The sequence below is a fragment of the Drosophila obscura genome, unplaced genomic scaffold (assembly GCF_018151105.1).
Source record: "Drosophila obscura isolate BZ-5 IFL unplaced genomic scaffold, ASM1815110v1 contig_73, whole genome shotgun sequence".
NCBI classification, from domain to species: domain Eukaryota; kingdom Metazoa; phylum Arthropoda; class Insecta; order Diptera; family Drosophilidae; genus Drosophila; species Drosophila obscura.
This window is the reverse complement of record NW_024542865.1, coordinates 4,628,873-4,878,362: the sequence shown is the minus strand read 5'-3', so window position 1 is coordinate 4,878,362 and position 249,490 is coordinate 4,628,873. Positions and strand designations below refer to the sequence as shown.

General features: G+C 43.6%; 6 protein-coding genes and 1 long non-coding RNA gene across 15 annotated transcripts; 3 read left to right on the top strand and 4 right to left on the bottom strand.

The window, feature by feature from the left end:
* The first annotated feature begins 12,589 nt into the window (after positions 1-12,589).
* Positions 12,590-132,846, top strand: LOC111065308. Of its 2 annotated transcripts, XM_041595565.1 has the most exons (10): positions 12,590-13,000; positions 36,567-37,656; positions 37,723-37,905; positions 37,953-38,121; positions 38,180-38,659; positions 122,930-124,041; positions 124,124-124,408; positions 126,578-127,433; positions 127,510-128,153; positions 128,736-132,846. In XM_041595565.1, exons 2-10 carry the CDS (start codon positions 36,604-36,606, stop codon positions 131,133-131,135), a joined length of 7,182 nt encoding a protein of 2,393 aa, XP_041451499.1. In that variant the 5' UTR covers positions 12,590-13,000; positions 36,567-36,603; the 3' UTR covers positions 131,136-132,846. The 2 variants fall into 2 exon arrangements, with proteins under 2 accessions (XP_041451499.1, XP_041451498.1); XM_041595564.1 differs by lacking the exons at positions 12,590-13,000; positions 36,567-37,656; positions 37,723-37,905; positions 37,953-38,121; positions 38,180-38,659 and adding an exon at positions 39,839-40,168.
* Positions 124,475-125,660, bottom strand: LOC111065310. The gene has a single exon (XM_022353418.2). The coding sequence runs from the start codon at positions 125,534-125,536 to the stop codon at positions 124,694-124,696; it is 843 nt and encodes a 280-aa protein (XP_022209110.2). The 5' UTR covers positions 125,537-125,660; the 3' UTR covers positions 124,475-124,693.
* Positions 132,847-134,606: 1,760 nt separating the features above from the next.
* On the bottom strand, positions 134,607-138,094 carry LOC111065311. Of its 2 annotated transcripts, none has more exons than XM_022353419.2 (4): positions 137,988-138,094; positions 135,595-135,774; positions 135,322-135,510; positions 134,607-135,246 (listed from the first exon to the last, which is right to left on the bottom strand). In XM_022353419.2, exons 2-4 carry the CDS (start codon positions 135,709-135,711, stop codon positions 135,067-135,069), a joined length of 486 nt encoding a protein of 161 aa, XP_022209111.1. In that variant the 5' UTR covers positions 135,712-135,774; positions 137,988-138,094; the 3' UTR covers positions 134,607-135,066. The 2 variants fall into 2 exon arrangements, with proteins under 2 accessions (XP_022209111.1, XP_022209112.1); XM_022353420.2 differs by having other exon boundaries at positions 137,982-138,083.
* A 1,955-nt stretch (positions 138,095-140,049) lies between these two features.
* On the bottom strand, positions 140,050-142,701 carry LOC111065309 (hsc70-interacting protein 1-like). The gene is made up of 3 exons (XM_022353417.2): positions 142,436-142,701; positions 142,180-142,334; positions 140,050-142,027 (listed from the first exon to the last, which is right to left on the bottom strand). The coding sequence occupies exons 1-3, from the start codon at positions 142,612-142,614 to the stop codon at positions 141,084-141,086; spliced, it is 1,278 nt and encodes a 425-aa protein (XP_022209109.1). The 5' UTR covers positions 142,615-142,701; the 3' UTR covers positions 140,050-141,083.
* Positions 142,702-150,282: 7,581 nt separating this feature from the next.
* On the bottom strand, positions 150,283-248,320 carry LOC111065441 (neurogenic protein mastermind). 5 transcript variants are annotated; one of them, XM_022353626.2, is made up of 9 exons: positions 248,114-248,320; positions 246,598-246,902; positions 153,501-155,567; positions 152,650-153,399; positions 152,391-152,569; positions 151,302-151,494; positions 151,016-151,221; positions 150,734-150,953; positions 150,283-150,651 (listed from the first exon to the last, which is right to left on the bottom strand). In XM_022353626.2, exons 2-9 carry the CDS (start codon positions 246,667-246,669, stop codon positions 150,391-150,393), a joined length of 3,948 nt encoding a protein of 1,315 aa, XP_022209318.2. In that variant the 5' UTR covers positions 246,670-246,902; positions 248,114-248,320; the 3' UTR covers positions 150,283-150,390. The 5 variants fall into 5 exon arrangements, with proteins under 5 accessions (XP_022209318.2, XP_041451363.1, XP_022209319.2 ...); XM_041595429.1 differs by lacking the exons at positions 246,598-246,902; positions 248,114-248,320 and adding exons at positions 241,209-241,899; positions 242,839-243,504; XM_022353627.2 differs by lacking the exons at positions 246,598-246,902; positions 248,114-248,320 and adding an exon at positions 217,495-218,225.
* Positions 181,817-182,696, top strand: LOC111065442 (UMP-CMP kinase-like). The gene has a single exon (XM_041595430.1). The coding sequence runs from the start codon at positions 181,943-181,945 to the stop codon at positions 182,573-182,575; it is 633 nt and encodes a 210-aa protein (XP_041451364.1). The 5' UTR covers positions 181,817-181,942; the 3' UTR covers positions 182,576-182,696.
* Positions 226,660-227,295, top strand: LOC111065443. Of its 3 annotated transcripts, XR_005968305.1 has the most exons (4): positions 226,660-226,967; positions 227,020-227,079; positions 227,144-227,153; positions 227,213-227,295. It is a non-coding gene; the product is annotated as an uncharacterized LOC111065443 (long non-coding RNA). The 3 variants fall into 3 exon arrangements; XR_002607002.2 differs by having other exon boundaries at positions 227,033-227,079; positions 227,144-227,236; XR_002607001.2 differs by having other exon boundaries at positions 226,661-226,967; positions 227,144-227,236.
* Positions 248,321-249,490: the final 1,170 nt, after the last annotated feature.

Genomic DNA, 249,490 nt, shown 5'->3' with positions numbered 1-249,490 from the left:
AAAAAAAAAAAAATAAAAAAAAACTTCCATGGGCCGAAGCAAAACAAGAACAACAGCAGGCAGCAAAATGGCGGCAAGCAAATGAGCAGCAGCCAGCAGCAACAGCAGCAAAAAGTAGGCGTACTGGGTGGGCGAACGGTGGGCGTGGCCTGACAGGCAGCTTAATTAAGATTGCAAGGATAATGTAGAAATTAAGACACAAAATACCACAAGAAGAATGAGCAAAGTTTTTAAGTCGCGTAAACTTTTCCGTGCCAGACTTTCCATCATGCCCACACTGCGACAGCGTCCTGTCCCAGCCCCTTGAGGACGTGACTGTGGGACTTGTAAGTAATTTTTTTTCCAGGATTTTTCCGTGTAACTTCGATTAGGAAATGCCAGCAGCAGCTGCAGCCGCAGACCACAAAACATTCGATGAATTTATTGAATTAAATCTTTCAAGCGCAATGAGCACAAGTATTTTTGTACCCCGAAAGAGAGATGCCAGGACCTACATATTCCATTTCCCCTTTGTTGCACAGATGACAGAGTGGCAAGTGCTCTGCTTCCGGTGGGGCACTTTGATTGCATTCGACGCCCACACACCCGAAGTAAACGCCGTTCTGCACTTCCTCCTACACAGTAAAACATTGTCGTTTTGGCTCTGGCCCGCACTGAAAGTTGAGTCCTGCAACATAAACATAAACTAAATGCAATGCCAAAAACAAGAAAGGAAGACCAGCGATTCCGGTATACCGGAACCTTTGATACCCTTGTTCCAGAGCCATTGTTCCGGGTGGGTTAGAAAAATATACAGCCAAACAAACTGAATATGTAATGCCAATAGCTATGGCAGATCAGGAAAAACACAACCCTTTATTAGGACGCTAAAAAGCTTTCCTTCTATCCTCTGTATACTCGCACATAATTCTGATCCAATTCCTGATATGTATGTATATCCTCTCGCTGTGGTAGGGTATAAAAAACAAAAGTCAAGAGTCCACTCGAGTGTCCAACTGTTTGCTCTGTCCCTTTCCTGCCTGCACTCTCTCTCTGTCTCTCTGTCACTGTGCCTGGATCCCTGGCAGTGTTTGTGTGTGTGTGCGTGTCTGTGCTTGTTGATGCGTGTGCATGTGATCTGTTTGCTGCGATTAGAAAATGATTTACACCTCTGGCAGAAGCGTCCAGCCAGGGAAGGAGTAGGAGAGACAGAGAGAGAGTGAGAGAGAAGAGTAGGGGAATGGAATGGAAGGCCTGGGCGATGACTTGGCACTGGACTTGGTGAGGACTGGTACCCGGTCTGGACAGCACTAGAAGAAGATGCCACAGCTAACAGCTACAGCTGCAGTGTGCACAGAGGAGCCGAACGGCCACTGCATTCTCGTTCTATGCAATTACACATTTTATTATTATTAACGTTAATGTCGCCCCTGGGATGATGGCACTAACGCCTGCTCCCGGCTCCACATAAAAGGCGCTTATTAATAAGAAATTGCAATAAACTACAAGACAGCCCACCGCAAACTCCTCTACCTTCTCCTCTCTCACAGCACAAACACACACACACACACACACACAAACACTTCTCTCCTATTGTGGTCATGCATAGCATATTCTACTTGTGCAAGGTATGCTCACCCTATGCAGCCTCTCTCTCTCTCTCTAGTACTTGCATTAATAAGTGAGATGACCTCACCTTGTTAGCAGTGAGTACCCTGGCACAGGCACGCTGGCGCTTAGGCAACGACAGCTGGTGGAGAGAGAACGCCACACCACGGCCACAGAGAGAAGCAGCAGAAACAGCTGGCAGAAGAAAGTCACCCGCTGCTACTGCTGCTGCTGCTGTTGCTGTTCTTCTTCCCCTTCCACCACTTAAGGCGCTGCTGCACCTTCTCCTTGCTGGATTAAAAGTAAATCAAGCTGCCGACGTCGACGCTCCACATATTTTATTAAGCTGGAAACCAGTAAAAAAGTAGGAAGGAAGCTCGCTGCCAGCTGCAGCCCGCTCGCTCTCACACACCATCGCACAGAAAGAGAGTAGAGTGCAGGCTCATGAGAGTGCACTCTCTCAGGCACTTTACATTCGCTCGCTCGCTGCACAGTGGGTAGAACTAAAACAAAACTTGATCTCCGACTATGCAAATTCAATTTATTTCACCAAAATCGGTTGCAACAAATAACGGATTAGTACGGAAGGGAATTCATCAAAAAAGGTACGAAAGCGAAGAGTATTTTTGCGAGTGGGAAGTATATGTATTTTTTTGAGTGCTTTCTTCCTTGTCCCTCATATGACAAAAACTCAATTGATGTTGCAATTCATTTAATTTATTTTTCCAATATGCATTTGCACCAAGAATAAATCATAAACGAAGGGGGTGCACATGATGCCACTTGCATTTAACAACAATCAATTGTTGTGACAGATTGCATATTTCACCCACTGTGCCACTGGCCGCCCTGCCTGTGCTGGGGTTGCAGTTGGTTGTTGTAACGTAATGTTGGCACATCTCTGCTCCGCTCTGCCGCTGCCGCTGCCTCTGCTCTGGTCCGGTCCCATGCTAGAACCTTCACGCGCAAAAATGCTAAAAGTCCAGTGACGCATTCAATGCGAAACGGGCAAATGGGCGCCAGGAATTATGTTTAAAGTAAAGGGGCCTAGCCAAATGGATTTGTATTACGAATGCCGCCGATTCGCACCTGTTTCTCCATCACTCTCACATAATGTGTGTGCCTAATGCCGTTTAACTTTAACGTTTTGTTGCTGCGTATACGTAATATGCCGAAACTCTCTCTCTCTCGCTCTCAACCGCTCTGCTGATGTTTGCTGAAGAGCGTAGAACGCGCGCGTCGCTAGCTGGTCTGGTAGGACTGACGTACTGCCTGCTGCTGCTGCTGCATGATGTCCTCCTCCTGTAAGCGTTGTTCATGTTGTTTGTTTGTTTGTTCGCTCGTTCGTTTGTTTGTCAGACTCAGACTCAGTCTCAGCTTGCTGCTTGTTCTTGTTCCTTCTGCACTCTATTCGCACACACATACACAAGCGCACTGGCAGGCACTGAGAGAAAAAAGCGTTCTTATATTTAAAGCAGATGAAATTTTCGAGAAATCAGAAATAAAAATGAATCCTGTTTGAGAATTTGTACTGAAATCAGAAATTTCTATAGCATTGCTTTAAGTTGATATAATCTTTATATTTCCTATAAACATTTCATTCAGCTTTACGATCAGATCCTATAATAGACAAGAGGTTCTGTCGTATATATAAGATAAGGAAAGATATACAACTTTGGCAGTATTCGATCGGATTTTGACTTGTAGTTTCATTTTGCTTGTAATTCTCGCAGCTTATATGAACATACATATATTTCTCGCAGTGTACGCATGAGCCGCAGTTGCATGCAGCCGCAGTTGGTGCTGGTTCTGGTGCTGCTGCCTGGCATCGCTGGATGGATTCGCCACTGCCAGTTGAATTTGTGTGCTGGTCGCGTGAGGACGCATCGTATCTTGCCCGCCGCACCGAAACGGAGTTGTGTTTCTTGTCCCACGTTCGTTTAGTTTCGTTTCGGTTTCGCTCGCGATTCGCGTTTTCGATTTCGGCTTGCGCGCTCGCTCTGTTGGAGGAGCTTTCAGAGCCAGGCTTAGAGCCAAACCAAAACCCGAGCCCGAACCGGCGCTGTGGCTTCGTGGCGGCCGATCTTCGGGGCGACAAAACAAACTAAAAAATAACTAAAGAGTGAACGTTCTTACCAGTTCTGCAACAACAACAACAAGAACAACAACAACAACAACTGCAGCAGCAGCAGCCAACAGCAACAACAAAAAGTGAAATATTACATTTTAATTTTGTGCCTACCACCCAACCACCTCCCACCCAGCCCTTGAGAGCAAATGCATTTTCAGTTTCTCTCTCTCTCCAAATCCGAATACGAATCCCCGCTTCCATATCTGTGTCCGCGTGTGTTTGTGTGTGTGCGGTTCTTTTTTTTTTTCCTGATTTTTGTTTTAGTGCCAAAACTAGTTTCGAGTTAATTGAATATTTTTTTGTTCGTATTTTTTTTTCGTATTTTCGGTCCATTCCTGCACGCTGCAGCGAGAGAGTGAAAGAGAGAGAGAGACGCCACGCAGAGGCAGTGGCAAGAGCCCAGACCAGAAGCTAATTTGCACAAAATGCTGTTTGATCGTCGGAACGTCGGAACGTGTCCGGCCCAGAGAGCGCAGTTGCAGCCGAGAGTGACTTAATGTAAGTGCACTACCAACTTTCCTGGCTGTCAAGGGGGGCTAAATTTCTGCTGGGTTGGGCGGAGGGGGGCTGTGTGAGCATCCACAGGACGTGCGGTCACGTGGCAGCTGGCACGCCGCGCGCGTTGCAATGCAATTCCTAAAAATTAGGGCATGTCACCGCAGACTAACAAAACCGAAAGCCAACAAAAAAATGTAAAAAAATCACCAAAAACCACCGAAAAACCAACAAGAAATCCCCTTAAAAAAAAACACAAAAACAAAAAAATTGTCCAACTAAAGTTTTGGGCTTTTGGGGGGAGTACAAACCCTGTGGCGGGGGTGTGACAAACAGAATAAAACGAAAGAGATTCTATTTATAGAAATATGATTCCTGAAAAGTATTTCCCGGAGACCATAAAAGCGCGAAAATGCAGAGCTTCGATCAACCAATGAATGTTTGATGAATGATGGATTCATCATTGATTGATTCGAATTATTACACTCGAAATTGCACTAGCAATTCTCTCTTTCTCTCTATAAATGTGACTTTATTCTTGAAGCGCAACTTTTAACCCCATAACTCTTTCGTTTTGTTTGTTTTATGGCATGCCTCCTCTCTTTTTGCCTGTTCGCTCCCTTCGAGTGTTGTCATAGAATAATAACTGTCAGAATAGTGAATACTCGTTGCCCGCTGGCACTTCTGTATTTGTGTGTTTCCAGGCAGCAGCTTGTCCTCCGACCATACAAATAGCTAAGGAATCCTACAGTATATATGTATGTATTTATATATATATATGTATATACAGTATATTAACAACAATAACTTGACTCTGAGCGAGCGCGCGGTGGCGCCACTCTTTTGTCTGTGTTGGCTTGCAATTGGCCCAATGTACGTGGCGCGTCCTCTGCCTGTCAGCGGTGTGGTGTGGTGTGTCCTTTTGTCTAAGCCCCCTGGCCATTAGGGCCATCCAGAGTCCAATGTGTCTGTCACAATATAGCATGGATCCCTTCTAATTAAGATGAAGCAATTTCTGCACTGTACACTGTACAGTACTCTCCAGCGAAGAAAGAAAAGAAAACACACAATGCACAGACGGTGCGGCAACGTTGGAAACGTTGGGGCGTTGTCCGTTCAGCAGAGAGCACTGCGAGGGCATTCTTGTGGGGACTAGAGCAATCTGAAGTGTCTTGTCGATCGAGAAGTGCTCTCTATCGATATCTAACGCCAGTGTCTGGGAAGAGAAATATTCGCTTAAAGAGGCAAATAGAGTAAATATCTCTAATCGGATCGTCCAAAAGCTACATATTGTGGAAAACTTTATACTGAGACCCTGCCCATCTCCTCTCGCTAACATTTATTCTCGCTACTATCTCTTCTCGCTTGCAACACACTCGCTGAATCAGGTTAGAAGTGAGAGAGAGAGAGCTCTTTCTTTCAGTCTTGCAACCTACGGAAAAGATAAGCCTTTCACCATATTGCAGCATCAAACTTGCATTCATGAGACTCATTATTTCTAAGGGACCTTGATGGCAAATGTAGACTTGATTCTATATATTGTACATCTTTCTTTGCAAAGAAAGAAATCCATAGTGGCAAAGTAGGCTTTGCTTCTCTTAGTCAACCAACAAATGAGAGCCACTCGTCGTCAGGAGAAAAGTTTCCACTTTCTGAGTTGGTGCAGTGCAGTAGTCCTGAAATCCTGAAGCAGGTCAACACGCACTTAACCTTTCAATTAGCAAACGAGCCTCAAGACTTTTAATTAGTTGAGGTTGGGGTTGGGACTGGAGGTTTTTTTTTTTTTTGCCACAGAGCCCTGGAGGCAACCAAACAAGAGTGGCAGCCTCTGATTGCCCCACAAAGCGATCGATCATCAAAGGACACAGCCGCCGATGCTGAAGCTGAAGCCAAAGACGACGCCCGCTGCCACGCACAAAAACAACAGCCCAGCCACACAAAAAAAAAAGAGTCCAGTCCAGAGTTACAGAGCGAATCGGGGCTACAAAAACAACAACAAAAAAAGGCGGCTAAAATCCAAATGCTAAACCGTCGAAATGTTTTGGCAGCCTGCAGTGGCACTAAAGGGGTAGCCGGAGGAGGAGGCGGCGGCGGCACAGAAGGCGGCGACACACACTGGAGTTTGTTAGTGGCCGCCAACGCCGTCAAAGTCAACGTCAATGTCGTCCATTGTCGTCTCCTGTAATCAAGCGGCATGTGGCATATGGAAAAGGCGAAGGAGGAATGGCTGCCACAGGGGGGTTAGGTAAGGGAAGCAGCAAGTTAAGAGGACTCAACAGCAGCTGGGTTAAAAAACAAACAAAAAAATTGGTGGGCTTAAATCGGCCCGAATCTTCAAGTACTCTGCATTTACTTATTTTTTCTGGGTGGAATATCCGCCAAAAATATTCATGAGCTACAGTTTTGTGAGAAATTTACTAACCAATGTTCTCGCTTGTAACGCTTTTCGCTGTTATATATTCTGGGTATCTACTCGTCTCGTTATCATCGCTTCTCGCTATCAGCTCACACACACTGCTGCCCCCAAGGCTTTGGCTCTATGGTTCCCAAAAAGATCTTAAAAGTTGGAATTCCTTTCGTTAGAGTATGAAAAGGCTTGGCACTTGGTTTCTGTTTTTCTGGATCTTCTGGCCCTTGGTGTCAGTTCTTGTTACCAACAACAACAAAATGCAAGAAGATTACCCCCAAAAAAAAACCGACAAGAAACACCAAAAAAAAAAAAAAAAAAAAACTGGAGTTTGATTTCACTTATTAACCAAAGTAATTCCCGTATATAAACGAAAGGTGCAGAAGGATGATGGGGCCGTTGGCCAAGTGCTACTGGCCAACAAAAGCGGACCATTTTGCAGTGCAGTGCCAGTGCCAGTGCCTTTTTATTTTGGCCACAAGTTCTAGTTAGTACGAGGCGTGGAGCGAGTTCATAGAGCCAAAAAACCGGTCTTGGAAAGTCGTCTAAATGTTTCTCTCTCTTGGCTGTTCAACCTTTTTATCCCAGTCGCAGTCCACGTCGCAGTCCCAGTCCAAGTCCCCATCCAAGTCCGAGTCCAAGACGGAGTCAATGTCGATGCTGAAGTCTCCCCAAAGTGTCTGTCTGTCTGTCTGTGTATCTTCTTCTAGCTTGTATCCGTGTGTTCATCTATGTGTGTGTGTGTGTGTGTGTGTGTGGTATTCATTCCCAGTGGAATGTGTTAAAGTGTCTAAAGCTGTTTGGCCTCCTCCCTTTCCACCAACAAGATTCGAGAGCCCCAGCTCCAGCTTCAGCCTTCTGCTGGTGCTGGTACTGCTGCTGCTGTCCTGCTGCCCACCAAATCACCAAATAGAAAATGCTGAAGCAGAAGATGCTGTAAGATGAACGCATAAATGGGCACATAATTCGACTTAGGGATACCCTCTACTCTATAAAGATTTATTGATGAACAAACCCATAAAAGAATGCACTCAAAATAAGCAGAAAATAATCATCGATAGGAAAAGTAAATCTCTAAATATTGCTGCTATAAATAGCTGAGTGAAAAGTTCTAGAAGAGTGTAATCATCAATGAAATATTCACAAATAAGCCATCAAATAAAAGGTTGTGTGAACAGAGGCTTTTAGAGCTGATGACGAGTAGAGCTTACATCGAGTAGAGCTGCTAGCGAGTAGACGCTGCTACCAGGTAGTGATGATTGTAACAGCTGATATTTCTTGCTACCAAATTGATTTCCAAATGAGATAAGTCTCCGAAATATTAACCATCATACGGACAAGAAATACTCTTCGAAATCCCTAAAATACAGGGTATCAATACGAGAGAGGAACGCACCATCATTGCGGCAACAAGAAGAACCACAATTTAGAAGACACCACCCACATCCCCAATGTATCTCCATGTATAACCACCGCCCCACCATTCATATCCGCTGCCATATGCACCCTCTCCCCCCCTCCCCCTCGAATTCTTTCTCCTCTCACTGTTTACCATTGATCTATCGTATATAGTATCGTATCGTTTGATAGTTACGATACTTTTGGTCTTTGATTTGTGTGAATCTTCCTGTCAGCCCGTCCTCATGCAACCTCTCTCTCTCTCTGCCAGCTAATTGCCTGAGCATGAAGTCGCTTCAGCTTCATGCCCCCAAAACGAAAATTAATTTTCCCAACTAAAAAAAAAAATAAAAAAAAACCAACGAGTTATATGGGAAAGCAAAATTTGACTAAATTGAGTTTGAAGCTGCTTCCTGGCAGCTCTTTGGCAATGGCAATGGCAACGGCCCTTTAGCTCCACCCCCCTTTGAGCCAACCCATGCACAATCCCGTCGTCCGGCGTTTGGTCTTTGGGCTTGTTTGATGATGACATAGTATTTGCCCAAGTTAATGGGAAAATGAGAAATGAGTTAGCCCCAACGTTGCATACAGTGCATAACGAAAGTATAAGAACAGATCTAACACAGAGTGTTAACTCGTTAATTATCTGTGGAAATGCAGCAACGGATTTGCTTTCATTCGAATGAATACCAAAAGGAAAAGCCTAACCTGTCTACTGTCTACGCGGTACTCATATTAATTGCCATCTCTTCTCGCTAAAAGCTCCACTCGCTACAAACTGCTCTCGCTAAGCTCAAATAGTTTTACAAGAAATGCCTATGCCATTAGCTAAACTCTCTTGCAGCTATGGGCACGCACTGTATGGTAGTATAACCCTTTCCTTAGCCTCATCCTCTTCATCCTTCTTGGCCCATGGACGTCGTCATCGTCGTCGTTGTCGTTGTCGCTGTTGGCAAATCGCCTCCTCGTCCGCTGGTCTCCCCCTTGTAAATGAACGTGTTCTAATGGAGTTTTTAAATAAGTAATCATTTGTTGTTGTTTCTGGCTGCTTGTGGCAGTGGCAGGAGTTTCATCAGCGGCCTGGGCCCCGCTCAAAGGCAAAAGGCAATCGCTTAACGGCGAATCGGCTGGCCCACGGCTGTCCCCCTCCTAGAAAGTCAAAACAAACAGCGACTCAAGCGACCCCTGAAACTGTCTCTCAATAGCCAAAGAATGCCACAAGTTTCGCGGAATAATAATTGAGAGGCAAAGTAGGAGCAGCCCCATCTATAACTACATAAATCGGCTATGAAACGGGTATACGGATACCCACTAAATGTTATTATATTCAGCTTATTTGTTGCCTTCTTCTGTGGGATCTGCAGTATTTGATGCCTGCATATATGTAATCCCCATTGATAGACTCAGCGTTTGCAGGGTATTCTATTTTATGCCCAAAATAAAGCTGACCACCCTGAACCGAACCGGACCATAATTGATTGTTAACTATCGTATCGTGTGTGCGGCCAAAAAAAAAAGAAATAAAAAAGAAAAAAAAGGAATCGTTACGCCCGGCAAATGAAGGTGTTTCCCCTCGCACAATTATGGTGTTCAGAAAGTGTTGCATGCGGCGAGCGGCGGCTGCAACGGGGGCAGGGTAGATGGGGGAGCGGCGGAGTCAGCGGAATAAAGGCCATAAGTAAACCAATTAGTCGCCTTGCAATTGTAAGCCATGTCTGTCGCCGTCGCCGTCGCTGTCGCTGTACCTCCTCCACCACCGCCACCAACGCTGCAGTGCAACTGTCGCCATTGCTGTCATTGCCAGTCCAACTCTAACCCCAAAACCTGAGCCTCAGCTCCCCAGTGCCTGCAGCCTGCCCCTTGCCCCTGCCACTGGCACAACTCTAGCTGGCTGACTGGCTGGCTGGCTGGCTGCAACTTCGAACTTGCAACAAGCGAATGCGAGACTGTGCGGCTTTTGTATTTTGTAGTGTTATAAGCGCATTTGACTTTTTGCACAACGGAAAGTTCCCGGAGACTTTTTGTGGGGCGGGGGGGTGTATGGATGGACACTGCAACACGACTTGGCAAATGCTCTACATTGGCAAAGAGCAGAGCCTGCAGAGGGTATCTTTAGTGCTAAACGGCGAAAGTAATGCCCGAAATTTCCGACTTGCATATTTTTAGTTTGAATTTTATTTAATGTAGAGTGCCACGATAAACCTACGCTCCCCTTCTCTTTCTTTAGTTTCTTTTTGTTTCGTTTTTTTTTTTTGCTAAAAGTTTTTCCATTGGGAAATGCATCTGACAGGGTATCCCCCAATGGTGTTCCAGTACTCCATTGAGGCTGTGTCTTTCGATTCTTTTCGTTGCTCGAATTGCCTATTGCCCTGCCAAGCCCCCCACTGCCACCGCTGGAGCCAACATTCGAAATTCCCGCTCAATGAAGCGCCTGCAACGCGCCTCTAAGTAATGGCAATCCGCTTTGGCTTTCAATTTGCTCTACCTACCTACCTCCCTATCTCCCTCCCTCCCACTTCGAAAGCTCTCTCTCTCTCTCTCTCACTCTGTAGCGCTCTCTCTCTGTATCCCCATGTAGTAGCTGGGCTCTCCCTTCCTTTACCCCCCTTATTTTGCATATCTTGTACACATGCCCTTTGGCTTTTTTCATACCAAAAGCCCCAGATAAAGCAAGCAGAACGTGGGGAGGAAGGGGGCACAAGACGAAGAGGAAGGGTCTGGCGCAAGGGGCAGGGGAAATGGAAGAACTAGCAAGGAAACACAGCAACAAAAGACTCTGTAAACGCTACTAATGTTGCACTGTCGGCGCGGAGTGTGGCACGGCCAGAGAAGAGTGCTGCAGCGGCAGGAAGAGCCGTACATATTATTGCATTTTGTAAGCTAAGTGATTTCAACATCGTTATTTTCTGCCGCTTTTTATTCCATCTTACGGCTAAGCTTCTCTTACTCTGCCTGCTGGCCGTTCCATTATATTCCGTTCCACCCACACCCACACCCACTCGTAATTATCTCCGTTCGCATAAAACTCTTGACTCTCTTTCACTCTGTATGAATGCAATAATCGAATCGTTGATTGAAAGGGTGTATGGTAGCATCACGGGGGAAAAAAAACCAACCGAGGGGCATTGCCGCATGACGCGCACCTCACGTGCAACCAGAATGGGCAGCGTATAGTAGGTAATATTACATCCTCCGAGTCCCATGTGATGCCGTTGGTTTCCTATTTGTGCAAATCTTCAAAAATATTTAAAGTTAAAAAGGGGAAAAAGCTGCCTCAGTTTGTCTCCTTGAACTATTAATGCTAGAGTCAACCGATTTTGAGTGCATAATTATATATTGATTGCTAAATTTTGTTTATAATGTCACATAAATAATAAAAAAAAATTGAGAGCAGAGAGAATATCCCTTGGTCTATGGAAAGTAAGGACAGAGCACAGAGCTCCTTCTTCTGCTTTCTAGCTTGAAAAATATGAGAGAGTATAAGAGAGAGAGAGAGAGGGAGAGAGAGCACAGATGAAGAGCCAGCAGAAATTACAATGTTGATAAAAGTTAAATGGGAAATGGCAGTGCAAAGGCAGGGTGGTGGGGGGGTAGGGGTTAGATGTCCATGGCTCTTAAGTGGCCTTTAAGTGTTTCGCGGTGCGCTCCTCCTCCACTCCCTTCGCTACTATCTGCCCCATCTCGCCCATTCGCAGACTCCACAAATCAATTGGCATGCTCCATGCGCTCTGCTTTGGTCGAAGCTTTGAATACCCTCCAAATATTGCTAGAAAAACGAACTCAATATTTACATTAATTTCGATTTTCCTTATTTTCTTTACAGCTTAAGAAACAAACAACAACAAATATGTAGGTGAAAAATAGTTTAAAATTTGCAATAAAAAAAAACCAACAAAAAGTGTACAAGCCGATGCTGTTAATACCCTTGCAGATGGATATAGAAACAATTTTATATTGCATGATAGTTTTCCGATTTTTAATTCTTTTTATTTCATATAAAAACATTTATTTAGAGTTACCAGAGTTGATGGAAATCCCCATTTTCTTTCTGCGTTATTTTATTAATGATTCGAAAATTTGGGATACATTTGCCTAGCCTAAAAGCTAAAATAATAATTCAAATATTTTATTATAAATCAATACCTTTTTTTTGTCGTTTTAATCCCAAGCCATTATTCTGTTCAAAATTAAATCCTCAATAAATCAGCCATTTTAATGGCACTTTATTAGCACTTTTGCGTTTGGCTAAAATGAATCGATATATAATATATGTATTTCCAGCATGATTCAACATGTTTGATCCTTAAGTTCCCCACGCCAAACTCAGTGCAGTTCTCTGATAGAAATAGTCAAAGCCTCATGACTTTACATGTTTATATTGGGACTGAAAGATCAGTAATAAAAAAAATGTTGTTTATTTATGGGGCTGTTAAATCTAAAATCGTAATACCATCTGCAAGGGTAATAATAAGTATATCCTATACATGTGCTATTTAATTTGATGATACTGATTTGAAACTAAGAAATAAAAATATAAATTAAAACCAGAAGCAAAACAAAAATCTGTGCAACAAAAAAGTGAAAGAAATCGAGTGAGATTAAAGAAGACTGAGACTCCCACTGGACATTGAATGCAACAACAACAATAACAACAGTAGCAGCAAACAAGCAAAGAGAGAGACAGAGAGAGAGAGATAATTACCCTGGTATCCCCAGGTAATACACCCGAGAGCACTTCCAAAATTCGGAATACGGAGAAGGATTAGGAGCCATGGTCGTCGCTTAATTACGCAATTAAATTATATATATTTTGTGCCATTGACATTGCCATTGACATTGCCGTTGGACGTGGCATGGATCTGGAGCCAAAGCTGAACGAGTTGAACGAACCCTGTGCCACCCGTCCAGCTGTGTGCTAGGAGGAATCAAACGCAAAACTCCGTCTCCCAATCCCAACGGGAGACAAAATTCATTAATTTCTGGTAAGTACTCGTATTTATGTTGCTTATGGAGGGGGCCAGGCCCCTCTGTCCTTTTATGTGCCATTTTTGTGTACAGTGCAGCCTCACGAGGTGGGCACACATATTAACGTTTAAACTTTAAAATCAAGGGTTTTTACTGCTTGCTAATGATGTGGCCATTGGGAGAGTACACCTAAGCTGCATATACTCGTATTCTTATTGACATCATCGTATAATTAAATTTAATTAAATTAATCCAACAGCAGGAGGCTGTTGGAAAGAGGAAGGGGAAGCGCAAGTTCCTTGGTATATAAAATATTTAAGATCGTAATGGCATGAGTGTTCAGATGAAAGTTCGAAGTAGATACAGTCACACTGCTATCATTTATGGGTCTTATACGAGCAGTACCAAAAATGTATTAAATGAAACACTAGATGATAGATCCAAACAATAATTTTTGATTCTGGAATCATTGTGATGCCATTAACCTTTGAATGTTCTCAGTATGGCACTTTCATGCCATTCCAGATGCGAGTATTCCCCTGTGGCTGCTTGCCACAGGTCGTGGCTAGGCCATGGAAATTCCATTCTTTTCGTTATTCCCTCCTGTGCCACACAGAAAAACACAGTTCAATAAATACGATCAAAAGGGGAGCCTTTGGCGTAGATGTAGGCCACTTTGTGGGCCTCTTTGAGTTAATCGCAAAAGGGTTCCGTTTTCCGAGTTTCCCCAAGTTTTCCGAGTTGACATTCAACGTGTAGTAGGGGGAATTTGGATGCACTGAGGCTGCAAATATTTTCCCTCTGCGTTTTTTTTTTGTACGCAACTTTTGCCTGCAACAAAAGTCGTTTGTTGCACTTCTTTTGCGGCGCCCCCACTGCCACCACTGTGGCATATTGGTCATAAAAGTTTCATTGACTTTTGCACTAGAGTTGACTTCAATGGGGCTTTTTATTGCGGCAGCACTAGCTCTTGGCCATGGCCTAAGAGGGGACATGGACCCACGTCTCAACCGGGGGTTCTCTGGTTCTCCCCTCCTTTAAGCCACAGCCATGGAATAATTATCAATTTGTACTATTTAAATGGTTTGTCTTCTGGTTTTTTATGCGCCTGTTCTACTGTTCTTCTGGCCATAAAATCAATGCCAAGAGACAACATTGTGGAGGCACTCTAACGAGGCTCCCTACCCCACAAACACTTGCCACCAGCACTGCCTCCTAATCCTTCAGAGAGAGCAAAAAAGGCACAAAATTAATCAACAATTTCCGCCATAAAAAATGCGCGACAAATTAACAAGGGATTGGGAATTGGAGAAGCCAAGAGGAGTGGCAGTAGGAGGAGTTGCAAGTCGTATCTCATTTCCACTTCATCAGCATTAAATGAGAAACAAGTGCAGACCCTACAGATACAGATACATATGATGCAGATGCAGATACTGATTCCCACCATAGGGATACCCTCGAAGCAGTTAGAGAGCGAGGGAAATTATACGCCTCTTCGCTTATATAGTTACTGCCAGATAATTTTATATTTCTTTTTTATTATCCTCTAATTTATCCGATCGTTACGGTTGCTCAGTATTTTTTTGTGGATTGAAGAATATAAATTTACTAAAATATTTTGGAAATATTAGCCATAGTTCTAAGATATAGCAAATGTGTTTTAAAATAAAATAAAGTAAACTTTTTACCAAGAAAAAGAAAATATTTTCTGATATAAGAAAAATGACGATTGATGGGTATCAAAAGTGCCAACATCTATGTCGTTTTATTTTGTTGTTTTCCGGCAACGGAGTTGAAGAATTAAATGAGAATTAAGATGAGGATTGCAATGGATATAGCGGCATTGAGGGATTGTCAGTGTTTTGTTTAATGAAATTATCAGCAATATATAACGAATGGAGTCGCACATCAAGTGCGGCAATGCATGGGGCAAGTGAGAGGAGAGAGTGTGAAGAGTGCCGAGTGTGGAGAGCGGCCTCGTCATTGTAATGACTTCATTTCAAATGCAAAACGCTGATGAGAATCTAAATGCCAATGATAATGGCTGATGCAGTCCGTTGACAGACCAAAGAGTCTCTCTCTCTGTCTGTGTGTGTGTGTTAATTAAAAGCAATTTGCCACATGCAACAGAATGATGCAAGTGCAACAGTAGCAGGCAGACAGAGAAGCGGTTTTGGTGGCAGGCTGCAGGATGTATCGCATTTTGCGACTTAGATATTAATGGCTGCAAAGATGAGTGAGAACATTGGTGTCCTAGAGTCTCCCAGAGAATCCTTGAGAATAAGCAAAGAAATCTAAGAAACTTTCATGAGAAGAAGGTCTCGCATGAGGTATAAATATAAATATTATTATATATATATATATAGAAATTTGTAGGAATTATATTTAATCTAAATAATCTAATCTAAATAAATATATTCATTGAAAAAATGAAATATATTTAAATAAATTATTTTTATATTATTGTTACCAAATGCTATAAATATTATTTTATTTTTATTATTTTTTATTTGATTTTTAAGGTTTTTTTTCTCTGGGTGGTAATGTCTGTACATTTATGATCTCCATTATGTTTCACAATTTTGAATACAGTTACATATGTTTGTACGTATGTATGTACATATGTTACTCCACCCAAACAAGATCTGGGAATGTGATTAATATTTCTTTTTTAAATGCATTTCAATTATACTCTTCATTGTAGATCATTTTTGCAAAGTTTTGTTTTTTTTTTTGGTGCGTTTGCTTTGTGTGTTTCTGCAATCTTTTTTACATTAAGTTTCCTTCCTGTTGGCTTGGTTCCTTCCCCGGTACATTAAATATTCTATAAATTAATTTAAAGCTGAGGTGAAAGATTCTCCCAAGGGAAAAATTAAATCGTATGGTTCCCATAGGTTTCCTTTTATCGTATGTGCATATATCCCCCCTACACCCCCTGCACACACCCACAGACACACACACACGGCCAAGAAAATAATCCCCCGAGAGAACAGAACAGAAGAGAAGAGAACACAGAACGCATCCTAACGGACGCGAAATTAAACTTTATAATGATGTCAACGTGGAGGTACAGTCCTACGGTGCAACAGTTTTGCCAAGTCCGGGAGGTACTTGTAAATTTCAATTGGACCACTCCCCAAAATATCAATCAGGGAGGTAGGTGCGATTTCGATTTGTGGGCAAAAAGGCTCTAATGCCCCGTCGGAAAATAAAGCAGCAGAGTTGCCTCATCAGAGCCCGTTACGGGCACACGAGGCACACGAAACGGAATCATGAATTTCTAATTGAAACCGAATGCCACAAAAAAAAAAAAACAACAACAACAAATAAAAAAAAAGGATCCATAAAACGAAACGCAACGAAAAATGCGAAATGCCAATGGCAATGGGCTTGAGGATGCATGCCCCCAGGATTGGTGGGGGGGAAGGTGCGGCGGTGGCGGTATAGCTGCAGGAATGCGTGCAACGGGCGCAACGAATGACATTTTGTGGCAAGAAGACAAGAAGCAGGGGAAACGGTAAGCGGGAAAAAGGGTAAGGTAAGGGCTGCAGCAGAAGCAGAAACAGCCAACAACGAAAACGAGACGTCACTTCAGCACACGGGCCACATCCCAGACACGGACGCCGACGCGGACATGGACACGGCCACGGACAGGAGACAGGGACAGGTATAGAGGAAACAGACAGCAACAGACAGACTGAGGCAGAGGCAAAGGCACAGAGAGAGAAGGAGATGGCAATGGCAATGGCAATGGCAACGGCAACGCTCGCCTGGCACTTGACGTATGCCAAAAGCATTTAAGCTCCGCTCCACGCATGCGCAGCGCTTCGAAGGCATTTTTTATCCGTTCGTTTCTCATTTCTTTGTTGTTGTTGTTGTTATTGTTGCTGTAGCTGCATCTTCGTCTTTTGCCTTGAGAGTATTTTGAAAAAGTACCGTTTAGGCTTAAGCCTCGTTCTCGTTCCCGTTCTCGTTTCCCGATGATTTCACGATACCCTTTACTGTAGGGAAAGTATTTTTGAATCTCCTCTAAGCTTGCACGCACATGAGACGAGGAGGAGGAGGAGGCTTACTGGAGCGCGCTGCTCACAGTCTCGTTCTGTGTATGAGTTTCGAGAGAGCGCTCTCTCCATCTCTCTTCTTGGAGGTTCGTTCGCTTGGTGCGCTCCGTCATTAGCTTCTTTCGATGTGGTAGGGCATTCGTTACTTCGTCGTGTTCTCCTGTAAGTTGTTTCTTCTTTTTGTTGTTGTTGTTTCTCTTATATTTCTCTTCGATTTCGCTGCTTCTTTTTTCATCGCTTCTTCTTGGTTCTTTTTTGTTGTGGTTGCTCGGCTGTGGGCTACCAACCGTTTTATTTATGCGCATTTTATACGCAGCATTTTGTGCGAATGAAGTGATGAGGGGTGGTGGGGCGGGTGGGACCAGGGACAAGGATGAGGGTTTTGAAAAGAAGTCTTCTGCTGCTGCTGTTTGGGCCTCTGCTGTAAATGGCAGTGAAATTTGGCCCACGTACCCCGTACTGGTACTGATAGTCATTCGAACCTTTTTTCATACACTGAAAATAATTAACAAGAAACAAGCTTAAATATTTGGAGCAGGGAGAGGCGCGACACCACGTACACTTTTTTAAGGGGCATACAAAAAAGGGAAATTTATTGTTAGCTTATTTTTGTGGAATAATTTTACAAATCCTTCCAAATTAAATCGAAATGTTAGAGACCAAAGAGGCTGAAAAGAGCTATTTAATGAAAGAAAAAGATATATATATAAATATGTACATGTTGAATGATTATAGAATTATAATATGATGCCAATAAAATAGTCCTACAGGCAATCAATAGCCTAGTAAACCGAGGAACAACAGCAGCATCGGTTCAGAAAAGTCTTTTCCCTATAATTCGTGTACCAAATTCTTCCATTTCCAAATTATACATATATAAAATATTCCCAATCCTCTTGTGCATAGTGAAATGCAGTTGACTTTTTTCGCTCAGTGCATACATCTGATGCTTTACCGTATTGGACACTCGTACCACTTGGACTGACTTGGATGGCTGGACTGTTGTCTAAGCCAAGTCTGCATTTGATCTTGTGAACTCCTCTGTCTGTCATTCACAGTGTTTTATTGTTGCCAATACATGAGCGGAGCAAAGAGAGGGAGAGAAAGAGAAAGAGAGATGTCCCGGGCATAGGCCTAGCATTGTCATGCTGCATTATCATCATGCAGCAGCAGCAGCAGCAGCAGCATCATGAGCAGGAGCAGGAGCAGCCTCCGCTCCTCGGCTCAGCTTGAATGACTGGCCAAAGTGAGCGACAGAATGACAGACCGACTGGAGAGACTGGGTTAGCGACTCGACTTTTCTGCTTGCCTTAGACTCAGACCCGGAACCAGAATCAGAACCAGAGACAGAGACAGAGGTTTATCCTTCGAGACTCGTACGCAGATTTATCCCCCCCCAGCAGCAGCAGCACAGCACACCAGACAATCAGCATTCAGAATGATTGCCGGTATGTGTTTGATTAACCTCCGCAATGGAATCGACGCTAGTCTCATACTCATACTCAATCTCATTCTTTTTTCTGCACTGCCCTTCCCTGCTCTTGCTGGTTTACTGGAAATCAAAGGCTGTACTCATACGTATGATCGATCGTCATTCATGCTTTGATATGTCGAATTCTATCTATAAATTTTATCTTGGAACATTTTTTAATTCCAATAAAATGTGAATTAAATTATCGAGTAGCACGTAATAAGTACCGAGTAGCAGGAAACGATTAGCCAGTAGCTAGTAAAGAAAAGTGCGTAGCGAGTAGCAAGTAACTAGTAGCGAGTAGGAAGTAACTTATAGCGAGAAAACTCTAATTAAGCCTTCCAGCTGTGCTTCTCCATTGAACATTTGACATTTATTAGTAAGGTATCTAAGGGTCGAGACACCTACTGCCACATTCTTTTGCTATTTTTGATTTTATTTTGTTTTTTGCTAAGAGAGAGGGAGAGAGAGAGAGGCAGAGAGGCAGAGAGAGCTTGCTTGAAATTCGCGTCTCCTTGGGCACACACGTTCCATTTCGTCTCCGGACAACTGACATCTGGCATACGCGATATGCCATGTGAATGGTTGGTTGGCTCCCGCATCCACCATAGTAAATGTGTGTAAATACATATGTAAATATGTATGTATATGTACGTACTCGTACAGACGGGCTCCACAATTTTTGGATGGACCGACTGACTGACTGTCGTGTGTCGTCCAGTGCTGTCATATCCTGTGTACTGTGTCCAGTGTCCTGTGTCCTAGCCGGTACAGTTCTTTCCCCACTGTTGGCTTGTTTGCGGCTGCTATTTGTCTGACTTCCATTTTGCAAACATTTTAATTTTAATGAATTTATATAATCGCTTTCGTTTTGTTTTGTTTGTCTGTTCTCCTTTCATTTGTTTGATTTTTCTTTTATTGTTGCATTTGTTTACTGTACCTACTATTTGCCAGCCAACCAGCCAGCCAGCCAGCCTGCCTCCTTACCCTGCCCTGCCCTGCCCTTTCCACTGTTTCTGTTTCACTGTCCACTCATCAGCGTGTTTGTCAACACTTTTCATACACTCTGGCAATTTGGTTTGTTGACTCTTTCCCTGTGGGTGGGGAGTCGCTCGCTCGGATGCTGCCCCTGCCCATGCCCCCAGGCGGAATGACTGCAGAACAACTGCTCCAAAACTATCAGCATTTGTTCATTGTTTGGGGCTGTGGAGAAAGCAACTAAAACAATTACTCAAACAAAAAATAGTAAAACATTTTTGGGCCTTAAAAAAATAGGCGATGCGAAATCAATGAAAATAGTGGGCTGCACTCGTACTCGTACAGGCATGGATTATTTTACAGACGATTGTGCTCTTGAGTGGAGAAATAAGTGAACTATGAACCCATGTACCATGGGCAGAGAGAGCGAGAGAGAAGCAGAAAAAGAGTGAAGCCAGTCAGGAAAACTTCGCTTACTGCTAAGCTACACTGTAAGAGAGAGAGAGGGAGAGAAATTCGACAATGACATCAATGAGGAGCAGCAGCAGCAGACAGGCAAGCCGTGGGACGGACAGTAACAAGCTCGAAATGGCTTTTGGGCGATCTATTCTGGGACCCAAAAAATAATTGTGTACTATTGAAATGTATTTCCATTCCCACAACACACAGAAATTACAGGATATGCCTAGTGTTTATTGTTCTCTCTCTACTTAAATATTATTTTCGCACTACAACGAAACAAAAAAAAGAGGAAACAACCAGCTCCCGGCGGCACAGCACTGGCTTTCCTGCTGACAGACAAGTGGAGTGGTGTGGCGTGGCGTGGCGTGAAGTGTGGAACGTCCATGAAACTTTTGGTTGCGTTGGGAATCTGCCAGCCAAAGATACAAAGCTGCTGTGAGTGCGGCTGCCTGGCCTGGATTCTCCGCTTTACGTGTTTTCTTGGTTTTTGCCATCTTTTTGCCAAATTTGATTTAAATTTTCCCCCACTGCTAGGGCGGCGCGGGGGGCATGCAACGCACTACATATTGTATGTACATATGTAAATAATTGTATTAATTATGGCTCAAGCAAAAAAGAAAAAAACAACTAACCGCACAAACAAAAATGAGGAGGTGATGACCAGAGGTAGAGGAAGTCAGCAGGTGCCTGGCGCTTTGGGTGTACTTCCCCCTGCCCTCCCCCATGTTAACCGCAAATTGAAATGAATTTTGCGGTTGTTTGCAGACAGCACAAAAAATAAACAACACCAACGGACGGAAGAACGGATGGACGGGACGGGAGCTCTGCGCAAACAATGCTCTCTGTGGGGCTCCCAAGGAGGCTTATAAATCAATTAATTATGCACAATTAAACAAATACCAAAATGCCAAATGGAAACCACAAAAACAAGGCTAGGAATCGGGCAGCATTCAAACGATTATTGCGAATATGTGAAAAAGTTCTGCCAAAGCCAGGCCAGCACTCACAAAGTCCGCGCCCTGGGCCTGGGCCCAGCCTCAGAATCAATCGGAAAAGTTATATCCGACTACTACATATACATATATAGGAGAGTGCACTCGCTGTATATATGTATTTGTATTTACATATTTGCTGTGCATTACAACTCCTCTGCCGCTGTCTAGACGATGTCGATCGAGTGCACAAAAAACTAAAAGTTGTGGCCAAAAGTTTTTACTTTAGTGGGATGAGTGCCACTCGTGTAGATCACGCTTGGGCTTGGTCTGGGGCTGGGGCTGGGGCTGAGGCTAAGAGTCGACCCAATTATCAGGTGGAGTCAGGTGAAAGATACTCCCAATTCAAATTAATATATATGTACTTATAAGGCCAGCAAAACTTGCCCGAAATTGTACAAAAAAAAGCGCAGCAAAACATGGAGTAAGAGCCTCTGCAGATCCTCCTTCAAGTACTCTTCCATTTGAAAATGATTTTCCGTTCTGAGGATCATTCCCTGTACTTCCATCATTTAACGTAGCCTCCTCTCTGGGGTGGGGTGAGGGGCGCAGTCGTGTGGCAGGTAACACAATTCAGTGATCAGCGATTAAATTTACTGTGAATTCATTTATAGATGTGTCTGCGTCTGCTGCACCATCATGCAGATGCAGATGAACCACGCCCCAGCACACTGCCTCACTGCAGACTGCACCCTGCAACAAAATGCTTACAAAATGTATCCCAGCCGGTAACGGATCCTCCACTCCACTCGAGTCCACTCCAGTTGCTTCACTTTGCGGAGAGCCAGAGATCGGTCGCTGTTGGGTGGTCGTAAATTATTATGATTATTGGCAAAGGAGTTAATGTGCAAGAACAGCCAGCAACACAGCAACTGAGCAACACAGCAACCCAGCAATGAAATGGGCATTGAATTGGATGGATGGTTGGTTGGTTGGTTGGTTGGTTGGACTGGGGAACAGGAGCAGGAGCAAGAGCAGGAGCAAGAGCAGGAGCAGGCCAATCGGCAACTTGTTAGTCAACTGTGTAGACGGAGGGGCATTGGGGAGGGTGGTCATGTGTCTGTATCTGTATCTATGTCTCTGTCTCTGTCTCTGTCTCTGTGTCTGTCTGTCTGTGTGTGTGTATATCCGTAAATAATGCCACAAAACGTGCAGCACGATCATGAACTGGCGAGGCAACTGCAACCGCAATGTTAGTATGGTAGGATGAGAATGAGAATGAGGATGAGGATGTGCCATGGGGAACTCTCGTTGGCAATTCGCGTAAAATTATAAATGAGTCTTGGGGTAGGCGTTGCCGATATCGGGAATGAAGCAGCAGCCGCAGCAGGCAGGCTGGCAGGCTGGCAGGCAGGCAGGCAGGCGTTGGAGGCATTCATTAGATGACTGCAAACCCGCAACGAGAAGCAGGCGCAAAAGATCTCCAAAGGAAGGGAATGAGGCATGCGGCATGCAGCATGTGGCAGTTAGTGCGAAGGAGTTACTGCTGCTGGCTGGCTGGCTGCTGGCTGGCTGCGGTGCGGTGCGGTGCGGCAGGAATGGCCAAATATTAATTCGTGACGCGAAAACGTTCTTTAATATTTTCTTGTTCTCTCTCGCCTTTTGGTCAGATTTGAATTGTGCCGCCACCGCCGCCTCTTCACTTCATTAGCGCCCCTGTGCCCCGAGTGCCTCCCCCCAACAGAATAAAAGACACACAAAAAAAAGAGAAGAGAAACATTTTTAACACCTCAACATGGTGGAGGGACGTGATGGGGCTATTGGATTACACCAAGCAACAACAACAGCAAAAGACACAAGCAACAAGACGGAAACCGACGGCGAAACAGGAGAAGTGCTGCAACTGCGGCGAAACGAAGCAGCGAATACCCTGGAAACGGTTGAGGGAAACTTAATTTCATGCCTAAGAGAATATTTGGGATTTATGCCAGCAAATGGTGCCGAAGCGAGGCCAAAAAACCGAGGGGCACTGCCGCATGACAAACGACTTAACGATGTGAATGCCTGGGCAGACTTACAACCGCTTTATTCCGTTGACATAAATAAATAAATACATTTATCAAGTGCAAGTTCAGGCACAGAAACCTTTGAAGCAAAAAAATCAACGCGCGTCATGCAGCAGCACACCTCGGTTTGGCTGTGCTTTTGCAGCGAATACGCTCCAAACCGAAAGGGGTATGGAGAGAAACGGGATGCGGATTCGTTCGGTTCACTGATAATGATCATCAATGCCATATTTAACGCCATTTAGGCAACAGGATGGGGGATGCCACATCGAGGAGGAGCAACGCAGTGGAGTGAGCAGGGGGAGGGGAGGGGGGGGGGGCCTGGTGTAGCTTGGGGCACGCTGGCAGCTGTTGGCTGTTGAACAATGAAATGTAATGGCAATACGTGCATTTATTTATAACGGTGTAATGGACCAGAGACGACAGACATGGAGTGGAGAGGAGAGAGAAGGGGTGTGTAGAGCAGACGAAGAGATCTTGCCCCAGAGAGACAGAGAGAGAGAGGGAGAGAGTGGGGCAGGAGAGGTTCTTTTTTTTTTGGGTGGAAAGTTCGAAGCGTGAAGCGATCGAAACAAAATCTCTCAAGAAAGACACTGCCCCCACCTCCACCTCCACCACCTCCACTCTCTCTCTCTCTCTCCCTCTCCGACTCTCTCTCTCTCTCTTGTTAGCGTTTGTGGGCGTCTCAGCCAGCTCTCCCACTCCCACACTTTTCTAGTTCTGTCTCTTTCGCGCTCTCTCTGAGGAACTCCTCTTCTTTTTTTTTGCGCGCGAAATTTATATCGTACTAAACGGCGGAGAAAAGCAAAAGAGGAAACGTGATGAACGCATTTTGTGTGGTGGGGAAACACAGCCACAGAGCCGCAGAGCCACAGAGCCGCAGAGCCATGGTTGCTCTCTAGCGCTTGCTGCATGCCCCAGCCCCCTGCTCAGCAGAGCGGAGACTGAGAGAGAGGAAATACTTTATGGGCATTGATAATTTGAGCCATAATGTGCAACGAAATTGACTCGCTTTAGTGCCGGCTAATTTATGTATGCCACAGGCGGAGTGCACTCACAACAGACAACACACCAAGAGGCACCAAGAGGCACTGAGAGGCACCAAGAGACACTGAGAGGCACCCAGTAGTATTTGTTGCAAAATACAATAAAGGATTTTACATACATATATTTTGTGTGTAAATTGTACTGTGGGAAAATATTAATATTGCAACGGAGGAGTGGCAAATGCGATTTTGTATGGGATCAATGGGTTGCAGTGGCAGCAACTAACTTGTATTTTTGGTCGAAAAATGCATTCATTTTCCTGCCATTCTTTTGCACTATTTATGGGGCTTTTTTCCAAAAGGATCTCCACTGCCTAAGGATGCTTCTCAGAGCTGGACTTTGCTTCTTTTTCTTTCCCTTTGAAGGAGATAAGAGAAGGTCCACTATACCTGATGCTGCTTAAGTCTCTCCAAATCTATGGAGCACAAGGAGAATCAGGCATAGGGATAGCAGGGATAACAGAAATAATTTTTCTTGCATCTTTCTGGGATGTTTTGTGGATCGTTCCTTCTTCTATGCTGCTTTATCTTTTTTCTATAGCTCTCAACGAACGATCTGCTGCTAGACAGGCTTCGCCTGAGTTTCTGCAAAATTCCCGCAAAGAATTTCCAGCGGACTTGTGTGTGTCGTCCCCGTAGCTTACTTAACCAAAATGACAGCTGCGATATGATGGAAATATGCTATTTTCTTAGCTTCAGCTGCTACTAAGAACGAAATCCCAGGAGATGGATGTCTGATGCCTGATGGGCGAGCGGATCTGAGGATGCTGTGCCTCATTTTGTCATATGCCAAACAATTTGCCATTGTCATGCCAGCCGCGTCTAACGCGGCGTATGCGCAATTACTTTAATTTACCCGCCGCCTTAAACATTTTTAATGAACGTCTTCTTGGCCACCGAGGAGGGGCAGAGCAGTGGGAGAGCCAGTCACAGGAGAGAGAGAGAGAGAGAGAGAGATTGGGTGGCGTGGCGTGGCATGGCTTGGCTGCCAAAGTGGAGCAGCAGTAGCAGGCTGTGGCACATTAATTGTTAATGCCACAGCGATGACTTCAACATCAGCTATGGCTATGGCTACGACTTGAGCTTGCAACTGCAACTGCAACTGCATCTAACGGCAGCCACCGCACTGCACACTGCACACTGCACAAATGGATGCAAACGATGACGCGGCGCGAATTGAATGATGCCTGCCCCAATGCTGTGCAGGCAATTGTCGAGTCATTGCCCCATCTGTGGCTATGGGATGCCACTCCATGCAGTTGAAGGATGAGAGTGCCAGGAGTGCCAGGAGTGCGCGAGGCAGCAGCAAAAGCATTAGCTTCAAATCACAAAATGATTATGAAAATGGCTGCAATTTCATTTATGTATGCCCCTCAATGTTGCATCATTTATCATCATTCTGCTGAAAATACAAAAACATTTTTCGGCGCTTTTTAGCCTTAAAAGCAGAGGCAATCAATTGGGCTTCAGAACATCAACTAGATGATTGTTAAAGAGTTTCCCAGCTGAATGAATGCATGAACTATGAATGAATGAACTGAAAAGCCATTTAAACCATTTTTTATAGATTCAAATGCGAGTGGACTGCCCTTTGAGCAGATAAATATGCTGTATTTTAATTGTTGTAGAAGCTGAAACATTTAGTTTACATAATTCAAAGAACTCTGCATATGAAGCGTGTGTGAACGTTCCTGCAAAATTAATGAGTGATTTATGTAGAATTTGCACGCGAATAAATTTTAAAATTTTGTATTCAATGCTCTCTTGTTCGTTAGGACTCAAGCAAGTGATACAAATAATATTGTCAGACTGTTTAGATTACTGGCCCTGGATCAGATACTTCAGGACATTCAACGACAGTTACTTGTGTTTTTTTCCAGTGAAGTTTTACTTGGGAGAATATCCTCCACAGAACTCGAGAAAGAAGTTTTCTTGTTGTTTAAAAAAAATTATAATAAAAATTAGAAAATGTTCCAAAATTACATAGTGGGGAACACAGAACCCCAAAAGGAGGGCTGAAGGGCAAACAACAAGCAAAAATAATCAGTTTAGAATTTTTTTTTTTTTGCAGAATAATTAGTTTGTTATTTTTCTAGTTGCAAAATTTTTTTTTAATTCTACATAAATCATAAGCTCGAAAATGTATATACTGACTGAGTATAAAAGTAGAGTCGCGTCCCCAGAAGCGACTCACACGTTTCTTCTCGTTTTAAAGTATTTTTGTGGCGATATTTTTGAATGAAGTAAGAATTAATTTATTAAGTAAATAAATTATGAACTGAATTTCCAACTAAACCAAAAAAAGCCATTTAAATAGCACAAAATAGGAATATTATTTATTAAGATCGAAATTCGAAAAAATGTCAACCATTGGCGGTTGAAAATAACTTTCTCCATGGAAAAACTGAAAATATTTACGTTTATTTTTTTTTAAATTTATTATTTATAGATTTATTAAACAGATATCGCAGCTATAGAAAGAAAGTTCTAGAAAGAAAGGTTCCCCAAGCCGCCCGAACTGCTTTTCCCCACTCAAGTCACAAGGCTCGCCCTGTTGGAATCTCTTGTGATGTTTTGCTGCTTTTGCCATAAACACTTCATCGACACTTTGCCCAGTGTCCGTCCACAGGGCCAGTTATCAACCCACAGCCACCTCGAAGCAACTCCCGCCCCCCAACCCCGAGCCCGAGCCCAAGCCCAAGCCCAAGCCCAGTTACATCCACGCGTCCGCTCGTCCACATCCCAGTGTGTGCGATACATCAAACATGAGCTGCAAACAGAGCTTATTGTTGCTGTTGGCCATTCCCCATTCCTCTATGGTGGCGAGGAGGCATCAGTTTCAACTCCTGCCTGTCTGCCCGCCTGCCTGCCTGCCTGCTTGCTACACTTTCCTTTCAGGCCAAGAGTTGCGGAAGCGTACATTTAATTGACTTGGCGTGTTAAGCGTTGCATACCAGCACATAACAGCATTCAACCGACAAACAACTTGTGGGACGTGCAGCAGAGAGGACACTCCGACTCCCAGCTACCGACTACCGACTCCCGACTCCCGACGACGACGACGACGACACACTTTGGCCACTTAGTGAGGGATTCCGGTGCCTCGGCTCCACAGACTGCAGTTTGGCATTCGAACAATGCCAAGTAGCTACAAAAGTTTATTGAGCGCATCTGATTGAGGCGCATCATCATCGTCATCATCCTCATTCTCATCATCAGCTTCAGTTGCAGCTTTTGCTTCAGCCTCATCATCCAACGAGTGCTGAGGCTGGGGCTGGGGCTGGGCTGGGCTGGGGTGGAGCTTAGCTATGCGTGGCATGGCATGGGGAATGGTCTTTGCCTCTGCCACAGCATCCTCTCACTGCCCATTAGCGCTGTCACTTTTGCCTCTGGACACGCATATCATTTGCAAAAACAAAAACAAAAACCCATAGCCCCAAACCACAAGCCACAAACAGTGGGGAAACCACAATGAAAGCAGGCAGTCATAAGCCGATTATCATCAAGCCGCGGACGGGTGAACCATGGGACAGGAGGACAGGAGGACAGCAGGACATTCGAGGTCAGGCACAGTTGGAGCCTAAGCGGCGGTTTCAGTTTCGGTTGCATTTCACCAAGAAATTTACGCGCTGTAAACTTAAGCGACAAAATCAATTAGCGGACAATGTACGCCTCCTGCTCCCTCCTTCTCCCTGCTGCTCCTGCTCTCTGCTGCTCCCTTCTGCAATTCTGTTGATCATTTGGGAAACCAAATGGGCACAGTGAATGGCTGTGGGTTGCTGGCTGCGTATTTCTTTATTTATTCAGCTACTTTTAGTCGAAAAGATGCTGTAAAATAAATGAAGATCGCTTCTAGAATAAATAAATGCCGCCCCTTTAAATTCCGAGAGGGAGAAAGTAAAGTAAAATGCTGTCAAGCTGCCCAGTTACTCGCCAGCCACAGCCACAGCCACAGCTACTGTGGTAGCTGCCACCTTTCGTGGCAGAGATCGATCGCGTGTGATCTCTGTGGCATCGCTTTGGCAAGGTGTCCTCCTGTCCGCTGTCCGTTGTCCGCTGTCCGTTGTCCGTTGTCCGCTGTCGGTGCTGGCAATCTAACCTTTTCTGTTGCCTTGTTGTCTGCTGTCTGTGTCTAGCACTCTTACAAGCCTCAATTAGCAGGCAGCGTGGATCAGAGGGGGGCTGGGTGCGGAGCTTCAGCTAACCTTGGGATTTCGTGTGTGATCCGAGATGGGAAATCAGCTGCAAGCAGACAGCAAGTGAGGGAGGAAGCTTGATCTCTGACTTTAACAGCAGCTGCCCTTTCCTCCAACTCCAACTCCACCGCCCCCAAGTAATCTCCGTTGGCATATCAATTGGTGGTTCGAGGTGTCAAGTGTCTCAGGTGGGAGGGGGTGGGGGGGCCGTGGCTTCTCCCCCATAGAAAAGTGCGTGATGTGTCCGTGTCCGTGTGACGTTTGTTAATTAAATTTTAACGCAACGCACTTTTGGGTTGATTCAACCCTGGAACCACGCACCCCCCCTCCCCACCACTAGCAGCCCCCATGCGACAATCCGCCAAACAGTCATTGACTTTTGTCAACGCGGAACCCCCACCTTACCCCACCCTTCAGGGCAGGGCGTGTGAGCTTTGTCAGCGCCACTAAGTTTTGGAGTGTTACCCAGCAGCGCGGGAGCCGGGAGCCTGGAGCCTGGAGATGTGTAGCCTGGCGATGGAGTCGCCACTTGGCATCAAAGTATCTCTCTGCCAGAGAGGGGGAGAGCGAGTCGCGACCTGCCCCGGGCACAGGCCAGAGAAGGATTCGCGCCAAACCCCAAACCCAAACCAAAAACCCAAAGCCGTACCCAAATTCCTCTCTCCATGCCGTTTGTAGTTCGTTCTGGGGTTCTGCCTGCTGGGTGGCTTGGGTGGCTTGGGTGGCTGTTGCATTTTGTGTGAAGAAATGAAAACTTCGATGCTTAAAGGTTTAACGAACTCTCTCTCTCCCCCTCTCGCTCTCACACTCGGACGGGAATATCTCCCCTGTCAGTCAAGCTGCTAGCCAGCATCCAGGACCCCGGGATATGAGGACCACAAACGTCAACGTTTCTCTCTCTCTCCCTCTCTCTCTGTTGCTGTTGTTTTGCCTTTGACGTTTGCTGCATGAAACAAAAAAAAAAAAAAAAAAAAAAAAAACCCCAACAAAAAGAATCTGTTGGTGGGGGGACGCTGGGAGCTGGGAGCTTACTGCCACACGCGCGCGTTGCAAGTGTAATTTTTACTTTCACCCTAGCCTTCTCCTACGCTCGCTGGGATTTGGGTTTGGGATCTCTCCCATGTGAGCCACCGCCCACCGCCCACGCCCACGCCACTTGTAGCCATGACGATGACGATGATGATGACATTCATTCATGCCCAAGAGCTACTCTTAATGGAACACACAAACAGGGAAGGAGGCGCTGCCAGATACTCCTTACTGCGAGGGAAAGGATTACACCAGAGAGAGAGAGAGAGAGAGAGAGAGACAGGGAGAGAGAGGGAAAGATGAGTGGATGAGTGCTTGGCGCTTTGGAGAATCAATCTTTCATTTCATTTCTTTTGGCTCTAATACGGAATAAAAAAAACCCTAATGAATTTCATTTGCGCATTGACCAGTGGGCTGGATGCAACTGGAGCAACTGGAACTGCATTCCCGCTTGCCGCAATGTGGCCAAGGGCCAGTGACCTTGTGACTCACCCACCACCACCAGCAGCAGCACACACACACACCCTATGCATTGGGGGGGGGGTGTGGGGCGTAGAGAGGCTTAAGAAATTATGCACAAAGTAAAAGGCGCTTGAGTGCACAAAATAAAGAAGATGGAGACGAGAGACGAGAGACGAACCCAGGATGTAGGAAGGAATAAGCAAAAAGGTGACCCATGCCCAATGCTAGATGCATGTGGCATGTGGCATTGTTCTGTGCTGAGTGGAGACAAAACAATGCAACTGGAATGCTGCCTACTGATCCCTCCTGGGTGCACCAACCAACCCATCCAACCCATCCAACCCAACCCATCCATCCATCCATCCATGTAATTATGTGGAGCATGTGTCCCCTGGATGTAGTTTGCTTTTCACAACAAATTATGGGGGAGCAGCACGGATCCAGCAGCATCTTGAAGTCGTCCTGCTCCTGTGATTCTCTTGGGGTGACTTTGAATTTATATATATATATATTTTTTTATTTTTTTTTTTTTGCATAATTTACTTTCAAGTGTAAATACATTCGAGAGTTGGAGAAAACATGAGCAATAGACAGAGAGCGAGATTGAGAGAGATCTTTGACCCTCAGTCAGCCAGCCTGCAACTACAACCCCAGCAGATCCTTCAGACACTTGAGAGGCTCATTAAATGGAAGTTTTTCGGCTGCAACTTCAGCAAAGAGCGTACGTGTGGGGTTTTTAATTACTAATTGGTTTTTGGTGTTTGAGGTTTGCACTAAAATTCTCATCACAATCAGACAGCAGAGCCGGGGCAAACAGTTTTCGGGCTGGGCTACTCTTGGACTCTCAATGGCTCATATTCACCAGCACCAAGAAGTGGCTCTCATCGTCTCACTCCTAAGCACGAAGGAATGCAGCAATAGAATAGGCAAACGGAAGGAATAACGGACAGCTAAATAGTGCAGACAAAAGGCACAGACAGCCCGCAGTAAACGGCTCACACACTGCGAACAATCCATTAACTTTTTACTTGTAAATCGGAAAAACATTTTCTTATTTCATTAGACTTGGATGGCCAGGAATCCTATCAAATGGCCCGATACTCGTTGCTCTTGGCTCAGGCCAAGTCGGGAGATCCATGCAGCCCACAAAACCCAGCCCCAAGCCCCAATGATTTCCCAATTAAATAAAACACATTGTTGTCAGATAAACGAAAACATAAAAACATGTAAAACTATTTATTGGGATCCACCAGTCACCAGTCACTCGTCACTCGTCTCTGCGCAAACTCTCTCTCGCTCTCCATGTCTAGAACGGATTGCGTGTGGCACTGTTGATAACGCTGAAGTGTTCTATATCATCGCTATCGTCGCTGTCGCTGTCGCTGCTATTGTCATCCAGGCTAAAGCACAAACGGGCACGATATTCCTGCTCGTTGTCCTCCTGCGCCTCGAATGAAACGTAGTGATGCCGCTTGGGTCCATTCTGGCCATCGCCACGGCGGAACAGCTTGAGCAGGCTGCCAATAGTCAGCCGAAAAAGTCGAATGAAATGCTTAGCGCGCACAGGCATCTTTGATCCTGGGCTAAATGGGCAGGCAGTGGACTTAATACACCCACAAAAGGGAGGCGGGACCCACACTCACCTTCGTCTTAACCAACGCTTTGGGTTATGGGGGGACTTCCGTTTTTTTTTTTTAGTTTTGCTTCAAAATAAATACAAGTCAACGCTGGAGAATCGAACGCCAAAGACAAAGCCAACTCTGTGTGGAAGGATAAGTGGAAAGTGATTAGAAAAGTGAAAGCGTAGCGACACTTAAGCATGCAGCCAGAAACGGAACGAGCCCCCGCCCCATGTTCAGAGCTCACAACGTCCATGGACCTGGATGTCCCACAATCCAGAGACGAGGCCTAAAAGAAGCCGCTTGTAGCTGTTGGGGGGAAAGGCAGGAAAAGTGGCAAAAGAAAAACCAGCAATGCACATGCAGCACATCCAATGAAGCTTATCACGAGAGAGAAAGAGATAGAGGTCAGGGGACAGGGAGCAGGCAGCGGGCAGCAGGCAGCAGGGAGAGGCAGCCTGGCATGGATGCGAGATAGCGCACATCATGGTTTCACCTTTATCCCAACATTCCCAGCCCCCACCCACCGCAGTACTTCCTGCACTGCGGGCAAATTCTCATTTAAGGATGAAAAGATGCAACTTAGCAGGGGGTGGGGTGGGGTTGGGGTGGCAAACTAGCTGGCATCTGCCCCACCACACGCTTCAGTGGTGTGCTGCATTTTGGTGCTGCTTCCTTTCACTTTGGCATGTCCGCTTTTACTGGCACTTGTTGACAATGCAAAGGAGCGAGGAGCGAGGAGCAGGGACAGGACACGGACACGGCCAAGTCAATGCACCCAACCGAACAATCAACGAAAGCGAGTGACAACAAGGGAACAAGCTGAAGCAGTACCAAAACCAGTAGCACAAACAGAGCGAAATCAGCATCAGCAAGGGGCAAACGATACTGCCGCCCTGCTGAAGGGGGTTGCTGCTGCCTCTCTGTGGGCAGCAGGAGAAGGGAGATGCTGGGACACTGTTCCTTAATTGGTCAACCCTCTCAGCAGAACTCTGGGGAAGTTAGCCCCCGGAGGATCTCCACTGAAGGAAACTACGAAAAAAAAAACTTAAAAAAAAAACAAAACACTAAAAAAAAAAAAAACTTAAAAAAAAAAAATTCGGCAAGAATTTCGATTACTTGGTAAACTTCAAGGAAATACTGAGAAGGCATCTTCCAGCGAAACTCCCCAGGAGTAGACCCTGAAGAATCTCTAAATGTGGCATGGGGAAATGGGGAAATGGGCAAGCAGCAGCTGCAGCAGCCAACAAACGGAAAGAGGCGAATACAATATTCGAGATATGTTTTCTAATTACTTGTTCGCACTCGTGCATCATTCGATGGATGGATGGAACTGGCAGAGTGGGGGGGGGGACTGCGATCTCCGACTGGAAATGGAGTCGGACAGGCATCGGGCATCGGGGATGTCTCTGGAGTCTCGGAGGCTGAGTGAATTGGCGACACATAAATTGTAAATATGATAGAAGAACATGCAACACTTTGTGTGCTGCCTGCCTGCCTGCCTGCCAGCCTGCCTGGGGTTGCTACTGCTACTCCACGCCCCAGCATTTCAGCATATAATTATCGCAATGCGTTTCTGTTGTTGCTGCAGCTTCTGTTGCACACGCGCCATGCAGCCATGCAGCCACGCAGCCACTCGACACTCGAGGCTGGCATTGGAGCATGGGGCATGGAACATGGAGTGTGGCGAGTAGGAACGGCCTTCCTTCTGTTTACCCCATTAAAGTTCTTTTGCAGCTGCACAATTTTTTTTGCTGCAGTCGCTGCTTGTCCTGCTCTCTGTGTGCGGTGCCGTGCGTGTGTCTCTAATTAAGTGCCCCCATCGGGGTCACCACAGCAGCCACCAGCAGCAGCAGCACAACCGCCGCCACCCAATCAATCAGCGAAAGTCACTTGAGAGAGAGAGAGAGAGAGCGGGAAAACCACAGAGAGAAGACGAGCAGAAGAATGAAGAAACTTGAGAGTGAGAAAAAAGGAAGCAAAGAAAGACTTCCGCCATGCATCCAGCATCAGGGAAGGGTGAGGAGTGGAAGCGAAGGATGCTTGATGGATTTTCCACTCTTGCCACACATGCCTCACGCTCAACCATGTGGCAACTTCACTTCACTTTCCTTTCAGCATGCAGCATGGAAAATGTGCCCCCGGGGCTTGGCAGGGAAAATTATGAAAAAACAGAGACACAAACAATCGGGCTACAAATACCACAAACAAACGAACAAAACTCGACTTGACGGATGCCCTTTTAAAAATATGCAGAGCAGCAAATGAAAGTCTGACTGGAAAAGTAATTAAAAGTAAGCCAAGATAATTTACATTAATTGCAACCCCTAAGATACTTCTAGATAGAGTTCTAGAATAAAAGATCTCAGCATTTCAGCACAAAGATGTGCCACAATTTGTTGCCACAACTGGCAACAGTTGAACACTAGCGTTTGATGGAGTATTTCTTAGTACTTACCTGTAATATTATATTTGATTTTATTTGATTTGATTTACTTACTTGAAATATAACGAAATTCTATGGAGTGAAAATGCCTTGTGACATTTTTCTCTCTTTTTCGGAATTTATCAAGCGTTTTTCTTTCTTACTGCGCGTCATGCGGCAGCGCCCATCGGTTGGTATTTGCTACTCTCTTGGATTCAATGCACATCGAAGGGGGGTGGTAGGCAGACCTGTAACACAAACGGACATACCCTTTGCGCTCCACGTGCGCTGATGGGTGGATCTTAAAATTGTGACACAGGCAGGCAAACTAACTAACTAAAGGGGAAAGAAGGCTCACGCACATAGCGAGTATTCCACGTACGAGTATGCGTACCACTCGTATGGGGTCTATGGGATGGCATAGGGCAACAGAACATAAAGTTTACCCTGGCAACGCGACGGGGAGGGGGGCAGCTCAAGAGGGTCCCAATCCCAGTCCCAGTCCCAGTCCCTACGCTCGCTCACGGGGAGCCCAGGGTGAGCCTTGCCCTAAGAGTCCTGTGCCGTACCCTTGCTGCCTGCCCTGCTGTACCCTCGCCCTTCCCGCTGGTCGATGCACTGCTCCACCCTCGCACCCCCTGCCCCCTGGTTCATGCACTGCTTTAGCCTTGCTCCCTGCTCCTTTTTTGCTGCTCTTCCCCTTGCTGTATCTCTGGCCGTTGACAATGCCACATGCGTTAGGGGTTTTTTGATGTTTTCCACAGTAGTCCCACAGTACCCAAACCCTAATCTATCCCGCCTGCAGATTCAAGTGCACACGCGGAGAGCTTTAAAAATTCCAGAAGCAAAAAGAAGCTCACAGAGAGAGAGCCAGAGAGCTCAATTCAATTTGTTGAGTAGCTAAATTTAGACGCTAATTTGGGGACCTGCTGTGTGCCGAACGTGATCGTTCGTGTCCAGTTGCCCAGTTCTCAGCCTGCATCTCGGGTTACAGCGAGAGAGAGACAGAACGAACCTCTACTCAAATTACAAATTGAATTTTTCATGTCTGTCTTTCGGCTGCTTGCTGCTGCTGCTGCTGCTGCTGAAAGGATCCCTGGGATCCCTTTGGTAGCGAGCCATAACTTCGATGGCATTATCCATCGTCCAACTTTATTATATTCTCTTGCCTCTCTCCCTCTCTCACTGTCCTTTATCTGAATAATAATCTTGCCAAGCCACTGACATAATCATCTGTGTGTCCAGTGGCTCTGGCCAGCCATCGTTGCGGCTTAGACGGCAGTAAAATAGCTGAAATTATGTTGAGAGGAGCCCAACACATTCCTGGCGGAATGTTCGCGTTAAATAAGCGACCGAATGTGATCAGATCATTGCCCGCTGGCTGCTCAGAGAGTGAGTGCCGTGCAGTGCGGGATAATCCCAAAAATTACAAAATCACAAAAAATATAAGATATATATATATATAGTGCAACATGTGTGCCGCTACACCCAATGTTTCGATGCATTATTATTATTATTTAATATTTATTAACACATAAATATGCCTTGCTATATATCTGAATGATTCAAGCGATAAATCCGCTTCAAGTTCATCATTGTGGGCTGTACATATGTACACGCGTGCTATGTACATGCACATACGAGTCAGAGTACATAAATAACTACAAATGACATTTGTCTATTGCTTCCAGGGTGCAGGGTGCAGGGCGCTCTCCTGCCGCCTCTCTCTGGTCAGCTCTACTGTCTGCATATCTTTGGATCGGGCACCTGGCTGGCATTTCTTAGTTCTGCTTTATTTTTCAATTAAATTAATGCTCAGTTAAACCTTTGCAAGAGGTGCACAAAAAACAAGCAAACAAACAAACAAACAAGAGGAAAAAGAGAAACCCTTTGGCCATGGCAGACTCAAAGTCAGGAAAGGAGTCTGCGGAGTCAGAGTCCAGGAACTTTGTTGAATTAGCGGCAATTAATCACAGCGACATGTGTGGATTGTGTGTGTGTGTGGCATGCTGAAAGCCGTAGCACTGAATGAGGCATTTACTTGCATTTACTTGCCGCATTCGAGCGTGCCGCCAAGCGGTCAAAGTTCCGGGAAGGTAAACCCAACCTCACCCTCAACCTCCCATCCATCCAACGACTGGCTGGCTGGCTGGCTGGCTGTGGCAGCTGCTCCTATTTGTATTTATTTTTTAATGGCAGCTACAACTACTCCATGAAGTCAAAGAGTTGACATTGCTGCAGGTGTACGACTATGTCTATTAAAATTCCTTGATTCCTGCCCCCGATAGGAGTCGTGGAATCCTAGCTACTGACACTCACTTTTGCTCATCTGTGGTGGAGAAAGGGATTCAACAAGGGGAACAGCCAAGTGCACTGCTCCAAGAGATGCCACATATGTCAGCACAACGGGCTATCGATTATATTCAGCATTTATTTGTGAATATTATTTAAGCTTTAATTAACTTTAAGTACAAATAAAATGCGGGAGAGACTTTTGGCACCGAATATTGTTTGTGGCTTGGAGATGCGATTTTTGCCCTTCTTTTTTTCTTTTCGTTAGACGAAAGTTACGTTAGGCTCTTATATTATTATATCTTATATTATATTATATTATATTATATTATATTATATTATATTATATTATATTATATTATATTATATTATATTATATTATATTATATTATATTATATTATATTATATTATATTATATTATATTATATTATATTATATTATATTATATTATATTATATTATATTATATTATATTATATTATATTATACTATATAATTTTTTTTTAATGGGTGAAAATAATTTTGGTTTTTGTTTTGTTTGCAGATCGGAGCAGTGCGAGGAGTAGCATCAACCATGTGCCATGGAGAGCCTGGGCCTGGGAAGCAGACGCAACAACAGCGGCAACTCCAGCGCGGGTCCGACGACTGCCAGCCCTGTGAATGCCACCAGCAGTGGTGCGGGAGCAGTGGGAGTGGGAGTGGGAGCAGGAGTGGCAGTGGGCGTGGGAGTGGTTGTGGGTGGAGGACACAGCCATCACCTGGGCAAGGTGCTGGTCCACTCGAAGATGAAGCATCAGCATCCCGCCAATCAGAACTACTACACGCAGCAGCAGACGCAACTGCAGCGACTCAAGCAGCAGCAGAAGCTCCAGCAGCAACAGCAACAGCAGCAGCAGCAGCTGGAGGGGATTCACGGGGTGGTGGGTGTGGCTAAGCACTGCCTGCAGTTTCCGCCGCCTCCAGACTACCCGCCGCCTGCAGCAGCAGCAGCAGCAGCCGCCGCAGCAGCCTCCTCAGCGGCAACTGGCGGAGGAGCAGCGTCGCTGCTGCTGGAGAGGAATGGGGGCAGAAGACAGCTGCTGCCCCGTTATCCGGACCCCGATCCGGATGCCATTGAGATCTGCAATGAACAGGAGACCTCACCGCACCACCTCAAACAGCTGGCGGCACGCCAGAGCAAGACACTCGGCAGGATTCACAGCCACCAGCACCACCAGCAGCAGCAACAGCAGCAACAGCAGCAGCAGCATCCACTGCAGCACCATGTCCATCATGACTACTCGTACGCCTACTACGAGCCGGGAGCCGCCATGCGCCACTCGAATGTGCCCCGGCCGGAGGGAGCGGCAGCCAGCAAGGGCAGCGCCGCCTCAGGATCTGCTGCAGCGGCCGGAACATCCACCACATCCTCCTGCTCCTCGTCATCGTCCTCCGGTGAGCCACCGCCACCCAACTCCATACGCGCCCTGCTGTCCAAGGGCAAGAAGAACAAACAGCTCGTCTCGCCGGCCACCCTGCAGTCCTACCAGACGCGCTACCACAAGCTGGCCACCGCCTCCCGGCTGGGCCTGGGCCTGGGCCAGAGCGAGAACTTCTACGAGGAGATCAATGCGGCCGCCCTGCAGTCCTCCTCGGCAATCATCTCCAAACCATTATGCGCCTCCGCCACCCACCAGCAGCAGCAGCAGCAGCAGCATCAGCAGCAGCAGCTGAGGAGCACTGTGGGCTCCCATTCGGCGGGTTCGCTCAATCAGACGCTGGTCGAGGAGGAGCAGCGTCGCGTGCAGAGTCGCCACCACAAGATCCTGGGCGAACTGAATCTGAGCGTGGAGGCCATGCTGATGCCGGAGAGTCCGCCCAAGGTGTTGCAGCAGCCCGGCGGCGCTTGCCCCGACGGCAACAGCAACAGCAACAGCAATACCCCCAAGAGGGCGGCACTGCCTCGGCCACGCCCCCCAAGCCCACTGTCTGCGTGACGGCGGCCAGCGGACAGCCGTCAATGATGACGGCGCGACTCACCTCCACATCGGCGGACAACATCTGTGATAGCAGCGAGACTGGCAGCGGCGGCGTGGAGCAGCTGCTGCTGGCCACGCTCAAGACGGGTCCAGCGGCAACGGCGGCGGGAGGCACCGGCACGGGCATTGGGCAACGCCTGCGACCTGGACAGTGGCTTCAGTGGCAGCAGCGGCGCCAGTTATATCGGCAGTCTGCGCCTCACCAAAACGCAGCACATCAAGTGCGCCCGCCAGACGCCCACAGCCTCCGCCACAATGTCCACGATGGCCACACAAAGCTGTCGATCCTTTCAGCGGGCGGCCACCGTTTACGATGAGGCGGGCATGGGCATGGGCATGGGCGGGGGCAGCGGCAGCGGCAGCACCTTCCTTACGCGCGCCTCCTGCGGCCGTCGGATACTCAGCTGCGCCCGCATCAGAGCTGCCGAGGATCCGGGACCGAATCATCATCTAAATCATCTCAATCTGAATCATCGAACGGGCGTACAGCTGATGACGCCAGCGACGACGACGACGGCGACGGAGTCGAAGGCGCGCAGCTTCTGGAACCGCAAGGGCTGGCGCAAGCTGCCCGGCTTCTCCACGTCCACGTCGAGCATCAATGATGCGGGTCTGCAAGGTGAGTGGATAAGAAATTTCAAGAAATTTGTCGACTTCGGTTAGGATTAAACGCCCTCTACAGGTGAGTGCCAACTGGCGCCATCTGTGGCTAGGCAACAGTGGCGCACATTACTTCTGCTGCTCGCCTACAGAAGGCGCTGCTGCAGCGCCATCTGCTGTTTTTTTTGGGGTAAACTAATGACATTTTGTGGCGTGTTCTCTGCGGCAGCTGGCGCCACTGCTTGATCGCACAGCTATGTTCAGGCGTTGGCCAACAGATGACGCCAGCTGCTTGAGGAGGGTGACAAACATTACGGTCCCCGGTCCCATCTTATCGCAAGCTGCTTGCCTGGCCCCCCGCCCGGACGGATCCGATCCCCGCTGTCGTGGCAGCAGTTCGTTCTTTTATTTTTATCAGCAGCTCACTCGCATGCACAACGAGGCAGGCAGACAGGCAGACAGGCAGAGAGGCAACCAACCCAACGATCCATGATTTTTGTGTGGCACATGCTCCGGTGGCTGTGCTGTGCTGTGCTGTGTGGCTTTTGCTTTTGCTTTGCTTTTGCCCAGTGCTTGGACGAACCCTCGCGTTTTCGTCGGTCTGCTCGGTTGTATTTCGCGCGCTGCTCGCGCGGACTCACTGGCTGACTGGCTCTGGTCTCTGGTCTCTGACTCGAGCTCTGGGGGCTCCATTCAAATTCACATTCACGCTCGGCATTCGTTGTGGATGTGGTTTTCAGTAGAATCGATCTTGTCGGGCATGCCGCATGCTACAATTTTTTGGCTCGTCGTTCCAAAAACCAAAAAAACAACAAATAAAAAACACAAAAAAACATAAACTTTATTTTCTATAACAATTTTGTTTGGTGCTTTTGTGCAAGTGCAAAGTGGGGTGAAAAAATATTAATTAATTTGTTAAATCACCTGCGTCTGTATCTTTTATATCTGTGTGTGTGTGTGTGTGTGTGTGTTTGTGTGTGTAACTCCACCAAAAAACCCCTCTGGAAATAAATTTAAAAAAAAATAATTAAACACACAGAGAAATTGTGATTGTGATTGTGGATGTGGATTGCCAGCTTCCAGCTTTGAGGGAGGCGTTGACACTTGATTTGGCCTGCTGCTGGCACTCGCACACTCATACTCATACTCATACTCGCTATTGATTTATAAATAATGCCCGCCCGATTGTTGAGTTAATCAGCGAACCGATTTGTTGTTTTTTTTTTGTAAATTCCATCCAAATTATTAATGTGCGTCTTTGCGTCGTCGTGGGGCTATAATTAGCTGGTGAGACGAGCGGGTAAAAGTGATGCACGGCAATCGACCTCCCCGCCCGATGATCCATGACTAGAAAGACTAGAAGCGAGCGACACACAGAGAGACAGACAGAGAGAGAGAATGGCATTTCAATTGATTAAATCCGCCCTGGATCAGCAGCAGCAGCAGCAACATCAACATCAATCGCTGAGGCGCCACAGCAATCTGGGTCTGCCACATCAGCATGCAACAGGAGTTGTCCTTCTAAAATGTGGGTAAAAACAAATACTACAATTTCTAGTTTTACTTAATAACGAACTGAGGTATTACAATGCGCTGGACCAGCTGTTGACCAGATGATTCATTCCATATAACCATACAGCACCCCATACCCCATACCCCACCCCCATACCTATACCCCTGCCAGTTGCCACAGTTTTAGTGTCTTGCCAAATGCTGCTTAAGCTATTTTTGTGCGTAATTTGCTATTGGATTGGAGTGACTCACTAGCAGTATGATTTGTAGTTGTTCTTGACGGGCATCGAGACGATTTTCAATCTATTTATATATATTATTTTGTTATAGATTAAATCTGTAGAATATGTAGAAAAAGGGCAAAGTTGATACAAAAATAAATACAAAACAAAATACAGGAAATAAGCGAATAGTACGGCATAACCGACTTGGGCGAATAAATTAGGTGATCTATGGAACACTTTAGGCATTAGCTATGCAGCTCCCATGGTGCTACAGGGGGGAGTAGATACATACATATGTAGCGAGATGGTTTATGGTTTAAACTTTAAAGTACTTGCGTGGGTAAATGCCAAAGGAAGCAGCAGAACGAAAGCTAACTTTAATTGCAAACCAAAGAGTTCTTAAATTAATAATAAATGCCAGCAGAAAATAACTTATTAATTTATATTATTATTAAAATTAAATTGAATGCTTAAAATTAAAAAAAAAAATATTATCACAATTAATTAAATGGCAGGGCACCAGTGTAGAGGCCTGCGGCTTGCAGTTTATGCATAAAGAAAAACTACCTAGAAAAATTTAGTGCCATATTTACAGCAAAAAGAAAACATAAGCAACAATTGTTGCACTTGCAACTAAATTAAAGGCAACACACAGCCCACAGCACGAGTTCAAGAGCAAGACATCATCACAGAGCAGCAGCAACAGCCATCTGACATTGGTTCAAGCGGAGATCCTATGGATACTATGGAAACATTTTAGTAGCAGCGTTGGGTTGGGTCAATGCCCAGTGACACGCACATTGTGCATCTGTATGTCTCCATATAGAATGCGAATATATATACATTTATGTAGATACTTACCTCCACTCCACATTTCTCGATCATCGACAGAGACACAGGGAAAGAGAGCAGCGACAGAGGACAGGGGACAGAGTGCAACAGACTAACTTGAAATAAATTCGAAATAAATGCGTGTACTTAAAGCTGTCAAAGCTCTTTATTGTTGTTCATCTAGTACGTACCCCTCCCTGCCTTTCCTCTCTCTCTCTCTCTCTCTCCCCCTCTCGCTATCCTTCTCCCTTTACTCTGCCTTGTTTTCGCTGTACAAAAATTAATCATCAGCAGGAGGGGGCTGGTGGGTTTGCAATTAAAAACAGTACTTCAAAGTATTTATACAGATGCCTGGAGAGCACAGCCAAAAAATTAAAAAACCAAAAACAAAACACAACAACAATGCTGTAGTCGGCTAACAGATACCCTAGAGACAGGCGTGATATGTTGGCTTTTTTTCAATATCATTTTTATATTTATTTTCATGCCATTTGCTTTAAAATTTATTCCATTATTATAATTCTAATTTTTATTCGAATTATTATTGCGATCTCCAACAAATGTCTGCCAATATGCCCCCACCACACACCCACACTTCTGTTCTGCACACGTTTACAGGGTAAACAAATAAAGGAAAATAAATTTTAAATAGTTCTTGGGCCTCGCTCTCATTTCGTTTTATTTTCCATTTTTCTCTCCTTTTCTTCTCCTCAAATTAGTTCCTAGAATCCCATTCAATTATTCATCATAAAAATGCGAAAAAAAAAAAAAAGAAAAAACTAAAAGAGCATGAAATAGGGGAAGAGAGAAAGAGTAAGAGAATTATTATTGCACTTTTGTTGTGTCGAGTATTTTCCAGCTTTTGTCGCAATTGCTGTTGACTTTTGCTGCCTGCCTGCCTGCCTGCCTGTTGCCTGTTGCTGCTGTGGTCCATCATTGATGATTGTTGGGTGTCCGTTGTCGGCTGTCAGCCTGTTGTATCCATTGGTGTATCTTCAAATATGTGTCTGGTGGCATTGTGGCATTAGCAGCGCGTGTCTGAGTGCCGCTTTAACTAAGCACTCGTTAATCAATGTCGCCACAGAGTCCCATGCTCAGTGCCACCCCCCAGCTCTCAGTGCCATTGCCAGTCCCCCTCCCCACAATCATCATTCCAGCACCACTGGCAATTAACTCTCTCAATGCTCACGCTACTCTCTTTGTTTACTCCTTCATCACCATCATCATCATCAGATGATGATACTCTGCGTACTGTGTTTATTTTCTGTTAAATATAGTTTACCCATACGAGTGGTTATTGTGGGGCGATACATCGTTGGATTTCGCTTTATTTTAAATATTTATATTTTTCCAATTTTTCCAATTTGTATTGCATTCTACTTCGCTTACATTTAATGGCAATCTTTTAGCTATTGATTATTGTCAGAGATATTTTGCATAATTAATCGATTGGATATCATCGTTTGACACGTGCCCCTCAGCCTCTGGCTGCTCTAATGCTCTGGCAATCTAAGAACAAATATTTAGACAAATATTATGCTTGGCTGCACTGAAGAATCATTAACAAATGTTCGCCATAATCCAAGCAATATTTAAGCAATAATTAAACAGCTTGCGCGTGGGTTGAACGTATTATTTGATGTGTAAACAGTTTACTTAGTATTTTAGACCACAATAGCACTCGATATATACTGTATATATGTGTGGGAAATTATCTAAAAAATCTTTGTAATAACGAAGAAACATTTCAGGAAGTAATTATAGGCAATAGATAATATGGAAGGAAAACAAACCCTTTTGCTGCTACACACTGTACTGGCTGGCTCTTAGCCAGGCATAAGATGAGCAGCCAGCCACATCACAAATTTTGAGCCAGTTTGTTGTTGTCCTCCCACTGTCACTTTGCCGCCGTCTCTGACTCCGTTTACCATCTCCATTGCCGGCAGCAGCAGCTCCCCCCTACATTCCTGCATTACAGGCCAACTCTTTTGGCCAGAGACAGAGACGTAGCGGGAGCTGAGAGTTTGTCATGTACGACACGAAATTCGTGTAGCCTTTGGTGGATTGGGGTTTTGTTGTTGTTGTTGTTGTTGTTGTTGTTATCCCCCCACTGCTTAGTGAAAGTGTTTAGACTTTGCCTGCATCCAAAGACAAGCAGCCGAAAAAAAAACCCAAAACAAAACCCAAAGCCCAAATGCAAAAACAAATGTGCTCATTATTTAATTTTTGAAAAACAGTATTTACTTGGCACACTTTTTGCTCAGCGGCGGCAGCAGCAGCATCGAACACACCTCGGGATGGGATCGAATGGGATGGATGGGGATGAGGCATGGGAGTTGCAGGGTGTACGGTGTACAGTGTACACCACAGCGTATGCGCAACATTAATTAAAATTCAAACCAACAAAAAAAAAGAGAAGGAACAGCAACAGCAGCAGCGATGTGTTTTTTTTTTCTGTTGTTGTTGTCTGTGGCATTTGTTGGCCAAAAATTTGCATAATAACAAACCACAACAGCAGCAGCAGCAGCAGCCAACAAACAATGTAACAGCCGACAATCGTCGATCTGAAACTTATCTGAAATTATAACAAACAGCCAGCCAAAACAATGCTCATACGTACTGTTGCACTTACGGCAACAACACACACACACACACACACAAAAAGTGCCCGAAAAAGTGCCATCGGTTAATTTCCATTGAGATATGGAAACACTCTCCGTCTGATTAGGTTTCAACGGGTTCACCGATACTCTTTGTTCGGGGTTTGCCCATGGAAATATAATTCACAAAATACACACGCAATAATATTAAAGCAAAGAAAAATCTACATTTGTGACGCATGTTTTTGGATGGTCTGAAAAGGAAAAGAGACTCTTGCTGGGGGGGGGGGGGGGGGGGGGAGGGGAAAAAAAAAAAAAAAAAAAAAAAAAAAAAAAAAAAAAAAAAAAAAAAAATATATATGAGGTAAAAAAAAAAAAAAAAAATTTTTTTTTAAAAAAAAATAAAGTTTTAAAATAATTTTTTTTCCCCACCCAAAAAAAAAAGTGAGGGGGGGTATTAAATTTTGGGGAAAAGGGATGTGTGTAACGCAGAGAAGGAAACGTTCCGAAGTCAATCACTGCTAAAGTGGCTGCTCAGGCGCAGACGAGTATAATTATGTATAACACAAAATATAAACATAAAATCATAAACAAAACCTTATATTTAGGTATCATTAAAAAAATCTAGTATTATTTTCTTAATATTAAATTCTGGCATTAAATTACTTTCGTTTTAAGTTAATTTCCCTCGAATAATAGCAATATTATTTTATTTCAATTTCAATTATGTGTGTAGCTTTTTTTGGGAATACACATTAAATATCTATCGTTATATCGTTAAGGATACACCCTTTTGAGATGACTTTGATCTACGTAAAGTTTCGTGGAAAACTTAAGGGTAGCAGCTGCCTTGATGTGGGGTTTACCTTGCGCCAACTTTGAGCCCTCGCTGTGCACGCGTTCTGCTCTTGAAATTGAACTTAAAATTGAATGATTCTTTGAAAAACATAACCAGTTATGGCCAGTCGTATTATCCACTCGTCAACACAAGAGATGAATGTGGCCAAAATAAACACCAGTCGTACTTATTGTAACAAAAGCTTGCTTAATTGCCCCACGCGAATCCGCCAATCCGCGAATATTTCTTTGAGTGCAGAGCACTCTCAGGCTCGTGTTCAGTTTTTGTGGGTGCGTTCTGCATGGAAAAGTTTTACGAATCTGTGCGGTTTGTGTGTGCTTCGAGCTCGTTCTGAATTCTGAAAATTCTCAAAAAGTGCGAGAGCACACACGGGGAGTTAAGTAATCTCCCACTTAACTGATGAGTGGGGCAGCCGGGACAAACTTTCAGTTTTTGTGCATAATGAGATGCGGCCTAATTAAAATTAATCCCTTCTATTGCATGTGGATTTGTTTCTACCTGACATATATATATATATTCCCAGTATTTATTTTCCCATTTCAACATCCATTTCTATATTCCCATTTTCCCTTTCAGATTTTCGCACATTTTATCGTTTCAAACGAAAGTGTTTTCATTTCTTAGGAAAAACATTTGCAACTGCAACTTAATTTTCCTATCGAAATACCTAATCGAATAGTTAACAGTTCATTGATTCTGCTGCACTTCAATTATAACTGATATTTATCAGCGTTTTATCTGAATGATTGAACAATCTGTGTGCTCATATCAAATTAACAAATGGAAATGGGTTTTATTTACAGCAAGTGTTGCGTCCATCAAATTGTAAGGAAAACTCGTACTCGTACTCGTTCTCGTATCCATTGCCTTTTCCATTGAATTTTGTTCAATTTATCTGACCTGCAATTATTTTCCAATAGCTTTCCCCTTCCTTCTCATCCTTCTCATCGATTTAAATTTCGAATTGTTTGCTATCGTAGAATTATTTCCCATTCGCCCCACCACACCCCGACAAACACACAATTTTTCATGCGAAAAGTTTTCCCTACAATGAATATTTTATTGTGTCCTGTAAATACGAGAGTATTCTCCGTTGGTTTGCCCCCTTACCACTGCCATTTCCATTGAACTACAATTATTTTCACTATCAATTTGCATACGAAAAGTGTTTGCTTTTATTGCGAGTGCGAGATTCTTGTTCGCTGTCTTTCAGTCCATAAATTTTGCCAAATGAAATGTCGTTGAAAGGAAAGTGGAACCGTGTTGCCTCGTTGCCCGTTTGCCCGTTTCCCGTGCCCGTTGCAGCTCATTTGCTTGGATTCTGCTTCTGTTTCTGTATATCCATTTTGTAGGCCATGGCCAAGATGATTAATGGCCCAAAAATATACAGAAAAAAAGAATATATATGTAAATATGGCTGCGTGTTCTTTCTTCCTCTCGTTCTCTCTCTCTCTCTTAACTTGGCTTAGTTCGATTCGAGGCGGCACACGCGGCGGCCAATTATCGCTGTCAATGCCAATTGAAAGCCATAAATTTGTGAGCCTCCTTTAAGAGCGAAGGCCGCAGCGCCTGCGCGCCACAGACTCCTTTGAGATCTACATTTTGCCAATTGGTTTTCGGTGTTGACACCATTAGGCCGCAACCATTGGGGCTCACCTCACTCACGTTGCATGGATGGCCGCGTTGCATGGGTTGCTCGTACTCGTACTGGTACAGTGAATTCACCCTAAGAGCGGCACTGATTGAATTTCAATATTTGCCATTTGAATGATCGATTAATCTTATGCAATTTATCGACTAATTATCGAATTATTAAATATGTACTATTATTATTGACCAAACGCTTAATACAATATTTATTTAATATCGATTAATTATCGATATATTATCGATTTATTATCAATATATTATCGACTTATTATCGATTACTTTTCTATGTTTGATAAATTCATTATCTTTTAATAACAGATTAAAAGCCAATTTATTACCGATTAATATACGATATTTTATTTATTAATTATCGATTGTTTACTGCAGTTTATATCTTATTTATTTAGTTGGTTTAGTTTGAAAGAGTACGAGTATAAAAGAATGGGAAACTAGTAGTGATAGACTTCTGTAGGTACTGTGAAAAGGAGCAGAAAACATCTGAGCTTCTGAGCCTATTCCAGGGTCGAGGATTTGGGGAATGAGAACAACCAAAGCTCTCAACTATATTAATACCCCAAAAGAAACAGGAAGCTGCAACATAATGCTTCTGTTTGCAGTTCAATTAAGTTTTTAATGCACACTTCACAATAATAATATGAGCATTACAATCGATAGTTGTATTCGCAGCATCCCATTTGGCAGCAGCATATTTCAAGGCTCTTTATGCACTGTTCACTGTGGCTCCAGTAGCCCTGAAGCGGGCTAGCTGCTCTCCCAACATCTCTGCTATATCTTCTATATCCCAGGAGCAATGTAGCTGGGGGTAGCGCGACAATTCCTTTCTTTACGTTTTTCGGTTTCGTGTGTATCTTTTTTTTTTTTTTTGTGCTGAAGCCAATTAAAGTCACCACCAAAATAGTTGGCCAATTGTTGCACACACACACACACACACACATCACCCCCTGCTTAACCCCTCATCGGACTATTGCTCCACTTTACGTGATGCAAAATACGAGAGTGAGAGAGAGAGAGAGAGAGAGAGAGATGTCTTCCCGCTGGTCTGTCGTTTGCCTTTTGTCGGTTTTGTTGCAACAGCATTGCATGCCACTGATCAGTCGCCTGAGATTGTGTGTTCTGTCACCTACTCCCCCTACTGCTGCTGCAACTGGCTCCCTTTTTTTTTTTGGCTGCCCCGCTTCAGTTGGCTGTGCGCCAGTCAGGTTAGCCGCATTGCGCATACGCACCGTTGACCCAGCCGCATTACTTTCGCCGCACAGAACCAAAAATTTGTGTGTGATTTGATTTAGAAGCGGCGCACAGTAATCTGGGGCAAACAAGTACAAGTGTACTTGTAGCCGAATGCATGCCCCCCCCCCCGTCTGCCACTGCCACTGCCAGTTGCCACTGCTGCCCCGCTGCCCCGCTGCCACCGCTGCCACCGCTGTCGCTTAATTAAGTTTTTATGTTCGACTGTCAGCAACTGGATTGACTTGAAATCGCAACAAAAATAATGGCAAAAAGAGCGTATCAGTGTATCGCTCTAACCAAAAAGCGTATGGCAAGCATTTTGTGGCACAAAACGTTTTTGGCACGCATTGCTGCATGGCTGAATTGCTGCTGCGGCGATGACAGTGGGCTGCTGCTGATGCCGTTGGCCCGTTGGTCAACAACATGATTTATGTGGCCAAGCGTTGAGCCTGGGCGTGGCCTAGAGCTGTGAGCCGGAAGCAGACCGTGTTGGACAGACGAACGAGGCGCGGATGATAGACATGCTCCAGACAACATCTCAGAGCCACAAGCGACGACAAACAGAAACAGAAAAACCGCAGAAGCAGCAGAAGCAGCGACAGCGACAGGCTGAAAACCACACAACCAAAAGATGATCGTTTCCTGCTTAGAAGTGCTCTTCAGAACTCCACGAGGCTTGCATGATCTGCTTAGGTTGCTTACTTTGTTGCAGCGAAACGAAATGCTCTGTTCCTTCAAACAAGTCCCAGAGCCAACACAGAAAGGTTCAGTGTGCCCCCCACCCCATTCGTTCTCTTAAGCGGATCTAAATATCGAATCGAAGGAGAGTTTCCTTCCATGCACCCATTGAGGGGAGCAAAGGATGCTGCGGTAGAATATTCGAAGAAAATTCTAGCACTAAATCGGCCATCAAATTAGTGAGGTTTCAGTCAAACAATTAACGAAAATAAACAATTAACACACACGAAAATGAACCAGTATTTAAGCATATTTTCAGAACATAAATTCACTTTTAAATACACTACAAATTGGTACCCAAAGTTAATGCTGAATGTTGTTCATTCATTTTCCTTTCCATGGCTCTGTTTTCTTTGCAAAAATTAACACATCTACATGGGATCATTTGTAATCTCTCCCCTCATTCAGAGAGCAAAAGAGAACTGAGCATCATAAAGGGAAGCCCAAAGATCATATCATATCATATCATTGTGCCATGTCGAATGATCGCGCGTCGCAGTTCTTTTGTTGTTGAGTTAATCAATGAATCTAAACCTTTCGCTGATGCACAGCGACAGGGGATGATGGCAAAAAAAAGAGTATGAAAACACAGCAAAAACAAAGAGCAAACGAAAGAAGCGTAGAAATGGTACAGGAAGAACAAACAAAACAAAAAATATATGCATAAAATATGCTTTTGAATTTATGGAATATTTTTTTTATTATTTTGAACAGTCCCCTCAAAGTCCCTGAGAACTGAGACAGAAATTGGAATTAGCACAGCAATTAAAACCAAAATTAGTTCAGGCTTATGCTTATGCCCATATTCACATTCAAGGCAGACTTATGTACACACAGAATGCGGGCTCTTCTGTTGGCATATGCCCATGAAAATATATAATATAAAGTCAGCTTCAAAACAACCAACAACAACCAACTTTAAGAAGAGGATTTGAGGATTATTTCTAATATCAAAGCTCAAATTGGAATTCCCTCTTAATCGGTGACCCCCCCCCCACCACACCCACTCCTCATTCAATTGAGACCACAAATTCAATCCAATTTATTTGCGTTCCAATTCGAATTTTACGCTTAATTGATTGGATTCAATTGATTGAATATTAAGTCCGCTATAAAGCAGAATCCTGTGCATAGTTCTCCCATATATACATATGTATATATAGTTCTCCTATAGGTATATAAAACATAACTAGAACCACTGATTGAGCTGCTCTAGCATTGATTGCAGTGGCTGGGTGTCTGGTTACACTCTAACCGGATGGCAGCCTGCCCACAAAAAACAGCCCCCAAAAAAATAGATATAATAAAATGTAATCAAATGAGAAAACAAAAAAAAAAAAAACATCTACATTGTGTGTGTGTGTGTGTGTGTGTGTGTGTCAGGTACTCGTATTGCATAATTGATTGCGGGATTGCCAGATTGTTGTGCGGGGGAAACAAGAATGGAATGTCCATGTAATTGCATGCCAGGTGTCATAAAGCTCTTTGCAATTTGCGTCTTGTTTTTCTCTCTTTTTTTTTTGTTGCTAAAGCCAGCGCGAAATCCAATTTTTTGTACGTTGTATTTTGTGGCAAGTTGCACTTTCGGTTTCGGGTTTAAATTGTTGTTGTTGTTTCTCTTGGCGGTGGGTGCCCACGCACTCTTCCGCCCGCATTCTCAGACGACGCGACGGCGACAAAAAACGACACAGGCAATGGGCAACGGGCAACGCGGTGCGGTGCGGTGCGGTGCGGTGCCACTTTGTTGCTTATTTAACACAGTCTAGTGGTTCAGTTGGTCAGTTCTGGTGGCAGGCAAATTCACTTTTAATGAGAAGCCGAAAAGCGTAGCCACCACCAGCCACCATTTCGAGGCTGCTGCTGGACTGCTGCTGCTGGACTGCTGCTGCTGCTGCTGCTAGGTGCAACTCCACTCCTGCTTTTGTTGCTTTTCGTTGTCATTAAACATAAATTTCCATGAATTAACAACTGTAGCAGCAACAGCAGCAACAGCAGCAGCAACAGCCAACAGCATAAAATGCAACAACAAGAGGAGCAGTCAGCCAGCCAGCCACAGGAGCAGCAGCCATTGGTACGGATTGCAGTACCTACCGCAGTTGCTGCCACCTCCACAGTTCGTGGCAGCGTTGCCTTTAATACTGCCACACACATATACATACATACCCTCTGGAGCAGCAGGGGCATGACCATTTCTTCACGCAATGAAAGAGTTAAATTTCCTTGAATTTGTATTCCCTTTCTTTAGCGATTTACAAAAATTATTGCAGGGTATTTAATGCGTCGACTAACCTAAGTCTTGACCTACAGCTAAACGTTTTTTTTTTCGATTGATTTCTGCACTGCAAAAGGAAGCAGCAAAAACCCCAACCACAAAAGAAAAGAGCTGAAATCAAATAACGAACGAATTTAAATTGTACAAAAAATGAACTGCAAAATTTACGCTTACGCGAAACGTTTCAGCAAGCAAATAATATTACGTATATTTGGATGAAACTACAACTTGTGTATGCTTTATTACAACAGAACAGAACAGCAGCTAACTGGCGCATAAAAGGTAGCAATTTAAGGCTCCAAGCTCTACAAATTGCCAGAAATTTGTGTGCCAAAAAATATCAAGTTTTATTATTATTATTTTGCTGTTGTTGTTGCGATCCTTGAGTTCTTTGCAACGCTGTCAAATGGCGAATATTTTAGGGAAAATAAACGTCCAAGTACGTGCCTGACATTTCATTTGGTGGTCCCCGCAGAAGAAAGCAAATCTACAAAGTACTTTTACTTCTTTGCGCTTAAAACAAGTGCAACCCGAGGCACATATTTGCCTTTTGATGTGTTTATGTGTAGAATTTTTTTAATTAGTTTCCAAACAAATCGATCGATGGAACGGCTGACTGACAGATGGATGCCACAGCGGCTGTTGCTGCTGCTGTTCACTTTTGCCTAAACGAATTCTGAGCAAAAACCCTTCGATATCCAATAAATCGCAGCGATTTATTCCTTTGTTCTCAATGTCTGAAACGAGTCGTAACCAAGGCTCCAGTTCGGCAGTTAGGCAGTTCCATTCACAGTCACATAACCGCCACTCAGGAGAGGCACTGGCTCTGGGCTGGCTTGGCTCTGGGCTGGCTGGGCTCTGGGCTGGCTTGGCTCTGGCTTGGCTCTGGGCTTCCTTCTTGCGATTTTGCACATTTTATTATTGTTCTCTTGTTTTTTTTTTTTTTGTTGTTTTATTATGAGATTGAAACGCGTCAAAAGCACGCCTGTAACACGATCTTTTTTTAGAGAAGTGAATGCCTGGGCCTGGAGAGGCGGTGAGGCGGGTGGAGCGACGCGTCTCGAGCACTCGAAAACAATCTCCTCGCAGCTCTTGGGGGTTGTGTGTCATTCAGTAAGGGTTTCTGTGTGTTTTGCTGTTCGTGTAAGCTCCTCCTACCCTGCCGAAACATTCGAAGCAGCAGCTGCTTGGCGGCCTGCTTATGTCGTCTAGAAGTCTGGCATTCTGGCATGTCTCTCGTTTCTCGTCTGTCGACAGTCGTTTGGTGAGTGATTACGACACGTCGTGAGGGCAGTATCTATTTCTGTTCAATATACTTCGAGTTGTGTTACGTTGAAGGAACTTTTGAATGGTGCAACCAATAGCAGGATCAATAAGCAACTGGAAACAAAAGAATAATTTTTAGATTTAAAATTAAAAATAAAAATTCATCAAGTGAATGCCCAAAATCTGTAAACTGCCTCTAAAATACATCAGCTATTAATTATGTTAATTAATATCAATCAAGCTTGAATATTGCCTGCATGATGCCTGCGAATTGGAGATTGGAGCTTGGTGCATGAGTCCTGCGGCAGTTGTGCCCTAGAATTTGTGTTTTCTCTTACTTAGACCCCCTGGCTGTCCCCTCAGACAGTAGTCAGCGCCAGAATATTGATTGCAAAGCAAGGATTGAGCGCTCGATCCATCAATGGAGACACATCCTGTAGCCACTTCAACGCCCTTTTTCAAAGATTGCCAGGCTTTATTTTAGACATTCGAAATATTCCATCCACTGGGAATCTCCAGAGCTCTGCTCCCCACATTAAACTTCTCTGAAGTGCACAAAAATTGATTGCACTTAGCCATGGCTTACTGTACTTAATGACTGCCATTTTTAATGCTTCAAAATCGTTGGATTTTTGGTGCTTTGTTTTTCTGTGTGCTGATTTTTGGTGCCATGTCAAGTGTCCGAAAAATTTCAACAACATTTGTGGCATACGAAATTTGCGGCATGCATCAGAGAGGAGACAAGTGACACAGACCGCCGCCGCACCGGCCGACAAAAACAAGGCAAATTAATTTTGGAAACGGCTCTTAAAGCCCGAAAGTGTGCAATCTGCAGCTTGCAGTTTGCATGCCAGGGCTTAAGACCCACAAAGCCGCTCTCGAACTCTCCAACTGCCCACGAGAATATTCACTTTTAAGTGGCATGCAGAGCCCGCATGAAAGGCAAAATCAGTTTGCATGAAATGCGATTTGCATTTTCCAGCCAAAAATACTCAACCCAAAGGTAGGGCAGAACAGGGCACGACAGGGCAGGGCAGGGCAAACGGGGGCACACACAGGTGGGAGAAGCTGAGTTGAGGATTTTGTCCTGAAGAATGGATTATTGTTTCGATTGTTCTGAAGTTCACCGCCGCCGCCTGCTGATGCCAGAAATAGAACGTAATTAACAGCAGGAAAATTTCACTTTTGAGCTTCCATACAAAATGCTCATCGAATTTCCCACAAAACCCCGCACCTCCCCAAAAAAGCTGCTCAAAGTGCAGGCAACACATGAGAATGATATATGTACGTATTGGTGTATATGCTCCTTATGTACATGCATTGTATTGTATTGTGTGTGTTTGTGAGTGTGAGTTTGTCGAAAAGGTTTGCATGGAACGCCACATTAAACTTGAGAGCGTTCAAATTCAGGAGAAAATTCCACACGACAGTTTGGGGGATGCTCTAGGCAAAAGTACATATGTAGGAAAACTAAACTGTACTTTGAATGTTGTAAATTGGTATTGGTATAATAAAATAGGAGACAAAGCCAGCTGGGTACAGTCGCATGCTGCAGATGGCAGCATGTAGCTGCGGAAAGCGAACAAACTGAAACTGATAGCAATCCAAAAATATTATTAATTTTCCTTTGTTGCCCGTTAAAAAATTTTATATTATTATATTATTTTCGGGCTAATTTTATATTTGGTATATTTTTAATTTAATTTTTTTTTAAAATTTTTAATTTTTCTTTTTTGCCCGTAAATAACTTTATATTTTGTATATTTTTAATTTAATTAATTAATTTTTAATATAATTTTAATTTTCTTTTTTGTTCTAAAATAAAATTTTTTTTGTATATTTTGAATTTAATTAATTAATATTTAATTTAATTTAAATTTTTAATTTTCTTTTTGTCCGGTAAATAACTTTATATTTTGTATATTTTTAATTCCTATTGCAACAAAAAAAAATCTTGTATGCTCAACAACCAATTTCTTCCCTGCCAAAGATCTTATTTTACTCTCAAAGTTCATAGGTGCCCGGCTTAAGATCTTTCTGCTCGAATTCTACCAATAATCTTGTATTAGCTGCGACGCAGAATCCAGCATGCAACGCTTTCCAGGTGTCCCAGCTGTCAGGACAAAGACAGTGCGACTCTTAACAGCCAGCAGAGGGTATGGAAATACGTATTACATTTACGCTGCTTGCATAGAGAGTGCACGAGCATAGTCCGGGCATCCCTACCTACCCTACCCACCCCACCCCTAGTGCCCCAACCCCTATTGGCTGTAGCTCTAGCTGGCTTGGTGCTGCTCTGAGTGGCAGCACTCGTTGAAAATCGCTTGAAAATAATTGAGAGCACGCGCACTGGATTACACGAAAATTATTTTATTGCCGAACTACCAAAAACACACACAGGGCGGGGGGAGGCATCGTAGAGCGAGAGAGAGAGAGAGAGAGAGAGAGAGGGAAGGGAATGGTTTATACACATAAGTCAAAAGGGTAAATCGGTAAGGTAACTGCATGAGTGCCATATGGGCAGAGAGCGAAGAGATCTTGGGCTCAAAAATGGCTCAATGGACTGGAAGTTCCAGGGAAGATACATAAATTCGATACGATACGATACAGACACCCCCCAAAAAGCGATTGATAAATATTGATATCACTACTGTAAACAACGAAAATACCCGCCATGGGGTCATAAATAATAATTCACTTAACGATCCACGAGATCTGTGTGCAATCTGTGTGAGTTTTATTTCAGGGGATGGGGCAGCAGCACTTTTGGGTAGAAGATTGAAATTTATGGACTACAGGGGGTTGATCCTAATGCAGTGAGGAGGGGAAAGGGGACTCCTGATAGAGTTTGGGATTAAAATGGCAATGAAAATGATCCACCAAACGGAGCAGCGCCTTGCCTTGCCTTGAGCAAATGATTCTCAAGAGTATTTAAAGCTTTAGTTTTTGCCACAACAAAAAAGACTTTTCCTGAGACACCACCCCGCCTCTGCCACATGTCGAAGCACTCAGAGAGCGCGAGGCTGCAACTCAAGTTTCAAGCGTTTTCCTGCTTAACGATTTTCAATCGAACGAATGAAATTAATTGTCTCCTTTTACGCTGGCTGACTGACTGGCTGACTGGCTGGCTAGCTGTCGGTGCCACTTGAATGGATGGCACCGCGCCGCGCCCTACCCTTACCTCACCTCACCTCACCTCAATGTGTGGCATCCACACCACACCACACACGACGGTGATTTTGGTGCCTGCCCCTTTCGTTCACGGGTGGTCCCTCCAGAAAGGTGTTAGGCACGGGCAGCCCCAACCCTACACTATTGTACCGCCCGCACCCAACACTTCACCGGCGGAGGAGTGTAACCTTAAACGTGGCAACAAACTTAACCTTGCGCCAGGCAGCCAGGCAGAGACCCAAAAAGCCAAACAGCAATGTCACTGCCTGCAAGTGAAAATAGTAACATCGAGAAACAGATTTTCAGAATTGCAACAGCAGCTGCCACCGCCCTACTTTGGATTTAAGCAAATCCAAGCCCTGCCCTGCCCTGCCCTGCCCTGCACGCTAATTGTCAGCAATTTAGACCCAGAGAGTACGATTATTAGAGTAGATATATATATATATATATATCGAGTGTGCATGGCATATGACAGCTGGTGGCACGGCAAAAGCCGCAGAGTAAACACAGGAATGGATGCAATGGGATGGGATGGGATGGACTCTCCCTTAAATCAATTCTATTCTCACATTTGGCTTGGTTGGAGAGAGGGACACTTTTTGGCTACGATACGAGATGAATATGATTAGCAGACACACAGCGCTTGAGCAGTTGTGTTAGCTGATATAATCCCAATTGGAGGGCATTATCTAGCCATCGAACCATAAAAGAAAATATTCCAAAAGAAATAAAACCAGCTAGAGGACAGACAAAGAATTCAATTAATGTTTTACATCTTTAGTTCTGAGAGGGATAAGAATGAGAATTTGTTGAAATAGATTTTGATTGGGACTGGCTTAGTGTGAAAGTGCTTAGAGGGCGGCAAAAGTTGGCCAAAGAGTTGGAAATTCTTGGAGTAAAATTCTGAATTTATGCCAGCAGTTCGATTCCACGCGTCATGCGGCAGCACACCTCGTAGGCCTTATCTGGCATTCATTTATTTGAGATACTCATTGCATAGTCCATGCATGTATATTGCTGTTTGCTGTTGATTTTGTTTCTAATTCTGGCAGTAAAATTCCAACCGATAGCACACACATGCAAACTTTTCGCACACACTGTAGCCCGTAGCCTGTAGATCAACTGCAACCGATCAATGGATGTGTTAGGGTACGGGCACTGTCCGTTGACCGTCAGGATCAATTAGTTAACATGAACAATTTCACGCCTCGTTTGCTGGCAGACTAAAGGGAAGCACAGAGCAGGCAAGGCAAAGAAGATAAATAAAACAGGCAGCAAAGAAGAGAGAAAAGAGTGCAAGTTGGAAAGATGCAAAGATAACAGAATTGAGGGAGTGGGGCATAGACAGAGCATAAAAGTTGGTCAATGGTTTCAGCCGTGGATCGCTCGTTGCGTGTCCGAAAGACATTTTGGTGGCAACCTTAATTATTTTATGGATTCTCCCCGCACTCCCACTCATCTGATCTATTTTCTCTCTCTCTCTCCCATATATTGAGATCCACTTGAATTAATATTTGTTGTGAGAGCAAACCATTTGCAGCTTGTTAGAGTATATATACATATGTATTATTTTTTTGCTTTTGCTTATAGCTATATTCCAAAAGATCTTTCCAGATTTAAGGAATTTAGAAAATTTTTAAACAAAAATTTTTTATTTATTTTTATTTTTTTTTTTTGTATCTGTCTTACGCTTGCTATTTCTCTCTCTCTCTCCCTGGATAATGGATAAATGTATATAAAATTTTGTGCATTTTCTGTTTTTGGTTTTTCCGCGACCTTCTCTTTGCCTCTGCACCCCCTCGCAGCCACAGTCACCGCCACAGCCACCCCTTTTGTTGTTGTTGCCTTTGGCATAGAAAATGTTTTGCCAATTTACCGATTTGAATGTCCGATACACTCGACGACTCGACGGACATGAACGATGCATAGTCATAATTTCGTTTTGCCTTTTTTTTTTTCTTCGTTTTTTTTTTGTTTTGTTTCTGTGGCTGCCCCAAAAGTGAGATTTATCTAAATTTTCGATACAACCTCCTGCTGCCTCCTCCTCCTCCTCTCTGCGGCCCCGCCCCCTTGTTAGCACCCCAGGGCACACACAAAGGCAAAAAAAAAAAAAAAAAACCAAAGCAAAAGTTGATAAGTTGTCGTCGTCGCTTGTTGCTGTTGTTGCTTAGCTTGTTGATAGGTAATTTACATAATTACCTCAAGGCGTGTCGACCAACAATTGTATGTGGCACCTAACTAGCCCCCAGTCCCCAGTCCAGATGCTGGGGCATGCAACAGCCTGCCAGAAGTCAGGGAATATCATCCAGACCACAAAGCCTCAACTCAACGACGGATGATAAGCCGCCAGAGAGAGAGCGAGAGCCAACCTGCTGCTGCTGCTGCTGCTGCAGTGACACCAAACAAACAACGCAACAAAACGACAAAAATTACACAGATTCTGTGCGTCAGGGAATCGACTAGCCGATGCCCCTTAGGAATTGCGAAGTTCGAGGGTGGACAAAGGATTGGCATAAGAAATAAGCAAGTCCAAAGGCTCGCCCTCCCTCTCTCTCTCTCTCCCCAGTGTGGCTGAGCGTTGAGCGAAAAGTGTTGCCAAAGGGGCAAATGAAGGTATGAAAGTAGAGCCCTGATTCTTGACTAAAACTTAGACCACAATATGCACATGGAAATCCGGAAATACAGCAGCAAAAGCGTAGAAATTCCGCTTAAATAAAGCTTAGAGACTCTGAATGGGGGTATGCCCTGAGAACTTTATTGGTTGCTCCCCCGTAGCCCTGTTTTAGCAGACATAAACTGTGCCATACCGTATACCTACATATATGCCCGAGGTGGCGCACACACTCCAAAGGGGGCATACAATTGGTAATCAAGGCATAACTATGCGGAACTGAACAGGCTCGTCGCCACAAAAGGGTGCAGCAGCAGGGACAGGGGCAGAGGCAGGGCCAGTGCATAAGATGGGGCCTGTCAGGGGGCACAATGAACTTTTCTGAAGAAGCAAACGAAAGAAGAAAATAAGAAGAAATCTGGTCTGCGGGTCGGTCACTGCCAGTGCCAGTGCCAGTGCCAGTGCCAAGTGCCACTGCAACAAATGCCAAATGCAGGCGTCCCAGTCGCAGTTGTAGTTGCAGTTGCAAATGCAGTTGCAGTTGCAGTTTCATGTGGATAGAGCATTCGTACTCGAGTGCACGAGCACTCATTCCATTTATATATAGCAGAGATACTCTGAGTATATCCATGAAATCCAAAGAGTTTGTGAGTAGAATACAAATGAGATCGAGAGGCTGCTATTGCCTGCTGCTGTTGCTTGTTGTGTCGCTTATTTTCTTTGCCGTATGTAATTATAACGAGTATTTTTATCCTGGATATGCTGTTAATCCCTGCGCCCAGCAACTGTCAACACATTACAGCTGCCCCTCCTCCCCATTTGTGCCCCTGTGGAATGTGCTGCAACACAACTGAAATATTTTTGATTTGCTTAAAGAAGAATATGGCAAGCAAATACATACATATATGAGGGGACCAAGCAAAGGCGCTATTGAGTGGAGGAGTATCTGTCGGTGCTTGTTTGATTTTTGGTTCTTTCTAGGCGCATGGACCAACTATAAATACTCGTATGTGAATTACAACGAATTCTATTTTCGGTATCGACGGCGCCCACTGGTGTCCATTTTTGAGCACTCGTATTTGCATTGTTCTGGTAGTACTCGTATTTATTGTTGGGTTCCAATAAGACGCAGCCTTCATGGCACGTCATTTGGTTTGATTTTGTGGAGCAGCCGTAACCGGAACGTGTCCTTGCAACGTGTGGGTAGTTCATATCCCTGGCTGGCTGCCTGTTGTTGTTGTTGTTGTAGTTGACTCATTGCGTAAAGGAGCAATTTGTGTTTGCTTATTCTACTATGCTTATTATGCCACAAGGCTTTGCCTTTGCCTCCCACATTTGGACTCCCACTGGGGGGAGCGTGCTTTAAATGAAACACGAGATTTTAATTGAATGCAGATTCGACAGTGGCTATTTTCGGTTTCATTTTGGCTCAAACTTCACATCGCTGGGAAGCTCTATTACTTTTAGTTTCCATATATGCAGAACATTGAGTATATTCAGTATATTTTTGGTATATTTAGTATATTTCCTTTTGCAGGTCATCGGTTGGGGTTTGCAAACGAGTGCGCAGGGGGCTTGCAGTATATTTAGTATATTTGGTATATATCGTGTATTTAGTATATTAAGTATTTTCAGTATATTTAGTATAAGTATTTCGAATAATTAATATATTCAGTACATTTAAAATATTCGAAATATTAAGTATATTCAGTATATTTAGTATATTCAGTATATAAAGTATATTCAGTATATTTAGTATATTCATTAAGTATTTTTAGTATTTTTTAATATATTCCCTAGAGATATTCGCTATACCTCCGTGCCAGGAAAAACTCCTCCTCCTCCTCCTCCTCCTGACATTCCTCCTGGGTGGATTCGTCTTCTTCTAGGGTATTTGTAGCCTCGTGTCTGTTCCCATTCTGTTTCCAGGAAGAAAAGGATAATTGGATGGCTTGAATGTGTGCGTGTGGGCGTGGCCTGCTGCTGCTTAAGCTGTTTGCCTGCGTGTGGCTTTGCTTTGAAGCAGCAAATGATGGGAGGGGCTGGGCAGCCATGGGGGCAGCAGCAGTACCCGAAGCAACTTGAGAGACTTGGCGAGTGATTTGCTTGTGCTTTTCTGCTGGTGGGTATTGTCGTTTGCACAAGGCGCACGTGAACGATGCCCATTTGGCTGTCTTTGCCGTTCGTCTCCGTCTCCGTCCAGACTTTGCCGCAGCCACGTGCCACAAACAATCGAATGGAAAATTTGCATCGTATCCTAACCCCTCCCCATCCCAACAAATCATTTTCCTAGCTGCCACGCTGCCACGGCTTAAGGCCGTTTGACATTCAAATGGTCAGGCCTCAACAGGTTGTCCACAAGAAAGAGAGACAGCAGCGTCTCGGCAGTGGATTGCGTGGCAAGGACTTTGCAAATCGCTTGGATTGGCCATGACAGGCAAATGGCAAAACTTTCCTTTGTCATAAATATAAATAAACGCAGCACGAAGAACGAAGACAGAGGGCAACCAGGCAGAAGGCAGAAGGCATAGAGGAAGCAGCGACCAATATCGAAACAGGATAGGCTTCCCAGTCTCATTTTTAGCTGTGGCTATTCTAAAGACTTTCGAGTGATTGTACAACTGTTTCCTATGTGCCATTAGGTATTTATTTTAGCGGCTTTCGCTTATATATTGTAATATAAATTAAAATACTGTGAGCCCATTTTTATACCCTTCTGTTGGCTCTATTGCTTTCAGTACCAGTCATCCAATTCGATTTGCATTGCCCCCCACTAATTCTATTTCCTATACCTACAACTTCTATGGGGTATTCAGCACCCCCAATCCCCATGCCGCATTCGTTTTGTGTGCCTCAATTCATGTATTGAGGTAACCACTTCGTATATCATTTAACAGATTGCAACATATATATATTTTTTTTTTTATTTGAGCGGCAAGCAGACGGCATCCATGCCCCACACATGCCCCACAGCATCTGTAACCTGCGTTTCCATTCCCGGATTCTTCCCGCTGGAGCACAATCGATGATTTCGCAATCGATTTTAATGGGTTTTTTCGGGCTGGCTTCGTTTGATATTTATCAGATGCTGCCTCCACCCCATTCTACCCTTCCCATTCCCATTTCCCTGATATATTTTTGGTATTGCATTGTCTGGGGGCAGATGCAGCGCTGTGACCCATATCCCCCCATACAGAAATTAGTTCACAGTGCACACCTTACGATTGGGGGATTTTAGGATTTGTGCGGGAATGGGTAATGGACAGACACATTTGATGGCATTACATAATCCAGAGAGTGCATCGAACCAGAAGCAATTAAAAGTCGATACTTTTTTTTTTCGTATTTAATTTGAATTTTTTTTGTGTGTTTTCTGTTATCTTAATGAGCAAAGCTACTTAGGTCTTAATGTGGAAAATATTTGGGTTACCTCCCCCTCTCCTGTTGGGCAGCAGCCACCAACCTCCTACTCCTACTCCACCTCCACCTCCAGGGTCTCCTACTCCTGCGCTGGCCTAGTACTTGATGCTCATTGTCTGGGCCATTGTCTGGGGCATTGGGGTTCTTTCGCTTGTGCATCTTAAGTGGCCTATTAGAATATGAATGCCCTTAACACAGCCAAGCGAGTGAGTGGAGTGGAGTGGAGTGGAGGATGATGGCAGTCCAAGTCCAGGTCCAGGTCCCCCCTCCAACTCCATCTCCTTCCATCCATCCCTATTCATTGTGCTCATTATTATGTATTATGTATTATGATTATGTATGGATTTCATTTGTTGTCATTGTCGTTGGGTTCTCTGGCTCTGGTTCTTCTTTGGGTCTGGGTCTGGGTCGGGGTTCTCTACTCGCTCTCGATCGTACTGCTCTCGTGGAAAAAAGGTGTGAAAAAGAGAGTCGTGTTGAGGACAATGCCAGCAAAATGGGCAATCTGAGAGGGAGCAGGAGGAGACGTTGCAGGAGGCGACGGCTGTGGCAGAGTCGCTAATGAAGGTACTGTGCAGTGGCCTGTGGCCTGTGTCCATGAAGAATTAACACCTACAGGAAAATGTTGGAAAACCCCAAACAGAGGGAGAGAGAAAGAGCAGAAGCGAAAGATATATTTTTGTATCAACTGAAGAAGAATCAAAGATATTTTCCAACTCATTTTAAAACCTATTCAAAGTATAGGCAATGGCTTGGCACAGAGTTAATGCCCAACAGTCGATCATAATCACTTAGTTCTGTTACTTATGCGATGCATCAACGATTTGTTCCCTTCGCTGAACTAACATTAAAGTTTTCTTTTATTAATGATAATTAAAAGGAATTAAAAATGCTGACGACGCGGCGGCGGCGCCAGTTAGCGCTTTGCGATTGTCTATGGATCGATCTTAATTGAATTAGATGGCGGATCCATATCCAATGGAATTCGAATTGCATTTTCCTCACGCTCAGTGGCCTGCCTCTGTTGCTGCTGGGTTCTGCTTTGCAGGCAAGTGTTGGGCAAACAAACAAAAATGGTGCAGCGATGCCTGCCCCAGCACGAAGCAAAACACACACAAAAATTTTCATTAAGAAAAATGAAACAAAACAAAAAAAAAACTGCATTTCGATTTCAAGAACTTATGAATGGATACGCAGTACGCATTCCATTCCATTCCGTTCCATTCCATTCTGTTCCCCCTGCTGGCATACCGTGCAGTGCAATGCGAACTCATCTTTGGTCGAGTGGTTGGTGGCTGGGAATGGGACTGGGGAACGGGGATGGGGATGGGCGAGGTTTTTCCTTCTTCGATGCACATTCGAGTACTATAATTGCATTCAATTTCCTGTTGCCATCATCATCAGATATCTGTATACACTCGATCGATAGACGATGGATGTATATCTGTATGTCTGTATGTACAGTGCGTTCTAAGGCTCTAAGTTGCAGCATTGATGGTGGAGTAGGAAAGATTTGAAAGATCTTTAATCGACTGTAACTGAATTTATTCTAAAACTAACGCCAGTTATCGGCTGCTCGATTAGCTTCGATGAGGCAGGTTAATCGATAACTTGCACTATCGATAGCTGCAGCAATTCTTTGCCAAATTTGACTGATGTTAACCGACTAATAATTTCCAAATCGTTTTAGTTCGATGTTAATTAGTTCTGATAAATTTCGATAATCAATTGTCTACCTAAAGACATTTGAAGCAATAATAATATTTAGATTCCATAAATAATCGATTGCTAATTTGAATAATTGATCACTTTCGATAATCAATTGCCTACAGCCGTTAGAAAAGTCCCAACAATCTGATTCGATAAATAATCGATTTTAAAGTGCAAATAACCGATAAATTTCTATGACAGCTGCCTTCCTTTGCCTAAAATCATTGGAAATCAAACTGGAAATTTAATGTTTACCAATCGTAAAAATTATAACATTCTTTAGAGTTAAGCCTCCAATCGTTCGATTTGTAGGAAGTTTTAATCGCTCAATGAACATCGCTTACATTTTGACACACCCGAAACGCACTGTACAGAGTATGCACAGTAAATTTCATTGATCAAATTCGACTGTTGGCCAAGGTCTGCGCTCGGGTCTCAAAATGAAACCCATGATGCACCATTATCGAAGATTAACGAAGATTTTCACTTTCCGTCACGACTTGGAAAGCTTCTACCAATCAAATCGATTGCATACCGACCCATCGTTCCCTACATACATATTTATAACACTTTCATTGGCGACCAACTCCCCCTTCCAACGCCTGAACCATTTATTGGATTGTAAAAACAGAAATGATACGAAAACTATTTCTTGGAAAAACTCCGTTAAAAATGCATAAAACCAAATCAATTCTACCCACCAACATAAACATTCTCGAACCGAATTTTTGAATACCACAAGTAATAGTAATAACAATGGTAATAATAAGGCCCAGACCAGATATGGGGGAAAATGAAAAGAGATCCCCAACTCCATTCAGCCATAGAAATTCCCCCGAAAAGAACGGGAATGGGTTTTTTTTTGTTGTTGTTGTTTGGGGTGGGTTATAAAGAGATAGAGGGAAGAGTCTTAAGAACGTTTGGGCCACGCTGCCTCTCGCTTGCTGTGTGTGGCGTCGTGAAGTGGAGCTTAAGTGGTGACCCCGACGACTTCATTATGCAAATGCTCAGATCCCAATGCGGCAGGCAGCACTTCAATCATTCGAACCAAAGTGGTGGCTATAATTATGACAAGGCGCCTCCTCCCGTTTTATTTTCAGCCCAAGAAAAAATATATAGAGAGAAAGAGGGAAAATCATTTATCGCTTGACCGCGTTAATAATGAGCAGGGTACAGCCGGACTAGCCGACTGCCGACTCGATCATTTCCATCACAGTTTTCATGGGTTTTTAATTAGCGTTCGATTCGAAATGTAAGGTGACATCTGCCCAACCAAACTGCATCGCACTGCACCGCACCGCACTGCCTTTGCCAGCATTCGTTTTGCTTCGTCTTCTATCTGAAAATCATTTAAAGTTTTATGCTAGAAGCATTTTTTATGGCCCCACTTGATGGCTGCGCTGAAAGGGAGAGAAATTTATTTGGATCGTAATCGGAGCGCCCGCATAAACCTTTGACCATAGCCTTGGACACCGCGCTGGGTTCCAGGGCTCAGGGCTCAAAACTGTCTGGTGTGTCTTATGTCTTGTGTCTGGAAAGGACAGATAGTGTATGTGTGTGTGTGTGTGTGGCAACACATCCTGGACTCGGATCTCATACCCTTTGTCATGTTTTATGTATGTACACAAAAGAGTGGACCCCGTGGACCCCGGGGGCCAGAGTGGATCCAAAGAAGAACATTTCTGGGCGTGAGTTTTCGTGAGTCTTTGGCTGCACCGAAGAAGAAACATTAATGCATATTTATGGCACAAGACTGCGACTGTGCAGACCACACTGAAATGGGTTGACAAGTGGGCTGATTCTTGGTGTCTTCTTCTTCTGTTTTTCTGTTTTTTGGGGGGCCCATTTGATGGCCAATTGACAGCTGATGTGGTGCGGATCATTAATCACAGCCGAAAGGAATCTTCTGCTTTGATGTTTTCTTTTTTTTTTTTGTTTTTTTTTTGGGCAAAGATCGAAAGTAATTTATGAGAAATGGCAGACCGAACAACCGAACCACAAAAAAGGGGTCAGCCATTTATGAAGTCTAAAGTCTGAGTCAAATTTTGATACTTCAACAAGCTCTCATAAATATTTCTCTATTTATTTCTTTGTTTATTTAATCTATAAACTAATTCAAGCCCACGATGTCACTTGATTCGATCTACAATCTCGACAGGTGGCCACAACAATATGCCTCGGCTATGGGGTCACGCCATGTGTCGTTGTCCTCAAATTGCATTAGTTTTAGTGTGTGTTTCATATGCAATACATACATACATGTATTTCCTGTCAATGCCAAGCTCCCTGGGTATATTGCATATCGATTAATCATCGACATGTAGAGTTGTGTGAGATCAACACCTCTTTACCACCAGAAGTAATAAAGAAAAGTCATTTGTTGCCTCAAATATTAATTATTTCTGTGATATTTACCATTTCTAAACAAATCGATTATTAATCGATATACCAAATAGAGAAAGCTAAAGCTTATATTCATCTTCCAGTTGTACATTTAAGTAGATACAACAGGTATCCCCACAGTCCCAAGGCGTACACCCTGCAATATAAATAGCACTCCTGTCGATTGTTTTGATTTTCTGTTTTGCTGTTTACCCCTCGGACGTTTATATCGTTGCCCAGCGATATGAATCGAATCGGAATGGAACCAATTGACAGCCAGAGCTCAAAAGTGTCAGCAGAAACACACACACAAACACAACGGCCATTGGAGGACCCCACAACGCGCCTTGCCCCCACTGCCTCACTCTGTGTCCCTAGGCAGTGGTTATCCTTGTGGATGGTGGTAAGATTATGACGCATTTCGAGTGTTATCCAGTGGGTTTTCAGCGTTCTGTCATTCCGATTGTTGTCATTGTTTTGTTTTTGCTTTTGGTTTTGCTTTTGATTTATTATCGCTTGCGGTTTTTCCCGGAAAAGGGTTTTAGGGGTAGCTGTCGTTAGGGGTTTCGAGGGCTAACGATGGGGGTTGTCCTACCCTACCACCAAGACTTATTTTTCACTCATTTTCACACGCTTTCTGTTCTGTTCTGTTCGGTTCTGTTCTGTTCTTCCCCTGCTCAATGAAGAAAATGACTTGTTAATTTTCTAATTACGAAATCATTTTCGTTACGAGAGCCGCCGCCTGTGTCCTACCTGCGTCATAGTACCACCTCTTGGGCCTATACCACACGCTGTAGCCCCCCCCCCCTACTCTCGTTCCCTTGGTGTTTCCTTCCTTCATTTTTTTTGGGTTTTTTTGCGGCGCTGCTTTTGAAGCGCTCTGCCAGGGAGAGGCACAGGGCCAGGAGAAACCTGTTTGATTTGTCTTAATTTCTTCCACCAGCCGAAAATTTTCATTATTGCGCCTGTGGCGCTGTCTGCATGTGTGCGTGTGAGTGGGTACATGTGTGTGTGTGCGAGTACACCAGGAGAACAAAACAAAACAAAAATTTAAATTAATAATCTACATAATACACATGGGATTTTGATTCGCTTCAAATTCTGTTACAAATTTCTTTAGGAACTCTCCATCCTTTAATGTGCTCTTTTCTCTCAGTGTATCCTGTATGGGCGTGTGGTTGGGGGTCCCGCTATCAGCGCCAGTTCATCAGCATGTGAGCCGAGAGCCTGTCTATGCCTCCTTTTCTCTCTCTTGCTCTCACTCTTCCTTTTCATCTGCTGCCTGTTGCCCTCTAAAAAAAAAAGAGCAAATGGGGGGTATATGGGCATTGGCATTCAATTCAAACAGGTGTTTTGCCATTCTCCCCATCTCAATGACTTCTATGGGCACGGGCTCTACGGGCTCTTGGAATGGATTCTGTAAGCATTTTGTTGCTTATGTTATTTGAGATATGTAAATGTGTATGTGTAAATGTATAGTATAAATATATCTATTATTAAACACATGTTTAGTTTTTTTTTGCTACTATCAAGAGTGTCACGTTACCAATGTTATATGATCTACATATGTTTTTAACATTCTTTGTGCTCTAATTTAGATTCGTTTTTTTTTTATTTTTAGTTTAGTTTTCATTAAAGGGTATAACTTCAGTCGAGAAACTTTCCCTTTTTGTTTTCAATTTGTTTTATGTTGTGCGTAAGGTACAATGGGATGAAAACATAGAGATGGATGTTTTTTTACCTGTTCCCATGATGTTCTTTGTGGCTTTGTTTTTGTTTTTTTCCTTTTCGTTTTTGTTTTGTTTTTATCGTAATCATTTGTGAACTGAAGCTGTCTCTGTCCCTGTTCTTTGGCTTGGCTCGCTGCGTATGTCCGATGCGTATCTCAAAGGCAGGCAAACACACACACACACATAGCCTGATGCCTGCATGAATGATTTCTACTGCTTGGCAGTTTGAAGTACTGCCTGCTTCTACCCCTCCTCCACTACTACTGCTGTCTGTTGGTAATCATAATTATCTTTAATTTTAAGCAAGCAGTAACAAAAAAGTAGAAGAAAATGCTGCACCAACAGCAGCAGCATGTCTGTCTCACTCTCTTTGCATCTCTGCTGCTGCTATTGCTCTGCTTCTGCTCTGCTTCTGTCAGTGTCACTCTCGTTTCAACAGGTGAGTCTCTCTCCCCTCGCAGCAGCAGAAGTAGCAACAACAGCAGGAACTGAACTTCTTGCTAAATACATATTTATCTGGTGATATGGGGCCTGGCCCACAGTCTTTGGCACAATGCAGGTGCATTCATGGTGGCATCCTCCTCCCTGCAACCCACCCTACAACTCTAATCAGGTGTTATCACTGGGCAAACTTTCGCCCTAGAAAGAGACAGAGCTCTGACCGGCTTTTGATAGGCGCTCAGAAACTGCAGCAGCAGCAGCATACCGGCAGCACACCGGCAGCGCACCGGCAGCGCACCAGTACCACCGGCAAATTGTTTGGCAAACATGCGCAGAAGAGCACCAGGCGGCGGCATAGCATAAGAAAGAAGGGGGCGAACCATAATGCTGCTGCCAGCTTCTGTTTTCGTGGGAGCATATTGCCGCGGCACTGGCCACCCACCACACACACATTTAACGACACGACTGTACGTGTACGCAACTGTTGCTGCTTTTGCACTTTGCACTTGATTTCGTCTGCCTCTGTCGACGCCTCTTTGCACTGCGCCTGCGTAGGCAATGCTGCAATTGAAAATAAGCAGTGGAAGAGCGAGCGAGAGAGAGAGAGAGAGAGAGGCAATAGCCAGCAAGGGGAGGGGGGATCGAGACCCAGGCAGAGGCACAAAAACCAATTCAAGTGCAACGTCAGAAACAAGAGAGCGGGGGAGTAACAGAAGAAGCAGAAAACCGAAGAGGAACAAGGAGAAGAAGCGAAGGCAGAAGCAGAAGCAGAAGCAGCAGCAACAGTACAACAAAACAACAGATGCAGTAATTTCCGGTGCCGCTGCCGCTGCCGCCTGCCTATTGTTCTCAATCAGCTAACGCCATCTCCCTATAACGATCCCTCCTTACTTACCCATCCCTTCTCTCACTCTATCTCTCTTTTACTCACTCACTCACTCTCTCTCTCTCTCCCCCTGTTGTGTATTTGCGCAGACGCGACCGTTGCAATGCTTCTGCTGCTGCTCCGATATGCGGGTGCGTCATCCTGCAAATAGTGCAATGGGCGGAATGAGTGAGAGGGGAGAGTGGTAGAGCAGTGGGGAGGATGGACAGTGCATCATACAAGAGTGCAACCAGATAATAAAATTGACGCATCTTCTTCGAGAATATCCCCCTCTCCTTTAACCGATTTTTCATTCATAAATTGCGGTACGGTACTCTTCTCTGCTTCTGCGGCGGCTACAGTGGAGCAAAACATGGAAATAAATATATTTTTGCCGACAGATGCATATTAATAACACAAGTAAATAGCACATTCGTCTTCATATTTGTATGTATGATACATGAGAACATATGGTTCATTGTACATTGATGGCGTTCACTGTAAAGAGAGAGAGAGAGCTCTCTCTCTCCCATTTGAGTGTGTTTGAAAAGCGCAAGGCATGTAAGGAGAACAAGGTGAGGTGATCTTAATAAAATTGCATGTTGGTGGTCATTTTACTTGGTGGTCCATACCTCTTTGTACATTCCTCTCAGATGCTTTCTAGCAACATTTTAACGCAAAATTTCACTCAAACCGGTTACACGCAACATGACTACGAACGACCAGCAACACACTTTGCAACATCACTCACTCTCCTCACGCAAAAATGAGCCTCTCGCTCATGAAAATGCAATCACACTCAAGATCCACTCATAAACAGCCGAGTGATTTCGTCATGAATGAATGAAAACCTCCTCGCTCATACTTGTTTCGCGAAAATGAGTAAGCCTTCCAGTATGTTAAGCAGTGCGGTGGATTTTCCATTGCTTGCGTTGTATTTTGCTGGCCGTTTTACGTGTGGTCCACACCTTCTATGTACATTGCCTGCAACATGTTTTGCAGCCACATGTGGCCGAGCAACATTTGAAGGCGGGCGCATTTGAATGAACCGCCCCCGAACATGAATGAAATCTTGGCCGCGGAAAAGGAAACAACTGGTGTCGGATTTTTTCGTAAATCAAAAAAAGTTCGTTCGCTGATATATCCCATCGAAATATCCATATTGATAACTATTTTTTAAAAAATAAATAAATTTATTTCGAATTTCGTCGTTTGCCGTTGATCCAAGCAGTGGAAGGCGTTAATTATTTTTTTTTACCGTTTGGCATTTGCCGTTCGTTTTGTGCTCCAAATGCAACCCGAAACAGAGAGATAACTGCCAATTTGTGAATAATTGTTGCACTGTTTTTTGTTTTGCGAACTGCAGCAGCAGACAGTGTTGCCGCGTGTGCTATATATTTGCCAAGAAGTTTTGCCGCTTGTCCCTCACAATCCAGGCCGGGCGGCAGACGCAACAAGTGCCACACATAAAACAGAAAACAAACCGAATACCGAACATCAACATTTCGGAATTCTGAGACGTGCGTGTCCAAACCAACAAGTGTCCAAAACTCGAGAGTTTTGTGTTTTTTTTTTTTTTGGGAAAAACGTGCCCACCCCAGAGAACCTTTTCTCGAAATAAACGTTTTTTGCATCTTAGATCTAAAGTGCAGCATAAAGCAGAAGCAAAAGCAGAAGCAACAGCTGTCATAGCAAAAAAGAAAAACGAATGAAAGAAGGAAAGAGCAAAACAAAAGTGCAGTGACTCCAAAACCACAAAACGATCAACAGAAACAGAAACGAGAAACGAAAGAATAAGAAGAACATTGTGAATGTGTGTTTATGTGTGTGTGTTTAGTGGAGAATAGAAAACTGCAGCAAAAGAACGACAAGAACAACTGAAAGAACAAACCAAGCAACCCATCCAACCAATCCATCGGTAAACGAGGAAAGAGAACAAAAAGAAGGTAAACGATTACAAAGAGAATTGCGCATGCTGCATTCGATGCAGCGGTGGTTTAAGTCTGTATAACACTTCCCCCCCCCCACCCTCCCCCTCCCCCCAATAGGACAAAACCAAACACTTAAGTTTGTTTGTTGGTTGGTACTGCTTTTCTGCTGCTTGTCTTTTTGTTAGGGCCCAATCTGTATGACACTCAAGATAGGACCAAAGTTGGGAAGTATTTCGGATATGAGATGGAGAAGGGAGAAAGTTATACATTGAACAAACAGTTTCAAAATATTCTAATGCTTTTCAGATTAATCCCTATTAATCCTCACAGTTGGAGCCCACAGTTCACAGTTGAATATCAAAAACTGCTTGATAACTGAACGGAATCACTGTATGTACTTTTATATCATTTAAAATACACACTCGACACCTGAACAAAATACTGATTTCATGGCAAAAAGTGTTGTTGTTAAATGATTGTGAAACATTTTTTTTTTGTGTGATATTTTTTTTTTTAATATGTGTGCTTAGGATATGACTTGAAAATTTGGGAGCATTGACTCCCAAAAAACCAAACAATACAACTGCTTTATAAATGTATACTCTCTATGCGTCTAAGGTACCCTCTCTATAGATATGGGAAATCGCAGTATCATAACTCCGCCGCTCTTATTGAAATTTTTACACGGCCACATCTACATATTCGTAGCTGAAACAATCATATGTTTTGATTATTAAATTATTCTTAATCGTAATCATTAACGAAATCGGCAAAAAAAAAAAAGATTTTATTTTCGAAATTCAATTGTATTAAGCAGCATGTGAGTGTTATTATGAATCATATGGGTGTTAATCATGAATCATATGAGTGTAATTCATGCCTCAAATCTGATGCTAGTCTCATACATACATCTTCATGGATACAATATACCACATACCGTATGTTGGGGCGGGGTGCTGCCACACAGGCTTCAGTTTTATTACGAGTGTCATACAGGCTTCAAATCCAATTTGTGAGTGTCATACAGTCTTAGAATTGTATCCTAACTGTCATACAGGCTTAGAATATGTTTTAAGTATCATACGGTCTTTGGGAGAGAGTGCGAGAGAGGGGCAATTAGAGATCGAACTCTGACTAATGTGTGTGTGTGTGTGTGTGCGTTTGTCAGTCAGCTTAGTGCTGGTGTGCGTGAGCAATTAATGTCTGTCTCTTCTTCTGCTTTTTTTTTATCGTATTGATAATTGCTCCTCTGCTCCTGATCTCTTCTTCTGTTAATTTATGAGCCATTTCAAGAGAGGGTTGGGCGGAATTGCTTCCTGCTGCTGGTGGCTCTTAAAACTGCCTCCTCCCTTCACCCGACCGATCCCTTGGCTGGCCACCACCGCCCGCAGCAATGCATATTTATTGTTGTAATTTTTCCTGTGCTCTACCACTCCCCCTCCTCCATCCTCTTTAAAACCCCAAAAACGCCAAAAAAGAAAAAAAAAAAACATTTAAGAATTCAACACGCGCATTTACATTTTTGGTTTTTTTTTTGTTCTCTCGATTCCTGGAACTATTCTCAAAGAAAGAAGAGAGACCGAAGCAGAACGGAAAAAAAGCAGTAATTGTATGAAAGGAGAGGAAGAGGAGTGTGTGGAGAGGAGAGAAGGTAAAGAGAAGCGATAAAGAAATCAACCTCTTTGTGTCTGTGTGTGTGTGTGTGTTTGTGTGTGTGTGGGGCCACATATCAAACTGCAATTGCCCTCCACTGTAATCCCCTCAGTACTCCCCGACCCAGCCCCCTGACCCCAAACCATCTGACAAAGGGCAAACCGAAACATGGCCGTAGGTAAAAGATCCAAAACCAAAAAAAAAAAAAAATATGCAAAAAAAAAAAGAGTACAAATTTGGTCGAAAAACCCCCGCTTCAACCGCACACACACAGCCACAGAGCGTATCAAGTGCACTCTCTTCGTGCCGTGCCGCCTTCAATTTCTGTCCTCCGGCAAATTGATCCGCGCGCACTCTCTTCCGCCATCCCACTGCCCCCCACCAGCCACCGACAATGCTCTCTTGCTCTTTGCTCTCTTTGTATTGCAATTTGATTCGCGCGCCCGCTCGTTTTTGAAGGTTGAGGTTGGAGTTGAAGTTGGGCTTGCGGCTGGGATTTTGGGGTTGTGGTTGGAGCCCCCACCCCCCCGCTACCACTCATGATCAATCGATCTATGTTTGATGCTCGTTCCCCTCTCTCTCTTTGAGCTTTAATGAAATTAAATGCAGGAAATGTGCAGGTAAACGAATCCCCCCCCCCATCATTCCTCTTGACGGTTTGCCTGGGTACCGTACCTATGTATCTGCCCTTACTCCCGCCCGCACACAGCAGGGGCTGGGCTGCCTGACGTTTCCGTGGAATCTGCTCAATATGTCGCACATCCATCGGCCACACATGTTTGGCATTTGTTGAGTTCGAAGAGAAATGCATAAACAGGAAGAGAGAACACACAAACACGCACTGCACACAGCACACAGCAGACAGCAGACAGCACACAGCAGACTGCACTCCTTTTGTCTCTATGCGAACGAGTGAAAGAGAAGACACAAGGCACGGGACACGGGACACGGAACACGGGACACACACACACACACACGTTTGACAGGCGCTTGACATCAAATTGAGTTATTTCCAAAAACCAAAGAAAAAAGGGCAAAAATGGGAAGCAGTTGAAAAAGAACACAAAACACAAAACACACAACACAAAAACATAAATAGAAAACCTAAACAAAATAAAGCAGTGCACCGTAGTAGGTAGTGGGAGAAAGTTGCGTCAGAAGTTAAAAGAAGATTTAAAATCAATCGATCTGATCCTCCCTCTCAGAGAAAGTGAAACAAACAAACCCCCCGATACCCCCGCACAGTGGGCCACACACAAACACACACACATGCTGTCCACTTTTATGGCCCACTGTACGCTGTGGAAAAGCAAAGGAAAATGAAACTAAAGCAAACGCAGAAAGATAAAGATGAATGATTATTTCTTTCTTGTGTGTGTTTTAATGATTTTAACTAAGAAAAACAAAAATTAGAAAAAACGAAAGTTGATTTTTGCTTGCAAAGTCCAAGGGTATCCTACACATTGCAGGGCGGTTTGTTGGGATAATGCAGCAAATGCATATGTAGAATGGGCATATCAGGAACCAAAAGGGGTACCTACAAAATACTTTGCTTTCAATTTAAAGGCAGAACAGATCAAAAAATCTTAAAAATTCGAAGCACAATGGGAATTTTTTTTAAAGATTTTCATATTTTGGATAATACCAACTGTTTTTTTGTAGATGTTAAGTAGAAAGTATTTTTGGCTTATATTAAAATTAGAAACTTTTAAGTGAAACATAAAGTATCTATTGTAAATGAGATTTGTACTCGATGTTGCCAACCGAAACTTAAAAAATCGTTTTAACAAATATATCCACTCGTATAGCAAAAAAAAAAAAAGTATATAGATTGCGTCGGCTTTTTGTTTTGTTTTTGTTTTGAAATTGAAGCGCAACAAATGAAATTGAAACGCATGTCGGTCTGGCTGTGGGCTCTGTGCTCTGCCCTGCCCCGTCCCATGCCATTACGTCCCCACCCACCCATCTTCGATCCCTTTCGATGCCACTCTGTGCCCCTGCTCCCCTGTTGCCACCGCGAGATGCAGTTAACATTGATTAATTCGTTTTTTTGTTGTTGTTGTTGTTGTTGTTGTTTCGTTCACGCTGTCGTCGTCGCTGTTGTCTGTCTTTTCATTGCCTTTTCCTGTTGTTTGCATCTATTTTCTCGGTTGCTGCTGTTGTTGTTATTGGTTGTTGGTTGTTTCGCTTTTTGACAATTTTCAATTTTCCCTCGCATTTCTCGAAAATCATGTGTGGCAACATGTGTGCGGCTTTGTGCTCCCCTTTCGGGCAGCACGGCACGCCCACCATCCATATGGCCAGTGCATTTCTTTTCTCTGCTTCGCTGTATTTTCTTTTGTATTTTTGTTGTTGTTGTTGTTTGTTGCGTTTCCCTCCCTGCCACTCTTTTAAACCGATTTTTAGGTTTCGATTTCATTTGCGTGTAGAAATGCATTAACAAAAGACACACACAACAAATTGGAGTTGTCGCTGGTTCTTGCTTTTGTTGTTTCTTTGAGAAAATTATCTTCAAAGTTAATTTCAGTGCCCCAAAGATAGATAGAGAGAGAGTGATAGAGTGAGAGAAGAAAACGTAATTGGAAGATCTTCTAATGTATGGTATGGAATTTTCCGAAAGTTTTGTTCATCTTCAATGGCATTTTGCGTTTGGCTTTCTGTAAAATTACATACGAGATTCAATTTATATGGTAGATGCCGTGATATGCCAGGTGTTCAAACAGCCCAAAACAACCAACAGGTGTACTTGGACTTGCTGCTGTTCTGTTCTGTTCTTTAGCCGATTTACGGCACAGTTTCATTTCGTAGAACAAATTCAACACATTCACGGATCATTGCACATTTACGTCTGACTGACAATTGTCAGAATTATTTGAAACTAAAGCTTGTCAGTGCAGCTGCTTAATACTAGTTTATCTTAGCTTATTCTGTTCATTAAATTAGTTAGTTAATTAAAATATTTAATGATTAAAATTGAAAGCAGTTTTTAGCTTAAATTTCAAATACTTTTACTTGTACTTTTCCACAAGGTCCAACTTTTCAAAATTGTTTTTGTGGAACTCGAAACAGCGGAACAGCGTCGAAATAATTCCAATACTAGCGTTCTGGGGCTGTTGCTCTCTTTTCTTTTTTTTTTTGTAATTACTTTTGTCGTTAATCTCTCAATCATTCCGTTAATTGGCAGATAATCAAATGCTCTGAACAACGATGAATCAGGTTCATTCCACTCCACGCCATGCCATTCCCCTGCCCCATTTCCACTACATTCCGCAGTCCCGGCGAATGTAGAGAACTTTGAACGCCCGCCTTGAATGCCACTTGAACTACTGCACTTTTGTTGGGGCAGTCGCGCGTGCCAGATAAGCCTACGAAAAGCGTGTCACGGAAAAGCGGGAAAAGCGCTCTCTCCCTCTCTCGCTCTCTCTCTCTCTCTCTCTGTCTGTCTCTATGCTGCTCGCCGCATTAATCGCTTGCGTGCAAAGGGCACAAAGTTCTTTTCAAGTCCCAGGGATTATATTCCGAAGCTGACAGAGATAAAAGTTTTTCCGGTGGGGCAAAGGATTTGCAAAAGGAAAGAGGAAAAAATATTTTTTAAAGTGTGAAAACAGTGTGTGGGACAAGCCGATTAGAGGGAAACTTTGTTCCTTCCCCTCATATTCATTTTCCCATTTCCATTTGGCTTGTAATAATAATTATCTAAATGGATTGATTCGTGAAAGATTATTGCGATGAAGCTGAAATAAAACTATCAAATGCTTGCACCTGAGAAAATTTCCTTTGCCTTCGCTTTACACCGTGCAAAGAAGTTGCCATAAGCGAATAGAAACTCGAAATTGAACTTGTGATTCAGTCCAAAAATGAACTAGTTCGTGGTCACTCTCTGGTCACTCAGCTATCCTATCCCTTGGTAAAGGTCAACAACTGTACTGAAACTATAAATGCAACGTGCCACCACCCACTCTGCCACCACTGCCTGCTACAAATGTGTTCTCTCCCTCACCCTCTCCCCGTCGTGTGTGTATATGTGTTAAGTGTTTTGATGAGCGTGTAATGGGCTCATGCTGCTGTCACATTTAATTGATGGGAAATGCTACTCCCTATTCCTATTCCTATCCCTATCCCTATCATATGCTCTCCCTTCCTCTCCCTTGCCTGTGTGTGTGTGTGTGGCACGACCCTTGAATGCGAATACGAATGCGGGTGTTGCAGCAGCAGCAGCAGCAGCAGGAGAAAGTCACAGAGGGGGCGGTAGAGGGAGGGTCCCTTCACACACAATTTTATTCTCACAACTAATTTAGTTTTATTTGATTTTACTGTTTACTGTCTCTACCACTTTAGCACCCCTCCCCACTCTCTACGCGTATCCAGTCATTCAGAAGGGTATTATTATTCTGATGAAGGGTTTCGGCTTTAGCGAAAAATTAATTCTGACATCAGAGTATCCATCCGTGGATTTTTATTCCAATTTTGATCGTTTGGCACTTTGGTTGATTCTCTTTGATACTTAGATCTACATGGAATCTTATTTATACTTCTGTCTATATATCTATGCATCTCTCTATCTCTATCTATCTTTATACATATTTATTTACATTTATTTGTACCTCCAACCAGCTTTGGCCTAGCTTGGGTCTCGTTTACTTTGTTTTTTGGGTTCTCTTTTGCAGCATTCACTTGTGCGTCTCGAGTCCGAGCAGCAATGCGTCGCATCTACTTTAGCTATCTGTATATTTCGTATCTCGTATATTTCTGCAAAAGGGTACTCCGAAATTCGTTTAATTTTCTTCTTTCTATAATTTGGCTTTTGTTTTTTCCTCCCCCACACAACACACACACACACACACCCACACACACTCGCAAAAGAAGCCACCATCGACCACTTGTGGTTCATTAAACTAGCAATTTATCCATGTGCTGAGGATGTGTTTAAGTTAATGTTATATTTGACCAGAAGTTAAACTTCCATGCGGGTCATAAATATATATCGAAATATCATAAATGCATGGGACTTGAAACGGAACAAACAATTGTGTTCGGTGTTAAAACCGCAACAGTGTTGTGTAATTGCTAGTCAATTATTTTACTGTTATGGCTGTTTAAATGCTTTTAACCCGCGCTGGCACCGAGTGTCCGTCCCGCCGCCGTTCCCATAGAATTAAATATTGTTTCGTTGCCCATCCGATAAACGTTCGATATTCGCTTTAATCAAAATCAAATTAAATAAAAGAAAAGAAAACAAAAACGTTCTCATGCCTTCTCCTCAAAAGAAAACTTGAATTTAATGTCATTTGGCCGATAAATCTTTTAGCTCAGATCGGACAAAAATTGGCCAACAAATTGTAATTTACGATGGAAGATGCTGCTGCCTCTGCCTGCCTGCCACACACAAAAGATGATGATGATGATGATGACGATGATGGGAGGGGGTGATAGAGAGCTGTGGAAGCTCCTCAATTCCCACGTTCAATTGTTCCACACAGTAGTGGCAGTGTGGCAAGGGCAAGGGTCAGGACTGTGTGGTGTGTGTGTGTGTGTGTTGTGTTTCCTCCATTAGAATGTGTGTTGGGTCTGTGCCTCTCTGGTGGCGCCGCTGCTGCTGCTGTTTGAAAGCCTGTTGAGTCGAGTCCAGGGCCCTAAATCGTAAATCAACATCACACCACAACCATCCATGGGTGTAGCATGGCAGTAGAAGTGGGTGGGGGGAGGGGTTTCCAATCCCACAATGGGGAAGTGACAATGTCTGTCTCTGTCGCTCTCCCACTCCCCATGCCACACACCCACAACACTCCACAGAGAGAATGTCAATCCCCCTGAGAACAATAATTGTGAAAATATTGTTTTCGTTTGTGTGTCGAAAATCTGTGGGAACTTCGAAAAGCACAAAAACTCAACAGATTTTTAATTATATTAATTGATTATTATCGACAATTTATCGATAAATATCTAAAGCATTCATCATTCTGTACGATAACTCGATAAACGATAACTCGATTACTTTAAAAAATCTTCTAAATGGAATAATTAATACGATTCCCTCTCAATAGATACTTTGATAGATATATCGCTCGATAAATGATACTTTGGCTAACAGATATTATCGATAATTTCGAAAATCCAGTGCTGTACCTGTAACCAAAAGAACAGACCAACCAGAACGACAAACCGCTGACCTTTGTGTAGGGATCATCCTCATGGGTCAGCCTCCCACATAAATTTCCATTATGTCAGCGAAGAGAGAGAGAGAGACAAGGAGAACTGGGTCGACGGCAGAGGCCCGTATTCCAATTCCTATTCCCATGACAGGGTGGTGGAGGCGGAGGAGTAGGACTGGTAGTGCCCCAAGAGTTGGTTGAACTCTTGACCAGCTGTTGCCGCCGCTCAAATGTAATTCACTTAATTTTGTACCCCACTCTCGCACTCGCACTCGCACTTCACCTTCCTGCTACTGCTGCTGCTACTGCTGCTGGAGCTGAAATTTTTGCATGTTTCGCACATAAAAAATATAAAGAAAATAATAAAAATAATAAAAAGTAAAGAGTAGGGGTCTGGTCTGGTCTGGTCTGGCCTGGTCTGTTGGCAGCTTCCAAGTTGCGCCGCCACTTTGTTTATAAATTGTTTGGCACTATTTTGTTTTTTTATTGCCGCCACAAACACACACAAAACAGTACGTAAATCTTCTTAGTGCTGCTCGTAACCGTCGTACCCTCTCCTCTGTTGGCGGAATGTGTGTTTTTGGCCAGAGCTTAGAGCCCCCTCAGATTCAGATATAGATTCAGCTTCAGGCTCAAGAGACGCTGGGCTCCATCAACCATCAACCAGCGCTCCATCGCTCCATCTCTAACTCCATCTCTCCTACACTCGGTTTGCATTTTGAAAAGATTTGTATCTCAGATTTTATGACAGTTTCTCGCTCGCTCTCTCGCTCGCTACGTGATTTTGCATGCTGTCTGTGGGGAGACACACGCGGGAATGAGGGAACGAGGGGCAACAGGGTAACCCACCAACTGGGCAAACACGTACGTAGTACGTACGACAAATTTTCAGTTCTGTATGATGTGCATACCCTGCACGAATGGGGGGTATATAAGGTTGGGCTGCAATAAGAGCTCACTTCGCAGAACTACAAATGTGTGTTGAGGAAAGTGTGCTCAGAGTTGATTTATTTCTATCGAATATCTAACGATCTATAACATAGATCGATAACATTGTTTGAAGAACATTTTTCAATGAAAATACGAGTATAAAATATTTTCCACTAGTTATTTCTATCGATTTTACATCATTTGGTATCGATAGCAATCGATAATAATTTCTATGTCATTTCCGCACAGAAATATCATTACTGAGTATCCGCTTAGTCGAATGATATCTCCCATATCTCCTTGTTCTTATGTTTGTTGATTTTTGCTTTTGCTTTTTTGCGTTTTTATTCGGCTAAAAGTCAGTTGGTCGATGGGTTAATGGTGAACTGGACCCAACAATAAAACCAAAAAAAAAAAAAAAAAACAAAACCATCAGTCAACAAGGAAACGGCGTTAAGTGCACTCTACATATGAGTGCGAGTACGAGTGCGAGTACAGTCCCAGACATACAATAAATTTCGAAATTCGTTGACACTTTGGCTCTCTGACTTCTCCCTGCTCCCTTCCTGATTGAAAGTCTCGTTTTTCATTTCATTTGCCATTTCATTTGATATTTTTTTTATTTTGTTTGGGGGGAGGCCTGTGAACTTTTTGCCTCATCAATCATGGGACTCGGTTAGCCCCCAGTCGAAGGCGCAGCCGCAAAGGCCAAAAATGTTTGACGGAATGTTGGACAAATTTGTGTGTGACGATCAGTTTTTTTGATGCAAGCAGAAGGAGACATTTCCCAGAGATTGCCCGAGAGAGGGTCGAGGAAATGTTAGCAGCCATCGATCGACTATTTTTGTGTACGATTCGAGCTGTGTAACTGGCAAAATATGACAAACAACTTGCGATAAAATTCAACCTAAAACACACCCATTGGAAGCCAACAAATTGTATGAAAATATATGTGAATATATGTCGATTCTTTGATCTAGAAGGGTTTTTTAATTTGCTCTTTAATGAACATACAATTTATCCTCCCAATGCTCCCCAATAATTCCCTTATCAAAGTGTCAGCTAATGAAGCAATCGATCCCCCGCTTCAATGTCTCTTTCTTTTAGTTCTTTTCTCTATTTCTCTGTCTCACATTTTCCACGAATTTTTCGCAATTGAATTTTAGTTGCAATCAAACAATTTTTACTCGTAGTTCGAATCCGAAAATATAATTTTGATTTGTGGCATTCAATTTGGGTCAGGGGTAATCGATGCTGAATCCAAAATTTATTTGAATGGTTTTGGTACTGGTATTTGGTGTGAAATTTGAAATTTGAAATGTGAAATGTGCTGTGATGAATGCATCTCCACTTGTGCCTCCTACTGCTCCTCCAGCTACAGCTACAGCTACAGCTTGAGCGCTTCATCATCATCATTATTGTGGGGCATGGGGCATGGGGCATGTTTCCCATGTAACCAATTAGTTGGGGCCAGTGTTGCGGCCCCCTGTGTGCCCCCACAATGTGTGTGTGTGTGCCGACAAAGAGAGCTTGCTACTGCCAAGAACTACTACCGTTAGGTGTGGGGGGCACCAACTCCCACCCTGCCATCCTCCCTGCTGTTTCTGCAGTTCGTTCTATTCGATTTGAGGTCTGTTCTGGTAACCTGTTACCTCTCCCCCCCCCCACTCGCTTCTCCCTCAATGTATGTTGCGGTGGCGTTGGCAATGGGGGAAGACATTAATTACACTCCCGGCCCAATGCTAATGATGGCCGATTCTGATGAGGCATATATAGTGGGCTAATAGGTTGGCTTGCTTACACCTCCTCTTACACCCCACCAGTCACACAGTGCCACATCCCACTCTGTTTTGCCTCCTCTCTCTCTCTCTCTCTCTGATTCTTGGAAATATATATGTCAAAGCGGGAATGCGATTGCAGAGACCTCAGGGGGGACCCCTCTGGGCGCTCGTTCTGGTGTTGGAGGTGAGCCCTGCTGTTTGTGTGGCAACGAAATTGTGTGGAATTCTCGTGTCAATTCGAGCTGAAATTATGGCCCAGCATCGAACAGGACAGCAGCAGCAGCAGCAAAATTCCTTGTATATTGCTGTTCCCTCTCTCTCTCTCTCTCTCTCTCTCTGTTTGTGCGGTTTACTTGGAATTTTCATTACGCTTTCCAGGAGACCAAAACAGGCCAATAAGCGTGTGTTTCCTGGAGCGGCAGACCAAAAGGCCAATAAGTGTGCCCCTGTTTCCTGGATCTCGTTGCACGCGCTGCAATCTATTGCGTGTTACATTTTCATTGCTGCTCGAGGCAGAGGCAGCAAGGTATAATCGTGCTTTATACGGTAAGCTGTGTGTGCTTAAGCGAAGAACCTGTAAAAGTGTCCAAAGATTTTGCACTTTGCACTTGCAACTGTGCCCCAAAATGGTGTTTATCCACAAATCTGTTCCTGATCAAAGAAGATATGCAAAAAGTGCACTTTAAGTTGAGTTATTAATTAATTTAAAATGCTTCACAGCACACCTTCCCATATATCTTTTCTTTCAAGGTCTCTTATGTTTTTTCCATATCTCTTGGATGCCCCATTTGTGTATAGATTTCACGATTCCTCTTTCCTATCAGTGTCTGCCTCTTGGTGCCTTCCCTTCGATGCTCCATGTTCCACGTTCCCTTCATTAATCGTCTCCTTTGGCTTCTGCTGCTGTCTGCGTCTTTATCGTCTTCTCGATTGTACATTTGAGACAGAGACTAACTAAGGGATTTCCTCTTAATTGGCTGCCAAATGAGTTGGACAGCAATCGACTCAATTGACACGCCTCCCCACCCACGCCCATCGATGCCCACATTCATGGCTCCATTTCCGTTTTCCCACTTTTGTTGTTGTTTCCACTCTTTCCGCTTTTCTTCTTCTAATTTGTCTCTAGTTCAAGTTCAACCCAAACGAAAAAAAAAAGGGGGAAAACTTGTGGGAGTGACTCGACAATGGGATACCTAAATGAGGGGAGAAAGAGGGAGGAGAGAGGAATTAAGGGAGGCAGAGAATACAACCCATAATTTTATTGGTATATTTTTGGATAATTGAAATATTTTTAGCAGTCCATTCCCTTGTCTCCCTTTGCTTATGGGAAATTGTGAACAGCGAATCCAGAACAGAGCAATGTGCCGCAGTGCCCAGTTCTCTATTCCACAATTAATGGGTATTGAAATGTGTGTGTGTGTGTGTCGGTGTTTTTTGTAAATCAATTTTTTGGATACGTTGTTTATGCCTCCAGTGGGCAGGGAGCGAGGGGCGTGTTGAGGCCCGTGTCACTTCGGTGCGATTTCCGAAACAAACTTTTCAATCAATATTTAATACGAAATCTCTTTATTGATTTATACGATTTTTCGTTTGTGTGTTTGGGCAATGGATGGATGGACGGATGGATGGATGGATGGATGGCCTTGTCCCGGGGTTTTTCGTCTATCATTTGGTATTCTTTTATATCGTTTCGTCTTCTACTGTAAATGCCCTTGAACTTTATTTGTTGCTTGATTTCTTGTTGATTGAAACGAATTCAATTGAATGGAAACGAATGGAATGAAATGGAATGGAATTGCACTACTGGATTTATTTTGGAGATTTATTTGCGGCTGACCTTTGGGCACCCAAAGCCAAAGCCACCCCACCCCAGGCCACGCCACGCCCTCCTCATTATCATTGTGTTTTATGCATATGTTTATCTCCCTATTCTACCTCCACTTCCTCCATCGTTTACATAAATTTTTGGTTTATTAGAGGGGAAAAATCAATTTTCTCACTAATTGAATATTTTTTACATATATTTTTGTTTGAGGCGTTGTTCAAAAGATTTGCATAAAAATGTACGTTAAACATACAACGAAATTTGCCTAATGCGACCTCTTCTCAAAAACTTGGGATGATACCTAAGCAAACATAACCTTCAAAGTAAACGGTAACCTTAAAGTTTAGCACCTTTAACCCCCACCTATAATGACCCAGCCGACCCATGGGGGCCCTCTCGAGAATTGTTTGCTTAGGAAGATTTTTGTTAGAAGATTAACAAAGCAAATCAAAATGGAAATGGAAATGGAAATGCGGAAATGTCTCCTCCCAGGCGCAACAAAATTTACAACAAGTTCAAATAGATAGATAAATGAGGAATAGCGGAAAATACGATAAGCGATAGGAACAGAGGGGGAACAGAGGCCATAAAGATATGTGGAAATAGAACGAAATACTCGTGTGTACATACTATAAAATATATATCCTATAACATGTAGCCTGTACCTGTACCGATGTTAGATTTATTCGTTGGGGTAGAACTATATTTAGCCCTTTGCCCCATAAGCTTATCCCATGAAAAATCCCTTGCAAGGCAGTAACCAAACGATGAAGCGATGAACCGATGGGTGCTGCCGCATGACGCACAAGGAAAATTGAGTCTCTCTTGAGACTCTTTCTCTATGGAATGAAAGAACTACTGCTAAGTACTAAGTGCCTATCATTGCATAAAGCAAAGAGCAAAGAGCAAAGAGGAGAAGGAGGAGCAGTAGGAGTAGAAGTTGTGGGACTCCACAACAGTACAATAAAACCCAAAACCCAAAACACAAAATGAAAGAGCGCAAACACAGCACACAAAACGGGAACAGATAGGCCCCCGCTTGCTGTGCTGCTTGCTGCCTAATATCATTTATCATGCTAATGCCGGGAAATCGGAACGAGAGAGCTGTACGTGTGTGTGTGTGTGTGTGTGTGTGTGGAAAAGTGGAACGAGCTTTGACACGCATCAACAGAGCAATAACAAACAATGGGTTGGAGTGAATATTTAGTAATGCGAATATGCGATGAATGGATGGGATGGGAGGGTATCCACAGGAAAAGGCTGCCCCCCCGCTACAGCAGGCAGAACAAGAACAAAACCTGTCAAATGCTTGGCGATTTTCAGATATTTAATCTAAATTTATAGTAGTATTGACAATGTTCTTTGCACTCAACTATGCGACAAGTCAGAGGGCGCTGGTGGAAATACTAGATGCGGATGAATGAATGGATGGATACCCATCCCAGCCCTAGCACACCCTTTTTTGTTAGCTCGTTTCTAATTGGAACAAACTTTAGCAGAACGAACCATGCAAAACGCAAGAGAGAGAGAGAGAGAGAGATTTTGCAGTAGAAAAGTCAACAAAAGGCAGTGCACCCCCTCCCCACTTTGATGCTCTTCTGTAATGGTTTTGTAATGATGCGTGATAAGAGCCAATGCACTTATCATATACACACACACACACACACACACACACACACACACACACACACACACTCACACGGTTCATTATCAATGTCACACAAGCGACAACATCAACAAGAGGCATGTGGCATGTGGCAATAGAGGACAAAGTGTTATCCTCTAACCGACACCACGCCACCCGCCCCACCGCCTGTGCTCATTAGCCATCATTTCTCTGCGTTTCGATTGAGTTACCACTGATTGGCAATTGGCAGCAGGCACAACTGTACCTGTGCCACACATTTTCTGCCCGCATTGGTTGGCATGGGCTGTGCACAACTGTACCTGCACCACCGACCGACAACTGTTGATACGGCCATTGTGTGCAGCAACAGATGCTCTGACGAATGGAGGCAGCATGCTGCGCGATTGGGGGGTAGTATTCGCCACAATAGTTGTTTGTTTACTGTGAACTAGAAGCCGCCATCCTTTAGACCAAAGAATGAATGGAAAATTATCAGTTTGAATACGAGACAGCGACCAAAAAGGATGTCAATGGTAGAGATTTGAAAACATGTATACACTCTGGCACTCTAGCACTCTGGCACTCTAGCACTCTGGCACTCTGGCACTCGATTGATAGTTTGTGCCTCCAGTGGACTCTGTTCATTTGACATTAATTGCTGGCATCTCGCAGTTTAATTGACAATTGCATTTGCTGATAGATTTTCGCGGCACCCTCCCGCACGCGTGATGCCCCCCCTATGCATAATGCCGACAGTCATTCTGTTTGTCATTGATCCAGAGTCGGCAGTCCATTCTGTTTGAGATTCAGAGCAGTCGATCAGTGCAGTGGCGCAGCGGCTCAGGCATTCCGATTTGTCATTCAGTTCGGGTTTTATTTAAAGCGACATTGAGTCTACATATCATCGCGTCATAAATTCTAGAAAAATACCGGCAAAGTACTAAAAATACCGAAACAAAACTAGATAAAATAATAATAAAACTAAAAACTAAAATAAAATATTAGCTGAATAGTAGTATAAAAATAAAATTAAAGCAAAAAAAAATATTGCAGAATCAGCGGAAATACCGAAAATACCGAAAGGTATAATAAAAATACTAGAAAAACTAGAACAAGCCGAGACACATTCTAGAATAAAACTAGACTAAAACTAAAATAACAATATTTCCAAAAAAAATACTAGCTGAACGCTGCAAACAATCATAGAGCTATACCAGGATAATCCTTTAAAAATTCGATTATCATACACCAAAATATGATAGTATGATGCGTATGATATGTATGACATTATATCATCTACGTACGTGCATCAAGCATCAAAGTCAAGTCTGCCGCTTCATCATTCTGCTGCGGGAGGGAGTCGTCAGGGCTACTTGAGTCAGTCAGTCAGTCAGTCAATCATTTTTACAGATGTTTCGCTCTCATTAATTGGCCTCTCAACATTGCCTCTTTGTGCTTGGCCTCCGCCTCCGCCACTGCTTTTGTTTTCTGCTGCCACTTGGGTGGCATCAGTTTTTATATACGCGTTTTTATACACAGAAAAACAAAAGCGTGCAAATTGTTAAATGCAAAACGCCGGACAATTAAGTGATTTCTGTTGTTGCTGGTTGCTGTTTTTCTTTTCACTTGACAACCGACCGGACCGCTAAGAAGGCCTGAGAGTATCGCCTGCTGCTGCTGCTGCTGACTCTCGCATTGCGTCGCAAAATATATTCGTAATCGCCGGCTTGCAGCTGTCGTCGAGAGATCCCAGTATCAAAAGCCATGCAGCTGGAACGCAGTTTTCCTTTTGCATCTGACAAAAGCCTCGATCCATGCCTGCTGCACTGCTGCTGCAGCAAGCAGCCTTTGATATGAAACACAAGCAACGGAACGTCAACAGCAGCAGTTGCTACAGCAACACAGCAAAAAGAAAAAGCAACACGGCAGCCGGCAACCGGCAACTTGGAAAAGTGGAAAAAGAGGGCAATGAAATTGCCAAGAATTAATTAACAAATTGATAAGTTATTCACTTTACTTCAGTTGAGTTCACTTCACAGTTAGCCGACATCTCTGATTACCCCACAGAGAAAATACACAGAAAGAGAGATAGTGAGAGAGGAGAGAACTCTGGTTGGAGGGGGGGCATTCATTTGCACGCGCCCTAAGATGGCAGCACTAATGATTGCGGGTGCCACAAAAGAGTGTCGGGGTCTAGGTCTTGGTGTACCAGGGAGTGACGTGGCGGGGCGGTGCGGGGCGGGGGTGCACTTGTTATCAGGAAAGTCAGCTCGAGAGCTCAACGCTCATTAAATTTCCAACAAGGAAATTGCCCAAGAATTGGCTTTAAACGTTGATCTTTCGTCTGTTTGAATGATGGATGGATAGGGCAGGGCGTTGGATGATACGACCCAAAGAATTGTCAATTGGCTGGCAATTGGAACGAACGGAATGAAATGGTTTCGATTGGTTCAATCGATTAGTTCCAATTCCCCTTCCGTTCCCCTTGAATTAAATTTCCCTTTTAGCTGCTGTGCCGTTGTAAAGACTTGACTTTTCTTTTGATTCCTTGGGGCATCTTCTACTTCTACTTTTACCACAAGATTTGTTGCTCTTTCTTCAGAGTTTATTTATTTTTGTTTATTTTTTTTTTGTTCGTTACCAAAACTGGTTCCTATGGATGCCATTTACGTTGCATCATCTCCATTGGGTAGATGATGACGAATTCTATTCACGTATTCTTTACATCCATTTTCTCTCTCTTCTCTCTCTCTCTCTCTCTCTCTCTGCGCCACTCCATTCCCCCCACACTGCTTTTTTCCCATCGTGTTGGTGTTGGGGACACAACCTTCTGTTTGTATTATGATTATTTTTATTATGCGCGCATTGTCAGCGTCAAAACTCTTTGGATTTTGCCTGTTTTGCTGTTTGCTGTTTGCCGTTTGCCATTTGACTGTCGTCGAGTATGGGACGAATATTATTCCTTTCCTTCCTTGGCGCTTGGCTTTGCTTCAGCTTCTGCCTTCTTACTTGTTCCTTCTGCTCCTGGGATTGTCATCAACATCCATCCGCTTGGGGGAACTTTGGTTGCCGATGAGTAGCTGACACATGGCTGATGGAAATTGTTGGCACAACATTTTTTTTGTTTTTTTTTCATTCCTTCATATCCATCCTGCCAGCCTGCCAGCCTGTCCTCCTCTTGTTTGCTCCTGCTGCTGTTCCCTTCTGCCGAAGTTGGTCCGCATTCCATGTGCCGTCTGAAAGCGAAAGAAAATCTTTGCTCTCCTCAAGTTCAGCCGCCAGTCCATCAAAGTGGGCGAGAACTTGACAACTATTTTTACATGTCTCTACGTCACATAAACTAAAATCGAAACCGCAAAGAGCAGCAGACTGATGAAGGGAATATGGCCGGGGCAAGCGGTGCAGATGGGCGATGTGTATGTGGGGGAGTGGGGGGCAATTTTCCGAGTCTTGGTTACAGTGTGTAGCAAAAGTATTAGGCAAGAGCAAAAACTCAAATAATGCCACTAAAATGGGAAGTTTGATAATGAGATATGGCAAGTCGGGAATTGTATATTCTTGCTGTAAGTTCTATAATTTCAATCTCCAACATCTGCGTAACTTATCGATGATCGATTATAGATTTATTTTCGATCTTCGACTATAATAATCGATTTCTTTTTATTATCTTTTCTAAATTTTCTTTGTAATAATTTATACATTTTTCTGTTACAATTTGTACTAAAAATTCGATTGAAAATAATGGGATTTAATCAATTAATTGCCATGTCGAAATTCATTCAGTACTGCGCTCTCAGCATACCATTTTCACGCATACTCATCAATCGAACAGTATCGATCGTATATTACCCAACTATCCATCGATTCAGCTCACATTAAATTTGTAAATATACATATCCACCCATCATAAGCAAACACACAAACATAGGGAACCTGTGATGTAAGATCATCCCTCCGCATGAATGTGTGACTGCGATTCTGAAACGCACTGTTTTTTATTAGTAGTACTCCGCCTCCTCCTTGTGCCTCCACCGCCCTTGCCTATTTGTTTATTGATTTGTAATTTAGTCTGTCTGCCCTGGTCTGGCCTGGCCCGGACTGGCCTGGCCTGGCCTTAACCAATTTAACCAATTTCCCCTCCTGTTTCCCGCATTTCCTATTTGCCCGTTGTGCCGTTTCACCGTTTCCACAGTTAAACATTTCCCATTTCCCCATTTGCATTTCTATTTTTACTTTTATTTGCCCTTTTCACTTTCATTTGGGTCTAAGTTATTAACTTTGGTTCCACCTAAGTTTCCTTACGTCTCTGTCTGTGCGTCACCCCACCCCACCCCACCACCCACCCCCCACCGCGTCCCCACTGTCATTTTGTGTCTTTCGCCCTGTGTCTCTCTAGTTTGCTGAGCTTTTCACTTTTCTTTTCTTTTCTCTGCGCCTATCTCCTCCAAGCTGCTACGCCACGCCCACACGCAACTTGTTGCGCTTTTACTTTTTTCTTTTTCTTGGACTGTTATTTATTTTGGTGTGTTTCTCGTCGTATTCCGATTTTTATTGTTTTTGCTAATTTCTATCTTCTCTTTATTCCATTTCAGGTGAGTAATCCATCCATCCATCCATCCAGTGTCCAGTGTAAGCAGTGTATGCAGTGTTCAGCATACCATTCCTTTGCCCCAATAATCTTAATCTTTCGATCTCGGGTTCTCGGGTAAGTGTTCGGGCTAACGGTTATGCTAAGAACGAAAAGAGGCAGAGGTACCAGTGTCCGAAGGAGAGGAGAGATGGCAATGCAGATGGAGTTGGAGATTTCCCCCATTAATCTTCAAAAGTGTTCCTCCTGTGACGGCGGCTCTTCGCGGTGTGTGAGTCACACGATGAGGTAGAACAGACCTCTACCTCTCCTCAGTCATTCTCTGTTTTCGTCTTTGCCTAACTGCAGTCTGCAGTCCCGTCCCGTCCCGTCCCCGCCAAGTCCCTCTTCTGCGCAATACGATAAGTGCGAATATACACAAAGATGACTCACATCCATACACGAAAGATTTGCTGGGTTTCTTCCGTCTTTTTGTTTTTGTTCTTTCCTTTTATTCTGATGCCCTTAGAAGAGAAGAGGCTTTTGGATGTTGATCAGATGGAAACAGCTTAACTTTGATCATAAAATTACTTTAAAAAAAATAAAAATAAAATAGATTTATCGATAATGAATTCGAAGTAGCAATAATCTTTACCAATCGAAACATATCGATAATATATCGATTTTATTTAAAAAGAATTTTGAGTGGATGGAAACAACATGATTCCCTACCATTTTTTTGCCTATTAATAAAATATAACTATCGAAAATCAATCGATAAAAGACTATCAGATATCGATCTACAAATCATCTTTGTGAAAATGAATTTCATTAATAAATACTGTATCTATTGAAACTAATCGATAATTTATCGATTACATATATTCCGTTCTTAAAGAGTATTAAGCATTCGTTTGGAACCATCGATGCCTGATGGCCTTTATTTCTTGGTATTTTTGCTTTTTTTTGCTGTTTCTGTTTCTGCTGCTTTTGGCCATTTATTGCCGCCAGGGGCCAGAAAAGAACTTGGCAAATACCAAAACAACAAATGTATATCTCTTTCTCTCGGCTGACTCATCCCACGGACTAGAGATGTGCAACAGAAGCAGCAGCAGCAGCATCGTCAGAAAGGGGGACAACCTGCAGGCTGCCTGCATGACGTCAGCCCCAGAGATGAGTCTGACTGAGGGGACCTCTGACCTGTGCATCTTTCCCCCTTTGCATAGTTTTTAATTTTAAAAAATTGTTTTATATTTTTTATGTTTGATTTTGGTGACCCCACCCTCTCTCTCTCTCCTCTGTCTCTGTCTTTCGAATATAAGTTCACAAATTGCCTTTCACTTTTATCATTTCATTTCATTTTAGTTTTGCATTTGACTTACAATGGATTCGATTCCATTCAATGGTCAGCTGCTGCCGCTGCTCCTGAACCCCGAACTCCGTTCCTACGTTATTGTGCAATCTCTGTGCGGGGGGCTAGAAGTTCAATCAACTTTGACCCTCAACTAAGCCAAAAAACAAAAAAAGAAAAAGAAATCCACAAAATACCACCATTAAGACAACACTTGGGCCGAAGGTCGTACTCGTACTACCTCTCTCTCTCTCTCAGTCTCTCTCTCTCAGTCTCTCTCTCTCAGTCTCAGTGTCGTCATCGGGCATCGACCATTTGGCAATCGTCAATCGATCTTATCAATAGACGAATGGTTCGATGCCCCACAATCGAAGAAGAGCCGAGGAGCCCCCCCACACACGAAACGTGTTCATAATTTGTCAAATAAACGCAGCGGACATGACAAGAGCCAACTGCCACAGTGGAACGTGGAGAAAAGAAACCTCTAGAGAATGTCGCCTTGAAGAAATGAAGAAAGGAAACCGTCCGAAAATACACATTTCGCCTTGACAAAATGCTGAAAGATGAGAGCTCTCCCCCATGTATTCTCTGGGCTCCTCAATAGTTGTCACATTGATACGACGAGTGCCAAAAAACTATCAAATATCCAATATAATTATTGGAATTTTTTTGTATATAATTTTCGCACCACTGTGCCAAATGGATGCCAACAAAAATTTCATTTTGCCCGTCAGCTGTCGCCGGTTTCTTGAACTCTCGCGCGTCGAATGTCGCCTCGCCTGTTCTCTGCCCGTCAAAACTTAATTGGGCATTCAGCGGCTTCCCACGCCACAGGGCCGCAGGCCACAGCATCCACTCGGAAGAAAAATCACCCAACAAACACCACCCACTGAGACGCCGCCGCATCCTATCATCTCCAATCTCTGCACACCTTTGTGTTCGGTTCTCTCCATCTCGCTTTCTGTAAATGAAAATTTAATATCATTTAATGCAAACAAAAATAAGAAAAATACCTTTAAATACCCCCACAGATTTATGCTCCTTTTTTTTTGGGTGTGTTGCCTTGAACCTTTAAAAAAAAAAAAACCCCAAAAAAAAAAACAAGACAGTTGGCAGTTTGTTGCTCTTTCTCTGTCTAGCTAGATAGCTATCTCTTTTCTTGCTGCTTCGTCTACGACCGATTCCCGGAAGTCCAAATGTTCTTTCCTCGTCTCATCTGCCTGCCTCTCATTTTTCGTTGGCTTTTTCATAGCTTTTTAAATGGTGCAAAATTGTGATGATTATCCATTATGTGTATTGTTTATATATTGTACACAATATTCCCCCCCATATACCCATATACCCATACTCATTCTCATATGCCATATGTGCTATTGTTTCTTCTTGCTCGTGATTGTATATTTATTGTTTATTTCGTATCATTTTCGGGGATTTGTTTGCGTGGCGCTGCTGTTTGCGATTTGTGTCTGCTGCAATCGACAAGTGACTTTAATTGGCTTGAACTTGCCCCCCAAAGAGGTGCCCCACCCCCACACACACGTGGGCTGGCTGGACAGTGTGGTACACAGCTGTAAGCACAGGCAAAAACCAACAAAAAAAATACCTGTCGATAAATGGAATTACATGCAATAAGCATCTATCGATATTTCGGTTAAATTTTTCACTTAAATAGAGTTTGATTTGAACAGTTTCTCAAGTTGCCTTTAGAAAGTAAAGGAATGTTCATTTAATATTCATTCATTGTCCATTTGATATTCAATCGGTTCGGACCGCCTCAAACTAAACGATGTATCGATAATTAAGTTCTTTCGATATCTTTCGATCAGTCCAAATCGCAAGGCAGCTTGCCTTACATCTACTGGTACGCACTGTACCGTATGCATGCATTATAAATTCTCTCGTAATATTTTTACTGCCGCATGTACGTGCGTTGTGTGTGGGGCAAAGTGTTTTTATAACGATTGCTTGGGCTCTTGACTAAATTGTTGCCCATACGAAAAACTCAAGAATTATATACATTTTCATCTATGATTTCTTCCACCATCTACAGAGATGTGTATCTTTTATATCTGCACATCTGTGTATCTCCGTATCTGTGTATCTGTATCTGAATCGCTTCTATATATGGACAAGCGCTCCAGCTGTATGTTAATTTGCTTCACTTTTCTGACTGCGGCTCTGACTCTGCCCCTGCCCCTGCCACTGCCCCTGCCGCTTACTCTGTCTTTGTTTTTGTCGCATTTGCCATTTCATAAAATTTCATAAATTATTGCACAATTAACCTTGAACGTTGAGCAGAACAGAGCAGAGCAGAGAAGAGAAGAGCAATACATACGTGTATTTGTATCTGTATCTACATATGTTTCCCTTTTTAAGTTCTTGCTGGGTGACCATATACATACATACATATGTATGTATGTACCTCGAAGCGATCTTTGTGGTCTGTGGTCTGTGGGGATCTTCTGTGTGAACTTTGCGTTGGCCTGCGGCTAGCTCTCGCTTGGTTCCTCGCTTGATTCCTCGCCCCCAGACAGAGCACACACATCGGTCGGAAGATAACCCATTTGACACTCAACTTTATGACAGTTTTGCGACTCATTTAAAGTGTATTAAGTTCTTGCCTTCGCCTTCGTCTTCGCCTTCCTTCTCTTTCGTTCGTTCGTTCGTTCATTTTGGTTTTTTTGCTCATTTTCTCATTATTATTATTATTATTATTTTTGTTTTGCTCTTGGTAATGCAGGAGGAGGCTGTTGGTCAGGGACTAATGTCGCGTCGCTATTTCTCAGCATCGTCTGACAAAGTGCTTTGGCTAATGTAAAGATCCATGATCCATGCGAGCTCGAAGGTCTCTTGGACTTCAGAAGGAAGTACTCCCCAAAAAATCGCCACAGACACAGAATAGAACAAAAAAAAATAAATAGAAATATATATACAGGCATAGAAGTGTGTGTACCCTTTGTTTTTGTTTCGTTTTCGTATGGGTTTTATTTCCGTGTGGAGATGTGCGATGGTGTCTATAGGCAGGGCGTACGAAACTTGAAACAGTACTCGATATTTTCTTATCAGCATCGAAAGAATATATGTACGTATTTAACACATTAAATGTGTTTATTTGTGTTCACTTTTAACGTGTCTCTCACTCTCTCACTCATTCGCTCTCTTTTCCTCATTCGTTGCGAATTTCACAGGAAAATATTCTGACTTTGATTATTTTGAATGCTCTTCTGAAAATCTCATTAAATAATAATTAAATAATTGTTTTAATTTATGTTTGTATTATTTATAATTTCACAACTTTCGAATCTGGTTGCCGTGACGGCATCCAGAAGGCTGCTGCCCATTCAAATGTGGCAGCAATTAGGTGGCGTGAAAGGAAACCCAGATGGGGGCATCTACGCTGTAGCAAAGCAGCACAGTGAAGCGCAGTTTGCCGAAGATATATTTGAACTTGTGCACAACAGAAGCGAGTCTAGAAAATTCACAACAATTTTGTTGACTCTGAGAATTCCACGTGAAATGTTGCCCAAAAAGGAACAAAAATATATGTTTGAGATGCTGCTCTTATTGCAAATATTACTATCTGTGGTTGCTTAGTTCCTTTGCTGATCTACAAGTCCATTGACGAACAGTCGTAACCTTCGATTTTCCAAGTGGCGAATGTTTATGTGTATGTGTGCGTAGAGTCGCACATTCTGAATGGAACTTACTACTCAGAGGAGTAGTAAAATGCTGTGCTTTGAGTCTTCACTGGACAGAGAGCCTGGAAGCATTCTCAGCATCCTTTGGCGTTGCCAACTTTTCGGATTTCTGTACGGCTTGAAGTTGGTTGCGTTTGCGCCTAAACTGTTTTTTTCTTTGTATGTAAAATTTGTGCTCTGTTTTTGTTGGCCCTTTCTTTTTGTGTGTGCGCGCTCTCGCTCCGGTTAGATAATTCAACTATATTTATGGGCAAGATCTTAATTAGATCTACTAACAAATCACCAACGCTAACGCTGCTACGCAACTGGGAAACTTTTGCCTTTCTTTTCTTTTTACCCAACTCTGGACTCGGATGATTGATCGACTTTCTGAATGAAGCGCAACATTTCAAAAGATCTCTGCTAATTAGTGTCTGCCACTGACACAGCCACACAGCCACAGCCACACAGTGGCAGAAAGATACATAGATAGAGAGTGGAGTTTGCACAGTTAACAACAGGAAGAAAAATGTTGAGGCAGGCAGAGCGATGCCCCAGGGTTCCATTAGATATCCCCCCCCCAAATAATTCTCAAAGTTCTGCTCTCGACATTTTCCATTTGGTAGTATTCGCTCCCTTGCTGGCGAGGCTTATGGGGTTCTGGGGTTTTCGTGTAATTGAGAATTTTGTTGCCCCGAAGCGCGGAAAAATCTGCATATAATTGGTCACGAAGGGCAAAGGTGCAGAGAGGAAGAGAGAGGGAGAGAGTGGAGAGTAGGGGTCAAATGGTGGACACGCTTGGTTAGTGTTTGCAGTTCGCGAACATCCTTTGAAGCGGAATTCCGTTTCGCTGACGATTGTTACGGCAGCAACAACCTTCACCCACACACCATGCCACACGCCACACACCACACAGCCTTTGCAACAATCGACCGATTGTCGACTCCCTTGCCCCCAAAATGATTGACTGCTGCTGCTGCTGCTGCTGCTGCTGCACCCATACAGATTTGCCCTCAAAAAGTACGGAATGTGGAATAAATTGCACTGGGAAAACACTGAATGAAAACCCAAACAATTGAAGACCCAACCCCCGAAACGAAAAATTGGAACAAAAATTTGATTTGCAATCAACGAACCCACAAGATCTCCAAAACTCAATGGGGAGTCCACACCACTCCACTCCACTCCAATCGAATCCATTCCAGCCACTCCATGAGGCGCCACACACACACACACACAGGTGCAAAAAAAAAAACTGTGACAATGGCTTGGAGTTTGGCTTCGCTTTTGGGTTTCTGTTTCGGTTTCGGTTTCGGTTTCAATTTCAACTTCTGCTTGAGGCTGCTTCTTTGACTTGAACTTGAATGGATTTTATTGGGAGAGTGCGCGCGCGGCTCGGTTGTGTCAATTATTGGACCTACTAGTGCGAGTACGAGTAAACAAACATCACGAAGGGGGGGTGGGGAAGGGGGAGCAACATCATCGCCAAAGTTTGTTTCGGTTTGAACCCCCCAACTGCGTGCCTGAGCCGCTGAGCCGCTGAGCCGAAGGGCAAACTTGCTATAAAAGTCACGTCCTTGACTCAAATATACAATATTCGCGCGGGGCTCTCTCAAGCGACAAAGACATACATACAACATACAACAACAAACAACAAACAATCAAATTAACATTTACAAAAAAAAAAAAACCAAAACCCAAACAATTGTAGAGGCAACAACTTTAGGCAAATGGTTTAAAATTGCTCCAAAAGATGGGCAGCTGTTGCGTAAAGCATTCTGTTAATTTTGATGTATTATTCAAGGAACATTCTTTGGTTTTTACAGCCTTAATGGCTGCACTAAAAATCAATGTCTTGGGCATCTTTCAGTTTAAAGAAATAAAAAAATAAATAAATAAATAATATAAATAATAATAATAAATAAATAAAATAAATAAATAGATGATATAAATAATATAAATAGATTATATAAATAATATAAATATATATATATAAATAAATAATAAATAAAATAAATAATAAATAAATAGATGAAAAATAACCTCCATATATGTATCTCTCTTATTTTAAGCCCATTCCCATACACTTTGTATCAAGAAGTTGCCACAAAAAGGCACAAATATTTGTTGTAGTGAAAGAATATCAAAAAGAAAACAAAGTTGGTGGGACAGCAGATGCTGTTGGGAGTGATTCAAGTTATCAATCGTTCTCTAAGCCGCCTCTCCTCTTTCGCTGCTTATTTATCTCTCCTCCGATCTTCTGAGATCTTCGTTTCATCATCGGTTTTTGGGCACTCATTTTTGTATTTGTGCTGTTCCTTGTTTTTGTTTTCTGCATTATTTCCATTCTTTTTGCATTCTCACACTTTCGTTTCTTTCGTTTCTTTCGTTCGCTTGACCGTTACTTTGCCCTGTGACTCATTTGATTGACGAAATCAGCGCGGGATCCCACCGATCCGACCCCGCTCCGATCTCGACCCAGCAAAACGGTTCATAAATTCTATAGAATTCAGTTGTTGAGTTGAGTTCTGTCGAACCGCCACCACCACCAACACCACCCCTGCTCTGTTGTGTGTGTGTGTGTGAGTGTTTTCCCCCCCTTTTTTGTTGTGTGTTTTGTTTTGCTTTCGCAGAATTTAGTTTTTATTTATTTATTTTGCTGATTCTGATATAATTGAAGACGCGAAAAAAAAAGGGCATGTGAGGGAGGACGGACCCCTGGGTCACAGAGTCACAGCCATTGACCCGCGCTCGGCGGCAAAAAGGGGCTGCCAACTGCTCTTTAAATGACAAAAGGAGCTGCCAACTTGTGTCATCGAAACTAGCGATCATTGCCACTGCGCGTACAGGGTGGGAATTGATCATTCAATCAACTCTGGAGCCTTGTGATTGATTGAAGGGAAGGCAACAACTGACAAGTGCTGCATACCCTTTCATCTCACACTCACACCCACACTTTTGTGTGTTATCCTTTCTTATCCTTTGGATTGAGCTGATGATGGATTTGAGAGTGATTGACAAACTCTGTGTCTGTGGGGGGAGGGGGAAGAGCTGAGCTGCCAGTCTGCGCTGCTCTGCTCTGCTCTGCTGTGCTCTCCTCTTCTTTGGCTAATCAAATTGCTTGTGACGCAATCACGCATCCCCCAGGCTCCACTCCACACCCGCAGTCACTCCCCCTCTTCATTCTGCTGTGCCCCACAAAGTCCCTACCAAGCACACTCTGGAGCGGGAGCTGGCCGCGAGTATAACATCAACTAAATTAATGTAAATTGAATGACACGCAACGGGGCCCGCAAAGCACTCTACACAGAGGGAGGGAGATGGGGGGTAGAGAGTGAGAGTGTGTCCTCCTCCTTCTCTTTTCTACTCTTCCGTTCATCCTGTCTTCGGGCTCATCCTGTCGAGGGAAATTCCATAAGGAACGGTGGAAACGCTCTGGGGAAAAGAGCAAGAAAGAGAGAGGGAAGCGGAAAAGGGAAGAGTGTGAGAGTGGCGAGAGTGGCGAGAGTTGAGGCGGCAGGTAAAGCAAATTCAATTTATTTTGTTGCCTGCCCACCCCCACTCCCAACCCATTCGACCAGCCCCGCACTCGCACTCGCACACACAGATCATCCATCTCACTTGCCCGCTTAGGCTTAGGCTTAGGCTTAGGCTTAGGCTTAGGATTCGGCTACGGTCTCGGCTTCGATGCTTTGTTCTCTTCATCTTCTACTCCTACTTCTGCTTCTGCTTCTCTCTCTCTCTCTCTGCCGCTCTGCTTCCACCATCAACGGAACCGACTGACGACTTCCTGCCTGAGTACCGCTGTCTCCCACTCCTCTTCCGCCATCACACTCTGTCGCTCTCTTTATTCTGTGCCGAGTGCCGTGCCCGCAAGATGCATTTCGATAGGGTGGCAGCAGCACTTGATCGATTCCGATAATAAATATCGATACATAGCGGCAAGAGTCCATTCACTTATGGTCACTTTTGCACAGCGGCGAATCAACAAGTGGAACAGCGGGGCAGCGGGGCAGCGGCGCAGAGAGAACTCTCACGAGTGAAGAAGGCATTCCCAGAAATGCTGCCCTCACCTTTTTCCCTTGCCCGTGGACACGTGCGTGCGGCCTCTGCCTGGCTCCCCTCTCTCCACCACCACCCTTCGCTCGCTGCCATCTGCCATGCCCCATACCCATCCATCGTGTTCTGACTTTGAATATGCTAATGAGCGTTTAATTTGCTGTCGCTGTCGCCGTCGCTGCTAGCATCGGACTTTGTCTGTCGCGGCGGCTGTCTGTCGTCAGTCGTCTGTGTGAAATAAACCGTAAACGCTTAAAATTCACTTTCAACTTTGGGGCTTCCTCCGCTGCTGCTGCTCCTCTGCTGCTGCTCCTCGGCTGCTGCTGCTGCTGCTGCGGCGACCTTTAGTAGCTACTAAATTAGAATTCTATTTGAATATTGTCTTTGGCATCGTTAAGTCTGTTGCTGGCACGCCCCTGCGGCATTGGCATGGGAATCGTTGTGCAATTGTAATAAATGCTCGCGAACTGCTTCCAGCTGTATCTGGGAGGCAGCCACAGCGACAGCAGCCTCTAAACAGATTCAAAAGTATACACAAAAAATAATGGGATAACTTTTACTTTGGGCAATCCATGTGCCATTGAGGGGCTTCTTGAGATACATTTCTGCCTTAAATATGGAAACAATTAGATGTGGGAATTATATTTGAACCATCTTTAGTCATCAGATACGATTATAATCATAGAAAGGAGCGCAAAGCTTGGTTCTATTCGAGCATAGAAATCAAGAAAGATATCGATATTGGGGCTGATATTTTCCAGTGCCATTTACAAGGCATTTCCTGAACCGAACCGAACCGAACTGAACTGAACGCTTTTTCCAAACAATTAAGCGACGATCAACGATCAATCAATATCCAATATTGAGCTCAATTGCAAAAGTCGGGAACAAGTATCTACTATGTATGTATATGTATGTATATGTTGCTCATTGAATGTCAAGTTTACAGTCATTTTACTGGTATGTTTCGCAATTAATTTTGTCGTATCTGTGTGGATCTGTGGACCTGTGTATTTCTCTCAATGTCAGTGTCGGGGGCGTCATCTGCGACGTTCTTGAGACGCTTGGACTCCCTCTCACAGCCGTGGGAGTCGCTCACAAATAAATAAAATGTTTAATATATTCATTACAATTATTGTTTTCTTTTTCCTTGTTTGTTCGCTTTTTAATGAATCGAATGGAGTGGAGTGGAGCGAAGTGGAGTGAAGTGGAGTTGTAAAAAATGTTGTCCGAAAACGAAACTAAGGTCCAATACGAAATGCAATTTGTCAACGCGCTCAAAAGTCATTAATTTTTATTGGCTGGTTAGTGATTCGGGTTATGGGTTATTTATAGCCAAAAGTTAACCTTATGTTCAATGGGTCCATGCGTGTACAGTGCGTGTCATAGCGGGGGGAAATTTTGGACGTAACACTCGCAGAAAAAAAACCAGAGTATAACTACATTTTGACATTGATACAAAAATAATTAATTTAAATACATATATTTCATATTTAAATTAAATATTTTTCCATTTAAATTTAATATTATTTATTTAATTATTTAATTTTTATTTATTAATAATTTACTATTTATTTATAATTTAATATTATTTATTATATATTTATTTTAAAGTCAATTCTATTCAATTAAACTATTTGCTATTATCTATATAATGTCCGAATATTAAATTGAGATATGTTTGGGTTTCTTTCAATGCCATTTATGCCCCTTTTTTTTCTCTGCATGAAATTTGTTGTTGGTTGCGAAACGCACTGTATATGCAAAGTAGCCACCGAAAATTGTTTAAACCATCTGGACATATGACATATGTTTCGAGACTTGCAACAACGCCAGACCATCCACATCCACAACTTTGCCATTCATTCATTCATTCGTTCATTCAATTTGCATGTCGCCCACGTCTCTGAGGGCCGCCTGGGCCTGAGAGTAGACGAAAAGCGTAAGATATTTCAGCTTTAAGCGCCTTGGGCAACAACTCCAACTCCGACTCCGACTCCGATGACGACTGCAAATTAATCTTATTAACTAAAAGAAAAGAAAGAAAAAAAAAAAACCAAAAGCGAACAAAAGAAGAAAAATTTCGCTTTCATTTTATTTGATTTTTTGGGGTTTCGTTTCATCTCTTTATTGATTTCAATGCATCCCATCCCATCCCATCCATCCATCCATCCATCTGTGGGCGGCGCTCGAAAAGGTGTGGGCTGGTGGTGTGGCAGGTTGTCTGCCTGCCTTGTCTGTCCTTCGGGGCGAAGGATAATCGAGTGTTTAACCTTGCGACTTGATCTTCGAATGTGCGCTGTAAAACTAATTCTCTCTCTCTCTTTTTTTGTCGTTCACAGGTGAGTCCAATCGTGTCGAGTCGAGACAGCCCGACAGCAGAACTGCTGCTTTGAGGATCTTCGCGCAGATCTTCCTTCGTTGATGAAGAGGAGGTCGAAGTTTTCAAATGTCAAGATGGATGTCATTTTTGAGTGTGGCAAGTGTAGAATACGTAGAACCAACTGTCTGTCCGTCCAACTTTTATGGGGCTAACTGCAAGTGCTTATAATCCTAGAGATATCTTTTGTTTGTCCACATATTTGAGTGATATTTAGTTGGGCCTTAGCCGAAGCTACGATTTATTATACACACTGAACAATGAACACTCAAAACATGAAACCATTACAAAGGACACTTGCCGACACACGAAATAGCTGTAAGAATATTTTTACTTCTCTCTATCTAGCAATAATCCCATTTACCTGTTCCGTTCTCATGTGTTCCTCCCAACCATTGATGCATCTGTTTCTATCTCAGGTGTTTCTTTTGGTTGATCTACTTATGCATGTCCCTCTCTTTGCTCTTTCGGTGTCTCTCAATATTTGAGGGGCCCCGATTGTTCGTGGATCACCACCCCCCCCCCGCCTAAGCAAACGTGGCCACAGTTGGCGCCACACGCAGCCAGCCACAATGCTAATCCAATGGATTGGATTGTTGTTGGGGCAAACACACACACACACACGAGGGTTATCTTAATTAAGCCAAACTGCAACGTGTGTCAACAAGTCTCTCCGTCTGTCTAGCTGTCTGTCTGGCTCTACCCTCTTGTCACTTGTTGCAACCAAGCCCCAAAATGATATGTGCCACAGCACGCACCTGCCCCATGCCCATCCATGCCATCCATGCGCTCTTAGCCAGCTCTCAACGTACATACATCGTACTCAGCGTACTCAGCGTACCCATATGTACGTTCCTCTTGCCATTAGGCCACGTTTCGTTTGTCGTTTGGCACGTTTAAATGTTTGCGCATTTGAAAACTGATATTTCCCCCCTCCGCGACCGCTGACAAAAAAAGAGAACCTGAAGCCCATAGCATAGCCAGCCCCAGCCCCAGGTCTCGGTCTCTCGGTCTCTGCTGACTGCTGGGCGTTCGTTGCCATGACAGACATTCCCTGCGCGCTCTGTGACACACATTAAAGACCTTCTTCTTCTTCTTCTTCTTGTGCAGAACCCCAAACCCCTGTGTGTCTCCCTCCCTCCTCTCACTCTCTGCTTTTTACACACATTTGCATGTGGAGTGCGGTGGGGTGGGGTGTGGTGGGGGGCACGGCAGTTCATGTATAGGTTTTTAGTTAACTATAACCCAAAGTCGTGTGTGTTTCTCTGTCTGTCTGTCTGTCCGTCTGAGTAGCTGGTTTGGGGGATGGGGTTCGGTTCGGTTCTGTTTGGGGTTGGGTTCAGTTTGGCTTTGGCTTTGGCTTTCGAAAAAGAATGAAACACACCCAAAACAAAACACAACAAACAAAAACAAAAACGTAGAGAGGGGCAAAAAAAGAACGCTTGTTTTTCCTTTACAACATTGAGACAACATTGTCATGGTCTATTTGGCTTTTGGGTTCTTTTTTTTTTTTTTACTTTGGTTCTCGTTTTTGTTGGAAATTCTCCTAAAAATGAGCTTGAAATTGAGAGGAATTTGTACACGGTTGGATATATATGTACATATGTATGCGAGATATCCTTGGTATATCCTCCTTATGAGCAGCACTTTCCCCACTCATTTGCATTGGCATTCATCTCATTGGATCTGTGACGGAAGCGTAAGGTGCCCATATGCCAGTGCCATTCCCATTTTTCCAAATTACGCGACAATGCTACCATTATGTTCCATTTCCATTCATGTCAATCGGATCTCTGGCGACCATCTCCTTCTTTTTTTTGCTAATATTTTCACATTACGAGAAACTATTTCCTACGCCATTCACATTCATTTCAGTGGAACCATGGCTAAAGCTCTCTTGTCCCATATTCCTATATTACTGCATAGCATTACCTGTTCCATTGCCATTAATTTCAGTGGCTCCCCATCCCATTCGAATGTTTCATGAATACTTAAAGAGAGTGTCGGAGGGGGAGAGGGAGAGAGGGGAGAGAACATTTTCCACGAATAACAAATTTTTCGGTGGGTGCGTTTGGCGCAATGTTTTAATTGCTGCTTGTCCCCTCGTGCGAGTCAGTCGCCAGTCACGAGTGGACTGTGGCATGGAGCATAAGGCATAAGGCATGGCGTGGGGGAGGAACCGGGAAATTCAATTACGAGCCACGCCTGACACAAGCGGAGAGAACACAACACACAGCACCAAGAGAGGAGAACCTACCAAAAGAACCTTGTCTGATTACACGACAGTTGTGGACGCCTGACGGGCAAGATCCAATTTCCTAGCTAAATTTACCTTTTTTTTCTGCTCCTGCTCCTGCTCCTCCTGGCAGAGAGTTAACCCCACCTAAGCTTAAGGGATTCCCTTTTTTTTTTTTTGGCTGTAATAATTTCCTCTTACTTACTTTTTTTTGGGTGTTTTGTTCAGGTTTTCCCTAGGGAAGTGATGCGGCGGCAACCCGCGGTGCGAGGCAAGGGAGAATAACATTTTCTAAAATTACAAACAGTCTCCCCCGCCCCCATACTCTCCCTGTTATTTTTCTTTGTGGGTATACAATTTCTATATTAGGCATAATTTGAAATTATTTTACATTTTACAGGCTGCAGGAGCAGCGACGGCGGCAGCGGCGGCAGACCATCTATCTTTTCATCTGTTTGGCCTCTCTTCTGTGGCCCCATCCTCTCAACTGGCTGTGTGTGTGTGTGTCTTGGAAGTCTCTGGCTCTGTCTCTGTTTCAGTCTCTCCCAAGTGGAAATTAGTTTGAGTTAAATCGCTGAGAAATTGACTTATAATGAGACTAATTAGCCCAAAGGGTTTCGCCACTCCAATGGGCGTTGGGTTTACAGGAGGGTCAGTGGAGGGCGGGGTATATGGGAATGAGATTTGGAATGATTGTGGAATCGTTTTTGTTGGGTATTGAAATGGACTTAAAGCAGCGACCACGCCAACAAAAAAAAACAAAGCCTGTGCAGCGAAACTCTCGAAACGAACAGCAATAAACAGTGCGTCATGCACATGGCATGTGTGTTGTTTTGTTTAATATTGGAGGTCCTGAATTTTAGTTCTTTGAGCTGTCCATTACATGTACAAGGGTTGGATCCCCTTTAATTCCTGTCCCCTGACAAAAATGTTCCCCAAATTGCTTTCTTTGAGCGTCTTTATTTTCTAACTCTTCTTCAAGCATCCCGTACTTTGATATCTCTTTAAATTTGGATGTGTTTTGTTTTTAGAATTACTCGTACAATAGAAATCAAATATTCCACTCGCTGAGACTGACACATAACATGTCCAAAATCTCTCTCACACTCTCTGAATCGGAAACTAAATCTGTTACCGATTCATTCGACCTCAGGCTGTCGTGTCTCTGTGTTTGTTGTGTCAGTCGACTGTCAAACGACTGGTTACCGGGTGGGTGTGGGGCTTTCACTCTCTCTCTCTCTCCTTCTGTCTCTGTGTCAATCCAGTTGCTGGTCCTGATCCTGGTTCTGTTTCTGTTTCTGGGTTTCTGGGTACCGGTGTCAATCCCAGTCGCTGCGTTGCGTTGCGTTGCGCTGTCCCTCTCGCCTCTGATGCCAAACTCAAACTCAAATATTAATAACATTTACATGGCTAAGCAGACTGGGACACGACCCCTGTGGCTGTGGCTGTGGCTGTGGCTGCTGGGCCCTGCTCTGCTCTGCTTTTGACACTGACTGACATTGACTATCACAGGTCCCTGCCCCCAGGCTAAATGTCCCGGCACAAGATAAAGGCTGTGGCCATGGCCATGGCCATGCCTGTGACTGAGGGCTCTAATCTAATTAGTTTTCTTTTTGTGATATTTTTAGACGGACCATCCTCTTAAAGTAGATGAAGAAGACACTCAACAGACTCTGTTTTAGTTTTGTTTTGTGTGTGTTTGTTTTGTCGATTTTAGCCGACAGATTGGAAGCCAGGAACATGGCTTTAACCTCTGGAAATATACGTCCGCTTTAATGCTTGTATTTGATGTTAATTTATGTGCCACAGCACACCCCCCATGGGCAAAGATAAGTAGCTGCATATTTAGGCCATGAAATTGACATGATTACAACTTGTTGAAGCTTTTTGGTCGTAGCACCACACCCCATTCGAACGGAGCAACCAGCAACCCAGCAACCCAGCACCCCTCCTACGCGCTTCTGCTCTCTGTCGCTGTCGCTGTCTCTGGTTAATTATGTCATGATCTTTTTATGTAAGCAGATCGCTTCCAAGCAGAGAAGTCGGAGGATGAGTAGGCTCGGATCGGATCGGATCGGATCGGAGTGCGATATGATGTGGAAAATGTCGCATTTGCATATTTCATGAACCTTCCTACCCACAAAGGTGGCGGCGGCGCTGGTGGTGGCTAATGAAGCTATTCACCCCACACAAACACGCAAGCACACAAACTACTGATGACCCGAGAAACCCAAAACTCCAGATGCTGCGACCCATACCCCATCCCCCCATCCCCCATCTCGTGCCGTTAAAACAGTTTGTTTGCTCATTTAGCGCATCGATTCAACAAGTTATTTTTCGAGCCAATTGCAAGAAAAGTTGGAAAATTATGCTAAACATCTTCTGTGTGTGTGTGTGTGTGCGAGAGCGAGACCCGTTGGTTTGTGGCAACTCAAAGCAACAGCCTCGAATCGTTTACCCAATCAATTAGCCCCCGGTTGGGGAAAAAGGGTGGAGAGAGATGGAGAAATGGGCGTATGAGGTACACTGTGAGAATAGAAATGGAAAAGAAAAGATGCGCATAGCAGAAAAAAAGCAGTAAAATGAATAAACAGATTGATTAGTTGAGGGTGTACTCGCTAAAAGAGCATTGCTCGTAGGTAGAGTGGCTCGTTGAGGGAAATACTCAATACTGCAGGGAGGGGAACTTGTTTCGATGGGAAGAATACTCGCTGAAGGAATTGGAGTCACTACTCGCTGAAGGAATAGAATACTCTAATGAGGTGTACTCGTAGAGGGAGTACTGCGGAATGCTCGCAGGATAAATATTCATTGGAATAATACTTGTAAAAAGAATTGTCGTTAAAAGATTACTCGTGGAAGGATTACTTGTTGAAGTATTACTCGTTGAGGGATTACTCGTTGAGGGATTACTCGTTGAGGGATTACTCGTTGAAGGATAACTCGTCGAAGGATTATTCGATAAGGAATTACTCGTCGAAGAATTACTCGAAAAAAGCAGAATACCGTAGAAGGAATGCGCTCCTTAGGGGAAATACTCGTAGCGCCCAGTACTATTTTTTTCTTCGAGTGCATTTCACACATTTTGCTGTTCCATTTCGCAAGTTTTCTTCCCCCTCCCCACCCTTAATACTATTTGGAACCTCTGCTGGAATGGTGCAACCTCTCGGCGAAGAGTACACGGAGCAGACCAACCATCGAGGGACTTAATTTACTATTTGCCTTGCCGATTGACGTTGAAGGAAGGGAGAGGCACTCCATTCAGTCCAGTCATTCACTCACTCGATTCAATTCAATTCGATTCCATTTAATTCAATTTGATGCAATTCGATTTGTGATCAATGTCAATTGGATTTTTATTGTTCAATCAACTCACGCACCTGCAGCGACAGAAGAGTCGTAGTCGATTAATGTTAATCGATTTGTTGTTGCCTGCTGCTGGATGCTGCTGCTGCTGCTGCTGCTGCTGCTGGATGCTGCTGCATTGTTGCATTTGACATGTTTGGTGAAATAGCTTGCCCCGAACGTGCACCTCCAACTGCACCTTCACCTCACGGGTTTTCGTCTACCATCCCATCGTACCGAGTGGCGGCAACTTTCAAAGTCAACAACCAGATTGAAATGAGAAAAGTAAACGGTTGCTGCTGCTGCTGCTGCTGCAACTTGTTGTAGTCCCCTCTGCTCTCCTCTACACTCTCTCTCTGTCTGATTTCTGGTAGAGAGTTGGCTTATGAATGTTAAGTAATTGCATTGAATTGTTGTTTGCCCTCCCCGGCGGCAGCAATCGGGGATAATCGCCCGGGTCCCCGAGCTCCACATTTGGGGATCATCGCATGGCTTTTATGTTTTTTGTTATGTTTGTTTGTTTGTTGTTGTTTTTCGTATGCGTTCATACTCGTAATTGATTGGGTTACTTAAAGAGAGCTTTTGAATGGCAGACACTGTGTGGTGCCCATGGATTATGGGCCAGTATGAAATGGCATATAAATAAATGGATAAATAGAATGATAAATATGTAAATATTGTATGTACTTAGATAAATATGGGAGATGGGAGTATAGACTACTGAGAGACTCTTATTAATTGTGTCTTAATGAAAATGGAGAATTCTTTCATACCAAATATTATTGTTCTATTTCTGTAGATTAATGATTAATGATTTTTCTGTGTTGCTTTTCATTGAATTAATTGGCTTATAATAAGTTGACAAACGCATAAAAATGCAGTCACACTTAGATTTAATTATTACGAAATATTCCTTAGTTATCGGTATGTGGAATTGTTTCATTAAAATTATCATGAAATAATGGCATTAAATTGCAAATTGGAACAAAAATAGTTTATGGTTTATTTTATGTTATTTATTTATTATCAATTCTTGGCTTAGCAGCAATAGTTTATGGTTTATTTTATGTTATTTATTTATCATCAATTATTGGCTTTAAAAATTTGTTTAATGAATAATTATGAAAATTCATAAATTATTCATACGCAGTGTTGATCAAATTACCACTTAAATCTGCTTCCGTTGTACGCTGTACTGTAAATTGTACTTTCAGATACTCAGATACACATGTGCACTATATCTAGATACATTCCATTGTTGTTGTTTCTGCTCATTCTTTACTCGCCTTAATTTTGCGTTTTATTTCGTTTTTCTCTCTGTTTTACTGTGTGTGTTTTTTGTTTTTTTTTTTTTTTGTGTCTTATTGGTGGCGCCACTCGCTTGGCTTTTGTTTCTATTTGTTTATGTTTTTATCGCCAAATGAAATTCTTGTTACAAAATTATATATCACAGACACAGACCTCACCCCCACACGCCTCTGCCTGCAAGAGTTATGCAAGAGTCTCTTTGCACCCTGTAAATGCGCCCAAGGTTGTGCTGTCTGCTGTCTGCCGCCTGCTGCCGACTGCCAACTGCCTGTTACACATTCCATTTACACATTTGCTCAACCCAGTGCCCAATGCTTTTCTTTTTTGACCACACGCTGTGCCTAGGCCCACACCGTCCGCTTGCCCACCTTCTCAGAGGAGGCGGCACCACAACAGCCACACACCACACACTCTTTTTTTTTTGGCCAAAAAGTCTCTCAAGACAAAACGTTGACGTTTGCTGACAGTTCAAGCAGCAGCCGCAGCAACAGCAGCCACTGAAGGAGGAGGCACACAGCTGCAGGTGTGTGCTGCTGCTGGTGGAAAGGCCATAAAGGTTAAGTGGCCCACTAATGTGGCAATTGCTTCATTGTTTTGTTTGTGTGTGCCAGCATATGGGTGTAACAGATACCCTGGATTAAACATTAAAGGATAATTCTGCATTTAAATGAACGATGAAAGAGAGTGAATGTTACCATAAGCAAACACGGCTCTATTTCTCTGACTGCTGTGACATTTCTTTTGCATCTGTTTGCTTTGGTTTGCTTCTGTCTTTGTTTTGTTTTGGCCAACAGAAGCAGAGGCAGCAGCCAGCCCCCACACGACGCGTGAAGAGACGATGGGGCGGCGATAGGCGAATTAAGGTCAAGTTTGTCGCCTGTGCGTGTGCCATCGTCATAGACAAAGTCATCGTCATCATCATCATCATCGATGTAGCTGTATCTGTATCCGTATCTGTGGCTGGTTTTGTGCGTGTTGCAATCTTTTGATTGCCGCCGCCGCCGGGCAAAACGGCAGCCACATGTCGCCAAAGCACCCCAAGCCCCACAAGATACACAAAGAATCAATCATAAAAATTTAACTTTATTGTTAGTGTCCCTTCTATTTTTTTTGTTGTATTTTCAAAGTCAGCTTTTGCGCACAAAATCATTAAACTGAAATGTCGCAGAAAATGCTGTAAGATGGGATTCAGCTGGAGAGAAAGAGATTAGTAGCGAAAAGGAACGAGAAGGTGGACTTGAGTGGTACCCTGTAGCCCCAGCAGATGGAAGTGGACAAAAGTAAAGGATTATGTCTCCAAGGATTCTTTTTCGTTGCATTAAATATTATGCTTACATATTTATATTTTTCACTTTTCTATATTTTCAAATATTTAACCATATATTTTATTATTATTATTATCTGCTATTACCTGCGGCAGTGCCCCTCGGTCGAGGCATATAAAAAACCTCCTAGCAATATCTTTTCTTGCTGTTATGCTCTTTACTCGATTATTTGTCTTGTTATATGAAGATTTTAAATATCTTAACGACCTTTTAAATATTCAAATAAATATAAGTATTTAAGTAATATTTTGTAACAATTATTAACTGGATAAAATAATATGGTTTTTGCATGTTTTCTTTTATCAGAGAAGATGATCATAAGATCTCGCTGCCTATCTCTCTATTGCCCAATCTACCGCGTACGAAATCTATGTGGGGGGTAGTATCCATCCATTGGTGGCACATTAACGACATACACACACAAAAAATTCACTTAAATGTGTCGCACTGTGTCGCCTCCTTCCCTCCTTCCCATCACCCTGCACGACCAAAAGCCATTAATGAATATTAGCAATACTTTTGTTGTTGTTCGTTTACTCTTTCGGCAGTTACTCGACATCTTTTAATAGATCGTAAACGGGTTTGCGCTGTGCGCTTTGACGCTTTTGCTTGTGGCCTAACCTGTTGCCAAAATACACAATAAACAAAACAAAAAAAAAAATAAATAAATATTAAATAAATGGAAGAACAATATTTATGGCATTAATTCTTAGCCGATTGTCCCCCCATTTCGATACGATTGTGGAGCTTGTATTCGATTCATATTATATTTGTGATATTTGTGTCTGGTCATTCTGTCATTCAGCCCCTTGAGGCGGAAATGTGTTGGTCTGCCAGAAGCAACGAAGAACGATTTGCCAATTAAAAGAAACGAGGTAGACCCATAGATATAGCCCCATAGCCCCATAGCCTCTGATCGCATCGATCGAAGCAGCTGCTGCTGCTGTACGGAGGGAGCATAAAAGGAAGTTTTAGGCAGAGAGGGGAACGCCCTGTTCGAGTTAGGAAATTGAAATTGAAATTCAAATCATAATCATAATGCGCGAGAAATACGAGTACGAATATGGAAATGGTAATGGCAGGAGGGGAACGGAGGAGGGGAATGTGGAATGGAAGTGAATGAAAGCCAAAGTTGAAGTTTAAGTTAAAGTTAAAGCAGGCATTTGAAATTTAATATCAGTAATAAGCAGAGGCGAGCAAAGAAGGTGAGGTGGTGTGGGGTGGGGTGGCGGTTGCCACTTTCCAACGATGGAAATTATGCACAAGCTGTGTGTGTGCCCCATATGGTTGCAAATAATCAACAGCCACTGGCACTGGCACTGCCACTAGCCAGAAATCAAACAAAACAGTCAAAAGCGCAAACAAAGATGACATAGACATGGCCAAGACATGAAGGAAAAGGAGAAGGAGCAGCACACCGATGAAGCCAATGGGTAAAGGGCATTGGCAGGAGAAAGATGATGAGGGCCTTTGGTGGGGCGGGGGGATACAAACAGACTGCGTGTCTCTCGCATCGGATCTCAATCGGAGGGAGATATGGAAATGGAAATGGAAATGAGAGGCGCACTAACCGCAGCGTTTCGATGGGCTGGATGGGAAATTCAATGTATGGAAATGTGCATCATGTCGTCGATGATGCTTTGCTTTTATGATCTCCAGTCCAGCCCAGCCACAGCCACAGCCAGAGGCAAAGCCCCCGCCACCACCCTTTTAGTTTATTATGTAATCAACCAACGGGGAAGTCGCAAGACGCCCTCACGCACTCTCTGGCAAAAAAAAACAACAACAAACCGAAAGAAAATGCAGAGCTAAGATAAAGATAAAAATAAAGATAGATCAAAGACCCAACTTCCGATGGGTGTCCGCTTGCAAAGCTGGAAGTTCAAATTGAATTGAACAAAACAAAACAAACAGCAAAAATCTTATAAAAATAATCCATCAGAGACAGAGACAGAGAGACAGGGAGAGAGAGGGAGATGCAAATCAAACGATGAAGGAAGTAATAATAATTGTGGCATTGTGGAGCGTTGGATGACATCATTTGAAACGTTTTTTTTTTTTTTTGCTAGATAAATATAAATAAACGAGAATGGGAAACGAAACACTTACAGAATTAGTCTGTCGAACATGCACCTAAAGCGGATCTAGAAATTAATCGCTTAAGCCGTTCGCTTATGCGAAATTTGTACCGAGGAGCGCAAGCGTGGAAGGTCTACAATTGGAAACGCATTTAAATATATCTGCGTATAGAAAATATATAAAAATATCGCACCTGAAGGTGTCAGCATTTTAAAATTATTTCTTCGAAAAATAAATAAATCAGCCAACTGTGGAGCACTCCTAAAGGATTTACTAAGGGAATGTCAGCGTAGGGAATTCCCACTTTGAGTTCTCTTTTGGTCTCTGGGAAACTTTCGCTGGCAAGAAGATTGCCTTAGAAGTGAGTCACAGATCGCAGATTAATGTGCGGCATATGCAGCGGCAGATTGCAGAACCAGTGCCAATGGCAGTGGCAATGGCAGTGCCCTTTTTGTTTCATTCACTTTCTGTCGCTTTTGAGAGCGTGTAGATGTGAAAGGGGGGGAATGAGGGGTGGGATGGGATGGGATGGCCACCTGTATATATGTACATATACATATGCCACACCGACTTTCACTTTGAACTTGTGGCGCATTCTTGGCCAATGGCCATCTGCAAATTAATGCCCAGACCGGCCCGTGGATGTGGATGTGGATGTGATGCATTCAACTTTCAGCTGCCACTTGTGGCATTCCTTGTGGCATAGCGACAGCAACAACAACAACACCGACGGACCAACATTTACGATCAATTATCGATATTGCTTATTATTTTACAATATTAAAGCCATATATTGGTTTGGTTTGTCGTGGTTTGGCTTGGCGTTTTTGGCCTTTGTTGCGGTATTTTTCTGGTCTGGTTTGCTCATCATCAACTCGTCCGTCGTCAGCTGCCACATAAATTATGTTGTTGTGTTGGTCATAATTATAGCGCCGCTGCCACGGCTAACAATGCTGCAACAAAATGCAATCTGTACGGGTAACTTGTAGTTGTGCCCTTACGTTTCAGTGGATGGATTGTGCTATTTTTAGCAGGGCATGTGCCAGGCAGCACAAAATTGCAATCATCCGAAGATATTTGCAGTCTAGGGATAAGCAGTCGAAGGGTGCAAAAATCCTGTAATATTATAATTTTTCAAGGAAGGTATTTAAATATTTGATCTGCAAACATATAAATCAAATATGGAAAAGTATCGAAAGTTATCGAACAGTATTGATAGTTATCTTTAGCGTAGATGGTAGATATCAACGAAAACTATAGCCAAAGAGCGTCATCGAATGGAATCGGAATGGTATTGGAATGGCATCGGAATGGTATCGAAAGGTATCAAATAATTCGGACTAGCCTACGACTACATAGCCTTTCTCCTTTGGTTTTTCCTTCTGGTTTTTGGTGCATTAAATGCTTTTATTTCGAACCAAAAATTGTCCACAAATTGGCGCCTGGAACGCAAGTGACGACAGCTGCCAAACGACTGCCGAGCCGACAACAATTTATGCAAATTGCAATTGCCGAGTCCCGAAAGCGGTGCGAGCTACGAGTCAATGCTGAAGACTGCACAAAATACAACCAACAAAAATAATATATCCATGGGTTATGGGCCACTGCGTTTACGCGACTTTGTCGGCGACTGAAAAATGCCGCCGCTAGTGGAACAGAAACAGAGACAGAGACAGAAAACTTGTTCCAATGATAAGAGACGGGAAGGTACCGGGTCTCCCCGCCACCAATGAAAGTGAAACCATGTCACACACACGCACAGCGACACACAAAGATACAGATAAGTCGCCAGGAGAGGGGGAGAGATGATTGGTTGTAGTATTTGCCGTTTGTAAATATCATAAATAAATAAAAGAAGGCCCAAATGCAGTGCCGCCATAAAAAGTCCAAAAGCAAAGTCAAAAACCAAAAGGGGTAAATGAAATTGAGGCAAAACTGTAGCGGAAACTGAGACTGAAAACGAAACTGCGTTTACCTGTGGTGTGGCTTTCGCTGGCTGGCATTTCGCAATGATGTTGCAACACACTTGTGCAACACGACGCTCCGCTGGCGATAAGAAGTTTTGCATCTCGGGGGAGGCGACACACAGCTGTCCAACACATCTGTTAATCAAGCAAATTAGTTCAATACCAAGGCCAAGGCCATGGCCATTGCTGTGCTCCTGCGCTGCTGCGCTCAGATGGGGTTACCAATTAGGATTAAAAAATAGGAAGCAAAATCTTCCAGGAAAGCAAAAATGTACACAGGAATTTTCGAAGCAAAGGGTTGCAATACTCAGAGAGAAACAAAAACAAAAATATGAAAGGAAAAACTTTCCAGAAGGGAAAAACATATGTGGTAGAAATTTCCACGAAGCGCAACAACAACAAAATGAAGCAGAATTTCACAGAAGAGGGAGAAAAAATCGAAACAACTAATAGACAAGGCAGAAGGGAAATTAATTCCGTTTTTCCGTTTGAAAGTGAAGCTGTGCAAGAGCGGAGCGTGGAGGAAAATTGCAAGAGAATTATGATGCATCCTGGAGTACAATATTATTGGAAAATTGGTTGAAAAATTTCTTAGAAAAATTAATCAAAAGTGCAAAACCAAAATTGCTTTTTCAACCTCTGGCCAGACAGCAGGATAACTGGAACTTGAACTTATTCCTGGAATAAATATTGGAACATGGTAAACAGCTGCAGAAATGCTTTACTCTGCGCATATCGGGGGTGTAAATATTCCATCTATGATTAACTTTAACTTCGAAATATACAAAATATGAATAAGACAAAGATTTAAGGGCACAGACCAGTCCACTGCCACGTTAATTGAATGGCGAAACTCGATATTTGCCTGTTAATTAGTGAAGTGAAGCGCGTGCCGCACATCCTTTTGACATCTCGCTGGTGGGTCAGATATTTGTGAAATCTGAGATTATAACGGAATTTAATTGGAAGAAAAGCGAGAAAATCTGTGCATGGCCATTGCAACGTGTAGAAGGAGAGTAAAGAGAACAAACAAAAAAAAAAACTAAAGGAAAGCAAAAGGGGAGAAACAGAGCAGGCGGGCGAGTGTTGCCACAGCAGCAGAGAAGATTACTCTTTCGCTTTCAAATCGGATCTATCTGAGAGCATCAGAGTACATGGGGATTAGCTTCTTCAGCAGCAAAAAGGAAAAAAAAGAGCAAAAGTACAGAAAAAGGTTTCGAAAGAATGCGTTGGACGAACACTAAGAATCCTTATTCGAAGGGATGCAAAATGAAAGGGAGAGAGAGAGATAGAGAGCCTGTCATTGGGTGCCTGTGTCTAGGTCGGTCTTGTGGTCACCATTTTTGGGACAATTCCTTCTGCCAACAATCGAAGAATAAAACTAAGCGAATCAATGTCCACGCTGCCGTTACTTGACGACATCTTTAAGCTTTTTATACCCGTACTCGAAAAGAGTTAAGGGGTGGGGTATGGGCGCTGCTGACGCTACTCATTCCATTTCTCGCATGTAGAATCTACATCTACAGATGTATAATCTACATTTAAGATGTAGAATCTACATTTAAGATGTAGAATAAACATGTTAGATGTAGATAACAGGTGTAAAAATGTAAAATGTATAATATTTTAAAATTCTACATAAATCAGCAGCTCATAAATTGATATACTGACTGAGTACGGGTATAAAAGTAGAGTCGCGTCCACAGAAGCGACTCACGCGTTCCTTCTCGTTTTTTATTGTCCAGCTGCTGCATGCAGTTCATTAATAAAGGAAACGGCAAAGCAGTGCATGTCATGGCATCAGGTTTCCCTGCCCCACATCACCCACTCACACACTGCCATGCAGTGTGTGCGCAGCCCCGTCGTTCAATCCATGGGTGAGAATTTAATTTCCGAGTGCGCTCACAGAGCTTTTCAAAATGCCATAACAAAGCATGCTCCATTCTCCACTCTCCTGCCTTCTGCCGTCTGCTTTCTGCGTCCTGCCTGTTTTTGGGGGATATCCCTCCGTGTGGATTCGGCGTTGGACGTTGACGCTTTGTGCAGTGTGCAGGCCCCCACAGTTATTGGCCAATGTAATTAAGCCACGACTGCCAAACGAACTAAAACTCTAAAGGCATTGGCGTAGGATGGGCGCCTGAAACTGGCAGTGACACTGCCAAGGACCTGGATGATGACGATGATGATGCTGTTGCTCTTGCTACTGGGAGTATATTTTTTTTGTTGCCAGATTTTGCTGGTGCCACTTGAAGGAACTCGCCAGCAGCAACAGCAGCACCAGCATTGTTTTCAGCTCAGCGCCCGCTAAAAATAGTCAAAGGCATGTGCCCTCCATCTGCATCGCCAAACGGGCAGTCAGGCAGGCAGGCAGGCAGCCACATCGAGGCATCGACATCGGCATCTGTGGCAATGTTGCCCCAACGTTTCTTCTTCTCGCGTTTTATGTTTTAGGAAGGAAAATTGTTGTGCCAGAGAACACGCAGAAACAACCTGAAAGATACCCAGTGAATCGAAAAGAACAGCAGCAGATGCAGCAGAAATCAGAAATGATTGCGGAGATTGGGCAGCAACAATTGGCCGAAGCTTGCGGCCGAGGGACGCTGCCGCATGACGCGTTGCTGCCAGATGCCGCGGCACATTGATGCTCGACGCGAGATGCACAAGCGAATGCCGCAAAAGAGAATATACCCAGGAGTCGCTGATAAAGGGATGACAGCCCCACGCTGATCTAGCCATATATTCCATCTTAATCACGGATCAGATTGGATCGAGCACTGATATACCCCCAATTGGAGTAATGGGTGGGATATGCCTTTCGGACGTTGGTGGTGAAGGGAGCAGAAAAATAAAAAGCCATCACACAATGACGGAGACGAGACGGGTTTCCTTTTTCAAAGCAGCCTGCAAGGAAATGCCTTAAAATAGGCAACAAAAGAGTGAAGACTGCTGCACACACACACACACAGAGGGGAACGGGAACGGTACAGCGACTGGGACTGAGACTGGGAACATTTTGTGGCATTTTACATGGACGATGGCATCCCAGGGAGGGAGACCAGGGGAATCGTCAAGTGCACAGAGCAGCGCCCTGCGTCGAGTTGCCAAAGCAATTGAGTTGAGTTGACTTCGAGTTGACTTGAAGTCCGTCCATTGGAGGTGGCTCCTCGTCATGGCGTTTTTTCCGGGGTTTTTGGGTTGCTGGTGCTGGTGCTGGTGCTGTTCATTCACATGAATAGAACCAGAGTAGGAGAGGAGAGAGCCCACACCAATGCGCCAATATGCCACAGGCCTGCTCAGGCATACACCTCAAAAGCGCAGACCCCCACTCGAAGCCAAAGTTGCAATTGAAAGACAAGAAAAACGAGAGAACAACGAAAAGTGCACAGGGTGGATGGATGGTGTAAGGAAAAATTATATGCCACGCGCCTTCTGCGGCACTCTGTGGCGCTGTGTTTAATTTGGATCTGGCGTTTTTCACATGGCTATGCCAAGGTATCCAATCAGCGTTGCAGCGCTTAAATAATTCATGTGGGACAATGAATATCTGTACCACTGACTGACTAACTTTGTGGCAGCTCCTCCTCCCCCACCCCCTTGCAACTGCAACTGGAAAATGGGAAAACTAGTTCGCGACGACTGAAAAACGGAGACAAACACAGAGTCAGAGATAGACACAGAGACAGACAGAGAGAGAGAGTGAAACAATGAGAGAGAAACCGAGGATACGGAATGTGGCGGATAGACAGAGGTTTAGATTATCTACGGGGCGTACCGCTTGACATTAACAAGGTCATCCTGGGGCAATTTGCAATCGAATTTCTATAATCCAAATGCCTTAACTATTGATGAACGGAAACCGACAAAAAAATGGACAAAACGAACAAAACAGGGGGCCAGCTGGGCCAGGCCAGGCCAGGCCAGTCCAGGCGGTGTACAAAAAGGTGGGAACAAAGCGGAACGCCTTTTGGACGAGTGCCGTGGTACTGGTTAATGGTCAAGGCAGTCGGTCCTCGGTCTGGTGCTCGTCTGGTTCGGTTCTGTTCGCTTTGGTTTGGTATATTTCGGCTCAAAATGGAACCAGAAGGCAGATGCGCCACTCCATATCCCTTCGGTAAGGCGCAGCTGGAGCTCTGTAAAAAGAAAAGCACGCAGAAGTAATCCTCGAATGCAGAATCCTTAAAAATGCTCATGTCCAACAGATTGCAGAATTTGAATCAGCCTGCATTAATATTATAGCCACAATCAACACAGAAACATTTGCCAATTGGCCATTTGGCTGTTTGAACACCTGGTTTTCGAATGAAATGCACTTTTGAGGCGGCTTCCACTGTCACTGAATGGTTCTGAAATTTGCGTAAACGAAAAAATTGCACACTCTCGATGGACAACGACAAATCGCAGATTTCCAAGTAATAAAAAAAAAAATCACTTTTATGTCGCTTTTGCTGGAAAATATGGCTTAAGGATTAAGTCCTGAAGAGAGCAACAGCAGCAGTTCCTGGAACACCATTCAAAGTGCTACAAAGAGAGTGAATTTCCAGTGAATTTCCAAGCTGCTGCCAAGAAAAATTCATTAATTTTTTTTTTTTTTGTACCCCTCTGAAAGCTTTTTCGCACTAAGCCGCTTGTGCTGAGAGGCTGCAGCCCTCAATTATCACACATTTTCCCCTTTCTGTGTTTCGTTCCCTTGCAATCGGCTTCATTAACTTTTTAGTCACTCAAGTTTTCATGGAAACCCCCTCCACGGCCACTGCCACTGCCAGTCCCACTCCCACTCGCACTCCCGGGCATCCCATCCATCCATATATCCACCTCTGACCTGACCCCTCCTGTTTCTTTTGCGTTTTTCTCACATTAACACATTTCCCGCAGGTTGCGAGGTTTTTCATTTTATTTGTGGCTTTATCTTTGATTTGATCTTTGGCAAGTTTTGTTTTTGTTCTTTTTTTTTATTACTTTTTTTCCTTTTTTTTTCTTTTAGCTGTTTTTGATGTTCGTTGGAGGAGAACTTAAAAAGCAATTTGCTTGGGTTGCCTGAAGGCGCAATGAATAGAATACGAAATCGAAATAAGAACAAAAAATAAAGAAAAAAATACATACAGCATACGGATAGATAGGACTGACTTTTCACACCACAAAATAGACGAGAAATAGACGAGAAATACGATTAAGCTTCCGAGTCCGTATATCTGTGGGGTGTGTTCGTATTCGGATTTGGGTTCAGGCATAATTAAGTGCAAATCTCTGGGTAAATTGACTGTCTGTGGCAGCTGCCTCTGCTGCTGCTGCTGCTGCTGCTGCTGCTGCTGCTGCTGCTGCTGCTGCTGCTGCTGCTGCTGCTGCTGCCACCACTCACCTTTTTCCCTGCCCACTTGCACCCACCTCCCGCGCCACCCCCCATTGATTCATTGATTGAGTCAACAAACGAAAAATCATTTAGCCAAAAACGAACATTTGGCCGATCGGTCGAGAGACCCAGACCGACACACCGACACACCGACAGACAGACAGACAGACAGACATTTTAACCCAAATTGTTCGTTGGCTCTCTGGCAAATTGAACAAAAATTTAATTGCTTGGCCCCCACCACCCCAGCACCCCAGCACCCCAGCACCCCAGCAAACCACTCTCTCACTCTGTCCCTCTTCCACTCTCTGACTCTGTGGCCACCGATGATCACCGTTAACAGGCCGAACAGTTTTCAATTTTATTAATGAAGTCGTAAAGTTGCAAAAGTTTATCACTGCAGCTGCAGCAGAGGCACTCGATAAAATCTCTCTCTCTCTCTCTCTCTCTCTTGCTCTTGCTCTTTCTCTATCTCTGGTGTCTAACTCTTTTTTTTGTGCATAATTTTGATATCATTAATTTGTGACTCGAATCGCCACGAGACTCTCATTCCCATTCCCCCAAATTCTATTTTCTCTGTGGCACAGTTTTTCACTTTGACACGCAATGCAATGGGAGTAAGAAAAATGCAGAGGCACTCGCAGAAAGCAAGAGAAAAAGAGAGCATAATGCAGAGATAGATAATCTTCAGCTTTGTCTCTTTCCATTTCAAAAACGAAGAAACCCAGAGCAGAAGCCTTCCACCCTTTTGGAACTTTCATCCTGTTCGATTAATCGAAACGTTTCGTGTTTGAATTATGTATTTGTCGCTCACTCGAATCACTCGAAACCCTGAAACCCAAAGAGGTGTCAAAGTGTCATCTTTTGCTTGAGATAGTCGCACTTATTGCACTCGAAATAGACTGCGATACGCGATGGATGAATACTCCGTACATGGCTGGCTCTGTGAATAAGTAAAGCTCATTGCAAAGTGACTTGATTCCCGATTTGATTGCCTTTTTGCCTCTGCTGTCTGAAGTCTGTTGACTTATTCTATGTCCCCTTTACTGTCAATGTGCTGCTGCTGCTGCTGCTGCTGCGGCTGGTGCTGCTGCTGGTGTGTATGCGGCATTCATGAATATGCAGCAGGATATGCCACACAGCCACACACTTTTCCCTGCAGGAATTTACTGCCGTTGCTGCTGCTGCTGCTGCTACGTGTGTGATTTACATTATAATAATTAGTTTATGACAAAAGGCACGCGCTTGACTTTGACTTTGACGCCAGGACACCTCTTGCTGGCAGCTCCTTAGCCAGCCACCTCGAGCTTTGGGTTTGTGTGGCATCAAAATTGCAAATAGAAAGCAATTTCCACACTTATTAGGGTGACAGACACGCCACGTGTGAGAGATGAAGGATGGCTACAGGGTACAGTGTGTAGGGGGGGAGGAGGGTACAGGGGGAGCATTGCGCAATTCCAATCCCAACTTTTAGTTAATTTTCGGCAACCGAAGGAAGACAGAGAACCCTGCCAAGGAATGAATCTCTAAAATGTATTTGTGGGTTCCGTATCAGTGCCTGACATAGATGGTGGGGGGTTGGCTGTGGAAGTGGCAAGTGGCACACAAAATTATTTTACATTTTGTCTCTCGCTTCGCGTTTTTTGTTCTTGTTTTTTTTTTTGGCATCCCAGCGGAACTTGTTTGAGTGAAATATTTATGAGCCAATTGTCTGTCGATGGCTGCCACAGCTCTGTGTATGTGTGTGGCATGCAACTGTCTGTGGCCGCAAACGAAGAGCATTCAGAGTGTGGCATGTCGGAGGGCGAACGATCAAGAGGCGTATCCCCTTGCTACTGCTGAGCCTGAGTCTTAATTGGGCCGCAAGTTCTGCAGCTGATTGTCGCTTAATTATTATTTTGCGGATGCGAAAACCTTTGAACTTTGAGTACTACAGGTACAGCTGCCCCCTTGCCCCCCCTGCCCCCTTGCCTGCTCTATTCTTTAATAGATCTTTCCCTGGAATATTGTTGTATTGTTCTCAGACTCTGCTTTGTGAGTCTGGGAGGAACAATTCGTTTACACCAAAAGGGTATACAATTTTCTAGCTGTGTGCTCTAACTCCTCCATGGGGCTTTTCGTATTTGTCATTTCAATTAGCAATGGACCCGCAAGACCCGCAAGATATCCACGATCCGTGTCTCTCTTTGTCTTTGGCTTTGTCTCTGGCGTTGTCTTTGTCTCTGGCGTTGTCTTTGGCGGCAGCTTTGGCAATGTCTATGGCTTTTGGCTTGGCTCTCTGTGGGTCTCTCGTGTGTGTGCCACCACGGACCTGTGGGCGTCAAATGAGTTGGCAAAACAATAAAGAACGTATGTACAGAGTACTCGGGGTATATAATTTGTATGATTTAAGTGTGTGCTGGGTAGGAGGGAGGAGAGCATTAGCATTCGGCAATCGGCAATCGGCATTCACAGATATCTCTCGTCTGTTGTTCTGCATTCGCCAGTCGCGTCAGTCGTCAGTCGTCAGACGGCATTCGGCATTCGGTACTCGGCATTAATGAGTGGCTCATTAATCACTCGCAGCAATTGGCAGAAATGCGAGACCAAATGAAATGGCATCGAACGGAATGAATTGGCTGAATGACTAACCAAATGACTGGCTGGCTGACTGGCTGACTGACTGACTGATGGACCAATAGAGGCAGCAAAGCAAAGGCAATTGTTATGCAAAAAATCGCACGAAAACTATTGCATGAGAGAGAATCTCGCGAGAGATGGAAGACTGAAGACTGCAGACCGAAGACTGAAAGATGTTGGCAAAGTTGGAACGGCGATGCGATGCGACTCCCCCGCGGGCCTGTTCGCTGCCTCTCGCGTATTGGCGTATGATTAATATTTTGTCGGCTCGCAAAATCATTTTCCATTATGCAAAAAAGGAGTGGTGGAAGCAGCAGCGGTGGATATCTTTTGCGTGCCATGTGGTTTCCGCTAACTGTTGCACACACACACACACTTGCAAGATGATAATTAATGAGCATCAACACACACACACACAGAGGGCCGTGGCAGTGTTGAGTGCGTGGAGTACGTGGAGTACGTGGAGTACGGACTGCAGTGCGTATACGTGATGTGTCGTAACAAAATCCCCAAACAAAAAAGAAACGAAAAATCTATGCAGCGAGGATTGAGTTGAGTGGGATCGGTATTTGGGGCAAACACTTAATAGAATCTCTCACGTAGTGTGTGAATGATATGCGAGTCTGTGCGATGCGTAGTCTTCCCCCATCAGTGGGCCTCCAAGTGCAATATTAAATATTCTACAATATTCTACGCTGCCAAAAGAGTTTGCCACTCAACTTAGGGAGTAACTGAAAGGGGTGATCTTGCCCAAGGCAAAGGGAGAAAGGATCTGTGGGCTGTGCCACAGAGAGTTATTGCCCAATAATATAATATATTCTTCGTTTCATTCTGTGCACTCGAAATACATGCCAAAAATCATTCATCTGTTGCATATTTTGTGGCTTAAAATGAAATCCATACAAACTATCTGTTGGATAAGGAGGATCCTTTGGCACCCTTCAAATTGTGTGGGAAAATACCAAAAGGAGCACAAGAATATGCCAAAATTAAATCAAAATTAGTAACACAAAAGAAATGCATGCAAATGAAAGACTCATCAAATTCAAAAGGAACTGGGCAACAATTTTCGTGTCGCTGCTTTTTTTCGCTCAGTGTATTAGTCCGGTCTTTAAGCTGGCTGGCGGCATATTGCCATTGCCTTTGCTCCCATCGAAAGTTATTTTAGATTAATTATAAAAACTCTCCCTGCACTGCCCCCGCCCCCAGCAGTTGCGTGTGGCGTGTGGCGTGTATATTTGGGGATTATGTTAATCAAAGTGTATGCACAAATACACTGTACGAATAAATGTGTGTGTGTGTGTGTGTGTGTGTGTGTAAGTATGTTTTAGCCGGCAATCAAATTAAACGATGCCCAGCCTCCGGCCCCCCGTTCTCCCCGTTCCCTCATACTTTGTGACATTTCCCCAATGCTCTTCTCTGCCCCCCCCACCTCCCAACCATTCAGGACTTTCAGGACTGCCTCTGAGTCGAGCCTGCGTCTGAAAAAGTTACACAAACTCAATTTTGTAAAAGCGAATTTTGTCCTGGCCCCCCATGCCCCCCCATGCAGCAAAAATGTTTGGGCTTTGCCCGTATATATGGGGCATAATGTAATTTGAAGATGTTTTCACAATTTGTGCAAAATATTTATATAATTTTGAGCCTCTTTTTGAGGCAGACACACAATATATGAAAGAGGATTAAATTTGGGGAGTGCAGTGGAGGATTTTGGGGGGTAGACTGGAGTCAGAATTTTGCAATTATCACAGTTCAAGAGACAGAGTCGAAGAGTTGCTCCGGTCCATGCCACGTGATTAATGGACTCCAGGAGCCGGGCACATGTTACGGTTTTTGTGTCTCTGAATCTCGGCTTCGATCTGCAAACGTAATCGGAATACGAATTAGAACTCGCATTGGCCATGGCCCAATGTGTTTTGTCTTGGAGGGACTTGTTCCCTCCAACGTCTCGTTGTCGCCCTTGTCTTTGGGCATGTGTCCGGCTGTGTGCTCGCACTTCGACTGAAATAATACCCTAGGCAAGGGTAGCACACGCTGCATAAATAATCACGGAATAAAGTCAAGAGTCAAAGGCAGCAACATGGAAAATAAATGCCATGAGTGTGGACAATACCCAACTGAAGGAAAAAGGGTATTGCATATATGCTGCCTGCCTCCAGCTGGCCTCTAATTCTAATTCTAATGCTGCTGCTGCTGCTGCTGCTGCTGCTGGTCGGGTGGAGTTGTGTGGGAGGCTGCCCCATGGCCACCACTTGACAGTTAGCCCACACTCTGCAGCACTCGCAGTCGCAGTCGCTTGATTGTTGGCCAGAACTTTGGCTTGGCGGCTTTTGCACTTTGATCAGCGCGAATCCCACGCCGCAAGCGGCTGGCAAGCGGCTGGCCATGGCTGACACGACCAGACATGGCCATGGCCAAATCCTGTTGGCCAACTTAATCTGCATATTGGCCCACAAATGTGCTTACACAATTAACTCACCTACAGAACGTACAAATAATTGGCCATAATAATTGGCTGCGATCCACCTCCAGGTGGATTTTCGCCCCAACCTCCAACCCTCAGTCATAACAGTTCTCGGCCATTCTTTTGTTTCTTTTAGATGAGCACCGAATAAACTCTGGCTCATGGGAGGACACCTTGGACGATCAGCAACAGCACCAGCAGCAGCAGCACCAGCAGCAGACGTCTTCGTTTATCCACTCGCCATCGTCGATCAATCCGGGACACAACGCCAGCATCACCACAGCGCAGCTGCATAGCGCCTTCAGTCGACGCATCGCCGAACAGCGGGAGCAACGAGAACAGCAGCAGCAGCAGCAGCAGCAGCAGCAACAGCAGCAACAGCAGCAACAGCAGCAGCGATCCTGCAACAATCTACTCAGTCTTAAGGCCAGTCCTAGCGGCAGCCAGGACAGCGGCGCCCCCACAATTGCCGGCGGAAGCTTCAGCGCCAACGGTGGCCAGGCTGCCGTTGGTGTTGGCGTTGGCGTTGGTGCAGTCGTAGGCAGCAGCGGCGCCTGCAGCAGCACCAGCAGCGAGCGCGACAACAAGTCGCCGTGTCGTGAAAGGGAGTCGGAGAGGGAAGCGCCCACTGCGAGCCACTCCGACGAGGAGGTATTAACCGAAGAGGAGCAGACCAGCAGCAGCGTGAGTTCCCTAAGCGCCAACAACCAACGCAATTCGCAATTGCGTTCCACCTTCAACAAGGCCAAGCAGCATTTGTCCTTTGACAAATGGCGCACGGCCGGCACCGGCACAGGACCCGCTTCCGCATCCGCTTCCGCTTCCGGTTCCGGTTCAGGCACTGCAACAGCCGGCACATCGAATAGCTCAGCATCGGGACAAACTCCGGCAACGGACAGCAGCAGCAGCAACATGATTATGCGCAGGGCCAGCGCCTGCACAATGCCCGCCACTGGTGGCGGGTCATCGTCGCAACGCGAGGATCTCACGACTCCCGGCGAGTCCCCAGGCGGCCGTCTCTCGCGTTGGTTCTCGATACGTCGCGGCTCCACGCACCAGTACGATGTCCGCCAGTCGACGGCGGCCAGCTTCGATACGCCCGATGCGGCAGCAACGGCCATGGCGGCTGGCAGCGCCGCCGCCGGCGGGGGATCACCCAAAATAGTGGCAGGCACAGCGCTGGACAGCAGCTCGCCCGGTAAGCTGGCCACATTGGGTGCCAGCAAGATGATGCCCGGAGTACCAGAGGTAAGTACTTCCCCCAAGAGAGAGAGAGAGAGCGAAACTAAAAGGATTCCATTGCCTCCATTTGCCTTCTTCTTGCTTGCAGAATGAAGATGACGAGGCATCAGCAGCGGCGGTGGCCAGCAATCGCTTCGACATGGACATGATGCTGACACCGGGCGGCAGTCGTGCAGCAGCAGCCACAGCAGCAGCAGCAGCAGCAGCCAATGGGGGCGGCAATGCCCGCACGGCCCATGGACGTTTGATTGTACCGATGCTGCCACCGGCACCGGCCGGACTCTCGCAGCAGCAGCTCAAGCGGCGACACATTGTGGCAGCCATCGTGCACAGCGAGAACTCGTATGTGGCTACCCTCCAGCGTCTAGTCAATGTGAGTACTCCAGAGGGCGGCATCCAGGGGGGGGCATCCAGGGGGCAGCTGAAAGCTACAGCCAACTACTCGTATAACCATCAACAGAATGCTGAATTTATTCAGGGATCAACAACGACGATCCAGCAAATGTAAACTCTGTAATTTGTAGTCGAAAATCAGGTGACAACAGAATGGCTTAGAGCCGTAATCCCTTCTGCTCTGCTGCCCGGCGGTTCTCTAGGCCATTCTGCTCTCCTCTGGCTTCTGCTTTGGGTCCGAAGTGAGTGAGGGTGAGAGCTGCGACTAGACTTGCTTCGCTTCTTCCTGCTGATTGGAAGAAGCTGCTGGCTCCGTCGCATGCTGCTGTGCCTCTTGGCCGAGGCCCGCTTTGAAGGAGAATATTATGGGGGGCACAACGACCACCGCCTTGTAGTCGTCCAGGCGCTGGGACTCCTTTGAAGTCTGCCCTTGCGGCTCTTCCTGTGGAGCCTGCTCCCCTTGAAGCTGCTTCTTCTGGCTGCGCCTTGCAAGCCGCTCCTTGAGGCTCATCCTCTGAGACGCCTTCTTGGGGCTCTTCTGTGCTTTCTTCTGAGTCTCTTCCTTTGAAGTGTTCTCCTGATCCACCAGCTGCCTGAATGTTTTCTGTGCTGTGGCTTCAATGGCCAGATCCACAAGCGCCTCCTTCTTCACCTGCAACGCCTTCTCGTGCTTCTTCTGCCGTGCCTGCTGCTGCCTCTTGCGGTCCGCTTCAAATATGTTGCAGAGCTTCTCGCCATCGACAAGAACATTGACTTCGATGGGCACCAACATGTAGCGCTTGCCCGTGACCGGATCTAGTTGGATTTTGCCCAACTGCTGCTCGTCCTGCGGCTCAATGCGATTGATCAGCGGTGCCAAGGCAGTGGCCGTGTCCCACTTGCTGAGCTCCTGCGGTTTCGCCTCGGTGTACTTCTCGACCAGCACATCGTCGTAGCTGGCCAGCACGAACCTGTGCCCCTCCGTTGGCTGTATCTGCAGATAGCCCGCCTGATCGCCAGCCTCCACCAGTACCTTCACATTGGCATAGGCATCGGCGATCAGTTGCTCCTCTGTGGGCTCATCGTCTGGCTGTTGACTGGCCGCTTGGTTCTTCAACCGATCAGCCATGATTGCATGGATTGCAAATTACAGAAAAAACCACACAGCAATTGTAGTACTCGTAGTGGATTGGGGATTTTTGGGGATTAGGGGACTGATTCTGACTAGATCTGACTTGTGCGGTGTGTCAACTGACGTGTAAATCGAGTGCTGAACAGGCACCCGAATCATTCAGACCCTAGGGATACAATAAGGCAGCGGTGGGCAGGTACCAACCCATGACGTGGCGCACACTGATGCTTGGACTCGAGACGCACAAGTGAGTGCTGTCAAAGAGAACACTCAAGAATAAAAAAAAAAAAAAAAAACAATAATTACATGCCCTGTGCATGACGCGACATATTAATGCACCGGCTCGAGACGCACAAGTGAGTGCTGTCAAAGAGAATGCCCGAGAATAAAAAAAAAGAATACCAAAGGCCCCCTGCCCACCGCTGAACGCGCTGACCCATGAAATGCATGACACCCGTAGTATTACTCGTAGTAGCCAACCCCCCCAACTATCGTATCTATCTATCGCAACATCTGTAGCACCTGTAATGTAACCATTAATCTCATGCCAAATCATTTGATCTCTTTACATGCCATCCATCCTGAATTCCCATGCCATGAATCTTCGCCACTAAACTAATCATCATAACTAATTTCAATAAATGCAAACTGTATCTATATACTGACACTACACTAAACCACTAACCAATACACACACAAACAAAAAAACAAAACAAAAAAAAAAACACATGCACCACTTCCATACGATACGATCCACACACCCACACTCAAAAAGTAGTTGCAAAATTAGAACCAAAACAAAAGACAATAAACCCGAAAACCACACAACAAAATCAAAGAAAAACAAAAACAAATCAAAGCACAAATCAAGAGCAGATCCCTTGAGCTCAAGATTCCCCCCCATGGAGTTAGCTTTTGGTAAACACGAAATTCGATTATCGATTATCGAATATCGAATATCGAACATCAAATAGGGAGCCCACAGATCCAGCCACAACTAATAATGTTTTACTCTCTCTTTCGCTGCGGGCTGCTTAGGATTACAAGAAACCCTTGGAGGAGTGCAATCCACCCGTTCTGAATCCAGTGAAGATCGCCACTCTGTTCCATTGCCTGCCGGACATTTTGCACTCGCACAAGCTGTTCCGCATCTCGCTGGCTGAGTGCGTACGCAATTGGGACAGGGACGAGAAGATCGGCGATTGTTTTGTGAGCGCCTTTGGCAAGCCGCAGCTGCTGGAGATCTACTCGGGCTTCATCAACAACTTCTCGGCGGCCATGGAGCTGGCCAAGATGGAGGAGAAGCGCAAATCGGCATTGGCCGACTTCTTCAAGGTGAAGCAGATCAGCGCCCACGATCGTCTGTCGTTCTTTGGGCTGATGGTGAAGCCGGTGCAGCGCTTTCCCCAGTTCATACTGTTCCTGCAGGATCTGCTCAAGTACACGCCGCAGGGCCATCACGATCGCATGTCCCTGCAGCTGGCCCTCTCCCAGCTGGAGCTGCTCGCCGAGCTGCTGAACGAGAGCAAGCGCGAGGCGGAACAGTATCAGGCGTTCAAGGAGATGCTCGGCCACATCTCTGGCACCTTCAATACGCGCGCCCTCAGCAGCGTCAGCGTCACCGATGGCCACGGCGGGCCCCGTCCGCGCTACCTTCTGCGCGAGGACAATGTCACCCACATGGAGTTCAACCAGGCCGGCCTCATGGTCAAGTGCAAGCAGCGACGGCTGCTGCTGCTCAACGACAAGGTCATCTGCGTGTCCGTCGCCCCCAAGCAGTCGCACGACTTTGGGGCCACCGAGAAGCTCACCTTCAAGTGGATGTTCCCCGTCAACGATGTCGAGATCGTGGACAATAGCACATCGGCCACGCTGTCGCGCATACTCACAGCAGGTGAATATCCTTCAACGGAATATATCAGTTGGCATGCTGAATGCTGTATCTATAATCCTTGAATCCCTTTTGGCAGGTCTCAATCGCGGCGGCAGTCTCAAGTCGAATAGCAGCACTGGGGGCGCCACTGGCAGCCCCTATGCCCACGGCACTCTGCCGGGCCATGGCGGGGCGGACAGCAGCTCGCCGGCAGCGGCATTGACCAGCGGCGCCGACAATCTGTGCAGCGAGATGAGCACCCTGATGTACGATTACGAGGTGATCTCGCGCATCCACGATCTGGTGGGCAGCCTCAAGGGCAGCTACAAGGATCTGAATGCGAACACCACACGCACCGTCCTGAATGCCATACAGGGCTCCATTCAGCGCAAGGACGAGGAAATGGCCTGGGTGGACTCGTGCTGTCTGCAGGTGGTCGGCCGCCACAAGTCCGGCAAGGAGGAGACCTTCACATTCCAGACACAGAATCCACACGTCAAGAAGGAATGGATCACGGAGCTGCGTCTGGCCCAGCTGGCCCTCGATCCGAATAATTCGCCCGCCTGGGAGCGCAGCGGCTCCCAGCCGGGCCATCCGGCCATGCAGTCCGCCGACCGCCAGATGCCGCATCACACACCCGAACAGTTGCAGCTACAGGAGGCTATACAGCAGAAGCAGTCGCGCAAGATGCCGCTCTTTGTCAAGGCAATGCCCATCTTCAAGTCACAGCATCAATCCGAGGTGTGTAAACTATGCATATCCCATGGGGGAGCCATTTCGCACTCGTTGCTTGAGCATTTCACAGCCAGCATTGCATAATTCATGTGCACTCAGTTCATGGGTCGGCACGCACACATTCACATGTTTTGTAGTAACATTAAATTGGTTTCAACCACTGTAATGCACGTCAGCGACCCATTAGATAGGGCCGCTTAGCTACTGAATTTTGAGCAAATCGAAAGCTGATTTGCAGCTAGCAAAGATCGGAGCAGAGGCACCATGGAGGTGGCTTCTCGTAGCAACAGCATGGAACATTGATCTGCCTCTCAGAGAGACGGCTTTGCTGCTCCTTCTCTTTGTTATATTTCAACGAAAGAAAGCAAAGAAAGGAAACTAAGAAAGCTGAGTCACATAACAATGCCAAATAAATTCAAATGAGATCAGAGTACCTGCCATTAAGTATGCAAACGTCTAAGGATCCATTGCACTCTCGCGTGCAGCACAACAGTGCCTACAGGAGTCAGTCTCTGAATACGATTGTATACTCCCATATACTTATCATTATCCATTATTTATTTAACTTTTTCTTGTCTTGCATTGCAGGTGCGCTGTGGATGCTATTATAGCATTGCCAACGACACAAAGCAGAGCGGCAATGCGCGACGGCGGCACAAGCAGCTGAACTATCTGTGGATGTGCAGCAGCGACGGATCCAACTCGCATGTCACCATCTTTGCGCAGCATCCACAGCAGGCGGGCAATTTGAGGGAGGCGGGCGCCTTTGATCTGCAGGAGACGACCGTGTCGGCACTGGAGTTTATCAAGGGGCTGGATCAGTGGAAGATGCAGCGCGAGGAGCCGTCAGCCAGCCTGCTGGGCGATCTCATTTGGATGGGCACCGAGAGCCGCAAGCTGCTGATCTACTCGGCCCGCAATCCGGAGCAGGAGGAGCAGCTCGGCAGCTACGCAGTGCCGGGCGCTGTTAGGCGGATCCTCTACCACTTTGATGCCATCTACGTGGCGCTCTCGAATGCCAGCGTTTTGATCTATCGGCGCGCGTTCGACGGGGTCTGGCAGATGCGCGAGCCGCAGCTGATTGCGCTGGGCGAGACGGGCTTCCCCGTGCCCAGCCTGCTGCCGATCAACATGAATATCTATGCCTCGTGCTCGAACCGGGTGTACGTGCTGAACGCCCTCAATGGGGAGATGCAGCGCAGCTTCGAGGTGCAGCACGGCGCCACCCAGGAGGTGAATCTGATGGCCCACTCGGGCATTGGCCTGTGGATCTCGCTGAAGAACTCCACGGTGCTCTGTCTGTACCACACGGAGACGTTCAAGCATCTGCAGGACATCAATATCGCGTCCAGTGTGCTGCGGCACGACGGCCGCAAGGAGCTGCCGCTGAACAACACCTCTGTCTATGTGACCGCCCTGATGGCCTGCAAGGGCCTGCTCTGGGTGGGCACCAATGTGGGCATTGCCGTCACCATTCCGCTGCCCCGCCTCGAGGGGGTGCCCATCATCAGCGGCGGCATCAACATGTCCTGCCACGCGCACTTCGGCCCGATCACCTTCCTCCTACCGCTCATCCCGAAGGTGTATCCCACCTACAAGCCGCCGCCCGCCGGCCTCACCGTACCGACCACGGTGCCCAGCATGGGCGACGACCTCCAGCTGCCGGCCATCGATGCCGATCCCAAGCTGGAGATCGACGATTGCTCCGTCGTGCTGCGGCGCGATCTGAACAAGTCGGCGGATGGCTCCGCCTCGATTCCCTCTGGCTCCATTATGATCCGGGACCTAAGCACGGAGACCGCCGGCGGCGGCGGTGGCGGTGGCGACTCGGCTGCTCCCTCGGCTACTTCTTCGCCGCGCAGCTCCAAGCTGGACAAGCAGGGATCGCTGGACCAGAGCTTCACGGCCAAGATCCGGGCCTCGCTGGCCAACTCGCCGGCGTTCCATCGCAAGCGGTTCCGCGATTTGGGCGCCGCTCAGGATGCCCGAATGTCCAAAACTCTACCCAGGGGACATGGCTCAACGGGTGGAGCAGCTGGAGGCGGCGCATCGGGCGCTTCAGGAGGCGCAGCAGGCGGTTCGGGTTCGGTTTCGGGCTCGGGCTCGCAGCATGGCGGGGAGCAGGGCTACTGCGATGTGTACGGACTGTATGGCAAGCTGATTTTCGTGAAGGAGGACTACGACGCCGAGGAGGGGACGCAGGGCAATCTCATGGACATGATGTACGAGGGAATGCGTCGCTCCGATCCCGAACTGGCTGCCATACCCGGCAAGGTGTGCACCCTGGACCGGCGTCTGCGCATGAAGGCCTCGCGGCCGCGCTCCCTCGACCTGTCCAACTGGTCGGTGGACTCCAAGTCCTCCAGCCTGTACACGTCGTCGGGCAGCGAGGAGAGCATGGGCATTCGGCTCTTTGGCGGCCGTTCGGTGTCCCGCAACAGCAGCAGCGCCAGCCACAAGACATCCGGCACTGGCAGCGATCTGGGCAACATTTCCGAGAACGGCCTCATGACCACCGCCGACATCCATCACCATCAGCAGCAGCAGCAGACCCAGAGCCAGAGCCAGACCCAGCACAGCACTCCCAATAAATCGGAGAACACCTTGGGAGCAGGAACGTCAGCAGGAGCAGGAACTTCAGCTGGAGCAGCAGCAGGACAGTCATCGGACAAGCCGGCGGCTGCTGTGGCCACACTGAAGCGCAAGCAGAAGCAAAACACCAAGCAGCAGCAGCAGCAGAGCGCCGACGGGCCGCGCACCGTGATCACCCTGATGGGGGGACGCGGCTATTGGCGGCACCTGTGGCAGAGCCCGAACGCATCCCCCAACCACAAGGGCAGTGGCAGTGGTGGCAAGAACGACGCCTCCGGCTGCGGACCGAGCGGCTCCGGTAATGCTGGCGGCGGCGGGGGCTCCTCGCCGTCGAGTCCGTCGCTGACGGCCAACTCCAACGATGCTCACATAGTGGTGTGGGAGAAGAAATTATAAAATCAGGAGTTGGTGTGCTGCTGCACCCTTCAGCAGCAGCCCCACCAGCACCATCCGCCCCTCACGGAGCTGTGGCGCCGCGTGGGTGAGCAGCAGCAGCAGCAGCAGCAGCTGCAGCAGCAGCAGCGGCGGGGACGTGGCCGTGTCCGCTTCCGCGGTTCGTTCATGCAGCGGGATCGCAGTGCCGGCAACGAAGGAGGCGGGCTGCTAAGGCCCAGCACCAGCACCGGCGGTGGATCCGGCGGCATTCTGAGCTCCAGCTTGAAGCGGCTCACGAAGCTAAAGCGAGGCGGCAGTCTCAAGGAGTTTTAAAAATGGAGCAGCAGAGCAGCAGCAGCAGCATGGAATGGAACGGGACAGAGTCCTGCAACCATAACCATTAAAAAAGTAACCCATAAACATAGCCACATTTGGTGTACCATTTAGGCCACTTATTACAGGCACAAAGTCCGCGGCCACATATTACTTGCGTAGTAGAGTTGTTTTCGAGGGTCTGTCCCCCCCGAAGCTTTGGGGGATACCCAATAACCAATATCGAATATGATTATTACAATATATATATATATATAGCGAAAATCTTTCTGAACAAAAACCCATCCAGCCATCATCAGCCACCAGCCATCCAGCAGCCACCAGACCCCCCCCCCAACCCATTCCCATTCCCATCTCACACTGCATTAACTCCATTTGTTTCCTTCTCTCGCTTATTCTCTTTAATCTCTAAAGTAGCCATACGAAAATGTGTTTTTTTTTTTTAGTTTTTATATATATTTAGTATATATATATGTAACTCTGAATATCCAAATATACACGCGTGTTTTTTTTTTGTCGTTAGTCGTTTAAGATCTACATGTTATATAGCAACTATATAGAGTGCTAAGGAATATACAAATACAAATACATATACATATATATCTATATACATACATACATATATACATATATATATATGATTAATATGATCTACAGATCTAGGCTAAGTAAAAAGGGAGCGGCAAAGCCAACAAAGCTAAGGGAAATGAGAAATGTTGTCTGTACAAACAATTTGTTGTTAAGGTAATAGCTGAAACAAAAAAAAAACAAAAAAACAGAAAAGAAAAAGAAGAAAACGTGAATGTGAAGAGAGTGTTTCTATACGATATATACGACACATATGAGTATAGACTGGCCCGGATTGTGTGAACGATATATACAGAACAGAACAGAACGGAACAGTGCTATAAGAACGAATGAATCAATGAGTGTGTTTGTGCTTGTGTTTTGGAACTGAACTTATGGAACTGGCGCAGGGCGGCGGGATGTGCATACATACCCGTATGTATCCCTCAGTGAGAGCTTTTTGGAGGTGTTTTTTTTTTTTGGTTTTGTTTCTTGGATCATATACTCCCTACTCCTTACTCCTTATTGTTGTGTGGCACTGTGTGCTGTGCTTTTGTGCTCTTGTCGTCAGTGTCGTAATTTGTTATATTCGAAAGCATTTCCTTATACAATTTCATAACGAAACTAGATCTTAGTCCCCCCCTATTATGGGGTTATGGGACACATACTCTTATATGCATTGGATGTGCACACGAACCACAGAAACGGCAACAATTTATAGAACTCTATGTGTCCACGAATATTTGTAAACGTTTACAACAAACAAAAAACAAAACAACAAACAAAAAACAAATTAAACAAGCAAAAAGAAATGAATTTTTTTTTTTCAATTAAGGCACTTGGTAATAATATACAACAGAAAAAACAGAAAAAAGAAAACAGACAGGGGGAGTGAATATCTTAAATATATACAACAACACATATACAATACTTATATACGATTTACATATATATACTTATATATACAATACCTATATGAAGGAATATACATGTGTGTTTAATACAAAACAAAAACAAAAAACAAAAAAACAATATTTATCTGAAGGAAACAAACAAAAAACGCAACAACAACAAAAAAAGAGAAAAAAACAAAACAAAACAAAAACCAAACGAGAATCGAAATCGATATCGAAAATGAATTCGTTTAATCAAGCATAATTTTTGTTTTTATTTTTGTGTTTTTTTTTTTCATTTGTATGGATATCTTTTGAGTATATGTACATACGTACATATGTACGAGTATGGTATGTAAGTCAGACATAATGAAATTATGTAACTTTTTTTGATATCACACACACATATGTACATGCATACATACATACATATGTGAGGCGTTAACGCACCCCTCCACATGCATAGTAAAACATCTACATACATCAATATACGCGTATACGCGAAATATATTTACCTAAATATCTACAACAACAAACAAACAAAAAAACAAACAAAAACACCCACAACAAATATTGTATTTAACCCGATTTACACCGGGCAACATCGTACAAGTATACGTATATAGATGGCATATTTATCAGCAAAACGGAACATCAATTGCTTTCTCTGTGTATTAACAACAACAATATTATACGAGTTACATATTTATGCATGCAACAAAGAAAATGTATTAAAAATATTCAAAAAAAAATAATAAAAAAAACTTTGCATTTGCATTTTTTATTGCCGGGCGAGAGTGATCGCCTCCATTTTATACCTTCAACTACAGTGGGTACGCGTGCACGCCCAGATCAGCTCACAATTGGCGGAGAGAACAATATATATATGTTTGGTGAAAATATCCTCGATAAGGACTCCATAAATACTCCACCACACGCCGAGATTGGCCCGCAAATAGCCAACAAAAATTAATTATGTATGGCTGTGTATATCGGAGTTCTTATCCAAGGCAGCCAAGTCCCGCCCAAATCAGTCCACAATTGACGAACAAACCAGACAGGAAAACTGCCTTCATTTAATTTCACATTTAAAATCGCTCAATTTCGTGACGCTCTAAACTGAGATTTTGGAATTTTCAGATCTGTTGATGCCAGTTGATATCCTTCGCGGCATTATTCTAAGTTCTTCACCCAGCTCAGACCATTTTCTCTATCTCTTAATTATTTATTTTTCTTATATTGAATCTGATATTATTACAATTATTGTTACCAGTTAAGTGAAGTTTCGGGAAAATTTTAATTCCTTCTGTTATATTCGATATTGAATCGTTATAGCTACTTGCATGGAGAGAGATATACATATCTCCATGCCCTATCCACAGCGAACTTGGTTTATCTCTGTCTGCAGCACGTCCATCTCTGTCCGATCGAATTGATATCTTAATATGGATAATGGCATGCCCAAGACAAATAATATGCGTGTATGTTCGGCACATGAGCTATGAGTTAGTCAAGGCCCGCCACTGGCTGTGTAGATCCTGCAGTGCAGCTTTATCGCTGTGGCAAATGACCAAAGCTTGATAAAAAAAACTAGCAAACTTTTTGTTGTTCTTGCGAATGGAACTATCACAATTATCACAAGAAATACATATGTACATACATATGTGCAGGCATATGTAAGTAGATTGGGCGTTGGGCGTGATTTGTAGAAAAACATATAGACACACATCTTTATTCGAATACAATAAATGACAAGTTGTTTGGTATAAAAGAAAGTGAGACAAAAAAAAGTTGTATATATATGTATGTCAGTATAAGTAAGTGTAATGAGCGCCAAAAAACGTTTCACAGTACAACAAAGAATCCGTCTCTCGTTCGCGCTCTCGCTCTCGCTCCTGCCTCTATCTATCTCTCTCTCCTCCTCTATCGGCGTCTCCTATATAGAAGGATGCTACTCGAACTCGTACTCGCTCACGGACTCGTTTATATGGCATGTGGGAAGCGGCGATGCCGTACAAATGCTTCGAGATTACAGATTCGATTACTACTTGAACACTCGCTGAAGTGGGGGTGGGGGAGGGGGAGGGGGTTTTGAGTTTGTGAGTTGGTGGGGTAGTGGGGTAGTGGGGGACTGCGGGCGGACTGGACGCTGCTGGCACTTAGATGCCGCGGTAGGACCGATGTGCCAAAAAGGCACTGATGAAGTACAGAACGGCATTGACCAGGCCCAGGACACCGGCCACCATGTAGCCGTCGTGCTTTACATCGCGCAGACGGATCAGCAGGCAGATGGACGAGGCCAGAATCAGTATGGCAGCGACGCTGTGGTAGATCAGCTCCTGCAATGACACAGCCCAATGAAAGATTACGTTAAAGATCGAATGATCCAAGCAGGGACCGGCAGCAGCACTCACGTAAATCGTCTTGGCGATGATGCCCCCCGTGCTGAGGGAGGTGAGGCAGGCGAGCAGTAGGCAGAATGTTCCTATCATAAACGTGGTGGCCATCAGAAAGTGGAACAGATCCTGCTGTCCCGAGTAAAAGTAGTTGCGGTATCCCTGATAGTTGTAGGCCATAATGCCCACAATGGCAGCGCCAATGATCTGTGTACAAAACATTAGACAGACAGTGAGTGAGTGAGTGAGTGAGTGAGTGGTAGTGAGTGACACTCCAATGAGGTAGCTTACCAGCTCAAAGAGCTTGAGGATTCCCGGAAAGGACTTGAGGTAGCCCGTGTTCAGCACGATGTACGAGGTGTTGGTGGTGCTGGTGGTGGTACGTGTAATGGTCACTGAGTGCGACATCTTGGCGTTTGGGTTGCTTCCGGTGGTATTTGACTGGGAGGGATATCGGTTAGAAGGTGGGGTCTGAAAATATAATATTCCACATTGATCAGTAAATACATGAATTGTGCAAATGCAGACATTAGAACGCCCCCCCCCATATAATCGATTTGGTACTCTATAAATCCTGACATCCGTACCCCACGTGCTCCGGATGCACCTTAGACTATTCCCCTTCCCGCTTGATTTTTCACCCACTTCATCTTCTTAAGTTTTTCTTCAGTTTTCACCAATCTCTCTCTCTCTCTCTGGCTGCTCCAACATTTACGTGTACGATGTGTAGACTTGTGACCTGGCCGATCGTATGGACAGCTGTTACAGATCGAACGCCCTTGCCACGCCCATCAATCTGCACAGTTTCAGAATAATGTGGGATATTTTTGCGCGTGTGTGCGTGTGTGTGTGGGTGTGTTTTGTATATTTTTGGCCATATATTTGTTGTTGTTTTCGTTTTGGATGTTTTTTTTTGTGTTGCTTCTTTCTGGTTTTTGTCTAATTTTAAAATAATTTTCAATGCCGGCCTCGGCGAAAGCGCCAAAAGCGTTATTGAAACATCGCCAGTGGGGAGAATCGGAGAAAATGTATTTACTTGCCACACAAGACATCAACCATACACACTCCTCCTCCTTCGGCTCCTCCTTCGGCAGTCTTAAGGTGATCTGCGCACAGGGTGCCGGGGCATCCACTATATCATTCTTGGGTAGAGACTTGTACAATGTCCACTCCTACTAGTACGATTGTACATACATATATTCTGTATGTATATATATATATTCTGCTGGTGACGTCATCAACTTTATGGTCTGCTGCCTTTTGTTCGTTGGAAAAACTGAGCAAAAGCTCCCAGAAATTGGGGCACACACCACCACACACATCACACATCACACACACACACAGTCGAGTGTCTGAGGGGCATAGAGGGAGAGGGAGAGAAGAACCGAACCAAAGGCGAATGGGCACAAAGTAGGTTAACTGTTCCCAGAATTCCCAGAATTCCCGCAAGATTTCTGAAGGGAATCAAACATCACGTATCCCCCGCAGAGCTTCCCTTTATTTGCACGGGGGGATGTGTGGGTGTGTGTTTGGCATGACTCAAATTTCATTGGGGTTCGATGAGTAGGTGGAGGGAGGTTGATTACAGACCTTCCTCAAGCTCTCGAAGCGACAATCCGCGGCGCATTAATCAAGGCATTCAGGCAGCCAGGCAAGCGGTGACGCCATCGCCGCGAGTGACGCAATAACTTACAGTAGTACAGACTGGTCTGACGGGACAGAACGGGGCGGGGCGGGGGGCCCAGAACCAAAACCAGAACCGGCCATGATGAGACCCGATGAGATGCTAATCGCATTAATCGATGCGCCAATTCGCATTGGGAATGCGGCCTGTGGGTATGGGATGGTCAAGGGGTGTGGCCATCATGGCCATTCCAAAACATTTAGCCCAAAAAAAAAAACCAGCAACAATAAATTCTAGAAGGTTGATTGTGAGGGCACCCAACGGATTTCCGCTTCGCATACGAAATCGAAAGGAAAGGGATGGTGGGGAGCGGTTGGGGGAAGGCGGGTGTGGCGTATTGTTGCCTATGATATCATGTCCAAATTATGCATGCAACAACAGCAACAAGTTGGCGGTTGGCGGTTGGCGGGCCTATCAAATGAATTGCCGTTGCCCAAAAAAAATATCAGCCTGGCATCTCAAGTTATTTGCGTTTGCCGGAAATATCTTCCAATTGTTGCCGCCGACTAACGGTGGCCTGTTGGCCTGGTGGCTGCTGCTGCTATCGTCTTGCCAATAACTGTCAATCAGTTGTGGAAGGGGGGGGCGGGTGGGTCTTTTCTTGGTATTGTTTGCTGATAACAGGAGTGGCAGCGACGCTGCACCGCAGCGCAGAATCGTAGTCATATTTCCGAATCGGAAAATGATATCATCGGACACACACAGAAGCAGCTCTCCTCCTGCTGCTCCACACCATGATGCAGTTTAATGGCAAACAACAAAATAATCGTAAAAAAAAAAAAAAAACAAAGTGTAGAAACAACAAAATTCAATTGCATTGAGTGGGGTGGGGTGGGGGGGGTAGGGGATTGTAGGGAAGGAGGCTACGCCCCAAGAAATCGCGGCGCGTTTTTCAAATGTTTCCCCGAAAATACACACAGGCATGGGCATCAAATATCACTCGATGGATATATCTACACACGTATATGTAAATACTTATTGGGGGGGATCTTACGCTTACTGTTTGGATACTCGCTGTTCTGCGGGGGCTTTTCGAAGTTTTCAAATTTGTTCTCGGGTTGTGTGTTGGCGCGCGCACGTTGAAAACGAAACTGAAAAAGCGTTTCGCTTATTTGCCAGCAAGCGAGCAAGCGGGCGGCCCCAGTCCCAGTCTCAGGTCGTCAGAGCGTCGCAGCCAACGCCGGCTGCGTCGTGTTCGAATGAAAACAAAATCAAGCAGAAGGCTAAAGCGGCTACTGCGACTCGACCAGACGTTGGCCCAGCAGAGAGTCAATAGCGTGGCGGTGCAGGAACTTTATCCAAAGTGCAGCCTTGATTCATACATGCAGCATTATCCCTGAAGGAATATTAATTCTTACATTTGTTCATAACTATGTACATATGTATGTATGTATGTATGTATGTATGTATGTATGTAGTAGCCTCATTGCGTTTACATTTCAGACATTGAATGAGATGAGCTAATCGCACATACCCCCTTATTTTCGCCTACAGGGTATCCATATCGAAAGCACAACAAGTTGACTGGCTGCCTGCCTGTCCATCGCTGAGACGCTGACGTCATGATGTCATCGTCGTGTAATCGTCGAACGCTCACCGTTCGTCTGTCTGTCTGGCTGCCTTACGGGTCGGGGCCAAAACTCCCAATAAATAGTAGTTATGGGTTTCCAATGCATTTGTCGGCCTTAAACGCGCCCCCGGCACGCACCATGCATTGTAACTGTTCCTTTGAGCACACACACACACTCCACACCACTTCACGCAGAGAGCGACAGAGAGAGAGAGAGAGAGAGAGAGGAGCTGCGCGTACAATTGCACCAATTATTATTATTATATGTACGAGCATTCTGAGTCAGCGTTGTCCGATTGCCAAGGAGAGTAAGAGTAAGAGAGAGAGTGGGTGGGTGGGTGTCGGCGAGAGTGGCAGTGAGAGTGGCAGTGAGAGTGGCAGTAGGTGAAGGCCCTCAAGCAAGGCGAGTGAGAGCAACACTCGCGTGTGTGTGTGTGTGTGTGCTCTATTCTATGAGTAATGCAATGCCAATCCAACGATCCCAGTGCTTTGAGCAGCAACGAGATGCGTTTACATACAAATTATATTAACATTTTAATAATATTAAGATATCCGCGACATTATCGACCAAGTCCGCAATAGAACACCTTGTAGCTATTACATTTTCTTAATGTAATAAATACCAATAACAGCGATTAAGGTCCAGAAGCTGTGGAGCTACATAAAATGTATCCATAAATATTTTTAATTTAATTTAATTTAATTTAAAGACGCAGCAAATATTTTGTATCCATCAATAAGCCTTCCGAGATCGTCCGAATATTGGGTGAAGCTGAAAACAATGTCCCGTCCCGGTTTCTTTGACTGCAATGAAAAATAATATAAAAAGTAAATTGGATTCAAAATTTCCAATATCAGATATACTAGTCTCTGCATCCTTACTAGATCCGCTATTCAGCTCACTGGCTACATTGTTTTAAATGTTTAAAGAGCTGATTGGCGATGTACAACAAGCTAGCAATCAGCGGTATAGTTATATTGAATCTCCCATCTGCTAAGCAACATATTAAAAGGGCATTTGCAATGCCAAAGTTAGTGTGCATTCCAGCAACGAGCACACTAAGTGAGCGAATCATTTCTATTACTCATAAACGATCGCAGCTCAGTCCTCCAAACGTCAATACAATTATTTCCATACATGACAACAACGATTCTTGCAAAGAAAGTTCCAGTTAAGTTTTCATTTATTCATTTAAGGCGTTTACACTTGGCAAGAATAAAAGCAAAGACTTTGATTTGGTGTATAAGTAAACAAGTCTGTGAAGGAGAACTGTTAATTTGTTTTAAATCCATTTTGTATTTCTATTAGCTACTTTTTAAACGTTTAAAGAGTTTTTTTTTTTAATTTAAAAAGACAAAATTGTATTTACTAACTGCATACTGCCGCTGCAGCCGAAGCCGAAGCTAATACAATCGGCGTTAACCTCTATTAGGTAGGTTACCATTAACTAAATAATTATTAGCCAGCCAGTTAAGGAAATGAAAAGCTTTCTTTTTGGGTTCTCAAATGTTTTTTATTTCCATTGATCTCGCTGATGAATGTTTGACATGTGAATATGCGCATGTACATAAGTATGTGTGTATATGATGTATTGAATGTGTTTTGCATGTGTGTTGGGTGCCTTATGAGTGGCTGAATGTGGGCGCATTCCGCATGTGTTGGGTGGGTGAGTGGATGAGTGGGTGAGTGGGTGCTTCTCTGGTGGTGGTGGTGGTGGTGGTGGTGTTGGTTGATTGTATGCTAAATGCATTTGCTTAGTTCAATTATTAATCAAATCCTACTCTCAGTACAATTTTGTTTAACAAATCTTGTTTCGTCCTCCTACATCCGTTTGTTTGTTTCTTTTTTTTGTTTATTTTCCTTTGTTCATTTTCACCTTCTGCTGCTCTGTCTCTGGCTGCTGGTTTTTTGTTGTGTGTGTGTGTGTGTGTGTGTGTGTGAGAGTGTGGCGAGTGTGGGGGAGCAATAATTAAGGCTAATTTATATTATATGTAATTGCTTTCGTTTGGAGCTTCTTCCTATCGAACATTAGTTGAACTAGACCGATCGACAGTTTGTTGCTTTTCTTTGTTGTTGTTGTTGTTATTTCTATAAAGAATGTGGTGGTGTTGTTGTTCTTGTTGTTGTTGTCAAGAAGGGGAAAACAATCCATTCGCTCTGTTCATTCTTTAGGGTATGGCGGTATGGCGTAGGGAAAGCTTTTATCAACAAAAATATAAATTCAACTCCGAGCGAGCAAGCAAGCGGCAAGGCCAGTGCCAGTGCCAGCGCCAGCGGCTTGGCACTGCTCTCGTGTGTTGCCATCCTGCTCTGTCTCATGTGTGTGTCTCTTACGGGAGAGTGTGATTTTACGTGTGTGTGTGTGTGTGTGTTGTGTGTTTGTGTGTGTGTTCTATGTCTCTTGCTGTGTGTATATGCTTGTCTTTGTTTTTAGTTGTTTTTCAATATTTATGTTTCTGTTTTTGCCGCTACAACACACTCCTCTGCTGCTGCGGCTGCTGCTGCTCCAGAACTGACCTTGACCCTTAGTCGAGGCCATCGTCGACAAAGTCCGCCGAATCCTTCTTGGCCTTCGGCTCGCTGCTATCACTGGGCGTGTCTTTTTCCTCTTTTTCATCTTTTTCCTGGCCAAAGGCAGCTCCTGAGCCAAAGGCACCAGCTCCGGTTGGGTCGCCACCCGGGAAGATATTCTTCACCAAGTTGAAGATCTTCGGGTTGGACACATACTTGGAAATGTTGGCCGGATTAGCGAGGATATCCTGCATGGCAGCAGCCACCTCAGGATCCTTCATCAGGCCAAGCATCTCAGCCATTTTGGGCATGCCGCCAGCGCCACCAACGTCGGGGAAACCGCCAGGGAAGCCACCGGGGAAACCGCCAGGAAATCCACCAGCAGCTCCGCCTGGGAAGCCGCCTGTCGAACCAGCCGAGGCCTTTTGTTTCTCCTGCTCTTTGCGTGCCTTATTCTGGGCACGCAGACGATCCTTGACCTTGCGCTCAGCCTGCTTGCGCTCCAGCTTGACACGGTGCTGCTCGATCTTCTTTGCATTGGGCGTCACCTCGCGCAGCCACTCGTCGGTCTCCTCGTCAAAGTCCAGCTTGCAGGCCTGGCGCAGATCCTTGGCGGCCTCCTCAAACTGGCCCAGCAGGCGATGGGCGCGTCCACGGAACTTGTGGGCGGCCGCTGAGTCGCAGTTCAGCTCAAGGGCTTTATCGCAGTCACGAATGCAGGCATTGGGCTTCTTCAGCTTGAGGAAAGCCTGGCCGCGCTTGGCATAGTAGAGTGCATTGCCGGGATTCAGCTCAATGGCCTTGGTGTAGAGGCCGATGGCCTCCTCGAACTTCTGCTCACCATAGGCCTTGGCGGCCTCGCCGCGCACATCGCCGGCCTGGTCCATCTCCTCATCGGTGACCTCTTTGGCAGAGTCACCCATGGGCTGGGCCGGGTCAAGGTCGGGCTGTAGAACGCCTGTGGAAAGTGTGAGAGCAAAATTGGTTAGAGAGAATGCACGCCGGAGCAAAGTTCAAAGACTGTTCGAACAATCTGTCAAGTCACGTGACTAGGCAAAAAAAAAAAATTCTTTGCCAAATTTTTTCATTTGCCTGCGGGCGGCTACGCACCTTCCATATCCAGCTCAACATCAGACTCGGAGTCCGATGCAAACTCATCATCGCTTGCATCCGAATCGATGCTGACTCCCTCGGAGTCTGGGGTCGAGGCACCAGCAGCAGCCGGCTTCGATTTGGCACCGGCATCGCCGCCAAATGGGCATTTTCTGGAAATTTCGATAAGCAACAACAAAAATATATGTGCAAAAAATGTGCAAACATGTGAAAAGGGGTGGCTGGTGGACGGGAGGGGGGCAGCACAACTTACCCGCCTGCAGCGGCGTCTGGCATCTTAAAGTCGCCTGTCGGCACCCGGCCGCCAAACTTTTCAATAAAATCCTTGACAAATTTAAGCTGCGGCACATTCACCACCGTTGGATTCGCGTCCACGAACTCGATGAAGCTCTTCAGCTTCTCCAGGTCATCCTTTCCCATCGGTGCTGCCATTTTTCTTATTTTATTTCTATTTCCAAATTCAAGCACTTCCCAAGTTTTTTACGTTTCGAGTAGAGGTGTCAAACCAAAAAGGGGACCTTCAATAGTTTCGATATTTTGCTGCTAGCCTCCTCTATCGATGGTTTTGAGACTATCATGATAGTATCGAGCTACAGTCGTTGCGCTTTTGATGTTTGGATTGGCTGCTATAAAATACGAAGACAAATTTGTAAGCAAATCGACAGGGGGCATCTAATTTTTACAATGGACAAGTTCCTAAAAGGTTTCAATGGTTTTTTAATAATTATTTGAGCACGATACTATTACGATAGTATCGATTGTTTTTTTCAAAACATTCAACCACTAACCATACAGTATATTCAATTCATACAACGAAAGTGGCGCAGCTGAGTTTTCAGCGTACGTTCCCAGGTCTTCGGCTCTGGGACCGATCGCGTTCAGTTCTGGGATTAACCGCGTTTGGCTCATGTCGTGACACGAGCCGGCGGACAACAATAATGTACATATGTGTGTACGTGTAACACTCCAAAATATATGATTGTATGCATAGAATAATTTTTAGCTGCCGTAACCGATTTTGTAAACATATATGTAAAAATGTAATAAAAAATAAAAAAAAAAAAAAAAAAAAATGTGTTTTTATTGCTCGCTGACAAAAGCTGACTGATATGAAACGAAAAATTCGAAATGCTCACTGACAAAAGCTGACTGATATGAAACGAAAAATTCTCGTTGCTCGCTGACAAAAGCTGACTGATATGAAACGAAAAATTCTAATTGCTCGCTGACAAAAGCTGACTTATATGAAGGGAAAAAATTGTAATTGCTCGCTGACAAAAGCTGACTGATATGAAGGGAAAAAAATTGTAAATGCTCGCTGACAAAAGCTGACTGATATGAAACGAAAAATTCTAAATGCTCGCTGACAAAAGCTGACTGATATGAAACGAAAATTTAATGCCACTGACAAAGCTGACGATATGACCGAAAATTTATAATTGCTCGCTGACAAAAGCTGACTGATATGAAGGGAAAAATTGTAAATGCTCGCTGACAAAAGCTGACTGATATGAAACGAAAAACTAAATGCCGCTGACAAACTGACTGATATGAAACGACTAAGCCGCTGCAAGACGATGAACGAAATGCTCACTGCAAAGCGACGATATGACACTTATAATTGCCGCGACAGCTGACTGAGGGGAGAGCGCACGCGACGAAGCGAAGCCACTGCGCGACTGGCCGCGCCACCCGCGGCACGCCGAAAGCCACGACAAAGCTGACTGATATGACACGAAAATTTATAATTGCTCGCTGACAAAAGCTGACTGATATGAAGGGAAAAAATTGTAAATGCTCGCTGACAAAAGCTGACTGATATGAAACGAAAAATTCTAAATGCTCACTGACAAAAGCTGACTGATATGAAACGAAAAATTCTAATTGCTCGCTGACAAAAGCTGACTGATATGAAGGGAAAAAATTCGATTGTCGGTGACAACGACTGATGTGAAACGAAAGATTAGGCCCGCGACAAGGACGAATGGGGACAAAATGTGAGCCGCTGATAAGCGACTGATATGAAACAAAAAACTAAATGCTCGCTGACAAAAGCTGGCTGATATGAATCGAAAAATTCTAGTTGCTCGCTGTCTAAAGCTGACTGATATGAAACGAAAAAATTATAATTGCTCGCTGACAAAAGCTGACTGATATGAAGGGAAAAATTCTAATTGCTCGCTGACAAAAGCTGACTGATGTGAAACGAAAAATTCGAATTGCTTACTGACAAAAGCTGACTGATATGAAACGAAATATTATAATTGATCGCTGACAAAAATTTAAAATAAAGGGAAAATATGTAAAAACTAGAATGCAATCCGCTAAAAGCAATGCGTAGCTTTGTTATTGCTTACAAATTGTAAAATTCAAACGAAAATTACGCGTTTTAAAGAGTTTTTTCGCTTCCGTTATTTTTCTTCCGTGTCCGTGTCCGTCGGATCGAGTCACGTCATGAGCCGAACGAGATCGGCCCCAAAGCCGAAGACCTGGGAACGTACGCTGAAAACTCAGCTGCGCCACTTTCATTCTATGAAATGGCACATCTACATATGTACCGTATGGTTATGACCCAGTCGAAAGAGAGCACTCAAAACGCTCCCCCGACTCGTTTTTGCGTTTAAATATGAGCCCAAAAATACCTCAGAGCCCAAATACGTCAATCCCGTGAAGTATATTATAATACGATATTATCTAGCGATAGTTAGCAGAGAGGAGCGATGAACCAAATGACTCATCAGTTTTGGCTCCCAATGGTTCCAGATGTTCGGAGTCAGTGGTTCACGGTGACGCTCCCACCAGTTCCAGAAGTTCCGCCTTGTGTCGCCGCTCACACTGGTTCCAGCGATGGTTCCAACGATTCATTGTACGTTTATTTTAAGCCCAAAAAACATGCCATTAAGCCCCGCCAAGAAATTCCTCCCTCGCCATCCACCCATCCACCACTCAGCATTCCAATCATTTTAGTATTTTTTTATTTTCAATGTTTCGTCTTTTGTTTTTTATTGTTTTTCGGTTTTTGTTCTCTTTTGTTTTCGTTTCTTTTCTCTTTTGTTGGGGAATTAATTTATTAATTACTTTTTTATGTTTTACTTATTGATTTAGTATCTTCCACTTCCACATCCACTCTCTCTCTCTCTCTTTTCTATCTCTCTGTCTCAGTTGCTCTCATTTGCCGCCTGGACACGCCTTCTTCCTTCGAGCCTACTTTGCTTGCCCTCCCTTTTCTGTCTCTACCATTTTTAAGTTTCCTTCGATTGCCATGGGTGTGGTGTGGCGGCGGTGGTGATGGTGGTGTTGGTGTTTGGGGTGGAGAGTGGGATGAGGGGGTGGGCTGGAGTTTGCGGGTTGGATGGGAGCCGGAAGCAGGGAGCTGGGAGCAGAGGCGGTGGCGTTGGCGGTGGCTTTTAGGGGAGGGTGTTCCTGTTCTGAATACATTCTTTCTCCTTTCATGTCTCGGCCTCCTCCCTTTTTCGTTTAAATAATTTTTTAGCATAACTATTAAATAATTTGTTTATATATATATAATATATATATATATATATGTATATACATATGTATATATATGTATGCATATTCGGTTTTTGTTTTTCGCTTTCCACGTTTCTCTGCTCTTTTGTTTACCGTTTCTCTTTCCATTCAATTTAAGTTGTTTTGTTTTTATATAATTATTATCATAATTATTATTTAATAAATTACTCAACAAATAATTTAATTGGTTTTATGTTCTCCTCCAGTGATGCTGCTGCTGCTGCCGCCTTCATTCTTTATTCTTCGTTCCCTCCTTTTTCCTTGTTCCCTCTGCCTACCGCCCGACCTTTCCCTTCCTTCCTTTCCTTTCCTTTCCTTTGCTTTGTCTTTGCTTTCGCTTTAAGTATATTTATTTTGATTCGTTTAGTACTATTTAAACACTTAGTAGGTATTTAATTTGCTTAAGCTTATGCCTTTTTCTCTGTCTGTCCGAAGCAAAAAACAAAAAACTCAAAATTAGTGGGGGAGGGAAAGGAAATTAACAAAAAAAAAACATATGTTTTAAGGTTATATTTTTTTCAAACATTTTGCTTGTTTATTTTGTTTCTCTGGTTCTGTTTTCTCTGTTTCTCTTTTGCTTCTTCCTTTTGTTGGTTGTGTGTGTGAGTGTGTGGTGTGTGTGTGTGTGTGTGGATTGGCTGTGTGCTGGGTCTCGAACGGATCGATCGAAATCGAAGCCCGTCGAGAGTCGATCCGTGGTAATAAAAAATAATGATAATGGTACGCCATATGCAATAATAATCATAATAATAATAATAGTCCATTTTAAATATGTATAATTTATAATTTAAAAATGTGCATTTTACAAATATATTATATAGATAGATTCGCGCTCTCTCCCACTCCACAAGCTCCTTCTCCTGCTTACCTCCTCCTTCTCCAATCATCTGATCTGATCCTCACATCCTCTCCCTCTCTCTCACTCTCTCTACAAATAAAATCAACACTCACACGCATGCAGTCATCAATCATCAAACATCAGCTAAGAGCTAATGCCAACGTTCACGTACACAATCGGAAACAAATCGGCCATTATATAGTAGTCATCATATCGTATCATTATCGCATTTAGGGCAACAAAAAAAAAGACTTACAAACTGATTGATTGGCTAAAATTAAAGGAAAGTACGTACATAACATATACAAATCGGTTCTGAAATGGTATTTCTGGTTTTTGCCTTGCAGCTTCTTCTCTCTTTCTTTCTTTATCTCCACCTTCTCTGTAGAACGTCTTCTACATATTTTTTGTGGTTTTTTTTTTGCTGGTTTTGTTTGTTTAGTTTTAATTTTAATTAGGCATAAATTATTTATATAAATATTTACAATTCATTTTTTGATACTTTTTTTAGGGAGTTTTTGTTGCTTCTACATATTCAGCATTCTGCTTTCTCTTCTGTTCTCCCTATCTTCACACAATATTTCATATTCACTTCAGCGCACTAAAAACTAATTTCTCTTTCAGCTTCTCTTTGAAATCATCCTTTATTTTGCCCTTCGTTGCTTTATGCCAAAGAAAAAAAATGTACTTTCGCAAGGATCGCGCAATTCTACGTGGAAAGAAAGGCTTTCCTTCTCTCCGTTTCTGCAGAGCTTTTTCCTACCTCACTCACTTCTCCATAGTTTTCTTTGTGTTTCTGTGTGTGTGTGTGTTTGTGTGGTTTTTACATATACCCGATACTCAAAGAGTATGGGGATACATTATTATTTTCTTGCTCTGGCTTTAGGCAGATTTCATATCGGTTTTACATACATATAGATCTATATATTATTGAAACATTTAGCTTGGTAGTTTTTTGTTTTTGTTTTTTTTGCTGTTTTTATATAATTTTTTTCTTCTTTTATATATATATATATTATAATTCTATTAATATGCCTTGGATATTAATATTTAATACAATTTTACGCATAGTGCATTACAAATATGGTTTAAAATTAAAAAAAAAAACATTTATATATATATATATATAATTTGTTTGTAATCATATATATAATTTTTTAATAAAAACTATTACATTAGTTTATGATTTAATTAGAAGTATCATTTTACTTCGGATCGTGTTCACACTTTTCTGGATTTTTATTACTTTCTCTCTTACTTTATTTCTGGGATTCACCCATCATCTTCTGTCTACCGTGGCTTCTGCTTTCTCTCTCTCTCTCTCACTCTCTGTCTCACATACTCTTCTGCGATTTCCCATTTCTCCTCTTTCTGTGGCCCGTGTTAAATTCCCAAACAGAAAATAAAGAAATAGAATGGGTTTCCTTCTCTGTGTATTTTTGTATCCTGGCTTTCTTGAAACTAGAAGAAATTCTATCTTCGATTTGGAATTGCATTCGATTTCGGATTCTGTTTCGGTTTGTTTTTCAGAGTGTAGGATATCTCCATATACAATATGTATATGGGGGTGCAGGATGGCTTAAGAGGTGTGTGATGGTGTGGGATTTGCTCGATTAAATCAAATTCATTTCGGATTTTGATACAAAACAAACAAGAATATGATTTATGGGGGTGGTTCCAATTTTCGGCGGTAAGGAAAACGACCCCCTATATATCTCATCCACAATTTGGGCAAATTAAAATCATTCATTAAGATAAAAGTGTACGAGTTGGAGGAGAGATGTTAAAATGAGGATTTAAATATGCATTTAAAAGTTACATTTAAGGCATCAAAATAAACAGTCTTCGATTTCGGTCGGTCTGTCGGTGTGCGGTGTTTGTTCGCGTTATGTGATAATGTTTGATGGTACAACAAACAAACAAAACCCAAAAAACAATGCAATCACTTGTCTCCGTCTGTCTCTTCTCTTCCTTTTTGCTCTTTTCTGGTATTATATTCTATGCTCTTCTTTTCTGCTCCTTCTTCTTCTTCGATACTGTGGGGCTATGCTATTTTTCTATTTTCTTCTCTTTATGGGAAGTGGGGAATTCTTTTTTCTTTTCTTTTTTTTGTATTTGTGTATCATTTATCATTACTATTTTGTAATACAAAGAAAAAATTGTCAACTCTCTCTATCTCTCTTTCACTTTCTTCTTTCTGCTGTTGCCATCTCTTGGGAATCGTTTGACTTCTGTTTCCATCTGTTCTCTCTACACTCCTCTCTTTTCTCTGTGTGTGTGTGTGTGTATTTTGGATGCCACCCTACTTACTAATTTACATTTATTATTAGCTTTTTTGTTTATTATAATTATATAGTAATTATTCTGATTGGTATTTTTATAGTTAACAAAAAAAAAGTGTGTTTATAGCAGCCTTTATAAACAATTTTCATCGCAAGCATTTTGCTTGTCTCTCTCCCTCTCTCTCGAATCCTTCTTCGCCTCCTTTTCTACTACCCTTCGCTCATTTTGTTGCTGTTCTCTGCTTCTGTGGAGCAGATGGCTCCTGTTTACTGCTTTCTTGTGGTTTATAGCCAAGACTTTGCTTTGCTTTGCTTCGCTTTCTCCTTCTCTTCTCTTCTGTTGTGTTCTGTTCTTTTCTGCTCTACTCTCTCATTTGTCGGTTCTTGCTGCTTACTTTCTTTCCTTTCCTTCCCTTACTTTTGTTTTTGCTTTACGCTTGTTTATCACATTTAATATATATATATATGCATATATATATATATATTTATATATAGTTTCTTTATATTAAGTTTTTTGTTTTGTTTTGTTTTTGCTTTCGCATTTTGCAGCTGTTTTTTATTTTTGTTTTGTTTGCGACTCTCTGGAAATATTCTTATGAAGGATGAATCCTTCTTCTCCTGCTGTTCCTGTGTTCCTTCTTCCGGTTTCTGTTTTGTTTTTAGTAGACGTAGTTTCTCCATCGCAGCAGCAACAACAAAGCATTGAATTGGCAGTGTGACATGACGGCGCAAGCAGCAGCCTCCTCGCTTTCCCTTCCTTCCTTCCTGCCCTCCTGTCTACTATCTGGTTCCTCTTTACAGCAGCTCTTGCTGCAGCAGCAGCATCTGTTGTTGCTGCTGCAACTGGGCCTGCTGCTGCAACTGCTGCTGCTGCCATCGCTTATATTTGCCCTGATAGGCGCGCGGTGATGTCGTCTCCGCACCGGTACTTGTACCCATGCCCGTACTTGTACCCGTATTCGTACCCGTGCACGTTGTTGTACTCATCAATCCCAGTCCCAGGCCCATGCCCGTTGTCATCGATGTGGATGTGCATGTGGCATTGGCCACCACTGCTGACATGGCCGCCGGCATCGTTTGCTTTGTGTTTGTGGTGTAGTGGCCGCCGCCTGCATCCATCACAGTCTCATAGCAATAGGCCGCCGCATCGAGCAGCGAAGCCGCATAGTTGCTGCTGCTACAGTTCAGTAGCTGATGATGTTGTTGTTGGGGTTGTTGTTGATGTTGATGTTGTTGTTGTTGTTGTTGTTGATGTTGCTGTTGGAGTTGTTGTTGATGGTGGAGCTGATGCTGATTGTGGAGATAGTTGCTATGATGGTGACTGTGGTGATGATGATGATGGTGTTGCTGTAGTTGTAGTTGTAATGTATTTGCTACTGGTATTACTGGTGCTAGTGCTGCTAGTGACTGTTGCTGCTGCTGCTGTTGATTTTGCTGCTGCTGTTGCTGTTGCAGTTGCAGCTGTTGCAACTGTTGCTGCTGTTGTGCGGCTGTGGCTGCTGCTGTTGCTGCGGCGGCGGCGGCGAATTATGAATTGGAATTGCGTTTAGTTGGCAGCTAGGATGAGCTGGACTGATTCATATTTCCAAACATGTGGGCTGAGAACGATGTCTGGCCGGTTGAATTGGCCTGCGATGTCGATGACTGCTGCTGCTGTTGCTGCTGCTGTTGCTGTTGCTGCTGCTGTGCCTGCTGCTGTTGATTGAGTGAGCCCCTGCCATGCTTCGGTATCGGTGGCTGGATATACTCGTGTCTGGCCAATGCAAACACATCCATGCGATCCTCCTTACGATATGCCAAACAGCCACGTATGAAGCTCTGTGTAAGAAAAGGAGTGGGCACAAGATGTTAATTTTAAAATAGAAAATGAATGACTGGACTTGACTTGGGCTTTACATACCTTTGCCTCATTCGAAACGGTTGGCTTATTGGAGAACTGCACTTCGGTGGCTTTTAGTATGGTATTCTCCTCTAGGATGGTGGCCTGCGACTGATTATGCCCAAAGGGCTTCTTGCCATACAGACACTGATAGAATATCACACCGACACTCCATACATCCACTTTTGATGAGATTTTTGGTGGATTTTTTCCCACAACAAAACATTCGGGTGGCAGATACCTAAAACAAAGCCACAAGATACAGATACAGATGGAGAGAGAGAGAGAGAAAAAAGTACATACCAATATGTGCCCGCTCCCTGGGAGGTTAGATCCATGCCATGATCTGGATTATAGTTCTCATCATCCATCACCTTGGAGAGGCCAAAGTCGGTGATCTTGATCTCGCCACAGACATTACCCTCCGTCAGCAGTATATTTCCAGGCTTCAGATCGTAATGGATAACCGGTGGCTTAATCTCATTCAGATACTTGAGTGCAGATACAACCTACATACAACAACAAAAAAAAACAACCAAAGGATGCAAAACTGGTGCACACGATGCAGAGATCCAGCTACAACACTCACCTGCATTATTATCGAGCGCGCTTCACGCTCGGGTATAGTCTTATGTTGCTTCAGATAAAAGTCCAGATCATGGCCATCGCAATACTCGAGTACGGTGCAAAATGAATTCGCATCAATCTCAAACACATCATAGAGCTTCACGACGCGCGGATGATCCAATGCCTTGTGAATGTTGTATTCCCGCAAGGCGTGTCTGATGGGGCGCGGCGGGGAAGGGGATTAACAGAACGATACGAGAGACACACATTAGTATTGTTGGCTGTAAGTTGCCCGTGCCCTTTCCCCCCTCCTACCCAATGCTATGTACTTCTATTATTTATAAATTCGAATTCTATTTTTTGTCTACTTCTATCTATCCCCTTTTGTCCGTTCACTTATGGGGAAGTCTAAAGGTTTGTTTACATCTTCGAAAATATCTTTAGATACGGGGGATATCACTGCTCCTCTGGGAGCTACTCCTGGAAATGGAAGTAGGGGGGAACTGCCTTTTGCATCTAATCTCTGCCACACTTTTCATTCAGTGCAATAGATCATAATAGATCGGGTTTATCAGGGCAAGTTGTGTGCAAGTTCCAATGGGGATGATCTGGACGCTTTCTTCTTCTGCATTCTCCACAATTTTACGTCGTCTATAGCTAACCACCTATTCGGATGCTCTGGATAAAGTTTTGCCATCTTTTTGGGACATCGAGCAAGAGTAGAAAGCCGATGGCGAAGCCGAAGCCTGCTACGCGAAGGTTACCAGGCAGATTGCGTTTCTAGGCTGCGTACCCAAACGACCAAGGCGACCAAGGGGCGCTGCAGCATGACGCGTGCATGCAGGAAAGCCAGATGTTAGTCTAATATTCGATCGAAATTCGAACTAAACCGAACTAAAAGATATAATCCTGCAATGCTGTACTGCACTGGCTGTATCCATCTATCTACATATATATTTATAATTCTCGTATTTCTACATCACTTATAGATTATTTCATTCTGCTGCTTGCAAGCCTCTCAGTTCTGTTCTGCTGCCTGCTCTTTTCTTCTCTTTTCTTCGGCTTGCCTCGCCTCGCCTTGCCACTCACTCTCTCTCTCTCCACTACTCACTTGATATAATTAGCTTTCTTATCCTCCTTCCAATCCTTGTTTAATTGGTGCACCTTACATGCGACATAGCGTTGCTCCTTGAGGTCGAAGGCCTTGTGCACCTCGGAGAAGCCGCCCTTGCCCAGCAACATCAACAGCAGATATCGATCGTTCAGCACGGGATGATTATTAAAGCGGGACTGCAAAAGAACAGAGAGAAGGGAAGAGAGTCGTTATGGAGAATCCAGATGGAAGCACCCCCCACGCACCCTAATCTTACCTGATCTTCATTGAGTATCCGCTTGAGTTCACGTATGTGAAGGTTACGCTCCCGCTCGAGCTTCTCCATCTCCAGCTGCAGATCGGCATCCTCCTTCTTGAGGGCGTTCTGTCGCAGCTTGAGGATCTCATCATATTCGTAGTACTCCTGCGCTGTGTATGCCCCCGAGACGGGATCGGGCTTGAGGAACGTCCCCGAATCGGAGCAGCTGCCGCTGTCGTTGCCACCCAGGCCGCCTCCGCCGCCACGGTCCGACAGGCGATCGCCCACGCCACTATTGCCGCCAACATTACCGCCAGAGCCGCCACCGCCATTGTGCAGGAGCTGGGCCTGATTGGCCTGCGTGGAATTTGAGCGTGAGAGGCCGCGACCGCTGCCGCCGCCACCGCCACCGCCGCCACCACCACCGACTCCTCCGCCGCCGCCGGCACCACCGCCAAGGGCGCCCGAATTTTGGCCACCCAAACCGCTGTCAACGCTGCCAGCGGCACCACCACCGCCACCACCAAGGCGATCACTGCCGCCGGGGCCACCGCCGCCGCCGCCAGTTAGCTGGGAGGAATCATTGGAATTGGAATTCTGCTGCTGGTTGTTCTGGTTGCTGTTCTGGTTGTTCCGCTTGCGTCCGGACTCCGCCGGACGCTTCTTCATCAGCTGTTTCTTCTGGCGATCGATCTCCTCGCGCTCGGCAGTGATTTCCTCCTGCCGTCGGCTCAGCTCCTGGAACGCATAACCGTCCGTCCAGTTCTCCTGCAGGAACCAAGAGAGAGAGAGAGAGAGAGAGAGCATTAGAGATTGAATAAATGCGCTTCTGTCGGACGGAGTGAGGGGGGTGTGGGGGGAATACTCACCTGGAATGTGGCGCCCACTCGCTGTGTAACAAACTGTCCCAGCCTCAGGCGATTCTGCATGCACTTCTGGCGCGCCTCCTTCTTCTCGATGCTGCTCTTCTCCTTGAGCAGCTTCTTCACGACATCGATGCACTTGGCAATGTGCGACTTGTGCTGGTCGATCGTCTTCTGGTTACCCAGTATCTGGCACTTCTGCTCATCCGACAGTCTTGTCATCTCGTCCAGCTTCACCTTCCCCGACTCGTGCTCGGCCTCCCGCTCCTGCAGCTCGTGCAGCGACACCTCCGTCTGTGTCGCCTTGCTGTACGTGGCGGGCATTGGCGGTGGCGGTGGCAAAGGCGGACCCACGCCCACACCTACACTTACGCCCACGCCCATGCCGCCAACGCCCAGAGAGCTAAGCTGGTGGGGATGTGAGGCCACAACGGCCACTCCGCCTGGGCCGCTGGCCGTCGATGTGGCGGGTGGCCCGAGCTGCTGCTGCTGCTGTTGGGTTTGGGCCGACTGCGATTGCGTCTGGATGAGGGGCGGCTGAATGGAGGCCAGACTGAGGGCATGCCCCAGGCCGACGACCACATGCGAAGGAACCATTTGATTGGAAGTCTGTGGCTGCTGCTGCTGCTGCTGCTGGCGCTGCTGCTGTTTGCTGGAGTTGACGTAGTGGAAGTCCGCTCCAGACTGTTGTTGCTGCTGCTGTACTTGGCTGGGCGCCACCTGCGTTTGTGGACTAGCGGGATACAGGGTGTATGCGCTGCTCGTTTGCACCTGGCTGGTCTGCACCTGCACCTGGACACTGGAGGCGGGCACTCCTCCCGAGGCAACAGATACAGTCGGCTGCTGCTGCTGTTGCTGCTGTTGGGTGGTCTGCTGCTGCTGTTGCTGCTGGGCGGATGAGGGTGACTTGCTGCCGGTGTGGGTGCCGCGTAGTGTCGCAGAATTACCGCCCGCTCCAACGCCCACTCCCACGCCAACGCCGCCAACGCCCACACCCACTCCCACGCCCGACTGCTGCTTGTTGAAGTAGTCGTTGATCTTCTTGTTGTCGCCGCCGGTGAGCATGAGGCGCGCACTCTTGCCGCCCGCTCCTGTGCCAGAGCTGGAGCTGCCACCGCCGACACCGACGCCACCGGCACCACTGGAGATGCCTCCAGCGCCACCGGCGCCGCCTGGGACGCTCGTCCCACTGAGGCGTTCGCCCAGACCGAGGCTCATGGTCACCACCTTGGACATATCACGAAAGGGCAGGGACTTGCCCTTCAGGCTTCCACCCAGCCCGCTGCTGTTGTTTACGGCTCCGCCCGAGCCGCCGCCACACGCATCCTCCGCATTGTGTGGCATCTTCCGTTTGCGCTTCCGCTCGGCAGGCGTGCGCGGCTTCACCGGTGTGGTGCTGGTGGTCGCTGCCGTCGTCGTTATGTACATGTCTCCAACGCCAACGCCTCCGTTGTTCGAGTGCTGCATCCCGAGAGTCGGTGGAAAACTGGGGCACTGCTGCACCGACAGACCGATGCCCGCCGCCGCCGCCGCCGCTGCTGCTGCTGCCGCTGCTGCTCCTGCTCCTGCTCCGCCCAGAATATCGTTGACATCCTTCTCGCTGTGCGAGGAGCCAGTGCTCATATTCGAGTCGGGATTGCTGCTGCCCCCAGCCGCTGCTACCGCTGCCACCTGCTGTTGTTGCTGGTGCTGCTGGTGCAGGCTCAAGGATTGCTGGTGGAAATGCTGTTGCTGCTGTTGTTGTTGTTGCTGCTGTTGCTGGTGCAGCTGGTGTGGGGGCAGCAATTGATGCGGATGCTTTTGGAGGATCTGCAGGTGTGGCTGTGACAGTATCTGCTGCTGCTGCTGTGGATTCTGTTGTTCCTGTTGCGTCTGTTGCTGTTGCGAGCTGTGATGATTGGCAAAGTGTTGCTGCTGCTGCTGCTGCTGTTGCTGCGGAGGAGCCTGCTGCTGCTGTTGTGGGGGCTGCTGCTGCAGCTGCTGTTGGGGCTGCTGCGGCTGCTGGTTGGGATGATGATGGCTTAGGGTCGAAGTGTTCTGTGGGGCCATCTGCAATTGCGCGCCAGCGGACATCTGGAAAAAGATTCGAGAGAGATGCGCACATTAGTATTACATTACGCACGAAAAGGCAGCAATAACAATAACAACAACAACAAATAAAACACTTAATTATAGTACAAATAATTTGCACAATCGATTGAAATCTTTCATTTTCTTTGTGCCTATCGATAGAGAGGGGAGATGATGGAGATGAGATCCAAACTCGCACTCGCACTCGCATTCGAATTCGCACTCATGCTCTCCATCTGCCAGCGCTTTGCAACACTACACCAGCAGTTTCGGGCTGCGGGTTTTTGTTTTGATCTGCTGGTTCGCGGAGAGAGAGCGCTGCCACCACACACTGAATCCCAATCCCCAACAGGGTGGCAACCCCCAGCAGCAGCAGCAGCAGCCCAAAGTAAAATGTGCAAAATAAAGTGTGCGAATGAGCGAGAGAGCGAGTGTTTTTGTGAGGCGGCGGCATGCGAGAGCAGGAGCGAGAGAGAGAGAGAGAGAGAAAGCAATGCAATGGATGATGGTCCGAGTGTCAGTGGTCCCGTCTGTTCGTTTTTGTATATGAATGTTCCTGTGTGTGTTCGTGTGCGCCCGTGTAATGTTTTATCAAAAAGCAAAGGCGCAAAGACAATGAAAACCACACACTCTCTCACACACAAACACACACACAGACTCAATGACACATCAAAACCCATGAAACGAAAACCGAACCGAAAATTAGATGTGTGGAAAAACTAAAGTCGAGAAAAATGAGAAAATGGCTACCCAGACACACTAAAAAAAATTATTCACTTAATTAAAATCTTTCTTTCACAATTTGTTTAGCTTTTTCCATTACTTTTTGCATTTGTTTAAACACATTGGTTTTCTCCCTCTCTCTCTTTTAGCTCTCTCAAACACTCTCTCACTCTCTTTGTATTTTTGTTTCTGTATTTTCTTTCCTTGGTTTTTTGCTTTTTGTTTTTTTGTTTTAGAAGCAACCACAAAATGCCGTTCACCTTTTTTAAACGCCGCATATTTTTCTGCACACACATACGTGGCTCTGTGTGTGTGTGTATGGGTGTGTATTTGTGCGTGTATTTTCACATTCTATTACAATTTGATCACATTTATTGCCGTTTCTTCTTCTACATACACTCGTCGTTTCTTTATGCACTCTTTTTTTCCGTTTCTTCGCACACTCTCTCGATTCCGATTCCGATACCGATTCCCCACGCCCCACCACAACGACTATATGGCACGCCGCGCATTTAGTTTATGTTTTATTCACATATAAAATCTATGCACCAGGCTCCGCGAGCGTGTGTATAATTTTCATTTGTTTCACTTTTTCTTATTTTTTGCACCACACACAAAATTGTTATACGCGTATTTGTAGCACAGTCGGGGGGACGGTGACGACAGAGACAGAGTCCACACAGTGGACAGAGCGCTGCGGCACGGGCAAGCCGATGGAAAGAAGGTGAAAAGGGAACGAACAAGACAAAAGAGCGAGAGCAATAATATGCGGCGCACACACACACACACCGTAACTCCGGCACACGTTGGGAACAGAGGGGAAACAAAAAATACAACGGAACGGAACGATGACGATGGCGACGACGACGACGGATGATGTCTCGACGCGAGTCTCGGGAGTATATTTTTTTTAAATATTTTTTTTTGCTATTTGCCAGAGTAATACGCGACAACTGCAAAGAGGGAGCGAGAGGTGTTTTTATGTAAAGTATTGCATTCCCGCTCTTCGACTTGCTTATTTTGCTCTATCGCTCTCTTTGTGTCACAAAAAGAAACCAAGGGAGAGCACTTTCGTAGAGACAGAGAGAGAGAGAGAGAGAGTGGGGTCCAACAACAGCATGGAGAGCAAGAGTGAAAGAGCAATAATCCCGCAAACAAACCGAACGGGAGAGGAGAGCAAAAGAGCAGTTTTTGTCGTTAGGCAACAAACGAACGAATGAGTGTGAGAGAGCCGAACCGAGCCGAAGCCAAACTACACGGAGAGCACAAGCAAGAGTACGTACACGAGCACTTTTCGCTCATTTGCAAAAACCGACAACGAAACTTAAAAAAAAAAACACAGGCAGGCACCTAAAGAAAAGTACAATAAAAATTAATCCGATTGACAACAACCGCCGCCGTTGCTTCGGTTCGTTTCGTTTCGCTCTTCTGACACTGCCACTGGTACTGCTTCTTCTTGTCGTTTGCCTCTTTCTCTCCTGCTTCTTCTTCTTCTTGTTGCTCTGACGCTTTTGATAAATATTTTCGCTGCGACTTCCGCGCGCGCGCCCAACCAAAAACAACAGCGAAAGCAAACTACAACAACTATTCGTATTTGTAGTTGCTGCTTCCCGCTGCGCTGCGTCGCATGGCGGCAGCACTGCGCTGCTGCGGCCGCTTCGCTTCTCCTGTCCAACTTCCAACAAGCAGCAGCAGCTGCTGCGTGCTGCTGGCAGAGTTGCCAGCCGGCGTCTCGTCTTTGTCAATTCGCGAGCATCGACACTGAAGCTGACGCTAACGTTTACGCCGACAGCGCGGCCAGCCAGCCAGGCAGCAGCAGTGCAAAAACAACAAGAAATCAAAAGGAATTCCATTTTAAATGGTGGGGGAAAACAAGGAGAAGCAGTTTCAATACACTCGGCACAAAAATTATTCGTACACACTCTCAAATAGGTTTTCTTTTATTTGTTTCATGATGATAATTTATAATACGATAATTTTTCTTCTCTAAAAATACCTTGAATTAAATTGATATTTAGAAATTTGCATGCGACTTTTTTGTATTGAATGTATTGTATATTGTAGCTATGTTTCATTGCCCTAATAAAGGACTTTCCCTTATAATTCAAATTTAGAAAATTGTATAATTCTTCCCACATGGCTATGAAAGATTGATATTGGCTGACACTATTATCGTTTTGAATATTATTGCTGAACAGCTGTTTAGTTTAAAATCGCGAGTCTAGACTCTAGAGTCTAGACCAAACAATCGGCTGTTAATGTTTATTTTGGGTAACTCGATACCCGATAAACAAAGCTAAAGCGAGATGCCTTATTGGCGCCTCACATCAGATGCTTCTGTTTTTGCGTTGCAAGCATCTGTTTGAAATTATAATACCTTCTCTGTGGCAAAGGGTATAACAAGCCGCAAATGGTAGTAAGAGGAGGGGATATGGGATAACAGCCTAAGGAGAGGAGGGGGAATGGGAGCACAGCCAGCAGAGTATAAACGAGAGTGAGTGGGGAGAATCGGAGAGCTGGCTAGAGCAAAGAGTGTGGGAGAGGACAAAGCTAGGGAGAGGGGCAGCAGGGGGCAGGGCAGTGCGACAAACGACGACGACTTAATTTTTGGGCCTTGGCTGGTCGCTCTGCTTCGGTTCGGTTCGGTCGCTTTGCTTCGCTTCGACTTGTCCGCATCTCACGTGCGCGTGAATGAGATAAATCTATGATGATGATTATGTTGCAGCAGCCTCTCGAGTGGGTGAGAGCGGGAAAAGGAGATGGGAGGTGGAAATGGAGATGGGCGAATGCCAAAGCATGCGAAAAAGAGAAACGAAATGAGAAACGAAGAGCGCCCATGGCGTATGATGTGGGTGAAGTTTGAAAAAGAGTGAGGGCAGAAGGGAAGGGGGCGGCCGGGTGCGGGTGCGAGTGCTTGTGTATAAGGGCGAAGTACGGGTAAGGGGGGATGTGCGAGGGTGTGGCATTACGCATGCATTTCTTATTGCAAGTTCCACAAAAAGAGAGGGCGAGGGAGAGAGATGCATTCCAATGGTGCAGCAGTATTTCGCTCTCTCTTTCCCTCTCCCGGAGGGGGGCCAGGGGACGAGGAGCTGCTGTTGGTGCTAAAAGCGAACCTGTTTTTTTTTTAACTTTGCCAAAATTTGTTGATAACACATCGATACACACTTGCAATTCTGCATCTGCAACTGCCTGCATATCTGTGTGTGTGTGTGTGTGTGTGTGTAAAAACTGGTTATCCCCTAAAAGACGTTGACTTCAAACAGCCGTCGAACCAAGACACCAAACCCAACCGAACACCGAACCTCGGTATCAAACCCCATCTGGCAACATTGCAACCTACACACACAAACACACAAAACATTGTTTAATACATGGTAGAATTATTCAAGGTACGGCCAACTCGACGAGTGACCCTCTCATTCGTGTTTCTTACCCAGACCATTACATTATTATGCAATTATTTGCTCCCCTGACGGGATGTGATGTTTGTTGAGTTTTCCCCACCTAATAGAGGCATACCTTGCGCTCACATTTGTTACGTGAAGAGCGACAGAGAGAAGGGTGGAAACACCAACTTAGGCCATCGAAAAGCGGTATGGTCGTACCCTCTGAATAATTCTACCATGGTTTAAGTTCACGTCGATGAGTCAAGGTCGAGAGACGTCACGCAAATTTTCGTTTTCATTGCCTTTTGCCCACAAAAAAAAAATCGCTCGCACACACACACATGCCATACCGTTTTATTTTTAGCCCCCTTCCGACAACGATGACACGACAGACGAGCCCGAAGAGCGAGCCGAATGGTCGGTCGCACGAGTTGGCTCAGTGGCTGAGCAAAGGAGGCGGGGAGGGTGGTGGTGGGGTGCAAATGAATGAACGCAGGCAAAACGGTTCATTGCTGCGCCGCTGCTGCTTATCCAACTACGGACGGCCTGCGGTGCTGTTGAAAATTTAGGCTATTTTTTTTGTTTGTTTTTTTTTTGCATTCAAATATAAAAATTATTCCAAAGGAATTACGATTTCTCTTTGGTCTTTAGTTGAGGGTTAATCAACAGCCCACAGACAGAGTCGCGGTCGCGTCGCTTGTAATGGGTTAACAGAAATTGTGCCCCAATTTGTGTGCTGTTAGGAGCAGCGAATGATGGGCGCACAGAAACCGTTGCCAACGTCGCCTCGCCAGCAATCAAATCAGCAGAACGGCGGACAGCGGCAGCGCCACAGCACGTGCAGGCGCGCGCAATGTAAACAGAGAGTAAGAGAGCGGACAGCGACACAAGAAGAGAGAGAGAAGAGGAAGCACAAGAGAGCCAAACAAATAAAGAGAGATAGAGAGGAAGAAAAAAAAAAAAAACCAAAAAAACTATACACTCACGCTCTTTGTTAATTTGCGACCGCCGCCGGTGTTGCGTTTGCTGCCATTGCTGGCGCTGCGACTGCGTTTACGAGCGGCGGCAGCGGCTGCTGCTGCTGTTGCCGTTGCATTCGCTGCAGCCGTTGCTGAGGGCGTTGCGGTTGTGGCAGAGGCCAACATGATGATGCTGCTTGTTTTATTTCTCTGCTTCTTCTGACTCCTTTTCAGTATTGCAGTTCTTCTATTAGTCTTCTTCTTGTTCGTGGAATGCGAGAGTTAGAGCGATAATCGCTCCATAGATGCGTTTCAAGAGCGGCATAACAGCAAAAACCTGTCCATTATGCCCCCGCACTGCATCCTCTCCTAACCAAACGTTGATATAGTGCCATTGGCAGAGGGAGGGGAGAAACAGCTGACACAGTTGCCGGCAAAAATCAGCTGCCCGTTCGTGTTCGAGAGAGTATTCCGTGTGATGGTGTTCGCTCTGCCCTCCGTTTTGCACGAAAGCAGCAGGGCGAGAGAGCACGTTCGTTTGATTTCGCTCTCTCTCTCTCTCGCTCTCGCTCTCTCTGGCACTTTGGTTATTTTGTGCCGTCTGCTTTTTGTTTAGTATTTTTGCTGTGTTTTTGCACACTTTACTTTTGCACGTTTTGGCACACACAGGCACAGAACACACATGCACATGAACAGAGAAAAAAAAACTTGTCTTTGCTGCTGCTTTTGCGTTTTCCTTAGCTGCTGCTTTTGCTTTTGCACTTGTCTTTGGCTTTGGCTTTGCCTTTGGTTTTGCGGCTACTTTTGCACTTGCTTTTGCTGCCTTTTCGATTTTTTTATTTTAGTAGGAAGTTGGCGAAAATTTGTCCGACGTCGAGCGACACACAACAACGACACGTCACGTTGCTCGCTCTTTAAGTTCGACACTGTTTCGAGATAGAGAGCGGCGACAAGGTAAAATTGGCGAAAAATCTACAACACACAAAAGCGACAGAAACAATAACAACAACAAAAATACGAAGCCGCTGTCGCTGCTGCTGTTGTCGACGTACGCGCGACCCGTCGTCTCTGCAATACATATATATGTATGTGTTATTCTTTTTTTTTGTTTCGTATAGATTTGTGTGTGTGTGTGTTTGTGTTAACCGAGTAAACTTTTGTGTTTAGCCTCCGCCGCCGTCACCGCGAAACGACACCCGCCACTGTCAGCACTAGAATGCCTCTCTACCCCTCCCGCTGTCACTAACTCTGCTGCTTCTGCTGCTGTCACTGGCGCTGCCTCTGCCACTGTCTTCTTGATATTTCTCATTTGTTCTTGTTGGCAAGGCCGCCACACTGCACTGACGCTGCGGCTGCGGCTGCTGCTGTTGCTGCTGTTGCTGTCCCTCTGCTTGTAGCGCTGCTTTGATGACTGGCTGCTGCTTCTGCTTCTTCTGCTTGCTGCTCGGACTGATCTGATGCCTCTGCTGACTAACTTGGTGCCTGCTGATGTGCTACTGCTTCTGCCGCTGCTTATGCCGACTGCATTAGAAAGCTTGCACATTTTGTTGTGGATGTTGTTGTTGTTGTTGGACAGACAGCGCGACAGAGCCGCTGGCTCACTGCTGTTAATAGGCGCTCAGTAGTGGCAGCGACGCAGCATTTACAGCAACATCAGAAGCAGTTACAGTGACAGCCAGCAGCGACGCGGCAGCAGCAGCAGCAGCAATAGCGGTGAAAGCATTTGAATAGAACGGCGGTGGGGCAGTGGCAGGCCCCCCCTCGATCCCATGATACCCGCACAACGACCAATAAATAGCAAAATGTTAACAGTTCTTTGTCTTACACACACACACGAGTACTCAAAACATACAAAACAGTGCTTTAATTATGTCTTCAGACACGAGAAATTAAATTCAAATATTTTTGTATTGAAGTTAATTATTTAAAATTTTAGGAACTAATTGCCAATTATTTAATTTGTTAGAAATATAAAGAATTATAACAGATTGAGAAGACATGAGAGGAGTGTGGAGTTGGGAAAGGGGTGGTAGAGGGGGACTGTGTAACATTAAACTCAATCAAAGAAACAGCCTAGACGAGACGGCTGCTGGCTGTTCGAAAACCCTATTGATACACAGTATTATGAACAGCGAAAAAACAATCAGCAAGAAAAAACAAAGTAATCGAAAAAATATACAATAAAACCCGCTGGCCTCGTATTAATTTGTTCGAGTGTTGTTTAATTATAGCTGTGCTGTTGCTGCTAGAGAGAGGGCAGGGGGACAGGCAGGGAGGAAGGTACGCGCTGCTCAAAAATGGTCATTATTATGTGTATGCGAAAGAGAGACAGAGAGAGACAGAGAGAGAGAGAGAGAGAGACAGGCAAGAGCCAGGACACAGAAAGAGGAGATAGGAAGAAAGAGTAAACCAGCAAGAAGCACAGAGAAATAAAGGAGACATACCCTACCCTACCTATCCCTGCAGCTTAAAACTGCAATGTATTTTTCCCCCACTAGATTATGGCTTTGGTAGGAGGGCTATACACTACACTGCATCAGAAATGATGATGGTGATGGTGCGAACAAAGGAATGACTGGCAGAGAGCGGCGGGAAGAACATTAGGTTTTTGGGCATAATATGAAGAGTGACTGCGATCTGTATATCTGTAATCACAAAATTGCAGCTATTGCATTTGCATTTCCCCCATGGTCGGCAAAATGCCAATCGTCACCATCACGCGTAAAACTTAAATATGAAGCGAAGCTGCTACTCCACCCCACCCCACCGCCCGTTCATTTGTGAATGAAGGGAAAAGGAGTGAGAAGAAGTGGAATCCGATGGATTTTACAGAGATGCTGGCTGATACTTTTCAGGGCGCTGGGCAGTGTAAAATGGCCTCAAGGCCAGAGAGCTTACAGAAAAAAAAAAAACAAGCTGCATAAATTCCACTTTTGGACACCATATGCAAATGAAGCAAATCAATTAAGCGAAAATGAAACGGAATGAAATTCAAGACGAAAATAAAATTACGTGCCAATATACGCGGCAGGGCCACAAGTCGCACAAGTCGATGCTTGGGATGGCACACACATGTACATATGTATGTACATACCCGTAGAGGAGGGTATCAGCCGGAGGCTATGTACAAGCGAATGAATGACGTGATGATATGTGCGGGATATGCATGTGTACATATGTATGTATGGGGTATATATGTACATATATGAATATATATGTAAGTGTTTGTGAGATTTCAGAGGGAGCTTCTCGCTCTATACTCACTTTTGCATATTTTCAATTTTCAAACAACAACAAAATACAAAATCAATTAACTCGAAACAAAAATTTTCACTCGTTTGTAAAGTTTTTTTTTCTCTCTCTTTCTATCTCTGTATTGTATCTCTCTCTCTGTCTCTCCCTGTGGCCTCTTTTTCCTCTTCAGATTTAAGTTGGGAGATTTTTTTTTTGTGTTGCACTTTTATTTGTATTTCGTGTATTTTTTTTTTTTCTGACTATCTGTTTGCGCTTTGCGTTGATTTTTCCATTTGATTTGTGCAACTTTCACCCGAAAGCCGAGAGCCGCACACAAAAATAAAAAAAACCAAATGATTAGGTGGATTTCTACACACACACACACACACACAAACGAAAAAGACACTCTTTTTGTTTTTAGCATATATTTCGGTTAGATTTTAATTTAATTTAGGTTTTTTTTTTTTTTGTACATATGCTTTCCCGAATGTCAGCTGACGTAATCGGCAGCATAACAGCAAAAAAAAAAAAAAAAAGAAGAAAAATAAAACACATACACAGCGGCAGGGGGAAGGGTAAGGGGAAGGAGAAGTAGAGGGGGACAAAGGCAAAAGGCAAATAAAGAGATTCAGAGTATAAAACAACAGTTGTTGTTGTTGTTTTTTTTTTGGGCGGCGCGTGTGTATAGATGATGGGTAGGGGGGGATTGAAGGGGGGCCTCTATAGAGCTGTCTCTCGTGCTGTGTCGTAGTCCGTCGTCGTCAAGTTGACTCAATCAACAAATACACTCACACGTGTGTACCCTATATACCGTACACATAAAGCGCACACCATATACATATACATACCTACATACAATACATATGTATGTACATATATATATATATAATTGTAAATTGTTTAGCTGTTGTCACCATCGCCTCTCGACAGCAAAAGCAATCAGCACAAAAAAAACAACACAAAAAAAAGAGCAAAATAGAGAAACAGAGGTAGATGAGATGAGCAGAGGCATGAACATGAAACAACAAACAAACCGCAAGAACGGGAAAAAAAAAAATACGAATAGCAAATATATAATAATGTTGTCGAAGATGTTAAATACTAGCAACAAAGCCAACAGAATAATACACATCTGCTCCAATCAAGTAGGTCAACAGTAGTACAGTGCAGAAAACCAAAAAAATATTTGCCCGATATTTTCATTCTTTCTTCTAACAGAAAACTGACAAAAAAATATTCAACCCATCAAGTAGTTTTCCGCTAGATTAATCCATATTCCGGACGATATATATACATAGGTATTATCTATCGCCCACATTCCCCCCTTTAAAGACAAACCTTTATTTGCAGATTTGTGAACCATTTTCATGGTAATTTTTACAGAATATATTGCCAATTAGCAGTTGATTATTTCTGTCATATTTTCACCTATAGAATATCATAAATCCACATATATTTGTATTTCCCCACATAGCTCAGATGGAAGATCTTATCTATGTATTTCCAATTATTCATATTCACATGTCGATTCAGAGAGTTCAAATGTATTTTAAAATATCAGTTCTAATTCCTACAGATTCCATTTAAATGTGATTCTATGAATGAGATCAGATTCCGAGATTCCATCAAAAAGTTTCGCGCAACTAAATGACAAATTTCAATTTTTAAACTTTTTACAACAATAATTCATCTCCCTGACTCTTATTGAGAGATTTGTCGAGCACATTTTGTGCACTTAATCGACACACATTTGCTGCACACACATAATCGATGTGCAGTGTTGCAAAGAGATTGGAACTGGAGTTGCCACACGATTTGCAAAGCCAAGGCTTAGATATGGATGGGTCGATGTGTTTCACTTTTCCAGTGTTTACTGTAGAGAGAAAGAAATGCACTTCCCACTATTAATTGACATTTTCTTTGAATTGAATTCCCTCTTTTGCATTTCATTTTAATTAAAATTTATTTGCCATTACAAAATAGTAATAAAAATGATTTAATTAAATTTTATTTTTGCACCAGACTATAGAAGCGGGAGAACGAAACAGAGGGGAGGAGGTAGGTGTTATTAGGCACGAAAAAAATACGAAAGAGAGCATAAAGCAAAAAAAAAAAACAAATGTGAAACAAATGCTTAAAATATGCGACGTCGACATCGACATCGACGACAACGACGTTTGACGTTTATCGGTTTGTCTTTGTTTGTCGTTGGCCTTTTGTTTTTCTTTTCTTTTTTGTTGCCTTTTTGATAACGAAACGCGTCGGCGGCGCTGGCCGTTGGTGGACGGGAGGGGGACAGAAGGGGACGGCGATAACGACGAGTGAGCGCACAAAAGCATCGAGAACGTAAGCGAAACAACAAATTAACATACCGCGAATATTAAAACAAAACACAATGGCGAAAAAACAGAGAGAGCCCCTCTGCCGACTGCAGTGCACAAAGTTACGCACGCCAAAGAGAGCGAGAATGTGCCGAGAGGGAGGTCGGGTCGCAAGGTAAGAGTGGTAGGGGGGGGGGGGGCCCAGTCGAGAGAGTATCCAACATGAGAATGCCACAGAGGAGCGAGTGGTGAAGGGAGGTGGGACAAGCGAGACAGTGTCTAATTATGTTGCACTAACAACAACCGCAGCCTAAGCCAGAGAGCCATAGAGAGAGAGAGAGAGAGAGATTGATCCATGGTGTATTTAATGCAAGGTGAGGCATTTCACAGCTTAAATTTTTGTTTTCTGTTTTACAATATTTTCTAGCTCTACACGCTCCCTGTGTCAATCCCGAGAAGGCATCCTTGTATGGATTGCCTCACCCTGCAATTTATACACTTTTGGCACACGACCCACTCACTAACTGACGACGCGACGAACGACCCGACAAACGACGAACGGCAACGACGACGACCCACGACAACACAAAACGCAGCGAGTGAGTGGGACTCAACACTCGCTCCATTGCTCTCTGGCTTTCGCTCTCTGCCTTTGCCTTTGCCTCCTCTCTCTCTCTCTATCGCTCTCTCTCTCTCTGTGATGGACACAATTTATTTGAAAACAGTTTAATTTACTATTTGAGCAAAAACAATGAGCACACACACACACACGCAAATACACACACACACACAAAAAAACACACAAAAAAAAACTAAAAAGAAAACGAAAGAAATAACAGAAATATATAAGGCAAACTGACGTTTTACGATGGCGTTTTTTTTTCTTTTCTTTTTCTTGTTGTATTTTATTTGGTTTGCGCTTCGTGCGCGTGTTTTTCGTTTCAGTTATTATTGAGACTAAAAATGCGGCGTGAGATTTGATTGTGAGTAAGCGCAAAGCAGAGGCCAGGCCAGGCAGAGGGAACAGCAAACAGCAAGCAGCACAGCACACCACAGGCCCAGGCAGTGAGGCCAAGCAGCAGAGGGAGAGGCAGAGGCAGAGGCAAGAGCAGTGCTAAAGCGACGCGCAAAGCACGGCGCAAAGCAGTACAAGCAGAGGAGGAAGAATAAGCAGTGGCAAAGCAGACACACACAAACACACACACATTCACACACATTAAAATACAAAATAAAAGGCACACAAACACACAATCCATGGACATCGACTTGGTCACATATGCGCAGGAAGGGAGAATGAGACGGGAGGAAAGACTGAAAATTTACAAAAGTAAAAGCTAAAGAATTGTGAAGAAAGAGGGATGTAGAATGCGAACAAGAAGATGTAGAAGAGAAAAAGGAGGGAATTGCATGTGGAAGAAAAAGTAAGAACAAACAGAAGAAAAGCAATGAGAGAAGAATACAAACAAGGAGAAGAATAGGAGTTGGAATACCAGAAAAAGAGGGGAGAATATAATGCATAAGCAGCATAAAAGGAATGTGGAAGAAGGAAGGACCCAGAAGGATTCGGAAGATACAAAATTAAAAAAAATATATATATGTATATGAGTTAGAAGAAAAGAAGAGTTTGGAGAATAAAAAAGAGGAATAGAAGACATAAAACAGACGTGGAGTGGAAGAAAGGAAGAGAGCTAATAGGCAAACAAGGGGAAAGAAGGGAAAACATAGGAGAAGAACGAAGAAGGAAGAAGGCACGGAAATGAAGAAGGAGAACAAGTACAAGAAGAACGAAAAGAAAGAGAAAGAAAAAGCGAAAGAGAAAGAGACTAGCGAGGAACACGGGAAACTATGCTAGAATTAAAAATCCAATTTCGCGTAAGCCACAGAAAGATAACAGACGAAGGACAGACGAATGTGGAGAAAGAGATGAAGGAAGTGCAAGAGGTAGAGGTAAAGGGAGAGAGGCTACTGCTTTGCGGAGAAAAAGAGGTGCAGATGACAGTAACAGTCGAAAAAGTGGAAGAAAGCAGTGCGTGGGGGGCGCAGCCGGTGGGGGGAGGGGGGAAACAAAATGAAATTACAGCTTAGCAACTGAACTGATAAAACTTTCGAGTGGGAGCGTCTAGCCAGGAAGGGGCGTGGCAGCGCACATTTAAAATTTTTGTTTTGTTCTTGTTCCTTCCATGCTTCTTCCATTTTCGTTGTTGGATCAAACAACAACGGAAAAAAGTCTGTCATATGAGGTAATCGACGTCTTTGAATCGCTTTTCTGTTTATCAAAATTTCATACACAAAAGCAAAACAGAGAAACAGAGAAGTGAGAAACTGAGAAAAAGAGCTAACGAATGCCAGAAAAAAGAGAGACAGTAAAACAAAACGAATAATTTGTTGATACAGATTTTGAGCATCTTGTTGCAAAATGGATTGTTACTAATAGGTCTTGTAATTAATGGGTCGGCGGATCAGATAAGATCCGTGTTCAAATTGGACTGCTTTTTTCTGTAAAAAATATACACTGCTTTTAGGTTGGAGCCCCTGCACCGTGCTGCTTTCTGGAAGAACCAACGCAACCCACTGCTTTCGAGATGGAATCAAACACTATATAAGTGAAGGTCAGGCCACTGCTTTACAGAAGCACAATTGGGTTGGGGAGTTTTGCTGCTCGAAAACAACTGTATTATAATCGATAATCGATAGTGAAATGTGAAATGGAACCAACCACCGACCGACCGACCGGCTGGCTAATCGTATCCAGATGTGGACAAACAGCTGCTGTTTTGTTAAATTGTGATGGTTATATCATTTATTGAAATTATATGTATGTACATACATACATTTTGGACACTACAAAGTAATACTACATATTCATGCCAGTAGTGTGTGGTGAGCACTATGTGGAGGGAGATCTGATCTTTCCACCCCCACAAAACGACGATACACCGTTCGTTCTAGTTCTACCTTCTTGAGAGCGATGCGATGTTGTCTAATGCGAATGGAATTTTGTATAAATAATAAATAAAGCAATGAAAAAATACAACATACATACATATGTATGTACATATGTATGTATGTATATATGTATAAGAAATAAGAAAAAATGCAGTCAACAATTGGTTTATTTATAGATTGTCAAGAGTTGGTCGGTGGGGCGAATAAATAGTTGTGTGTTCTATGGAATGGAATGTCTATGAGTTAAGTTCTTTCTTCTTATCAAGCGGCAAGCGTAAATGGATCATACATAATGTACCATGCATACACACATATGTATGTGTACATACATACATACATTTTATTTTGTGAGTAAAGATAAGAAGAGCTGCAGAGGAAATGGCGCCCAGGGAAATGGGGGAAGAGTGCGAACAGCCGGAAGGGGGGTGGGCTAGAAATCACTCGCGATTCATTAAGTTTGATAGATAACCGAATAATTTTACCCACCAGAGATGAGATCTTTGCGTTTCTCTGGAACTCTAGAACTGTGTCGTTCCCTTCAATTGATTTCCATTGAAATTCGTACAAAAAAGTTAATAATTTTGTCGCAGTTTCCGGCACAGAGCAACCCCCACCCCCACCTCCCATTTTTATCGTAGACACTGCTTCGATAAACGTTGACATTGCAATGACAAAATCGAGAAGAGCAGAAAGCAGGGCAAGCAGGCCAAGCAGGCCACCAAATGCTTGCCGTTATTTTTTTTTTTTTTGCTTTTCGTTTAAAAACTGAAACCCAACTCGTTTGCTTATTAATCGTTGTATGGTACAAGTACATAGCACTCTCTACTCTCTATGTATGTATGTACATATGTACATGCATATTTGTATATAGAGGGTGGTGGTGGTGGTGGTGGGGGGATGTCATGGGGATATATGTTAGTACATATTTATGGCACACACATACTCATATATTTATTTATCAGTTTTTGCTTCGCTTTGCATTTTGTTGTTGTTGTTGTTGTTCTTTCTGCTTATTGCTTTCATTGCCTATTGAGTTATTGATTTTGATTCCCACTTTTCTGTTGTTGTTGTTGTTTGGTTGCCTCTACCCCACCCCAGCCCAGCCCCCTGCCTCCACCAGTGTACCTCTCTGCCTCTGTCTCTGTTTTATGTAACTAGTATATATACTAGATATGATTCTATATACATTTCTTTTTGTATAGCTTTTGGCTTTAGCACATTGCCCTCGCCCTCACAACTTTTGCTCGTTGTTGAGCTTTTTTGTTGTTGTTGTTGCTGTCTTCTTTCCTTTCTTTCTCTCCCTCTCTCCCTCTCTCTTGTGATTTCTTTTTTCGTGTGCCTGTTGTTATTTTTCTTTTTTTTGTTGCCATTGAAATAATTTGTACTTAAAATTGTTTAGATAAGATTTAATTGGAGCAAACAATGCAATAAGAGAACGCCAGCTGGGGGTGGGGAGATAGAGTGGGGAGTGGAGAACAGAGAGGAGGGAGGAGAAGAGACTGGAAGTAGAAAGGGAGGTTGGATAATTCAGAGGGTATGTAACATCTGGATGGATCTTAAATAGAATGGAATATATATCTACAAAATAATAAATAAACCTTAGAGTAAATATTTAAACTTGGCGAAATTCTCTTAAATACCAAAAATTGTTCCTCAATAATTACCCTAATACCTTGAGGTTTCCTTCGCCCTTCCAAGACAAAACAAAAACAACAAGTTTTCACAGTTCCCCTAAGAAGTTTTAAAGTAAAAACAAATGAAATATTCATATACAAATTTTAATGGCAAAATTATACAAATATTTCCCACGATTTCTTTCTAGTAAATGGTATTTAAATTTCAATCAAGAAGCACGTAAATATTTATCAGCCAGCGTCGTCGACAGTCGGTCGGTCGGGTCGGCTGTTGTAATAATAATATTTGTGTGACATACGAGAGTACATAAACATATCGCAGCGACTGTTTATTGTTTAAAAATGGCGAGAGCATACCCCTACCCATTGGTATGTGTATTATTATTATTCCCCCGTCTGGCTTTATGTCAGCAATATTTTTTATACATATGTACGAGTGCCTCTCCGCCCCTGTACAATAAACAATTATTGGGCGAACCCCGAAGCTCCCAATGGCGCACTTTAATAATCATACAAATAAACAAAACACAAGAGAAACCAAAGCACGAATCAAATTACAGATTCGGAATGAAACAGAAACTTTTTCTCTGTCACCTAAAAAAAATGCATTGAAATATTTGCAATTATTGATATCGAAACGAAGGCAACTTCCTCAGAGGCGGGAGCCGTCGTACAGCAGTTCAAGCAGTTTTAACTATAAAAAAAACCACATTGAATATCAAATCTTCTCAGTTTCTGTAACGCTCTTTTACACTCTCACTTATACTTTTCAAGCTGCCAAATGTTGTGGGGCAAAACTCGAATCCACACAGAATCAACTGCCAACTGGCAAGCACGACCCCTCCCCTTCCACACATGGAAAAGTAAAGCAGGATACAAAGCAGCACAGAAATGCCAGAGTAAAGCTCCTTGTTTAACAAGCAGGCTCAGAAATGTCATTAAAGCAGGGTATCATCAAGCAGCACGGAAATAATGCACAGTGAAGCAGCGCACCCAAGCAGTACAAGAGTGGTAAAATAAGCAGGGCGGCGGCACAACATAGCAATGCAGTGCAAAAAGCAAAGCAGGCGAAACACCCGCAGGAACAACCAGGAGAACAGAAGCAGCAGCAGCAGCAGCAACAGCCATTGCACGCGCGTCGTTCAAGCTTAATGCAAGCAGCGCCGCAGCAGAGGCAGAGGCAGCGCGCTGAGCAGAGAATCAGCAGATAGGGAGCGCTGAGCAGAGGCAATAACAGCGTTAGGCAGAGGAGTAGCAGCGACTGAACAGAGCAAAAGCAGAGGAGTAACAGCGCTTGAACAGAGGCTAAGCAGAGGATCAAGCAGCAGGACAGGGGACCTGTGTGTGCCAACACAGGCACATTGGCTGTGACCAGGCGGTGGAAGGAGGGAGGGGGGTGTTCAGTTTTGGTAATAATCAAGCAGTGTCCATGCAGCAGCGCATCAGCAGAGATTGAAAGCCGAGGAAGGCGGGTGAAAAGGAAGAGAAGGTTGCTGGGGTAGGGGTAGGGGTTGGGGTTGGGGTTGGGGTTGGGGTTGGGGTTGGGGTTGGGGGTTGAGGTCTACAAAGCAAATATTTCAAATTTGACTGGAAATATGGAAAGTTTGTTACGAATATGTGTGTGTGTGTGTGGCTCTGTGTGTGTAGCAGTGTGGGGGAGACCTGCGAGTGGCTGTGGCTGAGAGCAAGAGAGAGCAAGAGCATTTCCAATGGTGTGTGGTGTGTGTGTGTGTGTGTGTGTGCGTGCCAACTGCATTCTGCGTGTATGCGTGTGCGTGTGGGTGCCTTGCACCTGCTGCACCAACCACCCATCCATCCACCCACACACACACACACACATACATTCCCTCCTACCCTTCCTTTCGCTTGCCTCGTCCTTCACTCTCTGCGCCATCATCGTGTCCTGCTTTTTGGCTGTGTATCAATTTCAAAATGGCGGAGTGAAAGCTGCATGGACGATGGTGGGGGGAGTGGGGGTGGGGGTGGGGGGGGCTCCAGAGCACCTTCGGGCACCTATTCTCCTACCCTCCTACAGCCCCAATGCATGCACGTACATATACATATACATATATGTATGTATGTATGTATATGTACATATTTTACAGTGAAAGCTCTCGCTCTCCCTCTCCCTCTCGCTCTCTCTCTTTCTCGCATTTTGTAGTGTTGAGTAAGGTTGCAATTAATTTGAACAGCTGCTCTGGATTAACCTTTTGTGTTGCAAACATCTTTGGATATTTAATTGGATGTGAAAACACAACTCCCTTTGGGGTCTCCTCCTCCTCTGCGCCCTCCTTCGTCTCTACTTCCATCTCTGGATGAGGGCCCAGATGCAAACGTTCCAATTGTTGATTGTAGAGATCATCCGTGGGCTCCCATCCCATCCAAAATCGGCTGACTATATTTATCTATCCATCTATATCCATCTATATGGATGGATCATCTATGTATCTATCTTCATCTATCTATATAGCTGGCTTCAAGTTGTTCAAGAGGTCAGAACAAACCCATGGATTGGTTGGGTGGCTGCCCCCTGGCCACATGCGACATTTTCCCTGCTCCCCAAAGACTTCTCCTTCTCGCTGTATCTGTGTAGCTGTATCTGTGTGTGTGTGTGTAGAGGCGTATCTGTATGTGTGTGTGTGTATGTATATCCTGTGACTGTGTGCGTGTCTCGCGCTATTTGGCGGAAGTCACAAACTTATTGGCTAGCAACCGGGCAGGCAGGCAGGCAGGCAGGCAGGCCCCAAAAGTGGTAGTGGGAGTGGCAGTGGCAGTGGCAGGTTGCTTGCTTGCTTGTGGGTGGCTGGGTGTTTCGTACTCGTTGGCTAAGAGGTGGCATGGGGGGTGTGGGTGATGTGGGTGACTCTGCTCTGACAAAATGGCGGACATGGCCTAGAGAAATGTTTCAAAAACCAAAACAACAACAGCAACAACAGCAACAGCAGCAACAAGGCTGTGTGCTGCAAATGCTGCTGCTGCTGTACGTCAACCGATGACATTTTCCCGTTGAAGCCGCCGACGCGCTTTCTATGTGTATATTGTAGGAGGTGTATGCGTGCGTGTGTGTGTATGTGTGGGTGTGTCCGCGCTTGTGTCTGTGTTACAACATTTTCCAGCTACCAAAAATGCAAAAGCCCAGCCCGGCGGCAGCAGCAGCAGCCTCAGCCACAGCCCAGCCCACATCCTGCTGACTGCCTGCCGCCTGCTGCCGCCTGCTGCCTGCCTGCCTGCCTGCCTCTTGTTGAATTTGAATCGATTTTGCAGAGCAGATTGCGAGATTTTTGCCACCAGCATATAGAACATATAGCAAGGGATTTTAGTGGGATTATGTTTGGCTGCTGGAAATACCAGAACACAGAGCACAGAGCAGCACAGCCCTTCAACGATGCGTTTGGCGGGGGAGGTGAAGATTTCTACTTCTACGATTTGTGTGGTGCAAGTGCGGACTCCCAGATTTTTCCGTATTGTCTTGGGGTATTCGAATTTTTATTTGAGTGGTTGGGTGGGGGTGGGTGGCTGAATGTGGTTTGGTATACTCATAATACTCACATAGGACAGATACATCGCTTTGCTATATCCACAAAAAGTAACACACATACAAAACAAACATTCATATCCTTACCTGCAAGAAAAAGAAACAAAGAAGAGAGAGAGAGAGCATGGCGAGGAAGAGAAAAGAGAGAGAGAGAGAGAGAAGAGAAGAAAGGGAATTAGTCAAGAGTTAGACACAATTTATAATTTAAAATCTAACTTAAAATAAATAGCAAAAATACCAACAACAAAAAAAAGAGAGAAAGAAAGGACACACACAAAATATTTATTATGCTCCCTTGTCTGTCTGTCTGTCTGTCTGTACTCCTTTCATTTATCTTTCGCCTGGGGGGAGAGAGTGGAGGAGAGCTTTTACTTTTAATTAAATTCAATTTACTTCACAGACATTTCCCCCGTTCCGCCGCCCCACCCTTCCACTTTCCACTTCTTTGCCCGCTCTGTCTCCCTCGCTCTCTATACATTTCTCTTCTCTCCACATGTGTGTGTGTGTGTAGTATGTGTGTGGTGTGTGGGTGGGAGGTTAAAGTTTTCCGTTGCAATTTTGTGCGCTGCAAAATATGCTACAAAAAAGTGACTTCAACATGTTGCCACCCCCTCCTGTAGCCGACTGCTTCTGTCTATCGCTCTCTCACTGCTCTGGCTTTGCCTCTGAGGCCCCGCCACCCACTTTTGCCACCAACACCTGGAATGGAATGAAAAACTAACTCAACTCTGGCACTGCCTCTGGCTTTGATTTCAACAGACAAACACAGACACACACACAGCACACACACACACACACCCACACACCCTTCCCCCGCATCCAACGACACTTGTAATTCACCACAGCCCAAAAAATAAAAAAGGATGAGTGTGCAAGGGATGGGAAGGGGGGCAGGAAAGGGATGGAGTAAGGTTGCTGGAGTGTTTGGCATGTTAAATAATTTAAATTTAAAGCTAAAGTTAAAGTTCACCCAAAAACAGAAAGAAGATGAACGAAAGAATTCGGAGAAGAGTTGAGCAGAAGAGTGAAAAGAAATGTGGAGAAAGAATAGACGAAAAAAGCAGACAAGGAATAGAAGGAAAAGGCAGAGAAAGCAAAGAAGGAATAAGCAGAGAAAGCAAAGAAGGATAAGCAGAGAAAGAAGAGAAGTAATAAGCAGAGAAAGAAGAGATGAAAAAAACAGTGAAAGAAGAAAGGAAAAAAAACAAGCGAAAGAAGAGAAGGAATAAGCAGAGAAAGCAGTGAAGGAACGAAGTGAAAGCTGAGAAAGAGCCGAAAAAGGCGAGGAGGCGAAGAAAAAGTTGAAAAATGAAAACGCAAAAGAGAAAAGTAATTGATAAGAAAATAAACAAAAAGAGGAGGAGGAGGAGGCAAACTATGAAACGAATTTCAAGTCAAAAACCAAGCAGTGCAAGCAGTGTTTGTTGTTGTTCCAGAAGGTAGAGCCAGAAGGTAGAAGCAAGAAGAGTAGCAGAAAGAGCAGAGGCAAGAGAGAAGGCAATTAAGAAAGAAGGAAGGAAAAGAAAGAAGGAAAAAAGAGTACCCTGTAGCTGGTTACAGGGTATCCATTACAGGGTATCTACACGATATGTTCAGTGCATGAAAAATTTATCGTGGCAGTGTGGGGGGGTGGGGGTGTAGTGGAAAGCATATAAAAATGAAGCGAAAACTTTTGCACACAGGACGAAGGACGACACACGCAGACGCGTGGGTATTGGACAACAAAATTGGGTGGGGAGGGGAGGGGGGGGTAGAACCATTTTGGACACGTCCACATCCTGCCTGCTACCCCTCCTGCGTCCCCCTGCGTCTCCCACTTGGCGTCGGTATTGTCGTGTTTCTGTCGGATTTTATGGTCGCGCATTTTAGGCCTCATCTCTCAGAAACCCCCCCCACCACCCTCCTACCCAACCCAACCATTTATCCCCTTCTCCATTCACGACTCCTCCTGATTTCGCCTTTGCCACTCCTCTTCCCTTGACTTGACTTTGCTCCACTCCTTTCACTGTGGTTGCTTCCTCCCTTCTCCCTTCTTCCATCTTCTTTCTACTTATTTAGCGCTAGTTCTGTATCCGCCGCCTCCTTCCCCACTCTCCACTCTCCGCATATTTCTACATTTCATTTCCATTTGCTACTCTTCGGCTCTTTGGCGGAGTTCTCCTGTTTTCCTGTGTTTCTGCCTCCAAATTTTTCGCTGGTTCAACAATTTTTCTATTGTCTTCCCTCCTTTGCTTCTCACTTTCTTATCATTCTTCTGCTATAGCTCTTGCGCTTCTTTCTTGGACTGCTTCTTGTCTGCTTTGCCTTCCGTTTCTTGCAATGAGCAAAGCGGAGCAGCAGACGAATGAGGAGCACAAGGACAGGATGCACAAAAAAGGAACAACAAAATAAAAAGGATGACGAAGCAAAGGACCCAAAAGAGAGGGAAGGCGCAACGTGCAACGTGCAACACTGCAACCGCAACGTGCAGCAGCAACAGCGGAAAGTGCAACCTCCCTCGAGGGACACATACAATTCCAGTGTGTGTGTGTGTGTGTGTGTGTCTACAGGCAACCCTCGCATGTATGGCCTCGAATTATGTGAATGGGATTTCACGACTGGTCACGCGATTAAAGTGAAAGGAAGGCGGCAGACAGGCAGGCCAAGAAGGGTTAAGGCAGGCGCAGGCGAAGGCGATAAGAAGGTGGAAATTGCACAATAAAGTGCGAGAAGAAGAGAGAAGAAAGAGGAGCCAGAAGCAGAAGGAAGAACACGTGCAGGAGGGTAAGAAGAAAGAACACGAGCAAAGAAGGAAAGAAGGAATAACGAAGAGCTAAGTTAAAAAGGGATGGAAAGGGGAAGTTCATTAAAAGCAAACCACAAAGCAGAGGAATGCAAGAAAACAGAATAAGAAGGAGGCATAAAGAAAAACAAAAAAAAAATAGAAATAAAAGAAAAGTAATACAAAAAATGAAATAAGAATTAAGGAATAAGGAATAAAAGAATGCAGACAGAAACAAAAGAATAAAGAGGATACAAATAAATGACAAATATTTTGTATGCTTAGTTTCAGGTTAATTCTTTCCGTTTAATCATATATGCATCGAGACCGAGATCGAGACATTTAGCAGTCCGTTTTGCAGCATTTAAATTTAAGCATTTTGGCCCAACCAAAAACCGAAATGCAGCCACGCCCACCACACCAGAGTCATGGACAGGGAGCCACCGTGGGGGGGAGTGGACACACTTTTGGCAGGACCAAACAGAGAAAATGTGCAGTAATGTTGCGACTTGTTCATTAGATGGGAACCGAGCAACCACAGAGAGAGGGGGAGAGAGAGAGAGAGAGAGAGGGGGAGAGAGAGGAGAGAGAGAGAGAGGGGCACCTCCGACACATCCCATCCATCCATCCATCCATCCTTCGACCCATTCCGACCATCAGCAATCACTCCATTCACAGACACCCATCGCCTGGCACAACCCACACACACCCCACACCCCACCCACGCCCCACACACCCCCACACCCCCCACACACTCACGCATTTCTTTCCATTGTTCCTGTTGCTACCTTTGCCCCTACTCTCCCCTGCTCTCACCCTTAACCACTTCCTCTCTCTCTTTCTCTCTCTCTGACTGCCCTATTCCATATTTCATGCTTTCATGCTGTCTCTCTCCTTCTCGCTGTCTCTGCCGTATGCGGCGTATGTGCTACTTATTAAGTATACGTCAAGTGAAACCAAAATGGAACTCATTTCCAATTAAGTGCAAGAGTGTGCAAGGGGGGGGCGATAGGGATAGCAAAAGGGGGAGAGAGAAGGCCTCAAGGTATGGCTGGCTCATAGCTGTGCATGACAGCGAACATTAAAGCCAAGAGGATGCATAAGGTCTGAGAGAGATCCCCCCCTCTCTATACATTGAGGCCAACAGAAGAGAGTCCAATATTTCATTAATTAAAAAATAAATTAAAATACATAAAAAATATTCCAAAAAGTCACAAAAAAATATTAAAACAAGTTTTCCATTTCAGAAAATCAAACAACAACGAGAGAAGTGAGAAGCGAACCAGCAACGACAGTGTGGAACGAGAAGGCCAACAAAAAAGGGACTCCACTCCCACTCCGGACTACATATAAGTATTTCTCTGGTAGAAGCAGAAAGCAGCATAACGCGTGCATAATTCTGCACCCCCCCCCCCCCCACACACACACACACACACAGCAAAAAAGAAACAAAGCCAAACACGTAACGGTAAGGACTCGTTCGACTCGACTCGTTCATATCACCATCAAATATGAGCAAACGCCACTCGAGGGCCTCAGCGAGACACACAAAGAGAGAGATAGGTACAGCACGACAGAGAGAGAGAGGGAGCGCGAGAGGCAGCAGTAATTGTTCAACATTAAGCTGACTTCGAGATACTCTTCTTTTTCACCGGCACAAGATTTGTTTTCCAATTATTATAGAATTTACTCACGTTGCAGGTAAAACCACACAAAATCGAATCCCTATCAGCGAGACAGCGAAGAGATTTACGTGTACCTTTTTTTTTTTGCATTCATGGGCATTCCCTTTTGCACTTTTCGCTTGTGCATTTCTGTGTCTGTGACTTGTCAAATAATAAACGCCTGAGGACAGGCAATATAGGCCGCACTTTTATTAGTCCTGTTTCCCATAGGCATTACAAATGAAAGGGTATCTCCACAATGAGCTGGTGATGACAACACTGACAGCTCGATGCCAGCAGCAGCAGCAAAAGCAGCAGCCGCAAAAGAAGGCAAGAAGAGCCGCAAAAGAAGGCAAAAGGCAGGAGGCAGCAGGCAGGCAGCATCCTGGGCAGCATCTGCAGCCGCTTAAGCAATATAAAATAAAATATACAGCCAAGGCATGCTCCAAAAGGAGTCACCAACACCACCTACCCCCCCACACCCCCACAGGACTCACACAGAGCAGAGCAGCGTTTGCGTTTGCGTTGCCTTCGCTGAGATTCGATTTTCTGTCATTTTTGGCCGTCAGGCTGTCTGTTGGATCGTCGTCTGTGTTGTTGTGTCGTAAGAACAGCAAGCAACTGATTGAGTTAAAACATGGCCAATGACTACTGTGGAGTGGAGATACACATACAAACAGATCGAGTGCAGGCAGCTGGGGAAAGAGAGAGAGAAAAAGGCACAAGGGTTCTGGGTCAGGGGGTCTGTCTCCTTGCTGTGTGGTGGGTCAGTGGGGAAGGGTGGGGGGGGTCTTATTAATTATATTAAATGGCAAATCTTTTTTAGTATTTAATTTGATATTAAACTAATATTTCTGGTATATTTTGGTATTTTTTCAAGACTGAATTAAGTGCAAATTTTGCTTCAATTTTCTGTCAGCTTTATCGCACTTTCGCACTAACAATCTAATAATCCTGCCTCCACCTCCCCCTCCCCCTCCCCCTACTCTGCTTTTGCGGCTCTGCTTTCTTTTGCTTTTCTGTACGTAAAATGTTTCGCCATTAGGTTTTTGCCCCTGCCCCCATCCCCCATGCATCCCCCCTTGTCCTTTGGCATTCTTTTTGCTTGGGAAATGGGCGCCGCGATACACAGATATGGGGGAGGGAGAGAGAGGGAAAGAGAGAGAGAGAGAGATAAGAGTACTTATTGCATTGCCAGTCGGAAGCAGCTACTCAAACATTGTGCAGGATGCGGAGAGGTAGGGGCAGGGGAAGGGGAAGGGGAAGGGGAAGGGCTGCTACACGGGGCTGCCCTACTGTGTCACTCCTCTTTTTTTTTGCCATTTTCTTCTCCCACTTTTACTACTCCCACTGCTGCTTCTCCCTCCCCCTCTCCCACTGCTGCTTCGCCCTCTCACTCTGCTTCCCCTTTGCTGCTTCTCCCTCCCTCTCCCCCATCTCACTCTGCTTGTCCCTTTGCTGCTTCTCCCCCACACTTATCCACCTGCTCTCCTCCTACTGCTGCTCTCCTCCATTACCACCACCTTGTTGTCCTTCACCTCTCGCCGCCACCTTCCACCTTCCCATTCCCATTCCTAATTTCGCCTCATCCTTCTGCTCATTTTCGTTCTCCTCCTCCTCCCCACTTCTCTTCTGCCGTTGGACAGGTGCTTCTAGTGCTTCTCCTTCTCCTTCTCGCGCTCCTTCTTCGCTTTCTTCTCCCTTTTTGGTTACATCTTTCCGCTTGGGCATCGCATCCGTGCATGGGTGGGTCCCCTCCCCTCCTCTTGCTCCTCTGCTTTCTCTTGTCTTTCGCTTAACTCGGGTCACCCTGTCAAATAATTAATGAGCATGTGGGTGTGGGTGTGTGTGTGGGTGCCACAATATTATGTAAGCGAAAGGCATAAAGGCATCTGTAAATGTCAATAAAATGTACTGTACAGTGTGGCCCCGCTAGAAATTCAAAAAGAACTCAGACTCCAGCCGAGGGAGGGCTCACTGCACTTAAATTTAACCCACAGACATGAATGAAATGAATGAAAAGCAACGGAGCAAACAGCAATGGAAAAATGCCTGAAATAGACAGACGGCAACAGAAAAATACCCCAAAAAAAAAGGAAAGAAGGTAGAAAAAGAGAGTAACACACACACACACACAAATGAGAAATAGAGTCCAGAGGAGGAGGCGAAGAAAAAGAGCAGCCAAAAGCAGACAGACAGACAGACACACAAAATAATGTTTCGAGAGCCACAAGGAATTTCTGTTGCTTCTGTTGTTTTTGTTGTTTGCCTAATAAAATTTCCCCTTGTATTTAGTAATAGTCAATGCCACGCCACGCCCACAAAAGACTTGCACAGGACACACCACACCCTACTGGCCCCAACACCCTCCAAAATCCCCCCAAAAAAAAAAAAAGAGCACCCAAAAGTGGTGGAAATCGTAAAATGATTTTGTTGCCTTTTGTTTTTGTGTGACATTTTATTTCGGGATTTTTCGTATTATTATATTTCCTATGCTTTTAGCTCGCTGTCCCACTCACTCACTCACTCTTTGCTCTCTTCGTGTGCTGCCTTTCCAGCGCTCCTACTGCTCTGCTAAATATTGATTTAATAAACACTGTGCCGACAGTCACATTTTGTACTTAGCACGAGACAAAATTTGGGCTGTGTGTAGATCACTTCCTCATACTTAGAATTATAGCCATATAGCCCCAAAATATTTTTTTTTTAATTCAAAAATTCAAAATTCAATGACTGTTTGCATTTTCATAATTTTCACTCAGAAGCTGCAGCGCGAGGATAGCCACAAAAAGTAATACATATGTAGCTTGACAAGACAAATTGTAGTACCTTGCACAGGTTTTTTTGATTCGTGGTAATTGAATGGATTTATATCTGAAGATATAGCGACTCAAAGTTGAAGTTTTCTAACATTTTTAATGTTTCTTCAATTTTGGCATTTTTTATAATTTTTTTTTGTAAGGAATGGTATTATTTTTAGACATTAACTTTCTAGTGCCATTTATTCTGAACAAAACAAAGCTACTAATAAATATATAAATGAGCAAAGACTGCCAACATTATCCTGTAATGTAGGATAGAGTAGGGTGGAGTCAATGCATAAGTCCCCCCCCACGCCTATGGAATAACTTTCAAAAAATTCCAAAATTTTTGTAAGCACTAGGGCCGGACCCCGAAGCTGTTCGAACACGAAACCGAAACAACAACAAAATATGAGCAGTTTCGTGAACAAAGCCAAGGTTGTGTTCGTCCTGGGTGGCCCTGGTGCTGGCAAGGGTACGCAATGTGCGAAAATCGCCGATCGGTTTCGCTTCACGCACCTGTCCGCCGGCGAACTGTTGCGGGCGGAACGCTCGCGCGGCCCATATTCACAGTACGGGACGATGATTGAGCAGCACATGCGTGAGGGGAAAATAGTGCCCGTGGAGGTGACCTGCTCGCTGCTGGAGCGGGCCATGAAGAGCTCCTCCGGACAGAGGCTATTCCTCATCGATGGCTTTCCCCGCAACCAGGACAATCTGGATGGCTGGAATCGTCGCATGTCCGCCAAGGTGGACATGCAATTCGTTTTGTTCTTCGATTGCCACGAGGATGTGTGCGTCCATCGCTGTCTGAAGCGTGGCCACAACGGCGGCAGCGGCGGCGGCGGCGGCTGCATTGGCTCTGGTCGCAGCGACGACAATCTGGCGACACTGAGGAAGCGCATTCAGACCTACAACGAGAACTCCATGCCCATCATCAAGTACTTTGAGGGCGCCGGCCAGGTGAAGAAGATCGATGCGGCCCCCAATGTCGAACAGGTGTTCACCCAAGTGGAGCGCACCTTCTTGGCCAGCGGTTTTTAGAGGTGGGTCTTCCCTTGTACCCTTTTGCCCAAGGTGCCAGGCAATTAAAATCGAATAGCATTAAAGCTGTGCAACTAAATACAAACAGAAATTTGATTTCAAGGCAAATAGTTTTCCATTTTAATGGACACACAACGAAATCCTTTGTCTCTTGTTGCCCCCATTATCCTCATCCCCAATTGTTAGTATTTATCAAAGGGGGCTAAATGGGCCTGCCCATTGCTGGATTATTCGGTACAATTCATCAAAAGCTCACTAATTAAATATTGTCGAAAGGCTAAGGCCAGGCCAGGCCAATTATTTATTCAATTATTTGCTGTTCGCATTTGGCAAAAATGCTTGAAAATTGCCTGTAACCAAATATTATTGTGGGGGCTCAAAGGTTCAGGTTCAGAGGACTGGCACTGGAACTGGCACTGGCACTGGCACTGAAACTCATCTTCCATAATTTTGTTTGCCCAACAATTATTGTATTTTATTTCATTGCGAGAGATAGAGCGAGAGAGAGAGAGAGACGAGTGCAAAATGCATTTTGAACTTTCAACAAAAGCAAAAATAAAAGCGATACTCAAGTTACGTTTTGGATGGGATGGGAAGGGGTTTGGATGTACTTTGAGCTGTCATCAAATGCTAACCCTTGTCCCCATAGTTAACCCAAAACACTCTTTATTATCTGCTCGCCCACACACTCACACACACACAAGCACACATATTTAACCCGAGCTCTTGATTACCCATTACGTACAGGGGAGGTAGGGGGAGGTTCTCGTTATGTCAAAGAAGTAAAAACATGGAATTAAATCGAAACGACAAATCAAAGCATCTCTACAAAAACTACAGACATACATACATATAGATAATACATATATAATATATATAGAATATAATATAATATATATAAAATACAATAAAATATAGATTCTATATCTATCTCTCGAATCGTATGTCGATGTACTTTATATATAAATTGTACAATCCATTTTGCATATATCTATATATCTCTATATACACACATATATATGTGGAGTGCTGTTGCTAGGGCCCCCTAAAAGTTCTCTAGCAAGTGGAATAAAATATTGAAAACAACCATATAGAGAGTGTGAGGGGTGGGTGGGTGTGTTTGTAAATGCTATTTAAGAGTGGAATAAAAGGGGCAGGCAGGCGCCAAGTAGTTGAACAACATTTGTCATTCTTTTAACAAGTGCACAAGCGGGGGATATGGCAGGAATGCAGCCAACTAAAAAAAGAGGCGAGGGGTGGGATATGGTAGAGCAGGGTAGAGTAGAGTAGATCTGGATCAGTGGGCAGTGGCACAACAAAAGAAAGAAACTCTCTTTCTTATATTTTTTTGTATTATATTAAAATAATTGTCCCGATAGCCCAAAGCATGGCCATAAATCTAAGTTACTTACTAAACATGTTTCAAGTCCATTAAGTACATTTATTTTGTGGTAAACCCCATGAGTAACTTACCTAGAAATACACAAAAAAGAAATAGAAACAATTAGTATTTTTGGTATATTTTAAATATAGTTAAATATATAACATTTATGAATATTAAGTAAGACAAATAGAGGCATAAGGCATAAAGCACAGGCGCGACCGAAGGGCAGTGCCGCATGACGCGTCAAAGGGAAAACAGCGAAAACCGAAATCTGTTGCAGCTCAAAATGTATAAAAAGATAACGAGAATAGCGTGAAGGGATTGTGTGTTCAATATACCAAAAGTTAACTCAATATTCTGTTGGTAGAAAATATTTGTATTTTAGCTACATAGAATTCCCTTTAGATGTGAATTTTATTTTAGTTAGAAAACTCTCTTTCGATTCCATTGAAAGGTTCATGGAATCTTTTTGGCTTTATTCAAGTTTTTCAAAAGTCGCTTGATATAGTTTTCAATTCTGAATCGTTGTTGGGCTGCTCGGTCATTGATCAGCGGCAGCGGCGGCAGCAGCAGCAGCCCTGCAGGCACATGATACAAGCATGAAGCAAAGGGGCAGCAAAGGGGGCAGGGGGGGGGCACAGGGGCAACAATCTGTACAGAGTGAGAGGCAGCAATTGCATTGTGTGGATTGTGTGGCTTGGGAGTAGAGTATAGTGTGTGTTTGCATGTAAATTGCTTTGTTTATGGGCCAAGCGTACAAAGCAAAAGCGCACACAAATCAAAAAGAAAGAGGGGCGGCCGGGTGCCGAGGGGCTGCTGTTGTAGGTACATAATATACTCTATATAGTATATACATATATTCGTAAACACATGCCTCCGATTACATAAATACACATTTCAATTGAAAGTCGTTCAAGTGCAAAATGCGAGAAAAACGAAATAAAACCAAAGAAAATACACAAAAAAAAAAACAGAACAGAACAAGAACTAAAAAAAAAAACACTTGAGCACAAAACATCGTAGAGAAATATAGTTTATTTTGGGACGAATATTGGAATGCTCTAAACCAACACTTGGAATATTGATAAAAATTAAATTAATTAATTTATAATTATAATAATATAAAAACTTGATCAACATTTCAAGACCCATTTTTGCGGATCTATTTCAAACACTCTACCATGAGAAAAACCATCAATAGATCGCTACGGAGTAACAATTTATAAACGAAAAAATTAAATAAATTAAAAAAAGAAAATTAAATAAATAAAAAAATAAAAAAATAAATTCCTTAAAAAGGTGCACTTGTTCGAAAATAAATATTCAAGGATATTTGCAGCGAATGCATTACGAAAATTCGCCTAAGCGAAAGGATATAGAGCCCCGTTTTCCTATAGAGAAAAATCTGAATTTACTCAGTGCCCTCAGGCATTTGTTAATGTAGAAAACAGAGAGAGACAGACAGAGAGACATAGAGAAAGACAGAAAACAGAAGGCAAAACATAGACAAACACACAGGGAAACAGCGAGAAATAAAATATTAATGGACGAGTTTTGGGGGGGAAATGGAAAGGTTCCACTATATTGATCTTCACTGTACACAAACTGTATATCGTATCGATAGCCCACGATTTCCACTGATTTGCTCATTTGCCAGAGAGGCGGCGATTGCGTGCAAAGCCATTCGAAAAATAAAAATACAAAGAAAATGTAAACAACAAGAAACGAGAAAGTGATGCAAAAAAAAAACAACTAAAATGAAATGAAAATTACAACGAAACGGAAACACACACACGAGTAGATAATAAATTAGTAAACGAAAATGTTCAAAATGCCAAATCATTTTAAAATTATTTTTATGGGCCAATTTACAATAATAAATATTAGAGATCCCTTGGCGAATGGCTCCCTCAAATATTTTGTATCTTGAGGTTTAATTTATCCTCATTCCAAACAATAAATGATAAATAATAAATAAATAAATAAATAAATAAATAAATAATAAATAAATAATAAATAAATAAATGAATATATTAAATTTAAGAAAATTTAAGATTTCTAGAAAGACGAAAAAGATTTTTTGCATTTATACTGCTTGACATTCGATTCGCGGCTTTTACGTTGAATGAAAATAAATTTTGCTGCAGAATGTTGAGCATTATGAAATGGCAGAGTGTCTGTCTGTCTATCTGTCTGGCTTTCTGTTAATGTTTCTACTCACAAGTTTTAGAGATCTCAATAAATGAAAAGTTCGATTCATTGAACTGCATTTTATAAACGAGTGTGTGCGTGTGTGTATCTGTGTGTATTTGTATCTGTCACTCTCTGCCCCGGCCCCCTGCCCAACTGGAATCTATAGACAATGCGGATTGGGGAAGGGAAACCAGTTTCTGGTTTCAGTTTATTTTTTTTTTTTTTTTCGAGTTCAGTTTTCAGTTCCAATTGCAATTCCAATTTCAATTCCACACAATTGTCAGCCTTTCTCGCAAGTTGTCAGCGATTTCTTTGGATTTGAATGCAAACGCCATAGATACAGATACAGATACATAAATAATAAATAAATATATGTAGATATAAGCCCAGACAGTGTGGGCATGCGATTTCTTTTCACTTTTGATTGTATCTCTCACTCGAAAATGTTCTTTAATTTCATTTAAATTGCTGACCTATTTTTTTCTTTTTTTTTTTGTATTTCAATCAAAGCTCATTTTAAGATTTGAGTTAATTCTATATAGAAGATAGTCAGAGAGTAATACATATAGATATAGGCGACGACAACCTCTGACATTGTTTTATAATTATAAAAATAGAATTTAATTGCAAATATACAAAAATAAATAGAAAATAAAAACAAAACAAAAGACAAAAATGCTGGCTGATAAGGCAACGACAAACACACAAGTATAAACGCAAAAGCAGAGAAGGAGAACCCAAAAGAGAGAGAGAGAGAGATAGAAAGCGGATAAGAAGTAGTGCCAGGAATCCGACAAGAGTTACACAAAAAAAAAATCCCAATTCCATTAATCTGGTAATCTGGTTATGGTATATTATGAATGAACATTTTTGTTTTGTCTCACGATGACGATGCATGCGCATCCGTTCAGTTCAGTTCAAAACTAATTACTGCGTCGCTGACATTATCTTTTGTATATTTCTCGCATTTTAATACTGGTTTGGTTTATGCCTCCTATATATCTATATCTATATCTATACCTACATCTATATCGTTACGCGATTTGCTTTCTATCATATGACCTTTCTGACCGTGCCATATTGCGTCTTATGGCGGTCGCTCATATTACTCACGCGGCCCTTATTTAAATACAGATACCAGCCAGATGCGCAAAATGCAACAAAGTTTTAGTTTTATTTGTACAAATGCTTTTGGGACTGGACTGGTTTCCAGTTCTTATATGTAAATTTCGGTTGATTATAAAAAATGCCCATAAGCGAGAGCAATTTATTTAAATATAAAATCCATTGATTCGTTTTTAGTTCCATAGGCCAAGGAATGTCTTTTGAGGTCGTCGCAAATATCCCATAAGCAAAAGGATATCATTTAAGAAAAATAAAAAGACTTTGATTTACTTTACAAAATTCGCATAAAAAGAAATCCCTTGATTCCCCATAGACATTCTTTTTACTGTACAAAATTTCCATATGCGAAAGAATATCGCTTTGCCGTATCCACGCCCCACTTGAAGAACTTTCTCATTTTTTTTTTAGATATTTTGCCTTACAATATTTTACTTTTTTAGTTCACTATCGAGCGACCACTGTACTTGGTTTTTGGTATGTCTTTGAAATTTCCTATCGTCACATTTTTGTTTTTTTTTTTTTTGTTATACTTTTCTTGCTTTGTTTTTCCATTCGTTTCCATTATGAACTGTTTATTTGTGTGTGCTTTTTCCTTTTGCATTTTGTTTGATTTTTTGTTGTTTTGTTTTTTGTTTTATTTGCCGCCTCTGCGATTACGCTGACGTCATTAGGAGAGAGGGCTGGGGGTGGGTGGGGGATATATTGAATGGCTGGTTGCAAAGATGAGTACGATGGGGCCAGAGAAGGGTCGGGGGTCGGGTGACGGTCAGAGGAGGAGGGAGGGAGGGAGGGAGGGAGTGAGAAATGAAGTTGGGAGCAGAACGAATGAGCACGGACGTCAGCACATAGATTATTTGATTTATAAATGCACTTAGACTGTAAATAGATACAGATACACTCACAAGTACATGTATGCATGCATGTGTGCCTGTAGATACACAATACACTCTCAGATATAGATACAGATACAGATACAAATACATTAGATGGATACATTAGATGTGTGGTGCACAAACACACACACACACACACATCCACATATGTATTCAGATCTATAACTGTTGTTATTTAATTGGATTATCATTGAGAGAGTGCCTCCACAATGGAATGGAATTGAAATGGAAATGGAATGGTGGAACCAGTCACCATTTCCCAATTGTTCGCTCGCTGCTTGCTTTCCAGGGGTGGGGGAGGGGAAAAACTGGAACGAATGTGGCGTTATATAGAGGAATCGTGGCTGCTGCCCGTGGTACCAGAATGAAAGAAAGTACACAGCCCACATTTTTGTATGCACATTGAATGTAATTCCTATAACCTTCAAGCGACTGTGATATAGGAGGGGCCTATAATTTATAATTATTAGCGAATGATTCATGCATATTTACATGTACATTTATTTTATTTTATTTATTTATTTATGTATTTATTTTATTCAACGCTCACGCTTGAAACCAAGCTCGCAAAAGACTCACGACAAAAAGAGATGGCCATATAGGGGCGGCACGGCCCCCCTTTGGTAAAGAGTCCAGCAGATAAGGATTAAACGCAAAAGAAGAATACTTCAATGAAATGGTCCACCACTCTCATGTACACCACAGGCACAAAACAGGCAGAAAGTAGGCAAAGAAGAAGCGGCAGAAAGTAGCCAAAGAAGAAGCGGCAGAAAGTAGCCAAAGAAGAAGCGGCAGAAAGAAGTAAAAGAAGAAAAAAAAAATAGAAAGAAAAAACAAATGTTGACGACGCAGAAACAGAAGCTGTAAAATGACAAGCAGTGCAACGACAATAGGGTATACCTATTATTAAGACTGAACACACCAATAAAAACTCTAAAGATACGTGTATACGACTATGGGATACCCCTGCCTAGATGCCAAAGATAGCCACAAGTCCCACCATCAAAGCGAAAACAAAGCGACCGAAGGGTGCTGCTGCAAAACGCGGCACCGCATAGCTAAAATTAATTTAGTTAACATGGAGAGAGCGAAATTAAGCTTTGCCATGAATAAACAACAAGCATAATAGGTTTATTTTAAATTCGAAATTAAATTTATCCATTAAGCGAATATACGCCGAATGATATGTACTCCCGAAGCACTCCAGCCAATAGAGGGTATCAAAAGGCGAGTAAGTAAACCAAAAGGTAAAGCAAGAAGAATGTAAGTAATAATAAAGAGACCGGTGGAATCGCTGTCGTTGTCGTTGGTCGTTGTCGCCATCATCAACGTCTATCGGGGTTGTTGTTGCTGTTGTTTGTTGTAGTGAGTGAGGGGGGGGGGGGAGGGAACGGGCGTCCGAAGAGACATACATACATATGCTTATTTACATAATGTACATGCATACATACACATTTGTGTGCATGTATGTATGTATGTACCTCTCAATGGCTCAACTGTACAACTACTTTGCCTTCCTTCTTCTTCCTCTCCGTCCCCGTTCCCGTTCCCGACCATCGTCATTGCCGTAGTCATCGCCGTGTTGTCGTCGTCTTTTGTCTCCTTTTATTTTTGAAGGAAAGCTCGCGAGACACCACACAAACCAGAATAAGAAGAAGAAGACGGCAACAGGCAGGCAGGCAGACAGGCAGACAGGCACAAGGTAAAGTCATAAGATGAAGCAGAAAGAAGAGCAAGAAGTAGTGTAGTTAAGACGACAACAACATTCGATTCGCATAAAAGGAGACAAAACAGAGTCAGAGTCCCGTCCCCCCAGTCCAGTCCAGTCCAGTCCACCACACAAAAACAACCACCTGACAAACAAAACAGATTCGTAATGTTACTCCCCTACCAAGTACAGTGGCTGTGGTTGGTGAAGGGAATGCATTCCATAATCCTAATTGCTAGACATTTTTTAATTTAATTTAATATTTATGTGAAGCTTGCACACCAATTATTTTGGATACTATTAAATCTAAGGTACATACAGCATAAATTCACTTAAATGCCTATTTATGCATTTTAAAAGTTATTTAGTTTCAGTTTATAAGGTTTTAAAGAATTTAAATTCCAGGTAAATTATTTAAGACGAAATTCCATGTGAATATGTGTTAATTAGTTTTTTTTGTTATTTTCTCTATTTGAATTGGAAGAAAAGAAAAGGCTTTTTAACATTTGTAAGGCATCTGCCTTAATTAGTGGAAATTCCTAATGAAACAAATTGAACGACTTGTGTAGTTCATCATATTCCAATTAGCAAAGGAATTTTCCTATCCCCATTCCATTCCATTATTATTTTAGATGTGCCACAGCCACAATATGTCATGTTTGTGAAAATTCCATACGTAAAATTCACTCAATAAAGGCAATTAACATGTGAAACTTCCTACGGTCCTTTATTTAATTCCTCTTGTCACCTTTCAATCATTTGGTAATTGACTAATTTGTCGGGTGGGCGCCTCCTGCCTGCCTGCCTGCCTGCTGTCTCTTAAAAGCTCTCAATTTTTTTTTGTATATTCCTGTTATGCTCTGCCGCTGCCAGCAGCTGCTGCCCGTTCTGGAGGGTGTATGTGTGTGTGTGTGTGTGCAAGAGCGAGTGCGAGTGTCAGTGCGAGTGAATGCCTGAGCATGTTCGTTGGCTGCTGCTGCTGCTGCAGCCGCGAAAGGTGCTCAAGCAGGAGTCATGCCATGGCCATATAGCAATATAGCAAATAGCCACCAAAACTGCAGCTGCTGCTGCCGACACGGCTGACGCTGACGCCGCTTACGAAGTCAATGCAGCGCCAGTGCGCGAAGGCACACGCATGTGCGTCAGACATGTCCGTTAGTAGTTGGTTGCTCCTTGCTCTTGCTCTGGCTCTGGCTCCGCTGCTCCACCACCACCACCACCATATCATCACCATCACCACCTCTTGCTCTCGCACAAAACACATAGAGAAACGACTCGAACCAGACGACGGACCGAGAATCGTTCGATGCAAAAACAACAAAAGCAAGCAGCAGGCAAAGTCGTGATTGAGTTGCCGTTGCCTGCCCGCTGCTGCTGCGTCTCTGCTGCAGCGTTGCACATTGCACAATTTTGTTAATGTACAGGAATTAAATATGTATGTATGTATGTATGTATGTATGTACATATGTATGCATGTGTGTGTAGGTGTAGTTGTATGTAAAATATGGCCAAAGGTAATTGCGTCGTGGCTCCCCCTCCCACACCCCTGCCTGACCTGATACTCCCTAACTCCCTCTCTCTCACTCTCTCTCTCTCTCTCTCTCTCTGTTTGGGCTTCTATTAACATATTCTTTTCCTTGTCGCTCTCTCCTGCCGCGCATATGTAGGTGTGGGTCCGCATCATACATGTTTGATGTAAAACACACACAAATTACGCAGTTTTTGTTAGTTCGCAAATTGTATTAAATAAGACGCATTAAAGAGTTTAAAACGCCAAAGAAAAATTATTACGCAATAAACAAACAGCAGTTCGTAAAGGGCATGGGGGGAATGGAGAAGGGCCAACGGAGAATGGAGAACGGAGAATAGAGAATGAGAAAAAATAGAGCAAATATACAAGCTCCTAAAATGTACATATACAACATTCTTGCGATTCTCTTCTTTAAGTTATGAAAAGTGCCAGCCCAAGTAAAATATTAAGAAAGTTCGGTTCAGTTTTCCAAGAGATGATTTGATTCTTTGTTTCCTTTCACGGGAATAATTTCAAACTTTTGTTGAAAATATGAAAAATTACAACAACAAAAATTCCTAAAAGTTCCTACACTTATAGAGAGAATTGTAATTGTATTCTTATAATTATATATAAATATTAGAAAGTTCCAGTCGGCGGATATCTTCCGCATGGAACTGCTATATTTCACTTATCCCACGTTGCTTCAACTTCCTACAGGCAACGCCTTTTCAGTCTTTTCAGTTCCTCTCGGCTTTCCATTCTGTTTCCATTTCCACTGCGTAAAATGGACTCAAACTACGTTGTGCAAACCAAAGATCAAAGGAAATGCAACTCTGAAACTAAAGCTAGTGCCGCCAGATTCGTAGCTGAAGCTGAAACTGAAAGCTTGCAGGCCGAATACAAAGCTGCAAACTGAAGCCTGGGTGGGCGAATTTGAGGCTAAAAGCTGCAAAGTGAAGCCCGAAAATGAGGCTTGAAACTGCACCCAAAAACACGAGGGGGCAAGCACAGGCATGGGACGGAGACCAAGTACCCTCGAATATGCAACGTTCATTGCATTTTTTTTTTTTGAAAATATATCTACATATGAATGATATAGTGATCCGATCTGGCAAAGACAATCTAAAAGGGAAACTTTCATTGTGGATTTAATGCAGTCAGAGTTCGGAGTCAGCAAGCAGCTGATGGAAAATCATAATGCTTTCTGCTGCAAGGGGTATGCAATACATACATATGTATGTATATATGTACGCATAATGAAGATGAAACTGCAGCTGAAACTGCAGCTGTTGATGAGGTGTTGGGGGGGGGCTGAAACTCTGAGAGACTGCCACAAAGGCCTAGAGAAGAGTCCCACCCAACCCAAGCGTAGGAGGTGTGAGAGCTGTGAGAGAGCGGCGGCAATCTGCGGGACATATGACTTTTGGGGGTGGAGTGTTATGGTGTGTTGTGGTGTGGTGTGAATCCCAGGGTCCAGGTCCCAGGGTGCCAGGTCCAGTTCCAGCAGTTCCAGGTCGGTATATATAAATGGGACATTTGCTGCTTCACTTGCAGCATTTTGTTCTCTGTCTGTCTCGCCCATTCTCACTCTACCACACAACCCACCCACCCACACACCCACACCACCCACACCACCCACCCATCCATCCATCTCCCTTCCTCCCACTGCCCCCCATGCTCTGCTGTGTGGGGGAATGACGCATTGAGTAACTGCTGCTGCTGCTTATAACAGTGCTAGGGGGTAGGGGGTAAGTCTATGACGTGTGTGTTTGGCAAATGTGTTGCTGTTGCTGTTCCCCTCATCGTTGTTGTTGTTGTTGTCGTCGTAGGCGTATGCCTTCCCGTCTGTGTGTGTGTGTGTGTGTGTGTTTGCATGCAGAAGGGTTTTTTTTTCTTTCTCTACTTTGCGCTCTTTCTTTTTCTTCTCTTCAGTCTGTGGGCGAGACTCCAGCGAGGTAGGGGACCAATCTATAATATTTTATAGACAACAACAACAACAACAAGAGGCAAGCAATCACAGTCAGCAGTGACCTCCTCCTCTCCTCACCTTCATGCTTAATACACCTTGGGGCCAGGCCAGGCCACTCTTCTCACATCCAAACAACAACAAAATTTAAGAAGGAATAAAATAAAATTATTGTGTAGGTTCCCCCCCAGTGAGTGTGTATGCCTGTGTGTGTGTGTGTGTATGGGCTATGTATCTGCATTGTCTCGTGTATCTACACATGTGTCCAAATGTATCTCAAACTCTAGGGCAAATGGACGTTAGTTAGTGTGAATATATGCTATATAAAGTTTATTGCTGAAAAAAAAAAACGTACCCATTCTATATATAAAAATATCGTGCATGTACATACATATATCATTCAAACATATACATATGTATGCACCATTTTGGACGAGGTCAAATCCGCACGAAATGTTTGTCGAGTGTGCCTTAAGCACACACCCCCCCCCCCCACGAACCCCGCCCACACCATCCCAAATGTAGTAGGAGTTTGATGTACGGAGGTTACTATGGTAAAATGCATTTTCCACATTTCCAGGAGTAGGCGGGGCGGTTGGGGTGACCTCTGCCCGAGCAGCACAAGTGGGCGGGGGCGAATAGCAAAAAATCCCCTCATCAAATAGGCTTAAAAACTTAATTGGGGCTTGCACGATGGGTATAACAAAGAGCAAAGGACCTCGCACAAAAATACACCCAAAATAAAAAAGAAAAAACAAATCGAATTACGCCCTGGAGAGGGCTTTCATTTTATGCGATGAATATAAATGTACCATAGATAAAATAATAATAATAGAAATAATATTTATAATACAATATTTATAAAAAATCTTCCAGCAGCGAATCTTTTTTTTTTAAGTATATTTATATATTTTATATTTTCTTTGATGAAAATAAAAATAGGTTGAAGATTCGATTGATTTTCACTACATTTTGCTGCATGTTAAAACATTATGGAAGACCCCATTCCAGCCCATATCGTGGCAGATTGAAGTACCCTTCAGTAGTGCCTCAAGCAAAAAAAGAAAAGAGCATTCAATGAATTCCGGATTCCAATCGGAGAGACACGACCACCAGACCTGCACCACCTGCTTCTGGTTGCAGTCTACAAATTATACCCAAACGAGCAGCGAACGAGAGAAACAGCAAGAGAAAGAGAGACACACACAAGAAGAGAGTAGGGAGGGGAACGGGTACGGTATAGGATAGAGAATGAGATAGATATAGATTTATGTATGTATGTACATACATGTATGTATGTAGTGTGTGGCACACAACAACCGCAACAAAATCGCTGGAAACGTCATGGAACATTATGGAAATTCAACAAGAGCCAGCCAAAACGGAAATTCTGTATCTAGAATCTAGATACGAGACGCGAGACCCTATCTACACCCCTACAAAACCAACCAACCCAACCACCCACCCACCTATTTAATTGTGTATCCTCCTATCTGTGTCTAGCTGTGTATCTGTGTGTGTTTTGTATTTTTACAAGCATTGCATTCAAGATAATCGAAGATAATTGGAATAAACAAAATTCAGTTTTCGTTTGCAAATATTTCAACCCTCCCTAAAACCAAAAAAAAAACCCAACAAAAAGGGACAAAATTTTTATTTCAATGGAGTTTTGCTCGCCCTCCCATTCTCTGTTTCTCTCTCTCTCTCTTACACACACTCTCTTGTTAATTACGCATTTAATATGAATACAATTTTTCCCTGTGGCCTTTTTGGTCCCAAGGTTTTCCTTTTCCTGTGCTTCCTCAACCAACTGCTGCGCATTTCAATCAATTTTTTTTGTGTGCTTCACAGTCCACGTGGCTGGACAATCAACCCCCGTTGGAGCAGCGCACCACAGTTGCAGATGCCCCAAACGAACCAAAGAATTGTCTTCATTCTAAGACGTAATTTTAAAGCATTTCATTCGGCATAATCGAAACAAAAGGCACCACCGAATGGATAGGAAAGATCTCAGCAAAAGAATCTGTCAAGTAAAGGATCTAAGCAGAAAGATAAGTTCTAACGATTGGATACTTAAAGATCAAGCAAGTCATAGTGAAAAATCAGTTGGAAAATCAATCAAATTTTGCGTAACATACGGCAGCGCCCATCGGTTAAAAAAAATCTAAAGATCTAATGTGAATGAGTACGCGGCGTTGCCCGAATATGCTACGAAATAATAGCAAAATAATAAAAATAGCAAACATTTTGCAGTAAATATAGCATAAAAATGATCCAACATTTTTGTAACCTCATTAAATATTGTGTACAGACCGAAAGCAGCTTATTGATGACTGAAATGAATACACAAAATCCTCGGTACTGTGTGTGAATCATATGCCACATTTTCTCATTCATTTTCTATATATTATACATATATGGAGAGTGGGAGCGGAAAAGTGCAACAATGATTGAGATATGGTGGGGGATTTGTACATGTCTACGGCGTTGTATATAATAGCACCCGTATTCCTCCTTTCTACATATGTATATCACATAATCTATGGGCACACGACATTGACATTGAAAATTCATTCATTTTTCTGGCAAAAATATTGCATAATATATAGATCATGGCATAACTAGACAGAATAGGGGTTATACAGAGAGAGAGAGAGAGAGAGGGACACGCAGCAGAATAAGAGATGGATGGATGTTTAGTATGTTACCTTTTTTGGTTTCGCCTGATCGAACAGAAAGACAACATATATTTCGTTTTAGGGGTTACAGAGAGATAGCCCAGGGGTTGGGGGTTGGGCATGAGTCAGACTTTATAGAGAGAGAGATAGAGCTAATCAACGAATATGTATGTAAATATTTCCGTTGAATTATTTCGAAAAAGATCTATAGATACATCGCCCAAAGGCTGATAAGAACTGATAGATAGTAGGTATACCGGCTACAGATAAAGATAATGATATAGTTGGATACACATTTTTATTCCTAGTTAACTAAATAGAGTGAACCCTTCCTTCCACCCCAATAAAATACCAGGATAATAATAATACTAAACTCATCCTATAAGGAATATAAGCATAGTGCCATTAAATATTACTAGCATTTATACCCCCCAAAATGAGAGATAGAGAACGTGTTGCTCCTCCACAAAAATATATCGCCAAAGGATACATATGTATGTACCATATGTACATTCAATATGTATGGCCAGGGGTGGGTGGCTGGGGGTAATTTTTGGATCACTTAAATATAAATAATCCACTCAACAACAACACAAAACACTTACATAAAAATCTTTATAAAACAAATAATAAACATCATCCTCTAGATTGTTGTTGTTGTTGTTGGCCAATAGTTGTTGCTGCTGCTGCTGCTGCTGTTGTTGTTGTTGCTGCTGTAGCAGCTGCTGGTTGCTATTGTTGTTATGATTGGTGGTGGCGGCGGTGGTGGTTGTGTTTGTGGTGCTGTTATTGTTATTATTGTTGTTGTTATTGTTGTTGTTATTGTTATGATAACTGTAACTATGATAACTATTTTGGCAACTGTTGCTATTGTTGTTGAATGTCGTGTTAATTATATAGTTATTGCACAATTGCAAGTGTTGTAATTGTTGCTGTTGTGGCATTAGCAATTGTTGTTGTTGCTGCTGCTGCTGCTGTTGCAATTGCTGTTGCTGCTGCTGTTGTTGCTGGAGTTGTTGTTGCTGCTGTTGTTGTTGTTGTTGTTGAAGCAGCAGCTGCTGTTGTAGCTGATGATGATGAAGTTGTTGTTGGTGTTGTTGCTGCTGCTGCTGCTGTTGTTGTTGTTGTTGTTGTTGCTGATGGTGTTGTTGATGGTGATAATGTTGTTGATAGCTCGACGCCTGCAATTGCCAATTTTGCATTGCACACATGTAGAACTCTGATCCACACACATATATATATATATGATGATGATACTATATAATCTATGGATAAATATATATATATGCACATCAACGAAAATATATATATTTAATTCGATTTGTTGATTTTGATTTCTGTTAGCCTTTTCTTCCTTGTTGCCTGCATATTCAAATAAAATGCATTACAAAAAATATCACACACACGAACACATGAAAGAGATTTATTTATTTAAAATGTGCACACTTTTTTTTTGTTTGTTCTTTTATTTTATATCCCTCGGTTTTAAATAATTTACTATCGTAAATAATTTATTTTCACAATTTCCAATTAGATCCCCCATACCCATCCGCAATTAGTAACTCTTCAAAATAGTACACAGCCTGCCTTTTTTGCGTTGATCAGCAGTAAAATCAGCATAAAAACTTCAAAAAAAAAATTAAGTGAATCACAAAAAAACGAGTTTTTGCAAGAATAGCTATTTTATCACCCCATTCACCAGGAAATTATTTATATATCATTTCGTTAAAATTTTCGAAATTTTTTGTCTCCAAAAGTGTTGTTTTTGTTGGGTTTCGGTGTTCACATGTAAATCCTTTTTTTTTTTATTTTATTAGTATTATTTGTATATAATTGTATTGGTTTTTTTGATATTCTTTAGAATTATTATTGTTATATTTTCGGTAAATTTGGTTACATTTTTATTTTTTATTATTAAGTATTTTATTTGTTGTTTTTTTTTTTTGCATTTAAGGGTTTACTTTTTTAAGTATTAATAACACTCTTATTTGTTTGTAAACTTGAAATGAGCTCAAGGTAAAAAAAAAACTTTTTGTATCAACGACCGCAGCGACGTTGAAGTTGACGACGACGAAGAGGAGGCGCAGAGTAGTCAACGACAAAAAAAAAAACAAAAACAACACAGAAAAAAAAAACGCTGTGCCAGCTGCTTGCCGGCAGCCACTGCTGTTATATATACGACGACGTATAACTGATGGCCGTAGAACAGTTACAGAGTAATGGAGTGATTTGATTTCTGCCCTTTGATGGTCACAAAAACAAACAAAAAAATATATACAACAAAAAAATAGCCACTCACAGCAATTTGATTTAATATTATTATTAGATTGATTATTATTAAAAACGGATTAACTAATATACACATGTATAATAATATTTTATTTATAGCTCGCGTTCCGTCGCGTCGCACTGCTTTGTCATAACGACTGAGGGGCAGCAGCACAGCAGCAGCAGCGCAGCGCAGAGCAGAGCAGAAGGCAGCAAACGCCGACAGCAGAGGCCGACAGCAGCAGCAGCTGCTGGCAGCGCAACGCACATACATACATACATACATACGTACGTACCAAATGCACTCATACTCCTATAAACAGACGCACACACAAAATATATATACATATAATAAAGAGAATACGCAAAAAAGGCATTGAAAGGCAGAAAACAACTACAACAGGAGCCAGCCAGCCAGCTAGCAGCAACAAGAGAACCGTTCATAGGGCGCAAGAAAAAACAAAAACAAAAAAAAAACAGCAAGAAGGCGACTTGCTGCAGTTCTTGACTCGAAGCGTTAGATACCCTTTTCTATGAGCAGGACTTTGCATTTTGATTAAATTTGAATAAACCAGCAAACAAAACTAAAAAAAAATTATTAAAGTCTGTGTGGATTATCTTTGAAAACAGAGAAATTATGCTTAGGTCTATGGTTTTTTTTTTTTAAATAAATCTATATGGTTTTAATCAGTCTCTAATGAGCAATCTAAGCAATCTATATCGAGACCCCCCATTTGGGGCCTAACGAGCTTCCAGTACGACGTTGGGAACATCTGTTAGAATTCATTCAACTCGCTCTCTCTTCGCTCCATCAGAAGGGTACGAAAACTGTAAACACGTTGGAGTCGGTCATGGAGGGAGGGAGGTAGGGAGGGAGCTGCCAGCGAGCATGAGTACATAAGCAGAGCCGCACACACACACACTGAAAGGAACACGCATATGCAAGAGCAAAAGTGTAGCACAAAGCAATAACAAAAGTTCTAGCATAACTGTTGTTCTCAATTTCCTTCACCAACCCGCCCCCTCCCCCGACCCCATGCCAAACGACAAAGAAAAACCATTGCCTTTTGCCAGTGGCTTCTTTTCCATCTACTTCTTGCATGCACCTCTCTCTTTCGCTTGTTGCTAAGTACTCTCTCTCTGGCTCTGGCTCTTGCTGTTGCTCTTGCTGTTGCTGTTGTTGTTGTTGTTGTTGCCAGGCGGAAAGAAATTGCAATATTTGGGCATGGCATGGTCGTAGTCAAAAAGATGTTTGAAAGGGAGCTAGGTAGCCAGCCAGCCCCCTTATAGGTCAGGGAGAAGATCAACAAAAAAAAAAACAGGAATAGAAATTATAGTCGAGAGAAGGTTCAAAAGTGGTTAAGGGGCAGGGGGAGTCATGGTCGCGGGCCACTGTCGTTACAGACAGTAGAATAAGAAGTACAATAAGAAGATGGAAGAGTGGCAAATGAAGCCAAAGAGGCTACGAACCAACCTACACAAGAATAATTGCTTGAAGATTGAAGAGTATTATCCGTCGGTTCTTCTCCACTTTTGCATAGGTACTAAACTAAACTTAATTCTGGTAATTCTTGGGCTCTTGGAAACATTTAATCGACTGCTGTTTGGGCTGTGATACCATAAATATTATTAGCAAATTATTGTATAATTATTAAATGCCTGCCGAATCGAATGTGAGTCACCCGCCACTAAAACTAAACCCAATGCGATGATGATGATGATGAGAATTTCTCGATCTTTCGGCTATTCTCTCGATATCTCGAGACTCTGCGCTCCGCTCCGCTCCGCTGTTTGTCTGACACACAAAAAAATTGTCGAGGTCTCTTCTCCCGCTGACTCAGCCCCAAAAAGTGTCGCGTGGAATGATTCAATTTTCTGACCAAAAATTCTCTGACAAAAAACATAAATCTTCAAAAAAAAAAAAAAAAACACATAATTAGATTCATGTTTTATTTTTGGAAAATATTTTTAGTTGATATTTATTATTAAACAAGTGTATTTGAAGAAGTGTATTTTGGTACTGGGTATTTGTGGCATGAATGAAGTGCATTAAAGAAGAATTCTGTGTTAGAAGTGAGTGACACATTCTTATCGAATGTGAGAGGGTATAAAATATACTTCTGTTTGAATTTTAGAGTTGGCTAAGACAATTTCATTTCATTCTCTTTTTCGCAGAGAAAAACAGAAAAAAAAAACACACACCGTGCAAACAATTAAGAACGAATTAACAACAGCAAACAGCCACCTCTTTGAGGGTCCAACCCCCACGAAAAGTAGTCTGTGTTTTTCCTTTAATTTTCGTTTTCCTGCTGCTGCTGCTGCTGCGCTGGTTTCTGTTTCTGGTTTTCTCTCCCCCATCAACAAAAAAATTGTATTTTATTTTTACAAATTAAAGAGGGAAAAACAGCAGAAAACAAGCACAAAACAGAGAGCCTGACGGACTGAATGTGTAATGTCAAATTGTGAGAGAAAGAGTGGTAGGGGGAGAGGAGAGTGGGAGAGCATGTGCAAATGAGTGCATGAATAAATGATGCATAATGGGAAGTGGAAGAGAATGGGGGAGAGAGGAAGAGAGAGGGAGAGAGAGAGAGAGTGGGTGAGCAAGAGCGAAACAAGCGACGAAAGCAAAAACAGCGAAGAAACCCAAAAGGAAAACTTTTTTTTCTTTTTTTTGTGTACTTTTCGCTATAATAATATGAAAAACGTAAAGCAGCAAAAACAGCAAAAAAAAATAACAACAAAAAAAGAATGTTGTACATATTGTATGTATATACTGGCTGCTATATACATACATATGTATATAAATCGAGTTTGTATGTATAACGAAATGGTAAAACTGTAGGCATCCAGAAGCGTCTCAAAACGACTCTTCGACTTGGGTCTCTGTCAGTCTGTCTGTCTGTCTGTCTGTCTGTATGTATCTCCAAGTTCCCGTATCTCAGAGTTCCAACAACAGCAACAACAATCGGCGTCTGTACATAATGTGTATCTGTATCTAAACAAGCGACAAGCGTGAGGTGGTGAGGCGGAGAGGGGGGTGTAGAGAGAGCGAGAGTCAAAGCTCCAACATTGAACCGGTTCAAGTCATATTTTGCCACTGTACCACCAAGCAGAAAAGAAGGAAAATAAGCAGCACACAACATCAGCAGCAGCAGCAGCAGCAGGCAGGCAGGCCAGAGGCAGGCCCAGGCAGAGATAGGCCGACCACACAACCAATAAGCTATGAAACGATGACAGCAAAACTTTAACAAAAGTTCACCCATAAAGAGGGATCCCCCCTCCACACCCACTTTGTACGTTCTGTAGGTACAAACACACACACACACTGGAAGCTGTCTCCAAAGTTGGCGACATTTCTCACATGGTGAAAAACTCCCAATAGATCCTGAGAAGTTGCTCTATCAACCAACTGGAGGTACTCGGACTCGGTTCAATGAACTCTGGAAATCAATTTCATTTGCATTGAAATAATTTTCTGGGTTGGGTTTTACTTTCAGTAAACTATATTGATTTATCCTATATATTTTAATGCCAATATTTAATGCCATTCTACAAAAAAAAAAAAATAATAAATACCAGAACAAGATAAAATACATACGCTTAAAAAAATAATACAAAATATACCACAACAAAACAAAAAAAATATGCCAAAAATATACCATGAATATAACAAGAAAATTAATTTTTAAAAATATCACAGAAGCAACTAAAAAAAATACCATAGAAAACTGAACAAAAATACTACTTACTAAAAAATATATTAAATAATATAAAACTACAAAAAAAACTACCAGAAAATACTTTTAAAAACCAGAAATTCATTGATCATTAATCACATTCTGATCCACTGCTAAATAAACATAAATTGCATTAATGATACTTAAACAAATCCAAGCGTAAAAAACAAATAAAATTCATTATGGCTTTTGACCACAGTTTGGAGAAGTCTGAGAGTCTGTTTATAGGGAAGCAGCTTAAGCATCCAATAGATATGGCAATAACGTGGAGCATAGAGGATATATTTGCCAATCATTAAATCTTTGCCCTGATTTAAAGTAATTTAATAAGCTATCCACTATCCGATTCACAGATTGTGTGCTCCTCCCATTGTTCAGATTTTTTTTTTTCTTTGTAGGGGAAAAGTGGCTTTTCGGAAGCTTCAATAACACACAACAAATTATGTATACACACGCCAATCGTTTCGGGGGCTTTGACACATGTATGCATGTATCTTATGTGTGTGTGTGTGCATAAAATTGTATACATATGTATTTCCATGATATAAATCTATATACAACAACGTACCACAAAGATATATATGTATGTATGTACCCAGAGCCACGACAAATTTTTTGGTTATGGTTTGGTTTTTTTTTTTGCGGCGTCCATCGGTCGGTCGATTAAACCGAGTGTCAACTGCCTATCCCCCCCCGTGTTATACCACCGCCTACCACTAGCCACCGTACACACCTTTTCTGATAATTTCTCGCTCATTTTGCGTTCGGAGTCGAGTCCGAAATCGAATTCGAACTCGAAGTTCGAGTGCAAAATGCCTCGAAGAGCCCCCCGCGCCAACGACAACGAAACAAACAACAACAACAAAAAACGAAGGAAAAATAAAATAAAATGGAAAAGAGAGACAAAAGTCAGAGACGGAGAAAGAGTCAGGGGAGGAGGGTACGGGGCATAGGCAGCGACTGAACTGAGCATTAAATTTAGTTCAAATGGCCCCACCTCCCCGCCCATCATCATCATCGTCATCCACCTCAACGGTTCCTCAGCGCCTCTGACTGCGCGTTTGTGTATCTATCTGCTGGAGTTTTGTCTATTAATTCTAATAAGAAAGAAAAAAGCATCTGCAGCAGCAGCAGCCCCAGCACCAGACCCCCATGACAAATACAACAGCCACACACAGTGGGAAGAGTGGAGGCAACTCTGGGTTGGTTCGATTCCATCAGCATACAACAGCAACGGCAGAAACAGCAAACAGCGGTGTCCAGGGCCAGCCTCTTCTGTACAGTGGTCACTCGCCTTGTTAAATGTGTTTCGAATGTGTTTCGAATTCAAATGAATTCATTCATTCACATCTGCCACAATTCATATGAATATTCATAGAACTATCCTATTTATTGAGAGATAACATTCATTTACGCTAATCATATTTCACACGCGAAGGAACGTGTGAGTCGCTTCTTTGGAAGCGACTCTACTTTTTATACCCGTACTCAGTCAGTATATAAATTTGTGAGCTTATGATTTATGTTATGTAGAATGTACTAGAAAATACAAAAAAGAACTCCTAAAAGTTATATTAAAAAACAAGACAGATGCTAAATATTTAAAAAAAAATACCGCAAACCATACTTAAAAAATACTTTGAATAATAACCGAAAAATACTAGAATAAGTTCAAAAACATTTTAGAAGATATACCGGAAAATACCTGAAACAACAGTCCCTGCAAGCTTTTTATTGTTTTTGTTTTTATACTGGAAATATTTCTACCAAAAGCTATTTGATGAAATCCACCATTTCGATTCTAGGCTCTACTCGAGGAACTCTGTTTGAAGATGTTTCGGCGAGCTTAGGTCAAACTTTTAGTTGGTTTCAAGAGATTTTCATGTCTCAAAAGGGAGGGCTGAGGAGTAGGCTTTTAGTTGTAGTTTCAAGTAATTTGCACTCTCTTAAGCGGAGTATCCCACTGTACATTTGAATGGCGAACTGACTTTGGGCCTAGAGCACTGACGGACTGTTTTTGTTCTGCTGGTCCATTGGATTGTTGCGTTCTCTGGAATGGTCGATGGGTTTTCTTCTGGGTTAGTTTTTTCGTATATTTCTTTGATTCATTTATTTTTGATGATACATTAGATGGTGTTCTTGTACAACAATCCCCTCTGATTTGGGCCACGTTAATTGATATCAATTTCTGTATGTATCCACCAGATACCAGATACTGAGATACCTTTTTGCGATGCGCTGCGAGACGATCGCTCGAATCGTTATCTTTCAGCAAAAAATACGTGATTTGTACGAGACATGCTTACAGATACAGATACTTGCTGATGCGATACACCACACACACCCCCGATACAGATACATTTCCATACACAACTCTCGAGATATAAACAATTTTAGCTGCCTTCTTGTGCAGGCACACACACAAAAGATACACAAAACAGAGAGCGAAAAAACGTTGGAAGAAAGAAGAGACCATTAAGAGGAGAGCATAAAGAGTGGATGGGGGGGGATGGATGGAGGGAGGCAAGAGGCGCAGCTCTGCAAAAAAAAAATAAAAAGGTAGATAAGACGACCCCCGAAAACGGCGTCAAAAGCAAAGTTTTGAACAACATTTCATGAGCGCCAAGCCAGCATTTTTCTGGGGTGTTGGACAACCATTTTTCTCGCTGCTCTATCTATTTTTCCCCAGCTATTTTGCCTTGCTACCTCCCTATTTCATTTTTCCCACCCACTTTTTGTGTGTATTTTTCTTAATACATTTTCTCACATTTTTGTCGTCCTACGTTGTTGCAAAGAAAGAAAAAAAAAAGGGTTCTCTTTCGCTATTTTTATTTTATTTTAATTTATTTTAATTTCCTTCTGACGGCAGCGAACATTTTTTTCCAGGAAAAAGCTTAGGCTGGGTGGGGAGGGTTTAGGAAAATTCCATCCTCTGCTGACAGAAAAAATGGGGAAAAAAAAAAAATAAAAATAAGGGCCAATGGAAAATCCGAGAGCGAAAGAGACAGCAGCAGCTTTCGATGAGGAACAAACATAAATGGAGAAAACAAGCAAAAAATTCATCTCAGATTTTTGCTGAGAAATTCTTAGAAATCTGTACAATAAAATTGAGAGAGAAAATTGCATAAAATATTTATAGGAAATTCTTAGAATTCTGCTCCTGAGATCCTGAAGCATCATCATGCTCCAAACAGGTCGCTGATGGCTGGTAAATAATATCAGATTAAATGATATGCAACAAAAGTACAAACAACTAGCAAATATTATTTGTGTTGTAATTAATTTCCATTCGAATAATATTGTATCGAAATACCTGAATGTTTTCTCCCATTTACTTTCATGTGAATTTAATGATTACATATGTATGTATATTCAAAATTGTCTCATAATTAAAGGAAATATAGTTAATTTCTGCCTCTGTCTAGAACAATTGGATTGAACCTCTAAAAAAATATATTCTTTGTTCCTTAGACAGAAGAAAGAATTTCCCTAAAATCAGTCCCAGTGAGAAAATTAAATTTAAAATTCCAAAAGTATTCCAAGAAGTTCATCCAACAGGTATACCAAGCAGATTTGATCCCCCGATAAGTTTTTTCATATAAAAAAAATTGGATCATGAGTTTTACATATGAAAAGCATTAGAGAATAATTACAATAGTAATTCAGTATAATGTCCAACATTTTTTTGTATAGAATTATTTGTCAACCATTTTTTACAATTATTTTAAAATCATTACTGAGTTTGTTTTCTTTCGATCTTTGATTTACTTAATTCTACTGTTTTGGTTGTATAAGGCATCCAGGCATTAAATATTAATCCGTAATAAGTATTAAGCAGCATGAAAAGGACTCATTAAAAATGTAAAACGCAAATCGCCTCCTAATTAGTTTTTTGTTTCAAGAATTATTTCTACAGCTAATTCTACAGCTAATTCCATGCACGTGCATGTGGTTTGCAAATTCATTTTTATATGTGGATTAATTAGGGAAAATGCAGCAAATGAGAAAATCAATGTGGGCAGAAGCAACAGGAGAGAGCAGAGCAGCTTAAGGGTTCCAGGATCATGCCAGGCGGGCCTTTGATTCTGGAACATAATGGGAAAAGGAACACCTGTATGAACCAATGGAAAATCACTGCCTAGAAGGGGGAAATTATTATATGTGTGTGGGTAGGAGAATCCTCCTACGGCGACGAGGAATATTATGTGTGTGGGCAGACCGAGAATCCTTTTACGAAAGGGGAAACATTATGTGTGTGTGTGTGTGTGTGTGGGAAGTGCCTGAAATCGAGGGGAATCTGTAATGTATGTGTGTGTGTGTGTGGGTAGACGCAGGACCCTGAAGAGGATTTACGGCGTCGTGTTTTTTTCCCCCATATAAAATGTATGTAAATCCATTAGTTAATTTAATTTTTTCCAACTGTCCTTCGATCAGATGTTCTGTGGAAAGGCAAACCACACACCAAATCTTTGGCACACATATTTTTGTTGTTTCCAGTCGTCTCTCTCTCTCTCTCTCTCTTTATCAGCTTCTCTTGGGTATATAATTTTTCTAGCTTTTGTTTTGCTTTTAGGATTTTTATTGCCTATTTCTATTTCACACACACACAGGGGAAAAAAACAAAAAATAAAATAATTTCAGTCGCTGTCTGTCGCGTCGCGTCGCTCTCTCGCTCTCTCTGGCTCCGGCTCTGGGTCTCTTTTTACCGTTTTGTTGCACTTTTTGCATGCACATGCACATGCACTCCCTCTCTCTCTCTCTCTCTCTCTGTGTCTGTGGCTCTCACTTGCACTGTTGTTTACACTTTGTTTTTGTTGTTGGAAAATATGATTACAATTGTTTAAACAAATTGCAAATTACACTTAGAGATTTGCTTCTGCTTGGCACTTGCACTTTGGCATCTCTTTTAGTTATTCTTTTGTTGTGTGTGTTTTGTTAATTCACATTAAAAAAAAGAAACAACATTTGAAAGAATTTGCACCATGATTTTCTTTGATTTTCTGTTATTTTCTGTGATTTTCTTGTGTGCTTTGTGGATATGTTTCCATTTCGTTTTGCATTCGTTTCGTTTCGCTTCGCTTCGTGTTGTGTTTTTTGTTTGTTATTGCATTTAATTAACCCATTGATTGTTGCATTTGTTGTGCCGCCCCCTCGCCCCTTGCCGTTGTGCCGTTGTGCCGCCGCCAGTGCTTTGGGCTTTTGGGCTGTGCTTTTGTTATGCTTTTTCGTGTTACCGTTTTGATTTTGATGGCGTTTGAATTGCGACTGAAACTGAAACTGAATTGATGCTGGTCGTCGCTGCGCTGCTGCTGCACGAGCGAATGCAAAGAGCAACAGCGCGTCAGTAGCAGCAGCAGCAGCAGCAGCAGCAGCAGCAGCAGCAGCAGCAGCAGCACCAGCAGCAGCAGCAGAGACACATGGGCAGCGGCAGAGCCAACGCAACAGCAGCAGCAGCAGCAGCAGCGACGCAACAGCAGCCCAAAGAAAACGGCAAACACAACAACAACAACAACAACCCAAAGAGAGAAAGAGATAGACAGAGTGTGAGTGAGCCAAAGGTGGGGGGGTGGTGCTGATGGTGGTGGGGTGGTAGTATGACACGAAATGGGTTGAATATATATATATATGTATATATGTGTGTGTGTGTGGGGGGGGGGGGGCACACGCACACACACACAAACAACTGCTTGCAACAGCAGCAGAGTGGCAGCACCATCATCATCATCATCCAGCAGCAGCAGCAGCAGCAGCAGCCTTGCCAACTTAGCTAAAAACTTCCAAATGCGTAGCGGCCCCGCAACGCGTCGCACACACACACTTTTTGTTGTTGTTATTGCTGTTGTTGCTGTTGCTGGGTTGTTGCTGTTGGATTTTCCTTTTGCACTTATTTTTTCGCCCCACGCCTTGCCGCTCTAGCCATCTAGCTTCATCCTTGCCCAAACCAATTCGCATCGTTTTTCAGTGAGTTTTTCGTCGTCGTCAGAGGTTCGCGGCCTCATCGTGGTTATCCCCACCAACACCACCCCCCCCATGCCCCATGACATACCCACTAACACACCTTAAACCACCACAGTACAACACACACACACACACACACGGACTAACCATCAACCAGCCCCAAGTCCCCAGCCGCCCAGCCTCCCAGCCTCCCAGCCTGCCCGTGTACCAATCCATCGCAACATCCACACACACTCTCTTCAACCGTGTGGCGGCAGAGTCAGCAAGCAGCATTCACTAGGCAAATGAGAAGAAGAAGAAGAAGAAGGTGGCAACACTTGCGCCTGCAGCAGCCCAAGGAATGTGTATGGCATCAGCAGGAGAGAGCAGCGAACGCAACGAAGTGAAGGATTACCTAGAAAAAATATCGGGGGATCCAAAAGTGACATGAGCATGCCAAAAAACTGAAAACTTTTACTTGAATTTAGCTTAAATTTGCCCCTGAATGGAATCATTTTTGACACGCTGCACAAATGTTCCCTAAGCAAAAGGACACAAGCGACTCCATGCAATGGATCAATCCCATAAAAAGTTACCAAATATATTGAATATTTACACTCTGTTCAATTCTTACATACATATAAACAATTTCTTGTAATATTTATCTGCAATACAACTCCATTCGCAGCATCCAATAAGCCCCTAAAAAGCCCCACTAAAATCTGTGAAAATCCAACAATAAATAATCGATAAATAGTGTGCCAAGCAGCAGTCAGCGTAATGCTATCAAATATGCAACGATTTAGCCCAATCATGCCACCAGCAGGCCAGGCCAGGCAGTCGCAGGCAGGCGCAGGCCGACACAGCGCAACCAAATTAAATTGGTGGCACATTCTCGAGGGTACTCGGCTTGCAACAAGCAACAACAAGAGCACTTTGGGCTGTCATTGGCGTTGCCGCTGTTGTATTATTGGGCAGCAGCAGAAGCAGCAGCAGCAGCAGCAGCACGCAGCAGCAGGCAGCATCAGGTCCACAGAGACAGAGAGAAATGGTGGAAGCAGCGAGTCCTCTGCTGCTGCTGCTGCTGCAGTGGGGAGGGAAAAGGAGGGCGTCCGGGGGTCCAGGGCCAGGTCCAGGTTCGGGTTCGGGCAGTGAGCCAGCCAGCAGCTCTGCTTTGTTTTAGCCAACTGCCTGCCTGGCAACTGGCAAACTGGCAACACATCGGTGGCGGTGGCGGTGGCGGCGGCGGCTGCGGCGGCTCTGACTGCTGGCTGCTGCTGCTTGTCGATGATGAAGTGAAGTGGCCGACAACGACAACCACGAGACGACGACAACGACAACGACAACGACGACGACGACGACGTCGCAATCGCATTGCGCGGCCTGCGTCGTTTTGTGGATTGGATTGGGGGTATTCTCTCTATGTGTGTGTGCGTGTGTGTGTGTGTGTGTGTGTGTATATGCGCGCGGCGCATAATATTCCACATGCCACACGCACATACAACAACAAAGATGTTGGCTGTTGCTACAACGGGGCGCACTTTAAGTGTAGCAAAATGGACTCTGACTGCAAAACTTGTGTACAGTACTCAACACACGCACACCCCAAAACCCCCCCCCACCACCCCACCGCGCCAACACATACGAACGGATACATCTGTATCTTGTATCTGGTATCTGGCCAGGGAGTATAGTAGAGCGCTTCTCTACTGTTAACCAAAAATCATTTGGCGCCCCAGCTGCTGCCTGCACCCAAAAGATAGAGCTGAAAATTATTTGGCCATTTTCATTGCTAATTATAATTGGTGCAAGACACGACACGACACCTGCCTCCTCCTCCAATCCAATGCTCTCTCTGAATAACCAACAAAGTACAGAATAGGTCACTCGCTTCACTCGCTCTACTCGCTTCATTTCGTAAAAATTTCACATAAAGAAACGGCCACAAGGAGACCATTGGAAAGGCGCGCGATATGATTAGAACATTTATTCGCTTTTTTTGGAATTCTTGGAAAGAATATTCGTCATCAAAATCAGCTGAAAAAATTCCATACATTCGTGAAGGTGCAAAGGTTCAAAATAAAAAAACAAAAGATACATATTGCAGAAGGAACAGAACAAATTTCCCTTTCAATTTGTATTCGAAATGGAGATGAATAAACCCAAAAGGATTATGTTTCAGAAAGATGAAATACCATGTAAGTGCCCGCCGGAATTGCTCAACGGGGCGCTTCAAACAAAAATCCAATCCATGACGTTTAAGATGCTTTTCACAGATTTGCCAGCCACACACAATCGATAAGCTATCGCCCACTTATCGACTTCATTCGATTCAAATACAATCGGAGACGGCAAAAAAAAAAAGCCTTCAAATTGAATGAACGACAAGTAAAGGTGGTAAGTAGAAGGGCGCGCGGGGGGGATGCACGAGCAACAACAAAAAAAACTGAACCAAAAGATGCAAGAAAAAGATACAAAAAAAAAAAGAAGAATGAGGGAGGCGGCAAGAGAGAGATGGAAGGAGAATGTAAGAAAGAAAACATAAAAGAAGGCAAAGTGCATACATATGTATGTATGTATGTATGTATGTACAATGTCTTTATGTATTTATGTATTATTGGGCAATGCAATGCAAGGAAGTGCAAAGAGCAATCCACGCTTAAAAGGGTTACACACACACACACACACACAGGCAGTGGCAGAGTTGGTGAGCTTTTGCAGTAGGTGCGCAAGAGACAGAAGGCTGGCAAGAGGGTGAGGGGTGAGGGAGAGGGCATGACTGCAGTCAGCCAACAGTAAACCAGTTTTTGCAATATATCCAACAATAACGAGTAGGAGAACTACTGCATGGCATCCAGCACCCAGCAGCACCCAGCAGCACCCAGCACCAGTTCCAAGTCGAACAATCGTCAAATACACAAAATCCACTTTGCAAATCATCAAAGAATTAATGGGGCGGGGCGGGGGTAGTTGTACATACGATGGCGGTGGGGGGGGGCTAGGCTACTACCATTACGGGCCCTGGATATCGGAACAAACATACGATTACGGGTCAGTACGTGGACTCTCTGGGCTTCGACTCTGGGGGTGCTGGTCACAACGGGTGTCACGTGTCCGGTTCGGGTTCGGTTCCCGCTCTTCTTTTGGGGGGGTGGGGGCCACGCATGCAGAATGCAACTGAAGTTGGCAGGCCTCAGAGTACTGCCTTCCAATACGCACACACACACACAAATTCCAGTGGGGGTGGAGGGTTGAATGCAACGCAAGTAGAAAAATCCTAGCACTTTTTCCCCACTGGAAAATCGTGGAAAAAAAAAAATGAACGAAAGAAAAGCGATATACATATACAAGCTAACGGTATTTCCCGGGAAAGCAACCACCAAAACTGCAGCTACGCCTCCCCCACCGCCCCCTCCGCCCACCCACACGACCATGGCCTCGGCAGAACCAGAACAGAACAGAACCCCCCCTCCATCAGCCTATCCCTATCACCCCACCGACACACACACACATACACACACACACCCTAGCCCATGGGCTATGCTATGCCTCCCCCCCCAACAAGCCCACGCCTCTGCACTGAATAAAATTGCAGTGGAATATGCCGTTAGCTTACGTCGGCGGCAGCGGGCAGCGGCGGCTTCCATGGAACTGGAACTGGTGGCGTTCTGCGTCAGTGTGTGTGGGTGTGCGCGTAAATTTTCGGCCCTCCAATACGGTATCCATCCTCCCCCTCTACAACCGCGTAAAGGTAAAGCTTCGCTACTTATTAGAAAAAGCAACAACAACAAAAAGCTTCCCCCCAAAAAATGTAGCCACAAGAAAAATAGCAGAGAAAGGGAGACAGACAGAGAGAGAAAGAGCGAGGAAGTCTCATTCAATTGGAATGATGGCAGCATTTTTCTTTCCATTTAATCAGCCACGAACCCAACAAAATGTGCCATCAAATAAAAGGAGAGCTTTAATATAGCAAAAAACAAAGTAAAGAAAATAAAACAAGAACAAGAAAAAAAAAAAGTGGGAGCAAGGAGAACAAGTAGAAACAGCAGAGGAATAGCAAAAGCAAAAGAAGAGAAACGGAAAAAACCAAAAAAAAAAAAAAAAAAAAAGAAAGAAAAAAACCAAACCATAAAGTTTCCACAGAGTTCGCACATCAAACACACGCCAACAGGCAGCAACAACTTGCAACAAGTTTGAAGTCGTCTGCTGCTAAAAATATAACCAAACCAGACACAAGAGTCAGGGAAAGGGGAACAGAGAGAGAGAGAGAGAGAGGTGGTGGTGGTGGAAGAACACAACGAGCCCGAACGGAACGGAACCGCGTACGGGAACGAACGAACAAACGAACCCAACAGGGACCGGGACTGAGAGAGCAAGAGAGCGAAGCAAGTAACAAAAAAACAGAAGAAAAAAAAATGTGATACGACAGTGATTACGCGATTTTCCATAATAAATGTTGTGGTAAAGGCGACCTTCCGGTTATGGCCTGACGACGTCGGGGCAAACGACGACACGAGCACTTGTTCGGCATGCCCAACGACAACGACAACGACGACCTTCCTCGCCTGCTATCGTGCTCTCTCTTTCTCTCTCACTCTCTCTCTCGCACACAGACCATCACTCTCTTGCTTTGCGTGCGGCTCTGCCAACGTAGCGGAAAATGTCGGTAAACATTGCAACCGGTTTTTTTTTTCGCTTCTTCCAATTGCTCGCACAAAACACACACACACACACACAAGCTCACACTGAAGGAATGGTTGGAGCGGGCAGCCACGCACAGTGGGTCAAATTGCCATACCCAATGGATTAGCATACTTATTGGGGCAAAACAAAATGGTCGTAACAGGATTATAATTATGAAAAAATGTTTATGAAAATGTTATTAATTAAAACAATTTACAGAAACAAAAAACATGTTTTTTTTTTGCAGATTGAAACGCGTTTGCTGCTTCAGATTAACCAAGATGACTTATTTATGTACATAATGTGTAATGCCACATATTAATTTAAATAAATATATCCTAATATTCTAAAATATATCCTTGCATTAATCATTCAAGTTAATCGTTTGCTATTGGAATTACAATTTTTTGTTGTTTTTTTTTTGTTTTGTAACTACTTGACTTCCGCTCTAGTCCCACTGTGCTAGAGTGTGCCTATCGCTGGCTGTTGCCGTTTTTTCTGTTGAGAGCACAACTACCGTCCCAAAAGCTTTGCTCAGCGTGCGATTTGCACCGCATCGCATCCCCCCTCTCCCAAACTATTCACACTGCCCCTGCGCCCCACCAATGCCTCGTTTTACTAGGCTAATCATGTGTTCTGGTTTCGGATTTGTGTGAGAGGCTTCCACTGTCTGTATATCTTTGCAGTGAGTGTGAGTGTGTGTGTGTGAGTGAGTGTGTGCGCTGGTGTTCGGTGTTGCTGTTTGAGCATTCATTCAACGCTTTTCGCCTTGTGCTTTGGGGGCGCGCGCACATTGAGAGCTTTGCAATTTTGTTGTTGTCGTTGTCGGTTTTACTTTTCGTTTTGTTTCTGTTTTTTTCTTGTTGTGTGTGTGTTTTGGATACCCTTTCATGGAGAGAAACATTCTGATTTTGACTTTGCAGCGACTAGGAGAGAACACTATAAATATATGCAATAAATAATATACATATGAACATATTTTATATCTTTTAGTGCACTTCCACCTGCCACTAAAGTCTTGCAAATATTTTTTCTTACTAAAGAATATTCCTACCGAACTCAACAGACTATAGTTTCATAGTGGCTACCCTCACTTCACAATTAAATTTAATCAAGAAAGGGTATCTTAAGCGTCGACTCCCAAACAGAGAACTTTCCTTCTCGGGCTTCTTTTTTTTCTCCTATTTTGCTGTATGGGAAATATTTCACACGCTGCTTTGGCTGAGGCAAGCAAAGCACTTGACTGTTGAGTGGCGCTGGGCCCCAGCCTCTGCTTCTGCTTCTGTCTCTGTCTCTGCCTCTGCCGCTGTAGTTGGGGAAATGTTGGGGTTCGTTGCCGTCGCAGGCGTCGTAGTCGCTGTCGGTGTCGTTCGTTGGGTCGGATCGGGTGTTGTTATCAATTCAGTTGCTTGCTGGCTGCATGGCGCGACGCTTGCACGTCTGGCCGGGGTCTGGGTCTGGCCCGGGTCTGGTCGGATCGACTCGTGGTCTAGTGGCAACGGGGAAGGGGCGGGGATTGTAATCGGTTTCAGTTCATTTTCATTTAAATAGAATTAAATATGGCAAATGAGTGTAAGAGAGAGACGACGGTCAACATATGTTGTCGTCGTCGTCGTCGTCGTAGTCTCCGTGGTGAGGTTTTTGTGGTGAAGGTGAAAGAGTGCGACGACCGACGACGACGACGACGATTGGAGCCCCAGACCATGACAGAATTCCAGACTCGGGTAGGGGTAGACGTAGACCCGACCCAGTCAGTCGGTGTTTTCCGTTTCTCTCTCTTTATTATATGTATTTTTTTGTGAAACCACTTTTGCTTTGGGCAAAGAGGAATTTGTAATCTATATAATAAATAAATAATTTGATATGTACACACGAGAGGGACAAAGCGATAGAGACAGAGAGAGAGAGCGGGAGAGACCAGTGGCAGAACTGTAGAGTTATGGATGGACACGGGACTGTCTGAAGTAACAAAATCTCGTCGAAATCGAGATTCGATATTCGAGGGAAAGAACAGGCGCACAGCAACTGCCAGCAGAGCAGTCGCCAGCGAACGGCAGAAACAGCAAGCAGCAGCAGCAGAAAGGGAGAGGGAGAGCGAGCAAGCAATCACGAGTGTGAGCGAGCATGCAAGGCAAACGAGAGAGCAGCACAAGCAAAACGAATCAGAGAGGGAAAGAGAGAGAGAGCGCGCATGAAAAATGAACAAAACAGTGGCAGAACCAGGCAAACACACAACGGAATGGGAGAGCAGAGCAGGCAACATATGAAATTAGGCAAACCAAACAACAAAAAGAGCGAGGTGTGAGCGAGAGGAGTACAGAGTGGAAGCGAAATGAGCCAAAGAGAATAGAGAGATGGATGGATGGTCACTCAGCAAGAGAGCGAGCGAGAGAGAGAGAGCACCAGCTGAACAAAAAAAAAAAATCAATGAGTCGCCTGATAAGCAGCAAATCAACGGAACACGGCACCAGACCATATCCCAGCGAAGAGACCTGGCCGACCCGACCCGACCCGACCGCCGTACAACCAAACAACCACCCATTTGGGCAAAAATAGGAAACAGAATGCCGCGACAGCGTCAATCCGTTGCGTGTGCCGTCGTCTGCGCTTTGTGTGCGGTGCATCCCGTGTACCTGACGCGCGCGTGTAACCGCCAATTTAACAGGGAAACAGGCGGCACAGCAAGAGAGTCTCGTCTCGCCGTAAACGTAAAGCGTCGCGTTGCCGTTGCCGTTGCCACTCCATGAAGTGTCTCTCTCGGCAGAGAGCCGAACGACCAAAATGTATGTGGGCCACAGAGCGAGCGAGAAAGAGAGAGAGAGAGGAATGACTGAGCAGAGCGAGCAGCCTCGCAATGGAGTGCAGGGTTGTCAAGTGCTCAATTGTTTGGCATACACAGAATACGTTTAAAGAAATGCTCAAAACTGAAAAAAATGGCTTAAGAATAATAAACAAAAAAAAATATATTTTGTAATTTTTGTAGAATATTTTCTTTTAAATTTCAAAAAGAAATACCTGTGCTCAGGGTAACTGCAAAAGTAACAGCAGCAAATATTTCTCTTGGAAAACAATAACAACCGTTTCGCTAATGAATTATTCTCCACTTTTGCTGGATATGATTTGACAACCCAGAGATACAAATTCCTTGGCTCTGTTGCTCACTCGCTCACTCCCACGCACACACACACACACACACAGTAGAAACTGTTATAATTTAGTTGTCTCTCTCGCTCTCTCTCCGTCCTTCTCGAACGCTCTCTGGCTTCTGTAAGCTTTACAGTTTCCATTAGAAGTAAGCTGGCTGCTCTTCTGATAATAATAAAATAATACCCGAACCGTAATATTAAACTCTTTAAATTCTGGTGTCCACTTTGGGACTAATCCGTGTAGAGTGGCTGGCATACACCCGATATTCTCAGATATTCACCTACACGCGGTTTATGAGCAAAATTTGCACAAATTTTGTTGTATGACGCGTATGCCAAGTGCTGGGTGCCGAGAAAAGGCGAGCAGGCAAACCATCAGCGCCGGAATGCCCCCCAGGCCCCGCAGTCACACGGATAACGAGTAAATGAAATCAGCAATAGCAACAGCAACAAGCAGGACAAAAAAGAGATAAGCAAACGCAAAGAAGAGAATACAAAAAAAAAAAAAAAAACTGCAAAACCAACAAAGTTCTCTGCAAATTTGTTGGTATTAATTCCAAAGCAAATCGTGTGAGAGAGAAAGAGAGCAAGAGAGATATGTATGAAACACCGAAACGAATACAATGCGAATATATTACGAATAATTGTATAAATCATGTTAATTGGCTTGCCAAAAAAAGAAATATATTTACATATGTATGTTCATATGTATAAGGCACATTTGTCAACATTTGATGGTGCCACAAGCAGTCTCGTTTCCATTCCATAAATCATATGGCAAAAACAAATACAGTGTTCACTCGTTAGATTTATAGATAAGATCAAAATATAAATATCCCTTGTTTTATTTTAATTTTATTGTACAATTGTAAGTACATTAAGGTTAATAAAATAAAATACTGAAGCCAACGATTTTTTATTGCTCGTACATTTCAGACAATTTCCACTGTACCGTTTCCCACCTCATATTAAGCTTGTCGCCGCCGTCAAGCAAATTAGCGCCCCCCAGCGGCCAGTAAAAACAATAAACAACCGCAATACCTCACACGTTCTCGCACACACACTCTCTCGCTCGCTCGCTCGCTCGCTCGCTCGTTTGCTCTCTTTCGTTGACAACGCGCGCCCGCTCATTCACTCTGTGGTGCTAGGCAATCTTTTAAGTATGGGATGTGTTTAGAGTGGATAAGGGGGAGGTGGCGGGGGCCACTAAGTTTTTGTTAAAGTTAGCTGCGGTTGGGGCCTCCTTTAGCTCCGTGCAATTTCATACGGAATCGGTATTTAAAGAGAAGAACAAACCCCAGCAAAATATAATACTAAATGCGGCAACCCAATGTTTTCGCTGCAATGACGCTGCAGTCTACAGAAAGTAACAGGCGCCCATAATATGAAAAACCAAGCGGCTTACAAACAAACAAAAATAGTCGCTCACAAAACCAGCGAGTGTGTGGATTGACGAGCAAAATACAATGAGGCGATAGGGAGAGCGAGAGACTAGGGAGTAACAGAGCGAGAGTAAAGCTCTCTCTCTATCTCTCACTCTGGCGCGCATGTGTGGTTGCTGTTGTTGTTGTTAAGAGAGACAGAGAGATAGAGAGAGAGGCTGAATTTGTTGTTTATTGAATGTAAATTTGATTCGAGTTTTTTTTTTTTTTTTTCCTTTTCCTTTTGTGGGGATTTTTCATGCTCACCGATTTTCCGCCGACAATGCAAGTGCGATGCAAGAGGCCCAAATCGCTGGCGTTCCTTTTGGTGCGCATTTTTCACCCGAACCGACAACTGCTCTGCTGCTTCTTCTTTATTGCTGTTTCTACTGATGCTTCTTCTTCGTCATATGCTGCTCCTCTTCCCGCTTCTTCTTCCACTTCCACTTCACTTATGTTTTTGTAATCACTCACCGCACTCGCACTCGCACTCGCATAGCAACATAGCACAAGTGTTTGCGTGTGTGCGTCTGTGTGTGTGTGTGTTTTGATAGAAGAAACAGGCGGCGCTCGCTCGCCTCGCTCCCGAAAGTAGCGTTAATTTTTCATATGTTTTTACTGCTTTGTTTTTGTTTTTTACTTTTCCTTTGTTTTTTTGTTTTTGTTTTTTTTTTGCATACGATTGTGTGTGTGTTTGGGGCAGGGGGCAGGGGGAAACAAAAAGTGATGATGCCGCAAAGACGGGGGGACGGACCAGCTGCTGGCTTATGCTTCGAAATGCGCGCCGCACCAGATGAAAACCATCACTTCCGGAGGCGCTTCAAGTACTGAGGAATGTAGTAAATACATGAAAGACTGTTCGTGTGTGTTAGTGCGCTCGTCTGTCTCTGTATGTGTGCGCGCGTGTGTGTGTGTGTGTGTGTGCAGGCGCAGAGCAGCAACAGCGCTGCCTGCGTTGAGGCTGGTCGAAAAGCAGCAATAGAAAGAAGGAAAGCAGCAGCGCAAAAAAAAAAGCACACACACACACACACAGGGAGAGAGACACACACACACACAACAGACAGACGACAGAAAGAGAGGGCAAACAGAGAGACAGACAGCGAACAAACGACACAGCGCCACGCAAAATAGTTTACCAAAGACGGGGCGGGCAGGGGGAGGGGGTAGAGTGGGTAGGTGGGCAGGCGAGGACTCTAAAGAGTAACCAAAGGCGATACACGCGAGAGGGCAAAGCGACTTGTGGGTGGGTGGTGCGGTGCGGCGTAGAGGACCTAACGAGAGAGGGAAAGGACTTTGACAACCGTCTTGGACGGCGAGACTCTGACTCTGACTCTGGTCTCGTTATGTTTTAATACCCGTTCCACTTTTCGTTTCCTTTTTTCTTTTTTTTTTTACGCTGCGAAAATCAGGTTCCAATGTGTGGAAAATTCTACGTTACATAAATACATACATATCTACTTTACATGCGTATAATACACACATACACACACACATATGTATATGTATGCATGTATTTTACAGCAAGCCCTGAGCTTTCCTCTAGCCGCACTTCAGCAGACAATGGTTCCACTGAAACTGAGCAAGGATCCATAGTCCATTCAAAGTAGATAAATGGATAGATAGGAGGAACTTTAAGAACTGTCCAGAATATCGCATTGCTTCTTCGCAAAAATATGATTGATTTAAAGATAGATATCTATTTTTTCCAGGAGATTTTTCCATGAGCAATGAGCAAGAGCAATGAGCAGTTGGCACTTTAAACCAAAAACAAACAAGCAAAAAAAAAACAAATATAAATTAAGTTTTCAAGTGTGGCTCATTTTCGTTTTTGTTGTACAAAGCACTCAGCACTCTTAACGCTTTTTGCTGCTCCCTCTATACCCATCTTCTTGGCATCTTCAACTGGTTCTCTCGTCTAGACCCCAGACTCCAGACTCCAAGCAGAACCAGCTCTGACACAGTTAGGAGAGCAACAAAAACGTTGAAAAGCCAACAAATCCCAGTTGAGCCCTGTTGGGGTTGTATGTGGCATGTTGCAAGCTAAAATGTTCGATGTTGCAAGCAAACTGAGCGGCCGCTCTCAGCACATAATAAGTCTCTGGATTGGAAATCGTTTTATTTTTTTTATTCTTTTTTGGTCCATAGATTAAACGTTGCTCAATCATGATTTAATGATGAAAATTTATGGATTAAAACACTGTTATCATGTCAGATGTAAAATGGAAATTTCCTCGACTATAATTTTTTTTGTTTTAATATAAATAATAATAAAATAAAAATATATATAAAATATAAATAATTATATTAATATAATAAATATCTTTTTAAGAGTTTTTTTTTAGTGTCCAAAGTTACAAAAATAAAATTATATTTAAGATTAATTTATGTGAATTTCTTTTTTTTTTTTTGCCAAAAATGAAGAAATTTTATCAATTAAATTTTCACTCCAAATGTGACCCAACGGTTCCTAAGCAAAGTGTCCGTTTGCTTGGGGGTAATTTTGATAGCCTTCGATGGCTGCTAATCACCAGCTAAGACAATATCTTGGTGGACAATAAGGCTTCCAAGAGCTCTCTGTCTCTCTCTCTCCCGTTTCCACTTGTTGCACATGCCACAACATTCAATCATTTATCTATAGAGAGACAAAGCACACAGACACAACCACACCACAACTACTCCCTCCACTTGTACGGGGGAAAGACTTATACTAAATGCACACTCTTATACTTAAACCTTATACTTATACTTATTGTGTGTGTGTGTGTGTGTGTGTGTCGTCAAGTCAAGTCAAGTCAAGTAAAAGTAATTTTCTTTTGTTCTTCATTCTGTTGGCAATTAATATTTACCAGTAGATTTCGGAGCATCATCATGCTCTGCTCCTCTCTCTCTTTTCTCACTCGTACTCGTTCGCTCTCTCTCTCTTTTTGTTGAATGCCTTAAAGCATTTGCTAAGCAGTCCAGCAATCCTTGAGGGCTTGACTTGGCCTTGCTTCTGGGGCTTCTCTGGGTCTCCCAAGTTTGAGGTTGCTTTTCGTTTACCCTTGCCGCGAGAGGAGAGATGAGACGAGTGAGAGGAGGGGCTGGGCTGGCTGGACACAACAACCGAATACTACGAGCAACGGAATCAAACTTTAAGTGGCATATTTTGGCCATTGGGAAACGCGGCTGCTGGGCTTGCTGGGGCTGCTGGGCTTGCTGGATGGGGTGCACGACTAGAAAGAGATGCTATGAGTATGTGTGGTGTGCCAGAAAGAGATGGGCACACACACGCCCCCAGAGAAACAGAGACAAAGTCAGAGAGAAAGAGAGACACAGAGACACAGAGAGAGGGAGAGAGAGGGAGCGAGAGAGAGGCTGCATGGAGTCGGTCGCTGGCTGAGTTATGGACAAAATAGAATCAGCACAAAATTGTTGGCTCGTGACAACGAGCGTCGACGACGAGGACGAGGACGACGAGGCGACCTCACAGCGACCCCGAAAGCCACCGACGAGGACCGTTGGACGTGGACGAAGCGCAGCCAACGAATTGGTGCGATGCACTGCGGGTGGTGGGGGGGTGGCAGTCCGGTACGATACGTTCTTCTGCCTCTACATTTTTCGGCTTGATGTACATTTAATAAACGCAGGACACAACACACTCACACGCACACACACACTGGAGGAATATTGGAAAGAGCCTACAGGATGTGTGGCACGTTGATGGGGTGTTGATGCAGCAGCCACAGCTGACAATGCAATCCCAGCCAGCCAGCCAGCCAGCAAGAGGGAAAGAGAAATAAGTAGAGAAAAGAGGTAGCAACCAGAAAGAGGGGCCCCGCAGAGAAAGCGAGCGAGCGAGGGAGAGAGATAGTGAAGTGGAGTGCCCTGTCCTGCGTGATATGCAAATGAAGAAAAATTAATAAGAAAAAAAAAACAGGAAGGCAGGGTGCTAATGAAGTGTGGAAACGTGTGAAAGATGATTAAAGGCAAGCTGGCAGAGAACTTAGCACAAAGCACAGATAGACACACACACAATTATACCATAGAAATCACAAGTGCTGGGCCCCTGATCAGAACTCCTTGCCAAACAAATGATAGCTAAAAAGGGCACTTGGCTCCTGGTGCAAGTCCCCCATTGGCTTTGTCGGTAGAAATGGAATTACGGAATTACTGAAATAGGCCCAAAGAAACAATAGACAGCACACAGCAACGGGAGGAGGTGCACCAGTGCCGGAGCCGATAAGTAGGCTATGGAAATTTTCAATTATCGTTGCACACACAAAAGAGAAGCTTAGAGAGCATAGGAAGAATGGAGTGTTGAGAGTTGAGAGGAGAGATACGGGCAGAGAGAGAGAGAGCTATGAATGTGTGTGTGTGTGTGTTGATGGAAGGAAGGAGACCCTTTAACGAGACACTGCACTTAATGCAACTGGAAAATCAAATAAAGAATAAAAAATGCATAGGGAAAATACAAGCGAATGAAAAATACTTTGAGCAGCTGCTGAGCTCTATCGATCCACAGATCTATGATCTTTGATTGAAAACTTCTATTCAAATGGAGTAAAATTCTCTTAGCTATAAGTTTCGATAAATGTTAGATATTGGCATATTGTATAGCATATTGCTATTCCATGTATGCATCTAATAAAACTCTGCAACAATTGCTTTGGTTATTTGGTCGACTACGTGCCGACGCGTCATGCGGCGGTGGCCCTCGGCTTTGGCTTTGGATTGCGGTCGCACACTCACATGCATCCATTTTGTATTATTTGTATTACCCCTCACCTAGGCACTAACAGCATTCAACAACAATTATTTACGCGTAGTAGAAACACTTTCAACTCGCCATAATAAATCATAAATCGATTATCACGTTTATTATTTAAATACCGCCTCGAACTGCCACTTATCTAAATCTAATATATATGTACATATATGTACTGTACATCATGTATTTGCCATCAATCATTAAAGTTGTCATCTTCAAAGTCATGCAAACAATATCTGGAATCTTTAAACTTGAATCTTGAACTGTTATGCAATCGACTGCCCCTTGGCCCATACATACATATATGTATGTATGTATCTGTAGCCTATGTACCAGACGATTGCATCTTTACCTCCTTCTCTACCTCTTTCTGTGTGGCATCGGGTAATAGCTCACGTAAACATGGGGGTATGCCCATCACATACATAATCACTCAATACCCGGCCATCACTCACTTGCAGTTGCACTGAGAGTTAGGTAAGTTCTCCCATCCTCTGTATTCCGCCTAAATCCTTCCTTCCTTCCTTCAGGTGCTCTCTTCCCCCCTCTTCCGCACCGAAAATCAAGTTAAATCTCTCCATTGTTTTCCAGTCAAGGATTTTGGGAGTGTGAGTCAAAAGTCCTGCGCTGAGTTGGAATGAGTGTGCGACTGAGATCCTTTCGGGCAGCAGAAGGCAGCAGTAGGGGGTTGGTTTAATGGCCTTTCCATAGGAGCACCCAAAAGTGCCACAGTGCACAGTGCCGGCTAATAAGTGAAGTATCCATAATTGTTTGATGGCCGTCATCCTTCCTCACACAGAGAGACAGAGACGGAGAGAGAGAGACAGAGACAGAGTCAGAGTGGGTGAGAGAACACAGAAGAGAGTGCACTTTGCAGTGTGCGATGGGGTGGGGTGGGGTGGGGTGGTGGTGTGTATGGTGTTTAGGTAGGCGTGGCACGTGTCCTAACATTTTGCTAACCAAAAATCATAATTCAGAGCCCCACACACACACACACACGAAGAAGACGAAGGCAGAAGGATTGTTGTGGCAACCCGAAATGGAACATTTTGGAATTGGACAATGTTCTCCTATACACACACACACACACACACACACACACGCAGACACACACATGTGTTTGTGTGTGTGTGGATTGGGATGCGTGACTTGCATAAGTGCAGGATGCGCGCGCGCTGCACTCACACACACACACACACACACACAGAGCCACAGTCACAGCCACACAGGAACCCAGTGGGAACCTCAAGGAGCTCTCCTGCCTTTGCAGCCCTCGCGCGTCCACAAAGAGGGGCCCCCTCAATCAGGGGCGCGCGCTGGCTGGGGCCTGCTGCCCCCTTTCGTAAATCGTGGAAAATATTCGGCAGTCAGGCAGGGCAGGGCAGGCAGCCGCCAAACCATTAACACGATGTGGGGCGGCGGCCATGACGACAACGACGACGAAAGAGCGAGAGAGAGAGTGAGAAATGCTTCGGTACTAATTTTTTTTTTTCTTTTTTCTTTTTTTTTTTTAATAACGAAGTCTCTCTAGGGGGGTGGGGGGAGAGTTCCGACTACCATTGACTATATATATATACCATATTGATATATGGTATATGGGAAATATTTCCATATATATATATATGCACGTACATATGTATGTATATTCCACATGCATGAAAAAAAAAAAAAAATTGCCACAGACTGGGTTTCTGTTTCTACTTCCGCTGGTTCTTGGGCTCCTTGGGGGTCTTATGAAAAGAGGGTGAACGGATTTTGGCAGCTAACCGAAAAATGCAATAGAAGAGAGACAGAAAGACAGTGAGAGAGAGCGATAGAGAGACAGATAGTTATATGGGGAAGGAGTGAACTAGAAAACTTGCAAGAAAATTATAGAAACTGAAAGTCAATTTTGAAGACCTCAAAGATTAAAGATTGTGGCAAGAAAAGAAAACGAACGCTGCAACGCTGCAGATGGGAAACCAAAATTTTAAAGTTGTTTACAAAGCAAATATCAAATTGCAATAAATAAAAGGTCTCGAAAAATGACAACAAAATGCAAATAAAATCCAATGAAATTTCCCATTTAAATGTGTGTGTTTTTTGTTGCGGCATCAAAAAATAGTTTAGCACTTCCATTTGCTGATAATTTCTTGAATTATTCTGTGTAAGTAAATATTTCTGACATTTAATTCATTCAATTTAATTGCCATACAATTTGGGCATTTATTTTAATTGAATGCCAATTTACGTTTGGAAAGCCAACACGGAAATTATTAAACATAATACGATAATACCGAACAGAACCGAACCCATAGATTGATGGAAGGTGTTCAACTGGAAAAGGTTAATTGTAAGCCTGAGAATTTGAGCTGCACATGAAATTGCGGCTTGGGTTGGCGTTGGGGTTGGGGTTTGTGTTTGTGCAAATAGCTTTCAAGTATTGTATTTCTCATTGTTATCATTATTTACTTGCCGGCCCAAAAAGGGCAAAAATTTAATAGTATTTGAGGGCAGGGAATTCCTGCTGTAGAATCTCTTGTTTATTTAGCTTATGCTTTTTTTTTTATTAATTTAAGAGACACCACTTTCACATGCTCTTATTATTTATTATTTATCCTATTCCCAATTTGACTTAATTTCTTGTCCCTACTTTAATCAAGTTTTTTCCCAAATATCTTGTCAATTAGGGGTATGTTGGAATGAGCTTAAGATTTATGTATGTAAACTTCTAAAAACGAAGCTAGACTTTGGCATGGGTTGCTGCATGGTGGTTGTGCTGCCACAAATCAAAGTGTAACGCGGGGTTGCTTCAGCGCGAAGCCTTAATCATCATCATCTGCATATGCATCCGCATTTCCAGAGAGAGAGAGAGAGAGAGAGAGAGAGAGAGAGAGAGAGAAAGAGAGAGAGAGAGAGAGAGCGAAGAATGGTATGTGGTTTATAAGAGGGAATGAAGGCGAGTAGTGTGTGTGTGTGTGAGCAATTTTGGGCAATGGACACGACAACCATTGTTAGCCCTGTGTTGGTGTAGCATTACAAGTTGTTGTAGTTGTTGTGGAAACTTCTATTGGTGTAGTTTTGGTTGTTATTGCCTGGTTTAGTATTGTTTAATGCTGAAGCATTTTTTTTGTCTTTAGCTGTTGTTGAAGTTTTAGTTGTTGCTGTTGGTGAAGCATTTTTCAGCTGTTATTGGACCTGTTTTATTGTAGCTGTGCTGGTGATATTGTTGAAGCTGTCATTGGTGTTTGTTGATGTCCATAGCTGTTGTATTTTTTGTTCCTAGTAGTTGTTGTTGTTGTTGGTGTAGTATTTTCGCCTTTAATTTTTGTTGTTGTGCTAGTTTTTGGTTTTTTTTTTTTTTTTTTTTGGTGTAGTGCGTTGTTTGCTTTATGTGTATGTACATATATCCGTTAGCAATGTAAGTATATGTACATATCTGTTGTTTGTTGCTGCAGTTGCAAGCAGCAGCATTTTCGGCAGCCACTGCGTAAGCCACCCCTTTCCTGGAAAATGGGGGGGGGGGAAACTAAACTAAACTACAGCAACAAAACATTTTGCTAAATACACACTGGAAATGGCAGCACCAGGAGCTAGAGCTACCCCTCTCACTCGCGCTCCCGCTGTGGCTGCCATCTCTGCTGCTGCTGTTGCTGCTGCATGTTGCACATTGGAAAACCTAAGCCCCGGACGCCACATCACACAATCGCCAACAGGCGAACAGGAATTGTAGGAGGTGTGGCAGCAGAGGGTCAAGGGAAAATGCATTCGCAGCGTTTTTTTTTTTTTTTTCTTCTTGTTCTCTTGCGCCGCTTTTCCGCTCAGTTTTTCTCGCCCATTTTCCCGGGGCCTCCAGCCTCAGTAGCAGAGCCCGGTAAAGCCAAACGAAATGACAACAGCAATAACAACTGCGATTGGGCGAAATTTTCGCGAATTTTTGTTCACAGAACAGGGAAACGAAAAGCAGTCGAGGGATACAGATACAAAAAAAGAAGGAGATAGATTTGAAAGAAAGGGCTAACCAAAAGGGAAACCAATAGGGTAACCGAAAAATTGTTCCGAAAGGCAATAGAAAAATAAATAAAGCTGCGAGGAAATACAAGCAAATGGAACACAAAAGTCAATACTGGTAGATAGCCATGGAGTGTCGAAAAAGTAAAGGAAAAGCGTTGCAAAGAGCATCAAAGATACAAACAAAACAAAAAACACCAAGTAAAGTAAAGTAAAGAACGAAAATAGGTATCGAAAACGATAAAGAATGAAACAAAAAACACTAAAAAAAACGATTTGAAACGATTGAAAATGAAGTACTCATGAAATGGAAGCTCTAAACGGGTCCAGTATTTATTGGCATGGGGAAACCCACGTAACTGGTAAATGTGAGAATGGAAAAACTTCTCAAGATATATGTAGCTTAAGTAGTAGCTGCTCGAATGTTCTTGGGTCAGGGATAATAGTGAGACATGTCAAATGGTTCTGTGTTCTGTGTCTAAACAAATTGTTCAAATCCAAAATTCTTACCCACAAAATGCAAATATTAAATACGATATTTGATGTGACATTGCCATATGTAACTCACCTGCAAAAGACAAGAGAGAAATAATTAGAAACGTATTTATGTAGGTTTAATATAAAAAAAAATATATATGTGCATGAATAGAACATTCCCAGAGGTTACTCCTCAGATATTTGTTTGATGCAAATATTTTCAACAAAGCAGCCAATACGTTTGCTGCTGCAAGTACAACTTTTATTCAATAGAAATCAAAAATGATTCCTGACGAGCACGCACAAAGGGATACTCCCAATTGCAACTGCAAATGGCAATTGTTCTTTGCCATTATGGGTGTATTTTTGCTGACCAATGGCTGGCAGTGGATCAATCAGATATTGGCAGCACTGCAACGCACATTGAAACGCAAATGGGTAGCACTTTCTTGGCAGCGCAAAGCCGCCTCGTTATTCACAATTGTTTTGTCAATATACCTATGTATATTTGGCTGGTAAAAAAAAGGTATGCATTTAGATTGCGAGACAACAGTAAGAATTATCTACATAAATTGCAGATGCAACAAGAAGAAGTATTCGTAAGTAACAAAACAAAGCTGCAGAAAATACACAAAGTTGTGAGTAGTAAGCGAAAAATATCTCTTGGGTGCATATCCATAACTATTGTTATTTCTTTTGCAGCAAGTAGCCTGTAAGATATTTTTGGCACAAAGAAAAAGTATCTTAATTATTGTTAAAACATTCTCGCAGATACAAACAAGCGACAACAAGTAATAAAAACACAAACATGGAAGCTGCTTTTAGATATTTAAAGTTGCAGCAAATATGGCAAGTTGTAAGTAGCAAAAATATTCACTGAATGTATCTAACTATTGTCATATCTTTGTCAGAAAGTATCTACGCATCTAAAAGGGGCCGGGGGATACGTGAAAGATGCAGTGGAAAAATTAAACATTATTAATTTTTGATTGGTATAAGCTGTGTGTGTATTTAAAATGAATGTATCAATGGATACATAGACACGAAAATAAGTATCTTCAAAGCGAGTTACTTCGGTGCAACGATCTATGGAACACTTCTGCCTGTAGTTTGATCTTTTGGCAGAAGAAAAGGCAAAAGGGGCAGATACTTTGCTGCGATATAATTTGTATCTTAATGCGTTGGATAAGATAGAAGTTGAAGAGGGAAAATAGTAGAGAATGGAGAGTAGGGAAGAGCAGAGAGAGTGGAAGGTAGAGAAGTACGGAGAGAGTGGAGAGTGGAGAGGAGCAGAGAGAATGGAGAGTGGAGGAGAGCAGAGAGAATGGAGGGTATCATAGTGTGAGGACAACAACGACGACAGATGGTCAAGAGGAATGTATCTGTATCTGCATTAGTAGCTGCCACTGCCACACAACTTTCTGCCTCTGCCTCTACCTCTCCATAGCCTTTGCATCTGCCTCTCTCTCTCTCTGCCCCTCTGCCTGTACCACCAGCACCTCCTCCTGCTGCCTGCTCCTACTGCTGCCACCTCCTACTGCCTCCTGCTGCTGCATCTACCTCTAACTCCACCTCTGGGATGGATATTCCTGCCTCTGTTTGTGTATCTACAACATAACACAAATCAAAACTTGGCTGAAAATGCAGGCAGGCAGGCGGAGAGAGGCTGTTGCCGCAAATGCTGGCTGCTGCTGCTGCTGCTGCTGACGCTGATGCTGGTGGCTGCTGGCTGCTGGGGCAGCTCTGCTGTCGATGGGGCAAGCTTCAGAGCTGCAACAGCAACTACAACAACAACAACAACTTAACTGAACTGAAGGCTGAAGCACATACATAACTAATAGATACATAAAGCCGTATCTTTTGGGTGAATGAACTGTAATGAGAATGTGAACCTAGGCAGCGGCACGGGGCACACGGGTGCACAAGGGGGCACAAAACCAGCGACGATGTTGTCGTTGTCGTCGTCGTCGTCTCCGGTCTTCGTCGACAGCAACATTCAGCAGCAGCAGCAGCAGCAATGGGCAGCAGCAGCAGCAGCAACGGGCAGCAGCATCAGCCACTGTTGGAGATGTTGAAAATCGCAACGCAAAGTGCGCAATTTAAGTTGTTGCTGTTGTTGCTTCTGCTGCTGCTGCTGCTGCTGCTCCATCGCCATTGCCAACGCCACATCTCCAGCTCCAGCTCCATCTCCATGTGGCAACCAAAAACTGACCGACGCAACAAAACGAACACAAAACCAAAACAGCAACAGCAGCAACAACAATCGTCGACAGTCAAACAGTCGACAACTAAATGCAGCACAAGAATTGGTTATAATGGGGCCAGGCCAACAAGTACAGTGAATGAAAAGAGGGTAAAGTACAGTGTATACTGGCAGCAAGCGTCTGGCGTACACAGCAAACAACCAGAGGCCAATAAATAAAGTGTACATATGACAGCTAGAAGGATGAGAAGGATCTCTGGACAGCTAAGAGCAGACTTTTGCAAAATTATTTAATTAAATTTAATTTAATTTAATTATTAAACAATTATGCGCTAAATGTGGATTAAAAAATATTTAAAAAAAAATAAGGCCAAATAGAGCAGAGGGAAATGCTAAATATTATACGAATTTAATATACACTTCCGCTACCATAAAAATGTATAGACAATTTATGTGATTTGATTTCTGCTCGAATAAATCTATTGCCATGTGGAATGCACTTGTCTGTTCGATCAAAGTCCCCCCACCACCCCCCAAATCGACTGCTGAAAAGTCACCCCCCCCCCCCCAGCACACACAGTACCCCTCTGCCTGTGATAAAGTGGCATCATAAAGCACAAAAGAAAACGAGAACAGAAAAAAGGGAAATATTGTAGGCGTGTCCTGGCACGCATACAAACACAAGCAACCAGAAAACAACAGCAAAAACTGCATTAAAAAAAGAAGAGAAGGGGGGGAAATGGAGATAGAGTGGAGAGAAGAGAAAGGAGAAGTAGGGGGTGCAGCATGGGTTTGGGCTAGGGGGTAGGGGTGTAGTAGGGGGTGGGGTGGGGTTATGGGTTGCCATTCTCTAATAACATATTGCTCAAATGCACGCAACAACTACAACAACAACAACAACTACAACAAGTTGAGAAAGTAGTCAAATAGAAAAGCCGGAGAAAGCAGGGGTGAAGCTCAAGGGGCAAAGGGTGGGTGGGGGTGCAAGTGAAGGTTGGGTTCTGTGCTGTGCTGTGTGGCAGCAGAGGCAGTGGCAGTGGCAGAGGCTGGGGCAGTGGCTGAGGCAGTGCATTGCAAAGTGCAAAAGTTGCACAACAAAATTGAATTTTTAATTTGCTTGCCAGTCCCAGACGCACACAAAGAAAGAGACAGACTGCAGGGAATGCAACAGAGAAAAGGAGAAAGACACATAGAGAGACAGAGAGAGAGATGGAGAGAGGGAGAGAGAGAGAGAGGGAGAGGGGAGAGAGAGACAGGGAGAGGGAGAGAAAGAAGAGGGGCAGGGTGAGTACGAGAGGACGAGGGTATGCAAATGTTGACGTCGAGTGTGTGCAAAAATAAAGAAAAACTGAAAAACACACACCCGCACACACACACACACACACACACGGCGAAACGATGAAAGTGAAGAGGCGGCAAAGGCCAAGAGAAAGGTGGGGAAGAAGCAGCGACAAAGGCCAAGAGACAAGGAGGGCAAAGAGGGGAAGCGTTGCAACCGGTAGGCAGAGGCAGGAGAGGCACAGTGAGAGAGAGAGAGAGAGAGAGAGAGAGAGTGGAAGGAGCAGAGCACAAAGGAGCAAAAGTGTAGAGAGAAAGCATTCAAAGAGGAGGTTAAGGTGCAGCCACGCATGCAATACAGTGAATGCTCTCCCTTGGAGGACACGCCAGAAACGGGTTTCCATTAAAGAACCAGTGGGAGGGGGAAAAAAAGGTACATCAAGTGGAATGCTCTCAACTGTTTGAGCATGGAAATATAGTGCACGAAATATTTGGCAACATCAGCGGAAAAGCTAATGCTAAAACCCCGCTAAATCAATGCTAGAAAATGCTTAAAATAATGCTAGAAAATACTCAAAACAATGCTAGAAAATATTAGGAAAAAAATGCTAGAAAAAGCTTAGCTAAATACTCTTCAATGGAATACTGGATTAATACTTAAAACAGTGCCATAAAAATACTAATCACTGCATCACTTTATTCACTGTATCTGCATATGTACATACATACATACATACATATGTACATATATGTATGTATGCATAACCGTATTCCGTCGGTAACTTGAATATTTTTTAATAAACTTTTCAACCCAAACCCAAAAAGCAAAATAAAAAGTAAAAACATTTCGTTCATTTTCATTCAATATTTGAAGGGAGAAATAAAAGGAGAAGACATAGCTGAGTGCTCTGAGCAGAGCGAGAGGGGAGCTGAGAGAGATATGAAACGAGAACGGAAAGAACGGCAGACAAAAAGGTGGAAAAAGGTTGCAGGGGTGCGTGGACCCAGCAACAAAATCAACATTAAAAACTTATACCACTTCGGGGCAGGGGAAAGCAGCAGGAGGCGGCAGCAGGCAAGGAACTGTCGAGAGTCGAGAGAAAAACTTGAGCACAAGCAAAAATCTCAGGTGAATAGAAAAAAAAAATGTGGGTAAAGGATGCAGGATGAACTTTAGACTCTTTTTATTTTATTTTATTTATTTTTATATTTTTTTTTTTAATTAAAAGCTATTAAAATATGTTGGAAAACCCAAGTTGTTTGGTAAGCATTCTTGAGAGTTCCCATAAAGAAAGGCAAGTCCTTACATAGACGAAAAAGGAAGTGCATGCTGGGGATAAAGCAATAAGAAGAAGGTGAAGGATAGGAAGTAAGGTCGAGTCTCAAAGTAGTTTTAGGCATAAATGCTGCCATACATTTCGCACAAAAGAAACCCAAGTAAAAATATAAAATAAAATAAAAATACAAAATAAAAATTACTAGCAAGTAATCGATAGCACAATAAACTACACTGTACATTTATGTACATGCCATGCCCTCTTTAGCCCAGAAACCAGTATAACCAGTTGACACATTTTCAATCACGCATGAGCCACGAAGAAAGAACTATTTAAATAATGATCACAGAATTATACTTCAATAATTATTATTTATATATTTAATAATAATTTATTTAAATATTTAATAATAGTTTTTTTTATATATTTAAAAATAATTTATATAAATATTTAATAATAATTTATTTAAATATTTAATATTAAATTTATTTAAATATTTAATATTAAATTTATTTAAATGAAGTAAAAAATAAAAATATACCTAGAAAGTCATCGATTTTTAATATATTTTATTTTTAATTTAAGATCCCGGTGAGGATTTCGTCTGGGTGGGTATGAAAGTTCTACAGTTCTATTGTAATTGTTTCCTTCCCTATATTTCCTATATTCGCTCAAAGGAATTCTCCATTAGGAGCCTCAAACAAAAAAACAAAAACCAGAAAATAAGCAAAAGCTGTAGGATGCGGGAAAAGTGAAAGAAGGAAATCAAATTGAGAGGCACAACAAACATGAAAAGCGGCTGGCAGTTTGGGGGGGTGTGGGGTGTGGGGGTTTGGGTAAAGCTTTGCACTTGTTCAGATACATATACACATACATATACATATGTATGTGCGTATGTATGTATATCGAAGTATATATAGTCCGATGGATACACATGGCAGAGCAGCATAAATATGCTATACATATACATATACATATATATCTAAAATGCAGCTACATATGTATCGGTATTCGCATCTGTATCTGTATCTGGAGCTGAGGCACTGCCACACTGCCTCTGTATCTGCATCTGCATCCAAACAACCGCGAACCGGGGGGCAGTGCAAGTGTGTGTGCGGGGGGTGGGGAGGGAACTGCACGAGGTGCAGAGTGGCGGCAGAATGTGTGGAAAACTATGTGCAAAGTGCCCTGGCAATGGCTGGACCTGGGAACTGGGACCTGGGACCTGGGACCACCCAACCTAAAAACCAACCTCCACACATCCACATCCACATCCACATCCTGCTCCAGATCCTGCCCCATCTCTAAGCGCAGCAGCTCTCCCTCTCACTCACTTGCCGCCTGTGTGTGTGTTCTTGTGTGTGTGGCAGATGATGATGATTCTGCTGTGGCTTTGGCTGTTGCTTTTGGCTGCAACTGGAGGCAGCCCAAAATTGCGAATTGCGTTGCCATGCATCCGCACACGCACCCACACACAGCTGCACCACACACACACATACACACATTCACATAGATACAACAGCATGCAGCAATTGGTGGTGGACACGTGACAACATACGAGCCAAGATTCATCGACCGTAACGCACGCGGACATGACTGTAGACCGTACAATAACAAAATTAAACGTAAGAATGATAGATATACCAGAAAATACTAGAATAATATACTAGAATAGTAAAAAAAAAAATTATAAAATTAATGCTAGCCAATGCTAAAGAAACCCTACAAAAAATACGAATAATAATAACAGAAAATACTTCAAATAAGACTAGAACTTTATTTTAATTTAAATTAAGTTACTTTCAACCGTGTTGATTGACTGAAAGATTTATTTGGCCGCCACGACTAGAAATTTAATAAAAACCATTTTTTTAAATACTAGAAGAATTTTTTAAGTACTAGAGAAAACACTAAAAACAATACTAAACATTTTTTAAAACCAAAACGTATGCCATTTATGTTAGAATTGAAACCATGCTGCAGAAAATAAAATCTCAGTACTCGTTACTCGTTAACAAGATGCCCTTCTCTAGCGATAGTTTCATCTGTAGCTGGCGATTCGCATTAGCGATGACACCGAAAGCCAAATGAAATTTGGGTTTTTTCCTTGTTTTTCTTGTGTGTCTATTTTTGGGCTGATGAAAGATGGGGTCCTGGGGTCCTGGGGTCCTGGGGTGGGGGTGAATGGTAGGAGAAAGCGGCTCAAACCGTGCAGAGAAAACAGCGAGAAAATAGCCAAAGTTTCGTGGAAAACAGAAAGAATAAAACATATAGCAACCCAAAACCCCTCACATCGAATGCGTGTACTGCCAACCCCCACCCCAGTTCCATTTTCCAGCCACAGAGCGCATTGACGAATGCACTGGGCCAGGGGGGAAACTGTTAGAGACGGAGTAAGAGGATGGGAACAAGGGATAAAAGGAAAGCCGTGCGAAAACCAGGGACCCAATATAACTCTAAAATTCCAGGCATCAAAAGAAAACTTCCTGAGTGTGAGCTTCGTATAACAATTATAACACTGTGCACCACACACATCACTTTTTGTGTATTACAGTCTATGTATTATTATATACCATGTATTTATGGCTGGGCATTCCCTTTCGCCTAAGATTTACTGCCATTCCATCGAATAATCGCATCGAAACAGTTCCCCCCCCCCCCTGCCCACAAATGCATTTAACAAAACCACGACAGCCGCACACACACAGACCCCACCACACACACACACCACACACACACACACACACAGTGAAGCCCCGATAAAGCCGCTGCTTAATCCGCTAATTTTCAATTGCCACGCAGCCCAAATCCGTTCAAACTATAATCCCCATGTGATCCGGTATACCCGGTATCCGAATCCGAATCCGAGTCCCCGAATCTCCCACTATTTCATGTGTTTTTCTTGTGTATGTATGTGTGTGTGTGTGTGCCACATGCCATGCGCCCATGCCATGGGTTGTGCAAATGTTGGACAAACATCAACGGCGCAGCACATATACTTCTTCTGCCCTGGAACCCCTCCTATACATATGTGTGCACACACACAGAAGGATGTACTGGCTGGAGCAAAGTGCACAACGGAATGAGTTGCAAGAGTTTGCAGAACTAGCGCTACGGGAAAAGCAAAAATTACATCATTTATGGCTCGCTAGACATTCGGAATCGCATTCAAAAATGTGTCTACAAGCTAATTTTACATTTTCTAGTTTCAATCGATTACAAGTCGATAAATTATCAATATTTATATGCAAGTATCGATGGATGGATAATTTCTTTGCATGACTTTCATTTAAATTGATTTTAAGCACTGAGCTTCACGTTCACATATATTTTAGGTCCCATTTAAAATATTTTTTATACAATTTCATGGACACCTTTATAGCTTGACTGCTTTTGAAATGTCATCGTTAACGCGTCATGCAGCAGAGCCCCTCGGTCACTTGCGTTTTCGCCTTCAATGCTTTGCATTCGATGCTCCCACTTATAGCTGAATACTTGTCGCATTTGTTGGGAGATTTGCTACAGAAAAAGATAAAAGTTTTAAAGGCTTCCCCATCATGTGCTTTATAAGCCTCATACTCATTAAATTCTACTGCTTTAATCATTTTATTTATTGTGGATATTACCCAACTAAATCTATATGGCTTCGCTTATTCTTTAAGATATTCTGAAACGCCCCACGCTCTCCTCATTATAAATGTGCGTGATGTACGAGGGGGGAGTATGTGTGTGTGGGGGGGACCTGTGCATTCGGTGTATATTCAGTATGTAATTATGTATATCCTTTGAGGGCAAACAAAATGCAATTATATAAATATGTATAATACGCTGGCCAACGAGTCATTTCCATTATACACACACACACACAGACACACACAGCACCGGGGGTGATGAGCTGGGGGGCGGGTGGTTGTTAAGCGCTGCACATACTTAACGCATATTATATTAGTTCTACATGCGTATGGTTCCTCTGTCCCTCTGTTCTTATTCCCTGCCCATATAGCAGAAGCATATATACACATATCTGTGCATATGCGGCGGATATGTGCAGCGTATATGGTACATCAAATTGACGCAGTCAGTGGTTCTAATCAGGCATTGGTTGCCAGTGTTTGGGCCAACATTGAAAAAAAAAAACGTCAAACCTGTTTAAGGAACATTATAGCAAGTACAAATACAATTAAAAGGCCACAGGGAATGTCTAATGGCAGCGATCTACAATTCACGTGCGTTCTCTTTTGCATCATTCGCTTGTGCGTCGCAAGTTGAGCAGCCATGGGATCCATCGCTTTCTTATAGAACTCCGAGTAGAAGTATGCCCAAGCGAGGGCATCTGCTGCATGATGCGTTTATGTCTATCAATCACTTGGAAATCAATTTTGACTATTTCTAGCTATAAAGAATAATGAAAATAATGATGGATAACAATTTTAAAACTCTTAATAATTGTTTAAAATTGAAATGAAAATATAAAGTCAACTGAGAAAACAAAATAAAAAACACGGGCCCAGAAAAAAGGGAAACTTCTGACTATGCAACCTTGTACAACATCTTTAGGTTTTGCTATTGAATCAAGAGACTTACTATGTACATATATATACACAATTGGTTTTAATCGGTTACATGCCCATATGTTCACTTTGTACATGGTAAATGGGGGGAGTTATGCTCCCCTTAGCCCGTTTTGTGCTGCTTTTTTTCTTTCCAATCTTCTGCACTTGAACAGGTTATTTATTTTATTTTATTTTTTTATAGCTTGTTCGCCTTTGCGTATACTTAATATGTGGTGAATAATATATGAGGGAATTGCGCATACGCCTGGTGTACAGCAAGGGCATATTATTATAATACATAATTTTGTGTGTATATATATGTATGTACATATAGGAATGTACATAGCATAATATTTGTTGGTCAGACCCCCCCTCGCTCACTGCTTGCCCTGCTTCTGCTTCTGCTAGTGCTTTTTGCTTCTTTGCCACTTGGTAGCAATTGTTAAACACTCGGCGTATGCGTAATATTAATTATTTGCCCCGGCCCCAATTCATGCCCAACCATGGCCTGGCTCTGTAGGAGCAGGGGGCGTGCCATATGATACTTGGGGGCATGAACCAACCAGAGGTCGCTTTTCTCAGTTCTCGGTATTTTTCAAGCTTAATATAATTAAATTTAAATTAACATTTGCAGGAAAATAATTAACTATATGTAAATTAAATATATATTATTTATATTACATTATTATTATTGCATATATATTATTGCATTGTTTAAATACATATGAAATCGATTTAAATCAATATATAATATATTAATTTAATATTAATGTCAAAATTTAAGTGAAACCACTTTCACTGTATGCCTTGGCATACATTTATTTAATCCAAGTGTAAATTAGCTCAAATTTAAGGGGTCTTTTCTCTGTGTGGAACCAATGCTGAAGGTAATTCGATTTTGTACCAAAATTGGTTGGAAATCCTTGCTATCGTTCCCACGAAAAATTCCGATGCAGCAGGCGCCATCTAGCGGATGCAAGCTGCAATTCTCGTGGGGAAAACAGTTAAATAAATTACGAAAAGCGAAACGAGAAAACAGAGAAGAGGCAGCAGAAGCCGAGGCAGCAGCAGCAGCAGCAGAGATAGTGTTGGCTAGTAGAGGTAGAAGGATAACAGGATAACAAAGATGTGACGGGTGGGGGGGCAAGTGAGGGAAATGGGAGGGCTGTGTGTGTGTGTGTGTGTGTGTGCCTCAGGAAATGGAATGGGATGGGGTGGGGTGTGTGTGTGTGTAGGGGGAGGGGCGGAGTTGAACCAACGCGCGTTGTCGTTGTCGTCGTCCAACGCCCACTCAAAGTATATAAAAGCGAAACATGCTGAAAGTGCTTACATAAGCACAAAGGAGGCGACTCTCAAGGGGGTGCGAGGGGGGGCAGTGTGGTAGGAGCTGCACGAGAGGGTAGGGTGCGGAAAGGACAAGCTTTTCCCCCTTCATAGCCGCCGTCTGTGTAGGTCTCTGTGTGTGTGTGTGTGTGTGTGTGTTGCATACATTAACAACAAAAGCAACTGTAAATATTGAAAATTCCATATCCGTTTTGATGTCAACTCATACAACAGATGGCGCCACATACCACCACCAACCCCCCCCCCTCTACTTCTCCAACCCACCCACACCCAACACCCCTACACCTACTACCCCCCCATCACCACTATCCGCTTGTCTCTTTTGTATCAGCAAGAAAAAGAGGGGGGGGGAAAAAAAAAAAAAGTATATTATAAGCGAGAAAAAGCATCGAAAAAAAAGGGACACACACATATACATATGTACATACACACGGGGACATTGGTTCTCTTGGGGGGCGCCACTGTGCCGCAGTTGTCGTCGCCTTTTGTGGGACACCCCCACCACTCCTATTTTTCCTCCTCCTCCTGCCCCTACTGTTTCTCTGAGCCCGCTCGTAAAACAAATTTCAGCCGCATACATTTTTAGAAAAGACATTTTTCTGATTACATTTGCCAACACTGGCAGAGGAGGGGGGAGGCGGGCCAGATCCAGGCTGAAAATACGTTATGCAATATACATACATACATACATATGTACATACAGATGCTAGATTCATAGAACCCAAAGTATGAGTGGTAAACCTTAAATTCCATGGGGCTTAACATCCTTTCCCTCTTTTTTCCGTTTAATTCTAGATATTTTTCTATGCTATTTCATTTTTCTACGGTATATTTTATCCACACGCTTTTCTATTTTATTAAATTCTGTTTGCATCTTTTACTAAATTTTTTTTTTTTTTTTGTTCTGTCCCTTTTTTTTATTTAAATTAATTTTTTTTACATCTTTTTCGATATTCTCTTCTTTCTCTTTTTAATTAATTTTTTTAAATTCTTTTCTACACTTTGTCTATTTTATTTATATTTTACCTAAATTTATCTGTCTTGTTTTATTTTATCTTTGACTATTTTTTAAGTGTGCTTAAAAATGTAGTTTTCCATTGGTGCAAATAACGGACGCTTTTAAACAGCTGAGCTCCTGTCTCTCTCTCACCCCTCCCCTACTTCTTCTCTCTCTTCTTCTGTTAGACTTGCCCAACATCTGCGTCTGTCTGGCTGTTAAGTAACAGAGAGTGAAGCAGTCCAGTCGTTAACATTTTTGCATTTTAGGTCAGGTCATGATGAAATTATATAAGGTGGTCCCGGTCCCGGTCCCGTTCCGCAATGCGCTCTCTTTCGGGACTTATTTTCCAAATACAACATCAAGCTCGCTGTCTGATTGCATGTGTGTGTGTGTGTGTGTGAGTGATGAATTGGCTGTGTGTGCGTATGAATAAGATCCGAAGGAGAGGGACGGCACCACCTTATATAATTTCATCATGGGTCAGGTCGCAAAAATCTATGCAGCAGCAGCGGAGTGACAGAGGGGCGGCAGCAGAAGCAGCAGCAGCAGCAGCAGTGGCAGTGGCAGGCTACTGTCGACGTCGATGCCAGCAGCGGCGACGCATGACTAGTTTTTTTTGTGTGCTTTTTTTCTCTCCCCTCCCCAACTACTTCATCGGTTTCTTCTTCAGCTTCTTGTGTGTGTGTGTGTGTGTGTTTTTTTTTTGTCGTCTTCGTGAGCTGGCGGCATATAATTTTCACGGCAAGTTCAACGAACTTGCGAATTTTTTTTATCCCACTTTATTTTGCTCTTTTACTTTTTCCTAATACCCTCTAAACAGTAGAAGGGTATAATAGTTCTGACTTAAATAAAGCCACAAAAAACAAAAAAAAAACAGTAAAATGTAATCAATATAAAGCCGGATATTTCTGTCATCGGATGTGACACTTGGCATATAAAAATCAAACTAATTTTACTACTCCTAAAGATTCTTTGAAATTGAACTAAATTAAATATTTTGTAATATTTAACGACACCTAAAAGATAGTCTAGAAAATTGTGTCAAATCACTAAGAAGCAAACGGTGGAAATTTTGGTTTTTATCAGAGACAACTCAGAGGATAGGTTAGAGGGTAGCCCTAAAAATATATCATGCAATCGGTGGTAATCGATGTAAATAAATTTAACAGTTATAACATTTATTTATTAATTTTCTGACTTGGCGAAGTGGAAGCAACTTTTATGAATTTCAATAGATGAATTAACTTTTAAGGAAAGGGCATTTCAGCGTCCATTTCATAGATGCGATATTGGGTGCATAGGCAGAGCAGCGAAGTAGTAGGAAAATATATAGAAATTAGGTTTTCTAGTTAGTTGCTAGTTTAGTTTTTTTTTTTCATTTTCTTTTTCTTTTCTTCTGCTGTTTGCTGCTCTTCTGGCTCTTCTTTTGCTGGTTGGCTCTTCTTTGCCTGGGCTTACTTCTCTTCAGCATCTTTCTTTCAACATGCTTCCCCCCCCCTGATTTCTTACTCATTTTGAAACCTGCTTTTGTGGCAGCAACGAACGAAGAAGCCGATGCGATGCGTCAAGTTCAATCGCCAATTTTTCGACCATGCGATTGCAGGTCAAACCGATGATTGATTGATAGACTAAATGATTGATGGATTGCCAAACTTATTACTTAATTATGGGTACTCCATACCCAGAGACTCTAGAGTTTCGATGTTTTAATTGCAGCGTGGGGGAGGAACATTAATGTGTGGGATGGCAACTGATTTTGTGGGTAATATAATTTAATGGAGACTCTTTAGTAGATCAAATTACAAATATCTAAGCTGGCAGGACACACTGTTCCACTCTCAATGTATCTGGGGATAGGGGACACACTGTTCCACTCTCAATCTATCAGGTGTTGGGGGCACACACTTTTCCACTCTCAATTTGGAATTTTAAATTACAAAAATTAATCGAACTAATTTATTATGCAAAAAGGGATTTATTATTCCTATCCTTAATGGCATATGTCCTCGATTTCGCGCAAGTATATATGTACATATGTGCAATGTACATACCCTTAAGAATATCGGGGTTACCGCAAGGCATTGGAAACACACACATACACACATTCTAATTATTCAAATGCAGTCATGCATATGTGAATATGTGAACTAAATGCTTAATTATTTAAGGATTGCGCTTGGAGCGGGCAAAAAGTCAATTCAAGAACGAAGAAGAACAGCTGACACCTACGAATGACAAACGTGACACGCTAATCATTTATGCAGGTACAGTCTGCCATTAATGACAAAACGGCTTGAAGTGAAAATGAAGCGGAAATGCAGGACTCAGCTCCAGCAGCTATGATTTTACGTACAGTTTACAGCCCTTAGGCTGAGAGGATGTTTGTTTTCTTATTGACAAAAGAGATCATCAAAATATTATCTAAATATTAAATCCCAAAATTATCCATTTTCAATTCTTCATTTTTACATTTTTTTTTCTAGTTTTCTGCATTATCCTTGCTACTCTTTGAACGTTTTTCTACTTAACTTCATTATGTTCCCTCGTTTAAAAACCTTTTTTCTTTTTCTTTCCTTATATGTATGTATCGCTTATTATATTTTGGGACACTTATGGTTTTTGCTTCACTTATCCATCTTCTTTTGATTTCCCTTCTTTACCCATCTCTCTTTGAGCCCCTTTGCAATTATCGCTTCTGGCTCGTCCTTTCAGCTCCCCTTTTCCACTGTTATTTCTCTTCCCCTAATGTCCCTTTTATTCATTCTCTTTCTCCCTTTTAGCATACATATTTAATCAGTTTTCATCTCATTTTTTCAGTCCCTTTGCTTGTTTCATCTCTCAACCCATTTTCATTTTTCTCTTCTGCCAACTATTATCCCATTTATCGTCACTTTCTCTTGAGTTCTCTCTCTGTTTTCCCTTCTCTACTCAGCCTCACCTCATCATCATCCTCGCCATCTTTCGGCATCTGGCAGCCATGTCTTTTATTTTCATCTCATCCTACTTTTCCACACCGTTTTCCGCCTAACTCTCTCTACCTCTCTCTCTCTCTCTTTCTCGCTCTCAGCCATTTGGTTTGCTTCGTTTTTTTTTTTTTGCGCTGAACACTAACCTTAAAGCGGCTCATTTTCCGCTGCTTTACCACGGGCATCGTTGTTGCCTCGTGTTTGCCTTCTTCCTTCCTTCTGCTCTTCGCCTTCTTCTCCTTCTTCTTCGTGGTTTGCTGCTGCTGCCTGTTCGTTGCCTCTGGGCCCCAATGGATGGCGTGGTGGCGTCTCGATAGGAGGAGGCGAGGCGGCGGGCGCGCACACACAGCCGGCAAACGCTGTTATTTTTTTTTTTTTCTTCCCTTTTTGGTTTTGTGTTTTATTTCAGGTTCAGGTTTTTTTTTCACTCTTTTTCCACACACACACACACACACGCTCTGAATTTTCTATCGCTCTCTTCGTTGTTGCTGTGTTCGTATGTTGTTGTTGGATTTTACTTTTCACACTTCACTTTTAAAAAAAAGAATTACACCGAAAAAAAATAGAAGAATTCATAAAAGAATATTGGAATACACGTGTCCCGTTCTCTTCTTTGGCTGTTTAACGGTACTGCAAGCACAACTCTGTCGAATGGCTTTTCCCTCTCTGGCTCTCTCTCACTCTCTCTGTCTCTCGCTCTTTCTCTCTCCCGTCTCTCTCTCTCTCTCTCTATCTTCCTCCCAACAATCGCTAGTGCAACTGCAATTTGCAACAACAACAATAATGATGGGAACACCGCGAATATGCAACACGACGATGCCGGACGACGATTGCGAACTGAAAACAAAAAAAAAATAACGTCCATTGAAGCGTGGCAATCAACGGAGGAAAAACTAAAACAACAACACAAAAAGGAAGGGGGGGGGGCAGGCACAAAGTTGCAATCGCAATTCGTGTTTAAGTCTTCGTCTTCGGCTTTTCCTTTTTCTTTGCTTTTTATACATATTCTATTGTGTTTTTGGTTTGTTCCTATTATTATTTCCTTTTCTTTAGTCATTTCAAATTTTGATTATTTTCCTTCCTTCTACATTTTTTCTCATAGCTGCGCTTCTCTTCTTCTGCTGCTCATTCCTATCACAGTTGTTCTTCTGCTACCCATTCCGATTCCAGTTGTTCTTCTGCTACCCATTCCGATTCCAATTGTCGTTTCAATTCCAGTTGTTCTTCATCTTTCCCCTATTCCGTTCTTTCTACGCTGCGTATCTCGCCTACCCCTTCTTGTCCTCCCTTTTCTATGTGTCTTTTGGCTTGGACGCCTTTTCCTTTTTTTAGTTTAGCCTTTAAGGTTTCTGATCTTCGTTTTTGATTGCTGTTTTTTCGGTCTACTGCTTTTGTAAGGCAGTCTTCTTTCGTTCCTCTTCCACGTTTCTAGTGTTCCTCGTTCCTTAAACTTCGTCCTGTTCTTCACATTCCTTAAATTTACATTCTTCCTTTCCAGCCGTTCCTTCCTATTCTTCTCCTTCTTTCCCTAATCCCTTTCTCCCTTTTCTCTTCTTCCTCTTTTCGCCCTTTCCCCATCGCTTTCATCTCTTGTCCCTTTTTCTTTTTTACGCTTCTCGTCTCTTCCTTTTTCGTATGCTCTGCCACTGCCTCAAAATTATTCTGTCGACTGCAGCGGCAGCTTGCCACCATTGTTGCTGTTGTTTGTTTGCTTTGGTGGGGGAGGGGGAGGGAAATTGGTGGGGCTGGACGGTGGGGAAAGGGAAAATCACGCACCAGGACACGAGACAACGAAAGGCCCGGCCGCCGAATCCAACAACGAACGTTTTACAACTGCCGCCGATTCGAATCGCAGCTTCGTTTGTGGCATGCCTCTGCCTCTGCTTGCCTCTTTTTACGCGTTGAAATGTTTCCTTCTCAAGCTTTGCGGTTTTTAGTTCATTTTGGGTGTTTCTTTTAAGGCGTTTTTTTTCCGTAGAGGCATTACAGGATATGATTTTCGTGTGCAGTTACTCTATCTATCATGTATGTATGTATGTATGTTTGTTTGTATGTCTCTCTCTTGCTCATTGACAAATAAAAAAAATAAAAAAAGAGTTGCCACAACAACAAGCCGCAAGAATAATCAAAATAAACTGATTAATCGGGTCGAAAGGCAGAACAGCAGAGAAACAAGAAGCCGAAACAGAGGCCAAAGAAGCCGGCATAACAAGCAAGAAGTAGAGAAAGATACATAGATAGACACGACAGATGTACAGGAAAAGTCAGACAGACAGGCAGACAGACAGACAGACAGACATCGATAAGGAGCGAAAGAGACACACGCACCGAGAGATGGAGACGGAGAAGAGACCGAAAGAGAGCCAAGCACACTTCAAAAGAGAGAGCCTAAGGATGATGCACGAACACAAAAACAAACCAAACACCGTTCACTCCCAATTCGTTTATAAATGTTTAACCGTAATTGCAATAAATTTTACAAATAATTATTACTTTCGCAGCACTTGAAAGTTGTCACTGGGAGAGGCCGTTATACACCCACCACAGAATCCAATCAGAACTAGCAGTTCTCGCAAATTATTCGTATCGCATAAATAATAGATGAGATTTTTGTGGCGAATTGGCAGCAGGCCGGGAAATTTGACACGCGTGTAAACAAGCAGAGCAACGCAAAGAGACAGGCAGTGACGCGACCTACGACTACATTAACAGTGCAAGAGAGAGCGAGGGCATGTGAGAGAACAATCCGTTTATACATTAGTAAGCAGTTAAGAGAGACCAATCACCTAAGAAACGCAGAGAGAGAGAGAGAGAGCTTTAATGGGAAAACTTATAGAGGAATCAGCAAGCAGAGCCGTAATGCAAAGACCAACAGTGGAACAAGCAGTTTAGCAAGTTTCCCCAAAACTTGTGAGAGAGCAAGCAGTTCGCCCAGCAAGCAGTTTTGTGGGAAAAGCAGCTTAAAGAGAGCGAGAGAGCAGCCCCATCCACACGTGCATGGCATGGCTCTCTTGACTCTGTTGCTGTTGTTCCGCATTTAGCCGGCTCCAACGTCACTGTTAATAATATGCGGAAGCGCCAGCTGCTGCTGTTACCTCTGATACGATTTGTGCTGGCAAGGGGGGCAGCAGCGGCGGCGGCGGCGGCGGCGTCAGGCCAATTAAATGTTAGGTTATGTGCACATACATCATATTTGACTGACGCCGGCGGTGGCTCTGTCTCGAATTAGCATCGAGATTGGCAACAACGGTGGGCGCACCGATATCGCTCCTGGCCACAATATTTGCTCCAAAATTTGCGTTAATTTGCAAATTGACTGAAACAATTTTAAAGGCTTGTATCCGGCGCCCAGAAAACATCTAACAGCGGTGGTACCAAAACCAGCTTGTCAATAACAGCAGGTGAGAGGCTGTTAACATTAACAGGAGAGCAAAAACTGTTAAAGAGAAGCAGTGAAGACTGTTAACGTTAACGAAGAGAGTGCAGCTGTCTGTTAACTCCAAAAACGCTATGTTAACCTTAACAGGCGATACTGTTGCCAGCAGCGTTTTACAGTGCCGAGGGTGGCATGGCGGCAGGGGCGTAGGTGCAGGGTCTCTACAGTAAAGCCTGCTTTATGGATGACGTTGTCAGATTGTTATTATATACATACTTGCATTGCTTTCTTTTTTGCCTATTTTTGTTACTGATATTATTTCTGCTCACAGTTTATTTTGTATGTTTAAGGGGTCTCCTGCCAGTGCCTGCGCCTATGGACGCTTATCAGCTGTTCTTTTTCGTTCAATTCGTTATATTCATGCACACATTACACACACACATATACACACACATGTACGTATGTATGTATAGAACTGTGAAGAGACATCGCGGCAGCACAGAATCGGAGCAATCCACCCAAAAAAGATGAGGGGAAAATGGTCTGCAGGAAGAGAGCTAGCTGCGGTGCAAAATCCATATGAAGGGGAGCTGGGGGCTTGTATGGGTTAAGCTGCATGGGGTTTGGGTTGGGCTGGGTAGTTGGAGGGGGTGTTGATTGTACAGCAAAATGTCCATGTGTAGGCCTCTGCTTTATGTACTCTCTCTATCTTCCTCTCTCTCTCTATCTTTCCATTTATGTATTGAATATATTTTGAGTGTGTGTGTGTGTGTGTGTGTGGAGTGGGGGGCGGGGAGATTGCCACATGCCTCAACCCACAAAACGAGACGAGATGTTGACAACAACAACAGCAACAACAAAAGCAACACCAAAAGGCAGTATCATGGAAGCAAGTGTGTGCATGTGTGTGTACGGGGGGAAGAGGGGGCTGGAGGTTAAGTACCAACCAAAGAGGTGCTGGAAGAAGAGCGGATGCAGCGGAGATAGATAGATAGATAGATAGAGGTAGGTGGAACCACCATAATATAGTGGTTCTCTCGCATTTGCAGCAAAATACATCTAAAGAGCACACCAAAGGATAAACCACGGACAACAATGTCAGCGTAACGGCTTAATGGCTGTCCATTTCAGAGACAGAGAGAGAGAGCGAGCGAGAGCCGAAGAAATGTGTCCTCTTACGAGAGATGGAACACACGGCCGGCTGTCCTCCCAAGAGATAGTTCCTTAACCTATGTATCCTATCATGGAGCTATGTATGTATGTATGTATGTATGTATGTACAAATATGCCATGGAGAAATGAATGATTAAGACACTTTTAGAGACCCCATGTCCATGCCATTTACATACGCCAACTCGCCAACTCGAGTTGGCAGCTCCATTGGGCATCATCCAGCTAGCTTTTCTTTTACATACCTACATACATACATACATACATATGTATGTACATATGTATGTATATTCCCCTTCAATCTCTTTCATTGCTTTTTCTTTTGCATTGCTTTTCTTTTATATTCCCCTCTCTCTCACACTCTCTTTTACACTGCTTTTATTTTTTCGTTTCGTTTCTTTTCTTGTGTATTGCCCTCTCTCCTTTGCATTGCTTTTCTTTTATACGCTAATTTAGTTTCGCTTACATTTTTCTACATTTTCATTCAGCGCTTGCTCACTCCCCCCGCCCACCCATCCCCATCCCACTCCTTTTTGTGTGTGTGTTTTTTTTTTGTTTCGTCTATCTATGGGGGGGAAAAGCATCTGCAACTGCAACATCATCTGCATCTGCATGGTGCTTCTTCCACACAACAAAAGTTTAAAGTTGCCTGTTGTTCAGACATCGGCCCCATTGCTGCCACTGCCACTTCCACTCTGCCACTGACTACAGTTGCAAAGTGCAATAACCGTTTGCCATTAACCCATCGATGGGCGGAGTGCCGGGCCAGTGGACACCCAATGGCTGTAACCAATGCCTTGGGTACGCCAAAAGGGAGCATGGATACGGCATTGCCACTGAAATTTTACTCCGAGTTTGGGGCTGTGATATTTCACACGGAAAATTTGGAACATTTTTTTGCTGAAAGTTTCATGAAATGTTGTATAAAATAATACATATATTAAATCTTTCAACTATATCCCTATAAAATAAAAACCATTCGCACTTACCCGAATGCCAATAAAGCGCGCTTCGAGCAGCTCCTGTTTCCGTGGATTCAGCGACGTTTGAAAATGTTCCATTGTATGTTTATTAATTCTGATTCGAATGCGGATTAAGCTTTATTATTGATTTCAATTCCTTGAAATTCTTTCTCCCATCCGGTAGGATTTTTCTGATCTGTTTAACAGTGTTTAATATGTTTTAATTTTAACATAATTAACATTTTGTTGATGGCTTTCATAATGTTTGCATTTGCCGGCAAAAAATGCCACAAGTTTTGTCAGAGCCATGACCAACAAAATTTCAAATTCATCTGGAAGAAAAATTTAGAAATTAAAAAATGTTAATTATACTGGAATAACCTTACAACAGTCTTTATTTGTATGCAACGCACTGTCCCGACTATGCCAGTCTTCTTTTTTTATCATTTTATCTTTTTCTTTTTACTTATCAGAAATGCCTTTGATTTTTGCAATGTGCTAATTTGTAGACTTCTTTTTTAGATCAACGATTCATCTATTACTTTTTGGAAGTCATCGATTTATACTTTAAAGCTATCGAATAATTATCGAATGAAAGCTCAAAACAAACAGTTTTCCATAGCCCTTTGCTGATAAAGGAAATCCCCACTACGGTAAACTTTTCCTCATAAATTATCGGTCGAAATAAAATTGGAAAAAAAGCCCTTGTTTTATTTATATTAAATCTATTGTTTCACCAACAGACTTGCCGCCAAAACATGACAATGTCAAAAATATGATTCCATTTTGGCATCCATTTTCCATGGGATTCGATCTGAGGTTAAATCGGACCAATTGTTCCACTCTAGGGTTAAATTTGTGCCCAAGCTGAATAAGTTTTTGTTGCTGCTTCTCCGTCTCCCTCTCGCACCACCCCTCTCCCTCTCCCACTTCTTTTTCAGCGCCTATCACTCTCTTGCTTGGTCTTCCTCTTCAGACCACGAATGACGCTTTTGTGATCGGCTTCATCGCAATGGACGCGGACGAATAGCCAACTCAAAAGAAAAGTGCAAAAAAAAAAGATATGCGAGCCAAAACTAGACCCACAATCGGACGCGCCGGGGCCACGCCTCTAGGCGGCCAGTCAGCAACGCCAACAGCAGCCTCTTCACACACACACACACACACACACACATGACCGCAGCCGGGTACAAAGTGCAATAATTATAAGGTGATGCGTCTCGTGCTCGCTTTCAGCACTGAATTCCCTCAAAATTAATATGAGCAAAATGTCTATTAAATTTTTATTTTTTCAACAATATTCGCAGTTCTTATATCAATTTCACTTTCGTAGACATCTTGCGGTAAATACGTATTTATTAAGATCGAAGACCACGCAAAGGTTTGGGAAGCAGTTCACCCCATACTAATACACCCTGGGCGGGCAGATGATGTCCAAAAACACACGCACACACAGACACATTCGCATAATCGGGAGCACACACGAACACATACCCTTATGTGGATCGTGCACACACACACACACGTGCTTGTACATACATACCATTTGTGGATTGCTTTTTGCACCGGTATTTTTTTCTGCTTTTCTGTTGTCTTTCTTTCTTCTTACTTTCTGGTTTGCTTTGTGCTGCTACTTCCAATTTGTTGTTGCGACTGCTTTTTATTCCCCTATTTTTGCTTTTTTTCTCATATGTTTTTTTGTTGCCTTTGCAGCTGGTTATTTCTTTTATTTGTATTGCTTTTGCGACTGTTTTTTTCTTTCATCTCATTTTTATTGCTTTTTGCAGCTGATTTTTTATCAAATTTGTATTGCTTTTTATCAAAAAATTATTGCTTTAGCGGCAGTTTTTTTTTTTATGTTGTCCAATTGGCATTGCTTTTGCGATTGTTTGTTGGTCCTATTTTTTCCCAATTGCGTTTGCTTTTCCCCGAAAATGTTTGTTGATTTTTCATTTATCCAAAAATATTTCTTAGAAAATATTCAATATGCTTTTGTTTTTGTTGTTGTTTACTCGTCCATTTGCTCACAATTTTAGATTTGCTTTTGTTGTTGTTAATTTCAGACAAGGAGGGGACGAGGAGAGAGCCGGGGGGACAGTCAGCTCGATGTTTGATGCCGGGCGAGGGGGTCAGAGGCGTATCAACGTTTTGAGTACTACAACAATGACTTTTGCATGGGACTGGTGAGGGAGGGGGAATCAACAACAGAAACAGTAAAAGAAACCGCACACACACACACACAGAAAAGCGCACAGCACAACTTAAATATACTACATGTGCATACACACTACACCCCTCTCGCTTGCACTTTTGCCGACACTCAATGCTGTTTGCGTTTTCTGCTGTTTGCCTTTTCGTTTCGGTGTCTTTCCTTCGCTTGGGTTTTCTTTTTTGCGAGGTTAAGTTTTCCTTTGCTTTTGCTTTTGCAAAAGTGTCGCTGGTTGATGGCCGGGAGGGAGGGCACGCACTGGGACTAGGGGCGCGGCGGTTCGTACGTGTGAGGCAACGTGATTAGCCGCTTAGTCGGTATTACCACTGTATAAGTTATTCCCGTAAACGTATTGTATTTAATTTAGTGTCACAGTAAAAAAAAAATGAATTTATTTAGCCAGAAGCTAACACACACCACACTAACACTTATGCATACACGCGCGATGTGCTAAAAAATGCGCTCAGCTGTGCGGCATTTTGCTTTGCTGTTTGCGCTAACAGGCACATTTTGTGCCATGTTAAGCGCAATTATGCACATGTCAACATAATGTTAAAACGCAATATGTTATGTGGCGTGGAGTTCATGTATCTACCAACAGAGGACGCTGCTTGTCATGTCTGTCTAGCTACCATGTGGCGGATGTATTCAGATTTAAATATTAAATTGATTTCGTAAATATTTGTTAGGTAATTAAATTAAAAATATTAT

Bases quoted from the DNA above. Each gene is read 5' to 3' on its own strand.
- LOC111065310 (XM_022353418.2), bottom strand. From the start codon at position 125,536: ATGGCTGATCGGTTGAAGAACCAAGCGGCCAGTCAACAGCCAGACGAT.
- LOC111065441 (XM_022353625.2), bottom strand. From the start codon at position 160,821: ATGTTGGCCTCTGCCACAACCGCAACGCCCTCAGCAACGGCTGCAGCG. The intron at 155,568-160,662 runs GTGAGTGTATAG...ATCTTTTTCCAG, and splicing joins GTCGCAAATTAACAAAGAGC to ATGTCCGCTGGCGCGCAATT. The intron at 150,954-151,015 runs GTATGTACTTTT...GCTTTGTTTTAG, and splicing joins CAGGGAGCGGGCACATATTG to GTATCTGCCACCCGAATGTT.
- LOC111065311 (XM_022353419.2), bottom strand. From the start codon at position 135,711: ATGTCGCACTCAGTGACCATTACACGTACCACCACCAGCACCACCAAC. The intron at 135,511-135,594 runs GTAAGCTACCTC...TTTTGTACACAG, and splicing joins TCCTCAAGCTCTTTGAGCTG to ATCATTGGCGCTGCCATTGT. The intron at 135,247-135,321 runs GTGAGTGCTGCT...GTGTCATTGCAG, and splicing joins TCATCGCCAAGACGATTTAC to GAGCTGATCTACCACAGCGT.
- LOC111065309 (XM_022353417.2), bottom strand. From the start codon at position 142,614: ATGGCAGCACCGATGGGAAAGGATGACCTGGAGAAGCTGAAGAGCTTC. The intron at 142,335-142,435 runs GTAAGTTGTGCT...CGAAATTTCCAG, and splicing joins CCAGACGCCGCTGCAGGCGG to AAAATGCCCATTTGGCGGCG. The intron at 142,028-142,179 runs GTGCGTAGCCGC...CACTTTCCACAG, and splicing joins TGTTGAGCTGGATATGGAAG to GCGTTCTACAGCCCGACCTT.
- LOC111065308 (XM_041595565.1), top strand. From the start codon at position 36,604: ATGGAGAGCCTGGGCCTGGGAAGCAGACGCAACAACAGCGGCAACTCC. The intron at 37,657-37,722 runs GCAATCATCTCC...CAGCAGCATCAG, and splicing joins CCGCCCTGCAGTCCTCCTCG to CAGCAGCAGCTGAGGAGCAC. The intron at 38,122-38,179 runs AGACGGGTCCAG...TGGGCAACGCCT, and splicing joins GCTGCTGCTGGCCACGCTCA to GCGACCTGGACAGTGGCTTC.
- LOC111065442 (XM_041595430.1), top strand. From the start codon at position 181,943: ATGAGCAGTTTCGTGAACAAAGCCAAGGTTGTGTTCGTCCTGGGTGGC.